This window comes from Odocoileus virginianus, chromosome 16 (genome assembly GCF_023699985.2).
Source record: "Odocoileus virginianus isolate 20LAN1187 ecotype Illinois chromosome 16, Ovbor_1.2, whole genome shotgun sequence".
In the NCBI taxonomy this organism is placed as follows: Eukaryota; Metazoa; Chordata; class Mammalia; order Artiodactyla; family Cervidae; genus Odocoileus; species Odocoileus virginianus.
In genome coordinates, this window is record NC_069689.1 from 52,757,950 (window position 1) to 53,001,742 (window position 243,793).

The 243,793-nt window shown below is 43.8% G+C and overlaps 1 protein-coding gene across 7 annotated transcripts; it reads right to left on the bottom strand.

Annotated features, from left to right (window-relative positions):
- Positions 1-12,133: 12,133 nt before the first annotated feature.
- Positions 12,134-241,326, bottom strand: SV2B (synaptic vesicle glycoprotein 2B). Of its 7 annotated transcripts, none has more exons than XM_070478198.1 (15): positions 240,865-241,326; positions 201,128-201,259; positions 142,285-142,361; positions 104,731-105,515; positions 68,861-69,041; positions 68,245-68,396; positions 59,975-60,108; positions 58,140-58,229; positions 48,528-48,638; positions 47,007-47,095; positions 43,260-43,424; positions 31,855-31,988; positions 27,355-27,555; positions 20,243-20,402; positions 12,134-15,186 (listed from the first exon to the last, which is right to left on the bottom strand). In XM_070478198.1, exons 4-15 carry the CDS (start codon positions 105,179-105,181, stop codon positions 15,003-15,005), a joined length of 2,052 nt encoding a protein of 683 aa, XP_070334299.1. In that variant the 5' UTR covers positions 105,182-105,515; positions 142,285-142,361; positions 201,128-201,259; positions 240,865-241,326; the 3' UTR covers positions 12,134-15,002. The 7 variants fall into 7 exon arrangements, with proteins under 7 accessions (XP_070334299.1, XP_070334298.1, XP_070334304.1 ...); XM_070478197.1 differs by lacking the exon at positions 240,865-241,326 and adding an exon at positions 240,082-240,266; XM_070478203.1 differs by lacking the exon at positions 201,128-201,259.
- Positions 241,327-243,793: the final 2,467 nt, after the last annotated feature.

Consider the following 243,793-nt stretch of genomic DNA (forward strand, 5'->3'; position numbering starts at 1 on the left):
AGCTGAGGTGGACCACAAGAAATGTGGCAAGTGCGGTCCTGGAGGACGATGAAGGCAGGATGGTGGGAATCAGATGACATCCAACTCGTCCTCCACAGTTCAACAAGGAAGGGGACATTCTACTCCTCTGGGCCAGAGACCCCAGCAATGCCAGCCAGATCAAACATCATTGTACAGTCAACTCTCAGGTTTCCTTGGAATCATTACATGGAGCCACTGCTCCTTTTATTACTAAAGATAACTCTGCTTTGTTTGACAAAATGAATCTGGAGTACAGACCCTTAAAAGAGAGTATGCCCAGATGGTAGCGGTATTTAAGGAAATACAGTTTTCCAATATGAGAACACATAACCCCCTCTGGTTTCATTTGTATGATTTTCCAAACCTCCCCCCGCCTTTTTAGCCCGTATACAGTTCAAGTTGCCAGGGGAGGTTTGTGAGGTAGTCATGGAAACCAAGAAGCCTCATTATGCTGCCCACCCACCCTACACACAGGCACACACTTCACACACTCCACACACTCTTACCCACCAACCATAACTTGCTCAAACTCTGAAAATCATTTATAACGCCCAAAGGAGTTTAAAATAACAAATCACAAAGTTGTATGAAGCACCACATGTTGTGTTTTTGTTGCTCTGCCTAATTACTATTCACACCATAGGTTAAAAAAAAAAAAAAAAAATATATATATATATATATATATAAATGGGATTCAGGAGCAGATTGCTGGCACTTGAGGACTTCCTCCTTAATAGAGAGGAGAGTGGGAGTTTGTGCGCTCCCCTCTCTGCTAGGAGAAAAGCTGAAACGGGAGATGGCTTTAAGGCATGTTCCTTCCCAATTGTTTTCACTTTCCTTGCAGTAATAATTATTCTCGGCTAATAATGTTGGTTTTTAAAGCAGGTAATTAGCTCTTCCAGCTCTGTAATTGAATTTCCTGAAAGCAAAGACCTGCATGCTACAACGCAGGACTCCATTAGTTGACCATGAACTGCATGTCGGTGACAAGAGACGAGAATTTCCCTGCTTCTGCTCTGGTCGGGTCACTCCTGCTGGGAGGTCCAGAGCTCTTTGAGACCAGTTTCAGAAGAGCATTGATGGATAGGTCTGCATTCAGGCACAGGAGACCAAGTTAGCGAGCAGATCCATCAACTATATCTTAAAATTAAGCCCCGGGGACACTGAGAGTCTTTGGCCTAGAGAAGTGTGTGGAGTTTGAGATTCCAAAGTCTGTGTTTCAGGTGAAATTGTCTCTGAAGAGCGGAGGAACTGCTCCTAAAAGAAGAATATCATTAACCAGAGAGTTGGTAACAATAATAATATAATGATGATGATATCCCCATGCACTCACCACCTAACTCTTTGCGCTGGGGCTCTCCCATGCCCCTGCTCCCTGCAGAGATGTGTGACATGCAAGACATCCTCCCGGAGGAGTGATCCCCTCCTCCTTCTCACTCTGTCTGCCATTTCCCTAGCTTAGGTTACCCCACAGTAGAGCCTGAGATGAAGGCATATGTGAGAGTCGTTTATTTGGGAGGGTGATTCCAAGGGAGCAAGACTGAGTGACAAGAAGAGTAAAAAGGGAAGAAAGAAGGAGAGCCAGTGCCCGTGTGCTGTCTAACTGGTCCTTGCTCTTGAGCCGCGTGATGGCCGGGGATCACCTGAGAAGACTTGGAACGTGTCTGCTAGTCATCTGGGTAAGAGAGGGAGAAGGCATCCACCCTGGGCTCCGTCCCGAATGCGTCCAGGGCGTCCCCATAGGGGGCCGACGCCCTGCATGTCAGAGGTGAGCACTGGTGTGTCCTGGGACGTTCTGTGGGTGTGCCCTGCGACAGACCCGAAACTCCTGCAGGCAGCAAGTGCATGACTGTGTGCTCAGTTGCTCATTCGTGTCTGACTCTTTGTGACCCCATGGACTGTAGCCCACCAGGCTCTTCTGTCCATGGGATTCTCCAGGCAAGAATACTGGACTGGGTTGCCATTTCCTCCTCCAGGGGATCTTCCCAACCCAGGGATCAAACCCACATCTACTGTGTCCCCTGCATGGCAGGCAGATTCTTTACCGCTGGGCCGCTGGGGAAGCGAGGCAGCTAGTGAGAGCTGAGGAAGGCTTGTCAAAGCCTGTGTGGATTGGTGCCCAGCAGCCATGATTGAAATAAGAGGTCAGGCCAAGAAGACTCAAGGCAATACCTTGAGGTATTCAGTTCACTCTTTGTAAGAGGAACAGTCAGGGCCTAGAGCAAGTGGGCCAAGGCCCAGGCTCCTCGGTCACTCATCAGGTATGACATGGTAAAGACTCTACTGTCCATTTGTTTTTTAAAAAATATTTACTTACTTATTTGTCTGTGTCGGGTCAAGTTGCAGTATGAAGAATCTTTGCTGGGATCTGTGAGCTTAGCTGCTCCAAGGCATGTGAGATCTTAGTTTTCCAACCAGAGATGGAACCTACTTACCCCGCATTTCAGGGAAACTTCTTGACTGTCTGTTTCTGACCCAGGGATGTAGTTTCCCCTTTCCTTCTCTAGCATCTTCTCCAACAAGATGGAGAGAAGATTATACTGTGCTTGACTTTAACCCATCTGAAACTGCCTGTGTCCTCAGACATGAGTCCTGTCTCCCTCTGACCTGTTGGATTGCACAGAGCTGACCCAAGCCTTTGTCTATGATTCTGTGTTTTGGAGAAAAAAAACTTGTTTCATGTTTCATCTGTTCAGTACAAGTAACTCTCCTGAAAGACAAATGGACAGAGAGCATTCCAGCAGACACAGTACAACAGGAAAAGCAGGGTACGTTGTCTGGCCTGAAAGGAACTGCACTTTTCTAGAATGTTCCCCATCTAAGGAGGAATCTATAATTTGGCACATTTTCAGTTTCCTCCATTGGAGGACTCAGGATCACTGAACACACTCTCCTTCTGTGTTCCTAGAATTTCTCACGATGACCTCTTTTTGGCTTCTGTGGTCACCACCTGCTGTCCCCTTCTGACCTGGATCCATTCCATGTCCTGTCCTCCTCCTCACCGTCTGTGCCTTTCTCTTCCCTTCCCTAATTCATTCTCTCTCTCTCCTCTTCATCCATCCTCTTTAACTTAGGCTAGGTTTCCCCAGGCAAAATCCTATATACAGTATAAATTACAATTGTGAACTCAATGCAAATGCAACATTGATTTTTAAGCAAGATTATGTAAATTGTGGGTAGTCTATTCGTCTGCATGCTGAAATATCTTTAACAAAATTATGGAGTTCTTTAATATGAGGCAGGCTCAAACAGGTAAATACATAATGATCAAATCATGAAAACATGTGATACCAAAGCAGTCTGTTGGTATCGCAGAGCCTGCATCCTGAGTCTAGGAAACCCTAACATCCGAATTTTGGAAGAGACAAACTTTCTGCTGAACTTCACGCAGGCCTCTTACATCGCTTTTCCACGTAATAAACCTGAAACTCCCTCAACCATTCTTTCTAGGGTGCATGACTGACAGCTGCATGCTTCCTGTATGTTTCTAAGATTCTTATAAACTGGATCTCATTTGCAGTAACCTCTCATGTTTGTTAGGATTTTCTCCAGGCTGTTAATATAGAATTTCCAATCACATTAAGAGCTTCTCCTGGAAAACTGTAATTCAAAAAGACACATGAACAACACTACTTATGATGGATAAGACATGGAAGCAACCTAAATGGCCATTAACAGATGAATGGATACACATCATATACATATACACAATTGAATGTATGCATGTGTGTGTTATATATACACGCAAACAATGGAATTTACTCAGCCTTAAAAAAGAATGAAATGATGTCATTTTTAGCTACACAGATGGACCTAGAGATTATCATACTATATGAAGTAATTAGAAGGGGAAATACAAATACCGTTATGATATCACTTACATGCGGAATCTAAACTATGACACAAATGAACTTCTTTACAAAACAGAGACAGATTCACAGACCTCGAGAACAGACTTATGACTGCTAAGGAGGAGGGGAGGTGGGGGAGGGAGGGTTGGGGTGTTTGGGATTAGCAGATACAAACAGTTATATGTAGAATGGATAGTAAAATAAGTAAAGTCGCTCAGTATAGACCCCATGGACTATAGCCTAGCAGGCTCCTCTGTCCATGGGATTTTCCAGGCAAGAGTACTGGAGTGGGTTGCCATTTCCTTCTCCAGGGGATCTTCTTTACTGTATAGCACAAGGAACTACATTCACTATCCTGTAACAAACCATAAAGAAAAAGAAAAAAAAAAATTTCTCCTGTTTTTTTCAGAAAGTGCACAAGGGATGCCATGTGTCTGCATACAAGTGTTTCCCTCCTGCTCTTCTGCACGCTCTGGTTCCCACTTCTGATGTTTAGCGCATCCTGTTAGCACAAAGCCCATCCCCACTGTCACCGTCGCGAGGCCTCTATGCACAGTCCTGCAGCCTGCTCCCCCAGGGCTCCCATGCAAGCCCAGGGAGGCGGCCAGTGACCGGTCTCCAAGACGACATTGTCTTCCTGCCCTTCCTTCCCCAGGACCCGGTGCACACAGCTGACCCCCGTTCTTCTCCTGCCAAGACCAACTCTGCCACGCAAACCAATGCCAGAAAGGTCTGTCCTGCAACACACCAGGACTCACACTCAGACACATCTTCACGTCCTTCACCCCTCGGTCCTCTCTGGTCTTCTTTCGCTGCCTGCTCATCCTTAGGTGGGGAGCGTTCTGGGAAAGCACGGCTCCTTCAGGCCAGACTTACTGTACCCCGATTTCCCTGTGGTTACTATACTTTCCAGGCTCTTCTCTCTTGGCTTCAGGGAGAGTGATATGCACTGAATAGATGAAACATGCAACTATTTGCATTAAGAAAAGGTGAAATTTCCTTTCCTTTAGAACTACAGATTCAAGTAAAGGCAAAGAGAGGGAGACAACTGGCATTTACGAACATCAGATGAGAAAAAAAGGAGGTTCAGAGAGATCCCCCGCTTGCCCAAGCTAACCATCTAACAAATGATAGAGGGGCTTCCCCGTGGTCTAGGGGTTAAGACTCCGCACTTCCACTGCAGGGGATGCAGTTTCAGTCCCTGGTCATGGAGCTAAGCATAAAATTAAAATAAAATAAATGATAAAATAAAGGACCAGGATTTGGATCACTCCAACTCTCTCTGTCCCTGATCACTTTCTTCCGTAGTTTTCACCGACCTGACAGAACGAAGTTTGCTGTCACCACTTTGTGGGTGTCTTAGTTAAGATCTAACTGCAAAACTAGACTCCATTTTCTCTATGACTATTTCCTTTTTCTTTTTCCTTTAAATCATCCCTGAGTCCAAATTTCCCTCCACGTTATGTTTATAGATCACCCACTGCTTTCTTCCTTCAGAAGAAGCCAGTGGTGGGGAATAAGCAGAGTACATCCTGCCAAGTGTCTCCAAGTGAAGTTTATCAAACCTCGCATGCATACTCTTCTTTGCATCCTACCCAGATTCACACGCAGAAGATTCTATTTCCATGCTTCGCTTTGGGAGGCTTCCCTGGTGGACATGGTTCTCACTGCAGGAAATCAGAACTTGGAGGGACCTTACTGCCATTGGTCCACCTCTTCTATTTTAAAGATGATGACACTGGAGCTAAGAAACCAATCCAAGACCTCCCAGCCCTTCCCTAGATCACACAAGTTAAGAGTGGAGCCAAGAAACTCTGGGCTCCCAAATGGAGCTTCTCTGGGTGTATCCGACTGCCTTTACGTGGATCAGATATGCTGAATGGACTGCTCCCACGAGCTCTGCTGGGATGGTGGATGCATGTGCTTAAACATGGTTAATGTCAGGAGCCACCTCCCATATGTGTATGCATGCTAAGTCACTTCAGTCGTGTTTGACTCTGTATGACCCTACAGCTGTAGCCCACCAATCTCCTCTGTCCATGAGACTCTCCAGTCAAGAATACTGGAGTGGGTTACCATGCCCTCCTCCAGGGGAATCTTCCCAACCCAGGGATCAAACCCTTATCTCTAACGTCTCCTGCATTGGCAGGTGGGTTCTCTACCACTAGCACTCCCATATGTGGAAGAGTTCAACTTTTGAACAGATATATTATAAATATGGGCTCCCCTGGTGACTCAGATGGTAAAGAACCCTCCTGCAATGCAGGAGGCCTGGGTTTGATCCTCAGGTTGGGAAGATTCCCCTAGAGGGACCACTCCAATATTCTTGCCTGCAGAATCCCATGGACAGAGGGGCCTTGTGGGCTACAGTTAATGGGGTCACTAAGAGTAGGACATGACTTAGTGACTAAACAACAATGTTAAGCACCTGCTAGGATGTTGCTAAGTGTTCCCACATGTTGTTCAGTCACTAAGTTGTGCTGATCAGTCACTCTTTGCAACCCCACGGACTGCAGCACGCCAGGCCTCCCTGTCCTTCACTGTGTCCCAGAGTTTGCTCAAACTTGTGTCCATTGAATTGAGGATGACATCGATCATCTCATCCTCTGTCCTCATCCCACATGAAAGTTTAATAAATGTTTGCTCAATCTGATCTAGACAGTTGCCCCCAAGTAGGCCCTTTGGTTTCAGACCTGAACACATTACAAATGATTGAAGAACACTCTGATCCCTTGAGAAATTATTCTGGAATCATCTCCACTTTCACACGCATCCTAAAGAATAGAGGGAAATGTTTGTCGTTTTACAAAAACTGTCACATTCTGCTTGATGGTGACCAGGCCCAAAGGCTGACCACCCTCAGAGTACAAACGTCATACATCTTCTAGGTAGCTACTGCCCTCTAGTGTCCTGTGAAAATAGCAAAAAGTATACTTTGTGGGTGTGTTCAGTCACGTCCGACTCTTTGTGACCCCATTGACTGTAGCCCTCCAGGCTCCTCTGTCCATTGAATTTTTCAGGCAAGAATACTGAAGTGAGTAGCCATTTCCTACTGCAGGGGATCTTCCCGACCCGGGATTGAACACACCTCTCCTGGATCTCCTGCATTGGCAGGCAAATTCTTTACCACCACCACCTGGGAAGCTCTCCCCATCTCTAAAGGAAGAAAATAACATTTAGACCTTTAGTTTTTTATAAGGAGATATATCATATCTCATGTCATATAGAAAGCTTTCCATACGTGTTTGCTAATATTAGGATCACGAGGTATTAATAGTTTAAAATGTATTCACCAAATCAAATGTTTCTACTACATTAACACACTAAAGAACAAAAAAGCTTAGGTCATCAGAGCAATTCCACTTTCCAGAGACAGTCAGATGAAAAAACACTTAAAGAGAGAAGGAAACTAGAGCATGAAAAATGTGAAGAGAAAACAAAACTGACTTTGGTCATTTCACAGTCGCAGCTTCGCTTTAATCATTCAGTAGGTGCATTCACGATATATGGTATTATTTACAGACTTCTCCAGACAGCTCTAAATGCACATACGGCAAAGCTTTATCCAGCCAGCTGTCGAGTCATTGTAAACTAGATAATGAGTCTCTTTGCGCATCACGTGCAGAATTCCTTCCAGGGCTCACAGCTTGTGGACCTGTGTCCTCCTTGTGGCCATGGGAATGGTCAGCGTCACACGCAACTGTGAAACAAACCCACTCTCCGTCATCTCTGCTTGAAGCTGCTTCCAAAGAGAGATGGCCGGCTTCCGAAGAAAGAGCTCCTTCCTCCATGTTGATGAAAGAGCACATTTAATCAATAGCAATAATATTGCTTTCTATGTATGTATTAATATTGCTTTATGCAGTAATATTGCTTTCTTGTGTATGCCTTTCTATAAATTCCTTCTATATCTACAATGCATCTTTACAAATCTTGGAGCACTGTGTTGGACTACACTGGATACTTGGCAAGATTGTCTCTATTAACTTTGCTCCAGACACCCAACCAAGATCCATAGTGGACATAACTACTCAACTTCTCACATTTGGAAAGTTAGAAGTGCCCCACCCAGTCAAAGGACTGAAATAGCCATGTTTATAGTAGTGACTATAAAACACATTCAAAACTACTGGTCAAACATTCAAGGAAGACAGTGAAGAGTCACGTGTCTGGATCCTGTGACCTTCCCCCCAAAATGGCCCTCTCTAGCTCCCCTCCCACCAGAGGGAGTAAAACCTCTTAATCCCCAAACATTGCTTATTACAGCCCTGCGGCTTAGTTGGGACTTTCTAAATTTAACCCACTACTCCGGAATTTTTTAAAAAAGGTTCTTAAGCATAAGTCAATAAGGGATGATAGAGCAAAAAACTTGAACTCCTTTTGCTAATAACTCAACTGCTTTATGTACTTACCTATTGCATCAAGAACAGAGAAGTAATAAGAAAGATAAAGATACTGTACTCTCTTAGACAGTTAGGGTTGGGGATCTTCAGGATTCAGACTGACCAAAAATCTGGGACCAAATGGAAATGCACAGATCAGCTACTTTTAAGTCTAACCTATTTGTAATGTAGCAGAATTGATAAGCCTGTGTCTAATCACTTGATAAATATTTCACACTTTTAAACTTTAAAATAGCCTTTAGATTTTATCACATAAAGTAAAAGTAGCCTGAATCAAAACTGACTTTCATGGCATGTGTGTTAAACAATAATAGTTTTCCTATCTATACATTGTGTGCATGTGCGTGCTCAGTCATGTCCGATTCTCTGTGACCCCATGGACTGCAATCTGCCAGGCTCCTCTATCTATGGGATTTTACAGGCAAGAATACTGGAATGGGTTGCCATTTCCTCCTTCAGGGATTCTTGACGAGGGATCAAACACACGTCTCCTGCGCCTCCTGCATTGCAGGTAAATTCTTGACCACTGATCCATCAGGGAAGCTCCTACGTTGTGGAGGGATATTTTTAATTATATATGGACATTTTTATGTATATATTTTACAAATACCTCCATCTTGCTTCTCCAAAATTTAATTTTTAAAAGGTGAGCCATCTTTCAAAATCATCGATTAAACCTACTGGTTACTCATTTTTCCCTTCAGGACTCCCTATATAATGTTCTTTTCCTACCTCACTTGTTACATCCCAAATTCTAACATACATGTCAGCAACACACCACTTATATTCTGATCGCAAATCTTCAGCTTGTGGTTTGATAATTCAACCATAAAATATGTAGAATGCAGGTTTCTGATGGTTTCCTTATTAAAAATCATTAGCAAGAATATGAGCAAATTACCAATAGCTATTTGTTAAAGCTGTTATATTTTAACAATATTTGTTAAAGTTGAGTTTTCTTGATTCATCCAGACCAACTCCAAGTTAGAAAGAAAGCTGTTACCACAAAACAAATTTTAAAGAAGTAGAGTTTTGCCACTTCCAAATATTTTTGAGGTTGAAAGAATTAGCTTTGTGATTCTTTGGAAGAAACACTTTCGTAAATAAGGGTCATGTATGTGTTATGTGGCAGCCTGGATGGGAATGGAGTTTGGAGAAGAATGGATACATGTATATGTATATCTGAGTCCATTTGCTGGTCACCTGAAACTATCACAACATTGTTTATTGGCTATACCCCAACAACAAACAAAAAGGTTATTTTTTAAGTAATTCTTTGTGAGATAGTTCAAAGTCAAATTTTCCCGAAAGGCTATTTTTGTTGGCCTTTTGTGCATATCCTATTGAAGTCACACACTCTGATTTAGATTTAGAGAAATCTATATTGCTAAGATTATATATTGTAGGTGTAATATTCACTGGAAGGACTGATACTGAAGCTGAAGCTCCAATACTTTGGCCACCTGATGAAAAGAGCCAAGTCATTGGAAAAGACCCTGATGCTGGGAGCAACTGAGGTCAGGAGGAGAAGGGGGTGACAGAGGATGAGATGGTTGGGTGGCATCATCAACTCAATGGACATGAGATTGAGCAAACTCCAGGAGATGGTGAAGGACAGGGAAGCCTGATGTGCTGCAGTCCCTGGGGTTGCAAAGAGTCAGACATGACTGAGTGTAGGTGAGAGGTGAACAGGATAGCAGGTTTCGAATAGCTTGCTTTGCTGAGTGACAGTCATGGAATTAACACAGACCTCCCTATCTAGCCAAATGACCAAATGTGGGGTAGGGGGTTTCTCCTGAAAGAACTTTAATTTCCAGAGGAGTACATATTTATGGTCCCTGAAATTTGAAGACATTTGAAGCCAGCGGGGCCAGAAGTGAATGGGTAGCCAAGCATGTCCTTTCAGGTGACTATGGTGAGGAGTCCTCACTCTCCAGCTCATGGCTTGAACCTCCCGGAGTATGTTACTACCGTCCTGCTGAGCACATCCCCTGCTCATCCTGTAATTAGCGACTCTATAGCACCATTTAATTCTCCATTTACTTTTGTGGATAGCGCTAGTCTTTGTTTCAGCTCATCATCAATCTTTTTGGAAACTTCAGTGCTGTCACAAAAGCTATGCATATAAATCTCCCCACCATGCTTCTGCAAATTAAATAAAATGTGTTTCAAGCTTGCCTCAAATGCAAAGACTTCATGTGATTTATTTCCACACAATTCTTAGGGCTATGCGCAAGCATGAATCAGCGACCCCCAAAAGCCCAAACTTTGACCGTGGGGACAATCACTTAGAGGTGGCAGCCTTGTAGAGTGTGGGACACTTGGAACCATTCTGTAAATATGTGTTGGATGAGGTCTAAGTGGAGGAATTCTTCATATCAATCTTTCTCTTTTCATAAGAAATCTCTTCGCCTTTTTCTAGAGAGATTTCCGTGCCAAGTTCAGGTTGACTGTCGCTGATCAGGTTCATATCTAGCCATAGCTTCATTGACACCCTTCAGTTACTAATGCACTGCCCCCAGTTGATTGTCCCTGAACTTGAGGACGATGGTAATCATTTTTTCATGGCTTCTAGTTTTGTGAGTTTCTTTTTGATTTGGGCAAGTTTTAAATGATCAATACAATAGAACTTCTCCAACAAATCAAATTGGCAGATTGTTGATGCTGCTCAAAGTATGATCCAAGGACTGAGGCCATCCACACCACCTGGGAGTTGGTTAAAAATGCAGATTCTCAGATCCCACCCCAGATGGTGTGGGGCCCAGCAGTGTGAGTTTTAACCACGACCCCCCCACCGCCCCCAGGTGTTTCTGATACATGCTAAGATTTAAGAAGCATTATCCACCTCTCCTTTCTCCTTTTCTCCCTTAGTGCCAAGATCTTCAATTTGGAGGACAGGTGGCAATGTTCCCAGGTAAATGTGGCATTTCCCAACCTCCCCTGCAACAAAGGGATGTCCATGATATAGTTGTGGAAGTAACCAGAAGGGGCATCCAGGAGAGCAGGTCCAAGAAAGGCTGCCTCAGCTGGAAAGTGTAGCCCCTTTGCCTACTGCCTTTCCTTCTGCTTCCCAGTGAATTGTGGATGTGAGGGCTGGTGCTCCAACAGCCATCTCAGTCAATGAGGCAGCCTTGCTGATGGAAACAGCACTGAAAGCTGAGCAGCTAAAAGGCAGAAGTCTGCTCCCAATAGTCAGATTACAAAGCAGCCACACTGGCCATGGCTTTCAGTTCTGCATCCCCAGATCTGAGTGTGGAGACTGGCACACAGTAGGGACTCAGTAAGGATTTGTTCAATAAACAAAGTGAATGACTGAACGCATGCTTGCTCGGTCATTCAGTCATGTCCAATTCTTTGCAACCCCATGGACTATAGCCTGCCAGTCTCCTCTTTCCATGGAATTTTCCAGGCAAGAATACTGGCTTGGGTTGCCATTTCCTTCTCCAGGCAATCTTACCAACCCAGGGTTGGATCCTGTGTGTCCACGAATACATACTAAACCCTTTCATGTTTATACTGGTCCTTCCACTTATTCTAGGTAGAGCAATCAAGTGGATTTTCAGTGAATGGTCCCAGGTTAAGTGTTGGTCATATTTTCCCATTCCTTGAAGACTATGAGAGACTCTGTAGTAAATATCAGTGAGCAATTAGTCCAGAACTAGACCAACTTGGAACCCTACCTGGAACCCACCCCAAGCACTACATGTCACCTTGGTTACATCATTTAACCTCTCAAGGTCACCATATGCAACATAAGAAGGCAATGATTGTCAGCATGCTGTCAGCACATCCAATCAATCAAAGATTTCAGAAGAGACTTCAGAGTCTAGAAATAATCTCTAGTCTCAGTTCCTGAAGGTTTGTTTACAATTACTTTTATTATTATTTTTAATGAACTAATACAAGGTGCCAGGAAACCCTGGGAAAGGGGTTATTTATTACATGACCTTAGGGTCGTGTGCTATAAACGTCACAAGTAGGCACACCCCTTTCACTATTTATTTCCAGTAAAACAAAAGATCGAGAAATCAGCATCACGAGATGACACAATATAGCTGAGACCATTAAAAGCATCTCCTCCCAAACTGGGCATCATAAAATACATCACGAACTGTGAACAGATTTGCTCAATGAGGGACAGCCTCATCCTTCTGATTCTCCACGAATGCCATAGGGAGTTTCTCAGGGCAGAATGTGAAGTGAAAAAGAAGCGCCTGGCTAGGAATGCTGTACGTTATCCCCCAATGACCTGCCAAAGGGACTATTTTTAAAGACGCATTTATCTCAGCAGGAGTGACAGCATTTAAGAAGTGGCCAGGTCCCAGTGCCAGATAATCTTTCATGGGAAAAGGCTGCAGAGAATGACTGTACCTTTACAAAGGCCTGCGTGATGGATGGGATGGGCATTGCCCTTGGTTGGCTAGACGGTTGGTGTACAGAGCCATGAGGATAATGCAGAATTGAGAACTTGGGAATCAAATGGAGTTTACCCCAAATCATCGCAGCCATCCCAACGCTCAAAAATGAATTGGGCTTTAAATTTACAAGATCCATCCTAACTAGAAATGCAGGCTTTTTCTGCCTTATAAATTTCTTAAGCAGTAACTGTTCATCAAATTATAGTATCCCACTGAAAAAATCATGTTATAAGGATGTAGTAATCCCAGTTTACACCGTTCTCTTTTATGAACCAAGCCAGCGTATTTTGTATCACAAGCAAGTATATTACAGCTATGTTACATTGATCCTCTCATTATTGATGTAGCATTGATGTTAGGTAACTCCTGTAACGAACTGAGAGAAACACTAATACACAATGTTACATTTACACATTTGGGGGAGTCAGGATATCAAACCAGAGTTGATGCCTCTTTCTTCCCTGAACAGAGAAAAAATGGTGATTCAATTATCAGTGGGCAAGAGAAGTAAAGAAAACCTTTTAATTATTAAAACTGATCTCAGATCCAGGATAGAGAGGTGCCAGGAATATACTTTTTCTCCTCTCCACCTTCTACTCCAGAGAATAACCAAAGGATGGCTGGAAGCTATCACGGGACCTAAGTGTTTCTCCAAAACAGAAAATAAACTCAACACAGCCATCTCTATTCTTCTTTAAATTTTTGAGGTTTCTGGTAGTGAAAGCCTGGCACTTTATAGAATTGAAAGCATCACAAATCAAAGGACTGGTTCTTGAGGACTGAGGTCCATTTGGCCTCAGGGTTCATCTCCAGGGACCCAGGGCTTATAGCTCACAGTCCCTTCCATGCAAGACAGCTCTGATGGGTGAAATGGTTGTTCTTTTTCAATGGATTCAAGACTTCAATCTATTACCAACCTTTGCCAAAGCAGTTTGTCCTGAGCTCCTCACCCCACCCCCACCCCTACCCCCATTCACATTTCATACTAGATCTCAGGAAAATGTTCCTTGTGAGGACTGAAGAAAAACATATATGACAAGCCCTGCACTCCCTAACCTCCATGCCAATGTCTGCGTAAAAAAGAAGCAGAACCGAGACGCACAGAGGAGATTTTTCATGGGCTCTGACCATTGTAATAAACACAGATTGTGTTTCACTGCCAAGTTCACACTCTGAAGGCCTGCAGCTGCATTTCCCCACCCCTCCCTCCACCCCCAACGCTGTCCACCGCGTCTTATTCTTGCCTACAAAAAGATGGCAGAAGCCACAGAACACTTCCCATGTCACTTCCAGGTGAGCAGGCACATCAAATGCTAGGATGGATAATGGTGAGCTTGCGTTTAACCAGCAGTCTGTGTGAGAGAGGAAATAACTTCTCCCTCACAAGAAGAAAAGAGCCTGAATGAAATGAACAGTGCAACGTGAGTTCATGAAGTGCATCCTCCTGCCAGCAAGTTAAATGGCTATAAGAAGTTGTGCTTCCACTTCACTCCATCAGCCCCAATTTCCTGGGACCTCAAACACCAACTCCTCTCCAAATATGGCTAAATGCTGACAAACACTTGCAGACACCATTTCTGCAAATGAAACCCAAAGACAATTATGTACAAAGTTAGTTTACAGAATGCCTATCCCCTTAAGCGTTTTTGACTCAAAATAGGAATAAATATTATTCTTCAATTTACCCCCTAATCATCATGGAAAACTTAGGACTCTTGGAGGGGGTAACATAGATTTCTACAGATATTGCTCAAATATTTGGTTTCCTATATCAGAGTATCTTCAATTCTATTGTGCCAATTTTCAAATGGAATCTATGAGGAGTGACACTTTAACTGCAAAAATATATGTATCGTATGTACTTCAGTATTCAGATGATGACTCAACTTCCCCGCCAAGTCAATTTGTTAAGTCCTTGGGCTCCGAGGAACTTTACGGAGGAACTTGCGTGTTTCTCAAGTTCATTTTGAAATGCAAGAAAGTCCTTGTACCTCACTTGCAGAAATACACACCCCTCGCTTAGTCTGTCCTCCCACTCGAGGGTATTCTCCCCCTTGGGCTGGGGACACTAGAAGCCAAGCATGGAGTTCTGGGATTCTACGGGAGGACAGCTCAGGAAACCCCTGAATCAGTCACCTGAGTTACAAACATATAGATAGCTGAAATGGGTGCTAAACTAGGGGTCACAAATTCAACTTTTCCTCCTGCGCTATCCAGGTGTCCGCTGGACAGTGACAAACAGGAAGTGTGGGCACAGTTGAGGTTCCCAGACGAGGTTTTTCCAACATTTCCTTTCCCCAGTAGATGGTTCACATCAGGACCTGTTCTCGAGTCTCTGGCAGTCGAAGAGCAATCAGGCCACCCCCAACAAGAGAAGTGGCCGCCAGAAGGATGGGGACCACTTTGGTGATCCCAACGAAAGAAGCGAAGATGGTGTTTCCCAGGATGGCGCCAAATTTGCATAATCCATTGAGGATGCCAAAGGCTGTTGCCCTATAAAAGAAGGAGAAAGTAAACCATTCTGGAGGATACAAACTAGACCTCCTTAGGTGTACGGGACTGGGTTCTTCTCTTTCCCTGGTGAAGGAAGTAGAGAGCAGCCTGGATGGGAGGGGAGTTGGGGGAGAATGGATATACGGACAAGTACCGCTGAGTCCCTTCTCTGTTCACCTGAATCTACAACATTGTTTTCTAATCAGCACATTGTTTTCTACCTCAACACAAAATAAAAAGGTTTTTTTTTTTTAAATAAAAACCCTGTTGGAGTGGATCCCTCAAGCAAATAATAATAATAATAATAAAGAAGTATAGTGAAGGTGTGGGAGGGAATATTTTCCCCTAAATATCAAAGTAACACATTCTTATTTTAGTCTAATTTGGAAATACAGAATAACATAAAGATGCAAGAATTTGTAACTTCACCGCTGAAAGGAATCATCATAATTAACATTTTGGGGTATTTCCTTCCAACTCGAGTTGTTCACAGGTTTCCCAAGTGGCGCTAGTGGTAAAGAACACACCTGTCAATGCAGGAGACAAGAGACGCAGGTTTGATCTCTGGATCAGGACCATCCCCTGGAGAAGGGCACAGAAACCCACTCCAGTGTCCCTGCCTGGAGAATCCCATGGACAGAGGAGCCTGGCAAGCCACAGTCCATGGTCACAAAGAGTCAAACACAACTGAAGCAACTTAGTACGCACACCTGAGTACTGTGACATGATGCAGAAAGTGTAAGTGCTCCCCATCAATAACTCCTCTACCTTCTTGTGACGAAGACAGTTCTGCCTGAATAGCAGGTCTCCAGATAGAAAACTATATTTCCCAGACTCCCGTGCTTCTGAGCTTGGCCATGTGACTAAGCTCAAGCCAATGGGATATAAGCACAAGTGGCAGTTCCTGAGAAACTTCTTCAAGAGCTGTCAAGAGTGGTCTTTTCCTACTACATAGCACAGGGAACTCTACTCCATGTCATGTGGCAGTCTCGATGGGAGGGGCATTTGGGGAGAATGGATACATGAATGGCTGAATCCCCTTGCTATTCACTTGAAACCATCACTGCATTGTTAATTGGCTATGTGCTGTGTGCTTAGTCACTCAGTCATGTCCAACTCTTTGCAACCTCATGATCTGTAGCCTGCTAGGCTCCTCTGTCCATGGGATTCTCCAGGCAAGAATACTAGAGTGGGTTTCCATGCCCTCCTCCAGGGGATCTTTCCAACCCAGGGATCAAACCCAGATCTCCTGCATTGCAGGCAGTCTCTTTATTGACTGAGCCTCCAGGGAAGCCCAAGAATACTGGAGTGGGTATTCTCCAATATAAAATAAAAAGGTTTGCTTCATTTTGTTTTAAAGAGTCCTTTTTCCTTGCATCCTGCTTCCTGGAATGTAGATGGTCTCATTGTGGACCATGACTGAGGTCACAAAAGAGGAAGAACAAGATAAAAAGAGTTTGCAGTTCCTATCTTCCTACATCTGCAGTTATTAATATTTGGAGTCTCTCACTCATGGCAGAATCTAATCCCAATTGGTATTAACCACACTTCCCAGTGATAACTACTGTTAACCATCGATCGACTTCTGACTCCATTTATGTACAGAGACAATATTCTAAGCATGACTGGAACTTTCCAGGAAAGAATACTGGATTGGGTTGCTGTTTCCTTCTCCAGGGGATCTTCCAGACCCAGGAAGCAAACCCTAAACTCATGTGTCTCCTGAACTGGTTGTCATCCTTCAGTCACTCAGTCATGTCTGACTCTTTGCAACTTCATGAACTGCAGCACACCAGGCTTCCCTGTCCTTCACTACCTACTGGAGCTTACTCAAATTCATGCCCATTGATGATGCCATCCAACCATCTCATCCTCTCTTGTCCCCTCTCCTAGTGCCTTCAATCTTTCCCAGCATCAGGGTCTTTACCAATGAGTTGGCTCTCTACATCAGATGGCCAAAGTACTGAAGCTTCAGTTTCAGCATCAGTCCTTCCAATGAATATTCAGGGTTAATTTCCTTTAGGATCAACTAGTTTGATCCCCTTGCTGTCCAAAAGACTCTCAAGAGTCTTCTCCAGCACCACAGTTCAAAAACATCAGTTGACGCTATCAGTGCTCGGCCTTCATTATGGTCCAATTCTCACATCCATACATGACTACTGGAAAACCATAGCTTTGACTATACAGACCTTTGTCAGCAAAGTAATGTCTCTGCTTTTCATTATACTGTCTAGGTTTGTCATAGCTTTCCTTCCAAGCCACTGAGCCATCTTAGAAGCCCATGTTCTGAGCACTAGTCCTCCCCAAATTAAGTAAAACTGTCTCTATTTCATACCACAAGTTTATGAAGAATATATATTTTTGTACTTTAAATTAGTTTTAAAATTTTTCTATAACTATATCACACTTTATCCATTTTTGCCAACCCCAACTCCAGTCTTTTTGTTTTCAGAATTTTTTGGATATTTTCATATGTGTATTTCTCCAAATAAACTTAACAGTCATTTTTTTTCGAGTTTCCCAGGGTGGGAAAAAAAACCTCATGGAGTTGTGAATGGATTCTTCAAAAGCTAAAGAATATTTAACATTTTTGTAAGATTAAATCTTCTTAGAATTCAGTAAGATACATCTTGACACATATTTAAGTCTTATTTTATATCTTTTGTGGGACTTCCCTGGTGGCTCAGACTGTAAAGCATCTGCCTACAATGCAGGAGACCCGGGTTCGATCCCTGGGTTGGGAAGATCCCCTGGAGAAGGAAATGGCAACCCACTCCAGTATGCTTGCTTGGAGAATCCCATGGATGAAGGAACCTGATAGGCTACAGTCCACGGGTTTGCATACAGTTGGACACAACTGAGAGACTTCACTTCACTTCACTTTATATCTCTCAATAAAGTTTTACGATTTCTTCACATAGTTTTTCAGTTTTCTCATCAAATTGATTCTGAAATATTTTATGATTCCCTCCATTATTAAATGAATTTCATTTTTAAAAATATTTGATCTTTTTTAAGATCTATAAATTCTTATGTTAGTTTTATTAGTGACCACCTCACCATATTATTTTATTGTTTCTATTAGTCTCTTTGTTTAATTCCCTTAGGTTCCCTGGATTTAAAATCACATATTTAAAATAAAGATAACTTTCAACCACTTATTTTTTGTAGTAGAAGTTCTTTGATTAACAGGACAGGTTTTGAACACAGCATTTTGTGCTTTTCCCTAGCTACCTGTAATTCAATACCTCTGTCATCAATCTTGGGAATATCATTATTTCTGCAGAATTGCATTTACTAGCCTTCCACACCTTCCCTTGTGGTTCAGCTGGTAAAGAATCTGCCTGCAATGTGGGAGACCTGGGTTCTATCCCTGGGTTGGGAAGATGCCCTGGAGAAGGAAATGGCAACCCACTCCAGTACTCTAGCCTGGAGAATTCCATGTACAGAGGAGTGGGACAGGCTTCAGTCCATGGAATCACAAAGACTTGGACACGACTGTGCAACTAACTTTCACATTTTTCCACACCACTTCACATTCATTTCTGGCCCAAGAGCCACTCACCTGCTGTACTGAAAAATCCCCCCTCCACATACTATGAATCCATTTAAAACACTGAGAAAGTAATATGGAACAATCTCCAAAATATATGCCTATGAGAATAAAACATGGCATAGAATGGTATAACATAGCATGTTCTCATCTTGGTTTAAAAGGGGGGATGGTAACATACACATAAAACACACAAACACATATACATATAAACACATACACATATGCATTCCTCTTTATGCAAAGAGTATTTCTAACAAATACACAAGAAACTGGCAGTAGCTGCTGATTCTGAGAGGGGAACTAACAGCTTATGGTAGAAGAAAATTGAACTTTTCATTGTAAATCATTTTTTTCACTGATGTTACACTGTCTGTGTAACTTTTTTATTAAATAAAGAAAAAATCCACAGAAGAAAAAAATTTCCCCTCCATGAGAAGAAATTACCTGCTAAACAATGGGCCTTGACCCTATGCCTTTAAACCAGACCTCTTCCTATAGAGGTCTGGTTTAAAAGATGCTTACTCCTTGGCAGGAAAGTTGTGACCAACGTAGACAGCATATTAGAAAGCAGAGGCATTACTTTGCCAACAAAGGTCCATCTAGTCAAGACTATGGTTTTTCCCAGTTGTCATGTATGGATGTGAGAGTTGGATGGTGAAGAAAGCTGACTGCCGAAGAATTGATGTTTTGAACTGTGGTGTTGGAGAAGACTCTTGAGAGTCCCTTGGACTGCAAGGAGATCCAACCAGTCCATCCTAAAGGAGATCAGTCCTGGGTGTTTATTGGAGGGCCTGATGCTGAAGCTGAAACTCCGATACTTTGGCCACCTCATGTGAAGAGCTGACTCATTTGAAAAGACCCTGATGCTGGGAAAGATTGAGGGCAGGAGGAGAAGGGGATGACAGAGGATGAGATGGCTGGATGGCATCACCGACTCAATGGACATGAGTTTGGGTAAACTCCGGGAGTTCGTGATGGACAGGGAGGCCTGGTGTGCTGCGTTCATGGGGTCGCAAAGAGTCGGACACAGCTGAGTGACTGAACTGAACTGAACTTCATAAAGAGTGTGCATGAAAGGAAATAAACCCTGGGCATTCCTGCCACATTCTCTGTAAATGCCCTAACCATCCTGTCTCATGCCACCTTTATTCTGCTCCACCCTTTGTCTGTCTAGCTCTTCCCCTTTCTCCTTCATTTCCCACCGGCATGTCTGTTCTCACCTCCGTTTGGGTGGCACATACATAGGTTTGAGCCTAGCTCCTCTCTCCTGAACAAGGTTTCCCCTTGTCCTTTGCATCTTGCCATCTAACCCACTCTATCAAGCCTTAGCCTTCCCAAACCCAGGCCTATGCCAGCCTCTGGATGAGACAAACTCAACACCCTAAGAGACATTTGGTCCGTCAAACCCCAAGAAGACCAAGATGGCCCCCCTGGAGCAGGCTGACTCCTGGCCAAAGGAGCCCAAGCAAGTCCCACAGGGAAGCGCAGAGAGGAGCTGACCTCTGGTTGGTGGGATACAGCTCCACTGTGATCACATCCAGCGCGTTCCAGGCAGCAATGCTGGTCCCGCAGAACAGGCACTGCCAGCCGATCATTGCAGACTCGCTGTTGCCGAAAAACAGGAAGAAACAGCAGACGGCCGAGATGAGCATGGAGCCACCTGCCCAGGGAGATCAGAGCAGAAAGAAACATGAAACCCATGCCAGACAACACCTGCGAAAGCAGGTTCATCTCCACACAAAGAGAGCACAGCTTGGACCCCCACATGGCACCCCAGCCATGGAATTAGAGACTTCTGCATGGGTCACCAGAAGGAGCCCCCTGGAGGGATTTTGAAATTCTCCCTCCCTGGTACTGTCCAGCCCAGAGTAACTGAAGACAAGGCAGAGAGGGTGGATATTAGTTAAGAAACTATTATATGCCAGACTCATCAGTGTCAGAAGATTCCATTCTTGGAACTTCCCCGATGGCTCAGTGGTAACAAATCCGCCTGCCAATGCAGGAGGCACGGATTCAATCCCTGATCCCAGGAAGCTCCCACAGGCCACAGGGCAAATGAGCCCCTGTGCCAGATCCCCCAGGAGCCACAAATATTGAAGCCTGTCGCCCTCAAGCCCATGCTCCGCAACAAGAGAGGAGCTCCGCCTCACCACAACTACAGACAGGCTGGCGCAGCAACGAAGACCCAGTGCAGCCAAAAATAAATAAATACTTGAAAACTTTTTTTTTTAATTTTTTAAACCCAGGACTCCCACATTGCAGGCAGATTCTTTACCAACTGAGCCACCAGTATAAGCAAAAGTCGCTCAGTCTTGTCCGACTCTTTGCAACCCCATGGACTATCCATGGAATTCTCCAGGCCAGAATACTGGAGTGGGTAGCCTTTGCCTTCTCCAAGGGATTTTCCCAACCCAGCCACCAGGGAAGCCCTTTAATTTTTAATTGAAGGATAATTACTTTACAGTTTAGTGACAGTTTCTGTCATACATCAACATGAGTCAGCCACAGGCATACATATGTCCCCTCCCTCGTAAACCTCACCGCCCCCCCCACTTCTCTCCCCAGCCCACTCCTCCAGGTTGTCACAGAGCATAGGCAATACTTTTTTTTTTTTTTAAAGACTTCATTCTGATGGAGCTCAAGTTCCATTGAGAACACAGCTGGACACGAGCTACAGAAGAACACTTGATCAAGAGTCCTGCTGCTGCTCATTCTTGTGTATTCCATCTACATCCCGGATATCTAAGCTACCTTCCTCAGCCCTGCTCTGTGCCCCAGCAAGCTAACCCCTGTGGACGGCATGCCTGGGGCTGGCTCCCTTGTCAGTTGCAAAGGGAAAGGGCTCAGGGTATTTCATGCCAGTTCCCAGCCTGCTTTATAAGCCCTTTTTGGGGCAAATGCTACATCCCTCCAGGACTATAGTTTCTCCTGGATGCCTCCTCCTCCTTGGTTCTAGCTCTCCCTGGGTTCAGCTGCTGCTGTTTTCTCCCTCTGTCCCTGGAGATAGAGCCTGCTGCCCACTGTCACTAGTGTCTGAGTGTCTCATCAACCTCATCTATTCCCATAACCCTGCCCACACGTGTAAATGCTGCTCCATCGTACAGTCTTCACCAGAACTATCTTGGGTGAATTCCTTTCCTCACCAGGACTCTGGGTGATACAGTTAATGATAAGAGATCCCCTTGAAAGAAGGCTATGTCGCATCCTACTCAAATTCAATACGTCCAGCCCAGAAGAGCTCGGGAAGTCTTGAGTGGGTACAGAGCAGAGATCAAGAGTATGTCTGGAAATGTGGTGGGAATAGTTGGCAGAAAGGAAGGAAAGAAGCAGGTCCCAACCAACCAGCTGGGAAACAGAGAGGAGTCCCCACCAGTGGTCAGGAGCCTGGAGGGGGTCTTCAGGTTGCCAAGGAGCCAAAAGGCTGTTCTGGCCCCCCCCCGCAAGTGCCTCCCTGGGTTGGAGGGTGGGGGGCACCTCTATCTGGAGCCTCGTCATCAGACCCCGAGCCGCTGAGATTCATGCCAAACCCTGCTGATGAGCTGGGGGATGGGAACTGTCCACCTGCATTCTGCTGATTCTGGGGAGGGATAGGGTTGTGACTAGGTAGCATGCTAACGTCTTTCCAACAGTGAGGAGAGAGCTAGAATGGGAGGAGACTGCTATCTACTGGACCACAAGTGCCCTGAGAACTGTATCATCAACATGTATACATCAAAGTGGCCAGCCATGGGCTTTGGTGTACAATGTTTATTGAAAACAAAATATTATCATCAAAGAAATCAAGTGATAGGGAACCATTGCTGTTGTTCAGTTGCTAAGTCATATCTAACTCTTTGAGACCCTCCATCCCACCCCATCCCTGGATTGTAGCCTGTCAGGTTCTTCTGTCCTCCACTATCTCCTGGAGCTGGCTCAAACTCATGTTCATTGAGTCGGTGATGCCATCCAACCATCTCATCCTCTGTCCCCCTCTTCTCCTCCTGCCCTCAATCTTTCTCAGCATCAGGGTCTTTTCCAGTGAGCTGGCTCTTCACATCAGGTGGCCAAAGTACTGAAGTTTCAGCTTCAGCAACAGTCCTTCCAATGAATATTCAGGGATAATTTCCCTTAGGATTGATTACGTTGAGTCAATATAGAGCCACGATAGATCCCTCTGGTCCCCACATCTTCCACTCTCATCATTAGTTCTTATTCCCCTTGTGATGGACAGGCCTGGGGTCAACCCCCAGCTGCCCCTGTGTGACCTTGAGTAGACACTTAACCTCCCTGAGCTGTCTCACTTTCCCCATCACAGGTGAAGGTTAAATATATTAATATTTACAAAATGCCTGGAACAAAATCTGACCTCTAATAAGCACTTCCTAAGTGTTGGTTGAATGAAATTTCTAGTTTATGTCTGTCTCTCCAATAGATCATTTGTTCCTTAAACACAAGGATGCTGTCTGTCTCAATTAGCATTGTATTCCCGTTGCTGACCACACAGGCTGGTGGAGAACTGTCCTGGACAAATTAATGTTTATTAAATTGAATAAATGAGGACTAACAGGCTCATCAGGAAAGATTTCTTCTCTGCTGTTAACAAGGCACAATTCTGGCCAGAAGAGGGCACAGTGGCAGAGTAAGGAGGACAATTGATGCTCCAGCAGACTCGACTGGGTGGTTGTCTGAGGGTCATGGGAAAGGCAATGTCAAAACAGGTCACTCACATCACATTGAGACATTAATTGAGCACCTGGCAGTTACTGGGCCCTGAGAATATAGCAGTTGATACACTGTATGCCAGGCCTTTTTCTAAAGATACAAAAAGGATACTATATGAGCTTTTAACAATCTTGCTCAGCAATGAAATAGACATTAGTAAAAGATCAAAATATAAAGACAAAGGTCCATATAGTCAAAGGTATGGTTTTTGCTATAGACATGTATGGATGTGAGAGTTGGACTATAAGGAAGGCTGAGCGCCAAAGAATTGAAGCTTTTGAACTGCAGTGCTGGAGAAGACTCTGGAGAGTCCCTTAGACAGCAAGAGGATCAAACCAGTCAATCCTAAAGAAAATCAGTCCGGAATACTCACTGGAAGGACTCATGCTGAAGCTGAAGCTCCAATACTTTGGCCACCTGATGCAAAGAACTGACTCATTGGAAAAGACCCCAACACTGGGAAAGATTGAAGGAGGGAGGAGAAGGGGGCAACAGAGGACGAGATGGTTGGATGGCATCACTGACTCAATGGACGAGTTTGAGCAAATTTCAGGAGATAGTAAAGGACAGGGAAGCCTGAAATGCTGCCATCCATGGGATCACAAAGAGTTGGACACGACTGAGTGGCTGAACAACACATGAAGAATGATGAACAGTAAATATTAGTTGCAGATACCCAGTTTGGAGAGTATGACAAGTTAGCACTGGAGAGATCTACTTTCATCTGGGATACACTCATGATGACAAGCAGAGACTCGGTGGTGAAGGAAAGGATGAGCTCTCTCGCTGCCCCGCCTGCTCCCTGCGCTCAGCCCCCCCTGCGCCCTTGGTTGAGGGGTGTGGTCCGTTCTTGCTCACAGGGGCACCCCCCACCCTCTCTTCATCCACCCTCATCTCCCAAGAACTCTTTCAGCTACTCCAGGAGCTGACACAGAATTCACTATTCAAGCCTAGGACTTAAAAGGCCTGTGATAGGAACTCACTTCCTGGGAACTGCCCCGGCGGTGCAGTGGCTAAGAATCCACCTGCCAACGCAGTGGACATGGGGTTGTCCTTGGTGCAGGAAGATCCCACATGCCTCAGGGCAACTAAACTTTTGCATCACAACTGTGGAGCCTTCAGGCCCTAGAGACCACGGTCTGCAACAGGAGAAGCCACTGCAATGAGAAGCCCATGCACACAGCTAGGGAGTAGCCCCTGCTCGCCAAAACTAGAGCAAGCCCGCATGCAGCAGCAAAACCCAGCAGCGCCAAAAATAAAATTAAAAAGAAATAAATTTTTAAATTAAGAAAAATATTACTTACCTGAAGTTATTATATACAAGAATGGATAAACAAGGTCCTACTGTATAGGACAGGGAACTACATTCAATACCTTATGAAAGAGCTTCCTTGGTGACTCAGTGGTAAAGAATCTGCCTGTCGATGCAGGAGACTCCGAATCGATCCTTGGTCTAGAAACATCCCCAAAACCATGGAGCAACTAAGCCCATGTGCCACAACTATTGAGCCGGTGCTCTAGACTCCGGGAGATGCAACGCCTGAGCCCACGTGCCACAACTACCGAAGCCCATGCATCCTAGAGCCCGTGCTCTGCAACAAGAGAAGCCACTGCAATGAGAAGCCTGCACACCGCAACGAGAGAGTAGACCCCAGGCACCATTGCTTTGTGGGCAGCAACGAAGGCCCAGTGCAACCAAAAATAAATAAAGAAATCATTAAAAAAGAAAAGAAATTCACTTTCTTGTACGAAGATTGCTCTTCTCTTCTCCAAAATTGTGGGGGTTTTTCCCATAAAAATAGACTTGTCAGAGCCACTCCAAGTGATTTAGTTCAAGTGCCAAGTAAAAATGTATGGCTTCAGTTGCCTGTTTTTCTTCTCTATATTATCAGACAGACCAACAGAGACTGCTTGGAACATACTATTTGTCTAGCTCATTACATACTAATAATTCGAAAATTAAAAAAAAGGGGGGGGCGAGTAACCAGTGGCAGAAGTGTCACACACTCTCACTGGAGCAAACAGAGGTATTATTTTAACCATCATGGGAGAGAATCTCAGAGCAGTCAAGGAAGTCGTGCGGACTCACAAAGCCATTGCAGGCCGAGACGGCCAGCTGACTCCCGCCCGCCAGCCTCTGACACCACGCCACCCCTGCAGGACCGTCTGCTGAAAAACTCAGTGCCTCCAACTCATCCAGGAAGAAGTCATCTTCGCTGGTTCGCTCCGTCCCACAGCGTGACTAAGCCGTGACTCAGTGGCAGACCCCGAGCTCGGCACAGACATCACAGAAGTTAATCAGCCACCGTCTTCCCTCATCAGGTTCCAGGTCCAACCAGAACACTGTCGCTGAAGAGGATGCAGCTCAACCTGCTATGCCTGAGACATGACCATCCTCTCAATGAGATTAAGAAGCAGAAACCACAGCCATGTCTTGGGCTCACCATTCTAAATATTCATGCAACTACTTATTGACAAAGAGACTCTGCTATTTATTTTGTGTCCTTTGAGCCTTGCTGCTAGGATCTTGGAATTAATTTTTCCCGACAACTACATCCCTGGGGCCGAACTCAGGCATGTGTATCAGCATACTGTCTGCTCCCCCTCCCCTGGCCTTGACTCATATTCTTTCTTTAATAATTTTATTAATTTACTTTTGGCTGAGTCGTCAGTGCTGCGTGGGCTTTTCTCTAGTTGCGATAGTGAGGGCTAGTCTTCACTGCAGTGTGAGGGCTTTTCATTGCGGAGGTTTCTCTTGTTTCAGAGCACAGGCTCTAGATGCACAGGCTTCAGTAGTTGTGGCCCCCAGGCTCAGACCACAAGCGCAACAGTTGTGGTGCATGGACTTAGCTGCCTCAGGGCATGTGGCATCTTCCTGGACCAAGGATCGAACCTACGTCTCCTGCATCAGCAGGCGTATTCTTTACCGCTGAGCCACAGGGGAAGCCCCTTGACCATATTCCTCTGTGTACATTTTCCCTGTGCCATGCTCAGTCGTGTCCGACTCTCTCGTGACCCCATGGACTGTAGCCCGCCAGGCTCCTCTGTTCACGGGATTCTCCAGGCAAGAGTCCTGGAGTGGGCTGCCATTTCCTCCTCCTACTCCCGACCCAAGGATTGAACTCGTATCGTTGGCATATCTTGCACTGGCAGGTTGACTCCTTACCACTAGTGCCAGCTGGGAAGCCCCACGTTTATCCCGGCTCTGGGTGTATATATATTTTATTTCTTGTTCACCATGCCTGGTTTGTGTTTTGGTAATAAACTGCTGCAAATCTGGCAGAATGAAGCAAGGCAGACATGAGAACCTGCAATGCACGGAGCACTAGGAGGTGCTTTGGGTACATTGTGTTTGATTCTCACAAACCCCTGCCAGCCCATCATAAGTCTACTTATCTATAAGATGAGGCCCAGAGAAGTAAAGGAACATGTCCAAAGTCAAATAGCCTTTAGGTGATAGGATTCCAACATGAGCCTGTCCAACTCCAAAGCCCAAAATGTTATTACTATTAAATAATAAAAGGTAACAAGATCCATTTATGATCATCGAATGAAATTGATCCTCATTTAAGAGCATTTTAGTGTATTTTCCCACCAAGAGGAATACAAAGTGGGTACAGCGGACGTATTTAACATCCTACTGAAGTGCTAATAGTATACATAACTGTGACAGAATTGCTGAATCAGGAAATGAAGGCTTGTGCCCGACCCGGACTAGGGATCTCAGAGATCTCCAAGGTTCCCTGGGGTTTTGCAGACTTGGTTCTATACCAGCAGAATTCATCTTACCTACATGGTTTCCTGTGCGAGTTTTCTTGAAAAAGAAAAAGGAAAGTCCTGCTGCTTTTCCTCCACTTTAAGTCTCCGCCCTAGCCCATTAGAACACAGACGCAACATCCCTGACAACTCACCAATCATCTTGAGCCTTCCGACTCTGTCCATGAGCAGGGCAGAAATGATGTTCCCCGGCAAGACAGACAGACTGCCAAGGAAGCTGACGAGGTAAGTCAGGAAGTCGTTGTCCTGCTCTAAGTCCATGTGGCAGCCCTCCTTCTGCTCCAGAAAGGTGACGTTGATAAAATGACAGTTGATGAATTTATGTTGATAAAGGTCTGCGGAGAGATGGAAACGTGGTTCATGTGAAACGGGGGAAGATTTGGGGCAGAGGCAGGGATTGGAGTTATGCCTCTTCCTTGGGCAGGCAGCACCACCCCTGGCAATCAGACAAAGTCAAGGTAACACGTGGCGATGACAAACCTAGACAGCATATTTAAAAGCAGAGACATCACTTTGCGGACGAAGGTCTGTATAGTCAAAGCTATGGTTTTTCCAGCAGTCATGTTTGGATGTGAGAGTTGGACCGTAAAAAAGGCTGAGAGCTGAAGAACTGATGTTTCCAAATTGTGGTGCTGCAGAAGACTCTTGAGAGTCCCTTGGACAGCAAGGAAATAAAACCAGTTGATCCTAAAGGAAATCAATCCTGAATATTCATCGGAAGGACTGACGCTGAAGCTGAAGCTCCAATAATTTGACCATCTGAGTGGAGAGCTGACTCACTGGAAAAGATCCTGATCCTGGGAAAGATTGAAGGCAGGAGGAGAAGGGGGCAACAGAGGATGAGATGGTTGGATGGCATCACTGACTCAATGGACATGAATTTGAGCAAACTCTGGGAGATAGTGAAGGACAGGGAAGCCTGGCGTGCTGCAGTCCATGGGATCGCAGAGTCGAACATGACTTAGCAACTGAACAACAACAAAAACAACATGGGGCAAGGTACTGATGTAGCAAGAAATCTTTAAAAATGTAATAACTTGTTTAAGTTTCTCCAAGCAAGGGGAAATGAAATAAACATTCACTGAGGGACATGTGTAAGTAGAGCATCTTTCAAGTCAGTTAACAGCCTTGTTTGTATCAACAATATGACATTGAGGGCCACCTGCCTGGGGTACTCCTTCAAGGATTCCCAGCGTATAAGAGGCAAATGACCAGAGAATTGGGTCCAGATTGAGCCAGTCACTCCAAAACCCTTGCAGAAACCTGAGCATGCTTCAAAATAAACACCACTGGCTCAGTGGTTGTGGAGTTTAGGCAGTAAATAGATGACCTGGTAGAGAATGGTGGATTTTTAGGGCAGTAAAAATACTCTGCATGATGTTACAATGATGCATATTATCCATGTATCCAAGCCCACTGAATGGACAACACTGAGAATAAAGACCTTTCCCTCTGCCTATTGCTCTGGAAGTCTGTTCCTATCTCTAACTAAATTTTGAGACTTAGAAGCTTCAGCAGAAAAGTGTGAGGAAAGAGGGAAAATGTGGAGTGTGGAAGTTTAAATTCTGATTTACTCTTTTGTGGCAGGTGCTTCATAAATAAATGCACTATTATGTATGCGGAATCTAGAAAAATGCTACAGATGAACCTATTCACAGGGTGGGAACAGAAACACAGATGTAGCGAATGGACGCGTGGACCAGTGGTGGGGGGAAGGGGAGGGTGGGACAAACTGGGAGGGTGGCACTGACATATACACACCGCCATGTGTGAACCAGGAGCGGTGGGAAGCCCTGTGTAGCATAGGACGCTCAGCTCAGGGCTCTGTGAGGACCTAGAGGGTGGGGTGGGGGGGGGGAGGCTCAGGAGAGAAGGGATGCATGTATACATAGAGCTGATTCACGTGGTTATTCAGCAGAAACCAGCACAGCACTGTAAAGCAATTATCCTCCAATTAAAAATTTTAAAAATTAAAAAACAAAAGCCTTACCATGCAAAAAAAGAGAATAAACCTTAACGTGAACTACATACTTCGGGTGATGATGTATAGGTTCATTCATTAAAACAAAGGAACCACCCTGATGGGGGATGTTAATAATGGCGGAGGCTATGGTGTGTGAATAGGCAGCATATGGAAATTCCTGTATCTTTCTTCTAATTTTGTTGTAAACCCAAAACTTTTCTTCAAAAAAAAAAGTTTTAAAAAAATAATAATAAGCATTTGCTTTGGAACAAGTTTCATGTTTGCTGGAACCTTCTAACATCAGCTGTTCTGGAAGAAAGATCACTATACAGGCTCTCAGCAAACCTGGGTTTGGGAACTGGCTCAGTGGCTGACCCTCTTTAACCTCCCCGAGCTTCTGCCTATAATGTTAGAGGAAAACACCTAATGATATCCACTGCTTCCCAGCTCTGACACTTCGAGACTACAAGTGTTTGCAAAATCCCAATCTCCCCAAGTGGCACAGTGGTAAAGAATCCACCGGCCAATATAGGTGATGCAGGAGACCTGGGTTCGACCCCTGAGTCATAAAGATGCCCTGGAGGAGGGCATGTATTCCTGTCTGGGAAATCCCATGGACAAGAGGAGCCTGGCGGACTACACTTCATGGGGTCGCAGAGAGTCGGACCCGACTGAGCTCTCACTCACCTACCACGTTAAGAGGGTGCATATCTATAGCATATTAAGTTTAAAAAAGCAAGTGTCACAACAATATGAGCTATATAATCAATTTACTTTTAAACTAACCTGTATGTTACCTAGGTGAATAAACATAAAAATTTCCACGGACACTGTTATACAGCAACTCCCTCCGGAAAAAGAGGAAACACTATCAGAAATCAGGTGCCAGATGGAAATAAAGTTTTATTTCAACTCTGTGTCCTTCCTAATGTTTGAATTTTTGCAATAATCATAAATAAGTTTTATAACTTTTTTAAATGTTAGGAAGAGTAGTAAGGACAGACCCTACTAAATGAATTGATATGTTGTCCATGTCTATATACACATGTATAAGTGTGAACATACAGACTTGATTGCACCTGTGTATATATAATGTGTGCTGGTATATAGTGAATATATGCTCATGAATTATGTGTAGTGTGTATGAACATCTGTGTCATATTGTGGTATGTGAGAACATATAAATATATATAGTGCATATGTGCATGCTAAGTTGCTTCAGTCTTATCGAACTCTTTGCAACTCTATGGACTATAGCCCTCCAGGTTCCTCTGTCCAAAGGGATTCTCCAGGAAAGAATACTGGAGTGGGTTGCCACACCCTCCTCCAGGGATCTTCCTGACCCAGAGATTGAACCTCTGGCTCTTATGTCTCCTGCATTGGCAGGAGGGTTTTTTACCACTAGCACCATCTGGGAAGCCCACATATATATATATAGTTCATACATACGAAGTATACAGACACACATAAAGTTACTTGGGCTTAAGTGTTACTAAATTCTATGAATATATATATTCATAGAATTATATACATATATATATATAACCTTAATGAAATAGCAGGTTTTATCGTGGAAACTCCTAAAATATTTTACATAAATAAAATGTACTTGCTGACATTGAAAAAAAGAGAAAGAGAGCAAGCAAAGAGGCATCACTGAAACTTCAAAGAAGAAAATAAAAGATACACCAAAGACGAAATGTACAAAACTCACCAACATTTTTTTAAGTTCAGGCTAAAATAAATTAGGAAGATAAGTTCCAAAATGGACTATTTAAAGACAAAAGGATATTTAGAGACGAGACATTGAATTGTTTGAGATTGGCATCATGAAGGGGGAAAAGATGTTCTTGCATTAAACTGTGCCACGGTACCAACGCCAGGGAGAAGCATTGATCCGGACACAATGCAAGTATTTCAGAGGAAGCCTCACAGACTTCACAGCTTAGCAATTATGGGATGGAGCCAAGCTTCCCCCACTTGTTATCTGTAACAATGTAAGTTACTTAATGTAAGTTGCTTAAACCTCTTGTTTCCTTAGTTGTAAGATGCGAGTGTTGGTACATTTCTTATTTGAGACAGTATCAGTGAAGCCCCTGGTAAAGCTCAGTTCCCTTGTAACCCAGCTCCACTTGGTATTAATTCATAATGAGAGCAGTAAAAATAATGAGTGAGAGAGAGGTGGAATTTTGTGATTTTTTTTTAATCATGGAAATCTGAAATGGTGTAATTTTAAAATATTCTTATTTCATGCATGAAGCTTGAAAAGATGCAGTCTTTCCTTTTCATGTATTATCATGAGAATTTTATAAGCTTCAAATTATGCTAGGTCTTCAAGAATGCACTCCAGGCATAAAATGTAACCCTCTTGGAATGCTATTTTTTTTTTAACCTGGGTCATAATTTGTTCCTACCAAAGACCCTGAGCATATAGCATCAGTCTTGTTGAGATCAGAACACTTGCCCAGTGCTTCTATTTCTATTTTACACGTGATCAAGCTGAGATACAGACAAAGTAAATGATTTGGCACGGCAACTTCTTTGTGCCCTGCCTGGGGCAAGGACCCAAGACTCAGCACACACGTCAGCAAATACTTTACTGCTCGGAAAGCTTACGGCTGAGCAACTGGACAATTTCTGAACAGCAAGGCCACCCTGTTCATGCTCTTACCTGTGTTATAAAAGATGGTCGATTCAATGGTGCAGTTTTTGAAATAGGTATCAGTCGATGTAACATCCTCAAAATAGCACTCGTCAAATAACGTGTCCTCAAAGAGTACATGTTTAAAGTACATCTTTGTGAACCTATGGGGAAAAAATTAGCACCCAAATGATTCATCCAGGGAAAAAAAAAGAGAGAGAGAGAGACTTGAGAGTCAAACAGAAAACAGAAAGGCAGAAGAAGGAGAAGTGCAAACTAAAAGGTTCTAAGACGTTATTTTCAACCCAAACTAGTTTCCCTTTCTTCACTGTGTGTTTATAAACAGAGAGGGCACTCAGGTCCGCGGGACCTGATGTTTAGTCCAGGTACACACAGGGTTCTAGGCATCAATCTATGATTCCCAAATGCAGATTCATGGACCTTCTGCATCAGAATCATGGAAAGATGAAACAGCGTGACATGAAAATATTCATAACATCTCAGTTTAGGAGCTTTAAAGACAGGAATATCCCTTAGCTGGTCTTGGAAGGTTTGAAGGCAATAGATGTGTGAGGGCCTCAGAATTTTTTTTTTAAATTGAACCAACAAAAATGTGGAGCAATATAGGCACTGTCATCCACACTGTTGAACATAATTGGTGCAGGCTCTTTGAAGACCAGCTTTGCCAAATTTAAAATGTACTATCCCTTTGACCTAGGAATACCACCTCAAAAAGTTTATCATACACATACTTGCTCATGCATTCAAAGAGATACATTCACTGATCTTCACTGCAACATTGCTGATAGCAGCAATGCCTTACTAGAAAGACAGAGGGATAGATAGATAGACGATAGATAGGGGACAGGTAAATGATAGGAGAGACAGATAATAGATGATAGAAAGGTAGATAGGTAATAGAGAGAATGGATAGACAGATAGGTACCACACATAGCCATCTACCTAATTACTATAATGGCTATAGGTGCTCCATTGCTCAGCTGCGTCCAACTCTTTGAGACCCCATGGACTGTAACCCCCAGGTGGCAGAGTGGTAAAGAAACCACCTGTCAATGCAGGAGATACACAAGATGCAGGTTCAATCCCAAGGTCAGGAAGATCCCCTGGAGAAGGAAACGGGATCCCATTCCGGCATTCTTGCCTGGGGAATCCCATGGACAGAGGAGCCTGATGGGTTACAGTCCATGGGGTCGGAAAGAGTCAGACACGACTGAACAGCCGAGCGACTATAGCCATTATAATAATCAGGCAGATCTGTATGCCTTCATCTGGAGCCATGTTTAAGATATATTGTTAACTGAAAAAAAGAACGCAGTGACATTTATAGCGTGTGACTTTCCTTCGTGTGAGAAAGGATAAGGCACATACCCCTTCGTGTGCGCGGCACACACCTGGAGTGATGGACACGCGCAGGTGTGTGGCCCGGGGGAGGGGCGCTGGGGGCTGAAAGCGAGTGTCAGTCACTCAGCCGTATCTGGCTCTTTGTGACCCCATGGGATGTAGCCCACCAGGCCCAGACAATTTTTTTTTATACCAAGTGTATATATTACTTTTTCACTTAAAACCAAAACAGCCAATAAGAGGTAAAAGCGCTGGATGACTATGAGGCACAGCCCACATCTGGAGCTGTTGCGCGTCTTCAACTCCGACATTAATTTAAAAGGAAAGAGCAGCAGGACATTTAAAAACATATACTCACATACATGGACATCAGCCTCTACTGGTTATATTTCCTAAGCTCGGTTAAAGTATTAAGTGAGAAACCTTTGTCTGTGTCTTCATTTGTGAGGAATTTCAACCCCATTCATTCGTCTGTCTATTCATTCATTGATTCAGTCTCAAGCAAAAGTTTTCCCGAGCGTGGCATTAGGTGCTATGCGTACAGACAGAAAAGACACGGTCCCTGCCCTCAAGTCTAATGGGAAAAGAAACCAAGCCACCAGACAAATACAGTTCAGTGGGGATCCAGGGACAGAGGTAGCACAGGGCACTGAGGATCGCTATTGCTCTTCAGAGCCGCCAGATCATTCACTCCATGAGCACATACGACGGCCGGTGCCCCTTACTCTTCATTCTCAACTATGTTCTGCGGAGAACCCTAACCTAGAACCACATCTTATTAGCTTTGACAAAAAGACCTCTCACCCCATAGGAAGGCATGGGCCAGTGCTTCTCAAGGAGAAGTCCCCAGAACACTTGCATCAGAATAAAATAGGGTTGGACAAACTGCAAGAGTAGCATTGGCAAATATACACTACCCTGTGGGGGCTCAGACGGTAAAAAGTCCGCCTGTAATGCAGGAGACCTGGGTTCGATCCCTGGGTCAGGAAGATCCCCTGGAGAAGGAAATGGCAACCCACTCCAGGATTCTTGCCTGGAGAATCCCATGGACAGAGGAGCCTGGTGGGCTACAGTCCATGTGGCCGCAAAGACTTGGACACGACTGAGCAACTAATGCTTTCACTTTTCATGTGTAAAGCAGATGGCTAGCAGGAAGCTGCCCTAAAGCCAGGAGCTCGGCTGATGCTCTGTGATGACGTTGAGGGGTGGGATGTGGGGGGCGGGAGGGAGGCTCAAGAGGCAGGGGGTTTATGTATACATAAGGCTACACAGCAGAAACCACACAACATTGTAAAGCAATTATACTCCAGTTTTTAAAAATGAAAATAAACTGACATAACTTGGGTACAAAAAAAAAAGAATAAAATGAGAGGTTATTACAAAAGATAGGAGTTCTCTTCATTCCAACCTGCACCTCTTGAACTATAATCACCAGAGGAAGATGCCAGATTATTACACTTTAGAAAATGTGAGAGTCTCTGATCGAGAAAGTCAAATTGTTTTCAACAGATTCTCCTAGGGTTAAATTTAAATCGGCTTCCAAAAGCTACCGCTGGACTCTTCCTATTTCTATGGAAAACCTGATCACTAAGCCTTTTGTTACAGGAAGATGGCTCTGATGTCAAAATTAATGTAATTTGTATTCTGACTGTATTTACTCAGGAAAGCTATTCCTGGAGCCTATCTCAGGTCTTTGCCCTTCTTAATATATCCTTCTCTTTAACACAGTAATGGGGTGGTGATGTGGCCTCTGGTGATATTTTAATGTTCTGCCAAAGGTGGGTGAGAAAGAAGGGCCATAAATCATAGCAGGTCTGACACTGGCAGACCTTAAAATGTATCTCCAAGTGAGTTATAAAAAGCCAAAGTTATAAAGGGAGAGATAAAAGGAGAAAACGCCAAGGTATATTTTATGAGTCTTTTATATAAATCATCTCCTCTGATCTCTAATTTATATACTGAACTGGTCCAAGATGCTTCACTCAGGAGGTCTCAAAGGCTGAAAGAAAAGTTGACAGAAGTATCTCATGAAACCCTTCCTTTAAGGAAACAGAAGCCATGGGTGATCCAGAGGCTGTGATGGAATTATTATTACAAACCCTTTATTTCAGTTACCCTCAAGCGCAGTGCTTCATCTGCCAGGTGATCTAAACTACGCCAAAAGTCACATCTACGCAGTCACCATGATTTAGACTTGAATGGGCTCACGCTCAAGAAACTCAAAACTAAAGAGGGAAACAAGAAAACTGATAGTTAAAATCTGGTGTGATAACGATTAAGATCAGACATGCGTAGGACTTCCCTGGTGGTACAGTGAATAAGAGTCCGCCGGCCAACACAGAGGACACGGGTTCAATCCCTGGTCCGGGAAGATCCCACCTGCCGCGGAGCAACCGAGCCCTCAGGCTACTACTGAGCCCATGTGCCTGCAGCCTGTGCTCCACACAAGCGAGGCCGCCGCAGTCAGAAGTCCACGCACACCCTGAAGTGTAGCCCCCACTCAACGCAACTAGAGAAAGCAATGAAGACTCAGCACGACCAGATACAAATTGTTTTTAAAAAAAGATTAGAGATAAGCTACAAGATCACTGCAAACGGGCACTTATGATACGATCTGGTACAGCATGATACTGGCGTTTCCTTAAGGATAAATAAAACCTATCCAAACCAAGATGCAGAGCAAATGAATTCCAGGCAAAGTGAATAGCATCTGCCAAGGCACAGAGGCAGGATATATAATATGTACCCTTTAACTGACTTTTTGTTAAGTGTAAAATTCTCTTTCACATCATTTATATCACCTTTCAGAGAGGAAATAAACAAAAGGGTCTATGTTCCCAAAGCTCACACACACAGACGGTCCTACACAAGCCTTCCACATACAGTGAAATAAAAGAGAAACCTCTTCAGGAAAGAACTGAAACGCTAGTTTCTCACACATTATCTCATATCAGGTCCTAATCTGAGATGAAGCAATGCAGGAATGAGAAAACTATTCACTTCAGGGGACTTCCTTGGCAGGCTAAGACTTCGCCTTCCAAAGCAGGGGGTGTGGGTTCGATCCCTGGTCGGGGAGCTAAGATCTCACATGCCTCATGGCCAAAAAACCAAAACATAAAACAGCAGCAATATTGCAACAAATTAATAAAGATGGTCCACATTCAAAAAAATCTTTAAGGAAAAAAAGAAAATCACTTCAGAAAATACATGCTTGGGCTCATTTTACTTAAAGAATGAAGGAAACAAACGGTCTTTTGTTTATAACTTCTATGCAACTTCTTAAATTCTCTGTATAACTCTATATAACTCCTTGAATTCTCCACACATGGGCATCAGGCTTTTACTTCACCTCTGACACCACCTTCCAGAAAATGAAGAATGGAGTTCAACTTTTAGGACTGTCATCAAAAGATTTCAGGCGAGTCTCTTCTCCTCTGCAGGCTTGCAGATTTTAAAAAATCTTTAAAATAACATTATTGAGGAGATGACTTTTTCCAGCTCTAGTATACGGTTGTATAAATGAGAGGTATCTTTACTGTAAGTAACCTGGGAAAGAAAGGATTAGTGTTAGGAGATGGCCATCAAATGGTCAAAATACTATTTCACGGAGAAGCAGACGTGTATGATGGGAAATACTGGTCTGTGTCTACCAGACTCTCTAAGGACACGGCCCTGTGCCTCAGGGAATTTGCCAGTAAATCCAACATGCTCTCTCCATCTTCTCTTACGCTTACCGCCACCTAAGTGCTGAAATCACCATATTGCATCCTGTCTCTCTTTACACAGATCCTAGAACATTTTTAAAAAGAGGGCATAACTGAAAAGGAGCCGGCTTCTATGGTCCTTGCCTCCCATGGCCTCAGCGTGCCTTTTGTCTGTGGAAAAACTTTAGACAAAGAATATGAGAAGTGAATTCAATCAGAGAAGTGAAAACATGCAGAAACAAAGGAAAATAGTCAATGGAGACCAAATAATCATAGTTTAGCCATTAAGAATAGCCAGGGCCCTAGCTCGTCCTCAAGGACTCTTCACAATATTCTGAGCCATGTCCCGTGAGCTGTCTCATAGACACTGAAACACCACCGGGTGGAGAGGTTGACTACACGATGACCAGACTGTGGCCGTGATGTGAGCTGTCACAATTCTCAGAATCAGACTCCAAGAAATGGAAACAAACCCACCCTGGAACTGAAGATGAACTGCACTTAAAACAACCAAGATGACGCTGGTCAGACCACTGCTGCCAATTCATGGTGACTGTCAGCTGACTGTACTGTTTCTGCAGGTAGCCCCCTCCCTCAGTCTGTAAAAGCTCTTGCCCTGTGATTGCCAGCGGGGGGAGCTTGGCCTTTGGACAGATGTCCACCTCCTCCCGTTACCCCAACACTGAGTTGCCGGCATCTAAAAGAAAGCAAACTTTCCTTTCCACCGACCTGGCCTCTGTATGGGCTTTTGAGCAGACAGCAGCCAGACCCCACTTTCGGTTACATAACCTTGATGTGTGTGTGTCTGTTAGCCGCTCAGACGTGTCCCACTCTTTGCGATCCCATGGATTGTAGCCCACCAGGCTCATCTGTCCATGGAATTCTCCAGACAAGAATACTGGAGTGGGTAGCCATTCCCTACTCCAGGGGATCTTCCAGACCCAGGGATCAAACCCACATCTCTTTCATCTCCTGTATTGGCAAGTAGATTCTTCACAATCAGTGCCAATTGGATTTTAGCAAATGCATCCATCGCTGTGATACCATGCAGACTATTTTCACTGTGCTCTGCTTATTTATCCATACTTCCCTCTCTCCTAACCTCTGGCAACCACCGATTTGCATAGTTTTGCCTTTTTCGGAATGACATATAGTTGAAATCATAAGGTTGCAGCCTTTTTAGAGAGGTTTCTTTCACTTAGGAACATGCATTTAGATTTCTCAATGTCTTTTTATGACTTGATCCCTTACTTCTTTGGCACTAAATAATATTCCAGGGCCAGTATCTACCACAGTTGATTTATCCATTCACCTACTCAAGGACATCTTGGATCATTGCTAGATAATAGGGTAGTTGGTATATGGGACATCTCTGTGGCCTCCTCTCAATTTCACTGTGAACCTAAACAGCTCTGAAAATAGTCTTAACAAAATAATAAGTTGAAACCCAATCTGAAATATTGGCACAATTTTTTGTAGAAAATAAAAAATAAAGGACATGTGTGTTGCCTCCACATTTTGACAGTTATGAATAAAATGGCTATAAACATCTAAACAACACAAAAAAGAATATTAGTAAATCAAATTTGTTGATATACTGCCATTTTTCACACGGAATGATTAAGATATATCCCAGGAATTAAGTACAGTTGAATATCCAGAAAAGTATTACTTTAATCTATCATATTAATAGGTCCAAGGAGAAAGCCAAATGGTTGTCATAATAGATGCAGGAAAACGTGTGACAGATTCAATATGCTTTCATGATAAAAACTCTCAGCATACTTAAAAGAGAATTTCCTTAACTTTATAAAGAAGACCAATCAAAAACATATAGCAAGTATCATACTTGAAAGTAAGACACCCAAATTACTCCCACCGAAGTCAGGATACCCATAACTCTGACATTATGATCAACACAACACTGTACATCAACTACACCTCAATTAAAAATATTTAAAATAAAAGAAGTAAATGGCCTAAAAATAACAAAAAAAAACCCTAATTGCAAAATTTATAGTATGAGAATTATATAGTCACATCTATAACAAAGTGTGACATTTACCTAGAATTTAAAGCACTCAAAAGAAGGCTGTACAGTGTCTGCAGATACATAAATACACAGGAAAGTGTAAAAATACACATGCATGTAAAACACCATATCTATGACCGCAGTGATCATTACTCCTTGGGAGGAAGAAAAACAACATCAAAAAGAGCAACCGAGCCAGTGATGTTTAATTTATATTAAAATCTGAAGTCAGTGTGAAAGTTGCTCAGTCGTGTCTAACTCTTTGTGACCCCATGAACTATATAGTACATGGAATTCTCCAGACCAGAATACAGGAGTGGGTAGCCTTTCCCTTCTCCAGGGGATCTTCCCCATCCAGGGATTGAACCCAGGTATCCCACGCTGCAGGTGGACTCTTTACCAGCTGAGCCACAATGGAAGAGTAGCATAGTTTATGATTTTACAAAGCTAGGTGCTCTGAATAGGGTTGTTGTGTTATTCTCTATTCTTTGTATATTTGATATATTTCATGACGTAATAAAAAAGAAAAGGAGGCAAAACAATTGCTATTGGCAGATGACAGGGTTATTAGAACTAATAAAAGAGCTCAGATCAAACATCCCCAGATCAACAGGATTTCTGTTGATCTGCAATAATAATCTGGGTAAAGGTGTGATGGAAGAACAGCAACCCCATTTTCAGTAGCTAATTAGTTGTAAAATGGGCTTCCCACGTGCTTCAGTGCATAAGAATCTACCTGCAGTGCAGGAGATGCAGGTTTGATTCCTGGATAGGGAAGATCCCCTGGAGGAGGACATGGCAACCCACTCCAGTATCTTTGCCTGGGGAATCCCATGGACAGAGAAGCCTGGAGGGCTACAGTCCGTGGGGTCACAAAAAGTTGGACAGGACTGAAGCAATGGACTATGCACGCAGGCACAGCTGTAAGACATTCAGAAGAAGCTCTGCAGAACTACACAGAACCTAGGTTAAATTACTAAATTATGCTGAGGTATTCTAGTATTGGGCTCCCCTGGTGGCTCTGTGGCAAAGAAGACATGGGTTCGATCCCTGGGTCAGGAAGATACCTTGGAGAAGGAAATGGCAACACACCCCAGTATTCTTGTGTGGGAAATGCCATGGACAGAGGAGCCTGGCAGGCTACAGTCCATGGGGTCACAAAAGACTCAGACACAACTTAGCAACTAAACAACAACAACAATTTCAGCAATCCTGAAGCATTACGGACATTCTGTCTCAATATTATGACTTTCTGATGTGCAATCAGAGGCTTACACAGGTCAGAGAGTGTTCTGCTAGTCACTGACCTATCAAGGCTTGGAACCTAGACCCCCAAGTCTTGGCGACTTCCTCAGACCTGAAGTCAGAAGGTACATTTAACACATTTCCCATCCTTGGCAGCTTCACGGAGCGCTATTGCCCTGAAACACACCCACTGTAGATGAAGAAAATGTTTACTAATGCCCCACTAAAAAGAGCTTTTAACTGTGTGTGTAGCATGTCACCGTGATGCATGAAATCAACCTTCTGTCTTCTAGATTGACTTTCTCTTTGCTCTCCCTGCTAAAAGCAATCTTCCCCCATGCGTGGTAGCTAATAAAGTAAATACTTCTACCTATATTTTTAATCAGCGAAGTGTGGATAAAGTCAAAAGGGGACTACTGGTAAGAGTGCAGACAATGCTAACGAATGTGAAGAATTTAACTTGTCAAGAGGCTCAAGATTCCCAACAGGTGAGGTGTTTTCTAGTTTGTGACCAGCAGATGGCAGCATAATTCAAGAAAAACAAACAAACCCACGTTCAATTCCTTAGTTTCAAAGGTTTCTAATCTTTTTTGAGTTGTGGTGCTCGAGAAGATTCTTGAGAGTCCCTTGGACAGCAAGGAAATCAAACCAGTCAATCCCTAAGGAAATCAATCCTTAATATTCATTGGAAGGACTGATGCTGAAACTGAAGCGCCAATACCTTGGCCACCTGATGCAAAGAGCCAACTCACTGGAAAAGACCCTGATGCTGGGAAAGATTGAAGGCAGAAGAAGAAAGGAATGGCAAAGGATGAGATGGTTGGATGACATCACTGACTCAATAGACATGAGTTTGAGCAAACTCCGAGAGATAGTGAAGGACAGGAAAGCCTGGTGTGCTGCATTTCACAGTTCACGGGGTCACAAAGAGTCAGATACGACTTAGTGACTGAACAACAACACTTGAGATTATCTACTAAATAACCAGCCTTCTTATCATTGTCATCACCATCACCGTTACAGTAACACCACAAGAGAGTGTCACTGAACAAAGGCAACTTCACAGATGAAGTCTCTTTTAGTGAATTCATCTCTGCACAGAATAACATCATATCACAGGGACATCTAGCCATCTATAACATCCCTTACTTTTCAACACTTAAAAGAATTCTAATAAAGAAGGCAACATGTCTTCTTCTTTTTTTTGGCGGCGGGGATGGGGGAGACAGCTGTACAAGGTCTTCCTAAAAAACACAGGCTTTTTTTTTTTCTCTAGTGCTCAATTGCCTCAGGGCATGTGGGATCTTACTTCCTGGAGCAGGGATCAAACCTGAGTCCCCTACACTGGAAGGGGGATTCTTAACCGCTGGATCGCCAGGGAAGTCCCAAGAAGGGTAACATCTCTTCCTTGGCAATGCCAGTGCAAGATCTCTGGGTTTATACTGAAGAGCCCTGACAGTGAGAAATCCGGGGGGGATTACCATCCACCACCAACCATCAGCCTTGGAACTGCCATCCTTGCAGTGGCCACTCTCAGCAGATTCCAGTGACCCAAGTGTCCCCAGCGAGGGCGTGTGCACACATGGGCATGTAAACGTGGAGATGTTTGTGACTGAGCCTCGGCATTTTAAAACATCATCTGAAAATCTGAATTCCATGTCTACTGATAGTCACTCCTAACTTTCCTTCCTCAAAGGCCTTATATTTATAGAAATAACATTCTTCTTTTCATGTCACACTTTCTTTCTCATCCTAAATAACAGAACATTTGCTAAAGTCTGGCCAGTAACATATGGACTAGACGGCCCAAGGCCCCCTTCTTGGACTTCATCCAGACTTCTTCCCCACAGTAGCTAAGAGTCGGTGGGCACAGCCACTTGCATGCATAGCTGGGAAAAGTAGAACTGGCATTGGAGGAGAGAATCCCTGGTGACAATCCTTGCACAGGTGCACTAACTAAGGGGCAGTGTCTATCACTGACACTGAACTGCCTGGCTGTGGGGTTTCTGGTGTAGCCCTCCCCTGACCCAGTGAACTCACTAAGGATAATTGAAGACGGCAAACAGCAGAGATGAAAACGCTCAGCTTAGTGGATCACGTGGCTTGGAGGGAACTGTGCGCTGTCCTGACCCATCTGGGGCCATTGGAGACAACCTCAAGCAGGCGTTCTTAAAGCCCAGTGGTCTGGACTATCCATCTCAGTGTTTCAGGAGTAGAGAGAGGAAGAGTCAAACAGACAAGAAGAGGTCTGTCTGCGAGCATGCTGTCGTGTCCGACTCTTTGCGACCCTATGGACTATGTAGCCTTCCAGGTTCCTCTGTCCATGGGATTCTCCAGGCAAGAATACTGGAGGGGGTTGCCATTTCCTTCTCCAGGGGATCCTCCCGACCCAGGGATTGAACCCATCTCTCCTGTATCTCCTGCATTGCAGATGGATTCTTTCACACTGAGCCACCAAGGGAGTCCTGAAGAGGATATGGGCAGGACTTTTCTAACACTGCACTAATTTTTCCCCCCAAAGGACAACAACGCTTTTGGTGGCAATGGGCCATGCCAATAGACACTTGGAGGTAGAATCTTCCTGACCCAGGGATCAAACCCACATCTCATGCATTCCAGGAGGATTCTTTACCCATTGAGCTTTCGGGGAAGCCAGTAATAGGTGAAAGAATATCATAAAATAGTGTCATATTAGCCTCTGGATTTGCTGCTGAAGAAGCATCTAGAATCAAAGAAAAAGCTCAAGAGTCAGGCTGTGAGTTGGTGCCGGACGTCTGGGCCCTCCCTCCAGGCAGGCATCATTGAGGGGCTCTCTGTGCATCACCAATAAAGGTGTGAGGTTTCAGGAAAGATCGCCTGGTTGACCCTCCTTGATCAATCAACCCTAGCCAGGATGGAGGACCGCACGGCATAGACAGGGCCACCAGGGGGCACTGTAGAGTCTCTGGCTGCTGAGGCAGTGTGATATTCTACCAGTCTCAGAGCTCGATACCCGCCACATTGAATTCTTGTCTTGCCAACGCCTCCCTCTGCAAGACAGTACCCACACACAGTCCTCTTGATCTTAGGAAAGCTCATGGTCCCGCACTTACTTGTCATTCACAAGTTTCCCGTGCTGGTGAATCTGATTTTCCATCGTGAAGTTGATTGTGACACCGTACACGTGCTCGTCGTGAAACACCTTCATTTTGGACTTGTATGCTTCATCTTGAAAATACCGGATCATGTCAGGGAACCAAACTGTCAGCCCATAGTAGCTGTAATAGAGAAGACAGAATACTGGAGCAGCGACACCATCAGAGTCTGCATTCCTGATATGATGCAAATCAAGCCCATTTTAAACGAGTCAGTATGGTTCATTAGAAAATATAACTCATATAAATAGATCTAATGGAAAAAAAATCACAACCATCTCCAACGATGCCAAAAAGGCACTTGATAAAAAAACAACATGCATTCTTGATTAAAATGCCAATAGACTAGACATTCATGCGTGCCTTCTTAGCATGTAAAAATATATATAGTGCTGGTGGTTTAGTTGCTAAGTCATGTCTGACTCTGGAAAATCCATGGACTGTAGCCCGCCAGGCTCCTCTGTCCATGGGATTACCCAGGCAAGAATACCGAGTGAGTTGCCTTGCCCTCCTCCAGGAGATCTTCCTGACCCAGGGATTGAGCTCAGCTCTCTGGCACTGCAGGCAAGTTCTTTACTGACTGAGCCACCAGGAAAGCCCAAAGTATACATAAATATATCTCAACTCAAAAGAAAGGATCTTTCAATGGGAAAAACACTGTGGTTGCTCCCACTAACATAAGAAATAAGACCAGGATACCCATATCATCACTACTATTTAATACTATGTTGCAGTGTTAGCTAACTCAGCTACACAAGAAAAAGAACATAGGAATATGAAGTTACAAAGCAAGCAATAATACTATATTTGCAAATGATATTTTATACCTAAAATCTCAAGATGACAACTCAAAAAAAAATGGCCATGAAGCATATAAAAAGGATGCTCCATCCCACCCATAACCCAAAAAGTGAAAATTAAAACCACAGTGTGTTATCATTCTCACCCACCAGACTCAAAACCTTGAAGTTTGCAAAAACTCTGCTGGTGAGGCTGCAGGTAAGCGGGTGCTCTTATGCACTGTTGGGAAGAGGACAGCATTTTGCAATCTGTCTCGAGGCGAATTGGTCAGTGCCTACAATGACTGATGGACTTATCTCCTTTTGACTCCATAATTCCATTTCTAGGAAGCTATTCCACTGATTAACTTGTCCAATACAAAGGAGCCCACAAAGAGTGACTCATTATGGCGCTGTTTGCAATAACAAATGTCTGAAAACTTCCCAACAATCTGGCAACAGGGTCCTGGTTGAATAAAGTGTAGGGTTGTAATGTGGAGAGCTATGCATACATTCTATGCCACTGTAAAAAAGAATGTAAATCTCTATCTAGCGGTATGAGAGAGCTCCAGAATATATTGTTTAAAGCAAAAAGGAAATGCAAAACTGCTTTCTTGCAGTTCCTTCTCATAAGAAAACAATAAAGAAATTTGTAAATATACATATATTTGCTTAAGTTTGCAAAAAGAAATACTAGAATGATAAATAGGAAAATAAAAGATAATTAGAGAGGAGGCAGAAGGGAGTAAGCAGAGGGGGAAGGAAGGGAGACCAGATCTCTCTGAGATTCCAACATTGGAAAGTCATTACCTACTTGACAAAATTAAATCAGACATAAGGAAATATCTTAAAACTTTCAGTGAATTGGGTCCAAGGGTCTACCATTTTAGCTTCTGAAATGTTCTATGTTCTCGTCTAGCTTAGATGGGACAAGTGGAAGTGAGCAGTCTGCTTCTACCTTTACCTGTTTGGTAAAGAGACTGTTTGGGTCTCCATCAATATCTATTGGAAGACACTTGGCTAGATATTGGAAAAAGCAGGTCTTCCCACATTCCTCCCATAATCCAAGAGGTCATTAAAGACAATTGCATTCCCTGGGTTGAGGGGACTGTGTCTTTGGCCATGGGTGGTGGTGAACAAAATAACTTCAAAGATGAAAGTTTAAATAAAATCTCATCAAAAGACTTTAGTTGATAATAGCAATTTACTGAGCACTTACTGATGTGCCAGAAACAATTGCAAGCACTTTATACATACAATGAAACAGCCTTTTAACACTATAAATGGTCCCCAAAACTGGCACAGAAACAAGGGTCATGTTATCCGGAGGCGAATAAAATGACTAGGGTGAGAGACTACTGTTTCAGAGAGGAGCCAGCTAATCATCAATCACGTTATATTTCATTTACTTTATTGCTGTGGATATTATTGCAAAGGTGCTCTGTTTTCTCCATTTAATATTCACAAGGACACTGACAGTTCTTGACGCAGCATTCATTCCCTGCTTCTTCCTTGGGAACAGAAAGTTGATTCTGTTTGGGTGTTAATGCTCAGGAAAGCTAACAGTATCATCAGCTGAGAGGCAAATCCTGATTAGTCTGAAGTCATTGGGAAATCACATCCCATTCACCAGTGGCTAGTTTAACCCTAAAGCATATGACACACATTTGGTTAATATAATGTGGGGGTGGGGAGAGTCTGCTGGTGGCTTCTGAGAAAGGTTTGAAGTGACAGTGTTAGTCGCTCAGCCATGTCCAACTCTTTACGACCCCATGGACTGTAGCCTGCCAAGCTACTCTCTCCATGGGATTCTCCAGGCAAGAATACTGGAGTGGGTTGCCATTTCCTTCTCCAGGGGATCTTCCTGACCTGGGGATCGAACCCCAGGTCTCTTGCATTGCAGGCAAATTCTGTACCATCCGAGCCACCAAGGAAGATGAGAAAGGTTTCCTTGATGTTAAAAGTGGAGCTCGGGGACTTCCCTGGTGGTCTAGTGGCTAAGACTCCACATCCTCCCAAGGCAGGGGTCCAGGTCAGGTAACTAGATCCCATACACCACAACTAAGACTTTGCAAGCTGCACTAAAAAAGAAAAAGAAAAAAATCCCCCATGCAGCAACTAAAGATTCTGCATGCTATAATTAAGACCAAAGATCCCACATGCAGTAACCAAGTAAAAAAAATTATTTTTAAAAAATCAATCTCAGAGAAAGGCAGCCTCTTCCTCACTGGGATACTTTTCCATGTCTGAGAATGCCAAGAGCAATTGCAGGCATGTTGCTAGCAGATGAGAACTAGCCTGAGGCTGAATCCCCACCTGGAGGCTGCCTCTCCATAGAATTCTTGTTACAAAGGATCAGAAATTTCCTTGTTGTAGAAGGCACTAGAGTTGACAGGGTTGCCTGTCATAGCCAAAAGCATCCAATCTGACACAGACTCTATATGAGTTAGAATCAACGGTAACCCTCAACGAACAGATGAGGCATGGGAAGCATAAGAAAATTAATGAACTTTTTGTTCAGTTGCTAAGTTGGGTCTGACTCTTTGCAGTCCCATGGATTGCAGCACACCAGGCTCCCCTGTCCTTCACTATCTCCCAGAGTTTGCTCAAACTCATGTCCATTAGTTGGTGATGCCATCCAGCCATCTCATCCTCTGTTGCCCGTCTGGTCCTCCCACCCTCAATCTTTCCCAGCATCAGGGTCTTTTCCAGTGAGTCAGCTCTTTGCATCAGGTGCCCAAAGTATTGGAGCTTCAACTTCAGCATCTGTCCTTCTCATGAGTATTCAGGGTTGATTTCCTTTAGGATTGACTGGTTTGATCTCCTTGCTGTCCAAGGGACTCTCAAGAATCCTCTCCAGCACTACACTGTCTATGTTTGTCATAACTTTTTATTAATTAATGAACTTACGGAAGACAGAACTTACCTTAAAGCCATGGTAAACCAGACCACAGCCAGAATCAGAGTGTTCATCCTGTAGGGCCCCATCACACAGTATAGAGCATTTTCCCAGACCTATAACCCACAGCAGAGATGGGTGGTTAAAGGCAGAAACATGTGACTTGGAAGAGATCTTTTTTAAGATTCTCTATTAAATTGCCTAGGAACCCACAGAGAGAACACACAGCAATTGTCTTCCAAAGGCAGCAATTCTGCTCAAGGAACAAGAAACCCTCTTCTGTTCTTATTAGCTGGTGTCATACTCTAACAGTCCTGTAGCATCCACAAACACAATGATGCATGTGACCAAAAGCGCAGTGAGTGGGGATGTCAAGGTGCTGAGTAGCCTTGGGCTCTTCTCCCCGCCAGTGGGAATGGATGCTATTTCAAACACTGAACCACCCTGCACCAAGAAGGTTATCCAGGCTCAGTAGACTCTGGCCGTTGACTGCCTGAGTGTTTGACAGTTGGCTTGTCTCATAGGACCACTTCTCTGGAGAAATGGCCTTGACCTTCATAAAGACTTTCTCAGAGATCACCAACAAACCTGAAAGGGGTCCTTTCTTTCACTCACTCCCTTCTTTCTATGGTTTATTTAAAGAGAAAGTGCCACTGGAGTGGCATATCAGCAAGCATTTTCACCTGATCTAGGATGAGAGTCCCAGAACTGTGGGACAAAAATTGATCCTGAAATGTCTCCCCAGTATGGACTGAATTTCGGACCAAGAGAAGGAAATGATAAGTGGAATACTGCCTGTTATATTGGTAAACAAAGGATGTCACAGTCATCAGTGACCGCAGCCATCACCAGAAGGTGGGCCTGTGAGCCCGGAGGGAACTCAGAAGGGAAGAGAATGCCTGCCTTTTAGCAGCCACCAGACTGCAGCCACTCCCCATGGTGAGCCCTGAGGAAACTCAGGATGTGAAAAGCTGAGGTGCATATAAAAGGAATAATTTCAGTGAGCCCAGACTTTGGCACCTTCCCAGGCATGGAAAAACACTAAATTCTTTAACTTGACATATCTAGTTTTCTTTCATTAACAATAAACTTTTGACGGTCAGACTACCTGCCCTTTGTTGCAAAACTCCTATATATCTGGCTTTCCCCCATCCTCACCTCTTTGGATAGTTCTCTCAGAGTTACTTGAGCTACTACTTCCTGGGCTTGAAGTCCTAAAAATTCCCACTGAATAAAAAATAACTCTCAAACCAAAAAAAGAAGAAGGTGCTAGAAAGAAAGGTGCTTTCTCAGACTAGACATTGTATCTCCATTCAAAATCTCTGCCTTTGGAAAGAAGAGGAAAGAAAAGAAACTAAGGATTAGACACTTCATGGTTCAGGGCTCACAGGAGTTAGAGGTCAGTGTGGGCTAGGACCCAAATGTTGCTTCCTGCCCATCACAGTGCCTTGGGTTGACAGGCATGTTCAAAACCTCTATTCCTCATCCACTGTCGTGACAGATCACCATAGAGCCTCCCTCTCACCCACCCCAGGTTTCCAAACATACCTGCTTGAAAGTGGTTTTGAATCTGACTAACCAGCGCTGGTACCAAGTTCCTGTTGAACTCTGGATCTCAATGAATTCATCCATTTGCTTGGGAGTTTTAATGTTGGAAACCTGTGAAGCAAAGATGGGCTAGAGAATCTTAACCTTACTTTGACTTTTCAATTTTTAATTGAATGTAACAGACTTTATTAACTTCCTTAGGGCTAGAGGAGCTTTTGGTGACCCTCTCATTCAGTAACTCTTAACCAAAATTGTACACATCATCTCTTAACTATCTTTCTCAGGTAGATATGTCTCACTGCAGACAAATGATTCAGTTTTTTCACTCAATTATGGCTTTGGGAAATACATCGAGGAACTGTTTATATCTTAGTTTCCCATAATAGAGTTGACTCCACCTTAAAATTCACAAGTCTATCCTTAATGGGTATTAACATCAGAGAAGTCTAGAGCCTATGTAGACAACAGTGTGTGTATGCATGTGTGTGTGTTAGGAGAGAAAGCTTGCTCTGGAAGACTTTTTAAATTATTTTATTTTTGGCTGTGCTGGGTCTTGTGCTGCATGGGCTTTCTCTGGTTGTGGTGAGTCGGGGCTATGCTCTAGTTGCAGCCTGTGGGTTTCTCATTGTGGTGGCTTTTATTGTTGTGGAGCACAGACTCTAGGGCGCAAGGCTTCAGTAGTTGCAGCTCCTGGGCTCGAAAGCACAGGCTTAATAGTTGTGGCACATGGGCTTAGTTGCTCCACAATATGTGGGATCTTCTTGCATAAGGGATCAAACCCATGTCTCCTGCATCAGCAGGTGGATTCTTTACCACTGAGCCACCAGGGAAACCCATGTAAGACATTTTTTTAACACAACAGAATAAAAGACAGTAAGTCCTCCTTCTGCACAGTAAAAGAAATCACAAACAAAATGAAAAGACAACCTACTGAATGGAAGAAAATATTTGCAAATCATAAATTTGATAAGGGACTAATATTCAAAATATATAAAGAACCCATGCAACTCAACAGCAAAAAAAAAAAAAAGGCAAACAATCCAGTTAAAAAATGGACAGAGGATCTGAATAGACCGTTTTCCAAAGAAGACATAAAGATAGCCAATAGGCAGGTGAAAAAATGCTCACCATCACCATCACAAATCATCAGGGAAATGCAAATTATAACCACACTTAGATATCACCTCACACCTGCTAAAATAACTATCACCAAAAAGATGAAAAATAACACATGTCAATTAAGATGTGGGGAAAAGGAAATCCTTCTGCATTGTCGGTGGGGATGTGAACTGCTAAGGCTACCAAGGGAAACAGTATGGAGGTTCCCCCCAAAATTAAAAATAGAACTACCATATGATCTATGAATTTCACTTCTGGATATTTATCTGAAGGAAATGAAAACACTAAATCAAAAAGATACCTGTTCTCCCATCTTCAATGCAGTTATTACTATAACAGTGAAGATATGGAGACAACCCAAGTGGCCACTGATAAGTGAAAGGATAAAGAAGATGTGATACACACACACACACACACACACACACACACACACACATACACACACATATACACACACATGCACACATACACACATACACATACATACACATACACATGCACACATACACACACACACACACATACACACACTGGAATACTAACCAACCATAAAAAATAAAATCTTGCCATTTGCAACAACATGGATGGACCTTGAGGACCTTATGGTAAGTGAAATAAATCAGATGGAGAAAGACAAGTACCTCATGATCCCACTTATATTTGGAGAATCAACCAAACAAAACAAAAACAGAAAACCAAGCTCATAGATACTGAGAACAGATTGGTGGTTTCCAGGGGGGAGGGGAGTGGGAGGGGTGGATAAAACAGGAGAAAGGGGTGGAAAGGTACAAACTTTCAGCTACAAAATAAGTCCTGGGATGTAATGTTGCATGGTGAAAACAGTTCAGTTGCTCAGTCATGTCCAACTCTTTGCAACCCCATGGACTGAAGCATGCCAGGCCTCCCTGTCCATCACTAACTCCTGGAGGTGACTCAAATTCATGTCCATCGAGTCAGTAATGCCATCCAACCATCTCATCCTCTGTCATCCCCCCTCCTCCAACCTTCAATCTTTCCCATCATCAGGGTCTTTTCAAATGAGTCAGTTCTTCGCATCAGGTGGCCAAAGTATTGGAGTTTCAGCTTCAGCATCAGTCCTTCCAATGAATATTCAGGACTGATTTCCTTTAGGATGGACTGGTTTGATAATAATTAATAATACTCTATTCATTACTTGAAAGTTGCTAAGAAAGTAAATCTTGAGTCCTCAGCACAAGAAAAAAAATTTGTAACTGTGTGGTGACAGATGGTAACTAGACTTAGCGTGGTGATCATTTTGCAATGTATACAAATATCAAATCATTATACAGAACACCTGAAACTAATACAATGTTACATGCCAATTATACCTCAATTTTTTTTTTTTTTAAAGGGACTTCTCTGGTGGCTCAGACGGTAAAGTGTCTGCCTGCAATGTGGGAGACCTGGGTTCAATCCCTGGGTCGGGAAGATCTCCTGGAGAAGGAAATGGCAACCCACTCCAGTACTCTTGCCTGGAAAATCCCATGGACAGAGGAGCCTGGTAGACTATAGTCCATGGAGTCGCAAAGAGTCGGACACAACTGAGCGATTTCACTTAACTTTTTAAAAAGAGAAATTAGGTCTCCCTTGCTATCCCTGGTTTTCCTGTTGGAAATCAAAGAGATAGGGAGTGGGAATAAGGCTGTGTGTAACAGGGAAGAACAGAATCTGACTTCATGTTGGATGTTTCTTTAACCTTTGCCTTCTGTGCCTTTGTTACTAAAAGGATGCTCTCTACAGCTATAAGCTTTCCCTGCCTGGGCAGCTCTGCCCCTCTGCATGCATACTAAGCTGCTTCAGTCATGTCCGACTCTCTCTGACCCTATGGACTGTAGTTGACCAGGCTCCTCTGTCCACGGGATTCTCCAGACAAGAATACTGGAATGGTTACCATTTCCTTCTCCAGGGGATCTTCACAACCCAGGGATCGAAACTTCATCTCTTTTGCCTCCTGCACTGGAAGCAGATTCTTTACCACTAGAGCCCGCTGGGAAGCTCACCCCTTTCCCTGACTTTAAACTAAAGTGTCTTTGTTCAGCTCACAGGCAACACCCCGACCGTGCCCACCTGTGAATGGCTGCAGGAAAGAAGAAATTAACACATCCCCTCCCCGAGGCTGGCCAAGCCAGGAGATATATTGCAAGATTTATGGCCTTTTTACTTTACTTCCTCATCTCCTCCCTGTCTCTGTTCTATAAAAGAAACTAGCATCCAGACTCCAATAAGATGGTAGTCCACCATCTTCTTGGACACCCAACTTTACAAATAAGGTCTCTCTTCCTTGCCTCAACACCTCATCTCCCGATTTATTGGCCTGTCATGTGGTGAGCAGACCAAGCTTGGACTCAGCAACACAAGAACCCTGGAAAGTGTCCATTTGTCCAATGTCAGCAGGTAGCTCCAAGGAGCAATCTTGACTCATTAAGACAGTGATTTTCAGTTTAATCAATGTTTAAGACAAGCACTGAATTCTATAACTAACAATCACGTTAAGGAGATTTCTGACCACACAGACTCTTAGCCAAGTTATCAACGTCTGTGCTCGCAGACCAAATCAGAAGAAAATGAAAGAGCCTACTCAAAAAATTCAAAAATAGTTTCTAGCACCTCTTCCAACAAATCTTTCTTCTAGGGAGAAAAGGCTTTAGTCATAAGAGTGTTTCCAATTCTTTCTTCAACCAAGGGACTGAGGATGTAAAGAGACAAAGGAAGAGAGAAGTGAGGTTGAATATTCACACAGGAAAATACAGTTGCTGAAATGGAAACAAGTGGCTCTTTAATTCCCCAGCTCCAAGCCCAGGATGGTGCAGCTTTGTTTTTCTAAAGCTTGAACACAGTGGTTCTTAAACTCTTGACTGGGCTGGATACCCCTTTGAGAACCTAGTAAAAGCATAGGTGCTCTTCCTAAAATTGCAAGTATATAAGCACACCAGAGCCTCCGGACCTGGCCCTGCCATTCCCGGGGGTGTCGCCTTTGCAATTGCTCTACTGCTTAGGTCCAGACAGGGACACAGGAGAGGGAACCCCGTTGGCCCCCATCATGGGACTCTTGGCTGGAGCTGATCTTCCTGTTATTAGATAACCCAGGGAGACCAAGAACACAGCTGAAGCCAAAAGAGGCTGAGTGGAAGTGTTGAAAAAGTGTCAGTTGCTCGGTCATGTCTGACTCTTTCTGACCCCATGGACTGTATCCCACCAGACTCCTCTGTCCATGGAATTCTCCAGGCAAGACTACACAGTGGGTTGCCATTCCCTTCTCCAGGGGATCTTCCCCACGTAAGGATTGAACCCAGGTCTCCTGCATTGCAGGTGGATTCTTTACCATCTGAGCCACCAGGGGAAAGTTGACCCAAATCAGGAAATACGGTACGATTCACACTCAATGGGACTTCCCTGGCAGTCCGGTAGTTGATGCTCCATGCTTCTACTGCAGTGGGCTCTGTCAGATTCCATCCCTGGTCGAGGAACTAAGATTCCACATGCCTTGTGGTACAGTCAAAAAAATACAAATTTTGTTTTTGCTTTCCTCTTGGGGAAAAAATAACACCTTATTCCCTAGGGATCTGGGAGTGGGTGTGTTGACAGCTGCAAGCACAATTACTCTAATTTACAATTAACTAGGATGCTTGGCTTTGCTTTGGTCTAAACTATAATATGGTGTGTGTTCGCCCCAGCCCTGCAGAACAGCAGTTCGCAAGGGAATATTTCAACACCTCTCCTTTGCAAAGGTGTCCTCTCCTTTGCAAAGGTGTCCTAGGGACACCTGCCAGGTGTCATTATGGAAGCCTGTGAGGCAGCAAACAGTGGTGGTGAAGCCAGAGCCCTGTAGGGGAGGAAAGAGTTCTCCTCTGCCGTCCTAGACTCCCTGACTCAGTCTGGAAGCCAAACTGGCAAAGACAGATTTAACAGGAGTAGGGACTTCCCTGGTGGTCCAGTGGCTAAGACTGTGCTCACAATGCAGGGGGCCTGGGTTCGATCCCCAGTCATGGATCTGGTTCCTCAACTGAAAGATTCCCAGTGCTGCAACTGAGACACACAGCTGAGAAAGATTAACAGAAGTAAAGCACCCACATTTTACTAATTTTTTACATATCTGTGGGAGCCTTCACAAGAGAATGAAGTCCCAAAGAAGTGACCAGTGCAGGAAGCTTTTATACTGTGTGTGTGTGTCTGTGTGTCTGTGTGTCTGTGTGTTACTTGCTCAGTCATGTCCAACTCTTTGTGACCCTATGGACTATAAGCCACTAGGCTCCTCTGTCCATGGGATTCTCCAGGCAAGAATACTGGAGTGGGTTGCCATGCCCTTCTCCAGCGGATCTTTCCAACTCAGGGATGGAGCCCCAGTCTCCTGCATTGCAGGCGGATTCTCTATTATCTGAGCCACCAGGGGAGCCTTAGAAACAGTAAATTTGTGAAGAACAGACAAAACAAAGGGATTTGGGTGAATGATGGTGAAGAAGTAATTAGGATGATAAGGGTTTGTTTATATAGCCTTCTTGGTCTGAAGAACAACAGCCGTAGCTCTTGAGAACAGTGTCGTCTTTCCTCCTGGTTCCGGGAAGGCATCTTTCATGTGGGAGATTTATGGCCTGTTTCAGGGAAGAAGGGGGAGCAAGGGGAGGTCAGAGTAACCTTTCTGCTGTTCTTTCCAACTCCTTCAGCTTACGAGATACACTACGCCAAGGTGCCATAATTTGGGGCTGTTATATCCTGAACCACATCAGCTCAAAGGCAGAGTGAGGAGGGCCACACCCGGGCTCCCTATGAGCACTGAGTCCAGCCTGCCCGACGGTCTTCCTCAAGGCCCTTGAGTACATTCAGTGTGATAACTCCACGGAGGGCGGCACGCAGGAGCAGAGCAAGGGACCCCATCCAGTGGGGCCGAGTATTCACTTCCCACTCCAGCCACAGCCCAGCAGTCTGAGGTTAGTAACTCTTTCCAGCCCTTTGTTTTTTTCCCTTTTTCCCCTGCCCCATCCAGTCATCTGCTTCTACATCATTAATATGATCATCAAGTCAGCATGATACCATGTAGGACCCTGTGGGGCTCCTGGGCATAAGGCCTTTCTGTGTCCCCCATTTCTTTGATTATAGGAAAGAGCCTTCATTCAGCCTCCATGACCTTCCCTGAGTTCCAATGGGCAGTTCCAAGCAGTCGTTAATTAGGGAAGGAATGAGAGATCAGGGAGAAACAATAGTGCAGCCTTGGAGCAAGGTCCTGTTTCCACATCAATGGAAATGCTCATAAGCATGTAGACCCCAGACTAGTTGGACCTGAAGGTTGATGATGCTGACTCCCACTTAACTCACCACCAACCCATCAGAAGAACGTCCACGAGCTGATCACACCCTCCTTGAGCAATTACTATGAAATTTCTCACTATCTTCCCATGTTGGGACACACATTTCTGAGGGCATTAGTGTGCTGTGGGCCCCCCTTTCCTGACAAAGCAATAAAGCTACTCATTTCTACTTCATCCGAAACTGTCTCTGAGATTGGATTCAGCACCTGTGTACAGAGCAGCTGAGCTTTCGGTGTCAGTTATGGAAACACTGAGTCCATAACCTTTCTGATTCCCTTTTCCTGCAGAGGGGTGAAAACTACTGAAAACAGAGTTAATGCCCAAGGACCTGGTGACCGGCACGCATGTTGGAGAAAGACAAAAGTCCAGGTCTCAGAGCCCTCTGCCCACTGACTCCTGCCCAAGCTTTCTTCCGGGGCATACACACCCTTCCTGAAATGAGGAGTTCTGGTCATGAAGTAAGGGCTCAGTTTCACCTTTGGAATTTGGGGTGTTGATTGATTTTCAGGCCAATATCTCATTTCTTAAAAGTTAGCTGTTTATGTTAGAATGGGTTGTTAAAAGAGAAAGTCAGACCACTTCTCTACAAAGGGGTCCCAGTCAGGCAACTCTGTGGTTGGCTTATTTTTTTTATTTAATTTTTATTGGAGGATAGTTACCTTATGATGTTGTATTAATTTCTACTATAAAACAAAATGAATCAGTCACATGCATGCGAAGTCGCTTCAGTCATGTCTGACTCTGGGACCCTGCAGACTGTAGCCCACCAGGCTCCTCTGTCTACGGGATTCTCTGGGCAAGAATACTGGAGTGGTTTGCCTTGCCCTCCACCAGGGGATCTTCCCAACCCAGGGCTCAAACCCCAGCCTTCTGCAGCTCCTGCACTGAAGGCAGCTTCTTTACCACTAGCGCCACCTGGGAAATCACACGTCTACACACATCCCCTCTCTTTTGGACTCCCTTCCCATTCCGGTCACCGCAGCGCATAAGTAGAGTTCCCGGTGCCATACAGCAGGTTTCCATTAGTTATCTATTTCGTACACAGTATCAACCTGCAGTTGGTTCAGAAGTGATCTTTCCAGGGGCAACCTTAGGAAAACCACTGTGTGTTAGGTCCTGCATGGGACAAGCAGAGTAAGACAGAGGTGGAAGGTCAGGGAGATTTATAGTTACAGGGACAGACACGCAAATGAAGTGGACAGTAATCTACCCAAGGAAGACTCCTCTTAGGAGAGTTCAGGGTTATTGTGGAATAAACACTGTACATTAATAAACTGCTTCACATGTGGGAAAATCCCTGGGAAATGGGCTCAAACTCAAAAGACATAACCTTCTTTGCATGAGTCAAGGAGAAAAATGTGCTTTATTCAACAGAGAGGATAGGGGAGGGGAGGGGACTAAAGAGGGAGAAAGGAAGAGGGGATGGGGAGAAGGAAGGAGGAGACCCTGTTCTCTGAGTGGTCGATCCTCTGCCCCTTCAGTCCATGCAGTTGCAAAGTTGGGCACAACTGAATGACTAACACATACACATGTATAAGAAAAAATTTAAGCTAAATGTTATACTATAAAACTCCTAGAGGAAAACATAGGCAGAACATTCTCCGACATAAATCACAGCAAGATCCTCTATGACCCACCTCCCAAAGTAATGGAAATAAAAGCAAAAATAAACAAACAAGACCTAATTAAACTTAAAAGCTTTTGCACAATGAAACTATAAGCGAGGTGAAAAGGCAGCCTTCAGAATCGGAGAAAATAATAGCAAACGAAACAACTGACAAAGAATTAATCTCCAAAATATACAAGCAGCTCATGCAGCTCCATACCATAAAAATAAACGACCCAATCAAAAGATGGGCCAAAGAACTAAACAGACATTTCTCCAAAGAAGACATACAGATGGCTAATAAACACATGAAAAGATGCTCAATATCACTCATTATCAGAGTGATATTGTGCAAATCAGAGTGATATCAGCAATCAAAACCACAATGAGGTACCATCTCATGCTGGTCAGAATGGCTGCTATCAAAAAGTCTACAAACAATAAACACTGGAGAGGGTGTGGAGAAGGGGGAACCCTCTTACACTGTTGGTGGGAATGCAAACTAGTACAGCCGCTATGGAGAACAGTGTGGAGATTCCTTAAAAAACTGGAAATAGAACTGCCATATGACCCAGCAATCCCCCTGCTGGGCATACACACCGAGGAAACCAGAACTGAAAGAGACACGTGCACCCCCATGTTCATCGCAGCACTGTTTATAATAGCCAGGACATGGAAGCAACCTAGCTTTCCATCGGGACATGAATGGATAAGAAAGTTGTGGTACATATACACCATGGAATATTACTCAGCTGTAAAAAAGTATGCATTTGAGTCAGTTCTGATGAAGTAGGTGAAACTGGAGCCCATTATACAGAGTGAAATAAATCAGAAAGAAAAACACCAATACGGTATGTTAACACAAGGAATTTAGAAAGATGGTAGCAACGACCCTATATGCAAGACAGGAAAAGAGACACAGATATAAAGAACAGACTTTTGGACTCTGTGGGAGAAGGTGAGGGTCGGATGATTTGAGAGAATAGCATTGAAACATGTGTATTACCATATGTGAAATAGATCACCAGTCCAAGTTCGATGCATGAGACAGAGCATTCAAAGCCAGTGCTCTGAGACAGCCCAGAGGGCTGGGTGGGGAGGGGCGTGGGAGGGGTGTCTGGGACCGCGGGACGCATGTACTCCCATAGCTGAGTCATGTCGATGTATGGCAAAACCACCACAATATTGTAAAGCAATTAGCCTCCAATTAAAATAAATAATTTTTTAAAAAGATGATTCTGAATACTATTAGACACATGTAGAATGTCTATGAGTGCTCTTAAATAATATATATTTATATGTAAATATATGTACATCTGGCTACCCCCGTATGAATACAGCTAGTTTTTTCCTTTGCTATTTTTGAGCAACTAGTGGTACCAAGAAGGAATCCATCAAAACACAAAAAATAATTATGATGCAGTAATAGGAATGTCAGGGGCTTTATTTCCCTTTTGACAAATTTTCCGCGATGTGCTTATGCAGTAAAATTGTTTTTTAACAAACCAAAGCAGTGAAGAGGAGAAGCCCCGCCCCGGCTGGCACAGGTGACCACGCACTCACCGTGAACACCTTCTCCGGTGCCCCCTTGGCCCTCATGTTGGTGTCGTGGACGTGCTTGAGAATCATCCAGGCTTCGTCGTGTTTGCCCATCTGGTGAAACCAAGGAGAGAGACATGAACAGTCCTTTGCTAATTAGAGGTGGAAAACCCTACAGAAACAGCAGGGTGCTGATACCCAAGTCTTGGCCATTGGCCATGGACACGTTACAGTCTACGGCTTCTGAAAAACCAGGTCAAGCCATAATCAGGCTGTGCCTTCGAGGTGTAAATACTGGGTATTATCATCATCATAGGCTGTGAGTAACTACCCGTAGTTTTAAGGTTGAATAGACTGCAGGTGGGAGCCATGATCCTCTCTGGCAGATTAAAGCCAAGACCCAACATATAACAGGTTCAATTGTGTCCCCCACGCCAAAAGATATGTTGAAGTTCTAGCCCTCAGTGCCCCAGAAGGTGACTTTATTTGGAAGTAGAGTTGCTGCAGATGTAATTAATTAAGATGAGGTCATACTGGAGTAGGATGGGCCCCTAATCCAACATGATTGGAAAAAGAGCCCAAGTGAAGACCTAGAGGCACTCAGAGAGAACGCCTTGTGGTGACAAAGACAGATTGGAATGAAAGAGCTGCAAGCCAAGGAGCATCCCAAATGTACGCAACCCATCAGAAGCTGGAAGAGGCAAAGTGAAGGTCGCCCTACGGCAGTGGTCCCTAACCATTTTGGCACCAGGGACCTGTGTCATGGAAAACAATTTCTCCGTGGGCCAGGATGCGGAGGATGGTTTGGGGAGGATTCAAGTGCATTGCATTTATTGTGCACTTTATTTCTATTATCACTACATCAGCTCCACCTCAGATCACCCGGCACTTGATTCCAGAGGTTGGGACCGCTGCCTTAAGGACTTCTGAGGGAGTGTGGCCCTGCAAACACCTTGATCTGGCACTTTTAGCCAACAGATCTGGGGGACAACAAATTTCAGTGACTCTGAGACACTCAGTTTGTGTACCTTTGTTACAGCAGTCCTAGAGAGCTAATACACATCAAAGCTTCTGAGATAAGCTTGGATTAAAAAAAAAAAAAAAAAAAAAAAACTTTTGCTGCATCTGCCCATGACCAATGGGATGAAAGAAGACATTCAACAAGAAAGTCTGCAGAAAGTTAGAAGGAAGCTTGTGAGTGGATGCTGAGAACTGGGGCTATAAGAGCCTTGGAGTCCTATCGCCCTTCCACCAGCCCTACCCGTCTGACCACTGCAAGCATGGAAGCCTCCACCACTACCATCAAGTTGGAAACATCTTAGGACTGTGGGAGCAGCCTTCTGGAGGAGAGAGGTCCTGAAAAGACAAGAATCTTGAAGGGCTGGGGAGCAGGGAGAGATCTACACCCAGTTCACCACAGTAGCAAGGAAAAAACTCCGTGCAGCTTTTTGTTTTTAACTTTGGGGGTTTTTTGTTTTGTTTTGTTTTCTGCCTCACAGCATGTGGATGTTAGTTCCCTGCCCAGGGATTGAACCTGTGCCTCCTGCAGTGGAAGCATGTTGTCTCAACCAGTGGACTGCCAGGGAAGTCCCCTTCATGCACCTTTGAAGGTCATCAGGACCTCTGGGGAGCATGGGTACCAGAAGCATCTTCGAGAGGGTGCCCTCCAGCTCCGCCCTGACTCGGGAAGCAGTGCCTCTGCTCTGCGCTCTGTGAGCTCGAGCCCCTCCGGCTCTGGTAGTCCTTGAATCTGGGCAGGCCACCATCACGATGGGTTTAATGACAGGCCAGGTCAAAGCCAGCCTGGGGCCAAGGGGCTAGGACAGCAGGACTTGCATGGGGTGGGGGCACTGACTCACCTCCAGCAGAAACCTCGGGCTCTCCGGCATGAACTTCAGGGCCACCATGGACACGGTGCAGGGCAGAGCGCAGACGATGACAAATACTCTCCAGCTGTGGAAGTGGTAGTTGCTGCCCATGCTGAAGCCCCAGCCTGTGAAGAAGCAGTCAGATATGCAGCACTATTTACAACAGCCAGGACACGGAAGCAACCTAAATGTCTGTCAACAAATGAATGGATAAAGATGCAGTATATATTCACAGTGGAGTATTACGCAGCCATAAAAAGGAATGAAACTGGGTTATTTGTATTGATACGGATGGACCTAGAGTCCATCATACCAAGTGAAGGAAGTCAGAAAGAGAAAAACAGATATAGTACATTATGCCTATTTATGCAATCTAGATGGAGAAGGAAATGGCAACCCAATTCAGTGTTCTTGCCTGGAGAATCCCAGGGATGCAGGAGCCTTGGTGGGCTGCTGTCTACGAGGTCGCACAGAGTCGGACACGACTGAAGCGACTTAGCAGCAGCAGCATGCAATCTAGAAATATGGTACAGATGAGCCTGTTCACAGGGCAGAAACAGACATAGAGGACAGACATATGGACACAGAGGATGGAATGAATTGGGAGAGTAGCATTGATATATATACACTCAGTTCAGCTCAGTCGCTCAGTCGTGTCCGACTCTGCAACCCCATGAACCACAGCACCTGTTCTCCCTGTCCATCACCAACACCCAGAATCCACCCAAACTCATGTCCACTGAGTCAGTGATGCCATCCAACCATCTCATCCTCTGCCATCCCCTTCTCCTCCTGCCTTCAATCTTTCCCAGCATCAGGGTCTTTTCAAATGAGTCAGCTCTTCGCATCAGGTGGCCAAAGTATCAGAGTTTCAGCTTCAACATCAGTCCTTCCAATGAACACCCAGGACTGATCTCCTTTAGGATAGACTGGTTGGATCTCCTTACAGTCCACAGGACTCTCAAGAGTCTTCTCCAACACCACAGTTCAAAAGCATCAATTCTCCAGCACTCAGCTTTTTTATAGTCCAGCTCTCACATCCATACATGACCACTGGAAAAACCATAGCCTTGACTAGATGGACCTTTGTTGGCAAAGTAATGTCTCTGCTTTTAATATGCTGTCTATGTTGGTCATAACTTTCCTTCCAAGGAGTAAGTGTCTTTTAACTTCACGGCTGCATCACCATCTGCAGAAATAGACACCTAGGGGGAAGCTGCTCTATAGCCCAGGGAGCTCAGCTCAGTGCTCTGTGATAACTTAGAGGGTGGCGCAGGGCGGGGGGAGGCTCAAGAAGGAGGGGGTGTGTGTATGCGTATGGCTGATTCCCTTCATTGCGCAGCATAAACTAACACAACATTGTAAAGCAACTATACTCCAATTGAAAATAGAGCAGTCAGAGTTTCTGACACTTGGTCTTAGAGTGACCTTCAAGAAAGTGAAAGTGTTAGTCCCTCAGTCGTGTCTGACTCTTTGCAACCCTATGAACTGTAGCCTGCCAGGCTCCTCTGTCCATGGGATTTTCCAGGGAAGAATACTGAGGTGGGTTGCCATGCCCCTCTCCAGGGTATCCTCCCAACCCAGGGATCGAACCCGCACCTCCTGCATTGCACGCAGATTCTTCACCATCTGAGCCATCAGAGAAGGCAAAGGAAAGCCAGATCAGGGCCTTAGGTGACCCAGGGTTTTGATGGGGGTCACTCTCACCCACGTCAAACAGTGATACGAGCTCTGGGTGATTCCGAAGCATAGGGCTTAGGACCACACTTTGAAAACCACCGTGAGTCATAACACCAATTTTTTTTTTTTAAGCAACTGAGCTTCTACGTTCAAAGGAATTCCATAATCATTGAAACAGAGAGGTGACTAGCTCCAACTCAGCTTTCATTATATTCAAAGTATTCCTAAAACTCGTTTTTGCAAATTGCCTTCAGAATCTACAAAACGTGATTTCAAACATCTTTACAAGTAGCAAATTTCCCTATCTCAGGGAACAATGACACAGTGGAAAGTGCCTGGACTTCTGCAGTCACATAGGTCAGAGTTCAAATCCTGGCTTTTTCACATCGTTATTGTTATGTTGGTGAGTTTTCACAGCTGTAGAATGCAGGTAATGGTACTTCCACAGATTCACTGTGTGTGAAAGCTCCCCAACAATCAATAATAACCCGCCTGCTTTTAGGGCAACTTTGATTTGTTTAGAAGTAGTTACAGGACATTTAGTGCCAAAGATGTTGAATAAAATAGGTGAATATCAGCAAATATCAGCAAAAGAACTGTTTTCTTTGAAAGCCAAAGTTATGAAATAGACTGGTTCTCTCAAGCCACTCAAAACAAACTCTGAAGACAATTCCAACAGCATTTCTGTTGTTTTTTTTTTTTTAAGATTCTGTTTTTTGACGGGGACCATTCTTAAAAAGTCTTTATTGGACTTGTTACAGTATTTCTTCTGTTGTTTGTGCTTTGCTCAGTCTCTCTGTCATGTCCGACTCTTTGTGACACCAAGGACTGCAGCCTGCCAGGTTCTTCTGTCCATGGGATTCTCCAGGCAAGAATACTGGAGTGGGTTGCCATGCCCTCCTCCAGGGTATCTTCCTGGCCCAGGGATCAAATCCAGGTCTCCCCCATTGCAGGCGGATTCTTTAACCATTTGAGCCACCAGGGAAGCCCATGAGTACTGCAGTGGGAAGGCTATTCCTTCTCCAGGGGACCTTCCCAACCCAGGAATCAAATCAGGGTCTTGTGCACTGTCCGTGGATTCTATGCTTTGGATTTTTGGCCTCAAGGCATGTGGGATCTTCGCTACCCAACCAGGGATTAAACCTGCACCCCCTGTATTGGAAGGCAGTCTTAACCACTAGACCGCCAGGGAAGTCCCCCAATAGCATTTCTTAAAAAGACCTAACTTTATAAATAAATAGAGTGATTTCTAAAGCTCAAAGGGTAAACATTATTCTGCTGTAAAATCTCTTTTCCATTTACTTGAAAAATACACTAAATGGCTAACTCCAGAGTGGGAGGTTTATGTCTTGAAGTCTATTACTCACCACTGCAGTTCAACTTGTCCTACTTGCCAGAGATTCCTAATATCTCTTTGTTTCTGCAGATATTTCTAATTCTATTTGCAGAGTGAAAGGACTGGCCAGAGAGAATCCCAGGTGAAAAAGCACGGAACTGTGGCCACTTTTACACAATGGCCACAGAACATAATACGCGTAATACATCCAGCCTTCTCAATCAGAATCAAACCTCTTTGTGCACAGCCCGTCCTCCCTCCGATATCACTGGGGTTTGCTTGTTTATTTTAATTTTAATTAAAAAGCCTTTCCTTTCTCCTGGGAGTGACAACTGGAAGAGGAAGATGAAACCATAGGAAGATTTTCACATCCTCAGCTCATGTTCAAAAACCATTCTGGCCTAACTAGAAATAAAGTTGATCAAAACCACACAGCCATCCAACTCAGGTGGGTAACAAGAGAAGAAGAACAGAAACAGGTATCTTTAGAAAGTACTCTGCCTCAGAGAGATATTTTTTTCTTAATGATAATATGTGCAAATTATCCAAAATCCATTATTCCCTCATGCCTCTCTGGTTTTTACGGTGACTTAGTAACCTGTACTTCATTAGGCACATCTTCGGGGCCTTAAATTAAATAAAATTAAATAGTAAACTGCTTCCAAATATATGGAACAACTGCTAATCTGGAGACAAGGATTGTCCTGTTCACTGATCTTTTAGCTTGCCCTACTTTTTCTCCATCAGGATCTCACAAACAGCTGGCGCTGCTGACTACAGTGGGAATTAATCTTCCATAATATAGCCACTTTTTTCAGGGCTGTGCCCATGACTTCCCAGAAAAACATTTTGAGCTTTGTAATTTTCTTTCTTAATGACTCCATCACCCAAATTCCTGGTGCCAAGACCTCACATCATTTCATTCCGGCAAAAGCAATTAAATGGTTTGTACAAGTTACATACAAACATTCAGTCTCCTTTCTGGATCACCCCTGCATTTGTCCCTGCTGAGTGGAGGCGATGTTAGAGGATTAATGTCTTAGGTCTATTAAAAAAAAATCAAATAACTGGTTCACTGTGGACAAAACATCTGGTTCTGGTAAAAATGAAGCTTAAGATAAATAGTCACTCCTGTTACACTGTGATTTTAGTCTACCATATTTCTAGGATGGCTTGCCCTCAAGTAAATGTGTGTTTCAAGCCTTCAAGCCCAATCCTCCAAGAGGCTAGTATTTTTAAATGGCATGTAAAAGCCACAGATTTCATACAAGCATCAGTTCAGTTCAGTTCAGTCACTCAGTCATGTCTGACTCTTTGTGACCCCATGGACTGCAGCACATCAGCCTATCCTGTCCATCACCAACTCCCGGAGCTTGCTCAAACTCATGTCCATTGAGTCCGTGCAGCCATCCAACTATATCATCCTCTGTCATCCCCTTCTCCTCCTGCCTTAAATCTTTCCCAGCATCAGGGTCTTTTCCAGTGAGTCAGTTCTTCGCATCAGAAGGCCAAAGTATTGGAGTTTCAGCTTCAATATCAGTCCCTCCAATGAATATTCAGGATGGATTTCCTTTAGGATTGATTGGTTGGATCTCCTTGCAGCCCACAAAAGCATATAAATAGGAAAATATCCTGTCCACTTGGAGTAGGATATTTAAGCACAAGCCCTGCTATCAGCCAGCAGCCTTATGGCCCCTCTGCCAAGGGCATCCCATTAGGTCTTGATCAACAAGTTCCCAACCTGAATTATTTTATTGCTTCTTTAAAAACCAGACACCCAGACATTGGCACATGTTAGTGTGTAAAGTGAAGTGAAAAAATGACACAGTTTGTAGTGACTACTGTGGGCTGCTCCCCCACCTCACAAAATCTTTCCAGTCCTTCCCCACTGGGTTGCAGACTTGAGGTTTGGGTGGGACTAGCCCCACCCTCAATGCTAGGGATGGGGAATGAAGTATATGAAACCCTCAGTAGCTGGCATCCTCTGGGGTTTAGTGATTGGCTGAGGTGAGCATGTGACCTAAGCTGATCCAATCAGAGGGAAGCCAAGAACCTTTGCTCATTGGTTGGTTGTGGGGGCAGTTCCCTTACAGAACAAGCAGTCTGCAAACAGGGCTAGAATTGCTAATACAGCTTAGCGGGAAGCCAGCCCAAGTACTAGAATCATCTCCAAAATTTTCTCGACATTCTTTGCATCCCAAGAACCGCTGGCTGTTAGGGCTGGCACAGATCAGATCTCTAGAGTCAATTCCCTTTGCTTCTTTCTCCCTTCATTTTATAGATGAAGGGACCAAGCCTGGACAAGCTAGAGTGACTTGTTCCAAATTACACAGCCCTGCTATTTTGACTCAGCTTTTATCCAGAGTCTATTTGTTCCCCTCCCAACAAATTTTTCTCATTCAATTTATATGTAGAAATAGTTTCTTATCGTTAACACATTTGGATCAATGACCAGGGGAAATGATGTTATATTAATAGCAAGGACAAAAGCAATTCCTTGGACCCATGTAACCAACAGCCTGGATAATTAAAGTGTGCCTTTGGGGGAAGGGTAGAATGCAGAGCCTAATATGGGGAATAATACAGTTTTGTATCTAAAATTATGAAAAACTGCCTGCGTGCGTGCTTAGTCACCTCAGTTGTGTCCACCTTTGACCTGATGGACTGTAGCCTGCCAGGCTCCTCTGACCATGGGATTCTCCAGGCAAGAATACTGGTGTGGGTTGCCATGCCCTTCTCCAGGGAGAACTGCCTATGGTAACAGAATTACCTGGAAAACATCAACTCTTTATTTCATTGTTTCTGTTCATATTTCTCTCTCTCTTTCTGATACAAAATCCAGGGGGATATGGTCTCAAACCCGTTTCCTCTGGCTTCAGGGCACACAGCTAGGTCACACTCCCAGTGTCCTTTGGGTCGCATTACAGATCTGGGGCCAAGGGGATGTGAGCAAAGAGGATGTGATCCACTTCCTACCCTGCCCTTCAAAAGCACCCACATGCAACTGCCCATGCTGTTTTCCTGAACCAGCATCTAGGTTACATGCTGAAGAGGGGAGACACACCCTGGGAGGAACCTGAGCCCTAAGACTACTGAGGAGCAGAGTTGCCCACAGATCAGAAAGACCAGCCAGCTTTGAAGGAGGGGAAATGTCTTTGGTATTAAGCCACTGAGATTTCAGGGTTGATCAGGTTCTCAGGGTAATATACCCAGCATCTCCTTAACTATACCAATCCAAGAAGATTGCTTCTTCTTAAAAAGATAATGCTGAAGCCTCCCTTAGCCCAGAACAGACACCAGTGAGGGTTAGATTTAAAACAAGCATGCCAAGAGAAAAAGGAACCCTCCTACACTGTTGGTGGAGATGCAGATTGGTACATCCACCTATGGACAACAGTATAGAGGTTACCTAAAAAACTAAAGATAGAATTACCATATGATCCTGCAATCCCACTCCTGGGCATTATCTAGAGAAAATCCTAATTCAAAAAGCTACATGCACCCCAGTGTTCATAGCAGCACTACTGCAGTAGCCAAGACATGGAAGCAACCTAAATGTCCACGGACAGCTGAACGGATGAAGAACATGTGATATACATTACGGAATAATGCATGCATGCATGCTAAGTCACTTCAGTTGTGTCTGACTCTTTGCAACCCTGTGGACTGTAGCCCACCCAGTCTCCTTTGTCAGCAGGATTCTCCAGGCAAGAATACTGGAGTGCATTGTTATGCCCTCCTCCAGGGTATCTTCCCCACCCAGGGATCAAACCCACATCATCTCCAGAGGCTCCTGTATTGCAGGCAGATTCTTTACCACTGAGCCACCAGGGAAGCCACACTATGGAATATTACTGAGCCATAAAAAATAATGAAATAAGGCCGTTTGCAGCAACATGGATGGATCCAGAGATTATCAGACTAAGTGAAGACAGAGAAAAACAATTATCCTATGATATCGCTTATATGTAGAACCTAAAAATGATACACATGAACTGATTTCCAAAACAAAACAGACTAACAGACATAGAAAACAAATGAACGGTTTGTTCAATGAAGGGCAAAGTGGGGAAGGGATAAGCTATAAGTTTGAGATCAACATATACACACTACTATATATAAATTAAATAACTATTAAGGACCTACTATATAGCATAGGAACTATATTCTATATTTTGTAATAAACTCTATGGGGAAAGAATCTGAAAAAGAATAACTGACTCACATTCCTATACACCTGAAACTAACACAACATTGCAGATAAACTGTACTTTGATAAACACACACACACACCAAGGAGGGGAATGGGTAGAGGAGTGTTGGTTAACTTCAGGGGCAGCTGTCTGCTCTTGCGTGTGGTCTGCAGGATTCTAGATGATGGCAAAGCCTACACCCATAATCAGCAGTGTGCCAAAAATAATTTTGAAGGACGTTAATGGCATTACCCAGGATACTCCAAAGGCATAATCGAATTCAAAACTGCTGCCTTCTCCCTACTTTACCCTTAATAAAATCCAACAGTGAAAATTAATGTTGCCAAGTCTCTGTCCTGAAAATCCAGTTTTCGCAATTAACCAAGATAATAAAATTGTCTCGGCTGAAACCAAGACCTTGTCTGTAAGGGCTGCTCCGTGTCTGCAACCAAGAGGGACAGCAGGAAGTAAAATGGAAAATACACCAGAGCACTGCCAATGAGGGAGGGGGCGTCAGGACTCAAGGTCATGCCAAGGCCACGTCATCAATCTGGCCGAGTTACCAACTTCTTGGCCTCTGCTACAGCACCTGTAAAAAGGAATTACTGAGCCTAACTTATTGTGAGGAGGAGAACTGGAGATGAAGTTTGCTTTAAAGGGCTTCCCGGGTGGCTCAGATGATAAAGAATCCACCTGCAATGCAGGAGACCCAGGTTCGATCCCTGGGTTGGGAAGTTCCCCTGGAGAAGGGAATGGAGCCTAGTTTGCTGTGAGGAAGAGGGCTGGATAGAAGGTCGAAATTCTTTTAAATAAAAGAGAGGAAAGGAGAGAAGGAGGGAGGAAGAGAGGGAGGGTAGACTCTTATTTCCAGACAGACGTGTACTGAAATTAGCAACGAGTCTCCAGTGCTGGAAGTTCTTTAGAAAGATCAAGGTTGTACACAGGAACTGTGTGTGAGAGTGTGGGATTCAGCCTGAGGACAGGAAATGCTGTGCAGATGCAGGTATCTGGGAACGAAGGCCCCTCGGCCCTTTGAAGCTGTCTGCACTCACCGTAGTGCGGGATGATGCTCCAGGCCATGGCAGATGCGTAGATGCCACCAGTCATCCAGAAGATGCCCAGCCAACTGAGATGCTCTCCTCGCTTCTCCCGGGACAAGAATTCAGAAAAATAGGCAAACACGATGGGCAGAGCACCCCCAATACTGCAGAGAAAAAAACGCCAGAAAGGAAGAACCAAGTCAGACACTAAAAACAGTCAGACCAGGAACGCAATTGCCTTGTCCCGCCCTTGGGCCAAGTGGTAAAACCACCCAGTAAATTCAAAAGACCAGCCTAAGGCAGCGTTAGGTTCTTTTGACCTTATCCACTGACTTTGCAACCTAACTCCTTTCTAAGATTCAACCTTAACACAGTATCTTGGAAGTCACACAAGAATTCAGGAACTTACCTGGTGGTCCAGTGATTAAGACTCTGCCTTCCACTGCAGGAGGCATGGGTTCAATTCCTGGTTAGGGAACTAAGGTACCACATGCCGTGAGGTACAGCCAAAAGTTTAAAAACAGAATTCAGTTCAAGGTTTTCTGGAGGACCACTCAGAGGCGGGGTACCAGGATGGATGGATGGTCTGGGGGCAGGAGGGGCCCGCTGAACCTCTGTGATTACGTACCCTATGCCTGAGATGAGTCTGCAGAAGAGGAAAGCTCCATATCCCTGCACGAAGGAGGAGAGGGAAGCAAAGGAAGCGTTGATGGCCAGGGAGATGCTGAGGACTCGCTTCCTCCCCAGCTTATCAGCCAGGCCCCCCAGGACAAAGGCTCCCCCCATCATTCCTAGGTAGACTATCAGCCCTGTGAGGAAGAGAAAGAGAGAAGGGAGGGTGGAGAGAGGAGACAAGAGATTAGAGACCATGCGATGTTTTAGAAAACATGATACCCATCTTAATGTATCCGAGAAATTCTGTGTCACAGACATAAAAGGTGGAGTGTGACAGATGTCGACGGCAAATTAGACATGTTGGACAAATGCGACTCCTGAGGAATGCTATTCAGAAAATAACAGCCTCACCAGGTTGACACATATGTACACGTGCTAAAATAGATCAACCAGAACTGGGTTTGACGTACCTTTCTTTGAAATGCGTAATGTGCAGCTGAAGGAAATTCTGTCATTTTTATTTTTAAACAAAAAAGTGGCAGTGCCTCAAATGTCCTTACCTGTGGGGTTGTGCTTAAAGACAAATTTCCCAGGAAAAAGTGTGGTGAGGCAGGTATGGGGACCATTGGGAAGGAAAAGACACGATGAGAGTGACAAGAGCAGTTACCAACAAGACAGTTCATCTTACTAAACCCCCAAGCAGGACCTTTTCCAAGCCACAACCCACGCTCAGATTTCCTTTTTTTTTATTGGACTATAATTACTTTAAATGTTGAGATTTCTCAGAAGAATCTAGAAGAGAGCAGCCATGAGCTAGCCTTTCTTCAACAGGTGTACCTACTACGTGCTTTGTAATACAATCAGTTACCCTGGTGGTGGTTTAGTCGCTCAGTTGTGTCTGAGTCTTTGTGACTCCATGGACTGTAGCCCGCCAGGCTCCTCTGTCCATGGGATTCTCCAGGCAAGGATACTGGAGTGGTTTGCCATTTCCTCTTCCAGGGGATTTTCCTCACCCAGGAATTGAACCCAGGTCTCCTGCATTGGCAGGCGGATTCTTTACCACTGAGCCACCGGGGAAGCCCCATCAGTTACCTTAAGATACAGGAATATAAATAAATACACTGTTGTAGACACATTTATGGAATTCCAGTGAAACCAGCATCCTCATAGAGGTGGCAGGTCTCTAGAAGAACAAGGATAATTCTTTCCAACTAAAAACTGAATACTTACTATTTATCAATGACTGTTGCTAAGAATATATTGATACATTATTGACTAAACCCAAGAAGGAAGTTTTGGAGAGCGTCTTTCACGCAGTGGAAATCCTGAACACAAATCAGGTAAGTGTCCTTTGCTCAACCTTGACTGTAAATCAGATGAAGAAGATCATTTATCTTTCACGGAAAGGAAGCTTCTCCTGACCCGTGGATGCTTTATTTAGGCAGATGTGTGCTGGGAAGGGCCCATGTATAGCCAAAATCTTCATTAGTGTTTAATCAGCTTGAAGGGAGGGCCCCAAAAGGAGCAAATGAAGTATGCTCTGCTTTATCTTCCCAGTGGCAGATTCCCTTCTTTTATTATTTTATTTTATGAGCTGAAAGAAGATAACTTTGGTGCTGTCAGTGGTTTTCACTAACTAGGATTTCCTTCACTCACATGCCTTTTCACTTTTCACCTCTACACAACTCAAAGCCATGAAATAAGCTATTTCCTTTTTCCTTTCCACATATGACATCAGTCAAGGAAACACACCTATGAGTCTACAGGCATTCATTCAATGCCTGTTATTAGTTAAGTGCTATTTGGTGGTGCTAGTGGTAAAGAACACACCTGTCAATGCAAAAAATTAAGAAACTCTGGTTCGATCCCTGGGTCATGAAGAATCCCCTGGAGGACGGCATGGCAACCCACTCCAGTATTCTTGCCTGGGATATCCCATGGACAGAGGAGCCTGGCGGGCTACAGTCCATGGGGTCACAAAGAGTCGGACATGACTGAAGTGACTGAGCCCATGTTTCCATTACTGGGAACACAGCAGGATACAAACGCATGAAAATCCCTGCCTTCATGGCCCTTACATTCTAATTGGGAAAAGAGATGATGATAAATAAGTGAGTGAAATAAACAGTAAGTGGGTTGCTGAAAGCGATACAAAGAAAAATAACACAGAGGCAGGGACAGGGAGAATCAGAGTGGGAGGTGACATTTCCAAATAAGATGGTTCAGAGATCCCTTGGGGAACTGGGACATTTGGGCAAAGACCTGCAGTGAGTCAGATATGGCGATGTCTAGGGGAAAGTGCTGTACCTATGCTCCTGGGCTCAAGGTTTTTCCTCCACGACTGTTTTACCAGTTTCCCAGCCCACAGCTTAGAAAATACAGTGAGCAATCTCCCACTTTATTAGGTCATTGACATCTGTGTTTGAGAAAATGAGCCAAGACTTGCAAACCCAGTCAGGCCTGGGTCATGCTGTATTGTAATGATGTCTGGTTAGTGTTCCCACTAGACTCTGAGTTTATCTGCCTGATTCAGCCCTGAGCAGCCAAGGGCTTTCAGCATCTGGCTCCTGGCAGACTTAATCTTGCCCAGTTCTTCGCCATTGAGTGTTATGTCTCAATGCCTTACTCACTGATGAGGATGTCTTAAAACCATCTTCTGTGGCCATGACCCGTCTCTATCAAGAATGAACTGGGGGCTTCCCTGGTTGAGAATCCACCATGCAATGCAGGGGACATTTGTTGGAGCTCTGGTCCAGGCAGATCCCACTTGCTTCGGGGCGATTAAGCCTGTGAGCAGGAACTACTGACCTGCCTGCCTAGAGCCTGTGCTCCCCACCAAGAGACGCCACCGCAATGAGAGGCCCTCACACCACAACGAGAGAGTAGCCTTCACTCGCTGCAACCAGACAAAGCCTGTGCACAGCAATAAAGACCCAGCACAGCCAAAAAGAAACAAAATAGAAGTAAATAAGTATTTTAAAAAAGAATGCACTGGGTCCTGTGCCTGGGTCGGGCTGTAGCTTTCCTGTTACTCTCACCAGGTGTGCTAGTCTGCAAGACTGGCTTTCTGCCTGGTGTCCATGCTCGTTTCCTACCAGCATCTGAGGCCCCAACCAATTAGAAAAGTCCCAAACCCTGCCCCTGCCCGACCAGGCCCTCCCCAGGAAGGAACTGGGTTCTGTTTCCTCAGACTCAGACAACCTACCTAACACGACACCCGTGGCCAGAGCCCCACATGTGAGATACCCTGCCCTTCTTCTCCCCCTGGGAGGTCACCACCAGCCCAGTTTTACATTTCCATTTACATTACACCAGCCCATGCTGGAGTTTTACATCATTCCTTATGCTTGGTAATTCAGGCTTCTAGACCAGAGAGGGAGCTATTTTCCCCAGGTAGGTATGTGCAGCTTCCAAGTTTGGTTGGCCTCATTTTAGTACAACTCCCTGCCTAGATGCTGGGGAAGACTGTGGGCAGGAGGAGACGGGGGTGGCAAAGGAGGAGATGGTTGGATGGCATCACCAACTCAAGTGGACATGATGAGTTTGAGCAAACTCGGGGAGGTAGTGAAGGACAGGGGAGCCTGGTGTGCTGCAGCCCACGGGGCTGCAAAGAGGACATGACCAAGCGACTGAACAATAACTGCCTAGAATTTCCAGCATCCCATTCAGCCAACAAATGACTTGTGTTGGTCTCGTGATACCTGGTTAGTAAACACTTGGAATATAGAAAGAGATATTGAAAGGGAGGAAGGGGGTCCAATGGTTAAGAATCTACCTTGCAATGCAGGAGACGCACGTTTGTTCCCTAATCAGGGAACTCAGATCTCACATGTCCCGAGCAACTAAGCCTGTGAGTCGAAACTGGAAGGTCCATGAGCCTCAGTGAAGATCCCACATGCTGCAACTAGGACCAGACACAGTCAAATAAATAAATAGATATTTAGGGGAATAAAGGAAGGGAGGAAAGGGGAAGGGAGGAGGAGGGAATTCCCACTGAAAATACAGCTCCGTGAGCAAAGCAGACCCTACAGTGGCTTTAGGCCACCGAGTTATACAGGAATAGATAATGGGGTAGCAGGTGTATACTTGGACCGGTAATGCTGAAGAAGTTGAAATTGAATGGTTCTATGAAGACCTACAAGACCTTCTAGAACTAACACCCAAAAAAGATTTCCTCTTCCTTATAGAGGCCTGGAATACAAAAGTAGAAAGTCAAGAGCTACCTGGCGTAACAGGCAAATTTGGCCTTGGGGTACAAAACAAAGCAGGTCAAAGGCTCATAGCGTTTTGCCAAGAGAACGCACTGGTCATAGCAAACACCCTCTTCCAACAACACAAGAGAAGACTCTACACATGGACATCACCAGATGGTCAATACCAAAATCAGATTGATTATATTCTTTGCAGCCAAAGATGGAGAAGCTCTATACAGTCAGCAAAAACAAGACCAGGAGCTGACTGTGGCTCAGATCATGAACTCCTTATTGCCAAATTCAGTCTTAGATTAAAGAAAGTAGGGAAAACCACTAGACCATTCAGGTATGACCTAAATCAAATCCCTTATGATCATACAGCGGAAGTGACATAGATTTAAGGGACTAGATCTGATAGACAGTGCCTGACTTCTGCTTTAATGACTACGCCAAAGCCTTTGTGTGGATCACAACAAACTGTGGAAAATTCTTAAAGAGATAGGATTACCAGACCACCTAACCTGCCTCCTGAGAAATCTGTATGCAGGTCAAAAAGCAACAGTTAGAACTGGACATGGGACAACAGACTGGTTCCAAATCGGGAAAGAAGTACGTCAAGGCTATATATTGTCACCCTGCTTATTTAACTTATATGCAGAGTATATCTTGAGAAATGCCAGACTGGATGAAGCACAAGCTGGAATCAAAATTTCCAGGAGAAATATCAATAACCTCAGATACGCAGATGACACTCCCCTTATAGCAGAAAGTACAGAAGATCTAAATAGTCTCTTGATGAAAGTAAAAGAGTAGAGTGAAAAAGTTGGCTTAAAGCTCAACATTCAGAAAAATAAGATCATGGCATCTGGTCCCATCACTTCATGGCAAACAGATGGAGAAACAGTGACAGGCTTTATTGTTTTGGGCTCCAAAATCACTGCAAATGGTGACTGCAGCCATGAAATTAAAAGATGCTTGCTCCTTGGAAGAAAAGCTATGACAAACTTCGACAGCATGTTAAAAAGCAGAGACATTACTTTGCCAACAAATGTCCGTGTAGTCAAAGCTATGGTTTTTCCAGTAGTCATGTACAATTTGAGAGTTGGACTATAAAGAAAGCACTAAAGAATTGATGCTTTTGATCTGTGGTGTTGGAGAAGACTCTTGAGAGTCCCTTGGACAGCAAGGAGATCTAACCAGTCCATCCTAAAGAAAATCAATCCTGAATGTTCATTGGAAGGACTGATGCTGAAGCAGAAGCTCCAATACTTTGGCCACCTGATGTTAAGAACCGACACATTGGAAAAGACCCTGTTGCTGGGAAAGATTGAGGGCAGGAGGAGAAGGGGACAACAGAGGATGAGATGGTTGGATGGCATCGCTGACATGATGGACATGAATTTTAGCAAGCTCTGGGAGCTGGTGATGGACAGGGAAGCCTGGCGTCCATGGGGTCACAAAGAGTCGGACATGACCAAGCGACTGAACTGAACCAATCTGAAGTACTCAACATACTTAAGAAGCCTAATGCATCCTATAACAGCAGCAAAACAGCAAACACGGACTCAGCCCTGGCCACTAGACAGGAGACCCGGGTTTGGTCCCTGGGTCACGAAGACCCCTTCAAGAAGGGAATAGCAACCCACTCCAGCATTCTTGCCTGGAGAATCCATGGACAGAGGAGCCTGGCAGTCTAGTCCATGGGTCACAGAGAGAATGTCCACGTGGAACACCTGGTGAGGAACTGGGGCTGGTAAGGACCGAGGCCAGCTCATAAATGGCACAGAGGGTGTATGTGTGCGGGAGAGAGACCATGCATACACATGTATGATTGCATGCACATGTGCTGTCTACATGCATGTGGTCCTACAAACTTAGGAGAAGGGGAGACAAGAATCAGACGAATGGTCAGGACATTTGGTAAGAACCCATCCATATACCCTTGAAGAAGAAACTGGCAACCCACTCCAGTGTTCTTGCCTAGAGAAATCTGTGGACAGAGGAGCCTGGCGGGCTGCTGTCCATAGGGTTGCACAGAGTCGGACACGACTGAAGTGACTTACCATACATGCACACACCCCATACCCTGGCCCCACCCCAGAGAAAAACACCAGAGTCCAAAAGAAGTTCCATTTTTCTCTTACTTCAATAAAGCTATCTTTAGCACTTCTCCAATTTCTCTGTGCACACAAATCACACAGGGATCTTCTTAATATCAGATTCTGATTCGCAGTTCAATAGGTCTGAGTTGGGGCTTGAGATTTTGCCTTTCTAGCAAGACTGGTGCTGCAGTCCATGGATTACACTCTGAGTAGTGAAAGGCTAGTGTACACCCACCCTCAGGGAAACACAGGGAAGGGTAGTGATGAGAATCCTGGTCTCCGGAACCCAAAGATCTGGTTCACTGGTTGCACAATTTGAGAGACATCCTCTCACCCTCCAAGGGCCTGACCACCACATCTGCAAACTGATTACTGAAGTAGCTAACCTCCAGGCTGGGCTTCCCAGGTGGCTCCATGGTAAAGAACCTCCTGTCAGTGTGCGAGACGCAGGAGACACGGGTTCGACCCCTGGGTCAGGAAGATCCCCTGGAAAAGTAAAAGGCAGCCCACTCCAGTATTCTTGCCTGGGAAAACCCATGGACAGAGGAGCCTGGTGGGCTACAGTCCACAGGATTCCTAAGAGTCAGCTGAGCATGCAACCTCCAAGCTGCCTTCCCATTTGTTTGTAAAAAATATGAAACGAGGAAGATGAAATTCTGTGGATTTCTCAGGAAGAAGATTGTCAGATTATAAAAACAAACCCAAAGTAAAGAATAAGATCCCACTGTATGGCTATACCACTGTTGGTCTATCCACTCACCTACTGAAGGAGATCTTTGTTGCTTCCAAGTATGGGCAACTATGAATAAAGTTGCTATAAGCCTCGGTGGGTGGGTTTTTGCATGGATGTACATTTTCAAATGATTTGGGTAAAGCCAAATGACTTTTGAATTCCCTTAACTTTTCTATGATGTTTTGTTTTAGATATGTCTTTTATAAGCATCCTATAACTGGAATTTTTAAAAGCTAGTTTGTTTTGGGACTTCCCTGGCGGTCTGGAGGTTAAGACCCTGTGCTTCCAATGCAGGGGGTGTGGGTTTCATCCCTGGCCAGGGAACTAACATTCCTCTGTGCTACATAGAGGGACCAAAAATCTTTTTAAAAATAAAGAATAATTTTTAAAAAGGCAGTTTTGTGGAAAGGTAGACAATGAAGCAAATATAGTAAAATATTAATTGTAGAATCTAAGTAGTAGGTATATAAGTGTATATGGTAAAATTATTTGTATCTTTCTGTATGTTTGAGATTTTTCATAATAAATGTTGGGGGAATAGTGAAAAAGGAAAAACCGAAAAACCAAACATGAATGGATGATTAAACGTTTGTGATTGTCACCCAGCACAGATGGGTCAGATGTGGCCCTAAGTTGCTTCTGGGCCACCAGTTTGCAATCCCAGCAATAAACACTGTGCCAGGTATTGAGCTATTCCCTCTCAGCTCCAAAGGCAGCCTTCCAGCACCTATTGTCCGCAAACGACATGTGTTTTGCCTGCCAGTAGGAGGCACTAGAGGGCGGCTTACAGGCTGGTGAAGGGGCAGGGACCTATGCTTTCTGTTCCTGCAAGTTTCACCTGCCAACACTCTTTCACGCTGGCTGCAGCAGTTCCCTTCCGCCGCAGCAGCAGCAGAATCCAATAAACAGAACCACTGGGGGAGAACGGACACGTGTATGTGAATGGCTGGGCTTCCCAGATGGCGCAGCGCTATAGAATCTACCTGCCATGCCCGAATTGCAGGTTCGATCCCTGGGTCGGGAAGATCCGCTTGAGAAGGGCATGGCAACCTTGGCAACCCACTCCAGCATCCTTGCCTGGGAAACCCCACGGACAGAGGAGCCTGGTGGGCTACAGTCCATGGGCTCGCAAAGAGTCGGACACGACTGAGCGACTAAACTAAGGAACTAAACAACTTGTAAGACTGAGTCCCTTTGCTGTCCAAATGAAACTATCACAGCATTGTTAATCGGTTAGACTTCAAGACAAAATAAAAAGTTTAAAATGTGCCAATAAAATTAATTATTATATTTATTATTAATTTATTAAAAGCAGAACCAACCACATCCTGCCTCCCCTCCCCTCACACAGCACCAGCCAGCCAGGACCCCTCTCCAGAGATCTGAGCTGTAACCCTATGGGACTGCTTTCTCTCACTTTCTAAGTTATCATAATTCCAATTTATTCTTTCTTGCCGTCCCTATCTCAGTATACATTCTATAAACATTTCACTTATAGTTACCTAATTAATAAGTTTTTTTACATTAAATTCTGTCTGTTCCAATAACTGGCATAATTTCTGTCTCCTGAGTACACCCTGATGGATGCAGACACATAGGCAAACTGATGAATCTTAGAAATTAGACATTGAGTTCAATGCCTATGCTGTACCGGGTGAGGAAGCTGAGTGCCAGAGAAGGCCAGGGATTCGCGGAGGCTCTCTGCTGGCCCTGCATACACTCTGGTCTCCTGGACCCGAGCCCCGTACTTTTGCTACTAAACCTCACTGTTTAAGGCAAAGCAGGAACTCAAAAGAACAAGAAGAGCTTCTCAGAATGCTGTTGCACAGAATCAGGATATGTGGCTTCCAAATGTGCCACTTTGATACAAGGATTGTTTCGAGCAGAAGACAGTTGAGAAAGAGCAGATTCAAAAAAAAATAAAAAGCTCCCTGTTGTCCGCTGTTGCTTAGTCTCTTCCAGCGTGTCCAACTCTGCGACCCAAGGACTGTAGCCCGCCAGGCTCTTCTGTCCATGGGGTGCTCCAGGCAAGAATACTGGAATGGGTTGCTAAGCCCTCCTCCAAGGGATCTTCCCAACCCAGGGATCGAATCTGGGTCTCCAGAACTGCAGGCAGCTTCTTTACCTCTGAGCCGCTAGGGAAGCCCCTGACCTCCCCTACATTTGCCTAAAAGCAGGCTTAGAGTCTAAATCATCGGAGACTCTTATCAACCCAAAGGCAAGACAAAGAGGAATCTACATAAGAAATATCACTTAAAACAACTCTGTATTATTAATGGTTTGCTCCATATGTTCACCTTCCCACAGTTTACCACACTTGGAAGCCTAAGACCCTTTTTCTTTGTCTTGTCCCTTCTTTACAATGTATTGTTCTCTGTGAAGATGCTATCTAAACCCCAATTGTAACCATCCCTAGAGGTATTCACAAGTATGTGCATTGTGCATGGTAATGAAGTCTGTTTGTATTTCTCTTGCTAATCTGTCCTTTGTTGGTTTAATTCAAGGGCCCCCTGCCACCAAACCTAGGAAAGTAGAGAGAAGTTTTTCCTCCCTTGCGCTGTCTTAGGAGGCCATGAAAAGGAAGAAAGGAAAAAGATGAGCTTATCCAAGAAGAAGAAAAATAGAAAATTCACAATGCCTCTGAAATGGCTCAGCTATTAAAGTCTTAAAAATCTGTCTTCCTCAGAAGAAGCTAAGACAATAAATCTGGAAAATTAGAGTGCATAGGAGTTTTCAAAAATTACTTTAGCATGAAGCTGATAAGGGACTAGTTAGCTGTTAAGAAGAAGTCTACCCTCCTTCAACAAGCTCACCGGCATTTTAAGGCAATGTCACCCCTAATAACACTGAGTTTTTGAGATCATTAAAAACCATGATTGCAAAGACTTCCCTGGTGGTCCAGGGGCTAAGACTCCGTGATTCCAGAGCAGCAGGTCTGGGTTTGATCCCTGGTCTGGGTACTAGATCCCAGGTGCTCCAACTAAAGAACCTACATGCCACAGCCAAATAAATAAATATTAAAACAAACACACAAACAACGATTGCTACTTTCAGAGTAGGGGAGGATGGAAGTGAAAGGAGAGGGATGGGGTGAGTAAGAAGGGCTTTCAACTGGCAAGTAAAATGAAATAGGCTTCCTTGGAAGAGGGAGGAGCCCATGCTGATAAGTTCCCATAAAAGGAAGAGCACAGTCTTCAGGCGTGACACTTAAGCTGGTCATGTCATAGTCCTGGCTTCATGGATGACCAGCAGCATAATCATAGACACTGCACTCAGCTTCTCTGACCACCGCTCCTTCTTTGTAAAATTCAGATACAGAGTTATCTTGCAGAGTTACTAGGATTTTGTAAGACAGTGGGTTGCAAGTATGTAGCAGGATGTCTGACTCAAAAGTGATGCATTACCTATAAATACCAGCTAAATCTATCTGGTCTATTGTGTCATTTAAAGCTTGTGTTTCCTTGATTTCTTTTCTGTCTGGATGACATGGGGTGGGGGGGGGGGTGAATTGGAAGAGTAACATTGACATATATACGCTCTCATATGTAAAATAGCTAGCTAGTGGGAACCTGCTATAAAGCACAGGAAGCTCTGTGTTCTGTGATGACCTAGAGGTGTGGGGTGAGAGGTAGGTGGTGGGAGGGAGGTCCAAGAGGAAGGGATATATATAGACTCATACCTATAGCCGATTCACTTCACTGTACAGCAGAGACTAATAAAACATTGTAAAGCAATTATACTCCCTCCTCAAAACTATTCAAACACAAACTTAAAAAAATAAGCATAACTGATCAAAGTTGCTATTGTTCCTATGAGCAGCGCAGCTTAGAATGGGGCTGGAAACTGAGAAAGCCATGAGAAAAATGACAATCGGTTGGTGATATTTTAAAATCAAACCAACCATATATTAGAATTTGCAGAAAGGATCAAGACAAGCAGAGGAAACTTATTTATAGTAGCATGCCCTTTAAGTGCACCTCCCCGTCTCCTTACGTGGAAAGGAAGCCAGATTCCAATAAAAAGATTTTTAGGACAAAAGTTTTTTCAAGTTTATTCTAACAAGACTTTGGCAGGGAACTTCTCCTCTGCCCCAATTCTTTTTCTAAAGTTCCCAGATAAAATATCATCTTCTAAGAGAGGCAAGCCTGATCTTCCAAACTGGGACTCATCAAACTTTCTCTCTAAAGGGTCAAAGAATAGATATTTTCCTTGCAAATAATTTACTTTGCAGATGTCTTGTGGTCTCTGTGACATACTCTTCTTCTTTTCTTTCTTTATAATCCTTTAAAAATGTAAAAACAAAAATACAAGTCCCCTGCGTTCAAATAAGTACCACTCCATGAGCATGTTCATAAATCCAACTTGTTCACAAGTTCAACAGAGTTAGTCTAGGTACCAACTAACACAATCAGCTATATAAAATGGTGTTGTAATAGGTTTATAATGCTTCTCACACAAATAACACATAAGAAACAAATGCAAAGATAAAGAAAGCATTTGCAATCTTACAGTATATTACCTTTAAAAGTACAGAAGTACAGAACAACAGCGGCACTCGGGGGCTGGCATCGACTGAACAGGCCAGAAGAGTTAGTGATGGAGGAGGGAGAGGAGGTGGGAGATGGTAGAGCTGAACGGTCTTCAGCAGCAGGAGACAGTGACAGTAAGTGACAGTGTCACTCATGCCTGATGTTGATGGAAAGCACATTCACATCTCTGAAAGTTCACAATTTGAAGGGTCATATGTAGGGGACTGAGCGTAGCCCACAAGTCACAGTTTGCTGGCTCTTGTCCTGTTCCAAAGGGAATTCTGTCATCTCTGCTGGTCCTTCAGCATCCTACTACCATTCCTTTATATAACATATATCTATTTGCTCTGATGTATTTATTGGTTCAATATTTGTCTCTAGAGATGCTCTTCACACAGACAGAATATACCCTCAGCCCCAGAGGCAGCAGGTTGAGGAAATAAACAATCAGATTGTGCTGACTTAAATGTGATGGGAAAGAAGAGTCCCCTGCAGAATAAGCTTCTTTATTTAGCAATTAACCAAGAACAGCAAAGGCATTTCTAATATTTTTTTTGCTTGAATGCATTGAAATTAAATGCATTAATATCCAAGGAAAATTCTGAGCTCCCTTTTTCTGCAACCACTCCAATATTTATTTGACTGCATGTATATGCTTTGAAGGAATAAAAATCAGCCTCTCCAAACAGAACCATTGCTCTTCCATTTTATTATTCAACCAAACATACTTTCCTGAAAGGTAATGTCCTCTTGGACGAGGGTATGGAAGTCACAGTGGTGACTGTGATGAAGGTTGGATATATAAAGGAATTCCCCAGGAGAAGTCACACTTTGGTACTAAGGCATGGAAGAACATCAAGATATCTGTGTGCACACCCTTATTAAACCAGATGCCTTGGGTAAGTTGGCCAAGTGTTTTGTTTGTATGGCATCTGAATGCTTGGAAAGTTCTGGGATGAGTAAATGCTTTCTCTTGAGTCTAAATGCTTAGCACAAAACAAGTTTGGCTTTAACAGTTGGTATAGTGGGACCAACCAGGCAGGCGGTGTAGTGGCCTCTTTTCCTACTTTGTGTGGGTGTTCTCAGTCATGTCTCACTCTTTGGGACCCCATGGACTGCAACCCACCAGGCTCCTTCAGTCCAGAGAATTTTCCAGGCAAGAATACTGGAGTATAGGTTCCATTTCCTCCTCCAGGGGATCTTCCTGACCCAGGGATCGAACCCGCATCTCTTATGTCTGCTGAATTGGCAGGCGGGTTCTTCACCACTAGTGCCACCTGGGAAGCCCCTAGTACTTTATGTGTCGGATAAACGCAAGTGAATGAATCTTTGGAAGTAGGTTAACTTTCCCTACTGAAGGGAAGTAGGTGAACAGTCTACTGAAAATTGGAACTGTCCAAAAGGTCACCCAGACATCTGGAAACAATGCTTTTCTCTAGTTGCAGGGAGCTGAAGGCCTAGGGGTTACTGTCTAGTTGCGGTGTGCAGGCGTCTCCCTGTGATGGCTTCTCCTGTTGCAGAGCACAGCCTCTGGAGGCAGGGGGCACAGGCCTCAATAGTGTGGTGCACAGGCCCAGCTGCCCCACAGCACATGGGGATCTGTCTGGACCAGGAATCAAACCGACGTCCCCTGCACTGGCAGGCAGACCTTTAACCACTGGGCCACAGGGGAAGTCCCACAATTATTATAATATGTAAGTAAATCGTTCCAACATCTGATGGAAGAAATCCAGGTTTATAGTTGGGTGATTCATCAAATGATGAATTGTGTGCCCCAAATGATGGAGTGTGCTTAGCCACTTAGTCATGTCCGACTCTCTGTGAGCCCATGGACTGTAGCCCACTAGGCTGCTCTGTCCATGGGAATTCTCCCAGGCGAGAATACTGGAGTGGGTTGCCATGCCCTCCTCCAGGGATCTTCTAAACCAGGGGTCAAACCCAGGTCTCCCACATTGCAGGCAGATTCTTTACTGTCTGAGACACCGGGGAAGCCCACTAATGGAATAGTCCATGAAAAAAGATGCATCAATATTATACAAGGACACCAGGGTTGGAGGCATGTGTCACTCTGCCTAAGGATGCAAAGCAATCACTCATACTTGGTCCTTCAGCTGTAGAGAAGTCACAATCCCATGGAAGAGCAGAATCATCCATCTTGGAAGGTCTAGGATCAGGATGTGGCCAACAGACCCAGGGGTAGAGTCTGCAGGTGGATTGGAGAGTTAGAGGGACAGGGATATTTGTTACAGTAGCTTAGAATAAGGATAAGGCCTTTTTAATATATATTTTAATAGTGAGTCACAATCTTTTGGGGGGTCTTGTTGGGTCTTCGTTGCTATGCAGGCTTTTCGCTAGCTGTGGCGAGTGGAGGCTACTCCCTAGTTGTGGTGTGCAGACTTCTCATTACAGCGGCTTCTTTTGTTGTGGAACACGGGCTCTAGGGCACGCAGGCTTCGGGAGTTGTGGCTTCCAGGCTCTAGAGCACAGGCTCAATAGTTACTCCGTGGCATGTGGGATCTTCCCGGATCAGGAATTAAATCCATGTCTCCTGCATTGGCAGGTGGATTCTTTACCACTGGGCCACTGGGGAAGCACAAAGATAAGGTCTAAACCCAGGAAGAGGCTCTTCCTCCAGCAATACTTATGGGAAATTAAAGACCCTGCTAGGGAGCCCAGAGACTCCATCACCCTAGGTGGTGATGCAAAACCAAGCTCAAGCCACAAGGCAATATTCTGAGCCAAGCAGTGGGCCTGTAAGGATACCCAGGCCCCAGATCCCTAGCCATGCCTTTGATGAGTAGAAGACAGGTCTACAGTCATGGTGGAAGCAATGGTAACAGAAAACATTCAGGACACTAGTGAGGTTTCTGCCGGGGGCTCACACTAGCCCTGGGGCAAAGGGGTACCTGGAGTGTCCCTTAATCATCTCTCAGGCTGCTAGCAAGAGGCTTTAAGAAATATTCCTTGAGGAAGCTGTGAGAATCCTAACATTGCCTTGCTCACATCCCCCGACACTAGAGCCATCTTAGAAAAGCAGAGATTTCCATTTGTACTTCTCAGTGCAGGTGTGAAGTGTCATCTGGGCTAAAGCTAGTGGAGGTGTGACACCTCGCATAGCTCTCCTGGGGACCATGAGCATCTCAGCTGTGATCATGGCCCAATGAGACTCAGCAGCCCCTCCTCCACTCCACTACAGCCCAGTTGTGGCTGCCACTGTGTTCATTTCCAGAGGGTGTACCTGATGAACAATGGACCTGGTGACACCTAGGGCCAGTCCAGGAGAATCACAGTAGGCCTAATTAACTGTAGAGTATTTTGGCTCAGTGGTAAAGAATCTGCCTGCCAATGCAGGAGAAGCAGGAGACTCAGGTTCGATCCCAGGGCTGGGAAGATCCCCTGGAGGAGGAAATGGCAACCTATACTCCAGTATTCTTGTCTGGAGAATCCCATGGACAGAGGAGCCTGGCAGGATACCACCCATGGGGTTTCAAAGAGTTGGACACCACTGAGTGACTGAGCACATGGCTGAGAATTGGAAGCTGAGACAGGAATAGCTGACATAAAATCAAGAAAAGAAACCACCACCTTCATGACGAAACTTGCTCAACCCCATTATCTACATGTCAGTGAGTATGGGAAGAGGGCATAGAGATTAAACAAGCCCAGTCCAGTCCTCTGCTTCAGAAACACTCACAATATAGCTGAAATAAATAGCTGGACACAAGTTAAGTGGTAGAACAGGGCAGGGGCCAGAGAAAGGCCAGAGCAAGAACTCTGGCAAGGTGATGGCAGGAAAGAAGGTAGGAGGCAAACTTGGCTGCCCTTAAGCAGACGGTTGGAGTGATGGAAGATGGTTGGAGGGGGAACAGCAGGACTGAGCATCACACAAAAGAATCAGAAGGTGATGAGGCTGGTTATTGGCAGAGGTCAAACTCACGACCTTCCAAAACCTGGATGTCTTTTTGATACAATGACTCTGAACAAGCCACCTTGTCGTCAAAGAACATTAGCTTCTATATTAGCACAGAGTTGATTTACAACCGGGACTGGAAAAGATCTGTCTTTCTGTCTGGGACACCTAGAGGTCTGGCTCTGACTCATGGCCAAGATAAGGGCAATGAGATTTATGATGTGCTGTTTAAAGTCTGAAACTCCCGTGGCGATCCCTACAGCCGGTTTGTTTCCTCATGGTCTCAGTTGCATAACTGGTTACTCAGAATGGCTGGAGCAAAAGCCAGAGGGATGAGAAAATCCCTCTGAGAACTTCTGGCTTGAGGTCTTCCCAAAGGGAAGCTTTCTCGCACAGATCTTGGTGGTTTTAGCTGGAGACAAGTTCATATAAGAATAGGACCCTAGTGACTATGCCTGTATATCTTTTGAACGTCCAGTGTTTGCCTACTCTCTCTTCCTCACTTTAAATAAGAGCTTATGTGACTATGAGCTTCCCAGGAGGCGCTAATGATAAAGAACCCACCTGTCGATGCAGGAGACATGAGACACTGGTTTGATCCCTGGGTCAGGAATATGCCCTGGAGGAGGGCATAGCAACCCATTCCCAGGATTCTTGCCTGGGGAATCCCATGGACAGAGGAGACTGGTGGGCTACACTGCATGGGGTCACAAAAAGTCAGATGTGACTGAGCAAGTGAACTGAACTGAGCTAACCAAACAACTATTTTCACCCACTGTTTGAGAATCCTGTGACAGAGATCTGGGCAGGTTTTAATATTAGTATGTTAGGACAGTGAGTATTCACACTTTTGTTGAAATAAAATGCATCTCATGGATCAGACCTCTTAATTTTTTTATTCTTATGACAATTACTCTTTTCTCTTTACCTTTGGTGGCTCAGAGGGTAAAGAATCTGCCTGCAATACCTGCAATGCAAGAGACCTGGGTTTGATCCCTGGGTTGGGAAGATCCCCTGGAGGAGGAAATGGCAACCCACTCCAGTATTCTTGCTGGGAAATCCCATGGACAGAGGAGCCTGGAGGGCTACAGTCCATGGGGCTGCAAAGATTCGGACACTACTGAGCAACTTAGCACACACACACAAGTGATGCCTATGCTCTTTCCCATCTGAGTCTTCACACTGCTTGTTTCTTTGTCTGGCATGTTCAGATCTTTGCATGGCTGGCTCCTTCCCATAGTTCAGGCCAAAGCTTCCCCGGCCACCCATCCACACGGGTCTCTCCCTCCAATAGATGGACTCACAAAGGCCAGTTAGAAGGCCATTATAAACTCAAAGTGAGTGACATTGACCACTTGGGGCAGGGTGATCGGTGGCAGTGGAAGCAGGAAAAAGTGGCTGGATTCTGGATGTATTTTAAAGGTAGGGTCAAGAAACTTCCCTGGTGGTCCAGTGGTTAAGAATTTGCCTTGCAATGTAGGAGATGTGAGTTCAATCCCCGTTCAGGGGACTAAGACCCCACATGCCACAATTAGAGAATCTGTGAACTACAACAAAAGATCTCACATACTGTAGCTAAAATTCAACTAAGCTAATACATAAATAAATATTTTAAATTTTTAAAATAAAGTCAAGAGAATGGATGACATATGAAGCAGAGATTAGGCAAATTCAGTTCAGTTCAGTCACTCTGGCACATATGACTCTTTGCCACCCCATGGACTGCAGCATGCCAGACTTCCCTGTCCATCACCAGCTCCCAAAGCTTGCTCAAACTCATGTCCATCAAGTTGGTGGTGCCATCCAACCATCTCATCCTCTGTTGTCCCCTTCTCCTCCTGCCTTCAATCTTTCCCAGCATCAGGGTCTTTTCCAATGAGTCAGCTCTTCACACCAGGTAGCCAAAGTATTGAAGCTTCAGTATCAGTCCTTCCAACGAACATTCAGGACTGATTTTCTTTAGGATGGACTGATTGGATCTCCTTACAGTCCGAGGGACTCTCAAGAGTCTTCTCCAACACCCCAATTCAAAAGCATCAATTCTTTGGTGCTCAGCTTTCTTTATGGTCCAATTCTCACATCCATACATGACCACTGGAAAAACCATAGCTTTCACTAGATGAACCTTTGTCAGCAAACTGATGTCTCTGCTTTTTAATATGCTGTCTAATTTGGTCATAGCTTTTCTTCCAAAGAGCAAGCATCGTTTAATTTTATGACTGCAGTCACCATCTGCAGTGATTTTTGGAGCCCAAGAAAGTAAAGTTTGTCACTGTTTCCATTGTTTCCCCATCTATTTGCCATGAAGGGATGAGACCAGATGCCATGGTCTTCATTTTTTGAATGTTGAGTTTTAAGCCAACTTTTTCACTCTCCTTTTTCACTTTTATCAAGAGGCTCTTTCGTTCCTCTTTGCTTTCTGTCATAAGGGTGGTGTCATCTGCTTATCTGAGGTTACTGATATTTTCCCTGGCAATCTTGATTCCAGCTTGTGATTCATCCAGCCCAGCATTTCAGATCTCCAAAAGAGTGGGGAGAGAGGACCTTCTCTGGCTGAGTATTGATATGTTCCAGTGTTAAAGGGTCAGGAGGATGAAGAGAAACCAGCAGTGGAGAATGAGAAGGAGTGGCCAGGGGAACAGCAGGAAAACTGGAGGCAGGGATGGCCTAGATGTCCAACAAAGAAAGTGTACCAGGGAGGCAGGAGAGATCACTTCTTATAGTGGCTACCAGCAGGTCAGGAACGCGGAGGACTGAGATTGGACCACATAGGGGTGATCTAGACAAGAACAGTCTTCTGAAGCATTGGGGACTAACTTCTGCTCAAAGTCAAGTGAGAATGGGAAGTGAGGACTTGGATTTAGTGGGTTTTACTAAAAATGGAAGAGATGTGTGTGGAGTCAGAATTAGAGAAAGAGTAACATGTTTGTGCACTGATGGGAATGACTCCAGATAGAAAAATCAGTGATGGGAAGGAAGGTGAAAATTATGAAAGTGGTACCCTGGGGAAGTGAAAGGGGAGAGGCATGAAGCCTGAGATTGGACAGAGGAGCCCCACGGCTTGTCCACGGCCACAGGAAGAAGGGGGAAGACCAGAGGCAGCTAGGAAGCTGGTGTGGCGGTGGGCACTGTGGAAGCCCCTTTCTGGATGCTCCTTCTGCTTTCTCAGTGAAAAAGGCACTGAGTTCATTATGCTGAGGAGGTGCTGGGAGTTGGAGAACAGAAGGTGAGGCACGAAACAGTCATCAAGGATCGTGGGCAAGTGAGTGGTTCAGGGAAATGAAGGATGATGCTGGCGGCACAGGGCCCCCTTGAGGTTCTTGACAATGAATTTAAAGTGAGGCCAGTGGATGACGTGCTGTGTCGCTCACCAGCCGCGTTCAGCTACGGGATGCAGACTCAGGAAGAGTGAGGAGCAAGCAGAGCTGGTGAATGCAACAAACTAGAGAGGCACAAGAAATTGATGGTCTATGCAGGGAATGGTGATGGCTCTGTCTGCAGGATTAAAGTCCAGGGAAGAACGTGGTGAGGACAAGAGTGTGGTGAGGGACAGACCAACAGGGTGTTGCTGTCCTGAGGCTGAACAATTCTGAGAGTTGGAAGACAGAAGTGGGTACTTGGTGTTGGGATTTTTGGAGGGGTTGGGGTTATTGATAATAATAAGACCTAGGGTAAGACCTGGACAGTAAGTGATTGGGAGGGGGCTATCACTGCAAAAGACCTTAAGGAATAAAGAAACGAGGACATTGGGAAATGCTTATGGAAATCACCAAGAATTATAACGCAAAGAATGACGGTAAAGCTGCAACTAAAGTCCTCCAGGGGGACCTCCCTGGTGGTCCAGGGGCTGAGACTCCTCGCTCTCAATGCAGGGGGCCAGGTTCCATCTGTGATCAGGGAGCTAGATCTCACATTCTGCCACTAAGAGTTCACACATCACAAATAAAAAACCCACCTGCCGCAGCTAAGACACAGCACAGCCAAATAGATAAATAATAAGTGTTTTAAAAAGAAAGAAAGGGCATGTCCAGAGTTCTCCTTTATCCATTCTCCTTCTAAATACTATAAGGTTGTAGGTAATGGCTTTTGCCTTATAGCCTGTTACAGATTATAAGACTTCCCTTTTTAGGACCCAAGGAGAGGTGAGGATGAGAGGCCAAGGAAAGGATGGGACTTCTTTGCGCTAATTGCTGCACATCACCAGCAGGGACTGATGAATGCCTCTGAGTCAACAAAATCTCCAGTGTTGAAACAAAAGATGCTCACTCTGCATATTTCAGCAGTCTAGGCCAGTCCCCATGGAGAGAATGGAGTTTACATTCAGTCTGCTCTTGGACCCCAGAGGACATGTCAAAAGCTATTACATTTCTAAGACCATCTATCTGACTCTCCCATCTCTCTCCCCTGCCCTGCTAATATCTGAGACTCTTTGGAAATTAAAATTCAATCCGTTGCAAAGAAAAAAACCAACTCATCTGGGCTTGTGCTGTGTAAGAGTTAAAAATACGGAGAGATTTTACAGCCACTGGCCTGCAAAGGGGCATTATAGCTGTTACAGTCATAAACTCCACATTGGATGTCAATGTTTTGTGTTTTTTTTTTAATTTCTAATTTTCTATTTATTATTGCTATTCAGTCACAGAAAAGATTATCTCTCCAAGAAATTTATTTTAGCACATGCCATATGTTGATACAATCAACATAATAATTTTATATGAAGACAATCCACTGCAGAAGTAACGAAGGAGTTGCCCTTACAAGAAAATAAAGGAAAGGCAATAAAGAAATTCTCTCATATAAAGACTTCTGATGTGTATCATTTTTTCAAAATATAAAACCTTAATATTAGAATAAAACAGAACACCAAAGATCAGGAAATGTTCCATGCAGATGTTTGACATATGTGGTATGTATACGGGTTGAGTTATAATAAAAATACTTATGTATTACAGTCAATTCTTATATAGAGCTAGAAGCAGAAATTTTCAATCAAGCAGGACTGGACTGACATTTTCTGTCTTCAATTACATGATGAATTACAACTGTATGGCAGTCACTTCTGGCCAGCAGTGTCATGATAAATGCTTCGTAAGATATAATATTTCTCCTTGTTCACTTGCAAAACATGGGTGCCTTTTTAAAATGTTCTACGAGTTCTGATGTTCTGCACTATCTGCTGTGATTCCTGGCAGGGGGAGGGTGGAGAAGTCTTTGGTGCCTCCTGAGCTCCCTTGCTCTGGAGCATTTCTTGGGACCCTTTTCATGGGAGGATGGCAGTGAGGCTCTTCAGCAACATAGCGGCCTCTTCTGGGCTGACACAGGTGCCTAAGTATCAGACCACTGCAGATTCCTTGCCTTCCTGAATTCTGGCTGGGATGTGGACTCCATTACCCTCTCACCTACAGAAATATGCTGTAAGTGACTCCAGCACCCTAATGGAGGACCAGTGCCTAATTGGCAACTGCATCTTAACAGAGTGATGCGTTTTGCATAAAGGTTGCTCAAGGTTACATATGCAGTGGGCACATAGGAACATGTTCCACAGAGGGAATGGCAAGGTAGAGGAGAAGCAATGGACTTTCAAGGCAGACATAGATGGTTTCAACTCCTGGAGCCGTCACTAACTAGTTCTGACAAGTTACATTAACTACTTAGAGACTAAGTGTTTTTGCAAAAAAAAAAAAAAAAAAAAAAAGGTTATTTTAAAAGGATGAAAAGAATGCTTCCCTTGTAGGTTGTTCCAAGCATCAGAAAAGTCATATTTAAAATACTTAGTATAAAAGAAGTGGTGCTGGTGGTAAAGAACCCACCTGCCAATGTAGGAGACATGAGAGACACAGGTTCGATCCCCGGGTGGGGAAGATCCCTGGAGGAGGAAATGGCAACCGACTCCAGTATTCTTGCCTGGGAAATTCCACGGACAGAGGAGCCTGGTGGGCTACAGTCCATGGAGTCACAGTCAGACATGACTGCAGCACCTTAACACGCAGTATGAAAAAGTTCATCACATGGTAACTCCCTGCTGGCTCAGTTGGCAAAGAATCTTCCTGCAATACAGGCGACCCAGATTTGATCCCTGGATCAGGAAGATCCCCTGGAGAAGGAAATGGCAACCTACTCCAGTATTCTTACATGGAAAATCCCACAGACAGAGAAGCCTGGCAGGCTACCATCCATGAGGTTGCGAAGAGTTGGACACGACTGAGCACCCATGCATTCCAATACAAAAGAGTTTATCAAATTGTAACTATTGCTGGTGGTAGTAGCATGATTATTATAGTTTGCTTTTAATTTAAAAGAAAGGTAACAGAGTTTGCATTAGCACTGGAAAATAATGGACTCTTTAGCATCAGTTCTTTGTTTTCTATGAAGAAATCCATATATGAGAAAATAAACCTTGCAAGCTCATTGCTATAAAGTACCCCATCGTGAACACGAGTGGCAGTGAGCGACAACGCAGGACAAGAGACCCACCTTAGCAACCACATGTATCACTTAAGGTCTCCAAGCAGCACTTCCCTCACCCTGTAAACTGAGGATTACCTCTCTGGTCACCTCACAGGGTCATTTGAAGATCAGATGTGAGTATCTGTGAAAATCACTGATAACCCCTGAAGCACTGGGCAAATGGAAGCAAGGTCTTTGGGTACAGCCCCATTTTTTTTCCTGCTGGTTAAGGTGTGTGCAAACATCCCATCCATCCCCACGGATACGAGAAGGAAGCCATCTGGGGAGAGGTCCTATGTAGCACAGAAAAGCACAAACCCTGACAACCAGCAGCTTCTGCTGACCCTGAGTCTCCATGTCAACTGCCTAATTCTCTATGCTGGCTGCACTACATGGTCACCAGACCGCTGCTGGTGGTCACAAAACGCTCCGCCACACCTCACCCACAGAGACTCTGCCATCATTATTCTAGGACAGGGCGTGGTTGCTTTTTCCTTCTTTTAACAGCTCTTCAGGTGGCACAGAAGGGCAGACAGAGGGGAGAACCACTCGCCTGGAGCAGCGGTTCTCAACTGGAGGTGATTTCATGCCCCCAGGGGACATTTTGCAATATCTGGAGTCACTTTTGGTTTTATATATATACACATACGTGGAGCTTCTCTGGTGGGTCAGCGGTAAAGAATCTGCTTGCCATACAGGAGGCGCAGGTTTGATCCCTGGGTTGGGAAGATCCCCTGAAGAAGGAAATGGCAACCCAATCTAGTATTCTTGCCTGGGAAATGCCATAGACAGAGGAGCCTGGTGGGCTACTGTCCAGGGGGTCGCAAAGAGTTGGGCATGACTTAGAAACTAAACAACAGCAATACATACACTTGTACAGAGAATGAGCTAGGTATATATGTGTGTGTGTGTGTATTTATATGTATACATCCAGCCTACGCCTGACCCTGCAACTTGCCCTCCACTCCTAGTAGATATAACAGTTGACTTAAGGATTTCTCCTACTCATTCCTGTTGTATTTTCCATGATCTGAAGATTATATTCTCAAGTATGTGGGTTAAACTGAAGCTCCAATACTTTGGTCAGCTCAAGTGAAGAGCAGACTCATTAGACCCTGATGCTGGGAAAGATTGAAGGCAAAGAAGAAGGGGGCAGCAGAGGATGAGATGGTATGAGAGCATCACTGACAGAACGGACACGAATTTAAGCAAACTCCAGGAGACAGTGACGCACAGGGGAGCCTGGAGGGCTGTAGTCCATGGGGTCACAAAGAGTTGGACATGACTAAGTGACTGAACAACGACAAATGTGGGCTTACATTAGACTTTTTCTAGTTCATTAAAGTTTTCCATGGCAGGGACAAATATAGGGGAATCCATATAAATTAGTAAATATCACATTTTTGTTCCAAAAATTATTAAACCATTAGTTAGCAAACATCTTTTATTTAGATCTCAAAGAGTGTGCTTACAACTGTGGAGGCGAAAAAAAGCCCTTCAAATCTTTGAAGGAATCATAGCCAAAGATGTTCTGCAAGCAGTGTAGACAGAATGTACTAAGACATCCTTGCTACAACAAAAGTTCAAACAGATTGGAAGCTGAACATCATCTGTTGGAGATGGATCACAAGAACAGAGTGATTATTAATTGATTACTTACTATGTGCAGACCCTGAGCTGGACAGTTAGCACAGTGGTATGGTAAGTCACCTCAGTCATGTCCAATTCTTTGTGACCCTATGGACTGTAGCCCCCCAGGTTCCTCTGCCCGTGGGATTCTCCAGGCAAGAATACTGGAGTGGGTTGTCACACCCTCCTCCAGGGGATCTTCCTGACCATGGGATCGAACCCGAGTCTCTTATGTCCCCTGCATTGGCAGGCGAGTTCTTTACCACTCTCAACCAATTCTCCCAACAGCCCTGAGAGCTAAGGATTCCTCTTATTCTCCCTGCCCTCCCCCTACCTCCTTCCCCTTCCCCTCGTCCTCTTTCTCTCCTCCTCCTCTTTCCCCTTCTCCTCCTCCTATTTCTTCTCCCTCTTTCTTTACACAATGCTATTTACTCCATGTAAAAGTAAAACACACAGAGAGAGAACTCCAAATAGCTTTGATTCAATCTTGATTAAAATCAGAGTAGAAATCCAGGATCTGTAAATTTGAACAAGTGGTTAATAATTAGCCGTTGTTGACACAAGTGTTTTCAGACTGAGGTAGGCTCTATCCTTTGATGTAGGACTTAGTTGAAAGGCACACACACGCATGCACACACACAAAATAGCAGAGACAAGTGGGAAAAGTGCCTCACTCAAAGCTAAATCCATACTTAACATGTAGCCAACATCATAAAGATGATGATTTTGTTTCAAGACATTCTCTTTGCAAGGGTTTTCTTAACCCCAATGGTTAACTGGGAAATTACTTTTCATCTTAAAATTATGATGCTGATTTTGGGGTTGGTTAATTAGCTGGTGGGTTGGTTGGTTTTAGAGGAAATTGTTTTTCTTCAATGTATGTTTGTTACAGAAAATTGAATTTACTCACTAGCTTTGTAATAGTCAACCCTCTGACTATGAATTCACTGATCTTATTATAATAAACACAACCAGCTGTGTAAAAATGTAAACCTCTTGAAGTTGAGAGAGCTTGTCTTCTTTGCATAAGTCATCTGTTTTCTTCCTTGAATAAATTAAATAAGAAAAAATGATGCTTATAGCAGAAATATTTTAAAGCTCCACATAAAAATCTCAATTTTTCAAAACACTCAAATAGCCTCTACTATTTCCTCTACATAATAGTCCAGGAATTTTATATTTCCCCTTGGACTAATCCAATAACCTTCAGGCAGCTCTACCATCTGAAAATTCATTCTTCATCAATGTGAGGATTTTGCTAGTTGCTAAATATATCTCCTCCCATTAGACATTCCAGAACTGGGGAAATAGCCACAGAGAAGATTTGGGGACCTACCAGGCCCACTGTGAGATGGACCTGAGCCAAAACTCCATTGACCACCTGACTTCCATTGTTTCTAGTCTGACTGATAGACCACTGTGATGTTCTGAATCTCCTGGAATTAGTGTCAGTCCAGATCCCGTAATCCTCGAAAGGTCTGATTATTTCCTTTTCCCCAATGCACAATCACCCTGGTAGAAAGCCAAAAGTCCCCTGGGAGAAACTGGAAGAAAGATTAACCAGTATAAATTTTGGGCAAGGGTACTGTGATCCTTTTCTTAAGGAGACCCAGCCTCCCCTTCATTCATGGATTTGGGGCTTATCAACTGGCTCAAACCTGGGAAATGATTGAGGAACTGTGACTGTCTGTTGAGACAGGTTAGGCTTTTTGCTCCCTTGACCTGGAATCTTTCTGTTTACACATATCAAACAAGAATTTAGTAAGCTTCCTATGTATTTCACTTCTGGGAATACCTCAGTCTCCAAGAGTCAGGCTATTCTGGTCACTCTTTTGACTCTGTGGTCCATTACAGTAATCACCCCCACCTTGACTTTGGAGGTTAAGTGCTGCCATTTGACCCCTGCCACCCAGGGTCCAATTACTCCCACTGCACTTAGGTTTCTCACTGCAGTGGTGGAAGTCCCCACTGTGAGGTCCGGCTTGCATTTACGAGTGATCACAGAGGACTTCTCTGATGGTCTCATGGATAAGAATCCACCTGCCAATGCAGGGGACGTAGGTTCGATCCCGGGTCCGGGAAGATTCCACACGCCACAGAACAACTTAGTCCATGCGCCACAACTACTGAATCCACAAGCTACAACTACTGTAGCCCCTGCCGCCAGAGCCCGTGCTCCACAACAAGAGATGCCACCGCAGTGAGAAGCCCACGCACCAAAAGGAAGACTAGCCCCCACTCCCCGCCACTAGAGAAGGCCAGCACACAGCAACAAAGGCCCAGAACAACCGAAAATTAAAAACTAAACCTTAAAAAAAAGATTGCTTATCTTATTAAAAAAAAAAAAGAGTGATCATAAAGCTCTTCAGGGATGTTAGGAGGTGGTCTCACAAATTTGTTTCTCACAGTCACAGTGAAAGATACATGCTGAGGACCCTCCCAAGATGGGTGCATAGGTTTTAAATGACAAATCCACTCTAACGTTCCAATCTCCTTAAGCCTTTAAATCTCTTCTTCTACATGGAACCTAGGCAGGTCTAGCACGCAAGTTCATATACTGTGGGCCAACATCTGGTCCATGTTTTAGCCACCCAACTAACCAAATTGTTAGAGTCTTTTTTAACTCCTCGATCTTTAATATTAAATGTTGAATTTCTGTTAAGCAGGTCCATATCAATTAATGTGGCCCAATTCAATTTTATTTTCCTTCCCCATTACCCCACACCCTTAATATCCATTCCCACACATGTTTCCTGAACTTCTGTGTAAATTAGAAAAGCAAGTAGTTCTTTTGCAGTGTAACAGACCTCCTCATAGGTTTCCCAGGTAGCTCAGTGGTAAAGAACTTGCCTGCCAACATAGAGACACAGGTTCAATCCCTGGTTCAGGAAAGTCCCCTGGAAAAGGAAATGGCAAGCCACTCCAGTATTCTTGCCTGGGGAATCCCATGAGCAGAGGACCCTGGCAGGGTACAGTCCATGGGGTCACAAAGGGTCAGGACACACGACTGAGCATGCATGCAATGCAAAGACTTCTTCATGGGTCTCACTTTGACTCTCACTTTTAGGGACCTGCAGCAACTTGAGTCTAGTTATACAAGTCCAGAGGAAAAGAGGGTCGGGGTGAGGTCCTCAGGAGAATCAATAATATCTTGCAAGGCAACTGCCACAAAGGAGGCAATTATAGCTTCCTCATCAAAGCAGGGTTAACACGGGTGGAGAGGCTGCTTCTACTGGCAAAGAAGACTCGTCAAAATTTAGGAGTTCAGTGCCCTCAGCTTCATCAGGGTCTTCCCATACATCCCCATGCCAACTTCCAGGATCTCATTTCTTGCCTATCAACAGAAGACATTCTGTGAGGCTGGGAATTCAACCCTGCACTTGTAATTTAGTCACTTAGAGGATGAGATCCTGGGTTTGGTTGTCAGCCGTCTCAGGAAATAAACATTTCCTTCAGGGCAGACACAGAAGATTTGGAGTCACTTATGCAGTGCCTAGTGATGGGAATTCGAGCCCTGAGTTCATTCTTTTCCCACTTTGTCAATGACATTAGGAGCAACCAGCCAATCTCAGACTCATTAATTTGACAAAAATGTTAGTCTAACAAAAATGGTCACGCAGATCCTTGTCTCTTTTAAGTATCTGAATAGGAGTATCCTGTTAAATTTTTGTATATCCCTATGGCCACATCATGTTGTGAACTCGAAAGTACTCTCTTTGCTATAGGAAACAGAGTCAATGGTGTCTTTCAATCTAACCAGACTAGAGGACTGATTCCAGAAGCTCCAGAATCAATTCAGTAAACATATCCTTAAGGTCCTTTTCCCCTAGAACCACGCCCAGGGCCAAAATTACCGGAGTAAAGTCATCATCTTACACCAGCTTGTCACTCCCTTCCTTAAAGCCATTTAATAACTCTCCATTAAAAGCTCTTCCATTGCCTGTGCAATCAAGCCCACACTCCTAAACACGGCAAAGAGTAAAGACTCTGTTAAGGGAGCCTTTGGCTTTCTTTCTATTCTAAAGAATACCATGATCTAAAAGTCATAAAAACAACTGATACAATCAAACACAGAAAGATTATATGAAAATTCCTAGTGGTAGATTTCACTATCATGAGTATTTGTTTCCATGATACTAAGTAAGTATTTATTGAGCACATATTGTGTGCCAGGCTCTGGGGTATAGGTGGCCCCTCCTTTCAGGAACTGACACTCTGAATTCAGGGCTCAAGACAAAGTGGCTCATAAATCAAGTGTTCTGCCCTGATGCTCACTATGAATTTGCATATAAAACAATTAAAGGATAATCTTTCATGACAGTAGAGTAATACATCCATCTCTGAGCCGGTATGGAAATTCAGTGCACAATTTATTCTAATGAATCCACTCCATCTGACATTGCTCCATGTCCTCCCTTAGCTCATATAGACATCAAGCCCCAGGGGTCCCCTGTTAGGTTCTAAATCACTGTCTGAAGCCGTAGGACTCCCTGAGCCTTCCCACTGCTGATGATGAGAAAACCTAACAGCCAATTAAATACCCACAGAGCACCTAGACCCTTTCAGGAAATCCAAATTTGAAGGCAAAAATGGAACTCTGGCCTAAAAACAGAGCTCTCTTTCTTCTGATCAGCATGAAGGTGGGAATCACCCACAGTTCCAGCTTAAGGAATAGTTCCACAATTATGGGAAAACCTTGGTGGTAATTTACCAAATGCAGGCAGAGAAGGATGCTGTTGGTTTGTTTCATGTGTCATGAACAGTAAGCACTGTCCAAGCTATAAGGAAATAAGGATTAGAGATGCCAACAATTTGATGTCATTTGAAAAAGCAAATGTCATGCCAGATAGTCCTTAACTTCCTATCTTCAAGTCATTTTAAATTATTTTTTTTCCTATATATAACCAGAAAATGCATAAATAGTAACTAAAAGGGATTAAAAAGAAGTATAGATTCATTCATCAAACACCTAAAATCATGGAAGTCTTTAAGAGGAAGACTTCAAAATCAGCACAAGAATACACAACCACTGAACAGAAGAGAAGAGGTAAAAACAGGCCACTTAACTCTGCAACCTGCCAACCTCAGGTTCTATCCCTTACACTGTCTGTTTCCTTCACATCTGAGTAAAAGGGATAACACTGAACATTGCATTGCATAATTGCATAGTGCTGTTTGGTATTCTGTGTTTCTTGTGTGAACTTTATTTTCATCATTAGAGCAAAACTCTCTGAGTGCTGGGACCTGCCTGCCTTGCATTGCCACAAGGGAATACTACATGGAAATGTTCAGTAATCTTTCTAAAAATAAGAATAATGAATTTAATTAACAGATGAATGCATTCTTCTTGTCTTAAAGGGGACTAACTCCTTCATAAGAGAAAGGGCTGAAGAAAAACAAATACTGTATATTAACACACATCTAGGTACTGATGAACCTATTTGCAGGGCAGCCATGGAGACAAAGACATAGAGAACAGACTTGAGGACATGGCAGGTGGGGGCAGGAAGGAGAGGGTGGGAGGAACGGAGAGATTACCATGGAAACATATACACTACCATATGTAAAATAGATAACCAGTAGCAATTTGCTTATGACTCAGGGAACTCAAACTGGGGCTCTGTGACAACCTAGAGGGTTGGGATGGGGTGGGAGGGAGGTTCAAGAGCAAGGGGACACCTGTACACCTATGGCTGATCATGTGACTGCATGGCAGAAACCGACACAATATTGTAATTATCCTTCAATTCAAAATAAATTTAAAAAAAGAAACAACTGCTGAAACTGTAAAAAAAGAAAAGAAACAGGGCTGAGCCTTGAATGCTAGCATTTTTCATGGGGCTTTTTCTTCCCCAAATGAGACAGTTTTAGATGTGACCCACTAAAGTACAACCCTTGAAGGAAGCAAACTTTCATCTTTCTAAAAGCTCAGCGAAGTGGCACAGCAGCGCCTAGATATTTTTGTTACCTGGCCTGGGGATGCTTCTTTTATCTTCTGAATGGACTCATCCATTTCCAGGAAGAAAAATAACAAAATAGTTCACAATTTGAGGTCTGAATTTGGGAATGGGAGGAGTTCTCCCTCTGAATTCTTTCCCTGGAACATTAACCAGGGTCAAGTCTAGAGGCATCACTTTCAGGGTCTTTTTTTCTTTTTCTTTTTGGCAGAACTACATGGCTTGAGAGATTTCAGTTCCCCCACCAGGGACTGAACTCGGGCCAGGGCAGTCAAAGTACTGAATCCTAACCACTAGACCACAGGCAACTCCTCCAGTTTCTTTTTAAAATAACAAGAGTTAAGACAAGGAGAAGACAGGTCACAGACTGATAGAAAATATTTGCAAAAGATATCTGATAAAAGACCATTATCCAAAAACTACAAATAACTCTTAAAACTCAACAATAAGAAAGTAAAAAACCTAATTTAACAACTCCAGTATTCTTGCTTGGAGAATTCCATGGACAGAGGAGCCTGGTGGGTTACAGTCCATGGGGTCACACAGAGTCGGACACGACTGAGTGACTTTCACTTTCACTTTCAAAGACCTTAATAGACACTTCACCAAGGCAGGTGTGCTTGTTTAGTCGCCAAGTCATGTCTGACTCTTTTGTGAGCCCCATGGACTGTGTAGCCCACCAGATTCCTCTGTACCATGGGATTTCCCAGACAAGAATACCGGAGAGGGTTGCCATTTCCTCTTCCAGGGGATCTTCTCAACCCAGGGACTGAACCCATGTCTCCTTCATTGATAGGCCGGTTCTTTACCGCTGAGCCACCAGGAATCCATACAGAAGGTATACAGAAAGCAGGTGAGTATATGGAATGATGCTCCACATCATAGGTCATCAGAGTAATGCAAGTTAAAACAGCAAGATACCATATCACACCTGTTAGAATGACCAAATCCAGAACACTGAAGACATCATATACTGGTGAGGATGTGGAGCAACAGAAACTCTTACACACGCTGCTGGGAACGCAAAATGGTGCAGTCCCTTTAGAAGACAGTTTGGCAGTCTTTTACAAAACCAAACTTATTCTTCTCATACAATCCAGCAATCACACGCCTTGATACCCAAAGGAGCCGAAAACTAACTATCCATACAAAAACCTGCACGTGGACATTTATAGCAGCTTTATTCACAATCGTCAAAACTTGGAAGCAACAAAGATGCCCTTTGGTAGGTGAATGGATAAATAAACTGTGGTATATACAAATAATGGAATATTATTCAACCCTAGAAAGGCATGTGCTATCAATCCATGCAAAGACAGGGAGGAAACTTATGCATATTACTGAGCAAAAGAAGCCGATTTGAAATGGCTACATACTATATGAGTCCAACTGTATGAAATTCTGGAAAAGGCAAAATCTTATGAAGACAGTAAAAAAAAAAAAAAAAAAATCCGTGGTTTCCAGAAATTGGGGAAGAGGGAAGTGATGAATAGATGGAACACGAAGGATTTTTAAGGCAGTAAAAATACTCTGTAAGACACTATAGTGACGGATATGTATTATTATACATTTTTCCAGCCCACTAAATGTATCACACCAAGATTACAGTCTAAGGTATTAATCAAAATAAACTATGGACTTTGGGTGATTAAGATGTGTCAGTGTAGGTTCATCAGTTATAACAATGTACACTCTAGAAGAGGATGTGGATAATGGGAGGAAACTATACACGTGTAAGGGCAAGGACATAAGCTAAATCTCTACCTAACTTCTTCTCAATTTCTCTGTGAATCTAAAATTCCTCTAAAAAATTGTCTTATAAGAAAACACTAGGAAGCGGAAAGAAAGAACTAGCTTAGCACCTGAAAGAAAGGGTCTTTTCACCAGCCTAGGTAGGGAAGCTTGACCTTAAAAGCCTACTATAAATAATTTTGGGTGAAAGGAATGTTTAATGTCACCTGAGAAAATCACGTCCTGAATTTGGATGAGTCACCATGATCAAGCCATCAACTTAGTAACGACAGCAACCTCAACAGGGACTTCCTTCGTGGTCCACTGGGTAAGACTCTGCACTCCCAGTGAAGGGGGCCTGGGTTTGATTCCTGGTAGGAGAACGAGACCTCACATGCCACAGCTAAAGATCCCATATGCCACCAGGAAGATGGAAGATCCCGTGGCCACAAAGAAAATCCCTCAAGTCTCAGCTAAGACCCAGAGCGGTCCAAATAAATAATAAATACACCCCATGGACAGAGGAGCCTGGCAGGCTACAGTCCATGGGGTCACAAAGAGTTGGACACAACTGAGCAACTAAGCACAATTATTTATTAGAATGTGTTGATTTAAAAAAAAAAGAAAGAAACAACCTTAGCAATAATAATCTGAGCACCTATGATGGGCAGCCACTGTTTCAGGCAAGTTAAATGCATTAAACTCATTTAGTCCTCAAAAATTCTATGAAGTAAGACATCCTTAGGAGCTCCATTTTGCAGAGAAGGAAACTGAACACAGAGAAGCTAAGTAATTCCCAAAGTCACTCTCCTAAGAACTGGAGGAGGCAGGGTCCACTTGGCTGCAGGATCCAGGCTGTTCCATGATCTCAGTGCAACCGTGCTAAGTTGCTTCAGTCATATCTGACTCTTCTCAGCATGGATTGTAGCCCACCAGGCTCCTCTGTCCATGGGATTTCCCGGGCAAGAGTACTGGAGTGGATTGCCATTTCCTTCTCCAGGGGATATTTCCAGCCCAGGGATTGAACCCATGTCTCCTGCATCTCCTGCATCTCCTACATTGGCAGGCAGATTCTTTTCCACTGAGCCACCAAGGAACTGTAACTCACTATAAATGCTGCAGGGAAACTGCAATAATACAAAGTAACAAGAACTATGTATGGATGTGAGAGTTGGACTATGAAGAAAGCTGAGCACAGAAGAATTGATGCTTTTGAACTGTGGTGTTGGAGAAGACTCTTGAGAGTCCCTTGGACTGCAAGGAGATCTAACCAGTCCATCCTAAAGGAGATCAGTCCTGGGTGTTCATTGGAAGGACTGATGCTGAAGCTGAAACTCCAGTACTTTGGCCACCTGATATGAAGAGTTGACTCACTGGAAAAGACCCTGATGCTGGGAGAAGAAGGGGACGACGGAGGATGAGATGGCTGGATGGCATCACCAACTTGATAGACACGGGTTTGAGTAAGCTCTGAGAGTTGGTGATGGACAGGGAGGCCTGCCTTGCTGCGATTCATGGGGTCACAAAGAGTCGGATATGACTGAGCCACTGAATTGAACTGAACTGAACAAGAACTAACAGTAGTTTAGTGGGCATGGACCTTACCAGCTTTATCGCATGTAATCCTTGCAACAGATGTATCATTACCCTATTCCATATATAGGAAAACTAATCATTAAAGAAGTGATGACTTGCCCAAGGTCACTTGCCAAGAAAGATAAATGAAAAAGCCAGTTGCCAAAACCTTGTTGACGGACACTAGTGTCCACACTGGCAGAATTCCCCCACACCATGCTACCTGTCTGTTGAAAGCAATTCATGGTGTTCAGGTACCCTATGGGGTGCCTGATAACTAGAGAGAAGTCTGCCCCACGGCATGACCTCCTTCCTAAAGACTATGCATGAAAGAAAGGCTGTATGGTGTAGCAGAATGAGCACAGACCTTAAAATCAGAAAGACCTGGGTTGAAATTCCAACTCCAGCAATTACTATGTGCCATCCAATACAGCTCACTGAGTCTGCTCCCTGATATGTACAAATGGGATAAAAATTCCTATAAGCACCATGAAGCTAACATGAGACAATGCATGGAGAAGCCAGCCTGATGAGACTCTCCAGTCACGCACCCTGCTGGATCCATTAAGGGGGCCCCAAAAGTGCATTTGGGAGTCCATCTCTGTCAGGGGTCTGCCTGCCCCTCTTGGGCTGAGTTATAGCATCTTCATCATAAACACTGAAAGCAAAACTTCACAAACGTGGGTCCTCCAGATTGGGACTGTGTTTCTTCAATTCCCAGCATTTGCCCCGGGAGCTGGCTGTTAATGAGGTTTTCGGGTACCAGGCTAGTGGAGAGACCAAGAGGGCATGAAATCATTACCGACACACCAATTCGGACTAATAGGAATCTAGGGTTTCAGTTGAGAATATCACAAAACAAAATAATGGTCTTGGAAATGTTTAGATCAACAGGCAACCGTTTCGTTTGGTCAGGGGGTTGGGATTCATTTTGTTTTTGCCCTTTTAAAAAAGTCTATTGAAACTTGAAGAGACAGCAGAATTTTGCTGATAAAAAAAATAATAATTTTTTATTATTTTAAAATAATTTTTTAAAAAAACTCTGGGTGACATCTTGCTTCTTGAGTCATTTCTTTTGTTTGTATGTACTTGGTCTCTTTTGGTTCCCTGATAGCCATACCTCACAGAGATCTCATAATTTTAATGGTCCCTTTAACTTTAATTAAACAGGAGTAAATAAAAAACGTGGGTGTGTGTGGTTTATTTCATTTAGTGTAACTCGTTTCATCCATGTTGTAGCTTGTGTTAGAATTTACTTCTTTAAGGTTGATTTTTTTTTACATTTATATTCATTAGGGATATTGGCCTGTATGCTTCTTTTTTAAATATTTTATTGAAGTATAGCTGATTTATAATGTTGTGTAAATTTCTTCTATTCAGCAAAGTGATTCAAATGTATAGGTCTCTCTATATATAGATAGGTATTTTTTCATATTATTTTCCATTATAGCTTATCAAAGAATATTGAATATAGTTCCCTGTTTGACCTTACTGTGTATCCATTCTATATATAACAGCTTGCCTCTGCTAATCCCAGACTCCCATTCCTTCCCTCCCCTACCCCCACCTCCTTTTGGCAACCACAAATCTATTTACTACATCTGTGAGTCTATAAAACAGTTTTTAAAAGCCTCCAGGGACAGTTCTTTATGCAGATATTTTCTCCATTTTATATCCTAGTCCTGTTTATTGTGGCTGCAAATCAGGGGCCAATGAACTAAACCCCATGGGCTACATTCAGCCTGCTACATTTTTTCTAAATAAAGTTTTATTGGAACACAGTTGTGCCCGCTTGTTTGCATATTGTCTATGGCTTCTTTTGCGCCAGAGGCAGAGTTGAGTAGTGGCCACAGAGACGATCTAGACCTGTAGAGAAAATGTTTGTCAATCCCTGCTCTAAAGCAGGCAGTGGGGCCAGAATGGCACAAAATGTTTGAAAGCATGCATCCCTACCGTAATCAAATAATTCTCTGTTAATGCCTGTTTGTCCTACTTTATATAAGTTCTTTGAGAGGCAAGGACACCTACCTTGTTCAATATTTTTCCTTCAGGGCTGGAGCAGAAAGACTAAAACATGGTACACAAACAAGAAATATCTCTTGAAGGAATGAACTGGATGGATTTTGAGTTCTTCAGGGTCATAACTATTAAAGTGTCTCGGTCTTGAGTAAGAACCTGACTCACGGTAAGCTCTCTGAAACTGTACATTTGCTAAAGAATCAATTGTATGGACTGTGAATTTAGAGAATGAATATGTCTTGTAGGACATTTAATGTCCAAGACAAGCCCTGTCTATATTTTGATGAATCTCTTCTATGCCACACTATTTAAGCCCACACTCTCTCTAACTTCACAAAATTCTCCGTGCCTCAAGCCCTGATAACAAGTCTGGCTCTGATGGTGCTAGTCTCATCAAGGATTTGCCAAGCTCCCATCCTCCATCCCACGGACTCCATCTGTGCTTCCCAGTGTGGCTCCCAACAGCCTCAGGGGCTCTGCGGGTGGCTCAGCCCAGCATTTATCACCAAGACACACGGGCATTCAGCCCACTGACACTTATATACAAGAGGAACCAGGAGCGGATGCTAATGGATTCTGGAAAGTCATAGAGAGGAGGACTGAGTGGAAGAAACACACACACACACAAAACAAATTTGTTATTTGGATATGAAAGATGATTTAATATGAAGAAGAGAGAAATCAGGCTCTTGGGGAGGAGGAAAAGGAAGCATAACCTTTAAAATTTGTGAATCCCTATTTGTATGACTGTAACTTATATAATACTGTACATCAGCCATACTTCCATTTTTTTAAAAAAAGACTTGGAAAAAAGAACTAAAGTCTTGAGAGTCAGACAGTTCTCAGTAGGAACCTAAGCTCCAGTATCTATCAGCTTTGTAAACCTGTGCCTATTAAATTCTCTGAGATAATAATGGATGTAAAATGATAGTGCTGCAAGGACATTATGGTAGATTTAAGACACCTAAGAGTGACAGGTGCTATATAAATTATACTGCTCTTTCCCACTTCAGATTTTCACGCCACAAAGAGAACGAGCTCTGAAAATTTCTACTTACCAAGCATTCCTTTCTTGGAACTAGAGAGACACATGTCCTTCTCGGCACTGGGCAGGGCAAAACTCACCACGAACACTTCCACCCCATCAGCCATCAGGGCCAAACCCAAAACAAAAAAGAGGGTCCACTGGAAGCGTCCATGGCCACACTCATCAATGATGGTCTCGTACTGGTGCGCCAGCTGCTCCTCGTCTTCCATCCGCTCGGCCAGCAGGTCTGCCTGGCCCCGAAGACCATCTGCCCTGGAGGGCGCCTTCTTGGCCTGCTTGGCCTTGACGTCATCTGGGTGAGGGATGCCCTGGTACTCGCCTTCGTAGATCTCGTCTTCCTCATCGTGGCCTTCCGTAACATCGCTCTGGGCATCCTCGTCTGGATTGGACTCATTGCCACGATAGTAGCCATCAGTGGGGGCATAGCCCTCATAGTTGTCCTGATATTTGTAGTCATCCATTCCTCGGTTCTGGGGCTGCCTGCTTGCCTCTTGAGCTATATTCCTTTCACTGTGATAGAGGTTTGGGCTGTTTCAATAACCATCATCCATGCTAGGGACAGAGGTTTAAATGTAGACTTCTTGGGTGAACGTGACACCCTTTGTCTTTTGCATTCAGGGGCTATTGGAAGTCTTTGGAAAGTTTCAGAGTCTGGCCTGGTCTCCTTCAGCAATCCAAAGGTGGAGTGTTGAACGTTGATTAGAAATGGGTCCAGCTGTTCTCCTTGACAAGGAGCCCACAGGACTTGGCAGCTTGCTGACTGGCCTGATTTGTTCTGCTACTGCAGGTTATGCTCTGGAGTGAAAGAAAGAAAAGACTGTTATGAAATGTAGAAATTCTGGCAAATTACTCTCAGAATTGAACAAATATATTTATTAGTGCCAAGGCTTCACGTGTAAGGTGGAGGACAACTGGTTTAGACATCAGATTCACATCAAATGAATGAGCCTCAAACCAGTGAGAAAGATCACTGGTCAGAGAGCCCTTGGAAGCATTGATTAACCCATGAAAGGAGTCAAGTCTTATATTAATACAAGAATGAAATGTAAAGTGGGCAAGAGGTTTTTCAATACAAGACGATTTTGTGTTATGGATTTTCTGTTAGAATTAATCAAGCTTCTGGCAACAGGGCAGGTTTATTACAGCTCAGCTTCTGTTATGAGAAGACCAGTTTTTCTAACTGTCAAGAAGTGTTTGTGCAATTTTATACCTAGAAATGTATGGCTAAGAAATATCTAGGACCATTTTTCCCACGGCTCAGCTCACTTTTGATACTCAGCATTGTGGTTCCAGGGCTTCTCTGATGTCATTGCTCTTGCCTTAAATAGGTAAGAACAGTGCTGAAGACCTAGAGTCAGAGAGCTTGTGTTTGAAATTCGATCCTGCTGTGTAGTGGCTGTGTGATCATGCACATGTTTCTGAGCCTCGATTTTCTCATCTGTAAACTGGAGATAATCAATAGTACTTAACTCATGAGGTTGTGCTTAAAGTGCTCAGGATAGTGTCAGACTTGCTTGGTAAGCACTCTTTAAGCCTTTTAAAAACTTTTTATTTTACACTGGAGTATAGCCGATTAACAATATTATAGTTTCAGGTGGACAGGAGAGAGACTCATCCATATACACAAATGCATCCATTCTCCCCCAAACTCCCCTCCCGTCCAGGCTGCCACATAACATTGAGCAGGTTTCCCTGTGCTAGACAGTAGGACTTTGTTGGTTATCCATTTCTAATAGATCAACACTGCTTAAACCTTGATGTTATTTTGCTTTTTCCTCCCTAGCTCCAGTTCTGGGAACCAGGACCCAGGATTGTCAGACCCAAGACCTTACCTTGTTTCCCAATTCCAATCACTGGGTCCATCTGTTGATTTCCATGGCCAGCAGTGAAATATTATTGCTTGCATGTACGCATGCTCCATCACTCAATTATGCCTGACTCTTTGCAACCCCATGGACTGTAGCCTGCCAGGCTCCTCTACCCATGGAATTCTCAAGACAACAATACTGGAGTGGGTACCATTCCCTTCTCCAGGGTATCTTCTCAACCCAGGGATGAAACCAGGTCTCCCACGGTGCAGGCAGATTCTTTACCATTTGAGCCACCAGGGAAGCCCAGCAGACCCTGTCCTAATCACCTCCCTATAACCCCAGTGCTCACTAAGTCTGGAACCACCATTTAACGATGTACCCTGGGCACCAGAAATTGTGCTACATCCTTTATCTCTAATTCCTACAATGATCAGAAAGAGAAGAAAACTGTGTCTGTATCTTTATCTTACAGATAAATAAATTTGTATTAGACCATGCCAGACTGAACCATGTCAAATTAATATTCTAAATCTGTTTTTATTATATCTGTTTAGGGCCACAGGAGGAATATAAATCACATGTAAACAGCATGAGAGCTTAGCAGAGTGCTATAAAAATTGGAGAGAGATGCCAACTGCCTGAGATCTGGTGTGCTATTTTCATCCTGGGGGTTCTGCAAAAATGTCATGAACCAAAAAAGATAAATATGCAATTCCAAAAGCACGTGTGGGAAATACCAGTCGGGGCAAAGGTCCTGGGACTCACTTTGTGGAAAGAAGCAGATCTTTGTCAAAACGAATTCTGCTCATCATATCCAGTTAAATGGACCGCTGTGAATGTCAGGTGTCATGGAGGTGGAAAGACTCACTGTCAAGTGTTGTGGGGTTTTCCCTCTTTCATTGAGAAATGCCAACTCATTTTTTCAGCAAAGTATTTTCTAGAGAATACAATAATCAATCATTTTCTCTGTTATGGGTTGAGTTGGGAAAAAATGGTATATTGAAACCCTAACTTCCAGAACCTCATAATATGACCTTTTTAGGAACTACATTGTTACAGAGGTAATCAAGTTAAAATCAGGTCATTAGGGTGGCTGATAATCCAAGATGACTGGTGACCTTATAAAAGGGGGAAATCTAGATGTGGAGACAGACACGCATAGAGAAGATGCTGCAGACACAGGAAGGGTACCACTAACAAGACAAGGGATGCCTAAGGCCACCAGAAGGTAGGAGAAAGACATAGCTCACAGCCCTCGAAGGAACCAACCCCCCTCATCAGGGCTGATTAAAACCAGCACCTTGATTTTGGATTCTAGACTGTGGCACTTTGAAACCATCAACCTCTTTGTTTAAGCCATTCAATTTATAGTACTTTGTTATGGCAACACCAGGAAATACATACATTCGAAAACATTAGCAAGTCTAGTGTTTATCAGCTAAACAGCAATAATAAAGCAACCAGAAGAGCAGCTACTAAGATAAGCATGTAACCAGCATTATCTCATTATCCTCACAGCCAATAAAGAAGCAGTGCTGTTCTCTCCATCTCACAGATGAAGACATGGAGGGCGAAGAGGACTCAAGAATGTACCCAAAGTAACACAGGGAATCAATATCAGGGCTTGGATTTGAAGCCAGCCTCAAAGAGCATGTTAGGGATGATACACAGTGGAAGAAACCAGGAATCCAAGGGGCCAAGTCAAGGTCACACATGGAGTTGCCTGCAGAGCGAGGGCTGACACTGAGCTTCTGATTCCCAGGTTTGAGATTGTTTGCCCATTCTCAACAAACATTCCCCAGGATCCTTGGTGCTCAAGGCAGTGCATTAGGTATGGCACGACTTGATCCCCACTCTCAAGAGGTCTACCCGCCATGAGACAGTCAAACAACACAAAGCACCATGCATTGTAAAAATGACAATCCTGATTATCAATAACATTATCTTTCACTTATGGGAGGCTTTGTGGCTTTGACCCAGGTACAGTGCTAAGTTTTGTAGTATCTTCCAACCAGGGCAAGAACCCTATGAAGCAGGGGCTGTTTTTACACTCAGTTTACAATAAATAAGACTGAGGCTGAAGAGGCTGGACAGATGACCATTGTCCCAGGTTGCAGCTCTCTCGGGGGTTTCAGAGAAGGGAGGGATTGCCTATAGCTGAGTTCTGCTAAAATCGCATCCTAGGGGTTGGGGGACTTCCGAGGGCTGCCAAGCACTCAGGGAAGCAGACAACAGAGAGGAGGGTGCTGCCGGCTGGAGGACAGGGCGAGGCAGGGGCGCTGAGCTAGGCATGGCTTCACTTGTTCGGGCAGCAATGAAGCTCCGCCCACACCGGAGGATCCTAAAGAGGGCGATCACGGGAGACAGACTGGGGAGGGAAATAGCAGCCAGTCTGAATGCCCTGCTCAGGGCCTGGGAATTATCCTTTGAGCAAAAGGAGCCTTGAAGGTGGTTGTTGAAGTAAGAGTGGTCTGTCATGTAGAGCAGGGATCTGGAAAGATGTTGCTGGTGGGGATGCAAGTCCTGATTTTTAAGGGAAAACCCAGAGACAACGAAACCAGGTAGAAGTTTTCGTGTGTGTGTGTGTGTGTGTGTGTGAATAGCCGAGAGCTCAGGTTAGGCCTGGATAAAGGAGGTGGCCTTGAGACAGGAGGAAAAGAACAAACACAGGGAGACGTTCACAGGAGAACAAGTGATGGGTTTCCTGGCAGGTGAGAGAGAATAGCAAGGGCAACTGGAATGATGATGACTCTAGGGAGGCACATTCTGGACTGGAAATCCTACAACTGCTGTGCAGTTGAGACAAGCAAAAATCTTCTTTCAGGCTGATCCGCCTTTTTGGAAGGTGAAGTGAAAGTCACTCACTCAGTCATGTCCGACTCTTTGCAACCCCATGAACTATACAGTCCATGGAATTCTCCAGGCCAGAATGCTGGAGTGGGTAGCCATTCCCTTCTCCAGGGGATCTTCCCAAGCCAGGGATCAAACTCAGGTCTCCCACACTGCAGTCAGATTTTTTTACCAGCTGAGCCACCAGGAAGGTGGTAGGATATATGCCAGGCGGCACTAGTGGTAAAGAACCCACCTGCCAGTGCAGGAGACACAAGAGATAAAGGTTCGGTCGCTGGGTTGGGAAGATCCCCTGGAAAAGGAAATAGCAACCCACTCCAGTACTCTTGCTTGGGAAATCCCATGGACAGAGCCTGGTGGGCTACAGTTCCGAGGGTCTCACAGAGTCAAACACAGCTGAAGCGACTTAGCAAGCATGCATGCAGGATATGTAGCAAAGTGGTTCAAGAATACAGCCCAAGTGCCAAGGCCCCAGGTTCAGATCCTGACTCTGCCACCTCCTGCCACCTATGTTCAATCTACTGGTCACTCTGTGCCTCAGTTTACTCATCTGTAAAGTGGGCACAATACTAGTACCCACACTGGGGATTTGAGAAGATAATTCATGAAGACTGCTTAGCACTGGGCCTGGCACAGATGTTATCAACATAAATTTGATTTTTTATTATCATTGTTGTTGTTATGATTATTATCTGAGCACTGATAAGGAAAATGTAGGCAGGATGTCAGCTTCAGCTTTGCTGAGCTCCACTTGAGATCTGAGGCCCATCTGGACTGGGCTAGGGAACCAAGTACAGAGAAAAACAAACTGACATTTAGTGATTCAAGAAAACCACTGCTTCTCAAAAACAGCCCAGCACAAATCTCTTAAGCATCCTCCTTTAACTCTTGTATTCTATTAACCTCTGCATCTATGCCACCTGATTCTAAATTATCATGTAGTAAACACTTGTTCATAATTAAATATCACAGAGAACAAAGCTAAAAATAATATTACAACCTAATGATGTAATGCTTCCCAAAATGTGTTCTGCAGAACATTAGGCCTTTTAATATGCTCATTTAAAGGGAAAAAAGCATTTCAGGAGAAAATAAGTTTAGGAAACATTGTGTATACTCTATTCACCATTTTCTTTCAGAGACTAGTAATTCACGTGGCTGTGTTAAAAGCTGTGAGAAGACCTGCATAAAAACCCATTTCACACCACAATGAGCTACCACCACACACGCATCAGAATTGCTCCAATCAACAGATAAATGAAAGCAAGCCTTAGCTTGCATGTGTTGGACTAGAGCTAGAACCCTCATACATTGCTAGTAGGAATGAAAAATGATTCAGCCACTTTGGAAAACAGATTGGCAGTTTCTTAAAATGTTCAACATATGCTTACCAAACAACCTGTCTATTCCATTCTAACAATCTACCCAAGAAAAGTTAAGACATAATGGCCACAAAAAGACTAATGCATGAATTTTAACAACAGCATAACTTATAATAACCCCAAACTGGGAACAATACAAATGCCCATCAAATAATGAGGGATGGACGAAAGGTAGTCTATCGATGCAATGGAATAATAACCAGAAAGAAAAAAGGAAAAACACTATTGGCACATATTACAACATGGAGGAAACTCAGAAACATTACATCAGTTAAAAGAAAGCAAACACAAAGGGCTGTGTAATGTGTGACTCCATTATATGAAATCTCCAGAACAGGCAAATTTCAGTTCAGTTCAGTTGTTCAGTCATATCCAACTCTTTGAGACCCCATGGACTGCAGCACGCCAGGCTTCCCTGTCCATCACCAACTCCCAGAGCTTGATCAAACTCATGTCCATTGAGTTGGTGATACCATCCAACCATCTCATCCTCTGTCATCCCCTTCTTCCCCCCACCTTCAATCTTTCCCAGCATCAGGGTCTTTTCCAATGAGTCAACTCTTCATATCAGGTGGCCAAAGTACTGGAGTTTCAGCTTCAGCATCAGTCCTTCCAATGAACACCCAGGACTGATCTCCTTTAGGATTGACTGGTTGGATATCCTTGCAGTCCAAGGGACTCTCAAGAGTCTTCTCCAACACCACAGTTCAAAATCATCAATTCTATAGCCCTCAGCTTTCTTTATAGTCCAACTCTCACATTCATACATGAATACTGGAAAAATCATAGCTTTGACTGCATGGACCTTTGTTGGAAAACTAAGTCTCTGCTTTTTAATATGCCTTCTAGGTTGGTCATAGCTTTTCTGCCAAGGAGCAAGCATCTTTCAATTTCATGGGTGCAGTCACCATATGCAGTGATTTTGGAGCCCAGAAAAATAAAGTCTGTCACTATTTCCATTGTTTCCCCATATATTTGCCATGAAATGATGGGACCGGATGCCATGATCTTAGTTTTCTGAATGTTGAGCTTTAAGCCAACTTTTTCACTCTCCTCTTTCACTTTCATCAAGAGGCTCTTTAGTTCTTCTTCACTTTCTGCCATAAGGTGGTGTCATTTGCATATCTGAGGTTATTGATATTTCTCCAGCTACACTTGATTCCAGCTTGTGCTTCATCCAGTCTAGCATTTCACATGATGTACTCTGAATATAAGTTAAATAAGCAGGGTGACAATATACAGCCTTGACATACTCCTTTCTTGATTTGGAACCAGTCTGTTGTTCCATGTCCAGGTCTAACTGTTGCTTCCTGAACTGCATACAGATTTCTCAAGAGGCAGGTCAGGTGGTCAGGTATCCCCATTTCTTTAAGAATTTTCCACAGTTTGCTGTGATCCACACAGTCAAAGGCTTTGGCATAGTCAATAAAGCAGAAATAGATGTTTTTCTGGAACTCTCTTGCTTTTTCGATGATCCAAGTGATGTTGGCAATTTGATCTCTGGTTCCTCTGCCTTTTCAAAATCCAGCTTGAACATCTGGAACTTTATAATTCATGTACTGTTGAAGTCTGACCTGGAAAATTTTGATCATTTCTTTGCTAAGGTGTGAGATGAGTGCAATTGTGCAGTAGTCTGAGCATTCTTTGGCATTACCTTTCTTTGGGATTGGAATGAAAACTGACCTTTTCCAGTCCTGTGGCCACTGCTGAGTTTTCTAAATTTGCTGGCATACTGAGTGTAGCACTTTCACAGCATCATCTTTTAGGATTTGAAATAGCTCAACTGGAATTCCATCATCTCCACTAGCTTTGTTTGTAGTGATGCTTCCTAAGGCCCGCTTGACTTTGCACTCCAAGATGTCTGGCTCTAGGTGAGTGATCACACCATTGTGGTTATCTGGGTCATAGGGATCGTTTTTGTATAGTTCTTCTGTGTATTTTTGCCACCTCTTCTTAATATCTTCTGCTTCTGTTAGGTCCATACTGTTTCTGTCCTTTATTGAGCCCATCTTTGCATGAAATGTTCCCTCGGTATCTCTAATTTTCTTGAAGAGATCTCTAGTCTTTCCCATTCTGTTGTTTTCCTCTATTTCTTTGCATTGATCACTGAGGAAGGATTTCTTATCTCTCCTTGCTATTCTTTGGAACTCTGCATTCAAATGGGAATATCTTTCCTTTTCTCCTTTGCCTTTCACTTCTCTTCTTTTCACAGCTATTTGCAAGGCCTCCTCAGACAGCCATTTAGCCTTTTTGCATTTCTTTTTCTTGAGGATGGTCTTGATCACTGCCTCCTATACAATGTCATGAACCTTGTCCATAGTTTATCAGGCTCTCTGTCTATCAGATCTAATCCCTTGAAACTATTTCTCACTTCCACTGTATAGTCATAAGGGACTTGATTTAGGTCACACCTGAATGGTCTAGTGGTTTTCCCTACTTTCTTCAATCTAAGTCTGAATTTGGCAATAAGGAGTTCATGATCTGAGCCACAGTCAGCTTCTGGTCTTGTTTTTGCTGACTGTATAGAGCTTCTCCATCTTTGGCTGCAAAGAATATAATCATCCGATTTTGGTATTGACCATCTGGTGATGTCCATGTGTAGAGTCTTCTCTTGTGTTGTTGGAAGAGGGTGTTTGCTATGACCAGTGTGTTCTTTTGGCAAAACTCTATTAGCCTTTGCCCTGCTTCATTCCATATTCCAAGGCCAAATTTGCCTGTTACTCCAGGTGTTTCTTGACTTCCTACTTTTGCATTCCAGTCCCCTATAATGAAAAGGACATCTTTTTTGGGTGTTAGTTCTAGAAGGTCTTGTAGGTCTTCATATAACCATTCAACTTCAGCTTCTTCAGCATTACTGGCCAGGGCATAGACTAGGATTACTGTGATATTGAATGGTTTGCCTTGGAAGCAAACAGAGATCATTCTGTCATTTTTTGAGATTGCATCCAAGTACTGCATTTCAGACCTTTGTTGACTATGATGGGTAATCCATTTCTTCTAAGAGATTCTTGCCCACAGTAGTAGACATAATGGTCATCTGAGTAATATTCACCCACTCCAGTCCATTTTAGTTCACTGATTCCTAAAATATCAGTGTTCACTCTTGCCATCTCCTATTTGACCACTTCCAATTTGCCTTGATTCATGGACCTAACATTCCAGGTTCCCTATGCAATATTGCTCCTTACAGCATCGGACTTGACTTCCATCACCAGTCACATCCACAACTGGGTGTTGTTTTTGCTTTGGCTCTCTCTCTTCATTCTTTCTGAAGTTATTTCTCCACTGATCTCCAGTAGCATACTGGCAAATTGAGACAGAAAGCAGATAATTGGTTGCCTGGGGCCAGTGGTGGGAGAGGCAAGGGACTGTGAGTAAATTTGAGGAAAGTTGAGTGTTGGGAATATTCTAAAACTGGATTATAGTGATGGTTCTTGCACAACTCTATAAATTTACTAAAAATCATTTACTCTAATGAGTGGATTTTACATCATGTGTATTTTAATAATAAATGATATATTAAATATAATAAATTAGTTGCTCAGTCATGTCTGATTCTTTGCAACCCCATGTACTTTAGCCTGCCAAGCTCCTCTGTCCATGGAATTCTCTAGGCAAGAATATTGGAGTGGGTAGCCATTCCCTTCTCCAGGGGATCTTCCAGACCCAGAGATCAAATCCAGGTCTCCTGCATTGCAGGTGAATTCTTTACCTTCTGAGCCACTAGGGAAGCCCTATTATGTTAAATAATTGTATAATGTATATTATGTAATAAAGCTGCTATTCTCTCCCTTTTTCTTCCTTCCAAAATCTATTTAACAGGATTTAACTGAAACCAGTGTTTCCCATGATTATGGAGCCCTTTTTTCTTGGAAACTGCGTTAATATTTATGGAATATAGGCTCTTCTAAGGGGCTTCTAAGGTGGCTTGGTGGTAAAGAATCCACTTGCCAATGCAGAAGAAGCAGATTCAAGCCCTGGGTTGGGAAGATTCCCTAGAGTAGGAAATGGCAACCTGCTCCAGTTTTCTTGCCTGGAAAATCCTATTGTTAGAGGAACCTGGCAAACTACAGTCCATGGGGTCACAAAGAGTTGGACACAACTGAGCAACTCAGCATGCCTGCAGACTCTTCTAAATAGTGAAGTATTGATTTTGTACTTAGAATCTAAGCTTTATTCAACTTAGGATTTTGTCATGTATTGAAAGACCATTTGGCAAGTATCCGAGAATCTATCTGCATGCAGGACCCATTAGAAGTGAGAATTAGCAACAAAATAGCCTGGCTGGAGCCCAACGGGCCACAGCCAGAGGAAAAGATATTTTCAAGATTTTCCACCAGCTTCAGTCAAATCAAATGTGGTACATTAAAAGCCCAGACTGTAGCTACTTGGGTGCCAACAATAACAGATGATGTCCCCTTAGTAAAGATACCAGTAGACTCAGACCACCCTGGGAAATTGAGCACACTTGTCGGTCTCTTTAGCGGGAGTCAATAGCAGGGCCCTTCAGCTGATATTGGCTTTCACCCCAAAGACCCAGAGCAGAAGAACATGGTAGGTAACATACACTTAGAAAGACTAGTGTACCAACACAGGAGATGCCGTGGGTACTCCTGAAACTATTTGGCAGGAATTAAGGGGAAACTGAGGCAAAGACGGGTAAAGCCTGAGAAAAATGTTATTTAGAACCTTACTGTAATTCTATCTTACATGAATAAGAGATAGGAAGGTCAGCAAACTCAGTTGAGTTCAGTAGCTCAGTCGTACACAGATGAGCACTAATGAGATACTCTGGGTCAGTTAGCTGTGCATACACCTCTTACTTCACTTCCTGTCCTAATTGTACAGGTCATGCCAATAATGAGTCCAAAGAGAAGGCAGGAGGATTCAGTACAAAATATTGTTAGTTGCTTAAGAGAAAGACCACTGGACCCCTGGATATAGGAAGTGAACTATAGTCTTACGCCTGCCATCAAGTCATGGTGGGACCCTTGGTGAGGCATTCAGATCCATGTGTCTAAATGACAGGCTGCCTTGTCATATATACATAATATATATGTATATATATTATACTGTAATTGTTTATATATTTCAACCAAGAGATTGAGAGCAATTCTAGGATAGATAAAGCACTGGATTTTACTAACTTCTTCATCTCCAGCACCAATTACAGAGTCTGCAGAAGGTCCTTGAAAATATTTGCTCAATAAAGGAGGTTAACAGTTACTCAGTGCCTTAGAGGATTAGAGAGATCACAGGTTACACATCTGCTCGTGTGTTCAATCAGATCTGACTCTTTGTGACCCCATGGACTATAGCCCACTAGGCTCCTCTGTCTGTGGAATTTTCCAGAATAGTATTCCAAGAATACTAGAGTGGTTGCCATTTCCTACTCCAGGGGATCTTCGCAACCCAGGAATCAAAACTGCGTCTCTCACATCTCCTGCATTGGCAGGCGGGTTCTTTACCACTAGCACCACCTGGGAAGCCCTAACTCAGTGCCTGCCAGAAAGCAAATCAAAAACGGCCCACGGGCCACAAGTCCCCTGCCCTTGCTATAAACAGGCCAGCTGGTTTACCTTTATCAAAGAAAAGTCTGATCAGTTGACATCTGAAGATGCCACCTTTTATAAGGAGTCATTTACTCTTTTACTTCCCTACTGGCCTGTTACTGACACCAAGGTCTCAGTCGAGATGGCCCAGGATGCACTGGTTCTAAGGACAACTTGAGTTATTTGTTATGAACTATAGAAGATAAAATGTGTTAACCACCTGCAATGCTTCCTGAAATACACTGCTTGATGTTTCTGTAGTAGGTTACATCTTCTATGAGCAGAAAATACCAAGACTTAATCTGGCTGATATTGGAAGATGTTTTCTCTGAGGTTTCCAACAATCACTGTCCCACTTAAAACAGAATGAGCTCATTAGTGTGATATTAAAAGTACTTCTCTCCTCTTAGCTGAATCATCCTGCTATTCTATTGTGTTAAAACAGAAAGTGAGTTTCCAAGGTGTGAGAAATGACTATTAAGTAAGAATCAAACCACATGATCTTTTTAGTTAGAGGGAAATAACAAATATATTAAAGTACTATCAAATCCTTTAGAGTAATGTCAGCCTTAATTTGACTGTTGAGAGGTTCTTCATTTTAAATACAAAAGCAAAATAACAATTTATGGAGAAGAGTGCTAATCCAAGCATTATACAAAACATCAAGCCTGGAAAACAACCCACAGGGACTATGTGGTTCAGTGGCAAAGAATACTCCTGCCAAAGCAGGAGACATAGGTTCTGTCTTTGGGTTGGGAAGATCTCCTGGAGGATGAAGTGGCAACCAGTGCCAGTACTCTCGCCTGGGAAATCCCATGGACAGAGGAGTCTGCCAGGCCACAGTCCAAGGGTTTGCAAAGAGTTGGAAGTGACTTAGCAATTAAACAACAACAAAATAAATGTTGGCATACTTATACAGTTAACTATTATGGTGATATTAAAAATTATAGGCTTTGAAGAATTTATTAAGAAAAAATGATCACACTATAATAGTAGATGATCACACTGTAATAGTAGTTGAATACTTCATAAATCATATATTTAAATCACTATGCCAATGGTTTCCATAACATTATATGTTGTAAATATGTGTTTATATTATACAAGTGTATTACTATCTGGTGGGATGGTCCATTAAGATGTTAAAGTTGACCTGCCTGCTTGTGCTCAATCACTAAGTAGTGTCCAAGTCTTTGTGACCTCATGGAATGTAACCCACCAGGCTCCTCTGTCCATGGGATTTTCCAGGCAATAATACTGGACTGGGTTGCCATTTCCTCTCCAGGGAATCTTCCCAACCCAGGGATTGAACCCATGTCTCCTGTGTCTCCTGCATTGGCAGGTGGATTCTTTACCACTGAGCAACCTGGGAAGCCCAATCAATGTTTACCTAGTGATCCCCACACTGTTAATTTTCTCTCTCTCAGATAAGAAAACCTTCCTCACTGATCAATGCAAAGAAATAGAGAAAAACAATGGAATGAGAAAGACTAGAGATCTCTTCTAGAAAATTAGAGATGCCAAGAAAATTAGAGATGCATGAGCCCATTTCATGCAAAGATGGGTTCAATAAAGGACAGAAATGGTAGGGACGTAACAGAAGCAGAAGATACTAAGAAGAAGTGGCAAGAATACACAGAAGAACTATACAAAAAAGATCTTCATGACCCAGATAATCACGATGGTGTGATCACTCACCTAGAGCCAGACATCCTGGAATGTGAAGTCAAGTGGGCCTTAGGAAGCATCACTACAAACAAAGCTAGTGGAGATGATGGAATTCCAGTTGAGCTATTTCAAATCCTAAAAGATGATGTTGTGAAAGTGCTACACTCAGTATGCCAGCAAATTTAGAAAACTCAGCAGTGGCCACAGGACTGGAAAAGGTCAGTTTTCATTCCAATCCCAAAGAAAGGCAATGCCAAAGAAGGTTCAAACTACCGCACAATTGCACTCATCTCACACGCTAGCAAAATAATGCCCAAAATTCTCCAAGCCAGGCTTCAACAGTACATAAACTTTGAACTTCCAGATGTTCAAGCTGGATTTTGCAAAGATAGAGGAACCACAGATCAAATTGCCAACATCCACTGGATCATCAAAAAAGCAAGAGAGTTCCAGAAAAACATCTATTTCTGCTTTATTGACTATGCCAAAGCCTTTGACTGTGTGGATCACAACAAACTGTGGGACTTTCTTAAAGAGATGGGAATACCAGGCTACCTGACCTGCCTTCTGAGAAATCTGTATGCAGGTCAAGAAACAACAGTTAGAACTGGACATGGAAGAGCCGATTGGCTCCAAATCAGGAAAGGAGTACATCAAGGCTGTATATTGTCACCCTCTTATTTAACTTATATGCAGAGTATATCATGTGAAATGCTGGACTGGATGAAGCACATATCAAGCTGGAATCAAGAGTGCCAGGGGAAATATCAATAACCTCAAATATGCAAATGACACCACCCTTATGGCAGAAAGCAAAGAAGAACTAAAGAACCTCTTGATGAAAGTGAAAGAGGAGAGTGAAAGAGTTCGCTTAAAACTCAGTATTCAGAAAACTAAGATCATGGCATCTGGTCCCATCCCTTCATGGCAAATAGATGGGGAAACAATGGAAACAATGACAGAGTTTATTTTCTTGGGCTCCAAAATCTCTGCAGATGGTGATTGCAGTCATGAAATTAAAAGACACTTGCTCCTTGGAAGAAAAGTTATGACCAACCTAGACAGCATATTAAAAAGCAGAGACATTACTTTGACAACAAAGGTCCATCTAGTCAAAGCTATGGTTTTTACAGTAGTCATGTATGGATGTGAGAGTTGAACTATAAAGAAAGCTGAGTGCTGAAGAATTGATGCTTTTGATCTGTGGTGTTGGAGAAGACTCTCGAGAGTCCCTTGGACTGCAAGGAGATCCAACCAGTCCATCCTAAAGGAAATCAGTCCTGAATATTCATTAGAAGGACTGATGCTGAAACTGAAGCTCCAGTACTTTGGCCACCTGATATGAAGAGTTGACTCATTGTAAAAGCCCCTGATGCTGGAAACGATTGAAGGTGGGAGGAGAAGGGGGTGGCAGTGGATGAGATGGTTGGATGGCATCACTAACTCGATGGACATGAGTTTGAGTAAGCTCCGGGAATTGGTGATTGACTGGCAAGCCTGGTGTGCTGCAGTCCATGGGGTCGCAGAGTTGGACATGACTGAGCGACTGAACCAACTGCTCCTCTGTGTTCTAAGGCCAAATCAGGGTTTTTCACAGGGTACCCCTCAAACCACCTCCAGGAGAATCACTTGGTGCCAAGTAAATACAGATTCTCCAATCCTATTCCAAACCTTTTGACACAGAAAGGGCACAGAAATCTGTTTTATTAGCAAGCTCTCCAGGTAGTTCTTGTGATCACTCAAAGTCAAGAACCTCTGGCTGATGCTCTTCTTACCCCAGGAAGCGGTTAACAATTTGTTTGAGATTCAAGAGCAAATCCAAAGACTGCCTCAGCCAAGTCTTAAGACAATTAGTTCCTTCCAGGAGCTAAACTAGAAGCTCCTGGAAGAAGGAGAGGGCAAGAGGAGCTGGTGCTATGACTTGTAGGGGATGTACTGAAGCCCTGAGAGAGGGCCATTCACAGAGAAGGAGCCTGTGAGTTTCCTAAGAGAAGACAGAACCCCATCCCTTCAGCAGGCAGCACTGTGAATGACGGGTAGGCTGTGGGTGCCCATGGAGGCTATTAATCCTGCACCCCAGGGTCAGCAAAAATTGTTTCATGCAGTAAAAAAAAAAATCAAGAACTGTTGGATGGTGCCACTGTATCCGTCCGAACCAGAACTGCCCAGCAGAAGGCAGAAGACCTGCTCCCACAGGCAACACTGATATCAGAAAGGACCAGGAGAATCTCTGTGGCTGCAGCCAGGGACCAAGAACCAGGCATCCGCACAATTTGGAGGGGGAAAGGGGGCTGGCCCTTACATAGCCCCTGGTGACTCAGATGGTAAAGAATTTCCCTCCAATGCAGGAGACTGGGTTCCATCCCTGGGTTCAGAAGATTCCCTGGAAAAGGGAATGGCTATCCACTCCAGTATTCTTGCCTGGAGAATTTCAGGACAGAGGAGCCTGGCAGGCTACATATAGTCCATGGGGTGGCAAAGACTTGGATACGACTGAGCAACTAACACACACAGTTAAATAGTTCAATGGAGTGGGGAAGGGAGCCCTAACAAAGACCGATCATCGCCATCTTACCAACCCTACTGTTATCTGAGTAAGAAAAACATTTTTAAAGGTATTTCTTGCCTTGCTGTGATATTGTAAAGCAAATTCCTGGCCATACATCTGCAGATTCTAGTTCTGCTCCTCACAAGCTCTGAGAATCTGAGCAAGCCATTTAACCTTTAAGCTTTGGTTTCCTCATGTGTGAAATGAAGAGAAAGTGAGTTCCTATTCATTGGGTCTTTATGAGAATTAAATGAGTTGATAGATTCAAAAAGCTCAGTACAGTGCCTACCACGAAGAAAGAGCTCCATAAAAATAGCTATTATTATATAAATGAATAACACAGAGATATGCATTTCTACTGAAATAGGAAATGGCAACCCACTCCAGTATTCTTGCCTGGAAAATTCCACAGACAGAGAAGCCTGGCAGGCTACAGACCATGGGGTCGCAGAGTCGGACACGACTGAGCACGCACAATATGCTTTTCTACACACCCACTAACCTCTGCAGAACTGCATAACAGAACTAGAAGGACAATAAGAGCCTTCAGCGTATCCCACAAACAGCAAACATGCAGAGTTGGAAGTAATATTCTCTAGGCTTTTAGCACCTCATTCTGCTGCAGCCCCACCCTGAGTCCCTACCCTCTGACTAGAGTCCTGACCACCTCCCCCCATCTCTCTGGACCAGCTTCTCTCCCCCAGGGACCCCAACCCCGACCCCCATCCCTGCAGTCACCAGATGGTACTTTGCACCTGTTGTGACTCAGGGTGGCTCCCTCAAAATACGCCATATCAATTACTTTGAATTGAACTTACTTAAGAAACAGCCAGTGCAGGAGGGACACTTTGATCATCTGCAGTCCCCTTGAAAGCAGGGAATAAACCTCTTATGTGAAAGGTACATCTGGATTTAGGAGAACACCCTTATCACCAGAGACAGGGAATTCAGGCAGAGAATTCGTGAACAAACCCTGTTACATCTTTAATTGACGATGCCAGACCTAAACTCTAGATTCTTCACTGATTGAGCACCTAAAACCTGTCTCTTTGTTGTGTCAATTCTTCCCAAATGTACTGTTACCTTGTCTAAAAAGTATAAAAGCTGCCTGCTTTTGGCCACTTCTTAGGTCTCATCTCTACCAGACCTCTAAATGTATGAATTTAAAATTTGTTTCTTTTTCTCCCCTTCATCTGTCTGGTGTCGATTTTATTACTAGTCCAGCCACAAGAACTCAAGAATTGAGAGGCACATTTCCCCCTTCCTGACACTCCCAAAAGACTGTTTCCCAAGGCCAGGCTCCCAGAGTGGGTGATGCTACCCTTGTTGGTATCTGATATGATTTCAAAAGATCCAAGATGAATGGATAAAGAAGATGTGGTAAGTATATATACAATAGACTATTACTCAACCATTAAAAAGAATGAAATGATTCCATTTGCAGCATCACGGATGGACCTGGAGATTATTATATTAAGCGAAGTAAGACAGACAGAGAAAAACAAATCTCACATGATATCGCTTATATGAACTTATTTATAAAACAGAAACAGACTCACAGACTTAGGGAATGAATTTATGGTTACCAGGGGGAAGGAAGGAGAAGGATAGATAGGGTTTGGGGTGGACATGTACACACTGCTGTATTTAAAATGGATAATCAACATATATACCTACTGTATCACACAGGGAACTCTGTTCAGTATAATGTAACAACCTAAATGGGAAAATAATTTGAAAAAGAATAGATACAAGTATACACATAACCGGACCACTTTGCTGTACACATAAAACTAACACGATATTGTTAATCAGCTATGCTCCAATATAAAATAAAAATTTTTTTAAAGATAGATGTTCAACCATACCATTAAATAACATTAATTGCACAAAGAAAAAGTGCATTTTTAATATCTTTTCTATCCCTTTTAATTGTCAATGAAAAGGTCTCCTCTGGGGGGCCAGCACAGCTCTATCACCTGCTTGCTAACTCATGAAACTGCCTTTTTAACCAGAGTGAAACAAGCCTTGGATTCAGAGTTTTGACTTCCCTGGTGGTTCAGGCAGTAAAGCATCTGCCTACAATGCGGGAGACCTGGGTTTGATCCCTGGGTTGGGAAGATCCTCTGGAGAAGGCAATGGCAACCCACTCCAGTATTCTTGCCTGGAAAATCCCATTGACAGAGGAGCACTGTAAGCTCCTACAGTCCATGGGATCACAAAGAGTTGGACACGACTGAGCGACTTCTTCATCATCATCATCAAACATCAATAACCTAATATTGCATTGTCTTCAGTGTTTTTGTTTTTCTATTACTTATAAAGTTGTACAGAAAGAATGCATCTGAGTTATCATTCTATTGGTGAGGACAATTGAACAGTACTTATAAAACAGAACTGACCTTGAGTAATAATTATCAAAGATTTTAATTGTACAATATTGACAAATACAGAACAAAATCCAGTTATCAAAGGACAATTGCTCTACAATATTGTGCTGGTTTCTGCCACATACCAACACGAATGAGCCACAGGTATACGCATGTCCCCTCCCTCATGAACTTCCTCCCATCTCTTGCCCCATCCCACCCATCTAGGTTATCAGAGAGCGCTGGGTCGAACCCCCTGCATCATACAACAAATTCTCACTTGTATCTGTTTTACACATGGTAATGTATGCCTTTCAGGTACTCTCTCCTTCACCCACAAGTGTCCACAAGTCTTTTTGCTCTGTGTGCGTCTCCAAGGCTGCCTTATAGTTGAGGACCATGCACGAAGAATGCAAGATGGGCAAATACCACTGAGAAAGAAAACACTGCCTTCGAAGCAGAATGAAAGCAACATTTTGTTACCTGAGTACTTCAAGTCTATCATCTCTGTTTCAATTTCACCACACTACAAGATAGTTACCCTTGTTTTTCTATTCCACAGATGAGAAAACAGATTCGGAGTCCAAGTCATGTGCCAAGGTCACACAGCTAAGTTTGAGAGTCAAGATTCAAAGTTTCCACCTTGACCAAGCTTCCTCCTCCACACCCTTATTGCTTTTCGTGTTGCCAAATGGGTACCTCTTGGAAACCAATGCTGGTTTGATGAAAAATTAAATGTATGTAGAAGTCTACTGACCACCTACTGCTGGGAGGGCCTGCCTGCCTGATAACACAGACCCCACTGTCTCAGGCCCATGGAGTCCAGGTTTCCTCAATTCTGTAATAGGATATTCCTTCACAATTCCACTTTACTGTTGTTGGTGGTGTTTTTTTTCTTTTTTTTTTTTTTTTTTGATCACACCCCACAGCATGTAGGGCCTTGGTTCCCTGATCAGGGATCGAACCTGTGCCCCCTGCATTTGGAAGGTGGAGTCTTAATCACTGGACCACTGGGAAGTCTCGATTCCATTTTACTTTACAATCAAATACACTCAATAAAGACTATATACTCTAAGCAACAACTAAAACATTACCGTATTTCACTTAGGAACATATGTGCCCTACGTCAACTCACAGACTGACAAAATTACACAGCAAATTTGGGTAACATAGGGGCAGAAAAACAGTGTCTTCTTCCCTCAGTTCTTTGGCGGGCATAATGATTAAATTGCCATAAGACAAGTTAACAGGAGAAAAACAAATTTAACTTGATATGTACAGGTGACTCATAAAAATATGAGACTCAAAGAGATGACTAATGCAGGCACTGTTCATGCCTTGTAGACAAAGAAACAACAAATCTGTGAAGAACTGACGTGACAAAGGGGTTTGGACTTTGGGAAGTAAATTAGTTAAGACGTAAGAAGGTTTGCTTACACAGCCTTCTCGGAGCTAAATTTCCCATTTCTTGCAAAAAGGATGCCCACTACCCTCCTGGTACAGGGGAGCTACTTTTCATGCGAGAGATTTATTTCCTGTTTTCAGGGGAACAAAGGAAGATCAAAGTGTTCTTGTACTGGCAGTTTCTTAAGTAACATAAATTCAAAATAATCAACATGCCAAAGTGGCATCTTCGGGGGTGGCATTTTCTGCTCCCCTTTGGTATCATCAGGTGCTTTTATGAGGGGAGCTCCATGGAGGCCAGTGAGCCCAGAGAGAGCTTGGAAGGCCTTGGGGAGGATGGCTGGAGATAGACGTGGAAAGGAAGGTAAGGTGAGGTTAGGAAGGGCCTTGAGGGACAACAGAGAGTGCTGGACTCATTGACACCTCAAAGCTGAGGCACAAAACAGTGTAGGTACATTTCAATTTACTTTAATTTCTATTTTTTAAAATATTTCCCATTTTTTTTTCACTTTTCTGCCACAGAATGATGTGAAATATCTATATTTGCATATAGATATGCAGCTCTCTTTATTGTTTTGTTGTTGTTGATTTTAATTTCTTTTTTAAACATTTGATTTTATATTAGAGTATAATCAATTAACAATGTCGTGACAGTTTCAGGTGCATAGCAGAGCAACTCAGCATACATATACACATATATCCATTTTCCCTCCAGACTCCCCTCCCATCCAGGCTGCCGCATGACATTGAGAAAAGTTCAGCACGGGTACATTTTAAACTAGCCTTTTGAAAAAATTTTTTTTTGCTTTGTTTTTCCTGAGAAGCAATATCTCCTTTGGAAAGAAAAGTAAGAGCTATTAAATTGACACCCTCTGTGCTGCCCACATCTACCCGGACACTCACAGTATGAGCTTTTATCTAAGGGAGCATTGAAAGACACGTCTCACTGCTGGTGAACTTCATCTCCCAGAGCAAGAAGAGAGATTAGAACCCGCTGGGCATTTCAAATATACCTTTTTTCCTTCCCCAAAATAGATTTGATTCAAAAATCATTCTACTGGTTGAAAACACAGTTTAAAGATAAGAAACAAATAGTTGAGAGTGCCATACCAATAGCAGAATTGAATACAAGCTTGAAGGCTGCTGTGGCCATCATCAAGAAAGCCAGACACCCAGGGTCCCCTTCTTGTGTGGTTTATAGGTTTTGCCCCCTGAGCCCATTAGCTTTTACAATTTGACACTGTGCCAGAGAAATAAGGTCTGGAGACAAGCCTCCATCCCACTGACACCGCCTCAGAACGTCTCTCACCTGAATTACCCCAATAGAGTCAGCTCACCTCCCTATTACCTGAGTAACATTTCTTCTTTAGTGGTTTCTCAAGGCCTTCAAACCACTGTCCTCCAATTTGGCCTTGAAGGACCAGTGCTAAGCAACACCCACTCCACCTCCCCAGCTGTATTTTCTTTCCTCAGAACTCCTTCCTAGGGGATCAGCCTCACTGAACTGTCATCATCACAGTCACTCATCTTGGGCTGGGGGGTGGGAATATACCTCCGTATGGTTGGTCTGTGTCCGGAGCTGGGGATGCTGTGTGTGTGCGCCTGCTCAATCGCTTCAGTTCTGTCTGACTCTCTGCAACCCCATGGACTGTAACCCACCAGGCTCCTCTGTCCATGGGATTCTCCAGGCCAGAACACTGGAGTGGGTTGTCATGCCCTCCTCCAGGGGATCTTCCCAACCCAGGGATCAAACCTGCATCTCTTGTCTTCTACGTTGGCAGCAGGATTCTCTACCCATAGCACCACCTGGGAAGCCCACTGGAGATGTTGAGAGGAATGTAGCAAGCTCCTGCTCTCATACCTCTTAGAGTCTAATTCACATACATTTTACTAAACCCAAGAACAACAGATTTCTGCAAGGAGAGGTTTCTCCACACATTAGATCATCTCCATCTAATAACTTCTCTCTGTAACTTCTGGTGAGTTACAGTCTTTAGAAGTAGATCCCCAGAAGTAAAAATATAGAACTGGCATTAAACTTAAATGATTTGATACTCTAGTACAGGGGCATTGGTTAAAAAACTGGATCTCTTCCTAAAAGACTAAAAACTTTGTGGATACAGATTGGTGAGGATAATGACGAGTGCAGATGGAAAAATGAATAAAGGTGATAAGAAGAATGAACCAAGACCTCCCCAACGTGCCCCCAAAGGCACATCTGAGGAAAACGAGCAGGGCTGAGGTAGTTTTCCTTCATATCTTGATTTACCTCTTCTCTTGTCTTAACCCCTGTCCATTTTTTTTTTCTAAAAACTAGCCTGTTCTTCTACCATATGATCTCACAATCCCACTTCTGAACATATAACTGAAGAAAAACATGTTCCGAAGGGATCCATGCACCCAAATGCTTGTTGCAGCACTGTTTGCAGCAGCCGAGACATAGAAGCAGCTTAAATGTCTATCGACAGAGAAATGGATAAAGAAGATGTGCATATATACAATGGAATATTATTCAGTCACAGAAAAGTAATGCAATAGTGCCATTTGCAGCAATATGGATGGACCTGGAGATTCTTGTACTAAGCAAAGTAAGTCAGGCAAAACAAATATATGATAGTGTTTATATGGGAATCTAAAAAAAGATACAAATGAACTTATTTACAAAACAGAAACAGACTCATGGACTTAGAAAATGAAACTATGGTTGCCAGGAGGGTAAGGGTGGAGGAAGTCATAGTTGGGGAGTTTGGAATCGACAGGTTCATGCTGCGAATCGACAGGTTCACGCTGCTATATTTAAAATGGATAACCAACAAGGACCTACTGTATAGCACAGGAAACTCTGCTCCTTATTATGTAACAACCTAAATGTGAAAGGAATTTGACAAAGAATAGATACATGTATGGGTTTCCCTGGTGGCTCAGAAGGTAAAGAATCCATCCGCAATGTGGGAGACACGGGTTTGATCCCCGGGTTGGGAGGATCCTTTGATGGAGGGCATAGCAACCCCCTCCAGTATTCTTGCCTGGAGAATCCCATGGACAGAGGAGCCTGAGGGGGCTACAGTCCACGGGGTCACAAAAAGTCGGACACGACTGAACCGCTAAGCACAGCACAGCACACACATTTATAACTGAATCACTTTGTTGTGTAACTGTGTAACTGAAACTACCCCAACATTGTTAATCGGCTAACCCCAATACAAAATGTTTTCGGTGTTACAAAAATTTAAAAAACAAACTTTCTAAAATGAAAAAAAATACAAAAAATAAAATAGATAACCAAGGGCCTACTGTATAGCACAGGGAACTCTGCTCATTATTATGTAACAACCTAAATGGGAAAAGAATTTGAAAAAAGAATAGATGCATACATATGTATAACTGAATCACTTTGCTGTATTCCTGAAACTAACACATTGCTAATCAACTCTGAAAGTGAAAAGTGAAAGTGAAGTCACTTAATCGGGTCTGACATTTTGCGACCCATGGACTGTAACCTATCAGGCTCCTCTGACCACGGATACTCCAATATAAAATAAAAAGTTATATAAAAAAAAAAATCTGCTCTTCATCACATTCCAGCCTTGCCCATGCTGTGCTAAGTTGCTTCAGTGGTGTCCGAATCTTTGCAACCCCAAGGTCTGTAGCCAGCCAGGCTGCTCTGTCCATGGGAGTCTCCAGAAAAGAATACTAGAGAAGGATGCCATTTTCTACTCCAGGGGATCTTCCCAACCCAGGGATCGAACCCACATCACTTATGTCTCCAGCATTGCCAGCTAGGTTCTTTACCACTAGCGCCACCTGGGAAGCCCAATCATGGACATGCCCCCTCCTCTAGGGTTGCCTGCAAGTAGCTGATTCTGCAGCTCAGGCCAATGGACTTATCACACACTGCTCAACCAGGGGTCCCTGATTTCTGCTGCCCGGTTATGGCTGCACCCTGGGTCCCATTATCCTGCTGCTCTCCCCACTGCTGGAAACCTCCCTTACATTTCTCACTTTGAAGAAACTCTTCCTGGCTTATCTTGCTTTTGTTAGTCCTCTGTTTCCCAAAAATAATATACATTTTTTAATTTACCCCAGTACATTTTTTTTCTTTTTACACTTTTTAAAATTAATTTATTTTAATTGAAGGCTAATTACAATATTATAGTGGTTTTTGCCATACATTGACATGAATCAGCCATGGGTGTACATGTGTTCCCCATCATGAACCCCCCTCCCAACCTCCCTCCCCATCCCATCCCTCTGGGTCATCCCAGTGCACCAGCCCCGAGCACTTGTCTCATGCATCCAACCTGGACTGGCAATCTATTTCACATATAGTAATGTTTCAGTGCTCTTCTCTCAAATCATCCCACCCTCGCCTTCTCCCACAGAGTCCAAAAGTCTGTTCTTTACATCTGTGTCTCTTTTGCTGTCTTGAATATGGGGTCATTGTTACCATATTTCTAAATTCCATATATATGCATTAATATCCCGTTTTTCTTTCTGACTTACTTCACTCTGTAAAACGGGCGCCAGTTTCATCCACCTGACTAGAACTGATTCAAATGCAGTCTTTTTAATAGTTGAGTAATATTCCATTGTGTATATGTACCACAGCTTTCTTATCCATTCGTCTGTCGCTGGACATCTAGGTTGCGTCCATGTCCTAGCCCCTGGTCTTTGCTGCAGCACATAGACTTTCTCCAGCTGCGGGGCACACAGCCTCCTCTTGTCGGGATCCATGGGCCCAGGAGCGTGAGGGCTCAGTGGTTGCTTCGCTCAGGCTCTCTAGTCACGGCCCGTGAGCTCTCTGGCTGTGGCACAGGCTTAGCTGCAGCACGTGGGCTTAGCTGCTCCACAGCATGTGGGATCTTAGCTTCCCAACCAGGGATAGAACTCATACCCCCTGCATTGAAAAGCATATTCTCAACCACCGGACCTCCAAGGAAGTCCCTACCCCAGTACCTTCTAATTCTTGCCTCCGGCTCCTAATTATCCTGGGATGACTCAGTCTTCGGTGTGACTGGCCCCGAGGTCCCCCTCGCCCCCCATCCAGGGTATGACATCTCTGTGATTAGCCTCCTCCTTCTCTCCGTCCTCGCCTCTGATTCAGCTTTGGCAATGTATACACTTTGTAATTAGAAAGGGCTCAAATGTTGCCAGGAATGCAAACAGATTCAGTGCTAGAGTCTAGAGTTTTATACAGTTCTGGGCTCCACTCCAGACCCTAGAGTAACAGCGAAAGAAGAGGGGAGAGGAAGGGACCCTGTAATGAGCTTGTAATACATGTCAGGAGCTTTATTACACACGAGCTCATTTCATCCTCTAGAGGACCTAAGAGGTGGATCTGGGTAACAGGAGTTCAGAGAGGCCAAGAGAATGGCCCAAGGTCACAAACCCAGAGAGAGGCAGAGTCAGATTCACACCCAGGGTTGTACTTGGCAGCCTCGGCTGTGGTCTTTGGGCTTCTCCACATTTTTACAGAATGTCACAGATTATCTCAGTCTGACACCCGACAAGCCTGGCTACCTGGGTGATGGAATTCCTCTTTCCACTGTTGAAATGACTCCAACCTATTTGGCTTATTTGGTAAGGAGAGATTTCAAATGGTGTCAACACCTTGAAGAACTTTGTTTAAGCCACCCCACACATCCCCGCCCTCACTCACCCTCGGAGCTGATGGCCTAGGTTGTCAGCACCTCGAGGGCAGGCTCCACCTTGTATTTGTCTTCCAGTGCCAGGCTGCAGAACTCTGCACTCAAAGCAGTGCAGCCTGCCAGGCTCCTCTGACCATGGGATTCTCCAGGCCAGAATACTGGAGTGGTTTGCCATTTCCTTCACCAGGGGATCTTCCCGACCCAGGGATTGAAGCTGGGTCTCCTGTATTGCAGGCAGATTCTTTACTGTCTGAGCTACCAGGGAAGCACCACTTAATAAACACTGTGTTGCAAAAGAAAAACAAAAGAAGACTGGGTTTCCATTGCCCTGAGCTTCAGTGGAAACCCAAATAAATGATCCATCACAGCATCCTTTCATCTGCCTGTGGACACCAAAATGAACTCAGAAAGCTATGTCCTGAACTCCTGAGTGAGATAGAAGTGAGGAGAAAGGTAGGAGGGAGCCATGCTGGGTGGCAGGTAGCTCTTTTTCTTAAAAGATTCATCTTCCTTGTCCTCCTATTCCTAAACTGCCTTATTATTTAGAGGGTTGTCATACACCCTCTATGGGGAAAGATGAATTTTAAGAAGACCTGGCAGGGATATTTTCCTGGGCTCCTCAACAGCTACTAGAATCATCTCAGAAACAGATGGCACATCACGGCAACATGCTGTGTGAAGGACAATTCCTGCTCAAGCATCATCCGGGATCCACCCCCAGAGCTGCCGGCTGCTACCATTGGGAGCCATGAAGCCAAAGACACCACGTCTTTCTGTGTTCCCTGAATATGCTACTGTCTTTAGCACACTGATCTTTGGAAACTTTCACCTCTGAAATCAACTAGCCCAGTGTTGTTTTCTTTTCAGAAGGAAAAAAAAAAAAAGACTTTCCTCTCCATCATAAACCTCACAGTCATGATTCGCCCTAGAGATCTAAGGGGGAAAAAGGGTAATCTGCAAGCTGGTGTGCATGTATGTATAGGCTTCCCAGGTGGCGCCATGGTAAAGAACCCGCCTGCCAATTCAGGAGACACAGGAGACATGGGTTCGATGCCTGGGTTGGGAAGATTCCCGGGGAGGAGGAAATGGCAACCCGCTCCAGTATTCTTGCCTAGAAAATCCCATGGACAGAGGAGCCAGGAAGGCAACAGTCCACAGGGTCACAGAGAGTTGGACACAAATGCTTGCGTGCATGCATGTCTGTATATATAGAAGTGTAGATATGAATATTTTTGCATACGGGAGAGGACTCTGCTGGGGGATTTAAAACCAGCTGCACTGAGAGCAGGCAGTTTACACCACGCATTTCTACTTCTTCAGAAATGTTGCCATTGCTGCCTCGGGGCTCGGGACCCTGGCTTGACCGGGAAGAACCCAGTCAAGCTTGACCATCAGGAAGAGCCCTGAGTCAGACCAAACATGAGTCAAGTGAGATGATCGGCCAGAGCCAACCTGGCAGCTAATTTCATCACCATAAAGCCCGAGACTGCCTGCCACATAGCAGAGCAGTCCTCCCAGGTTCCCTTACCCTGACGCCCTCCAGCCAGGAGCCTCTTCCCAACAAAGTCTCTTGCTTTCTCTGCATGTATGTCTCCTCGAGCAATTCATTTCTGAGTGTTAAACAAGAACCCACTCTCCAGCCCTGGAAGGGGTCCCCCTTCCTGCAAAATATGGCTATATGCAGGGAGAACCTTTGGGAAGGGTGAACTCCCTTAACCAAATATTAACAGTAGTTACCTCTGGGAAAGGGGAATCACGGGCACTGTATCCAGACAGTAAAGCTTTCTGGAAGAAGAGGAGATCAGGGAGCAGCAGCAACAGGGGACCTGTGAGCTTCTTTCTGAAGCATGTGAATTACTCCAGAAAACAAAACTTGTGGTCCACACTTCAGCCTTAGGTAAACTTGGGTTTAAATCCAAGTTCAGATGTTTGACAAGTTTATTTATCTCCTCTCAACCTCAGTGTTTCCCACCTTATAGGGTGATGGTGAGGAGAAGAAGAAGAAGTTAGGGCTTCCCAGGTGGCACTAGTGGTATAAAAACCCACCTGCTAATGTAGGAGACATAAGAGACGTGGGTTCAATCCCTGGGCCAAGAAGATCCCCTGGAGGAAGGCATGGCAACCCACTCCAGTATTCTTGCCTAGAAAATTCCATGGACAGAGGAGACTGGTGGGCTACGGTCCATGGGGTCACCAAGAGCCAGACGCGACTGAAGCGACTTAGCATAGCACAGCACTGAAGAAAGCTGAGTGGATAGATAAACACAACCAATGTGTGTAAACCTCCATAAATATTATATGATCTACTATCATAACTCTCAACACATCACAAATGTGAGTTCGCTTTTCTTTTAAACAAACTTCCCTACTCAAAACTGAAAAATGTTAGAAATTTAAAAGACATGAAGGCAAAATCTTCTGTACAGTAGAATTTTCTGCGCTGCCTGTTACAGTCGCCACCAGCCACCCCTGACTATTGAGAACAGGAAATGTGGGTGACTGTGCTTGCATGCTTGCATGCGTGCATGCACAGTCACTCAGATCTGTCCGACTCTTTGTGATCCTATGGACTGTAGCCCACCAGGCTCCTCTGTCCACGGGATTTGCTAGGCATGAATACTGGAGTGGGTTGCCATGCCCTCCTCCAGGGGACATTCCGGACCCAGGGATTGAACCCGCGTCTCCTGCATTGGCAGGCAGACTTTTGACCACTGGGCCACCAGGGAAGCCCCTCTACCTTTGTTCGCCTTTCCTTTCTCGCAGCTCCGCAGAGCTGCACTATTGCTATGTGAGATGCTGCTGTGAGGCTTTTGGAGCTGATGGTTGGAACCTAAATATTTCATATTTACTGCAGTTGCAGAGACTCCAATGCAAGTCAGGAACAACACAGTGTGACATTCTCCTGCTGTACTAACGAGCCTTCAGAAGGTGTCCTCAACGCTCATGCGGGGACTTCCCTGGTGGCCCAATGGCTAAGACTCCACCTGCCAATATAGGGGACACAGGTTCCATCCCTGATCCGGGAAGAGCACACACCCCGCAGGGCGATAAGCCCACAGACCACAACTGCTGAAGCCCACACGTCCTGGAGCCTGTGCTCCACAACAGAAGAAGCCACTGCAGGGCAAAGCCCACGCACCGCAACTAGAGAAAGGCCGCACGTAGCAACACAGACCCGGCCAAACGAATGAACAAACACTCAGTATGGCTATGATGCCAGGCAAAAAAATGAAAGTCGATCAGCAGATCGTAATCTATGCGAAATGCTGTGTACCCCAAATTGAGAAGTGGTTGCAGGGCAACTTAACCATCATGGCTGTTATTTTCATAGGCATTGCATTGCCACCGATCTGGGGGATGTGCCTGGCCCAGGATCTGCTGAGGGATGTTGAAGCTGTCAGAACTAACTGTACAGCATCTGCGATATCTGCTTCAAGACACTGGACAGATGCAGACTTCCTGACCGTCCGTGTTCCCAGCTGACATCCATGCGGCACAGACCGTAATCAAGAAGCATCTTGCAATCCCACCTGATAGAGCTGCCAAGAATGTAGTTTTGCGGGGATAAAACTAGGAAGTGCTGCTCACTGATAGAATGATTTTAAAAATAACCAGTTTTTTTAAAAAAAAATTGAATTGCTTTTTATAAAGCCAGTTAGGTCTTCAAATTTATTCAAGTTGAATTTTTGTCATTTAATAGTGCCCTGTATAAAAACAAAGCAGATTAAGGGCAACAGGATACTGGAGCAGTGAGAATGGGCTGTTTTAGGTAGAGTAATAAAGGAAGACCTCATGATAAATTGACAGAATAGAAGGAAGTAAAGGCATGAGCCATGTAGATACAGTCAGCACTCTCCTATCTGCAGGGTCCACACCCAGGATGCAGAATCCACAGATATGGGAGGGTTGGCTGCACCACACCATTTTATAGTACAAGGGACTTGAGCATCCTCAGAATTTGGTACCCAGGGAGGATCCTGGAACCAATCTCCTGCAGATACTGAGGAACAACTGTAGTTGCAGAAAGTAGTTCAAGTAAAGAGGGCAAGTGCAAAGTCAGGAGCCATGAGAGATACAGAGCGAGGTGTGGTGCGATTTGACAAATTTTAACAGGATCACTCCGGTCAGCGCTGTGTTGAAAATAGACTGGGGGTGTAGACAGGGGCTGGGCAGACAAGGAAGGGAGTAGGGAAGCCACAGGGGAAGGCTGGTCTTGCCATAACCCAGACCAGCAAGAGCAGTAGTTTAGGCTGAGATGGTTATGAGGGAAGTGGTAGGAACTGTCAGGCCTGGCTCTGTGTTGGAGGTAGAGCCGTCTGGATTGTAGATGGATTAGATGCGGGGTGTGACCACAAGAGGGGAGTCCGATGACTCCCAGACTTGGCGCCCAAGCAGTGGGAAGGATACAGCAGTCATGAACTGCGATAACAAAGATCTGCGGGAGAAGCAGCTTTGACTGAAGATGGAGCAGGATCAGGGGATTAGGGGGAGGCAATACGGCATGCTGGTGATCAGGGGCAGACTGTCCCAAAAGATGCCACTTTGGCATACTGATTATTTTGAATTGATGTTACTTAAGAAACAACTGCTGTGAAAAGGACACTGACCCTCTTTCATTCCCCTGAAAGCAGGAAATAGACCTCCCACATGAAAGGCATCCTGCTTGTACCAGAAGGAAGAGAGACATCCCTCTCACCAGAGATGGGGAGCTCAAGGCTGAGAAGGTTGTGTCAACAAACCTTGTTACTTCACCAATTTACTACCCAATCCAAAACCCCTTGTCTTGTCAGTTCTTCACAGATTTATTGTTTCTGTCTAAAAGCCATGAAAGCTGCCTGTTTGGGTCATTTCTTTGAGTCCTTGTTTATTTTTTAATGGTTTCCATGTACATACAAAATTAAATTTGTTTTTCTCCTGTTAATTTGTCTTGCATGTGTGCTTGCTAAATTGCTTCAGTCGTGTCCGGCTCTATGAAACCCCATGGAATATAGCCCACCAGGCTCCTCTGTCCTTGGGATTCTCCAGGCAAGGATACTGGAGTAGGTTGCCTTGCCCTCCTCCAGGGGATCTTCGTGACTCAGGGATCGAAACCTGCAACTCTTACGTCTCCTGCATTGGCAGGTGGGTTCTTTACCACTAGCGCCACCTGGGAAGCCCCATAAAACAAGCTATTTTAACCATATTTAACTGTACACTTGCTTCCTCATCAGCAAGTGGTCTTAAAATTAATAGCCTTTAGCCTAGAGTAACATGCCAAGCCCTCATCCCCATGGTGAATGTCCAGAAACTTCTATTGGGCCTCTGCTTCATTACCTGGCTTACCTACAGCCCCACCTGGGCACTGAAATGCAGGTCCCTTGATGGTTCCTCTCCTCTCTTACTGCTTGTGATACTGATTCAATACAGACAGGCTTGAAAACAAACAAGGACCATCACAGCCGGCAAAGCATTTACTCTAAGAGCCTAGCACCTGCTCAGCACTGTGGCCCAGGACAGCAATATTTATCAAATAAAGCCAAGACCCACTTGCTCCCACTCCATGCAGGGAGATCTCTAGGAGACAGAAGAATATGCTTTGCTATCAAATGCCCACATCCCCATCATCACCACCAATATTCTGGTCCCCTGAGCACTCTGGCCCAGAGCATTGTTATCAACCATTTTTTACCTATGTTCCCCCTCCTTCATAGGCTTCCCTGGTGGCTTAGAATCTGCCTGCCAATGCAGGAGACACAGGAGACGTGGGTTCGATCCCTAGGTCAGGGAGATCCCCTGGAGGAGGACATGGCAACCCACTCCAGTATTCTTGCCTAGCAAATCCCATGGACAGAGGAGCCTGGCAGGCTACAGTCCAAGGGGGTCACAAAGAGTCAGACGTGACGGAATGTGTTAGTAACACTTGCCGTTTCCTGTCCACCCCTTCAACAAATTCCACAGCCATTCATTTCCTAACCCTCATTCTTCCCCCAAGGGTGTGATGGCTCCGGTAAGAGTCACATTATTTTCTGAAAATTCTTCCCCTGAGATATGTTGAGTTAATCTCTCTGTAATATACATGGGGTGGGGGGGAATATATATACATATTATATTCAACGTAGAAAAAAAATTTTACATTTTTTTGGCTTTCTTTTTTTTTAAATTTTACTTATTTGTTTATTTTTGGCTGTGCTGGGTCTTCATTGCTGCCTGCAGGCTTTCTCTAGTTGCAAGGAGCAGGCGCGCCTCTCTAGTTGCGGTGCACAGGCTTCTCACTGCAGCGGCCTCTCTTGTTGCGGAGCATGGGCTCTAGGCTCACGGGCTTCAATAGCTGTGGCTCATGGGCTTATTTGCTCCATGGCATGTGGACCTTCCCCGACTGGGGATCAAACCTGTGTCCCCTACATTGGCAGGTGGACTCTCAACCACTGGACCACCAGGGAAGTCGAGAAAATATATCCTGTAATACCAAATATGCTGTTTCAAACTGTAAATACACATGCAAAACCATAGAGGTTCAGCCAGTCCTAAAGGTCCACCTCACATCTTTAGAATCACCGTGGCTTATGTCCCCTCCACCAGATCAGGCCCCGAGCATGCAGCAAGACTAGGCTGGGTCAATCCAAAGTTGGCCACATAGCTTTAATAATTATAATTAAGGGACTTCCCTGGTGGTCCAGTGGTTAAGAACCTGAGTTGCAACGCAGAGGACCGAGGTTCGGTCCTTGGGCAATATCACCACAACCAGGTTACTGCTTTCCCCACCAGAGTCCCCACTCACCCCTGATGGTGAACTCATCTCCTGAGGTCTAGGTCCACGCACCGACAGCACAAGCTCTTCTAATCATTAAGGTCACATGTGCTGCATTTCACTTAAAGAAAACAGTTTTTTAAGTTTCTGATACAAACACCATACTCCATTTTGACAAATATGTTCACTTCCCCTAACAGATCTCCAAACACACCCCCTACGCACACACATGCCTCCTGGATGAAGACCAAAACCTAGCAATTGGGAAGATAAGCAATTAGGAAAATTTTAATGCCAAAAGTAATGTTTTCTTTGAGTAGGCCTGCGTGCCTTGATGAAAGTATTGCCTTTTAAGATTTTATTGTGTTAATGAAATTTCTCTTCAAATACAGAAATGCAAAGAGAATATAATATACCAAAATGAAAAAACATGAATTCATGGCCCAGATATATCTAATCTTAACTTTGACCTTGTGGACTTCTTGCTTTCAAAACAAAGAAAGTTGTTTGGATAAACTTGAAGCTCCCCCATGTAGACCTTTCCCATACTGTAACATCTCTATCTCTTCCTCCTAGAGATTCACAGGTTTTTATTATTGTTCCGTCACTAAGTCATATCTCTTTGCAAAAGTCAGACTCTTGGCAACCTCATGGACTGCAGCATGCCGGGCTTCCCTGTTCTTCACTATCTCCCTGAGTTTGCTCAAACTCATTTCCATTGAGTCGGTGACGTCATCCAATCACCCCATTCTCTGTGCCCGCTTCTCCTACTGCCCTCAATCTTTACCAGCATCAGGGTCTTTCCCAAAGAGTCAACCCTTCACATTAGGTGGCCAAAGTATTTAGAGCTTCCCACATAACAATGTATATGTTCAATACATTTTGCATGATTTTTAAACTTTATATAAGTGGTGTCTTGAGGTAAATATGCTTGTTTTTAGCCCAACATTATATTTTAGAGATTTAGCCATAATATATATGTAATTCTAATTAATTTATTTTAACTGAGGTATAGTATTCTTTCATAACTTTTTCTGTAATGATCCATCTCTTTAAGGTGATTTAGGTTTTTTGTTATTAAAAACAATGATCATGGCACACACTGCTATATTTAAAATGGATAACCAACAAGGACCTACTGTACAGTGCATGGAACTCTGCTCAATGTTATGTGGCAGCTTGGATGGGAGGTGAGTCTAGGGGAGAATGGATACATGTGCGTGTATGGCCGAGTCCCTTCACAGTTCACTTGAAACTATCACAACACAGTTAATTGGCTATGTTTTTGTTTAGTGCTAAGTCGTGTCTGACTCTTTCAGACTCTATATACTGTAGCCCTCCAGGCTTCTCTGTACATGGGATTTTCCAGGCAAGAATACTGGATTGGGTTGCTGTTTCCTTCTCCTGTCCGCTATACCCCAGTACAAAATAAAAGTTTATTTAAAAAAAAAAAAAAAAACCACAATGATCAAGGAACTTCCCTGGTGGTCCAGTGGTTAAGACTGTGCCTTCCAATGATGGGAGTTACAGGTTTGATCCCTAGTAGTCAGGGACTAGGATACCACATACTTTGAGGCCAAAAAACCAAAACACAAAATTATTTAATATTGTAACAAAGTCAACAAAGACTTCAAAAATTGTCCATATCAAAAAGAATCTTTAAAAAAAAAATGATCACAGCATTCCTTTGTATTAACGGATACCGACTCTCTGGGAAGCAGTGTGATATTTTGATAAGGCCATCCTTGCTCAGACATGGATCAGAGGCAGGGCATACAGCCTTTCCGGTTTGCTTTCATCTAAGACCATCATCTGTGGGCTGAAGGTTGCACAGCTGACAGGCTGAGCAGAAGTGGGGCAAAGTCCCACAGCCCTGGGACTGGGTGCCAACTTCCCCCCAGTAGGTGACATGCTGTGTAAACAACGGTCATCACCCTTATTTCCATCTGCCCGGACCTGTGCCTAGCTAGACACTCCCAGCTCTCACCCCACCGTGCCAGTCCTGAATGGCACAGCGCTCATTTTAGTGCCCTTTCATTCCAACAACAGGTGCATGGGCCCACCTTGCTCAACAGGCAGAAAGCTTCCTTGGATCTATAAGCAGAGAACAATTCACACCGTTGCTCAATGTCCTTCCTCTCATCTCTGGTGTTTATCCAGAGCGTGTGTTCAAATGCATATTTCCCTACAGTGTCCTCCCCACCCCCTGACTGCAGGATCAAACCAAATTCCCCAACATAGCATCAAAGGCCTTGCAGTCAACTTCAGCCCCTCATCTCATCTTTAGCCACATCCCACATCCTGCCCCTCAGTCTATGCCTCCCTCCAGCTGACAGGGCCCTACACACCCAAGGGGTGTCCAGTTAGCCTAAAAACCCCAGTCCAAGCATCACTTCCTCTCCAAGGCTTTGGGGAAGTCCCATCCAGACATAGCACATCACTCCCACATCTGTGTTCCCATCATCTTCGGAACCTATGGAACTCTATAATGCGATAGCATTACAACATCTTATTTTTTTTGTCATGCCAGTAGCTTGTTAAAATTCATGAAATATACTTTTCATTTTCCTACTCTATTTTTATAATCATTTTTTAATTGCAGTTAAGGTAATTTACAATGTTGTGTTAGTTTCAGGTATATAGCAAAGCGATTTATAGATAGATAGATTTTACATACACACACACACACACACACACACACACACACACACACGGGCTTCCCTGGCGGCTCAGATGGTAAAGAAGCTACCTGCAATGCATGTATTCTTTTTCAGATTCTTTCCGTTTTAGGTTAATACAAGGTATTGAATATAGTTCTCTGTGCTATATTGTGAGTCTTTGTTGGTTATCTGTTTTATATATATATGCATATGCATACATATATATATATAATATATATATAGTGTGTATCAATTAATCCCAAACTCGTAATTTATCTACTCCCCCTCTCCCCCACAGCTGCTATCCCTTTTGATAACCACAAGCTTGTTTTCGATGTCTGTGAGTCTATTTCTGTTTTGTAAATAACTTCATTTGTATTATTTGATTAGATTCCACACGTAAGCAATATCATGTGCTATTTGTCTTCCTCTGTCTCACTTCACTTAATATGACTATCTCTAGATCCATCCATGTTACAGTATCTTATTTAAGTCTTTGTACACAGTGTTCATCTCCTCTAGACTGTGAGCACCACATCACAGGGGCCCTAATTTATGTTATGCTTCATTTCATACTCATGCCTGGGCCTGGATATAGAGTGAGTAAATGTTTCACAAACACATCAAATGTGATTTCTTCCATGATTAACTTCTAGCAGGAAGAGAAGAATTTTAGTATCCTGGCCTGTGAGTGAACTATTGATTTATTTTTGAAAAAAAGACTCTCAGCAGCAGATCTTTAATAAATTATTATGAACATAAAGTCTAAAGCACTTAAACAGTTTCCCTTGTATGGATATTTTCCTTGCCTGCAGACTTTTTTAAAGAGGTAGACACATTTTGTTCTAGATGTAACAGAACAGAACCCTAATATACTTTGGCCACCTGATGCAAAGAGCCAATTCATTGGAAAAGACCCTGATGATGGGAAAGATTGAAGGTAAAAGGAGAAGAGGGTAGCAGAGAATGAGATGGTTAGATAGCATTACCAATTCAATGGACATGAATTTGAGCAAACTCTGGAAGATAGTCTATGAATCAAGGCAAATTGGAAGTGGTCAAACAGGAGATGGCAAGAGTGAATATCGACATTCTAGAAATCAGTGAACTAAGATGGACTGGGATGGGTGAATTTAACTCAGATGTCTATTATATCTACTGCTGTGGGCAGGAATCCCTTAGAAGAAATGGAGTACCCATCATAGTCAACAAAAGAGTCCAAAATGCAGTACTTGGATACAATCTCAAAAATGACAGAATGATCTCTGTTCATTTTCAAGGCAAACCATACAATATCACAATAATCCAAGTCTATGCCCCAACCAGTATTGCTGAAGCTGAAGTTGAACAGTTCTATGAAGACCTACAAGACCTTCTAGAACTAACATCCAAAAAAGATGTCCTTTTCATTATAGGGGACTGGAATGCAAAAATAGGAAGTCAAGAAACACCTGGAGTAACAGGCAAATTTGGCCTTGGAGTACAGAATGAAGCAGGGCAAAGGCTAATAGAGTTTTGCCAAGAGAACACACTGGTCACAGCAAAGACCCTCTTCCAGCAACACAAGAGAAGACTCTACACATGGACATCACCAGATGGTTGACATGGAAATCAGATTGATTATATTCTTTGCAGCCAAAGATGGAGAAGCTCTATACAGTCAGCAAAACAAGACCAGGAGCTGACTGCAGCTCAGATCATGAACTCCTTATTGCCAAATTCGGACTTAAACTGAAGAGAGTAGGGATAACCACTAGACCATTCAGGTATGACCTAAATCAAATCCCTTGTGTCTATACAGTGGAAGTGAGAAATAGATTTAAGGGACTAGATCTGATAGACAGAGAGCCTTATGAACTATGGACAGAGGTTCATGACATTATACAGGAGGCAGGGTTCAAGATCACCCCCAAGGAAAAGAAATGCAAAAAGGCAAAATGGTTGTCTGAGAAGGCCTTACAAATAGCTGTGAAAAGAAGAGAAGTGAAAGGCAAAGGAGAAAAGGAAAGATATTCCCATTTGAATGCAGAGTTCCAAAGAATAGCCAGGAGACATAAGAAAGCCTTCCTCAGGGATCAATGCAAAGAAGTAGAGGAAAACAACAGAATGGGAAATACTAGAGATCTCTTCAAGAAAATTAGAGATACCAAGGGAACATTTCACACAAAAATGGGTTCGATAAAGGACAGAAATGGTATGGACCTAACAGAAGCAGAAGATATTAAGAAGAGGTGGCAAGAATACACAAAAGAACTGTACAAAAAAGATCTTCATGACCCAGATAATCACAATGATGTGATCACTCACCTAGAGTCAGACATCCTGGAATGTGAAGTCAGGTGGGCCTTAGAAAGCATCACTACGAACAAAGCTAGTGGATGTGATGGAATTCCAGTTGAGCTATTTCAAATCCTAAAAGATGATGTATATATATAATACTGGAGAATATATATATATAGGGCATGGCAACTCACTCCAGTATTCTTCCTTGGAAAATCCATGGACAGACGAACCTGGCGGACTGCAGTTGATAGGGTCACAAAGAGTCAGACATAACTGAGTGACTGAGCACACATGTGCACATGTGCATGCACACACACACACACACACACACACACACACACACACATTGGACCACCCTCCACTCCAGAGGGCCCTACATATCCAAGCAATGTATATATTCTACCCAAAGGCATGGTTCCTACTTTATATAAACAGGAAATGAAGCTCATGAGGCCCAGAGATGTAGGTTGCAGGCCCAAGGTCGTGCCCTTGAAAGGCAGAGTTAAGGCAGAACGACACGTGCATGACTCTGTCCCTCGCCCAACAAGTCTTGAACCAGGGCCTCCCACCTCCCCATCCTACCGTTTCCGTTTCCCTGGGAAAAGCCTTCTCCCCCCAGCTCCGCTAGGACAAGACCCTAACTGAAACTTCCCCTGACTGACCCAGCCAACTTTGCCTCAGTTCGATCCTCTCCTGTGCTGGCCATCCACTCCAACTTCTCCATGCCTCAGCCAGGGTCCTGTAAGAAAGAAAGCCCCCTGATGATCAACTGCAAACACAAACAGAGGCTTACAATCCCACATTCACACTGTAGAAGTCGGGGGAAAATCTGTGGGTCCTGATGGCTATCATCCAGGTTTGATAAACCTAAACATGCTGGAATATGGAGGAAAACAAATAGAATCTTTTTCTAGCTTGCTGTCTCTGAGACAGCAATAAGCACATTCAGAGCAGTTAAATCTACTCCAGCAACCTCTTTCGTGATCATTTTACAAGCACCTCACTTGATAATTAATCCTCAGGTTAACATAAATGGACAGATATGAAAGCTGAGTGCTTCCTAGAATGAGGAGCTTTGAGAAGATGAGAGGAGCTTTCATTCCGTGTTGGCAAAATGTCCCTGTGCTTTTCTCACATATTTGGAGGTCTTCAAAGGTCTTAAAATTTGTAGAATGTATAGGGTGGGTCCACTCTAAGATCTGCCTCTTGCTTTGACCTAGTAAGTGAAGCCACCATCTGCTCTGCCTCAAGAAAGAGAAGGAAGTACCGACAGTCTGGGTTTTCCTATGGGGATTCCCTGGCTCTGCTGTTGGATTTTTTATTATTAATTTTTAAATCTCCAACTTGGAAAATGTCAGGGCAAAGCAAAAGGAATCCTGCTTCTTTGGAAATGAGAAGTTAACTATATGCATCAGGATCACCAGGTACATTTTTCAAATAATGTTTGATGAGGTACTGCTACATGGTGGGGTGCCCGGCAGGCATAGCAAGTAACCCCTGTACAGATTCACCTCCTTTATCACTTACAGGAGCTCCTCCCCATCCTGCTGCATTCTCAGGCTCGCCTTTCCTGACTCCCCCATCACTTCCAAGAGCTGGACAGGGTACAGTACTGAGCGAACACAAATGCCTAAGAGACAGATGTCTCACTGAGTAAAAGTGACCACTGTGCTTTAACACACAGAAAACAAAGCAGTGACCTGATTTGCTTTTTCACTTTAGAGAAGGAAAGCAGGGGAGGGAGGGGAATAGTGCCTCGTATGAATGCACCCACAGCCTGAAAATGACAGGCTTGAACATTCCAGGCCAGCTCACTGCATCAGGGATAGCCTCCACTCTACCTGGCCTCTGGAGCCTGCCAGAAAGTGCCTGGAAAACAGTGCAGCTTTGTTCCAAGGTAGGAATCACACAGTGGTCCCTAAGAAACATCTCAGAAAAAGCAGCCCCTGTCCACAGCAAGAAAAACTTCCTGTGATTTTTAAAAATGGAAAAAAAAAAATCACAGTTAATTCCGTGACCTAGTGAAACAAAAGGAAATGTTACCTACCCTTCCCGTTTTCTTCTCATCCTTTCTTAAAGGGAAGAATTTTGTCAAAAATTTTAAAGCCAAAGGAGGGGTAACTCAGTGACCATTGTATTCAAAGTTCAGAGAGGCCAAAGGTCACTTCCACAATGAACCTCGGCCCTCACAACAGAAGAAGTCAAGACATTAGATTAACAAAGACTTAGAGAAAGAAACGGAATTAAAATAGTCTAGAATCTTGTTAGTCAAACTTTCCATTAAATGCAAAAGTGAAATAAAGATATTTTGAGTCATTCAAGGCCTTAGAAGTGTTATGTTAGTCAAACTTTCAATTAAATGCAAAAGCGCAATAAAGATATTTTGAGTCATTCAAGGCCTTAGAAGGTTTATAACACAAAGACTCACTTTGAAAAGACTTTAAGAGGAATAGTGCTTCAAAAAGAGAAAAAAAAGTGAGTAAATATACTAACAAATTTTATTTTCTAAATAACTGATGACTCAAACAAATGCATACGTATTTATGTACGTATGTATATGTGTATACCTAGAACTAAAGATCAATGCTATCATAGTGGTGGACAGGGAGGGCCAGACCAGAGTGAAGTGAGACTATGATAATATATTTGCTTTGTTTGTAAAGATAAATGCAGCTTTAACGATCTAGAGGTAACCACAAGAAAACTAAAACTACAACTTTAAAAATCTGTAAAATAGAATTCAACATATGTATTAGAAAGCAGGATGGGAGGGGAAAAAAGACAAAAGGTATGTAAAACCAAAGCAGAAAACAAGATAAAGCAATAAATCCTAATATAATAATAGGTACAATTGAAGTTAAACAATGTGATTGAAATATCCTCAGGTTGTATTTTGAAAACTATCCAGCAAATGTTGCCTATAAGAGATTTATTCAAAACAAAAGTTCATGGAGAAATCACGTAGAAGAAGTATTTTGCACCACGTAGCAAAAAGGACAAGAAAAATTGTATCTGAGCTATTGCAATAGAAGAGAGAGACTCCACTGCTGAACTAAGCTCAACTCCAAAGGCAGCAAAGACAGCTGAAGCGTCTCAACCAGAAAGAGGAGTGAAGGGGTCACTAGATGGAAAATCACTAGGAAGAACCGAGCAAGATAATAGGGGTGGGGAAATGTTTGCTAAACCAGCTTAATAGGATTCTGCTAAAGGCAGGTGAAGGACTTAGATATCAAGGATGCAGGATGAGGAATTTGATCAGACATGAAGGATGGGGAGGTTCTCCCTAAACTCAGAAAGATTCTTTGCTGAAACTGGACTCTGAAGCCCAAGGTCAAACTCTAGAGGATTAAGAGGAGCCTAATACAAAATTTAGTCAAAGTGGGAGTCTGCCAGGTGAAAATTAAAAAATGGAAAAATAAGAACCCCCCAAAAATCCTAATATCAGAATAAATAGAATGTAAGGTAAAAAGAATCATAAGGAAAAAAGACCTATGATATATACTGGTAGAAGCAACATTACATCAAGAAACTATAATAATCATGAACATAGTGCTCTAAATAACACAGTATCAAAGTACATGAAGCATAAATGATAAAACCACAGGGAGAAGTAAATAAATCAATGATTATAATTGGAGATTTTCTAATACTTCCTTCTCAGAAAAAGATAAAGCAAAGAAAAAGTCATGTTGAAGAACTACATGTATGTATATGTTTGTTGATATATATGAAACATTAGCAAAAATTTACAATGTACCAGGCCACAACAGGAGTTTCATATAGATTTAGTTTCTGACCATAAAGCAATAAAATTAGAAATTAACATCATATGTCTGAAAACTAAGAAATACTCTGTCTTTGGAATAAAGAAGAAATTAAAATGTAAGAAAATAAAATAAAATGTAAAATAAAAGAAATTAAAAGAAGAAATTAAAATTAAAATGTAAAGTTGGAACTTTACATTCCACTTGGAATGTAAAGACACTTGGAACTGGTTAAAAAGAAAGCACTACAGGAAGCATTTTTTGCCAAAACATACAACAAACATCATGCTTGTTGAGAAAATTATATATGTGTTTACTTGAGAATAGGAAAAACTGCACATTTTACCACAACTATACAACATAGTATTGGAGGTCTCCACCAATGCAACTAGGCAAGAAAAAGAAACAAGGAAAAAATAGAAAACATTGGAGATGAAAAGGCACAACAATTATTATTTATGAATGATAAGATCATTCATGTAGATTATTCATATAGATGTAACAATTCAAGCTTTATGGATAAAAGATCAACATATTAAAATAAGTAGCATTTCCCTTTGTTAGCAATAACTAACAAGAAAATATAATATGAAATGAGATAATTTACACAATAGCTATAAAAATCTAAAAAACTGTCAAGGAGCTATTCTAAAAATGAGTCTATAAGGCCTGTATGGGAAAACCTAAAATTTGACCAAGAAAATTTCAAAAGTCCTGAATATATGGAGAGATTTACCATACTCCTGTAATGAAATTACAACATCACATATAAATGGGGAATTTTATTAGAATCACAATGTGTTGGTGAGTTAATTCGGAGAAAATTGACTTCTCTATAAAGTCAGAAGCATTGAAATGCATATAAACATATATGGATATATATGTTCATGTGCTCAGTTGCATCTGATTCTATAACCCCAAGGACTATAGTCCGCCAGGCTCCTCTGTTCATGGAATTTTCCAGGCAAGAATACTGGAGCGGGTTGCTACTTACTCCTCCAGAGGATCTTTCCAACCAAGGGATCAAACCTGCATCTCCTGCATCTCCTGCATTGGCAGATGGATTCTTTACTACCGTGCCACCCTGGGAAGCCACATATGTGTGTGTATGTACACACACATGCACAACGGTCTCCTTGGTGGCTCAGATGGTAAGGAACCCCTTGTGATGCAGGAGACCCAGCTTCGATCCCTGGGTTGGGAAGATCCCCTGGAGAAGGGAATGGCTACCCACTCCAGTATTCTTGCCTGGAGAATCCCATAGACAGGGGAGACTGGCGGGCTTTGTGACCATGGGGTCACAAAGAGTCTGACACAACTGAGAGACTAACACTTTCAAGACTTCCTTAAAAATAGCACTAAGTGGAAAAGCAAGAAACAAAACAAAACTGTGGTGTAAAGTCATCCATATTTAGTGTATATAAATATATATATATATAAAACAATACATATCAAGAACATACATAAATGGACTTAAACATGTTGGAGTGGATCCCCCTGGGAGGAGGTAAATAAGGATGGAGCTAGGAAAAAATGTAAATGACTAAATGAACACGAAACACAGAGCATCTTTCCAAGGACCAATCACAACAGTGTGCCCTAAACTAAACATGGTCCAAAAACCAAAGAGAGGTGAAAAAAAGACATTTTCAGAAAAAAGGAAAGCTACCGTAGGAAAAACAGTGCAGATAAACCAGAGCTTAGTATTAGAATCTATCAAACCATGGGAACAAAAAGCAAGACAACCTGGAATATATGATGGGTCATAGAAATAAAGTGCTTCTCTGGTGACTGAGTGGTAAAGAAGCTGCATGCAATGCAGGAGACCTGGGTTCCATCCCTGGGTCGGGAAAATCCCCTGGAAAAGGAAATGGCAACACACTCCAGTATCCTTGCCAGGAGAATACGGACAGAAGAGCCTGGCGGACCACAGGCCATGGGGTCACAGAGCATCAGACACGACTGAGTGACTTGCACTTTCACAGAAGTAAAAGCTTTCAAAACAAATTTTTTTTTTCAAAAGTCTTTAAATAACTTTGACTATTCAGGCCACACATTCATGTTCAAAGGAATTTGGCTGCCAAATTCTCTGGATTCAAGAAGTTAACGCACACACTGAGTTGACATACTTCTCCTTGGGATCTCTCTTGGCCTCTGTAAAAGGCAGGTTGTAAATCTTTAATAAATTTGTCTCTGATGGGTCTCTATAGTTACTCCTTTTAAAATGAGGTAAGTATAGGAAAACTTACTGACAAAATAACTAAATGAAAGCTAATATGTATTCTTAATAAAATATGTTAAGCTTTCTCTGAGCCACTTGGGAGGCCCCTTTCAACCCCAAATGTATTAGGAATTTGTATTTGAATATTTTATGAGTATAAAATAGCTTCATTATTATTGCTTATTATGGTATTAAAGCTTTAGAATTAAACCCAAATATACTAACTCAAACTGAGTTTAACTTTCAAAACTGTGGTTCAGCTCTTCTCAGAAGTTCTAACACACCAGTCTGAAAAGAAATACAGTGTTTTGCCAAATGAAAAGTCACAACTTCCAAGTGCTACTTGAAAGTGAAAGTGAAAGTCATCCAATTGTGTCCGACTTTTTGCAGCCCCATAAACTATACAGTCCATGGAATTCTCCAGGCCAGAATATTGGAGTGGGTAGCCTTTCCCTTCTTCAGGGGATCTTCCCAAATCAGGGATCGAATCCAGGCCTCCCACATTGCAAGCAGATTCTTTGCCAGCTGAGTCACAAGGGGAGTCCAAGAATACTGGAGTGGGTAACCTATCCCTTCTCCAGTGGGTCTTCTCAACCCAGGAATTAAACCGGGGTCTCCTGCATTGCAGGTGGACTCTTTACCAACTGAGCTATCAGGGAAGCCCCCAAGTGCTACTTCCTAGTACATAAAAACAGAAAATTATTAGTTATAATTTACACTCAGTAAAACTTATACAAAATCCACTTATCTTTGCAGTAAGAAGAAATTTTTATTTGTTGCCACAAGAAAAAAATTTAAAAAAAAAAACAATTTCAGGATTATCACTATTTTTCTAGGTATCAAACCAATGTCTGTTGACAGATGGTACCCTACGAGCCACATGAAGATTTACTTTAAATACTGTGAGGTATTTTTAAATACTGGATTACATATGAGAATGAGGTGCCTTCTAGAAAACAAACCCAAGGTCACTGATTTCATAAGCTGAAGCACTTTTTCAGCACATTGGACAGTGACCTTTACCTGCGGTTTTCCGATGATCTTAGGGAATGCTCTACTCTGCTGTCGAGTGAAAAATTATTGATTAAATGTGAGACTCTGAAGTTCATCTCTTACGGAGAAACATTTAAGAGCATTATAGAATTCATTTTACCCATGCAATAAATCTACTGAGAAATGAGAAAGAAGAACCCACTTGCAAATATGGAGAAATATTTCCTCAAGCAGTCACATCAGATAAATTATTAACCTCCAACAATATGCCACAAAATGCAATGCTGGTAGATTTTTTTAATGCAGTGTTCGTGCATCCAGGGATGGATGCTTGGGAAATGTCAGTGCCTGTCAGTTTTTCTTAAAAGCATGTCGTGTGCATGATTCAGGCCTTCTCCAGCACTCATTAAAAGAACAGAGTGTGTTCAAGCAATCATCTTTCTAGTGCAAAAAAAAACAGTGTAGTTTTAAAAGATAAACAAGCTCCCCCAAATAAATCTCTTTTGTGTATTCAACTGATATACCATGCTTCCAAGTTAATTGCCTAAGAAAGATTTGAATCTCCTCTCATTTTTTAAAGTTTATTAAGCATCTAGAATCTTTTCACATTTCTACAGCTTGTTCAATAACTCCAGGGGTAGGTATGATTACCTCCTCTTAAAAATCATAAAACCAAGACTCAAAGGGATCAAATGCCTTAAAGGACACACAACAAGCAAATTGTGGAGCTGGTCTTTGAAATTAGCTTTGACCAATTCCATGTATAATTATATTTTTCCTAATTTTCATAATGCTGCCCCACTAAAATGTTTTACATATACTGTTTGCTCTGTGGCTTATCTCACTTACAGACAAACACAAAGAAATAAATTTAAATTCCATCATTAGTCCTATTTACATAAAAGAAAACACATTTATGAAAGTGATCTGACAAATAGGTTTCCTAAGGATCTGTCGTTACCGACTTTGGATGTAAAAGAAATCAGTCTTCACCTTTGTCATTCCCCGTTTTACTAATAAATAGCCAGTCTGGCCACAGCTTAATTTTTTTAGAAGAAAATAAGTGGGTAATTCCATACCAACACCTTCTTTGAATACCTTTGCTCAAAGAAGGAAAAATACAAAGTGTAATAATCCCTTATAAACAATCCTCTTGTTTATGATGATAAAGAGAAAAGGAGCAGAAATCCAAAGACAGCCTCAGACAGGCAGCAGTCCATCAAAAGAGGGGTCTAGACCCCACCCTACTGGGGTGTCAGGATACACTGATGATAAAGCACCAGTCAGCCTCATGGTTGATGGACCAGTGCTGAATGTGTGATTCAGAGACAGGCCACAGCCACGTGACTTTAGGCAAGTTACTTTACCCCCTGAACTTTACGTTTCTTCACCTGAAAAAAAAAGAAATAATGAAAACTATGCTGCAGAGTATTCTGAGAGTTCAATGAGTCCCTGAGGCCAGGGTAAGCAGAACAAATGCTAGCCATTATCATCATCCTAATCGTCATATTTCTTTTCCAGTTCAGCAATTTGACCTTCAAAAGTGCTCAGTACTATTTTTCTCAGGAAACCTCAAAGGACGCTGACTTGTGGGCACGAAGGGCAGAAATGTCCATGTTCCATTCTACTTATTCTCATGTGTTTTCCTGGAGAAAATCAAAATATCTTCTCAAATAGTTATGAGTTTTGGACCAACAAGAGCAAGACACTTACTCTCAATGGACTGGAGAGAGTTGTATACCTTATAGGCTAGGCATTCCCCCTGTTTAAATGAAAGCAAGGAAAATATCATCCATATCATGGATGCAAAAGAGCTTCTTGCAAAAATTCAAAATTGCAAACAGATACACACCCACAAATGTGCTGCACATCTTTATAAATTAGAAGTCAAAGTAATTTTTTCTCAAACGTCTTTTAGTTGATATTCAACCTGACGGACAGAACATCTGTTTCAGAAGAAAGTTCCGGTACAGGATAAAATGATTCCCAATATCATACCTCTTTAAAAATGAAAGAAACCTTTATAGATATTTGCCTGTTAAGCATTTTTATTGGAATACAGTTGATTTATAAATACTTATCTTAATTGAAGTAGATTCATAACAATTTTATTATACTAACATTAATCAACCAAGAATATATGCAGATTCCATCATGTACATTTATGCCAAAGAGTCTGAGAAATCTCAAAACACTGCGATAACATTTTGACTTGAGTTCTTAAGCAAACATTTGAGGAGACAAAGGGCAGTTGCTTCTGACTGAATTCTGAATCAAGTAGTGAAGGTCAGATACAAAGTTGGATGCCAATGATAAAATGAAGCATATGGCTTTGAAGTAACAGATAAGTCGTGAGTAGGCACTTTCAAGCTCACAAAAGCAGCAGCAGCTGACTAGCAGTGGAAAAAAACAAGGTAAAGAAGAAAGAAATCGGGGAATAGAAAGTACTGGGTGATGAATCAGAAGGCAGTATACCTTCCAATAGCAGGACCTTGGGAAAGATGCTAAGAAAAGGGGACAATTTAAAGATCATAACCAAAGCCAAGAAGTAACTGGTTATCTGTCCATGAACTCTCACAACATCGGACATCCACTCGTGATGCCCAAATGAGGTATTCACAGGTAGCGTTTATTGGAAAGGTACTGTGTGTTAAGCATTTTACAATGCTTATCTAATCCTAAGAGGTAGGAACCAATATCATCTCCATTTTTCAGATGAGAAAACTAAAGCTCTGAGAAATTAAGTGACTTGACTAAGGACGTGCAGCAAATCAATGGTACCCAGATATGACCCCGGAAATGAAACTCAGAGTCCATGCTTTTAATTTCAAAATTACATTTCTGGATAAACAATGGAATACATTTCTTGAAAGTAAAAAATTCATACAGTTCAACCTAATGAAATGAAGGAGACAGAATTCCACCTACAGGAGTGTGATGGGAGAGGGTTGAGAGGGAGGAAATATATGTATGCTTATGGCTGAAACCAACACAACATTGTTAAGCAATTATCCTCCAGTTAAAATTTTTAAATAACAATAATAAATTTTAAAAGAAAGAATTCCACTTGCTACCTCTCTTCCTTCGATAATAAAATCTCATTATGACTGATTCAAGTTCTCACCAAGTCATACCTTGGTTAGAATGGACATCACAGGAGAGTCTCAGAGCCTTGCAGATGAGAATTTCATAGCATCAGTAACTTTCTTAAGCTAGGTAGTGTTTTCTCCCTTTCCTCTTTATACACACAAAAGAACACTACTTCTTACTACACTAAAGTTTTAAAAAAAATTTTATTTCAGCTCATTGTCTTTAAATAATGATTTACCCTATTAACCAATTAGGTAACAGTGAACAAATGGAACAATCAGTTTGATAACCATCAAGAAGCTGTCACTTCCTTGAGTAAAGGAGTTGTCAGATGTCACTTCTTTCATATGAGAGTCATGATTGAACCTGTGCTGTGTTATCTGTAAATTAACGTAGAAAACTTTGCAGCACTTGGTCTTTTAGAAGGAGAAAGACTTTAGTTCAAGCTAGACTGTATGTCTCTGCAATCTATATCTAGATATGATAGACACATATATATAGATAGATAAATACATACAGACAAGGGCTCAGTCACTTCAGTTGTGTCTGACTCTTTGTGACCCCAAGAGCCATAGCCCACCAGGCTCCTCTGTCCATGGGATTTTCCCTGCAAGAATATTGGAGTGGGTTGCCATGCCCTCCTCCAGGGGATCTTCCCAACCCACGGATAGAACCCACATCTGTGTTTCCTGCATTGTAGGCAGATTCTTGACCACTGAACCACCAGGGAAGACCCAGATACATACATACCATACAGTTAAACAGTGGTAATCAGGAAATTTAAGATATGGGTGGATAAAGGAAGAGATTGGGTGGAAGATATGGGTGGATAAAGGCTGGAAGACTGGAAGGCCATGACCATTGCTTTTTAAAAAAATTTCATTTCTTTTTAAATGGAGCCACCTCAGACTGTCAACACAAGGCGCAGGACTAGAAGAAGGAATTTCTAGAGGAAGATAATTCCTCAGTATAAGTATTTTTAAGAGCTTAATTCTAAAAATAAATAGAGAAAATGGACCCTTGGAAATCTGTACTTTTTCTTCTTTGATTTTGAAATACTTACACATCTCAGATGTAAGGTTATCTATTTGTGTGTATCTTTCTAGAACCATATTATCACTGGCCTTCTGATTTTAAAACGCATCCAAATGAAAAACATGCTGACACTGCAAAATAAATTTAAGTGGGAGAAATAGGCCTTGTATGAAACAGAATAGGAATGTAGGAATGTTTTTCCTACAATTAATTCAAAGCAAGGATCAGTTCAACAGGGAGTACTTCCTTTTTAGAAACCTCGCAAGGCCCAGTGTGTGACCATCCATCTACCTGCCACTGTGATGGGGGCCTGCAGTGAATGAAGGGCCTTGCTTTGTGGTCTTTTGCATTGGCACACAGTAAATGCTCAATTAATATTTGCTGAATGCACAAACAACTGATTAACCAAATAAAATGTGCCTCAAAAACCTCAAAAACTAGAAGCTCCAATTTCAGAGTCTGAAATGAGTATAAACCCAATGATGATGATATTCTTCAGATCAAGGTTATGAACTTGATTACCCCAGAGGCCAATCAGCTTTGGTTTTTCTGAGTCACCACTCTGCGCCCTGCGCCCAGTCAACCATCTCTCCAATGCATGCCACTGACCACAGGGACATCAAGATGGGTCAGCACTGAGTCATAGCTGCATAAATAATTCCAAGGGCACGTTTTCATGGCAGAGGTCATGAGCACCTCTTTGGGTCCCTCATTGCAAGGACTTCATTTGAAGTTTCTTGTCCATACCATCTTTTAAAATGCCGCTCATAAAGTAAAAAAAAAATCCACAACTCTGGTAGATATTAGTTAACCACAAATCAAGCTCAAAAGCTCACAGAAATGTCAAGTTTGGAAACTGCTATGGAGAATTATCATTCATATGTATGTCCATGGGCTCAAAGAGTTGTCCAATCAATTCACAGTTACTCTTAACAGCCTCTATGGAGCACCTGTGTTCCAGGCACGATGACAAGGCTGAAGAGACTGCAGACCCTGTCCTCATGAAGTACATATTCTAGGGAAGAGATAGACATTGCAAATATATAATCCTATAGAAATAAAGGAGAAGGGATTTCCCTGATGGTCCAGTGGTTACGATTTTATCTTCTAATTGGGGGTGCGGGCTCAGCCCCTGGTCAGGGAGTTCCACATGCCTCGGGGCCAAAAAACCAACACATAAAACAGAAGCAATATTGTTAACAAATTCAATAAAGACATTTTTTTAAGGCAAAGGAGATCATTTACAAATCATTTGGAAATGGAGATGAAAAAGGAGGAAAAAAAGGAGATCAAAGCAAATTATTTGGATATCTAATATGAGGACTTTACTGAGTTGGAGGAGATGGCCTTTGGGTAAGCTTTGGGTAAGGCTAAAGACTAAGTAACAAATAGCTATGATCACCATGTGATCCTGATCATACAAATCGAGACTAAATTACTTAGATAAGTTGGAGAAAGTCAGCCTTCACTTGAATTACCCAGACACCATGATTTTACTTTCTATTTTTAACTACTGAAACGTCAAGTGGAAAAAATCAAAGCCATTGACCAAACTATTAGCCAGAAAACATTTTTGCCTTAATTATATAGACTCTTCAACAAAAGCAGTCCAAAAACAACTGCATAAACAGCTCTTGGGTTGTCCACCACGGTTAGTGCCTTTACATCCAGTTTTATGATCCAGCATAAGATTTATGACTTGTTCTTGGTCAAAACTTGGGGGAAATTTTCTTCCAAACTGTTGCACAACATGGTAGATTCCATCATAGGTTACTGCCTTGCTGGTAGGATGTCGAGCCTTCCCCATAGACTAAGCTCCACTGTTGAATCAGTTTCATTGTACATCACAGCCATTTTGCTATGTAATTCTGTGGGCATTCATCAAGATGACAAAGGAAATGAATACTCCAGTCCCAAAGCTGTGTGGATGTCAGTGAGCAAACAGATCCAAGAAGTAAACAAGCCAGATTCACATTCACTTGTGATTAGCAGGAAAACAGAGGGGGAGGAAACTGACTATTTGCCAAGGACAGGATGGAACGCAAATTGAATTTTCCTCCTGGCCTTTGAAAATGTTGACATTTTCATCTGCCCATCATTTCTGCATGTCTTACATTCACAACTTGCTTCACACCCTAAATAACTGCCTGGGGCCAAAAAAAAAAAAAAAAATAACTGCAATTGCATCAGAACTTATTTAATTGCTGATCTTGTAAAGAAGCTATTATATCTACTGTCATCTTTTGTGAAGGGTCTAGAACACCTGACATTCACAACATTGTGAACTCATAATGCAGGAGAGAAATTTAAAGACTACATGGCTCATTTATCTCTGTAGCCCCAGTACTTAACACAGAGCAATCTCAAAATCCCATTAACAAGAGGCCCCCTAAAACCCTTGAGCAGGAAAACAACTTGCCAAAGTGCCCATCATGAGTAGGAGGCAAATTGTGGTCTCTAGAGTCAGACAGATGTGATTTTGAATCTTGACCTCTGTTTCCTAGCCACATGGCCCTGGACAAATGACTTACATTTTTTAAACCTTAGATTCCTCATCTATCAAGTGGAGATAAGTATCTCCAACATCACAGGAAGAAGGGGCCAAGCAAATTAGATGAGGCACATAAACATCGGCACTTGAAATGTGTGTGCTCCTTGCTTAATAAAACGGCCAGTGGATCAGCTTGTAGCATGTCAATGGTGTGGAATTTCTCTTTTATCTTTACTAGTGGGCCAAGGTATTATGATGGAGTAGACTGTGTTCCATTTGATAGGACAAATAATTTCTTGGCAAGTTACTTTTTTCCAGACTTGCTTCATCCTTGCCAGAACAGCACAATATATATTCATGCCTGAAAAATGATCCCAGATGGTGACAGAGATACAGGGCTGATAAAGAGGATGCCATCCAGCCATGGTCTCAGAGACTCTCCCCATCATCATTCTCTCCTTCTCTGATGCAATGAACACAGAGAACTCCATAGTCATCCACTTGCCCTTGGCATCTCTTCTATGAATTACAGATGGAAAAGGTCTCCCAGAGGGAAACAACTGGGTCTGAAATCACCCTCACTTTGCTCAGGGTCTACTATTCAAGCTGACTCCTACATTTGGGATGCCAGTTGGCTCAGAAGTTTCAATGCTAAGAGACTGGCCCATCCAGTGACCTGAATCATCTAATGAGTTACATAAAAATGTCACAAATTTGGAGAACTGTCTTAGAAAAAGCTTTTCTTCCACTATCACTACAATCAGCTTCCTTTTGCCACCTGAATGAAAACATTCCCCATGGGCTACTCCCTAAGGTATAAACTGCCTTAGCTAGCCAGCACTCTTAGGCATGAAAAGTGAAAGTGAAAGTCGCTCAGTCATGTCCAACTCTATGCTACCCCATGGACTACACAGACCATGGAATTTTCCAGGCCAGAATACTGGAGTGGGTAGCCTTTCCCTTCTCCAGGGGATTTTTCCAACCCAGGGATTGAACCCAGGGATTGAACCCAGGTCTCCTGCATTGCAGGTGGATTCTTTACTAACTGAACTATCAGGGAATCACTTCTAGGCATACTGGATCCCATTTACTGTAGAATATTATTTAATAAGCAAGGAGATCAAACCACTCAATCCTAAAGGGAATCAACCCTGAATATTCATTGGAAGGACTGATGCTGAAACTGAAGCTCTAACACTTTGACCACCTGATGCAAAGAACCGACTCATTGGGAAAGACCCTGATGCTGGGAAAGAATGGAGGGTAAGAAGAGAAGGGGGAGACAGAGGATGAGATGGTTGGATGGTTTCACTGATTCAATGGACATGACTTTGAGGAAACTCCAGAATATAATGAAGGACAGGGAAGCCTGGTGTGATGCAGTCCATGGGGTCACAAAGAGTCAGACATGACTTAACAACTGATCAACATTATTTAATGAGAAAATAAAGGAAATTAGGATGTGGTAGTGAAGGGGACTTGCGCTATTAAGAAAATGTGATCTATGGCTTAAAATTAAGTCATTTTCACCCAAAATTAAGTGATAGCACAGCATTCAATGTTCAATTTCCCACTGGGAATGGAAATAAAATGTATAGAGTACCTACTACATGTCATCAGACAGTTAACACAATCATCATGTGCAGAACTATCACATTGGGGTTTGCAAAGTTCAATTACTAACCCCAAAGAAACATGAAGAACTCAAGTAACTTGCCTAAAACCACAAAGATAGTCAGTGAAGCTGAGATTCAAAGCCAGGTTACTCGCCTCTCAAGTCTAACTTTCAAATCACAGAATTTTCTATTGTCCAGTCTTTAGTCCAAATGTACCCTCTTCATGGAAACCCACACCCCACCACACCAACCAAAAAGTCTCCTTTCCCCAGAAAATAATTCATTTCAGTTCAGTTCAGTCACTCAGTCATGTCCAACTCCTTGTGACCCCATGAACCACAGCACGCCAGGCCTCCCTGTCCATCACCAACTCCCAGAGTTTACTCAAACTCATGTCCATCGAGTCAGTGATGCCATCCAGCCATCTCATCCTCTGTCGTCCCCTTCTCCTCGTGCCCCCAATCCCTCCCAGCATCAGGGTCTTTTCCAAGGAGTCAATTCTTCGCATAAGGTGGCCAAAGTACTGGAGTTTCAGCTTCAGCATCAGTCCTTCCAATGAACACCCAGGACTGATCTCCTTCAGGATGGACTGGTTGGATCTCCTTGCAGTCCAAGGGACTCTCAAGAGTCTTCTCCAACACCACAGTTCAAAAGCATCAATTCTTTGGCACTCAGCTTTCTTTATAGTCCAACTCTCACATCCATACATGACCACTGGAAAAACCATAGCCTTGACTAGATGGACCTTTGTTAGCGAAGTAATGTCTCTGCTCTTTAATATGCCTTCTAGGTTGGTCATAACTTTCCTTCCAAGGAGTAAGCGTCTTTTAATTTCATGGCTGCAATCACCATCTGCAGTGATTTTTGAGCCCCAAAAAATAAAGTCTGACACTGTTTCCACTGTTTCCCCATCTATTTCCCATGAAGTGATGGGACCAGATGCCATAATTATTTCTGAGCATATTACCTTCTTTGTTCCTTTCACAGAACTTATTACAATGTGGCATCATCTTGGTATTGATTTGCTCACTTGTTGATTATCTGACTTCATTAGGAAAAAAAAAAAATGCCCCTTCAAGGCAAGCTCTTACTCATCTCAGTATATTTGCCAGACATTAATGATATATATAACCTTTATTATGAGCTACATACTGTCATCAGTGTACATGTGTGTTAGTTGCTCAGTCATGTCCGACTCTTTATGACCCCATCAACTGTAGTCTACCAGGCTCCTCTATTGTTGAGATTTCCCAGACAAGAATATTGGTATGGGTAACCGTTCCCTTCTCCAGGAGATCTCCCCAACCCAGGGAGCAAACCTGGGTCTCCCACATTGCAGGCAGAATCTTTACTGTCGAGCTGCCAAGGAAGCCCATATTAATCCACTTAACATTTTGAGGTGAAAATTCTCATTTTTTTCTTTATCTTATAGGTAGAAAACCAAGGTACAGAGAGGCTAAGCAGCTTGCACAAAGTGACACAGGCTAGCCATCTTGACAGACAGTCTCCAGAGTCTGAACTCTTAACTGCTCTGCTCTCTGACCTCTACGTGTTACAGGAAGGATGGGAAACCTCTTGGAGGGAGGCACGAAAGAGAGGCTTTGGAGAGCTTATTTACATCACCTGCCAGCATCCAGGCCCTTCTACCTGCTCATGCTTCCCATCCTTTCCCTCCATTCTGAAGACCCCACGTGCCAGAAGCAGAGAATGAAAAGACTCGCTGCAGGTGGAGACGCTCTGTAAGGGGCTCGCTCAGTGTGACCCGGGGAGGCTGAGCGCATCATCTCCTCCTCTGTGGCTCTCGTGCACAGCGTAGTGCCTGGCTCACGGGGCGTCTGGAAAGGAACAGAGAAGGGGAACCCCCTCACTGGGAAGGGCTGAGAAGAGTTTTCTTAAAAGAAAAAAAAGAGGACATGCAGCAGTTTGCGCTCCTGACTCCTTCTGTTGTATTGAAGTGTAATTGACATATGATACAATTGCACCAATTTAATGATGCAAGGCTAACATACTGTTTGATGCGTTTTGACATTGAACCACCACCGGAAGCATGATACTTCTATCACCACCCCGCAAAGCTTTCTCACCGCTGAAGACTTTTAAGCTAAAGAGTGACACAATCAGACTAGTGTATCAGAAAGACGATCCTGGGGCTTCCCTGGTGGTCCAAGGGCTGAGACTCCACGCTCCCATTGCAAGGGGTCCAGGTTCCATCCCTGATCAGGGAACTAGATCCCACATGCTGCAACTAAGACTCGATGCAGCCAAATAAATTCATTAAATAAATAACTAAATACTTAAAAAAAAAAAGATAATCCTACAGCGGGTGCAGACCGCAGGTGGATTAAAGAGGCAATGGTATCATTAAAATCCAGTCGTTTTACCTTCTGATCCACGGAGCAAGATAGATTCACTGATAGGCAACCACTTGAAAACACTCCCTGGAGGTGTTAATTCACAGATTTTGTTAAAATGCCGAAAGAAACGAGAGGGCCAAACGACAGAACTGGTCTGTGTGGGTTAAGCACAGATCTTTTCCTGAGAGCAAGAGACTGTTGCCCGATCAATAAAGCTGCAGCAGTCCGTACACATCACGAGGAGAGATGATGGCCATTTAAGCTGAGTCTGAGTGTTTTATGACTTTGGGCACAGCCTCAGAGTCCCATTCCAACCAACTGCTCTGAGAAAATTAGCTGCCAACTTGACACACGAGCAGCAGGCCAGCCGAGGGTAGCGATGGACACAAACGGCAGTCTAGTGCTCTGAGTGAGCAGAGGCGGAAGGCAGCCTGGCCAGGGTGTTCAAGACCGCACCTGACACCGGCCCGGTACTCCCACCGGCTCGAAAGGCCAAGCACACCAAACTGTCTGAGCTCTGGCCTGAAGACGGGAAGTTCAGCCCAACACGTGCTCAGTCACTTCAGTCGTGACACGCTGACTCTTTGGGACCCCAGGGACTCTAGCCCGCCAGGCTCCTCTGTCCATGGGATTCTCCAGGCAAGAACACTGGAGTGGGTTGCCATGCTACTAGGTATAAAATAGATAACTAATGAGAGACTACTGGATGGCACAGGGGATTCCTCTCAATGCTCTGTGGTGATCTGAATGGGAAGGAAATCTGAAAGGGAGGGGATATATGTACGTGTGTGGCTGATTCATTTTGTTCTACAGCAGAAACTAACACAGCATTGTAAAGCAACTATACTCCAATGAAAACTAATTTTTAAAAAGTCCTGTGTTCTCTTTAAATAGCCTATAAAGCAAGGCTAGGGTGGAGATGGTCTTGCATCCATTCATTCACTGAGCAGATATTTACTGAGAAACTACTGTACATCAGGTACAAGGCTAAGTGCTGGGTGGGAGAGGAAAATAGATACAGTCCAGGTTCTCAAGGAAGCCGTCATTGAACAAGCTCAAGTCTGGAACATCTGCAAAGTGTACACTGATGGGGTTATTTCAAAGAGACATAACATATGTAAAGCCATTACCATGGATCCTGGAAAATAGGAAGCACTCAAGTACTGATGAGAAAGAAGAAGATGACCGTGGCAATGATGGTGATTATTACTACTTTGTATGCAGAAAGATAAAGGAACCTTCTATAAACATCAAATGAGCAATAACTATTTACTGGGATCCTTTAAAAGTAGCAATAGTCTACCCCCAGACTAACTAGGAGAACTCAGTACAGGTTCTTTCTGCAGATAAGAAGAATCGCCACAGCCAAGACTATAATGATATATTTCACTTTCTTATCTAAAGCTACAGCCACATCGTCATTTGTATTATTAATAATCTACCTGGGACGTCCAGTTCTGGGGAAGATGGAATGAGTACACTCTGCTCTCTATCTCTCCCACTCATTACTGATAAAATCTCTGGACAAACTAGATAAAGCAACTATATGAGGATTCTAAAAAGTAAATAACAGCGGGCTTGCTGGGGAGGAAAATGAAAACTCGAAGAACCAATATAGTGGTGAATTTCCTGGTTTAATTCTTTTAACCCCCAACTCTCCAGGTTAGACTTAGATTTAGGGGGACCAAATTCCAGAGCTGAATGGCAGCTACAAACAGAAAAAAACAAATCTGCAAAAGAAACTCTTTTTCTGGCCAGAAGACTGGAAAGGTGGGGTGAGGGGGCTGGGAGACAGTCGTTGTGGGGACAGCCCTGTCTCTTTTCCCCTTTTCCTCTCTGCTCCTGTCCCCAGCAAGCCCCCACCAGGAGCCTGCACCTCTAGAGCAGGTGCAGCACTTTCACCATACAGGTGCCAAAAACTGAGGCAGAATCCTGCTCTGTGGCCAGAAGAATGGGATTATTTTTTTTTTTAATTGAAGTATAGTTGGTTTATGGGCTTCCCAGGTGGCTCAGTGATAAAGAACCCGCCTGCCAGTGCAGGAGACATAAGAGATACGGGCTTGATCCCCAAGTCAGGAAGATCCCCTGGAGGAGGGCACGGCAACCCACACCAGTATTCTTACCTGGAGAATCCCATGGACAGAGGAGCCTGGCTGGTTACAGTCCATGGGGCTGCAAAGAGTCAGACACGACTGAAGCGACTTAGTGTAAACACGCATAGTTGGTTCACAATGTTGTGCAAGATTCTGGTACATAGCAAAATTCAGATAGATATAGATATATAAGTGTATACATATAGTCCTTTTCAGATTCTTGCCCATTATAGGTTATTACAAGATCCTGAATATAGTTCCATGTGTTATACAGTAGGTCCTTGTTGATGACCTATTATATATGTGTGCGTGTGTAATCACTCAGTTGTGTCTGACTCTTTTGTAAACCCATGGACTGTAACCCGCCAAGCTCAATAATGGCTCCCCAAAAGATGCCCATGTCTTAATCCACAAAACCTGTGACTATGAAGTAGAAGGGGGGCTTTCCTGGTGGTCTAGTGGTTGAGACTCCGCCTGCCAATGCAGGGGTCCCTGTTCCATCCCTGGCCCGGGAAGACTCCACACGCCACGGAGCAACAAAGCCCTGTGCACCAAGACGACTGAGCTTGTGATCTAGAGCCCGTGAGCCACAGGTACTGGGCCCCACTCCGCAACTACCGAAGCCCACACGCCTACAGCCTGTGTTTTGCAACGAGAGAAGCCACTGGAATGAGAAGCCCACGCACCGCAACGAAGAGCAGCCCCTGCTCACTGCAACTAGAGAAAGCCCATGCACAACAAAGGCCCAACACAGCCAAAGGTAAATAAATCTTTTTTTTCAGTGAAGTAAAAGGACAGTAAATCCCTTACATGATAAAAGGGATTCCACAAATGTGATAAAGTTAAGGATCTTGAGATGGGAGATTATCCTGGATTCTCTGGGTGTGTTCAGTGGACTCACAAGAGTCTTTATATAAGAAGAGCAGGAATATCAGGGTCAGACAAAAAGGAGATGTGACAATAAAATCAGATGTTGAACATGGAGAAAGAGGCCATAGGCCAAGGAATATAGAAACTTCCAGAAGATGGAAAAAACAAGAAAATACATTCTCCCTGAAAGCCTCCAGTAGGAACGTGTAGCCCTGCCAACACCTTAGACTTCTTCTGACAAGAAGAAAATAAATGTGTGCTGTCTTAAACCAATAAATTTGTGGTAATTTGTTACATCAGCAATAGGAAATGGATGTAGCATTTCAAATTACTCACCAAAAAAAATCCAGAAAAATTTCATTAATTCTCAAAGAAAAGACAACAGATGCCAAATCTGAGTACATTAGATGTTGAGATTATTAGACAAGGACTTTAAAACACCTACTGTAATAATGTTCCATGAAGGGAAGGCAAACACCCGTTGAATGAATTAAAAAAGAGACATTTTCAGGAAAACAATAGAAACTACCAAAGCAAACCAAGTCAAAACCAATACAATGTTGTAAAGTAAAATTAATTAATTAATTAATTAAAAAAAAAATTTAGAACTGAAAACATAATAAAACTGAAGTTTAAAATTCCCTAGATGGGTTCAACAGAAGAATAGTGATTCAAGAAAGAGTTAATGAACTAAAAGATAGATTAATAGAAATTTTCTAATTTGAACAATACAGGAACAAAAATTGGAAAAAAAAAAAAACAGGTTTCAGGGAGCAGTGTAATAATATCAAAAATTCTAAAAATGTGCATCATTTTTGTCTCAAAAGGAGAAGAGAAGGAAACTTGTACAGAAAAAAAAAAAATATTTGAACAAGTAATGCCTGAATGCTTCTCCAATTTATAGGATATAAATTTACAGATTCAAGGAATTCAGTGCACCTCTAATAGGATTAAGCTCAAAGAAACCAGGACCAGATACACTGTAATCAAACTGCTGAAAACTAAGCAGAGAGGGAAAAAGAGAGAGGGAAGGAGGAAGGAAGAAACGAGAGGAAGGGAAAGAGGGAGGAAGAGAAGAAAGAGGGTTTTTTATAATACATTATATTAAGAACATAACAATGGTTCTCAGCTGGAGTGATTTTCACCCCCCATCCCCCGAGGACGTTTGTCAATGTCTGGTGATATTTTTATTTGTCGCACTGAGAATGGGATGCCCTGGCATCTAGTAAGCCAAGGAGGCTGCTTAACACTCTACAATATACAGGACAGCCCCAAAAGAAAGAATCATGCAGCTCAAACCGTCACCAGTGAATTCCAGAACCCTGGTATAAGAGAGCAATAATTCAAGTTACAGAAGATTTCTCATTAGAAAGCATGGAGACCAGGAGACAGTGGAATGATATTGTTAAAGTGCTAGAAAAGTTGTTCACCTACAATTCCATATCCAGTGAAAATATCCTTCAAGGATAAAGGCAAAATTAAGACATTTTCAGATGAAGAAAAACAAAGAATTTGTTGCCAGCAGATTTGATTAAAAAAAAAAAAACTAAAGGAAACATTAGGTGGAAGGCAAACAGTGGCTCAGACGGTAAATAATATTAATAATATCAGAAAGAAATTAGAAATGGTAAATATCTAGGTAAATATGATAGACTATTTTTCTCCTCTTAAATTCTTTAAAATACGCATGATTGTTGAAAACAAAAAACTATACATTGTCTGATGGTATTTCGATGCTCAGCCTTTGATTTCAGAATAGCTTTGTTGTAAGATAGCCCCCAGTATTCTCTGGCCCTGGTGAATACCCACCTTCTCCCAATTATTCAGTCAAACAGAAATACATGTATTACTATGAAGTACTTTTGCAAATCAGTTCACCTTAGGACAGAGAGATTTCCCAGGTGCACCTGACCTAACCACATGAACTCTTTAAATCTGGCTCTTAAGTTCAGAGACAGCAAAAGTCAGAGATTCAGATCACGAGAAGTATTTGACAATGCTATTCTGACTTAAAGATGAAGGGGGCATGAGACAAAGAATGCAAGTGACCTCTAGGAGCTGAGAGCAATCCCTAGTGACAACTAGCCAGGAGATGGGGACCTCAGTCCTGGATATTATTTTGATGTAGCAAAATATTTCAAACATATCCCTATTTACAGAAATTCACCAGGTTTCTATTTCTTGTTATTTTCAAATAACCCAAAAAACATACAAATGCATTTGTCTTGATATATCTGTACTATTTTTTTTTCTGGAAGACAAACTGCAAGAAGAGGGATTATTTACTCAAAAGCATGTACTTTTTAAAAAATTTTTATAGGTAATATCTAGTTAATCTCCAAAAATGTTGAATTGATCTACACTCCCCAAAACAGACTTCATTCCCTCACACCCTCACAGGTAATACTAAGTATTATCAAATGTTAGAAATTTTTCTAATCAATAAGTTTTGTTTCATTTCCACGGCTACCTAAGCCATGGAATAATACAAATAATGCCTATTTGTATTGTCATCTGTGAATATCCTTTGCTGATTTGAGACTAAATTGTTTGCCTATTTTAATTTTTATGAGGTTTGTATAAAGAAAATTCACTCATCTTTTACACATGATGTAAACACTTTACCCAAGACTATTATTTACATTTTTAGATTTTAAACATGTCTTTCACCATGAATTTTGTTAATTTTGTGCTGCCAAATGTATATTTTTCTTAGTGGCTTTCCTATGACTTGTTTAAGAAAATATTCCTAATCATAAGTTTATAAATAATATTTTCTGATATGCTACTCCAAAATTTAATTATTTTATACTTTTCCTTTTTTCACTCTTAATATTGTTAATAGCTTTCTCAGTTGATCATTTTCATACCAAAAGCTCATTCATTCCAATTCTACCGTTTGATAAATTGTATAGCAAATGTATGAAGTTGTACAAGCATCCAGTTTCAGAACACATCCCTCACCCCCAAAGTGTTCTTCAAGCTTATTTTCAGTCCATCCCTGTTCCTACTCCAGTCCCCAAGAAACAACTGATCTCTATAGCTTTTGCCTTTTCTAAAGATTTCATATAAATGGAATCACATGATACATAGTATTTTGTGTTTAGTATCTTTTATTTAGCATGTTTTTGAGGCTAACCTAGGTTGTTGAATGTATCAGCAGCTAATCCATTTTGTTGCTGCATAGTATTCCACTGTGTGAATAAGCAGCTTTTTGTTCACCTACTCACCAGTTGATGACCACTTAGATTGTTTCCAGTTTGGGGCTACTCTTAGATGATTATTTCATATGAAACTCATTCTGATTATAAGGTTTGAGGTAGGGGTCTATTTTTTTTTCCAAAATAGGTAATGGTCCTTCCACTAATATTTGATGAATAATATTAACCCCAATAATTTGAATTACTACATTTATCACATATTAACATCCCCTTGATCCTTGGATCTATTTCTGGACTCCCTCTTCCAATCCACTCCCTCTTCTAGTCCATCGACTATTTTGATCATAGTAGCTTTTTTTCTTTTTATATTAGTTGGAGGCTAATTACTTTACATCATTGCAGTGGTTTTTGTCATACATTGAAATGAATTAGCCATGAATTTACATGTATTCCCCATCCCGGTCCCCCCTCCCACCTCCCTCTCCACCCCATCCCTCTGGGTCTTCCCAGTGCACCAGACCTGAGCACTTGTCTCATGCATCCAACCTGGGCTGGTGTGATCATAGTAGCTTTATGTTACATTATAATATATAGTGTGGTAGGTACCCTCTAATTATTTTTCTTCTTTTTCAAAGTCTTATTAGCTATTTTAACATATTTAGAAGGTGATATGAAATTTAGAATACATTTTTCAGTCTTCCACCTCTCCAAAAAAAGATAACACAATGGTTTTTACCAGAATTGCATTAAATGTTTACACTGGTTTCAGAAAAATTTTTATCTTTATGATGTCACTTGTCCATCCAAGAATATGGCATATTCTTTCATTTATTCCTTTGATAAAATTTATATTCTTCTGTAAAAGTGTAGAGTTTTCTTCATATTGCTAATATATTTCTTACTTATCATTAGATATTTGTCATTAATTTTTACTATATTTTACTTTCAAAATCATTTTTAATGGTGGAAAAGGGAAATTTATTTTTGCATATTCATTGAATTTCCAGCTAAGTACTCTCATTAATTATAACAGTTTTTCATTTAGGCTCTTAGATTTTATAGGTATAAAATGATTTCAGAAGCTTATAGCTCCTTCTCTTTCAATATTTAAGTCATTTATTTTATGACTATATTCTATCAATTAGAGCCCTCAAATTTTTTGAATGATAGCAGTAACAAATATCCCTGCCTTATTCAAAACTTGAATAAAGATGTCTTATGCTACTTGGTATAGAGCTTGCTATTGATTTTTAATAAATTTCTTTGTACTCTTTATGAAGTTTTCTTCTCTTCTTACTTGACTTAATGTTTTGTCAGAAATCGTGGAATGGTGGAGTTGAAAAAGCACCTCATCTACTGAACGTGCTCGAGATGCAAATCTGGGCGAAGAGGTAGATGAGGTCCAGATGGTGGAGGACACTGGATACCCAGGCTAACGAACGTGTTCATCCTTCAAGCAGAGTGGGCGAGGGCATGGACTCTCAATTCAGATCCCAGGTTCAAATCCCAGCTCTGCCACATATCAGCTTTCCAACCTGGTACAAGTTAATTAAGTCCCTCATGTCTCCATTCCCTCCTCTCTAAACGGGGCTGATGGAGTAGGGGGTGGGAGGGAGGTTCAGAGGGAGGGACACACATATACCTATGGCTGATTCATGTTGATATATGGCAGAATCCAACACAATATTGTAAGGTCATTATCCTTCAACTGAAAATAAATAAAATTTCAAAAGAATAAAATGAGGCTGATAATAGTATGTACACCATGGTGTTGTTGCAAGGAATACATGTTCAAAATGCTTAAACCTCTGCCCAGCATATTGTCAGCAACAAAAAGTGGTTGCTTTATTATCTTTGATCAAGAGAGAGTCATGAAGAAAGCTATGTGTTCAAATTGTTACTCTGGCCAAAATTATCTTGGAGCCAGGGAGCAATGAGGGATGTGTAACGTGGGGAGGCAGCGAAGAGAAGGAAAAGGGAAGCAGGAGGTCTGTGTCTCCCAAGGGCGACCTAGAATACCTCTTCAGATGTCATGCCTCTCTCAATACTTTATGGAGATGAGCTAATGCAGAAACCATGTATCTCTGTGCACGCAGTGATTGTACACCCAATTCCTCCAGAATACAGATGGAAGTGGGAGAAAGGAGAAAATGCTCCCTGAATCCTGGTCTCACTTCCAAGATCAACCTGCCAGTCCCTAACTGGCCCTCGTGACATCAGTGTTTAATACACACAAAACCTTAACCACGCCCTGACTATGGCTTGATCAATCCTACAGCTGGGGCCAAGTTCAGCGACAGAGAGCCCCAGGCACCCAGCGATGGGCTTGCACCTGCGCTTGTTTACCTGGGGTTTTCATTTCCAGATAAAGCATCTGTCCCAGGGCTTTAAGTAAACACAAAAATCACCATTAGCAGCCAACATCAAGGAGGCAGTGTCTCCATGTGGCTCACGAATCAAGGGAGCGGGGGTTACCTATGAGAACAATGGGATGAAACAACATTACACCTGGAGATTTTCCAGGCAGTGTTACTGGCAGGTAACGCTAACTTCTTGGGGATTTTGGTTGTCACTCCAGCTTGATGATGAGTGTCTATCTGACTTTGCCTTTGATTAGAGATTTCCAAGTAGGAATGAGAATGTGTTCCAGTATGCTTAAGCCAGGCTAATGCCTATCAGGGGTGACAGGGCAGAGCCACCAGCATTAATCTCTCCTCTACATCTTCCCATCCATAACCTGGCTCAAATTCTACTTCATGTTCCCCCATCACCTTGCCCTTGGCTTCAGCCTACAGGTTCCTACTCTGCTTCAGTCATCCTGTTCAGGGTTTCAACTTGATTTTCCTTAACTTTTATATATATAAGTTGATTTCTTTATTTATGATTGTGCTGGGTCTTCATTGCTGTGAAGGCTTTTCTCAAGTTGTGGCAAGTGGGGGCTACTCTCCGGCCATGGTGCTCAGGCTTCTCACTGCAGCGGTTTCGTTTGTTGTGGAGCACGGACCCTAGGCGCACGGGCTTTAGTAGTCGCAGTTCCCGGGCTCTAGAGCGCAGGCTCAGTAGTTGTGCACAGGTTCAGCTCCTCCGCGACCCTAGACCAGGGATCGAACCTGTGTCTCCTGCACGGGAAAGCAGATTCTTTACCACTGAGTCACCCTGGAAACCCTGATTTTTCTGAACTTTGATTCTCCTGATGTTTAGACACTCCTGCCCACCTCCAACTCCAGGGCTCTCGTAGCTCCTGGTGTCTGGTGCTGTGACCCCCACCACAGCTACATCCTCGGGGATTATCATCCCCGCAGACCCCACACTGGCCCCTAAGAAGGATCAATAGGAACCAGAAGGCTATGCCTGCAGTTCAAGTGTGCAAGTCTCTCATCAGACATTCCTAGGTGCACACACTCATCACATGACCTCACACAAGAGAACCCATCTCTGAGAGATTCTGAGTAATCACACTAGGCCTTTCACTCCCCTCCAGGGAAGGATGGTGATTTGTACCCCTTCCCTGAAATCTGGCAAAGACCATGGCAAGCTTTCTGAGGCCTCTCCATTCCCTTGGGCACTGAAGCGAAGTCCCTCTGAGACATCTTCACCGAGTCCCAGCCCGGGGTTATCTGGAGGGCCCTATGACATGAGCGGGCTCACAGGTGGCTCAGTGGTAAAGAACTCGCCTGCCAACGCAGGGGACAGAAGAGACACTGGTCTGATCTCTGGGTTGGGAAGATCCCCTGAGAAGATGGCAACCCACTCCAGCGTTCTTGCCTGGGAAATCCCATGGACAGAGGAGCCTGGTGAGCTACCAGTCCACAGGGTTGCAAAGAGTTGAACACAACCGAGTGCACGCACGCACACACACACACACACACACACACAAGACACCCTTCAGCACTGCTTGTCTATATTTTGGGGCCTCTCTCTTGCTTCCACCATGTTCTTGGCTGCGGCTGCTGCTGCTAAGTTGGTTCAGTCGTGTCCGACTCTGTGCGACCCCATAGACGGCAGCCCACCAGGCTGCCCCGTCCCTGGGATTCTCCAGGCAAGAACACTGGAGTGGGTTGCCATTTCCTTCTCCAGTGCATGAGAGTGAAAAGTGAAAGTGAAGTCGCTCAGTCGTGTCTGATTCTTCACGATCCCATGGACCGTAGCCTACCAGGCTACTCCATCCATGGAATTTTCCAGGCAAGAGTACTGGAGTGGGTTGACATATTCTTGGCAGATGTCCTCTTTTAAGAACCTGCCAGTGGTTCCTGCCTATTTTGCTTTGACCTTTGTCTCTAGCAGCACTGCTCTTACGACCTTGACACAGTAGGAACAGACTGACCCTCAGCACGCGGCTTGTCTTTATCCCTTGACCAATTTGGATAGATGTCTCTTGTGACCTAGACCTGATCTCTAGAACCTACCCACAAACTGACTCTTTGGCAGACATATGACAGAAGCTTGTCTCGGCATCCTAGCTCACATCTATGGAGAACTCTGTATGTGCCTGACACGGAGTCAACGGTTTTCCATGGATCAGCTCATTAAATTCTCAGAGCAATTGTGAGAGGTAATAACTACTCTTCCTGTGGGACAGATGAGGAAATGGCCTTGGAGAGGCCTGCCCCATGGTCCCACATCCGATCAAACCATTGATTTGATTCCATCCTGAGACCAAGACTGTAGCCAGCAGTCTCAGAGCACAAAGCCAGTTTTCCAGGGTGTGAGTCACAGGGCCCTGTTGACACCACAGATGATAGGGGTGGTACCCAAATACAGCCTTAGTACTGAATTCTGGAGTGAGATGCCTCTATTAACTGTCTTTCATCTTTCTGATGATGTCACAGAGAAGGCCTGGGTTTTGTGCTGAATGGGATGTGATTTAACACCTTTCTGACATGTGTTGTTAACTTCTCCACCACCACCCTGTTCTTTAAAGGCAAAGCAAGTCTTGAGCTCAGCAATTTGACAGGAAATCACCTAGAAAATAATGATACTAGTCATTCTCTTATTTCTTTTTTTATGGCTACTTTGAATTTATGCGAGTGACAGTTTCTTCTTTTATGGTAGTGAAAAAGCAAGAGAGTTCCAGGAAAACATCTATTTCTGATTTATTGCCTATGCCAAAGCCTTCGACTGTGTGGATCACAATAAACTGTGGAAAATTCTGAAAGAGATGGGAATAACAGACCACCTGACCTGCATCTTGAGAAACCTGTATCAGGTCAGGAAGCAACAGTTAGAACTGGACATGGAACAACAGACTGGTTCCAAATAGGAAAAGGAGTACATCAAGGCTGTATATTGTCACCCTGCTTATTTAACTTATATGCAGAGTACATCATGAGAAACACTGGGCTGGAAGAAGCACAAGCTGGAATCTAGATTGCCGGGAGAAATATCAATAACCTCAGATATGGAGATGCCACCACTCTTACGGCAGAAAGTGAAGAGGAACTAAAAAGCCTCTTGATGAAAGTGAAAGAGGAGAGTGAAAAAGTTGGCTTAAAGTTCAACATTCAGAAAACTAAGATCATGGCATCTGGTTCCATCGCTTCATGGGAAATAGATGGGGAAACAGTGGAAACAGTGTCTGACTTTATTTTTGGGGGCTCCAAAATAATTGCAGATGGTGATTGCAGCCATGAAATTAAAAGACACTTACTCCTTAGAAGGAAAGTTATGACCAACCTAGACAGCTTAGTAAAAAGCAGAGACATTACTTTGACAACAAAGGTCCATCTAGTCAAGGCTATGGTTTTTCCAGTGGTCATGTATGGATGTAAGAGTTGGACTGTGAAGAAAGCTGAGTGCCGAAAAAGTGATACTTTTGAACTGTGGTGTTGGAGAAGACTCTTGAGAGTCCCTTGGACTGCAAGGAAATCCAACCAGTCCATCCTAAAGGAGATCAGTCTTGGTTGTTCATTGGAAGGACTGATGCTGAAGCTGAAACTCCAATACTTTGGCCACCTCATGTGAAGAGTTGACTCATTGGAAAAGACCCTGATGCTGGGAAGGATTGGGGGCAGGAGGAGAAGGGGACGGCAGAGGATGAGATGGTTGGATGACATCACCAACTCGATGGACATGAGTTTGAATAAAGTCCGAGAGTTGGTGATGGACAGGGAGGCCTGGCGTGCTGCGATTCATGGGGTCGGAAAGAGTCGGACACGACTGAGCAAATGAACTGAACTGAACTGAAGAGCTTCATTTTGTGATGCATTTATTTAAGTAAAAGATGTGAATTTACCCTTAAAAAAAAAATGTCAGTGAGAGAACATTTGGTACAGCCAATATGGAAAACCCAGGAAGGTGGGCTACAGGAGACCCCAGAGTGGGGAAGTGTCTCTGGGGTCCCCCCAGCAGACACATCAGCCAAGCTGGCAGCTCCCACCTAGCTGCTTCTCAAATATTGTTAATGGTTTGTGTTCATTTAGAATAGCTACAAGTTTTCACAGGTTTTGGAAAAACTGAAGAACACTGACCCTCTAACGATCACACTTCCCAAGAACCCCAAACTTTTGAGAAAGTAAAAATAAGCTCAGACTGGGAAAGTAAAAATCTACCCCTCTATTCATCAGGCTGGGATAACAGATAAAGCTAAAACCAGCTGCAAAGTAATAGGAAACAATATTTCTCCCAAGGACACTCTGACATTATAACCTTCTTTGAGTAACTCCTGCTTTCTTGCATCCAGAAAAACCTTGATCTCTAAAAGCAGAGACTACCAGAAATGTCGCTGCTGGAAATAGGATCCGTAAGAATGAAACATTTCACTCTCCCCTGGTGGAGGATCTTTGCCACTTTGACACAAAGATGAAGCCTCAATCTCCAGCCTAGGTGCAGAGCTTCAGAGAAGGGGGCTCTGAAGACAACATTCACATGTATCATAACCTCATTGTTTCCAAGGGAACAGAAGCCTGGGGCGAATTTACAGTCCAGACCTGACACTGACACACAGCTCTGCTCAGCTTTGAACCTTTATTTCACTTAAACTTTACCCTTCTCCAAAATCCTATCACAATTCTACCTTTTCCCACATTTGCAGAGAAGACTCATGGTCCCTCTGACGTGCGGCCTCCTCAAATGCAATGGGCTGATGCATCTTTGTCAGGCCACAGATGGTGGTCTTGGGTTGATTGGGTTAAGAGAGCTGATATTTAACTTTTGTTATTCCAGACTTCTCTGGTTATTGTTTACTTTTTCAAATAAACATACAAATCACAATCCACCCGCTAAGGGATACCAGAAGAAAATTTAAAAACTGCAGCTTAACTCTTCTATACAAACCACCTGGTTACACTACCCCACCTATCTGGGCGCCCGCTGCTGTGAGGGTTGTCTTTTTTGATGGGTGTGGTTTTGTTTTGTTTCAGTTAGGAGTTCTGGCCTTGATCAGTGTTGCAAATAAACACACAGGCTTATTGGCGGCAACATGGATGGACCTAGATATTACCATACTAAGTGAAGTAAGTCAGAGAAAGACACATACCATATGATATCACTTATATATAGAATCTAAAAATAAAAAATACAAATGAATTTATTTATAAAACAGAAACGGGCTCACAAACTTTGAAAGCAAACCTATGGTTACCAAGGGGAAACTGGGGGAAGGATAAACTAGGAGTTTGGGATTTCCATATACATACTACAGGCATGCTAAGTCACTTTAGTCGTGTCCGACTCTTTGCGAACCTATAGACTATAGTCCTCCAGGCTCCTCTGTCCAGGGATTCTCCAGGCAAGAATTCTGGAGTGAGTTGCCATACCCCTCTCCAGGGGATCTTCCCAACCTGGGTCTCCTGCATCTCCTGCATTGGAGACAGATTCTTTACCACTGTAATATATAAAATAGACAAACTACAAGGACCTACTGTATAGCAGAGACAGCTCTACTCAGTATTTTGTAATAACCTATATGGGAAAAGAATCTGAAATGGAATATACATGTAAGTGAATCACTTTGCCGTACACCTGAAACTAACCCAGCATTGTAAATCAACTGTGTGTGTGTGTATGTTAGTTGCCCAGTCATGTCCGACTCTTTGCATCCCCATGGACTGTAGCCTGCCAGGCTTCTCTGTCCATGGAATTCTCCAGGCAAGAATCCTGGAGTGGATTGCCTCTCCCTTCTCCAGAGGATCTTCCCAACCCAGAGATCAAACCTGGGTCTCCTGCACTGCAGGCAGATTCTTTTCCATCTGGGCCACCAGGGAAGCCCATATTATCTGTATAAGAATCTAATTTGAAAAATGGAGGTGGGGCATGGTGGTCGCTCTAAACAAGTACTCTGGAAGCTAGTCTTCTAGTCCCAAGCTGCCACTAATTCTGTTACCCTGGGCAAGTCATTTAACCTGTAAATATAGCAGGACCAAGCCAGGGGTAGCAAAGATTTCTAGGTTCTAATCTAATTCCAAAAATGTATCTCAAAGAGGAGGGTAGTAAATAGATGGTACTATCTTTAAGATATGAAGGGGTACTAGTTCAACATTTTGCAAAGTAAGGCAACTTTTTCAGAACATGAATTGTCACGCTTATTAATCTTTCAAGACTATTTCTGTCTTACATAAAAGCTCTTTTTAGAAGAAGGAATCTAATGCACCTTACAGGAAATACCTTTAAAGAATATTCTGCACATTATTTTGTGTCTGTTGCCATACCTTTGGAGTTGTTTAAATGGATTTTATTAAGTTTTGTGGGTTTTTTTAACATGGACCATTTTTACAAATCTTAATTGAATATGTTACTATACTGCCTCCGTTTTATGCTTTGGTTTTTTGACCCCAAGGCATGTGGAACTTCGCTCTCTGATCAGGGATTGAACCCATGCCTCCTGCACTGGAAAGCGAAGTCTTAACCACTAGACTACCAGGGAAGTCTCTGGACTTTAAGTTTTTATGCTGAAGTCTTTATCACTATACTTTAATAAAAATGTAATTAATTAAAACACCACACACAAACACACATATACACACATACACACAGGCTTAAGTTTCCATAAGCCAGCTTAGCTGTCCATGTTCCATGTCAGCACGGAAGCAAAGTTCCATCCATGCCCATCATGGGGCACGGCCACCATTCATCCAGATGGAAAGAAATCAACTCCCCCACCCAGCAGCATGTGTCAGGGAGGTTTCTTTCAGCAGAATCACTCCACTGTCTTGGGCAAGGGAAGAAAGTCTAGCGCAGGGAAGGATGGGGGTGCAGGGTCCAGATTCCTTCCATCTGTTCTCTGTCTGCTTCCCAGCGAGCGCCACCTACTCCTGCTCACACCCAGCTCTCTGCTCCCCATATCTAAGACACTGACTTGGCTTGGCAGCATGCTTGGCCACTCACCCATGACTACTGCAGACTCTCATGGCCTCAGAACTAGACTCTCAGGGCAGAAAATATGATGAGATTGTTTCCCTCTCAGGCATGCTCCACCCCTATGCTCATCACAGCAGACCCAAACACAGAGCCCTGGTCCTCCCTTCAGCAGAGGCTACGGGTCAAGAGTAATTCTAAAGGCAAGGATGTTACGGAAGCATTTATGTATTAACTCAGCTATTGCAGCTACCTGTGATCCCTGGGTTGGGAAGATCCCCTGGAGAAGGGAATGGCAGCCCACTCCAGTGTTCTTGCCTGAAGAATCCCATGGACAGAGGAGCTGGGAGGGCTACAGTCCATGGGGTCACAAAGAATCAGACAAGCCTGAAGCGACTCAGCACAGATAAAGCTACCTGAAGGCTTTATAGCAATGTGTCAAGAGCATGGGTTACTCAGTATAAGTTGACTTGAATGGCTCAGAAATATGACACCAGATCCTACTAACAGAGGGGGCAGAAGGATGGGAAGGAATGGGGGGATTGGTGGGGGTGGGGGCGGGGAAGGACTAACACAAGGAAAAGGGAGAGAAGGAAAGGAGAGATGAGAGGAGAGAGGTCAGAGGATCAGGGCAGCTCATTTCCCCACCAGAAAAACCGCTTCCCACCGCAGGCCTGGATGCTCATGAGCCAGTGCAAGAAAAAGTGTCGCAGTGAATAATTATACCATTACTAATTCATACTGTGCCTTTGAAAGGTCATTTTCCTGGGGGGCACAGCTGGGTACCAGCGAAAGGGCACCAGATTTAACACCAGGTGGCCCCAGATTCCACTCTGTGTGACTTTTCCAGCTGTGTGATTAGGGCAAAATCCTCCCCGTCTCTGAGCCTCAGTCTTTCTCTCTTGAGGACAGTAGGCAGCACCACCTTGCCCAAGGTTGAAGTTGGACGTTACAAAAGATAATGCGATTCACCCTCTCTTTGGGCTCCAAACCCATCCCAGATGAGGAGACCCCCACGGTGGTCCAGGCTGTAACATCGACAGTTCAGTCCCTTGAGATTCTGTTTGAAGAATCTTTCTTTGGTAGGTTGTTCCCAGAGAAAATGTCATAAGAGCACAAGTTCTTCTTCTGAGATCGAGTCCCAGACGTTAAAGCATCTGGGACTTAGAATCGATCCCCAGCTTTAAACATTTTAAAGATATGTGTGATGGTACAGATAAACCTATCTGCAGGGCAGGAACAGAAATGCAGACATGGAGGATGGAGGACCCAGTGGGGAAAGGGGAGGGTGGGAAGAACTGAGAGGTTAGGACTGACATAAATACATTCCCACGTGTAAAACAGACAGCTAGTGGGAAGCTGCTGCATAACACAGGGAGCCCAGTTTGGGGCTCTGCGACGACCCAGAGAAGTGGGGTGGGGCTGTGAGGGAGGTTCACGAAGGAGAGGATATATATATCTATATATATTTGTTTTTGTTGTTCAGTCACTACGTTTTGTCTGACTCTTTGCAACCCCATGGATTGCAGCATGCCAGGCTTCCGTATCCATCACTATCTCCTGGAGTTTGCTCAGATTCACGTCCCTTGAGTCAGTGAAGGTATCTAACCATCTCATCCTTGCTGTCCCCTTTTCGTTTTGCCTTCAGTCTTTCCCAACATCAGGGTCTTTTCCAGTGAATCAGCTCTCCGAATCAGGCAGCCAAAATATTGGAGCTTCAGTTTCAGCCTCAGATCTTCCAATGAATATTCAGGTTTGATTTCCTTTAGGATTGACTGCTTTGATCTCCTTGTAGTTCAAGGGACTCTCAAGAGTCTTCTCCAGCATCACAGTTCAAAAACATCAATTCTTCAGTTCTCATTCTTCTTTATGGTCCAACTCTCACATCCATACTTGACTACTGGAAAAACTGTAACTTTGACTAGACGGATCTTCGTCAGCAAAGTGATGTCTCTGTTTTTTAATATGTTGTGTAGGTTTGTTATAGCTTTCCTTCCAAGGAGTAAATGTCTTTTAATTTCGTGGCTGCATATATATATACTTATGGCTGATCTGTGTTGCTATACAGCAAAAACCTGGAGAAGGAATGGCAACCCACTCCAGTATTCCTGACTGAAAAATCCCATGGACAGAGGAGCCTGGCAGGCTACAGTCCATGGAGTTTTGCAAAGAGTCGGACACGACTGAGCACAAAGCGCAACAAAAATCAACACAACATCATAAAGTAATTATCCTCCAATTAAAAGTTTAAAAAAGTATTTTAAAGATAAGAAAGCATCCAAGTGCTTTATCCCAGCCTGTGGGGCAGACTCTCTGGGCTGACGTAGCTGATGCTGTCTGAGCCCACATGTATCCCTTCATCTTATTACTTTCAAGTTCCTGCCAGACTCCCCATGCCAGCACCTATTTCCAATGCCCACACCTGTTTGCCAGTTCACAGGCAGGACGGAAGTGTCTGGGATGCAAATTCCCCCTGCATCCCTCAACCAAGGCCTACTGGACGTGTACTCCCAAGGGTACTTCTTACTCTGGCTCCCAGAAATGCTCCGGCAGGACAAGGCTCCAGCTGTCCAAAGTGATAGCCAGCTTGACAACACCCTCTTTCATGGTGTGATGGTTAAGTGTCATCTTGACTGGGCCACGAGGTACCCATACATTTAGTTAAACATTATTGCTCAGTGTGTCTGTGAAGGGATTCCTGGATGATATTAACACTGCCTAGGTAGGGTCTCCCCTGGTGGTCTAGTGATTAAGGATCCACCTTCCAATCCAGGGGACACGGGTTCATCCCCTCGTCAGGGAACTAAGATCCCACATGCCTCAAGGCAAGTAAGCCCACGAGTCACAACTACTGAGCCCGCCTGCCACAACTAGAAAAGCCCACACATGACGCAACTAGGGAAAGCCCCATGCCACAACAAAGACCCAGTGCAGCCAAAAAAAAAAAAAACAGAAACAAAAAAACAAAACAAAGTGTTGCCTTGCTAGCCTGACTAAAGCAGATGACCCTCCTAAGTGAGAGTGGGCTTCATTGAATATGCTGAAGGTCTAAACAGAACGAAAGGCCGAGTAAGAATGAATTCCTTCTCTCTGCCTGGACGTCTTTGAGTTGTAAACAGTCTTCTGCCTTCGGACTCAGACTCAGACTGGAACTTACAGTTTTCTGCCCTGGGTCTCCAGTTTGCTGACTGCAGAGTTTGTATTTGTCTCCGCTTTCAACGTCTGTGTGAATCAGCTCCTTATCATGTGTGTATGTGTAGATATAGATGTGTATACATGTCTCACTGGTTCCTCTTCTCTGGAAAACTCTTACTAATAAGCTAGAATACTATTCTCGTTGCCTCACTTCCCTACCACTTCTACCAGGGCTTACTTCACTGCCCAAACACACTCTGTGTGTGTGTGTATGTTCAGACACCAAGTCGTGTCTGACTCTTTGTCTCCCCACTGACTGCAGCACGCCAGGCTTCCCTGTCCTTCACTATCTCTGGAGTTTACTCAAACTCATGTCCATTGAGTCGGTGATGCCATCTAACCATCTCATCCTCTGCTACCCCTTTCTCTTTTTGCCTTCAATCTTTCCCAGCATCAGGGTCTTTTCCAACAAGTCGGCTCTTCGCATTAGGTGGCCACAGTATTAGAACTTCAGCTTCAGCATCAGTCCTTCCAATGAATATTCAGGTTTTATTTCCTTTAGGTTTGGCTGGTTGGATCTCCTTGCATTCCAAGGGACTCTCAAGAGTCTTAAGCATCAATTCTTCGGTTCTCAGCTTTCTTTATGGTCCAACTCTCACATCCATACATGACTACTGGAAAAACCATAGCTTTGACTAGATGGACCTTTGCCAGCAAAGTGATGTCTTTACTTTTTAATACACTGTCTACATTTGCCATAGCTCTCCCTCCAAGGAGCAAGCATCTTTTAATTTTAGGCTGCAATACTGTCCACAGTGATTTTTGAGCCCAAGAAAAGAAAATCTGTCACTGTTTCTGTTGTTTCCCCTTCTATTTACCATAAAGTGATGGGACCGGATGTCATGATTTCAGTCCCAAACTCACTACTAGTGTTCAAATCCTTGTATCAGAATCTGCTTCTGAGGGAACTCAGACTAAGGCTAACCCAATAGCATTCCTGACCCCCTTCACTCTGGCTGTCTCCCCCGATCAAGGCTGAAAATCCAGCCTTTGCTTTCCCAGCTTCCTGTGCAGTTATAGGCAGCTGTGTGACCCAGCCCACACACGAGACAAACAAGTTCATCTACCGGGGGGAAGTAGCTGCAAAATGCTATTTGATTTCTCATTAAGAGGAGAAATCTGGAAAGAAAACCTTTGTCTCTTCCCTTCTTCTTGCCCTAAATACTGAGATCATACCTGGAGTTTCATTACCATCTCAGCAACCACAGTGAATTAATAGCCCCAAAAGTCCTATAGCTTCATAGGACTATAGAGAGTGTCAGAGGATGAGATGGCTGGATGGCCTCACCGATGCAATGAACATGAACTTGGGCAAACTCTGGGAGATGATGAGGGACAGGGAGGCCTGGCGTGCTGCAGTCCATGGGGTCACAAAGAGTCGGACATGACTGGGTGACTGAACGACAACAAAGTCCTATAACATTTGCCATCTTTAATAAGACCAGTCCCTAGAACCTAATGATTTTTTCCTAAGTACTATATATATAACATTTTAAGATACTAACTCTCCTTTGCCACATATAAGCAAGTAGTGAATTTTGCACATGGTCACCCAGGAGAGGCTGATGGCAGAGCAGGGAATAAATTGCCTAAACGTGCTCTCAGTCCTGTGTTCCAAAGACAGAAGGCCTTCGGGAAAGAGGAGTTCTAAGCATGTACTGGGTGTCTTAGCAGAAAGGGAGAGTTGATTTTATGCTGGTTAAAAAGAGAATCCCAGGGGATGGGGAAAGAGAGAGGCTCCTGAGAGCGGAGGAGATACATACCCTGCCACCTGTCATGCTCAGCTTGTCTATCGCACTTGTCCCTGGCTGATGACAAGACCCAAGAAAGGAGCCACTGCATGGCACATCTGGGCAGGCCAGCATCTCTGTAGAATTCTGCATCCAGCTCACATCTCAGGGACCTACAAAAGGAGATTCCCAGCCTAGAAGGACCGTTCAGAAAGGGGCAGTGCAATTGGACTGGCGAAACCAATACTTGGCCAATGAGGCTGAGGAAGTCTGAGCTATGGGTTCAAACTCCTTTAGGGACAGACAAGTTAAGAGTTCAGGGCTGTAATGTTTGTATGCACTCGGGCCCTAGCCACTAATCAAACAAGACCAGTTCATCTTTCATTCTTTCAATGAACATGAGTTCTTACTATTACTAGGCATTAGAGACATGAATCGAATATTAATAGAACACAGTCTCTGCTTCCAGGGAGCTTACTGTCTGACAGGATAAACACTCACAGACAACTTGTAGGCTCATGCATTGAGTTGCAGAACTGAGAAGCTTCCCAAATGTTACCTGAATTAATTCAGACAAAATGCGTGTTTCATGCCCCATTTATAGATGAACAAATAAGACTTATCAAAGCCCACATAGTCGCTAGGGGGTAGCATTAAGACTCAGACCCAGCTCTGACTGATTTCAGTGAACAAGTCCCTTCTGCGTTTCTCATCGACCTCAAATGCCCACAGGGAGCCTAGAGGAGCCTGGGGACCACTCTTTACACCCTTGACCCTGACAGACAGACTTTATCAAGTAGAATTAGTCTTGTCTCGCTATTCAGTGTGAATGTTTCCCAAAGCCAACTGCTCCATCTGCTAAAGCGTGAGGTGACTTCCTTGAAAACCAGTTCCGTTCATCACACCTTAAGGGAAAACAGCAACCTCCTGTATGCACACATTAATTAACACAGCAGAAATAGGCTTGAGTTAATTATAGAGGCTCCCTACATTAAAAATGAGGAACAGGCCAGCTGCCAAAGAAGGCTCAGTAGCATGGAACGATGTGAAAAAAGTGGAAAAAGCCATTACTTCTATACACTGTGTCTCTGCCCAAGAGATGCTCCCGTTGAGAAATAGAAGTTCAGCGTCTGACGCCTTGGAGCTAACCATGAACTCAGAAAGTCTCTCTCAGCTTTGTCCACTTTACATATTCCTTAAAGGAAAGACCCTTTGTCACTAGAAAAGCTGGGTGCATCAGTTATTGAGAAAGGCTTATATTAAGGAAAAATTGCATGTCATTTTCCCAGTATTCAAGTTTTTTTCATTATTTATTACTAGCATGCATCTATATGGGGAAGAATGAGCCAAAACTTTTTTTTTTCTTTAATTAATGAAAAGAACTGGAGAGACACTGGGAAATGCATTCTCCTAGGCCCCCAAACTATACATTTACCACTGAATCCCTTGAGAAGTTTTCTTTTTCTGCTTCACATATGCCAAGGAAAAGTGTACTTAAGCAGGCCACATGCCCCAAATCACCCCAGTCCTGTGTTTACGCTTCCACTTTTTAAAAAATAAAAGTGATATCAACTAAGCAATTTGATCCCTCTAGCTAGTTCCTGCAGGTGTATAAACATTATCGAGCTTCTTCAAAGGAGACTCTGTGTGGTCTTCTGGCAACATGAACAAGTATCCATAAAATAAACAACACTTTCCATTACAAAAAGAAGGTGCAACCCAAATATTTTAAAGGCAGCTCAGCATTCTTGTTCTCCAATAATGAAACAGTACTGTGTTTGACCAGTTGTCCCTGCCCACATGAATAAAACACTGTGATTTAAAGACTACAAGACAGGGAAGACCACTACCCCCAACAGAAGGTAGAATTTATAGAACCTTGTGATAGAGGGGATTTAAATTTTTATTTTCAACTTTTTATTTTATATTGGAGTGTAGGCAATTAACAATGCTGTGATAATTTCAAGTGCATGGCAAAGGGACTCAGCCATACATGCACATGTATCCATTCTCCTGATGGGAGGGGATTTTTTTTTAACTAATTAATTTATTTTACTTGGAGGCTAATTACTTTACAATATTGTAGTGGTTTTGTCATACATTGACATGAATCAGCCATGGGTGTACATGTGTTCCCCATCCTGACCACCCTCCCACCTCCCTTCCCATCCCATTCCCCAGGGTCATCCCAGTGCACCAGCCCTGAGCACCCTGTCTCAGAGGGGATTTTAGTGATAACCTGTTCCAACAGTCTCCAAACCTTGGTGTACATCACAATCGGCTGGAGAGTCTATTTTATTTCTTTATTTATTTACTTTATTTTATCTGGCCACATGGCACATAGGATCTTAGTTCCTTGACCAGTGATCAAACCCATGCCCTCTGCATTGGAAGGTGGATTCTTAACCACTGCACCATCAGGGAAGTTCCATGGGAGGTGTATATTTTGAAATGCCACTGAGCCATCCCAGACATGCTGAATCATCTATAATAAGACACAGGCATCTGGATTTTGAACATATCTTCTCCAAGTGATTCTGATGAGCAGCCCTATTTGGAAACTTCTCATCCAAACCAGAATCCTCACAACAACATCCCAGCCAAGTGGTCCTACAGTCTTTGCTTAAATGCCTCCTCCCAGGAGAGCAAGCGAATCAGTCTACCCCTGGATGGTACTAATCACTGGGAAACCAGCCTCCCTGGAATGCCCCAGAGGAATGCCCCTGCTCTATCATGTGCAGACCTTTGACCTGCACTTATGAAGGGACAGATTTTTGTTGCTTTCACGTGAGAAACCATATAAAGACTTACACCTAGATCCAAATTGCAGGCTACAAAAAATAAGGGTGGGTGTTCCCTGGTGGCTCAGTGGTAAAGAATCCACCTGCCAATGCAGGAGACACGGGTTTGATCCCCAGTCCGGGAGGACCCCACCTGCTGCAGAGTATGCCACAACTACTGAGCCTGTGTGCCACAATTACTGAGCACGCGTGCTGCAGCTACTGAAGCCTGTGCACCCTAGAGCCGATGCTCTGCAAGAAGAGAAGCCGCCACAATGAGAAGCCCACCTACCACAGCTAGAGGAGCCCCTGCTCTCCACAGCCAGAAAAAACCCACACAGCAGTGTAGACCCAGCACAGCCAAAGACAAATAAATAAATGAAATTTCTAAAAAATAAGGTATAGCCTAAACTTTACTACTATCATAAATAATCTTATAGTGAATTAGTTTAACATAAGGCTTCCCAGGTGGTACTAGTGGTAAAGAACCCACCTACCAATACAGGAGACCTAAGAGATGTGGGTTCCATCACTGGGTTGGGAAGATCCCCTGGAAGAGGGCATGGCAACCCACTTAAGACAAAATATCATTTCAGAACCAATCTTAAGTTCTCGGTGGTAGAAGAGGAACTGATTAAGAATACAATGCAACCTAAATGTCCATCAACAGAGGAATGAATAAAGAAGATGTGGTACATATATACAATGGAATATTACTCAGCTGTAAAAAGGAACAAAATTGAGTCATCTGTAGAGACATGGATGAACCTAGAGAGTGTCACATACAGTGAAGTAAGTCAGAAAGAGAAAAAGATCATGTATCAGTACATATATGTGAAATCTGGGGGAAAAAAAAAAACCAGTTTGGACTACCTTATTTACAAAGCAGAAAGAGAAACATGAGTGAAAAGAACAAACATGCAGATACCAAAGGTGGGAGGTAGGGGGAACTGGGAGATTGGGATTGACACATATACTGTGTATAAAATAGACACTGATGAGAACTGCCGGACAGCACAGGGAACTCTGCTTGGTGCTCTGCGGTGACCGACACGAGAAGGAAACCCAAAGAAGAGGGGATGTGTGTACAGGTATGGCTGGTTCATTTTGCAGTACAGTAGAAACTAACACGACATTGTAAAGCAACTATACCCTAAAAACTTTTAAAAAATGACTACAATGTAAAGAATACAGGTCTTTCCATCATACCTGGATCGGGTCCTGGATCTTCCATCTACAGTTTGAGTGGCTTTGGGCGTATTATTTAAACCCTCTGAACTTCAGTTTTCTTGGGAAATTGGGAAAAAATCAATAGGGTTGTCATATCACACAGAGACACTGGCATTCAGTAAACGGGTCTTTGCTTTCCCTTCTGTTTTCTTTCTCTGCTCAATTTGTTGTGAGCTCTTATTTCTCTCCCTTGGATCCTGATTTTCCTCTCCATTACTAACACCACCACCACAACTTACATTATTGTGTCTGGATTTGTTCAGCATCTCACTGCTTAAATAATTAGGTTTGGATGGGGGTGAGAAGTAAATTAGCATCTTAAAAGAAAGTTCCATAATTCTATTCAGGAAGTAATTGTCTTTGTTCAGGAAAAAATCTTGCAAGGTCACTTGGGGTAGCAGAAACCCTGAGAGCTTGTGTTACCAAGAGAAAAAATAGACAAAGAGGTAGGTAAATTGTTCTGCATCTCAAATGAACTGGAAAGAACTAAGCATAAAAGAGTGAGGAGGGGAGACAGAACAGTGAGACTAAGAAACAAGGAAGAAGAGTCTTAGAAATGTTTCACATTGGAGTTTAAGTTGTTTCCCGAATATAATATAAAGTCAAGTCCACTTCCCCAAACTTAAGTGAAATTTGCTACACAGTGAAGTTTTGTGGCAAGGAAAGGAGCTTCACAAGACAGAGGAAGAAACAGGAATCAGCAGAGTGAAGTGCAAGTTCAATGCACGAAACGGGGCACCCAAAGCTGGTGCTCTGGGACCACCCAGAGGGATGGGGTGGGGGGGAGCTGTTGAGGGGGATTCAGGATGGGGGACGCAGGTGTAGACATGGGTGATTCATGTTGATGCATGGCAAAAACCACCACAGTATTGTAAGCTAAGTGTCCTCCAATTAAAATAAATTAATTTTTTTTAAAAAGACCTGCGTCTTTTCATCTCAGCCCCCTTTATGCCACTCCTCTGCTCAGAAGCACTGAGAGAGCCTTGATTTCGACATTGGGAGGACCCTATGTTCTTTTTACTAATTTCTGTCAGGAAGTGTCCAACTTTTAAACATATACTCTTTATGCACAATATCACTAATTATTAGAAAAATTCGAAACTACAGGGAGGTTATCACCTCACACCAGTCAGAATGGCCATCATCAAAATGTCTAAAAATAATAAATGCTGGAGAGAATGTGCAGAAAAGGGAATTCTCCTATACCATTGGTAGGAATGTATGTTGGTGCAGTCACTATGGAAAACAGCATAGAAGTTCCTTAAGAAAACTAAAAATAGAGTTACCATATGATCCAGCAATCTCACTCCTGGTCATATTTCTTAAAAAAAAAAAAAAACTGTAGTTTTAAAATATGCATGCACCTCAGTGTTCACAGCAGCATGATTTACAATAGCCAAGACATGGAAGCAACCTGTGTCCATCAGCAGATGAATGGGTAAAGAAGATGTGGTGTACACAGATGGAATATTACTCAATCATAAAAAAGAATAAAATAATGCCATTTGCTGCAACATGGGTTGATTTAGAGATTATATGAAATGAATTAAGTCAGGAGAAAGACAAATACCATATGATTTAAAAAATTATATAAATGACTTTATTTTCAAAACAGAAACAGACTCACAGATGTAGAAAAAAACTTATGATTTTCAAAGGGGAAAGCAGGAGGGATAGGGATAAATTAGGAGTTTGGCATATACACATTACTATACATAAAATATTAATAGATAAACAATAAGGTATAGCATAAAGAACTATACTGAATATAATAAACTATAATGAAAAAAATCTGAAAAAGAATATATATATGTATAACTGAATTGCTTCCTATACACCAGAAACTACCATAACATTATAAATCAACTATACATCAATTAAAAATAATAATAAAAAGACATACACTCTTTCAGGTACAGCATTCACCTCTCTGAATGAAACGTCCTGTAATCTGTAGCCAAAAAAAAAAATGTTGCTAACATGTGACCTCTGTTCAGAAAAAAACTATTTGCAACTCTGCAGGCTTGAGCCTCTAAGAAGAAAAAAATATATAAATACATATGATAAATTATATATAAATAAGTTTTACATATATTCTATTTAGTGAGTAGCTACTAGATGTCAGACTCAGTATTTTATTCCTATTCTCTCATTTAATCTTCACAAGAGCCCTCCCAAGTATATATCATTCTTGCCATTGTTCGGACAAGCCACATGAGGTTCACAGGAATTTGGTGATTTACCCAAAGAGTCAGTTGGTGAGTGGCATTGCCAACCCTCCCCTGCCTGCACTCCGGTCCAGGCCAAGGGATGATCTCTCACTGGATGGAGACTAGGCTGCAAGAGCAAATTGCAAAGATGCTCCTGAAGACCTCAGGTCTTCTTGAAGAAGAGCGTATTGCTACTCTGCAACAGACCCTAAAATGATACCAGCAAAAGATCTGGAAAAATGTCATCTTTGCTAGAACAGCTCTAACTCAACATCGACAGCTCCAAATTCAAGCTGTGCCTTAGGATCCCCTAAGAAGCCTCCCCAAATTGGAGTTTCTCAGTGCAGACCTGCTAAAGCAGACTCTTTGGGAGAGGGGGTGCAAAAAAGACTGTATTTTATTTATTTGGCTGTGCCATGTCATAGATGTGACATGCAAACTCTAAGTTCCAGGATATGGCGTCTACTTCTCTGACCAGGGGTCAAACGTGGGCCCCCTGCTCTGGGAGGGTGGAGTCTGAGCCACTGGACCACCAGGGAAATCCCTTCAAGACTGTATTTTAAAGGTCCCCCCAGAACGTAGCCAATTTCAGAAGTGGGGTTTAAGAAACCCTGATTATGTGCCACTCAAGTATAAGAACTACCCCCTTAGTGTTGTAGTAATTCCAGCTTCCATCACAATAATAGGTCTATTTTTAAGAGAAGTTGGAGGAAGTGAGGGAAATCGTAGCATGAATGTATGTCCATTGAAGGCCGGATGGGTTTCCGTTCGCTGCCTGTGGCCATAAGAAAGCCTGTGGCCATAAGAAAGCTGCACTGGTCGCTCAACGGTAAAGAATCTGCCTGCCAATGCAAAAGACACGAGTTTGACGCCTGGTCTGGAAAGTTCTCACACATCGCAGAGCAGCTAAGCCCGTGCAGCCCAACCACTGAGCCTGTGCTCTAGGGACTGGGAATCGCAACTACCAAGGCCACAAGCCACGGCTACAGAAGTCCATGCACCCTAGAGCCCATGCTCTGCACCCAGAGACGCCGCCGCAGTGAGCAGCCTGAGCGTGGCAACGACAGAGCAGCCCCCACTCACTGCAACCAGAGAGCGGCCCACGCCGCCACAAAGACCCGGCACAGCCAAGGGGAAGTCTGCTGCTGCTGCTCAGATGCCGAGTCAGGTCTGTCTCTTTACGAACCCCATGGACTGCAGCACGCCAGGCTTCCCTGTCCTTCACTACCTCCCTGCGTTTGCTCAAAATCATCCCCATTGAGTCAGTGATGCCATCCAACCATCTCCTCTGCCGTCCCCTTCTCCTCCTGCCCTCAATCTTTCCCAGAGTCAGGGTCTTTTCCAAAGAGTCAGCTCTTTGCATCAGGTGGCCAAAGTATTGAGGCAGAGAGACTCTCTCCATGTGTTTATCAACTCCCAGGAAAGCTCTAATTAATGGGGAGAGCCCATCCTATTATGCCTGATACAAAGGTGATAAACAGCCACTGAGATATGCCAGAAACTTGTTCAGGGCAAGTGCAAGCAAGTCTTAGAGAGAAGACAGTGTGTTAAGCCACAGATATATCCAATACATACCCCAGACTCAGTCTGGTTAGTACAGGAAACCCAGTGAAGAAAAAGAAACTAGCGTCAGCCATGTGCTACAATTTTTGTTGGAAGAACAGAGAACAGACAGGAACGGCTGCAGCTCAGATCCCAGGTTAAGTGAGTACCAGACCTAAATGACCTAAATGAACCAGAGCTGTTTGAGAACTTGGAGGAAAATTCCAGGAACTGACACAGAGGAGAGACATACACCTAATTAAATCCTCCTTTGAGAAAGTGATATTTTTGTTCTAATTCTCTGGCAGAATCACTAGACCTTTGAGACAGAAAATGTTTACATAAAATGATAAAAGGCATTTGTATTAGTTTAAAATCCTTCTCAACAGATAATTACTGAAAGACTGTCATTAGACTCTATAGAATTACCAGGTGCCATTTAAATGTTTATTATGGGGAAAAATGCAATTTTCTTCCTATCTGCTATTACTTGTAAGAAAAATGTCATTGGTATTGTGATGCTCATTGGAATTTTGTTAATAGCTGATAACACCTGTTAAAAAATGTTTACCTAGGCCTGTGGTTCTCAAACACGGCTTCCCAGATGGCACAGTGGTAAAGAATCCACCGTCTGCAATGTATGAGGCAGAAGAGAGGCGGGTTGGATCCCTGGGTTGGGAAGATCACTTGGAGTAGGAAATGGCAACCCACTCCAATATTCTTGCCCAGAAAATTCCATGAACAGAGGAGTTTGTCAGGTTACAGTCCATGGGGTCGCAAAAGAGATGGACTCGACTGAGTGAGCACACCTGAGCACAGACCAGGGCTTCTCAAACTTAGGGCACTGGAATCACCTAAATCAGGGGTCCCCATTCTCCAGGGTCGAATGCCTCATGCTCTGAGGGGCAGCTGATGTAATAATAATAGAAATAAAGTGCACAATAAATGTTATGCACTCAAATCGTCCCAAAACCATCCCTCCCTCCAGGTCCATGGAAAAATTGTCTTCCATGAAACCAGTCTTTGTGCCAAAAAGATTGGGGACTGCTGACCTGTTCCAAAAAGACTTGTTCCAAAACAGCTTGTTAGGCCTCACCCCTGAGTTTCTACTTTATTAGGTCTAGGGGAGAGTCCAAGAATTTACAATTCTAACAAATTCCCAGGATGCTACTGGTCTGGGGACCACATTTTGAGAACCACTGACCCAGAGCATGAGATCAAGTTCCAAATGATCTGGGGCGAGATGCGACCTCTCACTCCCACCAGACTCCAGAAGCAGAAGACAGGGGTCTTCCTTCCACACCTGTGTGCCAGGGGGACCACTGGTTTTTCCAGGAAAATCCTCGTTTATCTCTTTTGCAGTAATTGAATATCTGCTAATTATTTTAGCAGGGCTTCCCTGGTGGCTCAGTGGTAAAGAACCCACCAGCCAATGCAGGAGACATGGGTTCCAGCCCCGAGTCGGGAAGATGCCCAGAAGAAATGGCAACCCACCCAGTATTCTTGCCTGGGAAATCCCAAGGACAGAGGAGACTGGCGAGCTACAGCTCAAGGGGTTGCAAAATAGTCGGATACGACTTAGCAACTAAACAACAAAAATTATTTCATCACTTGCTTTCATCACCAAAAGTGTCCTAGTTTGGATGATAATTTTCATTTTCACCCTAATACTTGTTCCTACTAGTTTGACCTTAATCTGTAGAATCCCACACCCCTAACTAGAAGATGCTCTCCTCCAGAGAGAATTTGTTTTTGCCTTCTCTGAGAACCAGGGACACTACAGACCAGGAATCATTTTAAACTGAGGTAGCAGCTTAAAAAGAACTCTTAGTACCAGCCCAGGCTTACTCTCCTGATTGCAGGGCTGACAGTGGTGTCTGCCCTTAGGGGACCCTGCCTTTCCTTTTGGGTACCATCTGTACATCCTTTACGGCCCCCAGTTCCCAGCTCAGATTTTAAGTCAAAGGTGAAATTTTTCTTGCTGTTGCTGTTATTTAAACTTGGAGAGAGGCTTCTTGGAAATTTCCCTTACTTCTTTTTGCTTTTCACATTTTATCACAAAAATTTTCAAACACATTCAAAAGTAGAGAGAATAATATAATGAACTCCCATGTACCCACCAACCAGCTTGAACAATGATCAACTCATTCCAATCTTGTTTCATCTACACCCAGTCAATTCTCTATCCTCTTTCCCTCCTCACAGATACACTGGATTGTTTTGAATCAAATCACATACATCATATGATTTCATTTATAAAGATATCAGTAGTGGCTCTAAAATAATAAGACTCTTTTTTAAATAATTAGTATTCTGTGATCACACCTAAAAAATAGCAATAACTTGATAATACTATTTTCTTATAATTTTTTTAGTTTCTTTGTTCAAATCATGATTCAAAGATGCTCCATATCTTATAATTGGTGGTTATCACTTGTCTTTAATAATTTACATGTTCCCCAGACTATCTGGTTTTTATTCATCATATCTTATTTACTGGTGAAAATAGTTTGTTCTATAAATTTTTATTTACAGTATGTTTCGCTGTTTGCATTTCTATGGTATCATTTAACATGTTCTTCTGTGCTGTGTGTCTCCCATAAGCGCATAGGTAAGCCTAGAGCTGTGTGGTCCAACGTAATACCCCTTAGCTACATATGGCTACCTAAATTTAAATTAAGACAGAAAGATAAAGACAAATACCATGCGATGTTACTTATGTGTGAAATCCAAAATATGACACAAATTAATTTATTTACACAACAGAGTCAGACTCACATAGAATCAAATTTACGGTTACCAAAGGGGAAGCAGGTGGAGGAGGGATAAATTAGGGGTTTAAGATTAGCAGATATATAAAATATATAAACTGAGTGAAAGTGTTAGTCACTCAGTTGTGTCCGGCTCTTTGCAACTCCACGGACTGTAGCTCGCCAGGTTCCTCTGTCCATGGAATTCTGCAGGCAAGAATGCTAGAGTGGGTTGCCATTCCCTTCTCCAGGGAAACTTCCCAACCCAGGGATCGAACCTGGGTCTCCTGAACTGCACGCAGATTCTTTACGGTCTGAGCCACAAGGAAGCCCATATTTTATAATAAATTTACTGCAAAATAAAGTAAAATTTACTGTATATAAAACAAACAAACAAGGTTTTACTGTATAACACAGGGAACTATATTCAATACCATAAAATAAACCATAATGGAAAAGAATATGAAAAAGATATGGATATATATGTATATATAACTTGCATGTATATATATACATATTCTCTTCATATTCTTTTCCATTATATGTATCAATCACTTTGCTATACACCAGAAACTAACACAACTTTGTAAATCAGCTATAGTTCAATTTTTACATTTTTTAATCTAAATCACAGCCCAATAAATTTTAAAAATTCATTTCCTTAGTCACATTAGTCTCCTTTCAAGTTCTCAAAACCCACATGAGGCCAGGGACTACTATATTGGATGGCACAGATATAAAACATCTCTATCATCACGGGAAGTTCTATTGGACATTGCTGCTCCTATTCATACTCAGATTAGTTTTTTTTCAAAGCTACTTCACAGGCAATGGTATGGTATTTCTACCAAGAAGCACATAACATTTTGTCTTTTCTTCATCATGTTAGCAGCCATTGAAGATCACTGCCTAGACTCAGAAATTCAGGGTGACAAAATCCCAGCTCTATCACTCTTTTCACTTATCATCCGGAATAACGCTACAAAAAGAAGCTGCTTTCCTTCATTTACCCTTTAACTGTCCTCAACTAGTCTGCACAGGAAAGGCAAGGTAACTATCTAATCCTTTCCTCAGTTCTCAAAACAAGTTGGCTCCCTAAATCTTTTTTTAAGGGAATTTCCTTTTTTATTTTTTTTAATTTTTATTTATGTATTTATTGGCTGTATCCGGTCTTGGTTTCGGCATTCGGGATCTTCTGTTGCAGCACACAGGCTTCTCTCTAATTGTGTAATCTGTAAGCTGCAGCGTGGACTCCCTAGTTGAGGCAAGCTGGCTTAACTGTCCCACGACATGTGGAATCTTAGTTCCCCAACCAGGGATCAAACCAGTGTCCCTGGCATTACAAGGCGAAGTTTTAGCCATGGGACCACCAGGGAAGTCCCTTCCTAAATCCTCTAAAAAGTGACCAATGAGGCATTTTATTCTGAGAACCATTTTGAACCTGTGGGTCTAAACATGTTTGGTATGTTTGAATCAATTGGTGTTCTTGGCTACAATTATTAGCCTTATAGAAATAAGTTTTCATGTTTTGCCATCATATTTTTGGAATTAAATATTAGAAGTAAGACTTCTGAGTCTAAAGATAAATGTTCACGCAATCTGTCCACCTGACAAGTCCATGCCTGACATGTGGCTGCTCCTAGTTATTTGCTGACCTTTTATCCACAGCAAACGCAACTATAAGTTTAAAGTAAGTAACAGTTTGGTGGTAAATGTTTTAATGCCACTCGCCTCTTCAATCTCACATTGAGAACCACACGATTCTCAAAATGACTGAGCTGGCTGGATTCTGATATGAGTGGCTTAAACACTCATTAGTAATTGGGGTGATTAGTCATTGGAGTCTGGAGGGGTGTTCCACCATCATATTCAAGTTTTCCATAAAATGATTTAAAAGTTTTCCAGAACCAGAAAAAAAAAAAAAACATTCAGTGAAATGTAGAAGCTATCCCACCCAAATCTCTCACCTCTCACCTGGAAAAACTAAGGCTCAGCAACAACCTGATTTTCCCAAGTTGTCCCAACAACTGGTATCTCGGTTGGGACTTCCATTCCCTGAAAATGAGAGGCACTTCTGATTTCTTTTTTTTAATTTATTTATTTATTTTAATTGGAGGCTAATTACTTTACAATACTGTAGTGGTTTTTGCCATACAGATCAACTTCTGCATAGGATTCAACCTCTCCTTAGGGAGTAGCAGTCTCTTCCTGGTCAGAAGTGGCCCACGGCCAGGACAGAAGCAATGACTAGTCCTCTCAGAGTCATCTCTCTTCTCCTTTCCAGCCAAACCTGCCAGTCTCCGCTTCATCACTGCCAGCCCTGGATCCCTGTGAACCAGCTTCCAGATGTCTCTCGGCCCCGGAGAAGAACCAACCCTGGCTGTCACCGCTCCCACCTTCCCTGGGGAAAGAGGAAGTCATCCCTGCTCCTGGAAAGACAAACAGGATGACAGCTAGGAAGGCTGTGCCTGCCGAAGCTTAGAGCGCCTTCTCACAGATTATGGAAGGAAAGGCGGCTCCTACTTCGCAGTCCAATCAGGGCTCAGCGAAGTTAGCCAGTGATGAAATGAAAGACGCGGGGGATTGCTGGCAGCTACCCCCAAGATCCCATATTCCACTGCACAGGCCTCTCTGTCTGGGAGCAAGCACCCCAAAGGGCCAGACCCTCTCACTGGTCTCTGCTGGCTGAGATCAGCACATGGACATAAAAACTTTCTCTCCAGGGGCTTCCCTGGTGGTCCAGCAGTTAAGAGTCCGCCTCGCAAAGCAGGGGACACTGGTTCAGCCCTGGTCCGGGAAGATTCCACGTGCCACGGAACAGCTAAGCCCGGGCGCCGCATCATTGAGTCTGTGCTCTAGAGCTCGGGTACCGCAGCTGCTAAGGCCCGCACGCCTCAGAGCTCGTGCCCTAGAACAAGAGAAGCCGCCGCAATGAGAAGCCCAAGAAGCAGAAGGAAAAGTAGCCCCCGCTTGCTGCACCTAGAGAAAGCCTGCTTGCAGCAGTGAAGACCCAGCACAGCCAAAATCAACTAAGTAAATAAAATTAAATTAAAAAGTTTTCCCTCTAAAAATATACCAAAGGTCCGTAGAGAATAAAGCCCCACAACCTGAAACCTTGCATTCTAGAACTGAACTGTTGGATGCACGAACCCTGAATCAAAACTCCCAACAGCCCGCTGACATCAGCCCACTCTCTTCCTACTTCCTGAGGCTCATGCCTGAGCCGCACTGTCCGGCTTCAGCTGCCCGAATGCCTTCCTGCTGAATTATCTCCAGAGAGCACAGGTCATTCTTTCGTGTATCAGAGACCCGTGATTTACCCTGGAACTCCCAGACCCCTCAGGGTCTGTGAAGGTAGTGATGCCTTCCTGCTGAATTATCTCCAGAGAACACAGGTCATTCTTTCGTGTATCAGAGACCCGTGATTTACCCTGGAACTCCCAGACCCCTCAGGGTCTGTGAAGGTAGTGATGCCTTCCTGCTGAATTATCTCCAGAGAGCACAGGTCATTCTTTCATGTATCAGAGACCCGTGATTTACCCTGGGACTCCCAGACCCCTCAGGGTCTGTGAAGGTAGTGATATTTACAAAGTTTTCAAAACGTGATAGTTTATATTTCTAATCATAGCTAACTCTGGGGGAAAAAAATCAAGGTTGTGGGTAGGGAAAGAGGAGTTGAATATCTAAAAAACTGGTCATGGGAGAATGCACAAGGGTTCTCTCACCCTCCTGCAAGGCAGAGATTCAGAGCACTTCCTTCTGGACCTGTTTCATTGTGGCCACAGAGAGAGGTTTTAGGAGCAAGCAGACCTGGGTTATAATCCAGCCTTCTTCATGAACACTGGCCAGGGGAATTTTAACAAAAGAATTACTGCAGACCCATTTTTCATCTTGAAAGCTGGGAACATCCTCCCCACTTCACAGAGCAGCGATGAGAATCAAATGAGAGAAAGTAGATGAAAGAGCCCTGGGTACATAGTCGGAGCTCAGTTAATGCTGGTTCCCTTCTGCCCCTTCTCCCTTCATGAATGAAGAGGCAGTGTGGTATAGAGGTTCAGAGCTCATACCTGACAGGCATAGTCTGAAATTCTCTGACAATCAACAGTCACCTGGCCGCAGGTCATTTAACCTCTCTGAGCCTGAGTTTTCTAAGCCAAGAAAGAAAGTGTTTCTTGCAAGGTTGCCATGAGGATTAGAGATCACATATCTTGAGGCATGTGCTCAACAAAAGGTAGCTCTGACTGGTTTTCATGGTTTCCCCCCATCCCACCATGTGGATTTCAATGGGAAAACACCTCACCCCATGTGAGGGCAAATCTGAGATGGTATGGGAAGGGTAAAAGATGAACATGCCATGTGCCATGCATTCTCAAAGGGGATTACTATCCCTAAGTGGGTGAAAATCACTTCTTGGAGGAAGTAAAAATTGGTTCTGCAAGAGAGTGGAGGGATCTTGGATATCACAGTGATTTGTGGTTTCTCAAAGGTCTATGGGACCTCAACAGATAGATGGTATATCTGTGGTATTGAAACTTCACAGTGGGTGACAGAGGAATAGATAAAGAAGGTGGAGTGGAATATTACTCAGCCATACAAAAGAATGGAATCAAGACATTTGCAGCAATATGGATGGACCTCCAGACTGTCATACTGAGTGAAATAAGACAGAGAAAAAGAAATATCCTATGATATAGATTGCAGATTCTAAAAAGAAATGATACAAATGAACCTATTTACAAAACATAAAGAGACTCACAGACTTAGAGAATGAATTTATGGTTGCCAGGAGGAAGGACGGGGGAAGGGATAGTTAGGGAGTTTGGGATGGACATGTACACACTGCTATATTTAAAATGGGAAACCAACAAGGACCTACTGTGTGGTACAGGGAACTCTGCTCAATATTATGTAACAACCTAAATGGGAGAAGAATTTGAAAAAGCATAGGTACACGTATATGTATAACTTAACTGAATCACTTTGCTGTATATCTGAAACCATCACAACATTGTTAATCAACTAGACGTCAACATAAAATTAAAAATTAAAAATATTTCACAGGACTTCCCTGGTGGTCCAGTGGCTAAGACTCCACGCTCCCAATGCAGGAGGGCCTGGTTCAATCCTTGGTCAGGGAACTAAATCCTGTATGTTGCAGCTAGAGTCCACATCCACAATTAAAGATCATGCAAACCACAACTAAGGCCCGATGCAGGCAGATAAATGAATTTTTTTTTTTAATTTCATGAGGAGGATCAAAAGGGTGGCAGATAGGGGGAATATGTGTCAAAAAAAGTCTCTTTGGAAGGTAAAAGTGAAAAAAGAGGGGGGTTGTGGGGGGAGAAGCACCTGAGACAAGAGCATCTGAGAAGAAAAGAAAATTGTTGAGTGAAAAAGCAGTCCTCTACCTATGGATTAGCAGGAATGCTAGGGGTGGGAGAAGTGGTGAAAATAGGCCAGCATTCAATGCTACCTGCTGGGAACCTACAAATGATTTTTGGTGCAGAGCAGTTTTTGTTGCCACTATTGTTTTTATTGAGTTTTGAGCTTTTTTTTCTTGTTTTTTTTTTAAAGAAAAAAGAGGAGTCAATATATATCGAACACTTCTGTGCTAGGAATCAGGCCTGGCATATGATGTGTATTACTCTAACAGGATCACGAAAAGCAGATTTCAGCTCAACCAATGAGGAAAATGAAGTTGTTTAAAGATAAACAAAACACTTAACTGCAACACCCCCCCCACACACACATCCAGCCACCATTCTTTCTAGAATGGCCATCCTTGCAAATTGCTTTGGACAGTGCCTGTTAATGCCTGACATCCTGGGGTCACTATTAAAGAGCATGCCTTTTTCACTCTGGTGTCTGGGTTTGGATAGAAATTAAATAACAGCCCTAGGTTGTAGCTACATGGTTGCTCTGTCCAGTCCCCTAGGGATTTCTGCATGGAGGGTCTAGAATCAGAGCCACCCTCAATGCCTCATGCCTGAGCATCCTCAAGACAAAGGAGTGCCCGAGAAGGGAAGGAACCATGAGAAGGAAGTAGCAGAGAGGTATGAGAAGAGTACTACGTTGAGAAATCGAAACACGCCTGACTTCTGGAACTTTCCTGAACATCGTCATGACTCACACACGAGCCTTTTGGAGCTCTGAGAAATGCAAAACCGCAAGTGTAATCCCGGCAGAAGCGGAGGTCGCAGTGGCTGCTTTCAAGGGATGGTACACCTGGCCAGCTTAGGACGCCCTCGAGGAGAAGGACTGGGGGACTTGAAGAAGCCCCGTCGTCATGGAGCCATGCCCTGCCCCCCAGTCCCTGCAGCCTGCGGCTAGACACCTTCGGGGTTTGGAGTCCTGGCTCCGGACAGCAGCGTTTAGACGGTTCATAAAAGCCCTGCCCCCACCTCCCACCGGGGCATGGTCTGCAGACCTTCACAGGGTCCAGGAAATTGACATCTGTGGGTTCAAGCAGGATGTCGAGGCTGCTGGAGACGTTCTATTTGTGCCTGCGTCTGAATAACTTAACACTCCCTCCAAAATAGACTATCATTAGAATTTGTCAATTCCTGTGCAGACAGCCTCAAAAAAGAGAGAGAAGGGAAGAGAAAGTTCCCACATATGTTGCCTCAGAGTAGTGGAACAGGAGGCTGGGTTCTGCATTGTTCTTTTTTCTAGAGTCACAGCCCGCTGCTCATTGGTGCATCTGACCCCAGGAGAACTGCCTCCCTTGTGTGTGTCCTCACCCCTAAACCCATGTCTACTGCTGCGTCCCCCAGATAGAGACAAAAGGCCAAGTTCTTACAGATTCACTGGTCTGTTTCCGCCACCACCACTTACTCTGTGTGTGTGTGTGTGTGTGTGTGTGTGTGTGTGCACGCCCAGTCGTGTCTGAGTCTTTGTGACCACATGGACTGTAGCCCACCAGGCTTCTCTGACCATGGGACTCTCCAGGGAAGAATACTGGAGTGGGTTGCCACTTCCTTCTTCAGGGGATTTTCCGAACCTAGGAGTCAAACCCAAATCTCTTGTGTCTCCTGAACTGGCAGGCAGATTCTTTACCACTGCGCCACCGGGGAAGCCTGCCACCTATCTTATGTGGGGCATATTCGGGTCACTTCTATCACCCTCAGTTTCTTCATCTGCAAAACATGGCCTCCAGGACTTCCCTGGTGGCCCAGTGGCTAAGACTCCAAGCTCCAAATGCAGGGGGCCAGGGTTCGATCCCTGGTCAGGGAACTAGATCCCACATGCTGCAACTAAGTTACAGCCAAATAAATAATCATTTTTTTTTAAATAACATGGCCTCCCTCATAGGGTTTTCATAGTATTAAATGAGCTAATTTCTCAAGGTCTGGCACACAACACAAGCCTGTCTTTAGTCTGCTGTTCCTTATCAGGCACTGACCTTAAATGAAACAATGCTAGGTCTCATGAGGTCCCACAGACAGGCACAATTTCTAGCCCTGCATAATCCCACTTTCTTCCCATTGCTTAGTTTGACCATGCTCATGGGAAAACAAAGACAATCAAAATAAAACATATGTGTATATATACACAATATATACATGTACCTATATATACATGACTACATATGTAATACACACATATGTACACACACACACACACACACACACACACACACACACACACACGGGCTCATCAGCTCAGCCTCCAGTCTGGATGGTCAAACCAACTGAGTCCCTGTTCTACTTGTCAGTTTGTTGAGCCTCTGGTTAGTGACTAGTTATCCCCCATGAGGGCTATTCCAACCCTTTTCCATAAACCCCACCCACTTCCAAAACCTTCGCTCTTGCTTCACCCCATTCACTGAGTCCTGCAGCCTCGTCTCCAAACGTCTCCACCCTCCTCCCATCCAGGCTGTCTGCACACCATCATGGCCTGAAGACCAGTCTCCCACTCTGCTCAGCCCCACCTGCCCCCGTGGGTTCCCAGACTTGGCTCCATCCACCACCTCCTCCCCTGCATCGTCAAGGTCTTTCTTCTCATTTAGCTTTTATTCTGTAAAAATGCTCAAGCACCACACATTCTAAAAACACTTCTCCCTATGCTCTTTCTCACTAAGTCAATCTAATTGTCTCCTTCCTTCTTGCACCATCTTGAGAAATGTCTGGGTTCGCTGGCCTGTATCCCCACCTGCATACTTGTTTCTTCACCCCTGGAGCTGCACTTCTTGTTCTCAGGACTGTGCTGGCAGCATCTCCTCCAGACTCACTGATTCTGCCCTAATTACTGTTCAGGGGTCTCTCGTGGGTCCCCATCCTCCTGGATTCCGCCTTGGGCAGACCTTTCCTACTCTGAGGTCTGTGACACCAGCCCTATCCTGGTTCTCTCTGCTTCCTCCCTGAATGCCCTCTCTCTCATCCCCCCTGCCATCTCTCTCTCATTCCATGTTCCTTATCCTCCACCTCCTTTTTATTTCTCATTCATTTATTTGGCTGCACTGGGACTCAGCTGCAGCAGCAGGATCTTCTAGCTGTGGCACGCAGGATGTAGTTCCCTGACCAGGAATTGAACCAGGGCCCCCTGCCTTGGGAGTATGGAATCTTAGCCACTGGACCACACCTCCTCTTTATATGGGAATATTCCCCAAGCCTGTCTCACAGCACTTTTCCCTTCTGTCTCCACTCTGTCTTCCTGGAAGACTATACAGCCACTTCCCCCATATCACGTTTCAGCCCTAGCCAAGCACATGACCCAGCCCTGACCTTGCCCCCTGAATTTGCCATCAGCTCACGACTCTGCCCACTAAGACCTCCACCACTCTCTGAAATGCTCAAGTGGAATTCAGGATTCCTCCAGCAGTGACCCATCCTTTTTCCAATTGCCCTAATCCTGGAACTCCAGCAGCTGACTGCTCCCTCCTTCCTCAGCCCCACTTCCCACACCTTCTAGCCCTGCAATCTCAGCATCACATCATCACAGTCCCTCTCTCCCCCTCCCCACCACCACCCAGGTTCAGGTACTGGCCTCCCCCACCTGCCAACACAGCAACCACCACGTGGCCTCAGGCCTGCAGCCCCTCATCTCCGGAATACCACTCCCCCCTCCCTGACCCCACTGTGTAGCCTCTTCTTGAATGGCTATTGACATGCACTCCCTTTGCTGAGCCTTCCAAGTGCCAGTCACTGAGCTATGCATTCTCCCCACATCATCCCATTCCACTCTCCGAAGAACCCTACATGGGCACCATTTCTGCCTCCACTTTACAGCTGATGAAGTAGAGCCCAAGAAAAACCGTGCTCATGGGCACACAATTAGCCAAGAGTCTAACCAGCGAACGAGCCTAAAACGACTTACTGCCTCCAATGGCAGACCAGAGCAGACCAAAACAATTCCCTCCAAAGAAGCCTTGGTAGAACCGAGTGTATAACAGAGAATTCTACTCAGTGCTCTGTGGTGACCTAGTAAACAGGAAGGAAATAAAATAAAGAGGAGATATCCGTATGCACGTGGCTGATTCACTTTACTGTACAGGGGAAACTAACAACCTTATAAAGCAACTATTAGTGTGAGTTGCTCAGCTGTGTCTGACTCTTCATGACCCATGGACTGTAGGCTGCCCAGGCTCCTCTGTCCATGGGATTTTTCAGGCACAAATATTGGAGTGGGTTGCCACATCCTCCTCCAGGGGATCTTTCTGACCTAAGGTTCAAACCTGAGTCTCCTACATCGCAGGCAGATTCTTTACCACTGCCACCAGGGAAGCCCTATACTCCAACTTTTAAAAATAATAAATAAATGGTCCATGTCTAGGAAAAAAAAAAAGAAGCAGCCTTGGGTGGATCCCTGCTGCCTACCAATTTCCCCAGCACCAGAGCCCCCAGAGGTCCCCAGCAGCCACGTAGCCATCACACTGGATGCTCCATGTGTTACTCCCTTTGACTTCTGTCCACCTCGTGGCCACATCTGTGCCCTCAGATCACGTTCCAGTTCTGGGCTTTTCCCAGACTTTGCTTGCTTCACCATCTCACTCGGTTGCTCCCTCCTCCCCCCATGCCAGCTCCCTCCTCCCCCCATGCCAGCTCCCTCCTCCCCCCATGCCAGCTCCCTCCTCCCCCAGTGCCAGCTCCCTCCTCCCCCCATGCCAGCTCCCTCCTCCCCCAGTGCCAGCTCCCTCCTCCCCCCATGCCAGCTCCCTCCTCCCTCCATGCTAGCTCCCTCCTCCCCCAGTGCCAGCCCCTGCACACAAGGATTTCTTCTTGGCACACCCAGCACTTTATACCTTGGCCATAGCCTTCATTTCCACTGACCTTACGTGATGGTCATGTACACGTTCATTTTCCCATTGCCTCGAGGACAGATACCCTCAATGTACTTGTTTCGGTATATGGAACATACCTGACCCATTGTTGTTGTTTGGTCGCTAAGTCATGTCTGACTCTTTTGTGACCCCATGGACTGTAGCCCTCCAGGTTCCTCTGTCCATGGGATTTTCCAGGCAGGAATACTGGAGTGGATTGCCATTCCCTTCTCCAGGGGATCTTCCCAACCCAAAGATCCAAGCTGAGTTTCCTGCCTTAGCAGGCAGGTTCTTCACCACTGGCCCAGGGCACATTAAATATTTGTTGAAATGACTTGATTACAAGGATCTCCCATAGAAACTATCACCATGATTATTTCACCCCTGTTTGTAAAGCAGTACAATGTATGAAACTTGCATAAGGCAACGTCAGGACCTCGTACTCAATTAAGTGGAAGATGGGGGTGGGTTTCAGACTCTGGCCCACTAGCTGGTCCGCTCACTTGTTCTGGCTCCATGCAGAAAACTCACTGCTTACAAGCTGCCAAGTTAATTTTCAAGGAAAGAACAGAACAGCTTTCACATTCTGACACCTCCTCCTGCTCTGCCATCCCACCTTCTTGAGAACTGGCCTCTGAGGATGACTCACTGGTGGGAGAGGGTGAAAACAGCTCCCAGGAGGGGGCTGACAATCTCTGCTAGACAGAGAGCAGAGCTAGTGACAGCATGTGTCCCCGCCGGGTAGAGAGGCATTTTCTCCGCCATCTCAGGTTTGATTTGAGCCCTGGGGATAAGGCTAAGAAAGATAAGAGCATTCAGAAGTGCACTCACCTTCTTTTATCTGTGGAATATGCTCAAATACCTGGGGGATGCTTCTCTGTGCAAAGAGCACCAAATGTCATTCTTCCCTCCCTCCACTCAAGTCTCCTTACAGTCCACAAAATGCAAGTCACTTTAATGCATCTAATGAGAAAAAGACAAGAAAAGCTTAAAGAACTACTCCTGAATCTGCTTGGCTTGGCAGAGTTAACATAGAAATCCAGACTGTATCTCACAAGGGAATTATATTCAATATCCTGGGATAAATCATGATGGAAAAGAAGATTTTTTTAAAAAAAGAGAGAGAAGGTATGTATGTATATACATGAGTCATTTTGCAGTACAGAGGAAATTAACACAACATTGTTCATCAAGCATACCTCAATCAATCAGTGAAAAGAAATCCTGGTCACCGCCTGGACTATTTCTGCACTCCAGTATTCAGGGATTAAAACCTGAACTCCGCCTACAACGGCATCACGCAGAGCCTGGCACAACTCTTATACCAAATGTCTCTCTCCTCCTTCCCCTCAATCCACCCCACCACCCCACTGACATCTCAGCTTCAGACACACAAACACCCTTCTGGGCTGTCCCTGGGTCTAGTCTATTCATCTGTTATGCCTCTAGAGTATTTCTTCTCTTTCTGATTCAAAGGTTATTTGTTCCACAGAAAGAGCTTTTCTTTTCCAAAATCAGAACAGGGTGGACAGTCTGCTTTCTAAACACCTCCTGAGCCTTTCTGCTGGAAGATGATGCTGGACAGTGCTGCCAGCATGATGATTTGGAGCACAGAACGCCCTTCTGGCAGCCTCAAACAGAGGCGAGGCCGAACGAGTTTGCTCTGCATCAGGCTCGCAAAAGGCGCAGCTGATCTCTTTTCAGCCTGGCCTCTGCCCATTATTAGAACATCCCAGAAATGCTTAAATTTACCTCCCACTCTCCCTGCCCCCCACATCTCATGCACACTCTTCTCTTTTCTCTAAAGATAAACTAAGCAGCCAGGGGGAAGAAGGCTTGAGAACATCTCATGAGCATCTGCCCTGCCCTCAGCTCAGAGTTGGGAGTTTGACGTTCATTTGGTCCTTCCAAGGACCCTCCAAGCTAAGTATGGTTATTATCCCATTGTATGGAAGGAGGAACTGAGGCAGGCTCAGAGAGGTTAAGCTACTTGCCAAATATCACTCAGCTGGATGAGTGATGGAACTTAGCAGTTGAATCCATCTTTCAGCTTCAAAGCCTGGTCTATAAGATTTCCTCTGGGGTCTATAGTACAAATGACCAGACTGAACTGCTTGAGAACAATATTCACATTTTCAACATCTCTATATTCCTCACAACACCCACCAAAGAAAAGTCACTCTGTGTGTAATGAAAGAATCCACGTATGCATGACCAATTTAACAAAAGAAGAGATCTGCCTACTTCCTTCTTAAGGTGGTCTGTACCCTGATTTGTTGATTAAGTTTTACAATAAAGTCAAGTGCAGAGAGACCCCAGGAAGCAAGGACTGTCAGCTTTTGAAACAGACAGGGCAGTCCCTGGCACATCACATGAAAAATAGACTTGTGTTCCCTGGTGGATGGGATGGTAAAGAACCCACCTGCCAACGCAGAAGACTCGGTTTTGATCTCTGGGTCTGGCCAATCCCCTGGAGAAGGAAATGGCAACCTGCCATTTCCCCTCCAGGGAAATCCCATGCACAGAGGAGCCTGGCAAGCTACAGTCCATGGGGTCGCAAAGAGTCAGACAGGACTGAGCAACTAAACAACAACATGCTTTCTTTTCTACTTTCCTGCCACCAGGTTAGGAAATTTATATTCCTTCTTATGAAGGAAATACTAATGGAAATAAGTTTTGATGTCCCTGTCTGTTATATGGATTGGAAAGGAACACGGTGCAATGTCAATGATGGGGCTACTGGTTGAAATGGGTGCCAATCCCAGAAAACTACTCGGCCTCTGTGACCCTCAGCTGCCCCGACTTTCACACGGGTCATAACAACATCCCCACTGCCTCACCAGGTAGGGACGTCCAACTTCAAAAATTAGAGTGCACAGCCAGCGTTGAGGCTGGGTGTCACTCAAATGAACAGCTGACCATCATCCGAGAGTTTTCCCAAAAGGGTACTCTTTACCCAGTAAGGATAATTGTGGGGGGGGATTTCCCTAGCAGTCTAGGGGTTAAGACTCCATGCTCCCAATCCAGGTTTGATCCCTGGTCAGGGAACTAACATCTTCCATGCTACATGGCATAGTCAAAAAAATAAACAGAGACACCAATTTTTAAAAGGGCATAACTGTGGGAGGCAGAAGAATGACCTCCCAAAGCTGTCTGCGTCCTAATCTCTGGAATCTGTGGACATGCTACTTGACATGGCAAAAGGGACTCACGGGTGTGATTAAGTAAAGGGTCTTATGATGAAGAGGCTATGCTGAGCTATGGGAGTAGACCCATTGTGATGAGAAGGGTCCTCACAGAAAAGAGGAAGACAGGAGGGGGAGAGTCAGAGTGAAATCAGAGAACGCTAAGCTGCTGGATTTGAAGGTAAAGAAAAGGGCACAAGCCTGGGGATGCAGTCGGCTTCTAGACACCAGAAAAGGCGAGGGATCAGGTTCTCTCCTCCAGCCTGCAGAAGAATGCAGCCCTGCAGGCACCTCGATTTTAGCCCAGGGAGACCCATTTCAAACTCCGACCTCCAGAACTGTAAGTTAACTTCTTACCCTTTAGTCGATAAGTTGTGTCCTACTCTTTTAGAACCCTCATGGACTGTATCCCACCAGGCCCCTCTCTCCATGGGATTTCCCAGGCAAGAATACTGAAGTGGGTTGTCATTTCCTCCTCCAGGGGATCTTTCCCAATCCAGGGATCGAACCCACGCCTCCTGCATTGCAGGATGATTCTTCCCCATTGAGCCATGCAGGAAGCCCTTATAAGACAATATATGCATGTCATTTTTACCCACTATGTGGTGATTTGTTACAGCAGCAAAAGAAACAAACATAATATCCCAGCCCAAGGTCTGGCTGTCACCCCAAATCAGGTTTTATCAGGCCTGCAACACAAGTCTCTCTCCCATTCCCCATGGATTCCAGACAGCAACCAGAAGGCCTGACTGATTTGCAAGGAGACATCCACTGGTAAGTCATAATCCTCATCTTGGCATGACCAGCACCCCCTACCTTATTAGGCAGACCAGCATGGGAGACCCATCTGTATTTGGAAGGATGCTGAGAAGAACACAACTGGAGGAGACAGAGGTGGATGAGTCACCCTCTCTGGCCTCCAGCTCAGACTCTGGCACCTGTGCCCCCACAGTAGGCACAGCCTTGCCAATACCTGGGTCTGCTGGCTAGAATATCCTCTTTCTTGGGCAGTATTTGGAAGGCACTGCCAGCATCGCCTTCTGAGAAGCTCGCTTTTCTGCACATACTTGACTGATCAACACTTCGTAAGAGTGTTAAATGTGTTCTTTCTTTAGAATGGCAACAATTAAATATGTCATACACTAGAAGCTTGGAAGGACTGATGCTGAAGCTGAAGCTCCAATACTTTGGCCACCCGATGCAAAGAACCAACTCATTGGAAAGGACCCTGATGCTGGGCAAGACTGAAGGCAGCAGGAGAAGAGGGCGACAGAGGATAAGATGGTTGGATGGCATCACTGATTCAATGGACATGAACTTGGGCAAATCTGGGAAATGGTAAGGGACAGGGAGGCCTGGCATGCTGCAGTCCATCGGGTCACAAAGAGTAGGACATGACTTGGCAACTGAGCAGCCACAACAATTGTTAAAAGCACTTAGAACACAGCAAGCACTCAACAAATTTCAGGGATTTCCCTGATGGTCCAGTGGTTAAAGAATCTGCCCTGGAATGAGGGGACACGGGTTCAATCCCTGGTTGGGGAACTCAGATACCACATGCCATGGAGCAGCTAAGTCTGCCAGCCTAAACTACTGAACCCAAGTGCTCTGGAGCCCACGTGCCACAGCTAGAGAGTCCATGCACTGCAACGAAAGATCCCCCATGACGCAACGAAGATCCCACATGCTGCAACTAGGACCAGATGCAGCCAAGTAAATAAATAAATATCTTTAAAAAAACAAATTTCAATTACTATCTCTATTATCATCATTGTTAATGTATTCAATCCAGTTATGTTTAAGTGCAGTGGGGCTGGGGCCCCTTTTCTCTCTTCAAGGAAACTTAAATTTCTCTCTCTGCTCTTTATCCCCTGGTGTTAAATTTCCAGCTTCCCAAGGGGAGCTACACCTCTTGGGCTGACCGCCAGTGGTCATTATACAGAGTTCAGCTGGGATCACCATTGCATGATCTATAAGGTCCTTTTCAATAAATGGGAAAATGTATATGAAACTGCAAGTACAGTGCCTGGCACAGAAAAGAAACTCAACAGTGTCTGTATTCTCACTTATTAACTCTCGGTTATAGGTTGACTTATGTTCCCTCATAATTCATACACTGAACACTCAACACCTCAGAATGTGACTGTATTTGGAGATGGGACCTTTAAAGAGGTGACCCAGGTAGCCCTAGTGGTAAAGAACCTGCCTGCCAATGCAGGAGACGTAAGAGACGCGGGTTGGATCGCTGAGTCAGGAAGATCCCCTGGAGGAGGGCATGGCAACCCACTCCAGTGTTCTCACCTGGAGAATCCCATGGACAGAGGAGTCCATGGGGTTGCAAAGAGTCAGACACAACTGAGAGACTGAGCAGGAAGTTCAATGAGGCTCTCAGGGTGGACCCTGACCCAATCTGACCAGTGTCCTTATAAGAAGAGATTAGGGGCTTCCCTGCTGATCCAGTGGTTAAAAATCTGCCTGCCAGTGCAGGGGAAACAGATTTGATCCCTGGTTTCCAGGAAGATTCCACGCACTGTGGGGCAACTCCGCCCATGTACCCCAACTGCTTAGCCTGAGTGCCCAGAGCCTGTGCGCCCCGATAAGAGAAGCCCACAAACCACAACCGGAGAGCAGCCCCGCTCTCTGCAGCTAGAGAATGCCTGCACACAGCAATGAAGACCCAACACAGCCAAAATTAACGTTTTTAAACGACAAATAAATACATTTTTGGAAAAAAAAGAAGAGGTTAGGACATGCAGAGATTCAGCAGAGATACACAGAGGAAAACCATGTGAGAAGACATCAACAGGGCTACTGTCCACAAGTCCAGGAGAGAGCCCTCAGAAGAAATGAACCTGCAGGCACCTCGATCTAGACTTCCAGCCTCCAGAACAGGGAGGAAATTTCCTGCCGTTTAAGCCTCCCCTGGGAAAGACCCTGATGCGGGGAAAGATTGACGGCAAAAGGAGAAGAGGGTGGCAGAGGATGAGATGGTTGGATGGCATCACTGACTCGATGGACATGAACTTGGGCAAACTCCAGGAGTTGGTGATGGACAGGGAGGCCTGGCATGCTGCAGTCCATGGGGTCGCAAAGAGTCAGACACGACTGAGCGACTGGACAAGCCGCCTCTCCTTCTGTGTCATTTTGCTGTATCAGCACTCCCTTTCAAGAACAAATAATGGCTGTATCTCTGGACAGCAGGAGGCTGTTTTAAGTCTGACTTAAAAGAGGTCTCTGATCCCTGTTTGGGCCTGGGGGCCTCTGTTTTATGAAGCAAGGGTGCATAGTTTCCCAGCAGGACTTGGCGGCTGTGCCTGGCACTCAGGAGAAGGCGTCTTACTTCCTGAAGAAGGGGGTGTCATTCTTTGCACGATCCCCCCAGAGCCCTTCACCATGAAGAGAGTCGTGCATCGTGGCCTCACAGAGGAAACACAGCGCTGGCACCTCGGATACGGAGAACTGTAAAACCGCAGATGACAGATTCGTGACTCCCCTGGGGGAATAAATAGCAAGAACAGATGGGCCCCGAGGCTGGGAGGTTTCATGTAAATCTTAATAGCACTCTGATAATGTAATGAATGTGGTGAGAAAAGAAGAGCAAACCAGTACCAGCAAGGCAAAACACAGTTTTGCTGACCCTGAAGATTACCCAGGAGGACCATTCTGTGAGGAGGACATGCAGGGATTCATCAGAGATGCACACACAGAGGAAAACCACGTAAGACTACTGTCCACAAGTCAAGGAGAGAGCCCTCAGGAGAAATGAGCCTGCAGGCACCTCGATCTAGACTTCCAGCCTCCAGAACAGGGAGAAGAGGAGGCTGGGAGAGGAGCCACGTGGTGCGGAGAGCAACACAGGGCTACATGGACAACTATTTCCCCAGGAATTTAAAGAATCCTCTCTGAACTGGCTTCCCCGGGTGGCTCAGTGGTAAAGAACCCACCTGCCAATGCAGGAGACTCGGGTTTGATTCCTGGGTCAGGAAGATCCCCTGGAGGAGGAAATGGCAACCCACTCCAGTATTCTTACCTGGAGAACCCCATGGACAGAGGAGCCTGGCAGGCTTCGATCCATAGCATCACAGGGAGTCAGACAGGACTTAGCGACTGAGTACAACTTTGAACTGGCAAAGCTAAATGCCTTATGAAGGGGTAACCTCCAGAGTGATGCTCCCCCCATTTGCCCTAGGCACCGCTTCAGGACATCTCTCCGGGCAGCAGTCTTCTACATGGCCCTGGTGATTCCCAGGTAAAAGAGTAATCTAGGAACAGTGAGGGGACACAGGTCACACGTGCTCAGAGCTCAGGAGGGTCTCACCTGGAGATGGCTTATCTAGTGAATCCAGCCTGTTCCCAGTTAACCTCTCCCTATTCACCTCTAGAGACTCTCAGTGAAGTCATGCCCAATATAAAGAGCCCTGGACAAGGAATCTGAAGGTGTGGATCACAACTCTACCACATGCCAACCACGAGACACTGGATAAGTGACTCAGCTTCTCTGTAAAGAGGGAATAATACTTTGTGCCTTGTGGGAATTTTTGGCAAAGAGCAAAGGAGGTCTGCTCTTCAGAAATGGTAGGCATTGAACACACACATACTCCCCCCAATTTGTGCCCCACAAATAGAACAATGTGCACAGTGTTTATGACATGGATCTTGGCTTCCTAGGGTATTCCTGGATAAACAAATGCAGGCTTCGTGGTTTGATGGCCCACAGGCACCGTCTCTTCCTCAAACTTGTATTTAAACAGGTGTCTTGGAAAGTGCAGGGCTGAGAATAGATGAAACATTGGGGAAGATAAGCCCAGGTGCTCAGTATCTTAACTGGGGAGTCCAGTGTTGTTCAGCCACTCACAGAGACAAAAGAAGCAACTGGAAGCAGCAGAAAGGACGGAGGAGTCAGAGCTGGGGCGCCAGCCTTGCAGCAGAGAACAAGCAGGGAACCGGTGTCCGGATGGCTCAGAAGGCAGAAGGGGCAGAATCATTACCCACCAGAAGAAAGCTGGGCAGCTAAAAATGCTCCAGACAGGCACCCCCGCTTTCCCATCGGCAAGGATGTTTGGGGACCCCACCTGTGAGTACCGTGACTTAAGTCTTGATGGGTAGCGGGGAGCATCTCTGATGAAACCTTTCACCTCTGATAAATCAGGCTTTGTGCTCATCCTAGACACATCCACAACACCCCTGGCCTTATACTCATGAAATATATTTATAGTAAGTCCCCTACATATGAACAAGTTCCGTTCCAAGAGCACACTAGCAAGTCTGATTTGTTTGGAAGTCCAACAAAGTTAGCCTAGGTACCCAACTAATGCAATCGGCTATATAGTACTGTACTGAAAGAGGTTTATAATACTTTTCACAAAAATAATACATTAAAAAACGAACACACCAAAAAAGAAACATTTCTAATCTTATAGTACAGGTCCTTGAAAAGTACAGTAGTACAGTGCAACGGCCAGCCTGCAGGGGCTGGCGTGGAGTGAACAGGCCAGAAGAGTTCCCGATGGAGGAGGGAGAGGAGGTGTGAGATGGTAGAGCTGAAGGCCTGTCAACAGTAGGAGATGGAGGGCAAGCTTCATTTCACTCACGACTGATGGCGGCATGGGTTCTGGTTCTTTGCTGGAACCAGATGCACGGTTGCATTTTTGAAAGCTTGAAACTTGAAGGTTCGCATGTGGAGGACTTACTGTATAGTACATGACATAGTGGGGGTTTGCAAATGGGGCCGTTTAGCACATATTGGGAATACAGTCTCTTGTAGTCGAGATCCTGAACAAGCAATGGTTTTCAAAACAGTTTATAAATAGATTCTTTCCTGAGGTGGATGGAGAAGGAGAGGGCGTGGCAGAGAGGAACAAATTCCCCGATTGGGATGAGGACTCCTGAGTTTTAACAGAATTGATGTTCTAATCTCATCTGTTTTCCTTTTTAAGCCAACTCTCTTTCCTTCTAGCTAGGGAGAGATCTGTTTGGTTTGTCCGGCAGTTGAGTTCACCTTCAGAAAGAAAATTAAAAATATAAAAAGGTAAAAATGATCAGAGAATATGATAGACGCGAAAGACAAAGAAAGGAGATTCTAGCCAAGAACTGTGGATGAGTCTAGGAGGAAAATAAAAATGTCAGAAACAGAAACAGTAGCTGAGGATTTACTCTGTCAGGGTCGAAAACCCTGGCTGCACACCAGGATCATCAGAGAGTTTCTTAAAGAAATTCAATTTTCCAGACCCCCTTAGAGTCTGACTTAAGTATACTCTGGCTTAAGGAAAGTTAGGATATTGCTTGTTTTTGTTTTTGTTTTTTAAATAAACTCCTCAGCTGATTCTAATACACAGCCAGGATTGAGAACCAAAGCACTGAATAAAAATTTGCCCAATGAGAAGAAAATCTTCACTCTTCAAATTTATGTGTTGTGCTATGCTAAGTCCCTTCAGTCATGTCCGACTCTGTGCGACCCTACAAACTGCAGCCTGCCAGGCTCCTCTCTTCATGGGATTCTCCAGGCAAGAACACTGGAGTGGGTTCCCACTTCCTCCTCCAGGGGATCTTCCCTGACCCAAGGAACAAAGCCTCGTCTCTTGTGTCTCTGGCATTGGCAGATAGGTTCTTTACCATTAGCGCCACCTTCGAAGCCCCTTCAAATCCATAGTGCTTACCAAATTTCAAGCAAAGTTTAGCCCATTCTAACACTTTCTTAATTTCAAAGAGAAAATTTTAATGTTATTAACATAAGAACAAAACTTAATATTTTTGTAGACTATTTTTCTGCCACTTTAAACTACAGGAGATAATTTGCCTGAATCTTAAGGGAGGAGCTATAGTGTAACTGCTCAAGCTCCAGAATCTAAAAGTCTTGACTAGATTTCTCTGCCATTTACTTCCTGAATCATCTTGGGTAAATTGGTAAGATTAAATGAGATCTTGTGTTTAAAGTAACCAAAGCCTAGCATATAATCCTCAGTGAGGGTTAGGTTTTTTCCTATTATATTCTTATTTTAATAATTTTGTTATTTTAAAATACAAAGCTTCATAGAGAGACTGAAAATAAACATTGGATAAAAAAAGAAATATAACATGTTCTGTAATGCCAATTGTCACCAAATTAACTAGTAATGTAACTACATAAATATAAATGCAATTTGTAGTGGAATTAAACTATAATTCCTATCCAAGTTCCAACAAGATTTTTTCTTAACTCAATATGATGAGAAAAACAACTTCTGTTTTCCTGAGCTTTTGCCTAGGCATTTTATAATTTGATAACCCTGTCCAGAGTCTGGACAATTAGAAAAGGATTGAGTTTAGGATTCCCTCTGTAAGTCCCTACTTTGCTTTTTCCAGGATCCCTTTTAAGATAACTAATTATAGAGTTGAGCCCATTAAAAATTAGTGACCTTCATCCATATATATATAATGGAACATTCAGTTCAGTTCAGTCGCTGAGTCGTATCCGACTCTTTGCAACCCCATGAATCGCAGCAAGCCAGGCCTTCCTGTCCATCTCCAACTCCCGGAGTTTACTCAAACTCATGCCCATCGAGTCGGTGATGCCATCCAGTCATCTCATCCTCTGGCGTCCCCTTCTCCTCCTGCCCCCAATCCCTGCCAGCAGCAGGGTCTTTTCCAGCAAGTCAATTCTTCAAATGATGTGGCCAAAGTATTGGACTCTCAGCTTCAGCATCAGTCCTTCCAATGAACACCCAGGACTGATCTCCTTTAGGATTTAACTGGTTGGATCTCCTTGCAGTCCAAGGGACTCTCAAGAGTCTTTCCCAACATCACAGTTCAAAAGCATCAACTTTTCGGCACTCAGTTTTCTTCACAGTCCAAGTCTCACATCCATATATGACCACTGAAAAAACCATAGCCTTGACCAGACAATGGAATATTACTCGACCATAAAAAGGAACAAATGTGAATCAACTGAACTAAGGTGGATGGAACTAGAGCATGCTCTACAGGGTGAAGAAAGTCAGAAAGAGGAAAACAACATATATTAACGCATATATATGGAATCTAGAAAAATGCTACCGATTAACCTATTTGCAGATGTAGTGACAGACCCACAGACATAACTAGGGAAGGATAGGGTGGGACAAAGTAAGAGAGCAGCACTGACATATATACACTCTGATCTGTGAAATAGACAGCTAGTGGGAAGCTTCTCTATAACACAGGGAACCCAGCCTGGTGCTCTGTGATGACCTCGAGGGGTGGGTTGGGGAAGGGAAGGCTCAAGAGGGAAGAGATATACGTTTAGTTATGACTGATTCTCATTATTATATGGCAGAAACCAACACAACACTGTAAATCAATTATCCTCCAATTTTTAAAAAATTAATTAATAAAAATAAAATAACCAGATAGAAAAATTAGCAACTTCTGGCCCAACCACCTTATAAGTAATAGGTGCTTACTACATCGTCCTCCATTTCCTGCTGGATCATGACCTGGGATAGAAGACTGCCCTTCCCCCCACCACCACAGTGCCCACTCACTTCCTTGGTGTGGGTGTACTGAAACTGCACCTTCAATCAAAACCCACCCCTGAAACCCAAAGCTGCTGTTCTGGGACAACCTAAAGGGGTGGGGTGGGGAGGGAGGTGGGAGTGAGGTTGGAGGGGAAGGGGACATATGTATACCTATGGCTGATTCATGTTGATGTATGGCAGAAACCATCACAATATTGTAATTATCCTTCAGTTAAAAGTAAAATTTTTAAAAATTTAATAAAACCACCCCTGAAGTTCCCCTTCCCCAAAGTGGAACCTCAGATGCTGAGGGAGCCACTTGCCAATCCTATGCAGATGGTTTGTACCCCCTCATTCAGCAGGTCATAGTTTGCATATTCTTAATTCAATACACCAGCTCTGGCTTCTCAACACATTTGGCAACATAACTCAGTAATTCACCTGCAAGAATAAATGGGTGAAAATACCCAAGTGAAACTCACTCAGTCGTGTCCAACTCTTTGTGACCCCATGGACTGTAGCTCACCAGGCTCCTCTGTCCATGGAATTCTCCAGGCAAGGATACTGGAGTGGGTTGCCATTCCCTTCTCCAGGAGATCTTCCCGACCCAGGGATCAAACTCTGATCTCCTGCATTGCAGGCAGATTCTTTACCATCTGAACCAAATACCAAAGGAACATTTTAAAAGTAAGATTGAAGAGGGATTTGTACTTCTAGACATTAAAGCAGAACATAAAAGTATAATAATTACATGAGTTTGAGACAGAGAGATCAAATAGAGCAAAATATACAGGTGGGTTTTCAACTCAGTGGGGAAAGGAGTATTCACTACGTGGTACTAAAAGACTGATCACCAACAGTTAAAATGAACTAAAATAGAGCCAGGCTCCCCTGGTGGCTCAGTGGTAAATAATCCACCTGCCAATGCAGCAGGTTTGATCCCTGGGTTGGGAAGAGTATCTGGAGAAGGAAATGGCAACCTACTCCAGTATTCTTGCCTGGGAAATTATGCAGAGGATCCTGGCGGGCTACAGCCCATGGGGTCACAAAGAGTCGGACACAACTGAGTGACTGACCAACAACAAAATAGAGATTAATTCCTTACCTCCCACGAGAAGATCATAATAAAGTGAAAATGATTAATAGCTCACATATAAAATTAAAATGGCAAAAACTGTCCAAATTTACAGGGTAAGGAAATTTTAGGGTAAGGAAAAACTTAAGCATGAAAAGAATGCAATTTTAACTGAAAACACTAACAATATGAATACATAAAAATTAGATTGCTACATGGCAAGAAGACCATATAAGTACAAAATTAAAGGCAAATAGATTGGGAACATGATTACAGTAATTATGAGTCACCGATTTAGTAACCTCAATATGCACAGAGCTTTTACTAACAAATATGGAAAACACTAACACTCAATTTTAAATGGACAAAGGACATGGAAAGACAATGCCTAAAAAAAGGAAATACAATTCGTCAATAAGCAAAGTGCTCAATCACATTAGCAATCAAATGTATGAAAAGTAACATCTTGTTTCAATGAACAAATTGACCACGTTTTATTTTTTTCATAATTAAACATCAAGGATGCATTGAGGGGCATTCATACATTGCTGGTTGTAGGGTAAATTAGCACCATGTTCTGAAAAGTAACTTGGCAGTATGAATAAAGAGCTTTATAATATATAAGTTTTACTATTTTCCAAATCTTATTCAATAGGAAATACTATCAAGCTAAGCAGAAAAAAATTAGTAAGCATAAAGAAACCATTGACCTGGATGACAAACTTGAATAGTTCCTAATTTCACCAACAGATTTGGGTGATTTCAAATTCCCTTGCAAACATGAGTCTTGGAATAAGTCACATTCTTTGTGTTATTAATATAATAGTTTACAACAACCAGAGCCAGAGTGGGAGGATTTGTCATCTGCTAAATTCAGGCAACTCAGCAAGTGGCCCCGACCTAAACAGGAGAACGAATGAATTTCTCACCAGAACTTTGTACTCAGACTAGACCTCAGGCACATTTTATCCTTTTCCCTCATCCACTTTAACCACTGAATCTCTCCCTGAGATTAAGAAAAGATTTATCATTAACAACAACAACAAAAAATAGCTCACCACCGGGAAATTCTTATTCCCCTAGAAATGCCAACCAAAGGAGCAAAGGCTCCTTGCAAAGATATACTCAGTAGCAGCATTTTATTTTTGTGCTTTGGACCCCACCTTATCCTAAAAAGTGGAGCATGCTGGGTGAGCTCCCCACAGAGAATCCCATCTGCTGCTGGCCAGACAGAGGCTGGGGATTAGGAGTAAGCGCTGGGAGCCCCAAGCAGATCAGCCAGCATGCCCACACCCCTGGGCCCTGCCTCCACACGGGCAGAGCTGATTAGCTAGTGCATGAAATGTGCCAGGCTCCAAGCAGAGTTGAAGGGAGGCAGGAAGGAGCTAGGAAAAGGGTCCGGAAGTGGAGGAAGGCAGCAGATTGATCCTGTCTGTTCAAACTGGAATGCTGAGTGACGCACGCAGAAGCACAACAATAATTACGGTAACAGGGAGATGTCTCTCCTGGCATTGCCCTGGTCCATACTGGCCCCTCTAATGCCGGCAGTTCCCAGGTACGCTGCTTTCTTAGGGCAAGGTTCAGCTCACCCAGCTTCTTGCAGCACTGAGGAGCCTCTTAGAGAGGGGCAACTGGGTCCCAGCTCACACCCACCAGGGGGCCATGCATCCAGCCACTACTTCAAGTATTGGGCTGGCCAAAAAGTTCTTCCAGGTTTTTCTGCAGCATCTTATGGGGAAATGCAGATGAACTCTTTGGCCAACCCAACAGATTTCCCCCTGCTGTGATTTAGCTGCTGTTTGGGCAGCCCTGGGGTGCCTGCTCCTCCCCTAAGCTTTATGCTTCCTCCCAAGGAGCCTTCAGTACCTTCCAAAGCCTCAGTGAATGGACAAGAAAAAGGTCCTTTTCTTCCCTTGGCACTGTACCACCATCCATGTTTCCCTGCTGATATGGGCTACTCTATTAAGCCTCCTACCTGCCAAAATTTCCAGACTCAAAGGAGGCACTCTGTGTCTTCGTTGCTCTAAACTCCAGGGAACACCTCAAGCCCTCCAAGCTCAATACACTCCAGCAGAACCACAAGGGGTGGAGTGTCTGCTGGTACAAGAGGCCCCATGTCCCTCTTGGCAAGCATATCCAGTCTGCATAAGGGAATCTCTAAGTCCCTTCACGTGACTTCATGGGAAGCAAACAGTCCTTCACTTCAAGCAAGTACTTTCTACAGGTGAAGATTCCATAGATTATGCCTTCTTTTCCATCTCTATGCCTATGTAGACCTGGAGGCTTAGAGTTGAGGGCTCCAAGGCCAGATTTGATACCTCTTGGAAAGTCCTGAGGGACCTCAGTTATCTGTGTGTGCATGTTCAGTCACATCCAATTCTTTGCAACCCCATGGATTGTAGCCCACCAGGCTCCTCTGTCCATGGGATTTCCCAGGCAAGAATACTGGAGCAGGTTGCCATTTCCTTCTCCAGGGGATCTTCCCAACCCAGGGACTGGACCTGCATTTCCTGTGTCTCCTATATTAGCAGGTGAATTCTTTACCACTGAGCCATCCAGGAAGCCCCCTGGTTATTTGTGGCTCAGTATAAAAAGCAGAGTGCCTAAAGCTTCATATTTTCAGGTTTGCCCTCTGAATGCCTATTCTGGGATGATAGAAAATTTCCATAAAGAAGGCTGAGGGCTGAAGAATTGATGCTTTCAAATTGTGGTGCTGGAGAAGACTTTTGAGAATCCCTTGGACAGCAGAGAGATTAAACCAATCTTAAGGGAAATCAACCCTGAATACTCATTGGAAGGACTGATCCTGAAGTTCTAATACTTTGGCCACCTAATGTGAACTCATTGGAAAGAATTTCCCTGATGCTGGGAAAGACTGAAGGCAAAAGGAGAAGAGGGCAGCAAAGGATGAGATGGTTGGATGACATCACCGATTCAATGCACACGAGTCTGAGCAAACTCCGGGAGATGGTGAGGAACAAGGAGGCCTGGCATGCTGCAGTCCATGGGTCAGACATGACTTAGCAACTGAACAACAACAACAGAAAATTTCCACTAACTTCCTGTTATATAAATAACTTGCTGTGACAGTTCAAATTATTATTCCCAATTCTCCCCAATGGAATACAATTATAATCCACACTCTTGGCCAAATAATGTTGCAGTGTTTTCCACTGTGAGAAATGTGTACTTTCTCACTTTGTTGATGTTGGTTTTGGAGATGTGGTTTGCTTTGGCCAATGAAATGTCAGCAACAGGATATGCACAGAGGCTTTCAATTTACTTTTACAGTTAGGCATCTCTCATGTCCTCCTACCATTTGCCGTGAGAAGGACACATCTCCAGCAGCTGCCTGTAGCATCCAAGGAGCTGGATGAGAGAGACACAGAGCAGGTCTGCACCTGACCTGCAACATGAAGGAGAGCCTCTCTATCTGACTGGCAAACTCATAAGTGAGTTAAATAAAGTTTGTTGTGTCAGTCACTGAGAGATCTGGGGATGTTTGTTATGCAGCATTATTATTCTCAGGCAGTAATAGCTGACTGATACACTTGGTATCTGCCCAACGTTATGCTGAGCACTATAGTGCGTGCTTGCTCAGTTATTCAGTTGTGTCCAACTCTACAACCCCATGGACTGTAACTACCAGGCTCTTCTGTCCACAGGATTTCCTCAGCAAGAATATTGCCATTTCCTACTCCAGGGGATCTTCCCAACTCAGAGATCGAACCCCCATCCCAAGTCTCCTGCAGTAGCAGACAATTCTTTACCACTAAGCCACCTGGGAATTCCTGAGCACTGTAGTACCTCATTTAATTTCTCTCCTTTCACAACTGTATGAGACAGAGCCGTATTAATACTTTATTTATCCTATAGATAAGAAAACTGATGCACAGAGCCTGTAAGCACAATTAGTAAGGGAAGGAGACAAGCTTCAATCCAGTCATCCAACCACAGTGCGAACATGAAACAGGAAGAGAGAGAAGTACAGCTCTAAGCTCTTCAGGGTCTATATTCCGGGACTGACTTTGGACTCAGAGCTGCAAGGCTCTCAGCATAAAATTGACTAGATCCCAGGAGCCAAGGCAACATTTCCAGCTCTGTCAGTGCGTGCAGAGAAAATGAGACAGGCTTCCCTTCCAGAATGCATGACCCATCCCTGAACTTTGAGGAGGGGAAGTCCCACGGGGAATTCTAACCAAGGAACAAGCCTGCCTTTGTGAAGAGCAGTCATCCAATGTTCTGCATGGGATTGCACAGCACGTCTCATTCTCTACCTTTTTAGAAATTCTAAGCAAATATCTCTGGCTTTTTCTTTTAAAAACGATTACACAATTGCCAGCTGCTAGGCTTATACAAGTAACCTGATAATAGCAAAGCAATATGCTGTCCAGTGTTCAAACACCGCCACACAACAAAGCAGGCTGGAGTGCCAGTTCTTGTTCACAGCCTGCAAACCGAAGCAGCACAAGTGAAAGCCACCCACTCTCCCCATTTCAGGGGAACAGAGTAGCAAGACGTTTGGTCCCAAGATGGATTTTTTTGTCTCTTCCAATTTCCAAGATGTTCTGCATGCAGGGAGAATGTGAAGTCACGTTCTTTGGCAGAATAACTCATCGGTGTGATTCAACGATGCACTCCCTTCTTTAACCAAAGTTAGTACCTCTGATGGCCAGCAGTGGGGCTTACAGGTCTTCAAGTTACAGACAAGCCAGCAATTCAGAGGACAAGGATCGAGTCTTCCTTGCGCACCACTAAACCTGATGCCTAGCATGGTGGGCAGTCAATCAGTATTTGTTGAATATAGATGTAAAGTGGATTTCAGGGATGGAGGGGAATTTACCTTTGAATTTTTCATATTCTAATTCTTAAAATGCAAGAATAGGGAAAGCATGGGACTTCCCTGGTGGTCCAGCAGTTAAGAATCTGCCTTGCAACACAGGGGACAGAGGTTCAATCCTTGGTCAGGGAACTAATATCCCACATGTTATGGAACAGCTAAAGACCCCATGCCACAGCTAGAGTTTCGGGTGCTGCAAACGAAAGATCCTGCATGATGCAAGGAAGACCCTGTGTACCACAACTAAGATCCAATGCAGTCAAATAAATAAACAAATATTTTTTTTTAAAGAGTAGGACAAGAAAGGACGGAGTTATGAAACTCAGAATCCCTTAGAAAAGAAGGCAAGATGAAGACACAGGCAGACTTTAACGTCTTTGATACATACCAACAAAGCTAATAGTTTATAATCTTTATTTAAGCAAGAGAAGTCAGCTCAGTATCTGTGGCAGACACCGGGGGTTTCCAAGATCAATAACCAATTCTCCTTCTTTTGGTAACAAATCCTCAATTTCCCTTTGAGGAACTCCTCTTCCCTCGCACCATGTGGGACTCACAGAGTGGTCTCCAGGACAGGGATGTGACCCCAGTGGAGCCAGCCAGATTTTATTGATCCCAGAAAGGGAATCCTGAGCTGGGCACCCAAAGTCAAAAGTGGTGGGGGACTCAAGTCCCTTGGAAGTGTTTCCAAATAGATCATCTATTAGCAAAGGAGCCGGCTAGACTTTCCCCAGACATACTGGAAACTTCCCCAAAACACAACATGGAATTTACATCAGGACTCCAGCACTCCATTTCATTGTTTTGCTCTTTCAGCTAAGCCCCTTCTCCTGAAACCTTCATTAAACACTAGCACAGAGCAGAAGAGAGAACTCCAGGCTGGAAACAGGGGCTCTGATCATAAATCTGCCACAGGAAATAATGTTACCTCCCCTAAAGGGGCCTCAGTCTCTCTCTCCATAGTATTAAGGGGCCAGGATTTAGTGATCACAAAGAAGCCTTGTGTGCTGGGTCAATAAAAACTGACCCCTGAAAGCCCCAGTTCTTGGCAACACAAAACTCACATTGTCAGGGACAGTGAGGCTTGGAGTTTAAAGCAGTTAATCCCCAGGCTGGATGACTCGGACAAAGAGGATTAACCCTCAGATGAGAGAGCCATCATCCAAATATAGAGCAATCTCATGCACACACATTAGAAACGGAAAGAACCCCCACCTTCTCTTGCAAATTCCTGTTCTCTAGCCCTGTTGGTGAGCTGATCATTAACCCTTCAGCACCCCAAGGCCAAGGTGGTAGACCTTCTCCATGTTCCTCCATCACCCTTCTCAATTCTCCAATCCAGGGTTACAGCATTTCTCCTTTGAAATGCACAGGTCAGTTTAAGATATTCCAAGTTTGGGACTTCCCTGGTGGTCCAGTGGTTAAGAATCCAGCTAACAATGGAGGGGACGCACAGGTTTAATCCCATGCTTTGCAACAAGAGAAGCCACTGAAATAAGAGGCTCTGCAACTGGAGAGTAGACCCCTGCTCACCACAACTAGAGCAACTCTCATGCAGGAATGAAGACCCAGCACAGCCAAAAGTTAATTAATTTTTTTTAAAGGTACTCCAAGTTTGCTAAGTAACTAACCATTGAGCACCTTGTCTTCCAGGGACTGTTAGACACCAGAGCTTTAGGGGTAGACAAGATGATACAGTGCTGGCTCCTAGGGAGCTTTCAGTCTAGAGGGAAAACACCTATTGAGTGCCATGTGGTCTGCAAAGCACTATCCCCTCAATAAATGCACCCCAATAACTGCTGAAAGTAGATATTACTATGACCATTTTACAGATGACAAAACTGAGGCTCTGAAGGGTTAAACTACCTGTCCCAGGTTACATAACCTATAAGTATCAAACCAAGCTGTTTGGCTTTAAAATGCTATGGCACACAGAATGTGAAACACCAAGTTTACCCTAAGGTAAACTACAGACTTTGAGAGATTGTGATGTGTCAGTGTAGGTTTATCAGTGGTAACAAATGTACCACTTTGGTGGGGATCCTTTAACAGCAGAGACTGTGTATGTTTGGGAGCAGAGGGATGAGAAATCTCTGTATCTTCCTCTCAGTTTTGCTGTCAACTTATAACTGCTCTAAAAAATGAAATATGTTTTAAAATAATAGCATCATTTGTAAATGAAAACAATCCCACTGACAGTTGCATCAGAAAGAATAAATACCTAGGAATAAATTTAATCAAGAAGGTGAAAGACTTGTATCCTGAAAACTACAAGATATTAATGAAAGAAACCGAAGAAAACACAAATAAATGTAAAGATACACTGGGCTCACAGATTAGAAAAATCAGTATTAAATGTCTGTACTGACCAGAGCAATCTGTAACTTCAATGCAATCCCTATCAAAATTCCAACAGAAGTTTTCAAGAAATAGAACAAACAATCCTAAAATTTTTATGAAACCACACGAAAGAATTCAAAAGGCCAAAGTAATCTTGAGAGAACAACAAAGATGAAGGCATCTTCCTATACTACAAAACTACAGTATTGGCAGTGTATTTTTGGTATTGGCAAAAAAATCAGACACATAGATCAATGGAACAGAATAAAGAGCCCAGAGATAAACCTATGCATATATGGTCAATTGATTTACAACAAAAGAGTCAAGAATATACACTGCGGAAAGGAAAGTCTCTTAATAAATGACATTAGGAAAACTTGACAGCCACATAGAAAAGAAAGTAACTTGGCCACTACCTTACACCATGCTTTTTTCCAAAGAAAACCACCAATAGTCACATGAAAAGATGCTCAATATCACTAATCATGAGGGAAATGCAAATCAAATCTACAATGAGCTATCACTTCATACCTGTTAGAATGGCTATTATGAAAAAGATAAAAAAGAACAAGTGTTGATGAGGATTGTAGAGAAAAGAGATCCTTTGTACACTGTTGGTGAGAACATAGATTGGTGCAGCCACTATGGAAAACATGCTATAGGTTCCTCAAAATCTGAAAAACAGAATTACCATATGATCCAGCAGTTCCACTTCTAGGTATTTATTTGAAGAAAATGAAAACACCGACTCAAAAAGATATATGTACACCGCCCCCCATGTTCATTGCAGCATTATTTACAATAGTCAAGATATAAAAGTAACCTAATGTCCATCAACAGATGAACAGATAAAGAATAGAATATTATTCTGCCATAAAAAAGAATGAAACCATGCCATTTGTGACAACCTTAGTGGCATTATGCTAAGTGAAGTAAGTCAAAGAAAGAAAAATACTGTAAGCTCTCTCCTATACGTGGACTCTACTAAACAAATAAATAAACATGCTCATAGATACAGAGAACAGTCCTCCTTCCTTCCAAGGACAGAAGGAATTGGAGATATGGGTCAAGGAAATCAAAAGGTAAAGAGGAAAATAGATAAATAAGTAGATATGGTGCATTATTGAGCAACACCAGAAAATAGCCTACCATTGTTTGGTAGTTTATTTACAAAAGACAAATTTTAAAAACTCTTTCAAAAAAGAAAAATGACCTCAAGTTGAGTATAAACCGCATAGATATTGAAAATAACAGTGGCAACAAAGCCATATTTTAATTTGTTGGAGTTTTTTTGAAAAGCTTAAAGTCACCTTTTTTTTTTTTGGCTCCCTACATCATATAGCAAATTCCCACTGGCTATCATTTTACATGTGACTTTGTACGTGTTACATGCTTCTCTCTCAATGCATCCACCCCCTCCTTCCCCTGCTGTGTCCACAGGTCTGTTCTCTATGCATGTGTCTTCATTGCTGCCCTGCAAATAGGTTCATCAATATTATCTTTCTAGATTCCACATATATGTGTGATCATATATGATATTTTTCTCTTATTTTTTTTTACTTTTTTAAATTTATTTTTAATTGGAGGATAATTTCTTTACAACATTGTCCTGGTTTCTGCCATACATCAACATGCATCAGCCACAGGCATACATACGTGCCCTTCCCCCGAACCTCCCTCCCACCTCCCACCCCATCCCACCCCTCTAGGTTGTCACAGAGCACTGGCTTCGAGCTCCCTGCATCATACAAGAATTCCCACCAGCTATCGATTTTACATATGGTAACTTTAAATTCTAAAGAGTGTCTGCTCAATAATAAATCTAGATGAACTACTCCATAATTCAGCACATATTACCTATCATTCTAAATATGATAAACAGTTTAGAAGGTGGAAAAAACCTATTCCTATTAAAAAGTTTTCTGCAAGGCCCCACTCAGAACTTTTCATTTATATCTCAGTAGCTAGAATTAGAGTCATCTCTTGCTGAAAAGAAATCTGAAGAGAAAACATTTTCAGGTGAGTATATTGCTCTTTCCTCTATGCGGGGAAAAAGAAAAGAAAAAAAAGTGAGGCTCTCATAGTAATGAAGAAAAGGATAAAAAATACTGAAGAGGCAGCCAACAGTATTTTCCACAAAAAAAATTATTTTGTCACAATGAAACAGAAACTGGCTTAAGCAATAAGGAAGCAGAAAGTCCAGATGGAAGGATTCCAGAATGAGCTGATTATCATCTGGAGCCCAGGTTCCTTCCACATCTCTGCTCTGCCATCTCTCACACCGGTTTCAGCCTCAAGCTGTAGCCAGATGCCTGCCACAATTTCAGGTGTAAAATGTACATGTGACAACGTCCAGAGAAAGAAAAAGGACTGTGTTTTCTTTGGGGTTTTTTTTTTCCATTTTAGGAACAAAAAAACCTTTCCCAGACGCTGCTTTGTTTACTTATCCTCATTTCTCATTAGCCAGAACTAAGTCACACTTTTGAGCCAATCACTAGCAAAGTGAATAGGATTATCACTGTTTACCGAGATGACTCCTCTATGTGGAATGTGAGCTGGGGACTGTGACTGGTGTTCACTGTAATATTCTGATAGCAGTCACCAGGGGAAAGATGACCCTGTGGCCAATCTAGAAGCCCACCACTTCATACTAGAATAATAGATCAGTGGGATCCTAGACGATAAAAACTACGAAATAGAAACACAACTGCAAAGTGTACTTTTGCACAAGAATCAAATTTTTAATGTGCTATACTTGGACCCCAAACACCTTCTACAACCTCAGAACACTAGCCTTTGAGAACACTGGCCAGTAAGCATCTGGTCACACGTTTCACCAAGCCCTTTGGGAAACTACACTAGAGCATCAGGGGCCAAAAGACCAAATCTACCTATTAAGTACTTCCACGTTTCAGTGGATAGTCCAAGCTACGATCTAGGATACAGATGACCAACAGACCTGGAGAAGTCAGACTTATCTGAGACATATGCTCCATGGTAGTCGGGCACATGTCACCAAAGATGGAGCTTTGTTCCTAGAAGCTTTCCTCACTCACCCAGCACTGTTCTCAGCACGTAAGATGCTCGACCTCATTGCACAATACAAAGAGATCCAATACTCTTAATTATTTATGTGATTTATGTGGCAAGAACTTCCCCAGTTTTCAGTATAAAATAATTATTATTTTTAATGATATCGAATGTTACAAGATATCCTCATCATTTTATAGAAGTCAGAAACAATGTGGTAGGAAAGGGAAAATATTGAACTTTAGTCTTTTCGGAGTGCATAGGCTCATGGAACAGTCATCAGAGGAAACACTGGCTATTTAACCCCGCATCCTTTTCTGCATTTAAGAACCTCCTAGTTGTTTATATTCTGTATATAAAAGCTTACATGTGCTAACCCCCATTTCCCATTCCACCTTCCCCCAACCCCCTCCCCCTCAGTAACCTCAGTCAGTTCTCTGTCCATGGTTCTGTTTCATAGACAGGTTCATTTGTGTCAGAGTCCACATATAACTGACATCATATGGTATTTGTCTTTCTTTTTCTGACTTACTAAAGAGCCTCTTGATGAGGATGAAAGAGGAGATTTAAAAAGCTGGCTTAAAACTCAACATTCAAAAAACTAAGACCATGGCATCCAGTCCCATCACTTCGTGGCAAATAGATGGGGAAAAAGTAGAAACAGTGACAGATTTTATTTTCCTGGGCTCCAAAATCATGGCACATGGTGACTGCAGCCGTGAAATTAAAAGATACTTGTTCCTTGGAAGAAAAGCTATGACAAACCTAGACCAAATTTAAAATCAGACACATCACTTCGCCAACAAAGGTTCATATAGTCAAAGCTATGGTATTTCTAGTAGTCATATATGGATGTGAGAGCTGGACCATAAAGAAGGCTGAGTGCCAAAGAACTGATGCTTTCAAATTGGGTGCTGGCGAAAACTCTTGAGAGTCTCTTGGACAGCAAAGAGATTAAACCAGTCAATCCTAAAGGAAATCAACCCCGAATATTCATTGGAAGGACTGATGCTAAAGCTAAAGTTCCAATACTTTGGCCACCTGATGTGAAGAGCTGACTCATTGGAAAAGACCCTAATGCTGGGGAAAATTGAAGGCAAAAAGAGAAGGGGGCGACAGAGGATAAGATGGTTGGATGGCATCATTGACTCAATGGACATGAGTTTGAGCAAACTCCAGGTAATAGTGAAGGACAGGGAAGCCTGGCATTGCTACAGTCCATGGGATAGCAGAGAGTCAAATATAACTTAGCGACTGAACCACAACAACAACTTAGTATGATAATCTCTAGTTACATCCGTGTTGCTGCAAATGGCATTATTTCATTTTTTTAGTTGGTGAGTACTATTCTATTGTGTACACACACACACACATACACACACACACACACACACACACATATACACATATATAAGATATATACCACTTCTTTATTCATTCATCTGTCCAGGGACATTTAAGTTGTCCCTGTCCAGTTGTTTCCATGTCTTGGTTATTGTGAATAGTGTTGCTATGAACATAGAGGTACATGTATTTTTTTTTTGAATTGCAGTTTTGTTGAATATATGCCCAAGAATAGGATTGCTGGATCATATGGTATTTCTACCTATCTAGAATTATTGGACTTTTTAAATACTGTGCAGTATAACTTTTAACTATTAAAAATAAGTTTAAATATTAAAATAGATGGCAATAAATAGGGATACAATAAGTTTTAAAATTAAAACAAAAGAAGCTCACATGAAACAGGCAACCCAGCAGTCAGCCCAGAGGTAGCTTTGTCATCTTTATGTTATCAAGAAACGCGCTTCTTGATCCTCTGTGATGTGTTCCCATAAGCTTATGAGGAATTACTAATTAAAATTTCAGGCTTTGTATTGGTGAAAGTAGGCTAACTGCTATAACAAACTCCAACATGTCAATGGTTTAACATCAGTTCAGTTCAGTCGCTCAGTGTCCGAGTCTTTGCGACCCCATGAATCGCAGCACGCCAAGCCTCCCTGTCCATCACCAACTCCCGGAGTTTACTCAAACCCATGTCCATCGAGTCGGTGATGCCATCCAGCCATCTCATCCTCTGTCGTCCCCTTCTCCTCCTGCCCCCAATCCCTCCCAGCATCAGGGTCTTTTCCAATGAGTCAAGTCTTCATAGAGCTTATTTCTTGCACACGAGACAGCATCAAGCAGAGCCAGCCAGTGGATGGGAAAAGAGCTCGAGGGCATATGGAAGTTCACTGTTCAGCCCTGGAAGTGATACCCACCACACCCATTCTCATCACATCATCAGATCGGTCACATGGCCACACTCGCTTGCAAACGAGGCTGGGAGATGGAGTCTGTGTGCCCAGGAAGAGCAGGAAGCAGGTTTAATAAAGAGATTGCTGATCCTCTTGGTCCCCTTGCAGCTCTCTCCTCTACTCTAAATCCAGAAAACAGAACTTTCTGCTGTATTTGTTCTGGGCAACTATGGTCGAGGACTTCTTTATATTTCTTAAATATTTTCCACACTATCTTGGATCTTTCTGTCCACTCAGAAGATCTCTAAGACATCAATCACAGTTTCCACAGCTGTTAGTTTCTCTAATTGGATGGATGTCTGTGATGGAGAGTATATCAGACTCATGATCCACACAGTTCACACACAGCCAGGCCTTGTGGATGAAGCAAAGGACAGTAATTATCTCAGCATTCAAAGGAATATTTCAAGGAGCCCAGACAACAATCAGCTCTTCTGAGTATGTTAGTGGATTTTGAGGGGGTTTTCCTCCTCTGCACTTCTAATAACATTTAAACTCCCAAGAGGAACTAACAAAGCATTGTAAACCAATTATACTCCAACAAAAGTTAAAACAGAAAAAGCCCAAGAGGTTCCAGTGTGTGTCCACGCCACCTTCCACCATCCCCTTCACCCGTCCTCAACTGCCAGCCAAAACCACCTCACCATACCAGTTAGTGTGTTGTTCCCAAATCAACTGAAGACTCTCAGATCTAGCTACTTCTCAAACTATCTCCTCTATCAGGAATACCATTCTCCTCCCCAGCGCCCTCCTGGGAAACTCCTACTCCTCCTTCAAGGCCCAGTTAAGTAATGTCCCTTCACCCTCTCCAGTAGTTTTTCTGGCCCTCAGTCTTCTCTCCTTATGCAGCAATAATCACTGCTTATAGTCCATGCTCCCACAAACATTCACTCAGTTTATATCTCTGTGACATCATCGTCTCACTTGTACTCTCATAATTAACGAAGGAGCTTCCGAGCAGCAGAGCCTAGGCACTGCAGCCCTTATAGGACCTTGTAGGAAAATAGCTTCAGAGGCTGGGAATCCAGTTGGATCCAGTTCCTGGTTGAAGCCCATTAGGAAGTAGCCAGATATTTGCAAACTCCCTCTAGGAGCCCGCGGGTTGTAGCAACAGGAGCAGGAGAGGCTGGAGTTAAGGTCATGGACTGAGGCTCACTGCTGCCCCTAACCAGCCTTCACGGACTCGGTGGGGAGGGAACACAGCACACAGCAAAGAACAGGTTCGAGGTGAAGCAGCCTCGCATTTGAATCCATTCTCCCCTTCAATCAATGCTAACATTACTTTACCGACAAAGGTCTGTATAGTCAAAGCTATGGTTTTTCCAACAATCATATATGGATGTGATAATTGGACTATAAAAAAAGCTGAGCACCTAAGAATTGATGCTTTTGAACAGCGGTGTTGGAGAAGACTCTTTAGAGTCCCTTGGACAGCAAGGAGATCAAACCCATCAATCCTAATGGAAATCAACCTTAAATTTTCACTGGAAGGACTGATGCTGAAACTGAACTTCCAATACTTTGGCCACCTGATGTGACGAGCCAACTTATTGGAAAAGACCCCAATGCTGGGAAAGATTGAAGGCAGGAGGAGAAGGGGATGACAGAGGATGAGATGGTTGAATGGCATCACCGACTCAGTGGACATGAGTTTGAGCAAACTCCAGGAGATGGTGAAGGACCTGGAAGCCTGGCGTGCTCTAGTCCATGGGGTCACAAAGAGTCAGACACTACTGAGAGACTGAACAACAATAACCTTTGGGAAACTTATTTAACTTCTCTGAACCTCAGTTTACTCCACGACAAAACGGAGACAATAAACTCCCCCTTCACAAGGATTGGAAGAATGAAATGAAATGAAATCATATATATATATATACATCATATATCATCATACATCATATATACATTTATACATCATATATACATCATATCATCATTATATATACATAATATATACATATGTACATCATAATCATCATTATTGTCACATGATCAAACTACAGGCTCCTAGAGGAACCACATCTAATGCGTCTATGTGGGTCCTCAGTACAAAGCTAACTTTGCTGTAAGATTAAACTCTGGTGTCTCTGTTTCTTTATCTGTAAGAGAATAAAACAGACTTATAAGCTGCCTATTTGAGGGTGGACACTGCTTTTCAACATGAGGTGCTGAGCAAATGCTGAAGGTGATTCTTATACAGCAGCACGACTTTCCCCTCTGTTTCCCAAATGAGCACGTCCTAAGCATTTCCTCGGCTCCCCAAAGTGAGACCAGAGGGAGCAGATGAGACCCCTAAGCAGGCGCAGGGAATCTGGGGGTGACAGGCTGAATCTGCAGCAGCTGCTGCTGTAAATGGACCTCAGCTAGTCCTTGGACTGAGGATGCAGCATCTAATTCTATCTGCCATCAGTGACTCTACGGAGTAGGTAAGACCATCACCATTCCCGTTTTACTGATTGGAAGACCGAGGCCCAGCATTGCTAAATGACTCACCCAAGATCTCAACTGAGTAAGAAGCAAGGCCAGGCGGGGAACCCAGGAGAGACTGACTCCAGGACTCTTTGTTTCCTCTACCCTCTCTAAGAAGCTCAAGAATCCAGGAGTAATTGGAAGGTCAAGCCAGCCAGGAGAGACCTTACACGCCTGGAGAAAATGGGCTGAGAGTCCCGGGACATCAAGCCGGCAGTGACAGGGATAACTGATGGGAATAACCTGGCCTGTGAGAGCTCCACCTGGTCCCCCACACTGCGTCACTGTGGAGACAGGAGGCCCCAACCCCGCGATGTAAGGCGGGGAGCATGGCACAGCTTCTCTGCCAGAGGTGGGCCAGGACCCGCAAGTGAAGACCAAGTCACGCATCATGGGGAGTGAGAGGAGAGCTCAGCTCCGCATCCCGTCCTGTTTCCATGCTGCTCTGACCCTTCCTCTTTTTTTTGTCTTTCTTTAATATCTATTTTTTATTTATTTGACTGTACCAGGCCTTATTTGCCACATACAGGACTTTTTCAGTTGCAGCTTGCGGGATCTAAGTTCTCTGACCAAGAATCAAACCCAGGCTCCCAGCACTGGAAGCTTGGAGTCCTAGCCACTGGACCACCAGGGAAGTCTCTGCTCTGACCCTTTCTAATCAACCTCATCATCACTCCACAGCTACTTTCATTTTTGAACTTTTGGTTTTATATTGGAGCATAACCAACTGACAATGTTGTAATAGATTCAGGTGGACAGCAAAGGGTCCCAGCCACAGGTACACGTGTATTCATTCTCCCCCAAGCTCCCCTCCCATCCAGGCTGCCACGTAACATTAAGCAAGAGTTCCCTGCACTATCACTTTAATTTTGAAGCTACCACGTTTTACTCTGCTTTCCCAGATCATCCCTTTCCTTCAAGCTTAATTTTTATGCTTTGCTGAAAAATACTCAAAGCGACACTTAAGCAACCGTAGGTGGGCTGCCTTCGTCACTCATCCTGGTGGGGGGTGCGCAGGAGTGGAACTGAGTCCCTTCAGCCCTCCAGGGCCAAGGCCAGGAGCTCCTGACGTGGCCGTGACCTCTTTAGCCCTGTCCTGGGGGGCGCCCCGGACTCTGGAGCAGGCCCCTCCCCGCCAAGCCGTTTCTGCTCCCTCAGAGCCGCCCACGTGCCAGCTGGGCTCCGATCGGCACCATCTGCTGCGCCACCGATCAGGCGGGAGGCCACGGTCAGAGCCTGCGCCTGGCAGGAGAGCAGGGGCCACGGGCAGACCAGGAGCTCCGCTCTCTGGGCCTGCGCTTGGGTCACCGGCAGGGGAAACCCCCAGAGGATCTCTCGGCCGAAGCTGCAGGGGAGCCGCCCAGGCTCTCAGCTGCCTGGGGGAACCAGCCGTCATGTTGCAGAGGGTTTCTCAGCATGAAGGGCACCCAGGCCTCATTTCCTGTGCTCTCTTTTTTTCTTAATTTTTCTAATTGAGGTACAGGCAGTGTACAAGATTATATAAATTTCAGGAACACAGCACAGTGATTCACAGTTTTTAAAGCTTATACTCCATTGACAGTTATTATATATATTGGCCATATTCCCTGTGCTGCACAATACATACCCTTGTAGCTTGTTTATTTTATGCCCAGAAGTTTGTACCTCTTAATCCCTTACCCCTTCCCACTTCCCACTTCCTTTTCCCCACTGGTGACCACTCATTTGTTCTATCTGTGAGTCTGTTTCTTTTCTGCTATATTCACTAGCTGCTTTTCTTTCTTAGATTCCACATATAAATGATACCATACAGTATTGGCCTTTCTCTGGCTGACTTATTTCTCCAAGCATAATACCCTCCAAGTCCACCCACGTTGTTGTGAATGGCAAAATTTCATTTGTTTCTGTGGCTGAGTAGTATTCCACTGTATGTATGCACACAGCTTCTTTATCCATTCATCGCTGATGGACCCTTAGGTTGCTTCCATACCTTGTAAATAACGCTGCTGTGATCGTGGTCTCTCTTGCTCCCTACCATCAGATGAACTTAATTTCTGCAGGCCTGACTTGGGCTCTGGTTCTCTCTCTAGTGTTCACTGACTGTGGGACCTTAAACAAGTAATTTCCTTCTCTAGACTCAGCTCCTGTCTTTGCCTAGTACGGAGTTTAGATTCCTACAGTCCCTTCAGCTCTGAAACACTAAGATCCTCTAGTCCAGGTAAGTTCTTCCACTGTCCTGAACTTGTTCTGGGCCCAAAAAGGAAACTGCCTATGAAAATCGAAAGTGAAAGTCACTCAGTCGTGTCTGACTCTTCGTGACTGGATGGGACTATCTCTGCAGGCTCCTCTGTCCAGGGACTTCTCCAGGCAAGAATAACGGAGTGGGTTGCCCTTCCCTTTACCAGGAAATCTTCCAGACCCAGGGGTCAAACCTGTGACTCCTGCATTGCAGGTAGATTCTTCACTGTCCAAGCCTCAAGGGAAGCCAAAGGAACCTGCCTATGAAACACGTATTGAAACAAATGTGTACATTTGGAGGTATTGATGGACAGACATGTGTTCATCGGCAGGTCTCAGTAATGGGGATCCATGAAAGTAGACTTGAAAACACACATCTCCCCCATGCTTATGTGACTTTTAGGCACCAGAGTTCCTGCCAACACATGCATCATCTGGGTTTAATGTATGAAGCAGTTAATGGTCCCCAGCTCCCAGCTTGAACAGCCAACTGCTAGACCTGGACCTCTGTGATGCAAGAAGGCCCCAGAAGGCTGGCCAAAGCACCTTCTCCTGCATCTATGAAGAATGGGAAGAGAAAGAAATGAGGTTGTTCCACTGCTTGTCCAAGAGTACCTGCATCATCTATGATTTCCTCACTCTGGACCTCAGGTTTCCCATCTATAAAGTGGGAATGGAAAAGAAAACATGGCCTATATGTTCTAGCTCCTAAAAGAGTTCAATTTAATTCTATTTCTGAGGGGTTACAGAGTCACTGGTCTTCCCTGGTAGCTCATACCGTAAAGAATCTGTCTGCAATGTGGGAGACCAGGGTTTGATCCCTGTATCGGGAAGATCCCCTGGAGAAGGGAATGCAACCCACTCAAGCATTCTTGCCTGGAGAATTCCATGGATTGAGGAGCCTAGCAGGCTACATTCCATGGGGTCGCAAATAGTCTGACATGACTGAGCGATAACACATGCACACACACACACAGAGTCTCTGGTTAGGGGAGAATTTTCAGTTGGCTTTTGGGGAAAAGAAAAAAGTTAATGCTACTCTCCCCACTGCTGCCCTGGACAGAAGCAAGCTCTAAAGACTGAAGAAAACAGGAAGTGGGTGGAGCAAGAGCTTCCATAGATACAGAGAAACTTGATAGGACCACAGGCTTCAGTATGGGTTGCTGAAGAAGGGAATCCATGGTGCAGGTTTTCACTGGGGCAGGAGACACAACGGGTGAACTGTAATCCATGGTCAGGACAGCAAGGGAGCTTTGGTCTTCGCTCCTGATGCCTCTGAGAGCCCCAAGAGGAAACTGAGTCCATACTCCTTGATCCAGAGGAGGCCAGAATGGCAGCAAAGGCAGGGAGGTGGGACAGAGAGAAACCATTTGCTGCTGTGTGTTGTATGTTACTCACTCAGTTGTGTCCGACTCTTTTCGACTCCATGGACTGTAGCCTGCCAGGCTCCTCCGTTCATGGGATCCTCCAGACAAGAATACTGGAGTGGGTTATCATGCCTTCCTCCAGGGGATCCTCCCAACCCAAACACAGGGACCGAACCCACATCTTTCATGTTTCCTACAATGGCAGGCGGACTCCTTACCACTAGTGCCACCTGGGAAGCTCTTAGCTGCTGAATACTTACTGCTGCTGCTGCTGCGTCGCTTCAGTCGTGTCTGACTCTGTGCGACCCCATAGACTGCAGCCCACCAGGCTCCCCCACCCCTGGGATTCTCCAGGCAAGAACACTGGAGTGGGTTGCCCTTTCCTTCTCCAATGCATGAGAGTGAAAAGTGAAAGTGAAGTTGCTCAGTCGCATCCAACTCGTCGCAACCCCATGGACTGCAGTCTACCAGGTTCCTCCGTCCATGGGATTTTCCAGGCGAGAGTACTGGAGTGGGTTGCCATTGCCTTCTCCAGAATACTTACTAGATGCTGCAGACTCAGCACTGTCTCTCACACGTCACGTCTTGTCCAAGTCAAAGAGGAAAAACCAAGAAGCCAAAAACCACTACAATATTGTAAAGTAATTAGCCTCCAACTAATAAAAATAAATGAAAAAAAAACACAAAAACCCAAGGAGCCTCAGCCAACCGAGTAACCACAAGAGCATTTACTCATTCATGAATCAAATAGACTCGTATTGTGTGCCTACTATGTACCTGGAACAGGGAAAACAGCAGATTTTCCAGTGGAAATCATCATGGGGCAGATTTTATGGGAGCAAAACCCAGAGGCATCTGATGGAGAGTTTCTGCACCTACATAATCCAAATGACTCAAAAACTTTGATCAAGGAATTCTAACAAAGTATGAGACAATGCAGAACTGAGCTTGGGGGGTTGGCCTATTGCAGAGAATGGAAGGTTGGTTTCCCTTTGAGCCACCTCAGAAATCTCCAGCTCATAAGTCTGATTATTATCCACCTGTCTCATTTTGAACACCACAGGCCTCATGCAAATAATCTCATCAGCACTGGCAACATTAAATGACAGATTCTAAACTCTCTCTACACTTAGAATTTCCAATTCTTTCATTTGATGTAGTGACCCTTTGGGAAGCCTTGATGGATCAGCAGGTAAAGAATCCACCTGCAAAGCAGGAGCCACAGAAGACATGGGTTTGATGCCTGGGTCAGGAAGATCCTGTGGAGGAGGAAATGACAACCCATTCCAGTATTCTTGCCTGGGAAATCCCATGGACAGAGAAACCTGGTGGGCTACAGTCCATGAGGCCACAAAGAGTCGGATACAACTGATGACTAAGCGTGCACTCAGTAATTCTTTAATTAGTATTTAGACCAACATATTTCCAAGAACAGGAGCATGAAGGAAACTGCAGACCACTTGGGTGTTATTATACTACCATCATCACTTTCACCACCACCACCATCATCATCACCATCACTGCCACCATCATCACCTCATCATTTTATAACTGAAGGAACCAGGGCTCAGAGAAATTAAATAACTTGCTAAGGTTTACACAGCTAGAAAGTAAGGAAGATTGAGTTCAAACCAAGTTTTGTTTGATCCCAAATCCCACCTCTCCATCCAGTCTCCAACATGGTCAAGCTTGGTATCCACACATACAAACGGAGGCCAACTTGATATCCCTTTCTCGTATTTCCTTCTCAGCTTTAGTTCTTTTTTTCCCACTGTTGTCCCTTTCCTTCTCTGTCTCTGTCTCTTTCTCTTTCTCTCTCTCTCTCACACACACCCACACAAACAGGAAACCATTTGCCATTGTAGCACCTACCTTTTTTCCTCACTCCCACCCCCTCTAATATCACTCCAAATAAAACTCACACTCACACATATTCAGTCACACCATGGGGAGGAAATGGTCAGCACCTGGAGCCTGAGATTGAAGTCATTCCAATTAAAGTCACGCCAATTAAACCCCTTAACTGTTCCTCCCCTTTTCCCATAAGACTATTGCTGATTTCTCTCCTTTTATAAACAGGAACAGATTACACAAGATGCTGTAGATGTGGGATTTTTCAAGCAAGCTGGTGACACGCTTTCACTTGGCACAAAATCGATTTAAATAAACATCTTCCTTTTTCAAGATTCTTTCCTGCTTCTGCTTAATCTTAAATTAAGAGGAGTACAATAATAACCCAAGAACATCACACCTCTGAATTTCAACCTCCTCTCGCGCAGGATTTTGTCTCCTTTTTTGAAAGTATGAGCTATTTTTTGGTTTCCACTTGTTTCTCCTTCTTACTTGTCATCACACATTGTTTTCTATAAGACATAAGCAATCGCAGCCTTCACATTTAAAGTCTGTTTTTAGTCCATGGGATCCACAATAAGGCTCTCATGAGACCTTAAAAAGAAAAAGAATAACTTCAGGGAGTTACACTTCAAGACCCACTGAAACAAAGATCCGCAGTCACCTCCAGTGATTGAATGACTCCATTCACTCATTCAGTAAACAGTCACTGAGCACAGACTATGTGCCAAGCAACATGCAGGGCACTGGTGGTACAGAAGGGACTGGGCTCACTGAAGGGTCAAATTAAAAATTCTAATGATACTCAAGCTTATATCTCCTTCTAGGACCTCTTCCTTCAACTCTAGACCCACACATATAACTATCAAATTAACATCTCCCATTAGATGTCCAGTTAAAGTCCACTACTCTTACTTCTCCATTTCAGTAAAGGGCCACTCTTTCTAGTCGCTCAGGTCAAAATATGTGGAGTCATCCTTGAATCCCTAGAGCAATATATCCATAATTTGATGACTTTTCACCATCACCACTAACTACCCTGGTCCAAACCACCATCATCTCTTGCCTGGATCACTGCAGTAGCCTCCTGACTTTATCTCCCTGTTTTCACCCTTAACTCTAAAAATCTACTCTAAGGTCTGAAGTTCAGGTAATCGTTGTAAAATTTAAATCAGATAATGAAAATAAATAAATAAATAAATCAGATAATGTCAGCGAGTGCTCAAAATTCTTCTCTGGCTTCCCATCACACTCAGAGTAAAAGCCACAGTCCACACAAGGCCCTAGATAATCTTGTATTACCCAGCTCTCAGCGATTTGTCTGATCTCACCTTCTCCATCCTCACCCTCTCTACCTGAATGCCCTTTCTGTTCCCAGAATACCCCAGTACACTATTCCCTCGGGGCCTTTGCACTTGTCACTTTCCCTGCCTCGAAGGATCCTTCCCCAAATATTCATCTGGGATAGTTCTTCATGTCACCCTGACCACTCCCACCCCTTCCTTCACCGTGGTCCTCATTCACTCAACCAGGCAGTCCTCATCCTGCTCTCCGTACTTGATGTGCTCTCATCGCATAAAACATACGTACTTATTTACATACCATCTCCCCAACTAGAATGAATGCATCATGAGGATGGACTTTGCTACCTTGACCACTGCACATATTTGTATGTGTGTGTGTTGCTCAGTCATGTCTGACTCTGTGTACCCACAGACTGTAGCCCACCAGGCTCCTCTGTCCATGGGATTCTCTAGGCAAGAATCCTGGAGTGGGTTGCCATTTCCTGCTCCAGGTGATCTTCCCAACCCAGGGATTGAACCTGCGTCTCTTGTGCATTCTGCATTGGCAGGCAGATTCTTTACCACTGTGCCACCTGGGAAGCCCATGCCTGACATGTAAGGAACACTCAGTAAATATTTGGTGGATAAATGGCTATCTAAAGAGTCATATGTCTGAAGCTGATCAGCCATGGAAACAGAGAACAACAGAGAACAACAGAGACAAAGAAAAGGGCAAGTTTCAGGCATTGTCCATTCAAGCAGAATTTGGGGAAAAAGGAGCCTTAGTCAAGGGGACTTTAAATATTAACGTCCCTGTGGTAGACTAAATGCAAAGACAGTCCAATTTCCCTCCTCCCTCCATATCCATGCTCTTTGCAGTGCGCCTTCGTGCACCTCCCATCAAGCAGTGTACTCCAGGGACTTGCCTGGTGGTTCAGCAGCTACGACTCTGCGCTCCCAATGCAGGGGGCCCAGGTTCCATCCCTGGTCCGGCAACTAGACCCTACATGCCACAACAAAAGGTCAAGGATACCACATGCTGTATCTAGGGCCTGGCACAGCCAAATGAGTAAATTATTTTTTTTAAGTGTTTTCTATTCCCTACACCTTCACTCTGGGCTGGCCTTGTGACTTGAAGAGGAAGTGTCAGTCATCAGTCATGTCCAACCCTTTGCAGCCCCCTGGACTGCAGTCCGCCAGGCTCCTCTGTCCATGGGATTCTCAGGCAAGCATACTGGAGTGGGTAGCCATTCCCTTCTCCAGGGGATCTTCCTGACCCAGGGATCAAACCCTGGTCTCCTGCATTGCAGGCAGACTCTTTACACCTTCACTCTGAGCTGGACTTGTGACTTACTTTTGTCAATAGACAAAGACGAAATAGCAGTGTGCCAAGCGTAAGCTTAGACCTCAAGAGGTCAGGCAAATTTCTACTCTCCCCTGGATTCCAGGACTACCATGTGAACATGTTAGGCTAGCCTGTTGGAAGATGTGGTACTACCCGGAGCAGAGCCAAGTTCCCCGGCTAAGGCCACCCTCAAGCAGCCAGCTCTCAGCCACTCCAACAGCAGACAAAAATCACATGAGCAAACCCAGCTGGGGTGAATCAAGCCCAACTCGGACCTAAAGAACTGCAGGGCCAGCCCATAGGCACGTGAGAAAATGAGAAATGGTTGCTGTCTTAAGCCACTAAGTTGTGGGGAGGTTTGTCCTATAGTCCCCTTGGTAAGGTCAGCCCTAATGTATGTGATCAGCCTGCAGGGGAGGCATCTCAGCTGCTCTGCTCTGAATATGTGCTCATCAGGAAAGCTTCTCCTTGTGATGTGGTTGTCACCAAGGGGATCTGCAAGAAGAAGACACCCCACCACGCCACACAGGGTCCCAGCCATTGTAAATTCACAGACTGGGGTGAGCAAGGTCACTGGGATGTAGCCCAGAGGGACAGATTGGTTTTCTGAGGCAGCAAGACCTCAGATGGAAAAAATTCCACAGAGGTGAAAGTCACCTTCTAAAGGGGTGACTTGGGGGACACCCGGCCAGCCACCCAGCCAGGAACCAACCTTGTCACATCCTGTTTCACAGAAACTTTGACCAGGTTCTCAGGCATCCAACCCCATTTCTATCCACGAAACACATTGCAACAGTCCCACAGCACTAGGGTCAGTCATCGGGGGAAGCTCTCAAATCCCCAAAACCATGCTCTTTATTTTTTTTAATTGGGTCCAGTTGATTTCAAGTGTATATCAAAGTGATTCTATCAGACACATATAACACATATATATTCTTTTTCAGATTCTTTTCCATTATAGGTTATTACAAGATATTGAATGCAGTTCCCTGTGCTATGCAGTAGGTCTTTGTTGTTTATCTATTTTATGTGTATTAGTGTGTGTATGTGCTCACTCGCTCAGTCGTGTCCACCTCTTTGCAGCCCCATGGACTGCAGCCCGCCAGGCTCCTTTGCCCATGGGATTCTCCAGGCAAGCATACTGGAGTGGGAATGCTGTGCCCTCCTCCAAGGGATCTTCCCAACTCAGGGATAAAACCTTCGTCTCCTGCATCTCCTGCCTTGCAGACGGATTCTTTACCATTAGCGCCACCTGGGAAACCCAATGTGTGTATTTTAATCCCAAACTCCTAATTTATCTGTCCTCCCTCCCCTCACACTCTCCCCTTTGGTAACAATAAGTCTGCCAAAACCATGCTCTTTAGAGCAACAGTCCCCAATCTTTTCGGCACCAGGGACCAGTTTCGTGGAAGACAATTTTTCCATGGACCAGGCAGGGGAGATGGTTTCAGGATGATTCAAGCGCATTACATTCACTGTTCACTTTATTCCTATTACTATTACATCAGCTCCATCTCAGATCATCAGGCATTAGATCCCAGAGGTAGAGGACCCCTGCTTTAGAGGAATGAAGTCCCAGAGGGGCAGAGCCGCAAATTGTGGTCATTGCATTCAGCCTACAAGATGGAAGTCTCAAATAAGTGCACCATATAATATCATGTACATGCATCCCATGGTACACCAACAGTCAGTGTATTTCCAGTTGATTCTAACATCTTTCCATAGCCATAGAAACTACTTTCATCCTCAAAGAATACAGACTAAAAACTAGCAAGGACAATACCTGCAGGACTATTCACTAAAGGTGACACTTTCTTTCATTGCAAAGGAAAGGTTCAAAAGAAGCCCTAAAACAGTCCTTGATCTGGATGAAAGATTGCTGAACACTGTTTTGCACTGAACTTCTCATCACCTTGGAAAGATTTATGCCTCTGCTGGCTGCATTTGCTCAGGCCGAGTGACCTAGGAACCTATGTCTCCCAACCAGCCTTCTTCTAAACATCAAGTGTAGGATGTCAGCCAATTCCTTCCACAAGAGCTCAGGATATTAATGTTAGCAACAAATAGAAATCATGAGAGGCAATGCCCCAGTGACCCTGCCGGCTTACCCTCTGACCTCAAATCCTACTGCTGCTCCCCTCGCTCACTCACCCACAGCCCCAGTGGACTTCTTTCTGGATTTTCTTATGAACACACCTCCCTCCTGCTTCAGGGTTTTGCAGGTGCTGCTACACTGCTTAGAACGCTCTTCCTCAGACATCTGCCTGGCCCGCTCCTCACTTCCCCAGGGGTCCAGTCAAATGTCACTCATCAGCAAAACCTTCCCTGACCAAGCTATATTAAACAACAACAATCCTCACCCCGCCCTCTGGCAAGACTCCCCATTCCTCTTACTCTGCTTTATTTCTCCACACTATAATGCATCATTATCTCGCTATTTATGTGTCCATTATCTTACACACACACACACACACACACACACACACAAGGTAAGCTCCTTGAGGGAGTTTATTTAATTCAATTCTGTGTCCCCACACATAGAGCAATTCCTGACACATAGTAGGTACTCAATGAATGAACTGCCATTTTTTAAGCACCTACTTTGTGTCAAGCAATTTATATATGATGATCATTTCCCAATAAACATATATTTTTAAGCACTTATGATGTAATTATATTATAAGAACTCCATTGTTATCTCCATTTTACAGCTCAGGAACCCAAAGCTCAAAGCGAGGCTAAGAAACCTGCACAAGACACTTACCTAGGTCTGTTTGAGTATCAAAACCCACACTCCTTGAAGTGTGCTAATCTGCTTTTCAAATACCTTAGTGATGGTTTAGGTTACAAGATGCATGTAAGTCGCATCTCTGGCAACATGTATAATGCAAGAGCTCTTCATTCTACCATTTTTCTATCACCCACCATAGATTTTGTCCAGGGGAAAAAAAAATCCGTCAGATTGGATTTTTATTTCCCAGAGCACACTGGTTGGAATAGCTTTAGATTTCCTTTATTCCATCCATTTAGAGACATCCAAGTTTAGAGCTTTCCTTTCAAACTGAGCTGGGACAAGCACAGACAGGTCAGGGACCCAAAGGGGATGAAGGCAGAAGTTCATCTACTCTGAGAATCCCTCAGAACTATCCAGAACCCTTGCCTTTGTGAAGTACTGGTCCTAGAACTCAGGAAAACGATCCATTAAAGAAACAAAAAGCCTGACCTCCTGCATAGGACACTCTTTTCTCTTGGTTGTCATCCTATGTCTGTGTCTACCGGTATCTGGTCACATACTGCAAACGCCAACCCTGCTGTAACGTACAGAGCTCTACACACACGGCAGCCTTGATGCTGATGATGGGGAGACTGACGGGGGTTATTCACAGACCGAGGGACCTAGAGAGGGACCCTGTTTCTACTGAAATTCATGTAATGCCTCGCCTAGGAGCGCTTCATTTAAAAAAAAGATCACTGCCACATTAATTCCTCTCTTTCTGCTCCCACCAGTCTTTCCACATCTACATTGCTGAACTTATCACACCTCATCATTACAGGTGTTTCTTCTCCACCAGATGTGAGCTTCTGGGGAAATGGACTTTTGTTTTCATCCTCTCTGCGCCCCTCCAGGGTTAATCCAGCCTCTGTCACATCCTAGGTGCTCGACCAGTATTTGCTGACTCAAGAAAGATGCAGAGTGAGCCTGTACCGTGTTTGCGGCACCCACTGGAGCGAGCAGGGTAAGTGACCTCTTCTAGAAAGGGCAAGAAGCAGAAACAGAAGAGACCAGGGTAGACCAGAAGGACCACTGGGCTGGCCAGGATGTCCAATTCTCCCTTGTAGGTGTTTACTTCCTATTTACCTGCCACTCCCTGAACCCCAAAACCACCCGCATTTGCTTCTGAACAAGCTTTTTAAAACCTGAGCACACACCCCACCCCAGTCTCCCACCCCATCCCCCCCCCACCCTACCGGTCTGCTCTTACCAGAGCCCCAGACACCGAGGTTAAGTTACCTTTAAAAGGAGCTAGTCTGCATCTGTGCTTTCTGGTTTAAGGATCGTGTTTCAGCAGCGGGGCTGAACCCTGGACAGCAGATATAGCTAACACCCGTCTGCGGAGGAAACGGCAGTGCCTCATTCCTCCCTGGCTAAACGCACCCGCTCACCCATCCCTGCAGAACAAATCATGTTCTTTTCCTTGCGCTAAAATCCATCTATAAACAAATCCTCGCCGCGTCCCTAAGAAACGGCTCCCACGTCCGCGGGGGGCGCCCTCCACACACACAAATACACACTCACAAAACCCAACCCAGAGGTACCAGGTGAAAGCCTGGTTTCGATCTGTCCTTTTAAGAACAAACCAACAACAACATCATTCACACACACACACACACACACACACACACACACACACACACACAATCCATCTAATTGGAAAGAACTGAAACTAAAAGGGGTGACTAGGAAGCTTATGGAGAGAGAGTTATCAACGTCAGTAGCCTAAGTTGCAAAACTATGTATGGCGCTAACAGTTCAAACAGGATTTAAAAACAGCCCTTGGGGATGCCCCTTTCAAAGAGGCGCGCAACCCCGCGCAGCAAGCAAGTGCTTGCTTTTCTGCGCCAGCTTTCCAAGACTCTCCCTTGTCTTTTGTGCCATTTACTATAAACAACATTCAGAGGTAGCCGCATGTACATTTCAGCCCAGGCATGCGAGCCTGGGAGCCCCCAGGGTCGCGCGGGCTCCGCGCCCCCGGCCGGGTCTGCACGCACAGGAGCGAGCAATGCCGTCCCCTACCTGGGTGGGAAATCCGCACGCGGCCGCCTCTGGGTGCGGGCGGAGCGGTGTCCGTCCCGGTGGCCCGGCCGGCTGCTCGGGAGAACGCGGCGCTGGGGCGATCCCGGCGGAGGCAGGAGTCCGCGGGTGTCACACCTGCATCACGGCGCCCGCGCCGCCGCAGCGCGCAGCGCGCCCCCGCCACACCGAGCACCCAGGGCGGGAGGCTCCTGGGTCCTCTACTCAGCGGGATCAGATCCTAACCGGCTTTCTCCCCGGCCTGGGCATTAAAGGCGTTGGCGGCGGCCACCTCTTCTCGCTTCTAAATCCCCTTTTGATTTAAGATGGACTGTTTGGGATAGCTTGATGGGCAGGGGACCCAGCTAGGGACCCAGGCTTTCTGGATTTGCAGAGCAATACACGCTAAACTTCTTATTCCTCGAGTTTCGAGTTTCATCACCTACTGATGACTGGCATCTCTTTCGCGCTCTCCACCGCGCCCCGCACCAGGGGGCGCTATGCACTCCACACTCCCTTTCACCAGCCCCAAACTAAGACACTTTGGAGGGCACGACTTGAATTCCTGGGAAGGTGAATCCTCGGATAGTGCGTGCCTGCTCGGTCGTGTGGACTCTTTGCGGCTCCATGGGCTACAGCTTGCCAGGTTCCGCTGTGCATGGAATTTTCCAGGCAAGAATGCTGGAACGGGTTGCCATTTCCTAGTGCAGGGTGTTTTCCCGGACCAGGGTTCGAACCTCTGTCTCCTGCATTGGCAGGGGGATTCTTTACCACTGGACCACCAGGGAAGCCCATCAATGCTTATATCTGGTATCTAAACTTCTTGCCTGACGACTCTGGTTAGGACTCTCAGACAACATTGAATTAAAGTGGTACTGAGGCTCTATGTTTAAAATGGATAACCAACAAGGGCCTACTGTGTAGCACAGGGAACTCTGCTCAATGTTATGTGGCAGCCTCCATAGGAAGCGGGCTTAGGGGAGAATGGATCCATGCATATGTATGGCCGAGTCCCTTGGCTGTCCACCTGAAACTATCACAACATTGTTAACTGGCTGTACTCCAATATAAAATTAACAGTTTTCAAAAAATAAAGTGGTGGTACTGGATATCTGGTTTTATTCATATTCAGAGGGAAAGTCTTCATACTATTACATATTTTAATTATAAAAGTGATAATGAAGAGCCTTATCTTATTCTTAATTTCACAAAAAAAGTATTTTTTACCCTTAAGTATGATGTTGCTGCTAAGTCACTTCAGTCATGTCCGACTCTGTGTGATCCCATAGACGGCAGCCCACCAGGCTCCCCCGTCCCTGGGATTCTCCAGGTAAGAACACTGGAGTGGGTTGCCATTTCCTTCTCCAATGCATGAAAGTGAAAAGTGAAAGTGAAGTCGCTCAGTCGTGTCCGACTCTTAGTGACCCCATGGACTGCAGCCTACCAGGCTCCTCCGTCCATGGGATTTTCCAGGCAAGAGTACTGGAGTGGGGTGCCGTTGCCTTCTCCTAAGTATGATGTTAGCCATTGTTAAAAACTTTATCAGATGAAAGAACTTTTCATAATAAATATGTAGAATTTTGTCGAAAGTTTTTTTGCCTCCATTGAGATAACCGTAGTTTTACTCCTTTATTCAACTCATATGGGTAATTCCTCTCATTGACTTTTGAATGTTAAACCACTTTTATATTCCTCAAATAAACTCCATGATATCATATTTTATATGTAACTGGATTTGATTCGATATCTTAAATTTTTATGTTAAAAATATTCTACGTTCATGAGGGATGTTAAATTAGAATTCTGCTTTTATAATGTCCCTGTCAAGTTTTTATAGGAAGGTTGTGCTGGCCTCATAAACAAGCTGAAAAGTTTTTCTCATTTCTTTTATCTGGAACAGTTTGTGTAGATTGTGTATTCTTTCTTAAACATTGGGGGAAAGTCATCAGTAAAACTATTAGAGCTTAAAGTTTTTATTGTGAGAAGGTTTTTCATTAAGTTCAATTATTTTATTAGCCATGTGACTACTCAGATTTTCTATTTCTTCTTCTTTCAGCTTTGTTAAACTATTACTTTTCAAGGACCTTATCCATTTCATTTAAGTGTTCAAAATTATTAGCTGCAGTGATGTCTCATTTTTCATTCCTGATTTTGGTGACTGGATGATTTTCCTTTCTTTTGTGTTACTCCTTGCCTATCTTCGAATAGAAACTTAGATTATTGAGTTTTAATAGCTTATAAACTTCCCTCTAAACACTGATTTGTTTACACCACTGAACTGAACCAATTTTAATATGTTCCATATACGTTTTTGTTCAGTTTAAACTATTATCTAATGTAGACTGTGATTTCCTTGATCCATAGGATTATTTGAAGTGTAATTTTCAAACTTTTAGGAATTTTTCTGTCCCATTTTTCATTGTCTGTTTATCATTTTCCTACCTTCTTCTTCATTAATCAATGTCTTTAATTAAATTATTATATAAACTCTATTCACTTTAGTTTTCCCTTTTAGTATTTTTATCTTAGTTAGATGCTCTATTTCTATCATGCAACTCTAATTGCAGTCACCTCATCACTTCCCCGGAGATGGCAATGGCACCCCACTCCAGTACTTTGCCTGGAAAATCCCACAGATGGAGGAGCCTGGTGGGCTTTGGTCCATGGGGCCGCACAGAGTTGGACACGACTGAAGCGAATTAGCAGCAGCAGCAGCATCACTTCCTGGTGGCTCAGATGGTAAAGAATCTGCCAGCAATGCGGGAGGCCTAGGTTCAGTCCCTGGGTTGGGAAGATCCCCTGGAGGAGGGCATGGCAACCCACTCCAGTGTTCTTGCCTGGAAAGTCCCCATGGACAGAGGAGCCTGGTGGGCTACAGATCATGGGGTCGCAAAGGGTCAGACACGACTGAGTGACTAAGCACAGCAAGGCA

Bases quoted from the DNA above. Each gene is read 5' to 3' on its own strand.
- SV2B (XM_070478196.1), bottom strand. From the start codon at position 105,181: ATGGATGACTACAAATATCAGGACAACTATGAGGGCTATGCCCCCACT. The intron at 60,109-68,244 runs GTGAGTGCAGAC...GCTTCTTCACAG, and splicing joins GAGCATCATCCCGCACTACG to GCTGGGGCTTCAGCATGGGC. The intron at 48,639-58,139 runs GTGAGTGCGTGG...TTTGCTTCACAG, and splicing joins CACCGGAGAAGGTGTTCACG to GTTTCCAACATTAAAACTCC.